This window comes from Prinia subflava, chromosome 18 (assembly GCF_021018805.1).
Source record: "Prinia subflava isolate CZ2003 ecotype Zambia chromosome 18, Cam_Psub_1.2, whole genome shotgun sequence".
Taxonomy (NCBI): Eukaryota; Metazoa; Chordata; class Aves; order Passeriformes; family Cisticolidae; genus Prinia; species Prinia subflava.
Window position 1 is genome coordinate 10,658,620 of NC_086264.1, and position 288,358 is coordinate 10,946,977.

General features: G+C 40.1%; 1 protein-coding gene across 3 annotated transcripts; it reads right to left on the reverse strand.

Annotated features, from left to right (window-relative positions):
• Positions 1–13,949: 13,949 nt before the first annotated feature.
• INPP4B (inositol polyphosphate-4-phosphatase type II B) lies at positions 13,950–235,752 on the reverse strand. 3 transcript variants are annotated; one of them, XM_063415119.1, is made up of 27 exons: positions 235,267–235,739; positions 198,457–198,515; positions 157,398–157,482; positions 152,535–152,592; positions 147,876–148,100; positions 146,105–146,149; positions 128,788–128,906; positions 126,406–126,522; positions 94,628–94,678; positions 91,279–91,358; positions 89,790–89,901; positions 87,739–87,811; positions 83,890–84,037; positions 78,245–78,375; positions 77,339–77,443; positions 72,850–72,958; positions 70,128–70,305; positions 66,041–66,241; positions 59,209–59,347; positions 51,190–51,362; positions 49,766–49,889; positions 48,723–48,840; positions 45,932–46,072; positions 45,065–45,162; positions 41,258–41,370; positions 39,540–39,694; positions 13,950–19,281 (listed from the first exon to the last, which is right to left on the reverse strand). In XM_063415119.1, exons 5-27 carry the CDS (start codon positions 147,964–147,966, stop codon positions 19,149–19,151), a joined length of 2,754 nt encoding a protein of 917 aa, XP_063271189.1. In that variant the 5' UTR covers positions 147,967–148,100; positions 152,535–152,592; positions 157,398–157,482; positions 198,457–198,515; positions 235,267–235,739; the 3' UTR covers positions 13,950–19,148. The 3 variants fall into 3 exon arrangements, with proteins under 3 accessions (XP_063271189.1, XP_063271190.1, XP_063271191.1); XM_063415120.1 differs by lacking the exon at positions 198,457–198,515; XM_063415121.1 differs by lacking the exons at positions 13,950–19,281; positions 152,535–152,592 and adding an exon at positions 19,288–20,685 and having other exon boundaries at positions 235,267–235,752.
• Positions 235,753–288,358: the final 52,606 nt, after the last annotated feature.

Here is a 288,358-nt window from a genome sequence, read left to right on the forward strand (position 1 = left end):
TGTGTTCACTGGGTTAATTAAAAGTCAGGCGTGCATCTGCAGAACCAGACAGAATTTTTTATTTCTACAACGACCGTTGGCAACTTGGGATTAAGAAAAAGATGAAGGAAAAAATAAAAAAGCATCTGATATCTGTTGAAGTTGAAAGATTCTTTACAGCAGGAAATCTAAACACTGCTGACATGAGAAACGTTGGGTCTCAAGCAAAGCCTTCCACACCCTGTCCTCTGCACTGCCTTTTTTTTTTTCCTGTGGAGACTGCTGTGTCTGTGGTACGAACAAGCCTGAAGGCATGAACTCATTCTGTGTTAGTTTAGTGTCAGCCTCTTGCTTAGAAATGTCAGCAGCACTGAAAGCAAAATGACTAAGTAAATCTCTGTCTAATTCTTAAGATGATCTTGGTGGCAGAGGCTTTAAATATATCTCCAAAAGTACTGGATTCTCTCTCACCTTTCCTGGAATATTCTTTGAAGAGATCACAAATGCTGCGTTCCCTAACGGGGTACATAATCTCTTAATATGGGAACGGTGTGTCAGGAGAAAATGTTAAGCAGGTCTCCTCTGTGTGGGGAAGCCCGTAAATGACCTCATTTATCAAGAATTCAAGCACAGCCACGTCTTAACCTGCCTCACAGAGGCAGCAATTTTACTGTACTTCATATTCCTCCTCCTTCCCCCTTCAGTGGGAATTTAACATAGCCCAGAATGAAAAAAAAGCCCAAACCAGTGGAAAAATATGTTTCTTCAAAATTGCACTCTTCACTTAAAGGAAAACTGTTGGGGAGTGTAAAACTAATTATAAGTACTATCACAAGTATAAGAGAAGAGTAAACTTTAATTATCTCAGTGTTATAGTTTTCAATAAAGATTTATTAGCAATCAGTTCCAACTGACAGCAGTTGGAAATCTTTCAATGCTGAACTTTGGATGAGGCAGTATAAAATCTATTTGAATCCAAGGGAAAGAAGGTATTTTTAAACAAAACCATAAGTGCAGAGTACCCTGCATAGCCACAAGATTAATCTTTCTGAAATAAAATAATAATAAAAAGGGATGTATAAAACAGAAGAATCTAAATACGAGTACCTTAATCATGAGTATACTTTAATTGTGTATTTATCATTAGCAACCTAAGCTTGGCAGTCTAAAGCTTATTAAACTCAAGAAAAAATAGTACATGTTCTTCCAGCATCTTTTTTGAGGAAGAGTCAAACTTCCTGCATTTGAGCTTTATCATATTTGGAAAACAGATCAGATCACAGCTTCAGATAAAATCTTTCCTCATCAGAAAGCACCTGACATTCCAAATCAACTTTGTCTCAGCTTACAGTGACTCAGCATTCAGTGCTGAATTTTGAGTTGAACAGAACTCATCAATTTAATGCCAAAACAAATTCACCCAGCTGGCTTCCTCCTTACAGTGAGTGAGTGAGGGTGAAACTGTTCTGAAATTTCACTGTCAGCATATTTTGGTATTAACAGACATCTCTTGTTGAAGACATTCTGATTCCCCTCCTCACTGCTCTCTTGATTTTATGTCAGATGAAGAAATATGCCACTGATGTGGTCAGATTAGTAAAAGCAACTTTGCTTTGAAGGGCGTGAATGCACCTAAAATCAGAGTAAAAAGCCTTATTTTTCTTCACATCAAGTGCACTTCTAAGACAGAGAAGCTACAGGAACTTGCATTGCCTAGCCACCCTACCTGCAAAATCTATAAAGGAGCAGGTGTTGCAATTTTTTCAGGTGACAGAATTATAAGTAAGTGAGAAGGGAGTTCTTCTGCCATGCTTTACTGTAAACAGATTCTTTTATTTACCTTTTGATATGAAATCATTTGGAACTGAAAGATGGAAGAGTTTCACTCAGCTTGGCTATGGAGCTCTAGATGAGATTGGATTATGAGTAGGAGAAATCTAGGGGGAAATTACTTAGGAATATGTTCTCCTCCTCCATCTTTTGGAAGTTTGAACACATTTAACACTTGAATAAAATTTTACTCTGCTTTTATTATACTTGAATGCTCACTTGCAGTGCTAAACTGAGCTGTTTCATTTGAATATTCCACAAACAGTGTTACCTCTCGAAGTATCACCAAGGATCTTGCTGTTATTAAGACACTGGAAAAGGGTTCAGTATCATTTCAGCCAGTTGGGAAAAGCAAAAGGCAGTTTATTTTTAACTCCTCCCATTACTGTCTCTTTCCCAAATGATTTGATCTTACTGAAAGGCTGGAACTGTGCCCCTAAATCTTCTCCTGCTGGAGACAATATCATAATGTCAAATGAGAAACAGTCATAGGAAAAATCTTTCTTCCACTGAACTCCTTCTCTGCAACACACAGACTCACCTGGCACCTCAGCTCTGCTCCAGCACTTAGTGGAGAGACTGGAGTGTGCTTTAAGATGGCAAAATAACATAGATGGAGCACAAGCCATCAGAATTCCCCTCACAGAGCCACTGCTGGAGTGCAGAAGACAGGCATACACACAGCACTGCCCTCCTCTGAAAAGGAAGTGGTGAAGGAAAAGGCAGAGAACAAACAGGCAGTGAAAATCAGGGACAAGAAATGGATATCCATGACTCCAGCAGCACCTGTGTAGCAGGAAAGCTCTTCCTGGAGAGAGGGCAAAATGACTCAAACAATGCCCTATCTGCAAAGCTCACAGTGCTGCATGGAGGATGAGGTGTCCCACTGCTTTTGGTGCTGCATAATGCTGAAACCTGCCTGACTCATCAATCCCAAAGTAAAACATCCCAGCAGTGAGGTGAACACGTGACAGACCTCATAAAGGGACAGCAAGTGACACTTCTGAAACTTATCTAAAGGTGCTAAGCTGATACTGCTGGCCCAGAAATACATGATTGGCAAACGAGTTTTATATTTGATATGCCACGTATATCCACCTGAGGCTGTAAATCCAGAAAATGTGAAAAAACAACACAAGAGTGTTCAAAGTCCACAGATCTTGTGATATCATCAATTTCATAACCAGGCTTACAAGGAACTGAAATCTGAGGATCACTATTGCCTGAAGAGACAAGTAAAGACATTTAAATCCCACACATCCTGATTTGGCTCCTCACCAAGAGGTGTCAAGAAGGTGACAGTAAGGTAACCTTGTCCTCTACAGTGCTGCTGAACCACATTGTAAAGTTACAGAACAAGTGGTTACAAGGTTACAAGTGGTTAAAGTAGGAAAAAACAAACCCACTCAACACTCTGATTGAGAAAAATCCCATCCCAATGTTAACTTTTCCTTGCCTTGCTTGATATCTAAATGCTATCACACCCTCACACTCAAAGAAGAAATTGTTCAACCAGATAACATTCACAATAAGTGATGCCATCAGCTCTAGAATATGAAATATGTTTAGGAAAAAGTTATAAGTCTATATTTTTAAGCATTTTTTAATTCTTGAGAGTAGTTTGTTTTGCCATTTTGTATCTAATATTTGGTGGGTAAACCAGATATTTAAAAATCAGGGCACAGGCAAAGCAAGGATGCATTATTTTCAGCTTTTACCTCCTGATGTAGCATATTTGTAGGAAAATGCCCATGAAAGAACATGCTAACAAATTCTGCTGCCAGAGCCAGCAGGGTGGGATTGCAGCAGTGCAAGGGATTTCAATACCACCAGGTTTGTAGGCAACAGAAACTACCCACCAGTACATATCCTGGGATCTGTCACAGGCACCTTGCTCTCTGTTGCTCTTTTTCATTCTGTAAGCAGATTTTAAAAACAGAAAGAGAATTAAAGGCAGTCACTTTTGCACTCTGTTTGGTTCCAAAACAAAGGATTCTGAAGCTGTGAAGCTCCTGAGTTTTCCTCGCAGTGTTGCCATCCATGGCTGTGCTGTAGGGGCAGATTTGATGCAATTCCCCTCGGAAATACCAATTCCCAGCTGAAATTGTGCTGCTGAGGCCATGGCGAAGGCAGATCCCCTCAGGGACCCCACCCTGACCCTGTCACGGCTCTGAGGGGAAGCCGCCTGTGTCTCCTCTCCAAACACCGCAGCAGCAGTGGGAACGCCCTGTGCCACAAGTTCCACTTGAAAAAGCAGATTTCTTTTCTTTTAAAATACATGTCCCCTTCCCGCCCAGCTCATCCTGTCAGAATGGAGCCTTTATTTGGTGGAGGGTTTGCCTCACCTTGCTGATAAATGGCAGTGCCCTCAGGGGAAAGTCGCCGTCCCTCACGGACGCTGCGGCGGCCCGAGGGGAGGCCTCGCCCTCGCGGCCTGTGTGTCCCCAGGGCTCCGGCAGCCCCTGCTCGGGGCTCTGACACCATCCACAAGAGCTGCCTTCCTCGAACACATTCCGCAGAGCTTCTCAAAGGTCTCCCTTTTCTCCCCACACCTTCCAGAGAGTTCTCCTGCAGCGAGGGGCTCTGGCAGGAGTGTCACCCTGTGCCGGCCTGCAGGGCGTCCCCACTGCGGGCGGCAGCACAGAGCTCTGCAAAACCCTCCTGGAAAACACAGCCTGACTTTGCAGGAGGTTCTCCTGCGGTCCTTGGAGTGGGATGGCCGTGCAGAGGAGGGTGAGATGTTTGCTCTTGCTGGGAGCCTTTTTTCCCCCATACATCTTTCTCCCTTTCAAACTACAAATTAACTTCCAACACACACCAGTTTTCTGGATGTGAACAACTTTCCCGCCCGCCCATGTATGGTGCCTAAGCTGAAGCATGTCTGTGTGAGGAACTGAGGGAATTGATTATTTTTGGATTGATTATTTGGATTGATTATTTTTCTCCATGGTGCTGCTTCCTCTGGCCCCAGACCCAGGAGCTCTGTTGTGTTTGCCATGAAGGGTTTACACTCAGGGCTGCTTTCATTAGTGGTTACACCTGGAACAGATTTTGAAAGGCTGACAGAGAAACAAAAGCCCCAAACCCACCTCAACAAAAACAAACCCTTCCACATTCAGCCCCAAGATGTTTAATATTCCCAGGGAGAACTGATTTTGTTTGGAATGGTTGCTAAACTCATCTGTTAATGTAGCTAATTCTCTTCCAATGACTGAGAAGTAGGTGCCATTAAAAGAGCTCTTTTGGAAGTGCTGACTATTCGCTATTCCACTGACAGGCAGCAGCTTCTGGAGAATCTCCTCATTTATCTTTCTTCCTTCAAGACACAGGGAATGCATTTTGGCAGGGAGGAGACCAAGGGGTATTTGGGGCAGTCAGTGTATTGCTGTATATTTGAATGCCATTGCTTTTTATGGCTGTGCAGATGTGAAAACTGCCAACAAATTTCTTGTCAGCACTGCTGTGATTATTCTGTGATTTCAGTGCAAGTCTCAGCAACTCCTTACACTTCCTCCAAGCTCAGAGAATCATGTCTCTGCGGAGGGGAATTCAGGATATGGTATTCAAGCTGCTGCTTTATTTGTCAGCTTAATCTCACAATCCAGATGCTTAAAGCAATGTGTTCTCTGTTGGTTCTTTCCCTTGAAATGGCAGCCTTGCATCCCCTCCCACTGCTGCTCAGGTCACAGGACTGGCAGGTATTCCACTGACAGCCATACCCGCTGTGCTGTCTGCCTGGCTTTCAATAACAATGATTTCTAACCTTTCCAAGTTAAAAAGCTTGATTTTATGGCTCAGCACAGGCTTTGCTTTTGAATTAGCACAGAGAGAGAGAGAGCCACTAAGAGTCCCTACACGTAGCTGGAAAGTATTTTGTTTACCTTTCATTTCAAGCCTTCCTTTCACCAAGTAAAAAATTAAAGTAGATAAGCAGTTTGACCAATAGCCAGCTTTCAATATTACTGTCTTGTCTGCAAATAGATTAAGGACTACAGTCATAAATTACTTACTCTTAATGTCACTGCAGAGTAAATGTTGTTGCTGGCTAAATTCAAGTTGTGCTTCCTGATTATTAAAAAGGATTTTTGGTATGGAATTTTTGCAGACTGGCAACATAGTGCAGACGTATCCAGACAACCTCATGTTCGCTTCCTTAAAACAGCTTTTATCTTGCTTTTCCATACCTTGAACATTCTTGAAAATGCTTTTTCTAGCATATCTTATGCTTCTCTGTGCCTTTTTAACAACAGCTTGCTTTGCCTTTCCTCAGCTGAACAACACTGACAGCTGGCAGCTGCTGTGGCTAGGATTCACAAATCCTAACTTTGGCTATCGGTGTCTAAACTGCTTTTCAGAACTCCCTACTTAGTCCCTTCCTAACTTAGATAAAGACTAGTATCTTTAGAGGACAGGTCACACATTCTTTAAAGAATTGGATTTATGATGTTCATGGCTGTGGCCACTTTTCTCCAGGGAAAGTAAATGACAATTAGACTAAATATAGACAACAGAAGTGACATAAACTGAGTCTCCACTTTAACATAAAATCCTAGATTATCTATTTCAACTTGCTGTTTTTGATTGCCTGTCCTAAAACTAAGGACTGCTTCTCATGAACCTGACATGAGCTAAGCTGCAAAGTACTCCTTCCTTTATCTAAATATGGCCAAGCTTCAACTATTTTCCATGCTGGATTGTTTGGATTCAGGAAGAAACACTGGATAAAATAACCAAAAGCACATGAGAAAGCTTGCAGGTGATTCCTACACAGGAGTCTGTATGCACATGTGGGCTATCAGCCATGGTCAGATGGGAAACTCTCTGGGAAGAACTGGGATTTGTTGCTCTCAGATATACTGGATTGCCTGGGCATACTTTATCTGGTTCATGTCATGCCACAACCAAGGGACTTAAGGAAATTTCTGGGGTTTGTAAGCAATTAATCATGTATTTCTTAAGAGTAAAGTCCTTTAGTTTAATTAAAGTAATTTGGTTGAAAGTAGAAGTACCTCTTATAACATGAAGCATGGAGGAGTTCATAATTTCTTCTGGCCTCAAGTCCTAGGAAAATCTATTGAATAAAGCAATAGGATCTGACATGCCACAGAAGTGCACAGCTATTTCTTTTCCATGTCCATCTTTTTGGCCCATTCTTTGTCTTGTTCTCTTTGTTATGGTAAGTTCAGATATAAATAACCTGTTATAAAAGTCTTTACAGGGAAAATAAACAGCGAATGAATTATCAACTACCTACAAATATAATAAATAAAATATGGACTTCTAATATAGATCATCTTATAAAACCCACGCCATTTTGTAATGTGATTGTCCTAATGATACCTAATTTACCAAAGAGAGAAATGCAAAGATTTAATTTTCTTTTGGAAAACATTTTGATGTGTGGAATTCATCACAATTCCTCCAGCAGAACAAATGAGATACAGCAGCATTAAATTTAGATTGCAGTCTCAGAACTGTGATGGCAATGCATTACATCTTGCATCATTTGCAAAATCTCAATGCAGTTGGCAGCTCAGAAAATTGTGATCAGTAGCATTTTCAGTGCTGAAGTCTCTCAGACTCAAGAATATATCACCACAGTGATGGTAATTTGCTGTGGAATAATGTAAAGAGACAAAAAGTGTCTCTGTATTCCCACTGGTGCACAATGTATACACATATTGTTATGAAGAAAAAGACATATTACTCTGCACTACACTTTCTTACCTTTTGCTTTATCTGTCTTTTTCTAGACAGTGGAAGAGGATGAAAATTATCAGCCAATAAAAACTGTAGCAAAAACCAGACAAAGAAATAGAGGAGTTGAACACACTGCCGACATCCCAAGGTCAAGCTCCTGTGACATGAATTGCTTTAGGAAGGCAAAGATGTGTAAGTATGAGCATCCAGCTGTCTCAAATAGGAATAGATATAAAACTCTCCTATCTGCCTTGTGTGCTGAACTGGAATTTAAGTTGCCTTAATTGCTATTAATCTCCATTTGCTGTTTCAATAATGCATTACAGAAATAGGAGATATTATGACACATTTCCTTGTCAAACCAAGTCATGAACTGAGCAGTGCACTGGGAGAAAATGATTGAGGAAACTGTTGAAGTGGAATAAAGTTTTTTGTACCATGCAAGAAGGCTGAGCTTGCTATTCTAGGTTTTAAGTTTGAAGCATATTGATCAGAATGCCAACACCCAGGATACTTAGTTTTCCTGACAGATTTGGCTAATTTTTATAATTATTTTCACTTGTGTAATATCTAATTCCAGATGGAATGAGTAGTATTTTCTTTTCCAAATAAGAAGTACATTACATATAAATTCTCCTCTGACTTAGGGCCCCAGCACAACCTGAAAACTGTATTAGCTATTCCCCAACTGCAATCCTCATCAAAACATCAAACCAAACCTTCTGAAATGAAATTTACGGCTAAAATACAATACTCAAGAGCAACATAGCTCATGTTCCAAATAATCAGGTATATGCTTGATTAACTGATTTTAAATATACATAAAGACTCCACCCAAATCCTGGTTTTGATTGTGTAATGAATAACATTGTCAGAATGTTATTTCTAGAGCTTTTTTTTTTGTTTTCCTGCTGTCAAATTTATTGTCCTATTTGAGTTTAGCATAAATTAACTTCATATTTGTGGGTGTACACTTTATTCTTCTAGCAGATGATACTTCAAAACTTTATTGGAGGACCAGATCATTTTCCATTAAACAGTAAATTAATTAAATGTGCACCCACAAATGTCAAGTTTATCTATTTTCATCCTGCCTTGGATACAAAACACAAGCCCTACTTAAAGAAACACAAGAAAAGTCAGAATAAAATGTGTTCTATACCTGATAGAGGAAACAAATGTGTGTTTTGAAGAAGGTAAATGGCAATTATACCTGACATTTCCTGAACTGTGTTATCCTGCAGAAGATTAGGTGGGTACTTGCTGATCCTTTTGCCTCATGATTACAATAATTTTGTTACACATTCCAGGCTTTGGTTCTCTCATGGGAATCTACATCATAACTTTGTGTTCTTAACAAGTTTACTGAAAATTCACTTTAAGACATAAATTTTCCAAGCCTTGGATAATATGGCAAAAATCCCAAGCCTTGGATAATACAGCAAAAATTAGCCTCATACGTATGACGTTTTACTTAACATAACCTAGATCCAAAAAGGCTAATTTTTGCCATATTTTCCCTACTGCAATAGTAAATAAATAGTAATACTTCAATAATAAAATCTGAACTGACCCCTACGTTTTACTGAAGTGCTCCCTATTTGCAATGGCATGTCCAAGGCACTGCTGTCCCACAGAATTTTCTCCTGGTGGATCTGATTCCTGCTCTTGAGCTATAACTTGGTGGCAGGAGTTGTGCACGCTGTTTGCTGAGCCTGCACTTTTGCCTCAGTTTTTAAAAGAGTTCTCTGTTGAGCAATTCTGCAAGGGCTCAAAGGGCAAAGCTTGTCCAACAGTTCTCCTGACCCAGTTCTCCATCCAGCTCCCCAAGTTAGCAGACAAGCAATGAAAGCAGGAGGCTAGATTGTAAAAAAATATCTGGCAGAGGAGAACTAGGCAGTAGCAGAGTCCTGTGGTGTCATAGATCAATATTGCTGATAGTGGCAGGGATTTATTGACACAGGGATGATTCAGATCCAGCCTCACCCGAGTGTTTAATCCACAGAAGGAACTTCTCATGGGTCTGGTTGTCTTGTGTAACACCATCCTTTCTGAGGACATGAACTCGTATCTGCTTAAGTAGGTTATTCATTAAATCATTAATTACAAATGAATTATTAATTAGATCATTACTTATAAAGGAGATAAGAGGTATTAGAGCAAGACAAAAGGTCAGGGTACTTAGTAGGCCACAGGATTATGACGGTATTTATGATCCATGAGGGGTGCAACCACAAATTATGAAAATACCCAAAGGATCCACACAGTTCCATTCCCAGCTATGGTGCCACCACCCTTCTCCAGACCCAGCTCTCTAAAGGAGAGCAATGAGTCAATCTGTGTGTGAGCCCAAGATCTTTTTTCTGCCTTTACTGAGGCTCCTATTAGCCCTTATCAGCAATCCACCAGCCCTTGGGGCTATTTAAACTCCTGGTGCTCAAACCAAGGTGGGTCTCCTGCAAGTGGAGCACACCTGGGGATAAAATCTGTTTGTATGCACATAGTAAAAGTCAGTGAACTACTAGTTTTCTAAAGAAAAAAAAAGTAGTATAATCACAGCATGATTGATATTGAAATATTTAAAACATTTTATGATGCTCTTCACAGAAAGATGTAAGGAGAAAGAAAACCCTTATGCCAAAGATGTGTATTATTTGTACAGAAAACACCTTATACTAACACTAACACTTTTTCCAGTGCTGAGCTGAAAAAAGGAACCATAATTAGAAAATGTGCCTTTCAGAACATTAATTATGGGACAGAGTTTTCAATTAACGTCATATTGCAATTAGAAGAAAAATCCATTGACTCAGCCCCAAAATCTTCCCTTTAAAACCCATCATGTCATAGCAGCCTCCTTCTCCACACACCTAACAGCCATGGGAGCTGGAAGCTGTGCCCCAAGCACAGAAATTAGTGGGAGTAATCTGTAATGCTGGCTTTGCAAAAGTCAGGATCCTGTATTTTGGTGCTTCATGCTCTTGAACAGAACAGTGGCATCTTCTTAACTCTACAATTTCCCTTTGTGCAAATGGCTATTTGTGTGTGTATGCAGTTAATAATTTGACAGGCATGTCAGTGCCTTAGTAGTGCTAGAAGTTGTAATATTTTCATTTTAATGGTGTCCAAACAAATTATCTGTTAAAAATAAACTGCACAGTAGCACAGTAGGAAGCAGAATTTAGCAGGCGGAAGATCAAAAGGAATTAAGTGCCAGAACTCTAGCCTATGTGCTTGTAAAAATTGATTTGACTTAATAAGTTAAATGCAAGAGGGAATTGCATGGTGTGCACTGCTTTCCTGTTGATTTTTTAAAAGTGTGGGATCTTATCTCCCCTGCTGATGTCCATTAACTATGCCCATGAATACCTGAATATAAACTGGGTGCTCCACTTTTTTTGTTTTTTAAACTTGTATTCAGCATTTTAGAGCTAAGCTCGCTAAGTGGATTCACACAAAAAACCCCTGTTAACAGCTATTTCCCACTCATGAAATGATCGCTTCTATTTCCCACACTGATATTAAAAAAGTAAAAACCCTGATGTTTAATTTTTTTTAATAATCCTCTCTTTCAAGAAAGCATGAAGGTGGTGTATCATGAGGAGGTAAAGGTAGCCATCAGAAGTATTGTTTTATACTTGCTAATGTTATTTTGTGAGTTTGGGGGTTGATTTGAATTAACACTGAAAACAATCTTGATTTGTATCAAATATTCCTGTGGAACAGTGTAAATAATTAACTTATTGAAACTAAAAGTACTTACAAGCAGGTATCTCATATTTATGTCAAGACTTGCAATCAACCTCTAAAATGTTTTGTAATCTTTGGATGCAGTTACAATTTTTATCAAAGGTGAAGGAGGTTGCCTTGATGCCTTCTTGCACTCCTTACCTTCTCAGCTGAGCACGGTCCTCGGCCCTGGCTGCTGGGACAATGTCCAAAGTGCTACAATCATTTTCCCCTCAAATTCACTTTGCCTGTACGAGAATGTTTGTGCACAACACCTGCTTGGCCAATCAGCAACAGCCCTTACAACAATCCTGTTACTTGTTCAAGGTTTTTAAAATACTTATTTTGATAATCCTGTAGTCTATGTCCATTGTAGCTGCTCCCACAGTCACAAAGCAGCAAAATCTTCCAACTCCAACAACATCTCAGTGAAGGCAAAAGTTGAATGCAGTCTAAAATAGACATAACCTTTCTTACCTAGTCCGTAGATCTCTTGGCTCCCTGATTTTATTACATGTGTTATTTTTATTACATGTTTATCTGCTGGGTGTTTCACATATATCCCGTGAACTGAACTCCAAGTTCCCTCTGTGTGCAAGTTCATTAGCATCAGCTGCTTACAAGAATTTACAGCAAACTGCCATCCACTTCCTTGCATGACCATGAATAAGTTTTTCCTGTGTAGGGCCTTGTACAAACAAAATGTTTTTTGCAGTTCTGAAACAAAGTTCAGGAAGATTAATGATTCTGAAACCTCTCACAAAACCTGGTCCTTGGAGTTTCTCACCTGAAGTGCCCCATTTCTAATTCTTTGCTTGTGAACAATGACTTCAGGTCCAGACCTTAAACTTTTCTGCCTCTAAAAGGAATCTTCTGAGCAATGATACCACCCAAGGGGTGAATTCTGCTCTGCTTATCTATGACAGTTGTTCTAATTCTGTTCAAGTCAGCAGTCTTGTAAATTGCAGCCATCAAAATTATTGTTCCATGAAAAATGGGTATAACGTGTAGACTTTGCTGGGGAAAGCCAGCAGTATTCTTTTCTTGTTCTGTTATTCTCCAGCCTTACACCTGTGCTCTGGTACTGCTGGGGCAGTAACACAAAGTGCTACTGGGACAGAATTAGCTGCTTCCCTCCTCCTCCTCCTCCTGTCTCCTGGCTGAAGGCTTTTGTTTTCATCAGAGACTTCAAGACACGCACAGCAAGCTCACAACCTGCAGGAGACAGAACTGCCCTGACCAGCCCCACTTCAGTTAGTGACTGAGAGGGAACAGCTAGGCAGGGCTTGAGATCTTCAGACTCCTGACAGGAATGGCAAACTCCAGGCTGGGAAACAACTTCCCTTTCCCATTGCTCTCTCTCAGTTTGATTTTTCCCCAGACGCTATTTACCATTAGAGCCAGCACATGCTGCCAGGCATGCTATAAGCTAAAGCTTTGTTCATGTGAGCCTGTCTTTGGTGCCACACTTCCAACAGCAAAACTGTATTTGACCGCTAGAAATATCACAAGTTCCCTTTTTCAACTGATTATGTGTCACTGCCTTTTCCTATCCTACAGCACATAAAAAATATTAAAATGTAAATATAGTATGTATGTATATACAAGTAAATAAGCCTGTCAATTCAGCTTCTTATCCCAGCTTATTTGGAAGCAGTTTACATCCACTCCTCTAATAATGTCAAGAACTTTCCCTGCAGCAGAGCTGCACACTGTGCTTCAGAAACATCAGGCCATATTCTCAAGCAAGCCCTGAAGAAAAATTGGAAAAGGAATTGGTGAAAACATATTTTTACTATTTTTTACTATTATTCTATCATCTCACTACAGGTGTAGGTTCTTTCTCTTCTTACACTGCCATGAGAAGAAAGTGGCTCCTAGTTGACGTGGAAAATAAAATCCATAAACATGCCAAGTGAAACAAAGTTATTTTAAAAGACTTTCACTTTTATTAGTAAGAGACAAAACTCCCAGGCTCCTGTTAGCTGAATGCTAACAGCTTTTTAACTTATTTCCATAAGAGCCACTAATTCTCAGTGTTTTCTAAAGGTTATCGAGAACCTTGCAAGTAATTAAAATCTCACTAAATATATCTCAGTAAAACTGAAAGTGCTAACATGTAAACAGAGATACTAAATTATGCAACTACCTTCTACTCATAGTACTGATAGTACAGATGAGCCACATTTTACCCAAAATACACCCAAAAGGAAGATCTGTTTGCTACATTTCAGCCAACCATGGGGAACTTACCTTGCACCGTGGTGAGAGACCACCTAATAAATGTAGATACCAACAGCAGCTCAAAAAACCAGCACAGAAGCAACTCATACTTATTTCCCATGGTCTGTCACTGAGATGGTGAAGATTTAACACCACACAAAGCACAACACGTCAGATTTTTAAAAGTCTTCATTGTGGAGGGTGTTGATCCCACCTGAATTACAGATGAACAGTTATGTGAAAGGGATTTCCCTATGGGCATGTGAATGTTTTGTTTGCTTTGAATTAGAAAATGCATGACCCACCTAGTTCGGAGATGAAAGTTGTAGTAAGACTAGGAAGAATAGGAATTATTAATTAAATTAATTTTAAAAATTAATTAATTAAAAAATATTAATTTTTTTGCCCATTGCAGGCTTTTAGCTGTTATATCAGAACTTTTCTTAAATCCTTGCTCCTGATGAGACCTGTGAGGGGGCTTCCACCAACTCCTTCAGGAGGGAACACACTCTCACCAGCATGGACAATCCTCCCTCTGGGCAACACCACCGCAATGACAATGAGAAATGAATAACAAACAAAAAAGTCAGAAACATAAAAAATAAACATTACATTTATTTAAATAAAAAATATACACATAGTGTACAATGGACATGGCTTACAGACAGCAATGAAACAAAAATGATAAGTCCTGAAATATAAAAAAGTATTGAATTCCTGAAGTTGTGCTTTGTTTCTCTGGACAAACACAAGACTGAAGTCCTGTTAAAGTTATTTATACACAGCCCTGTGTGCTCCAGAATGTAAGATATAAAGGAACATCACAAGGGACAAGTACACAAAAGGAAAACAAGTACCAAAGTAATTTGGGATATTAGAAGTTTTGAAGTCAGACCACTCATAAACAGAAGTACTGAAAACTTTTAAAGCACTTTGCCTGCACAGAAGGAGTAACCAAACACCACTGCCAACAGTCAGAGATCTAAGGAGGGTTCAAATCTCACCACTCTGAGCCTGGCATGGCCAGGGCACTCTTTTTTATATTACACTCCTGGTGTAACTCTTTTTCAGAGTCAGCACACAAACCCTGTGCCTGATGTTTCAGCTCTTTGGAATAGGAAGACACTGGTTCACAAGTGTCTTATAGTTTATTTATCCTGAAGTATTTGCTCATATCTGAGCAAATGCAAGTTTTTAACCTTGGATCATGAGTATCGTGCTGATAGTCATGGTTGTTATATTACTTATTCAGCAGATGCTATGAAAGAAAGAGAAAATAAATGAGTCCTGCAGAGTGCAAGCCAAATGCTTGGCAACACAACAGTCAAGATGTTGCACGACTAAGGGAAAAAAGCAAAGTTTTAAGGACTGAAGTCTGAGAAGTTTTTTTTTTTTTCTCTGAAAAACCATTTGTATGATTCGTTTTGTAAACACGCAATATACAAGGTAAGTTTGTGTTTTCAAGAGGAGCAAATTACTTTAAAGCATTTTCATTGTAAACATCTGCTTGTAAGCCGCGAGGAAGTGAAAAGCAAGATGCAAATTCATGTCCCATGGCATTGCCTATACAGTACATTTCTTTATAATAAAATGAGCATAAATATAGATATCAATGGTTTCAAGTTTACAACATAACCAACTGACACAATATTCATTTAAGACTGTTAACTTATTACATACATTAATTCACACAAGTAATTTTGCTGCATAGTTTTCAATGCAATTGCTTTCTTTATTACCCTGGTTGACATTCAATGCATTTTCTGCTTTTTTTTTTATAAATGGACCATAGGATTTCTTGGAACTAGTGTTCAATCTAGAAATAAAAATAAGTTTTTCCTGAAACTTTTAATAGGCATATTATAGAGTAGGCTTCAAAATGAAGTGTTGCACTTGTTTATACCTAAATTGGTATTGAAGATTTAGAATACCATTACAATTTATTCCACTGCAACTAAGTGAATTTTCATCAGGAGAGATTGATTTGGACACAAAATTGTTTGTTAATTTCCTCATTTCACTTATGTAATGGCAAAATTCAGGCAGTACAAAAATTAACATTGCAAAGAACTTCATTAAGGCTACTCCTAAGTTAATATTTTGTTTCAGTTGTCCTCTTAAATTATTTTTCCTTTGTAACACAGACATTGCTAGGATTCCATCAAAATACACAGCTTCACATAGACAAAAATCAGACAACATAATTAAAAATTTCTGTTTCCTAATTGCTCTATAAAGGTCAAAGTATAAACATTAACCAGAATGTATTTTAAATTCCTCAAAAGACTTCAGAAAAAAAGACCTGCCTGCTTAATGTCAGTCATAGACATGCTATGCATTATAACAATGATACAATCATTTCTGGGAAAAAATTACTTTTCCTTATTTTTTTAGGTAGTTTAGGCTAGCTCTCTATTCAGACACTACTCTGTAGTGCAAAACCCCCATGTCAGTGTGTGATGCATTGCACAAATATTGAAAGCTAGAAGCCCTAATTCCAGGATTCCTCAAGACAGATCCTGATCTGATTGCTACAAATAATATCTTCTGTCAGACAAGATTTGGCTTTAGATGCCAGATGTATTTTTGAATTTTCACCTTTTAGCCCTTGAGACCTGCCCTCCCTTTAAAGCAGATTATTTTCTACCTTACAAAAGTTTTAAGAGAGTAGGGATGGAACAGTTTTTGCAAAACCACCACCAAAATCACTCTCCTTACCTTACCCCTCTGCAAAACAATGTAGTTTGCTTATAAAAATCAATTTCTTCAGTTTTACTCCTCTGATACCCACAGTGAGCTACAAGACAATGTGCAAGACCCCAGGGATGATTTAACTCCCCTGTTAAGCGTTCAAACAACCCACAGGGCTGGAAGCCGCTGCTGCAAAGAGTAAATTTACTCCAAGAAATTCAACCATCAACCTGCAGCAAAGCCCTCTTTGTTTCTTCATGAAAACCCCTGGATTTTGAAATCTCAGCTGATGGCACAGCCTTTACTCATGGGGACCAAGCAGCCCCCAGCAGGCAGTGACCAAAACAATAAAAGACCAAAACAATAAAATATTTGGGTCTGTTTTGGTACTGAAGCAATGAGGCTTTTCCAGGAGATTGGAGCACTCCAGCAGCCTTTACAAAGCTCTCCTGACCCACAACAAGATGTTCCAATCCAAAAATCAGTAAGAAAAAATTCAGTGTTTAGCACAAAACCCAGCCAACTCTTCTGTAATGGCACAAGCACAATGAAGGTTCGCTGTAGCCCACTGATGTGACTGGGGTTTTGTCTTAATTATCTTTAGCAAATAAGAGATTGTTTAATTTCACAAGAACATACTGTGAATGGCTGTAAAAACAAAAAGGACAGTAATCCAGTGCCTTTTGTTTTTTATCAAATCCATGGCTTCAACGTGAAAAACAACTTCAACACAAAAATAACACTGTAGTGACAATGGCAATTTAGAGCCCAGGTAGGATTAAAATGCTGAGATAAAATCTTGAAAGACTATTTTCCTGACAAGAAAATCTAGATAATTTCATATTTTTAGCTTGACAGAATGCCAATGGGACTCAAATAAAGAAGTCTAGGTACCTATAGCACCCAGCAGGGAACACCAACCCCACTGAGATTTCTACAGACAGTTTCAGAATTAACTGTACAATGGTTGGCATTCCCTACTGCATACCTGGGGGTTATTCCAGAGATCCATGAGGAATTTATCACTATCTCTGAACTGCACATGCAGGGCTTTTTAAACTAATAATAAACATGTATATAGTGAGGGCTAGTACAGCAGCCTGACAGAAGAAAACATTGCTTTTCTAGGAAGGATTACGCTCCATAAATCCACAAAAAAGTTTCATACAGATGAGCTACATTATATTCGTAGACCCAAACACAAATTTATGCACATATCCAGCCACCCAATGAGTATTGTCCACTTCTACTGGTACATGACAAGAAGAAATCAAAGCATTATATTCTCATCAGTCTGAGCTTATCTTTGATGCATTGCCAGCTCTTCTGACATCTACTGAAATAATACATTCCAAGAACTAGGAAGCAATTAATGATAGCCCATTGTAGAATAGAAAAAAATATAATGCACCAAAACACTACCTACATTACCTACTTTTCTTTGAAATCAAAGTTCCAATTTGTTAATATATTTTATAGGTAAATTTCTGGCTCCACTAAAATCAATGAATATTAGAACAAAGATCTCTTTCTGATGTTTTCCTACAAACTCCAAAGCCTGATCTTGCAAATATACAAGATGGATTTAATTTCAGCCAAACGATAGATCAGTTCCATGGGATCACCCAAACAGAATTTGCAGAATTAGGGTTTTAAATTCTGTTATACTTACATATTTATACCCAGTAATGGGTATTAATGGACTAAAAAGAACCAATTATAACTCATAGTGCATAGAGGTTTCTTTGACTTCCACAGGAGTAAACAAACATTTACTTCTTTAGCCATGGCAATTACAATTTCCTACAGATGTTGAAATTCCCAGGGTAGTTTCATTAGGATAAATTTCTCCTACTTTCTGCTCTAGATATGAAAAGAATGCATTACATAAAGGTCAGTAACCAGTGAATACTTGGGAGTTTTAAATTGTATTTCTCTCTGGGAGGCAGAAGAGGGTAATAAATAGATACAATTAGAAAACACAAACGTTCTTTGCAAGACAAATTTCAGGACTAACACAAGCTGGCAGAGCATTAACATTCACTTTTAAAGCTGAAAGATCTTCATCCTAGAGTGTCTATCTGCAGCATTACAAATTTGATATAAATCAGCTGCAGTGGCTAACCGGTCCTAGCACAGCATATTTTAGGCTCTGTAATAACATACATGTTTCCATAACCTAAAGACATGTTAACTCCTGTATATACAACTTATTTTGCCTGCCACTAAAGAAAATTTCCTTTAAAGGTTTACACTAAATAGGAGGTCAAATTCAGGCCACCTTACTTGTGGAATTAATCTCCCTGGTTTCAGTATGACTTATGTGAAAGTGAAATAAGTGGTATTTGGCTGAGGTACAGAAAACCAAGAGTGATACATCCAAATGAACTGCATGGAATCAGAATGGAATTACTGAAATTACACTCTGCAATTACTAAACACATATTATGGAGTTACCATGCTTATGTAAAGAAGCTAATTGCAATTACCAAAATTATATTTAGCCCAGGTATTAACGTTAGCATCTTTCATAAACATTATGTGAAGGGTTTTATCATTAGTGATCGAGACCTCAGTGCTCTGCTGGTTCCAGAAAACACCTTTTCCAGCAGTAGGAGACCCCTTAAACCAAATCTCAGGGTTTGGTTTGGAGTCAGAATGCCACTTTCCAGATTACTAATCTCTATTCCTACAGCAAACGCCATTTCTCTTTTTAATCTTCAATAAAAGACCCCAAAAACTAATTCCAGCTGGCTTATGAGTCATACGAAGCTTCAACTTCACCAAGATAAGTTGAATATATTTGATTTTCAGAATGCCCAGTCCTTTGCTTTTTCACGGTATTTATTTCATAATGACTAACCAGATTCATTTTAATGTAAAATGATAAAACCTGATAAGAAGAACACCTCCACTGGTCATACATTCCCAGCTCATATGACATTAACAGCGGTTGTTTTGTTCACTAATCAGCATGATTAACACTTGTGTTAAGCTTAGGTGTCAGCTTTTCCATAAGTCCCCTCTGGAGGTCTGTAGTACTTTGGGAAAGCCATCAGCTGTATCATGTTGAATGCATACTTTCTGCATTTGACATTCTTCAGAACATTCTCTATGCGGCATCCTTCTCTAGTGAAAGGGGGAAAAAGCACAACTTCATGAAACACAGAATAAATAAATATGCTTTATTTGTTCATTGCAGAGTTTCAGCAACAGTTGAAGTAAAAATAACAAAGATTCAACTCTACATTTTTTGTTTTCCACGAGTGATGATACATCTTACAAAATTAAATCCAAGGCCAGGCCCAGTACAGTTATTGCCCTCAGAAATAGGTGATAAGATTTTCCATCCCCCCTAACGTTTCTGCCCTTGAGGTTTAAAGTTCAGTAAAAAAAATTTAAATACTTTAATGATACATTTTGTTCTAATTCCAGAAATATATTTGCTTCTTAAACCTTTTCATACCTTTTTATTTTTTCAATTTGTTTGCTATATATGTGCGAGTATACATTGCCCTAAAATGCGCGTTCTAGGAATAAGGCATTTTATTAAGTCTGGCCCTAGTGAAGGAAAGTTTCATCTCTGCTTCATTTCCTGTATGTTCAGCTTTGCAATGAAAAAAAGAGAGAATGGCTTTTCAAACAGCCCAATCCACCTCTCTGCTTTATAAAGGAAGGATGTTCGTTCACATACAGTACAAAAGTCACAAGTGCCAAAGTCAAGACATAAACAGGACTTTGTTAAAAAGAATATAAAAGTGTCTTGAAAGCAAAAGCAACTGAAGCAACAATTACAAACAGGTTAATTTCATTACAAAACAGAACTGATTCTATTCCATTTAGTTACTCTACAGAAAAGAGTTAGTTGTAGCAAAGTAATAATCATTTATTAAACGAAAACAATCCCATCAGCTAGTAACAATGAAAAAAACACAACGAAAGAGAAGTCTCACAAACCACTGCCCTGCCATATCTGTCTAGGGGTTAGTTTGTGTTGTGCAAATTCATTTTTAATTTTTTTTTTCTTCTGTCAGACTAATTACTCTGGAAAGAGGGGTTCAAGCATTCAGGATTCCACAACTTCTATACAGTGACAGCATTGTAAGTGGGCTTTCTTTGCGCTAATTACAGTGGGAAAGCTTTACCATGGACAGAAAGAGCAAATCAATTCACTCAATGCATAGTATACTTCTTGGAGTTCAGAAAAAAAGAATGAAAACACAGTACATTTCAGACATTGGTATCTTAAAGATGAATCCTTGGGGTCTGAGACTGTAGAAATATTACAACATAATTCCTTTTTTTTCCTAGAGTTAGTTTGTTGCTGTTTGTAGAAAAGAAAGGAACGCGAGTGAAGTTTATTGATATTTGGCTAATAGCAAAGCAAGACTTAAAATAAGCCACACAACCAGCAAGTGTGAGCTGACAAGCAGCAAGGCGACAGGATAGAAGTGTCGAGAAGTTGGCTTGTTATCAGTTAGACAGCCTGTTTCGGGATCATCCGAGTCAGTCAGTGCTCCCTGGGTCTGTCTGCTGTTAAACAGGGGAAGTTAGGAACAGATAGAACATTTAAGCAGCAAAGAAAGCCAACACACAGGTATTTTGACAGAGTGAAGTACATAGGCATTTTGAGGAGAGAGATTTATCTAAGTACTTCCAGTATAACTCCTGTGTTCTACAGCTGATATGATAACTGTGTGGTTACTAAGATATTCATCCTGCTGCGTGCCTTGGAGTAGAATTCACAAGTGAGCATTAAATAACTTCCACAATGAGCTACACTATCACTAAAATGAACACACACACACTGAACAGAAATGAAATAAGGAAGTTTAAAAAAAAAAAAATTAAGGAAGCAAATAAAAAAAGATCATGAGTATGTCACAATGCAACACTGAAAAAATAGTGTCTCCATGGTGTTCACAGGCTTTTCAGTCCTGCCTCAGTATCTATTATGAAGTTTATTGGCAGAAATAAAAAGGTGACACACTAACAGCTATTCTAAAATAGTATTAAACGATGGTAAATTGACTTCAAAAATTTGTCAGTGCTGGTAACTGAGTTTCAAAGTCAATAGCAGTTCTTTTTATTTAACGGCTTGCACTTACATTCCTGTAAGTAAATCACCCGGTCCCTTCTTCAGGCAACACAGGCAGGAACTAATCTGCTTACAAGGAACTTCTACTGAATCACTCTAAATCATGGTCACTGTCCTACCAGAGCAACAGGGATACTCCCACTGCCAGCCGAACCTGTTGTACTCCTGGCATATTCTCTATAAGTAGAATTACTCACACTTCTACCACATATCTTCAATCCCCCTGAAGATTATTTGCATGCACTCTGGAGTCCTGTTTATAGACTTCCTTTGGGTAGTAAGGACTGGTAAGATTTTTATTTTTCTATTTACTATGAATAGCCTTAAATGACAAGATAACTTGCCATTTTTTCTGTGGACTTGAGAATATCCAAATATATCAAATGACAACACAGTGCCTTTTCAGAAGCATATGTCACAAGTAGGTGCTTTTTTCAAGAAAGAAAATGCTGGCAGACATAAAGAGGCTGTGGGACAGTAAAGACAATGTCACAGAGCCCCAGGTAAGAGGAAAAGGATACTCTAAAGACAGCAGCAGCCACATCACCTTACAGAAAGCCTGCCTTTCTGACTGCTGTGTCAAAGGGCAGTGTTGCATTTCTTAACCTTGGAGAGCAGGAGAGGTGCAAGAGCTGCATTTACAGGTGGGATCCTAAGCGTTGATCAAAACCATTCCTTGCCCAATTTCTCTTTTGAACAAGCCTTCCATAATAAGTTCTTAGTCTTATTCTCTGCTTTGAACATTCAATCTGTATGTTACACTAATAAAGAGGTCAACATGCTCTATTTCAAAGAGCAAAATAAAATATAAAAAAATAAAATCCCTACTATTTTCACCTAGGCCAAAGCAGTTGGTGGTGGTGCTGCTTTTACTACAGATTTCAAGTGTCCATGGATAGAACTTAGGCAGAACTCAAACTGTACTGCAGACATCCTCTCAGAAACTATCAAGGAATGAAGCTAATTGCATGAATTATTGGCCTTGTCAGTACTGAAATCAGTAATTCTGTGTTTCTCTATCAGACTGTTAATGCCCAGTTAATGCCTCTGTCCTGGGGTCCACCCACACATCTTCCTTCCTCTTCTGCTCATGGTCACAACATTGCTATTTGTGATCAGTGGGGAGGACTAACTGTATTGCTCTCAGCTCATCTTGTCCTTCACCATGTATTTCTCAGCAGGTTTTAAGAATCTGCAGCTTGCAGGTTTTATTTTTTTTTTTAATCTCTACAGCATCCCATAGGTTTGAACCTTTGACGCTTTGTCCCCTCACCTCCCTCCTACTCTTGACGGTTTCACTCCCATTATGGCCACAATTCAGAGCTCCAGCTCAGCCCTCACAGCCCCATCTCTTCCTTCCCAGTCACAGAGTCCAGGTGATTTTTGTTTGCCCTGTGTCTTTTCCATCACAGACATCACATGTGCTCCTACAGCTGAGTGCATGCAGAGACCAAACCTTTTTCCTCTGGACAGATCCATCAGGGCAGCAGCAGAGTTGAGCATTCAGTAAGCTTGCACAGCCTCTGCATTAATCAGACTGATTAATCAGACTGATGGGGTACATCAATGTGCAAAGCCTTATCTTTGCACGCCAGTGGTTTATTCCGAGCAGCCTGAGTCACACACTTGCAGCCTGTCCCTACAGGACTCCACATCTCAACAGTGGCTTTTATCTACATTGCTACAAGTCCCATTAGCACCAGTGAGATTTATGCAGGTGTAATGATGAAAATACAGATAAAAGTCATTTGTTCTATTACTTTTTTTTTCAATAGAAAAGCCTACAGTACATTTGTTCTTTGATATGCTGAAAAGAATGATCAGTGTCTTGTAACAGAAAAAGTTCTATCTTCCCCCCAGGAAAATGACCGTGGACAGCTGATGCACAGGGACTTCTGTTCCACAAATTAGTCACATCATTCCATGCATGATTCAATAAGACATCCTCAAAATAGAGCAAGAGGATCCAACTCCATTATTAGCTACCTAAGAACAGGCTGAGCAGAATAGCTAAATATGCTTTTAATTGAAGAGGAATATTTGATCAGGGTCAGATGCCTTGCTAGGCTCTGCCAACATTTTTCCATGCCCTGCAGTGACAGTGCCTTGTGGCACACCTAAAAGTGTCCTCTGCAGTGCCTGTTAAACAAAGCAAGGCTCCTCCAGCCCTGGAGGAGTTTTCTGCAAACAGCAGAACCCTGCTGGTGCCCTGCCAGCTGGATTTATCTGGCTGCTGACTGACAGCACAACCAGAACAGAGTGCTACATGCTAAGGTGTGAAAATACAGTTGTAGTTTCAGATGTTATCTCCATCTCAAACTGTACTTTAATACAAAAGAGAAGGAAGATGACTCCCAAAATAACCGACAAGTTTCTGTTTCACAAATAATTTTAACTGGAGTAGTGAAAGCTTCTAAGTTTGTAACATCTGGAGTCATGAACACCCCACTAACCTATTATACAATTTTTATTCATTGACTCTCAAATTGTTCATTTGAGACTTACAGCACAGCACAAATACATTGTAACAGCCAAGGGTGCTGTAAGATAATGACAATATAACCATTTCAGCCTGCCTTCTGTCTCTTTTGATGTTTTATCATCTCAAACTCCTATTGGGATAATGCTGCATGCTTATCAAATGAGACAAAGGCAAAACAGCAGGTATTTTCTGTTGTTTTCAAATTCAGATGACAAATAGTTTGAACCTCAAAGCAGTGCAGCAGAGATGATGAAATGGTGTGAGGAAAAAGCCTCTCAAGTCCTTACAGAGTCGAGCACACACATGAAGGGCACATTTTGGTTTTCAGTCACACTGATGTCCCTGCGCAAGGATTTTGGAGGAGATGATTGTCACACTTTGGGATGTATGCTTCTCTTTCTAGAACTCTTCCAGCTCCAGTTATTAGTGACACTGGAAATGCTGAACTGTTCTACATGAGTTCTTAAGGTAGAATGAATAAGCAGCTTTCTATCCACAAGGGTCCTATGTGCTATTACTGACTTAGGTTTGAATTCATGTCCTACTGCACTTGTACTTTATGGACTTTTCCCTTTTTTGCAGTCAGACTCAATCAAGTATTTTCTGGTCCTGCTGTGTTTTTCTTGTCAAACTCCACTGCTGACACAGAAAAATAGCAAAAGATGCTTCTCTAGAATCCCATCTGACAGTGGTAGAGACATTTCTTCAAACAGAAATGATTGCTAACACTTCTCAGTCTTAACAATTTTGATAACTTAGATATTCTTTTTACTTCAAGACAGTCAAATTCAGAAGCAGCTTTCAAGAAGCAGCTTCTCTAAAGAAGTTTTTGGAAGAAAAGCATCCTAATTTCTACATTTTACAAGTTACTGGGATTGACAAACACTTCAGAGAATAATCACCTGTATCAATGTACAGCACTACAGTTCAGGAAGGCAGACACAAGTTTTTCAAAGAGAAAAGGTGGGATCCTTGTGAACATCTCCTAGCCTTTATGAAGCTGCTGCACTATAACATCTAGAAGAATAAAACATGATTCAGAAGGAAATAAACTAGGTCTCAGCCTAGTCCTGAAGGATTTTGGTATCAGAGCAGAACTCAGCTAAAATGTATAAAGGAATATTGGGAAACAAAATTTTATGTTGAAAGATAAAGTTGATACAGTAAACCTCCAACAGTTTTTAAAAATAAAAAAGTGGTTCTGCATTGTTTCAAAATGGAAGATATAGGAAGGGAACCAGCAGAGACAGCTTCTGTATCAATGATCTTTACAATTATTCTTTTGCTGATGCACATTGCTGTCAATAACTTACAATTTTTTCCCTCAAATCTACATGGCACTAAGTAAAGTCAAAGATGCTAGAAATCAATTTTTCTGCTTACATGATCCTATAATCTCAGTTCAGAACAACCAGCATCGCTGAAACTGATGAGCAGTCTCAGATCTAGGAATACTGAGGAATTCAGTCAGTGATTTAGAGACAGCTGCTATTTTAACATACACCAAAAAAACAGACTGTTTATCAAATCTGTTTATCAAATTGTTACACTAAACCCCATGGAATCACTCGAGAGTACAATCTGCCAAAACTGTATCAGGAAACATTTAATAATTTCACTGTATAAAATGACAGATCATGTTCTGGAATGTATTCCCAGTGGTTTCCAATTTACAAGTGTGGGCAGAGGCTTCAAGTCCTGCAGTGCCATTGTGGTGACTGTGTGAGGGATTAGCTTCAGAACTGAAAAGTGATGGGTTTGCAGAAGAGATTCTTCTTTACCTGTCAAGACAGCTGAGAAGTTTTTGAAACATGATTTTCACCTCTATTATACTCCAAGGGAAGGATTTGCTGTTTCATTCTGCTATTTACCAACAGTGCTCTGCAGTATTACACATCTATTCTACAAAGATTTCTCTTTCTATCAGAAAATACAGTTCTAATAATCTTCCTAGACACTCTTCTATAAAGTATTAGGATTACAGATACATGGGAGTTTCGCAGAGCAAAATTGCTAAATCTTTCCTGACAAACTTCTCTTGCAAGGTTTGAAATTCAGTCCAGTGCACAAGCAAAACTAAAGGAAATCTGGTCTTTGTGCAGGAAAACAACCAAGCAAAACCCCACAGGTTTTACCTTCAGTTAAGCTCTGAATACCAACAATTTCCCTTCCATAAGGTTATGGCAGTGGCATAATTGGCTAGTGAGTCACACTGGTTTCCAGACTGTTTCTGTCACAGTAAAAAAGTTTTACTGAAGATGTATTTATACATTGAGCTCACATAGCACAGTGAAACACAAATCCATGATAAACTCTTTCATATGTCTAATCAGGTTTAAATACTTTCTGTTGACCATGAAAATAAATCTTTGTGAGTCATCCCTTCTCTTTTGCAAAGATTTTTTTAGTCTTGTTCCCCGTGCTGAGGACAAGTAGCAAAGCTGATTTAAAAGGCAGAAAGGGCTTCCTACATCAGCTAACAGACATGTGAAAGATGATGCTTAAAATCTCTCATTCATTTCTAGGTGTTCAAATCTATGGGCAGGAGGACAAAATTAAGGTCAGAGAACTGCCGGTGTAAACAGAAGATGATTTAGTCTATGCTGAATCTCTAATTTGGGTATTTTAAGGGATGAGGGTGCTGGACAGCAGGAATTCTAAATTTGAATGTTGTGACTTGCTATTTTTTTTGCCTGCAACTTCAGTTTGACAATATGAAAGGAGAAATGCAACTGCTTCTCATTAATGACATTAACTCACATGGTCTCTTCATGGGATTAACCAAAGTGTGAGTCATAAACCACAGCCAACTGCTATTCCCTTTCAGCTAAATAATGCCAGTTCATTAAAAACTTTCTCCTACCACTGATACATTTTTTTAAAAATCACAAAATCAGTTTGAGATCTGATCTGATCCCAGCTGTTCTTTGAGCAGCATGCACAGTATGTGGGTATATTTATACAAGGGGAATTTGTGCACATATAGATTCCCCAATCACAAAAAAAAAAAAAAAAAAAAAAAGGACCCAAATCTGAGTTTAGCTGCTACCAAAACCAAAAAATGTAGCTGTGCTTTGGTTAGGTAAGGAGCTAACCAAAACAACCTATCCAAAAATGCATAGGCTGGGATGCAGACTGTAGCAACCTGGAAATTATATCCCAACTACTGCCAATAAACCTTCTGTTCTCTTTAGCAGGGAGATTTTAAGAGAACTTCTTAAAATGCAAGGAAAATTCTATTTGAATCTTAAACACTCTACTTTTTCCATGTACTTCCTTCAGGGAAAACAACAAGGTTGGATAAAATTCTCATTTAAATGCCTTGAATGCATTTGTTTTCTTTTCTGTTAATAGATACAATGTGGAGAATTAGAGGAATAAACCTTTCTATGAGAAATTAGGAGTGAATGCAATTCTTTCATCTTTCTTGTTTTGTTTTAGTATCTTTTTAGAAGATGGCCTAAGTTTTGGAGCCTGTTCTTCAGAAGGAAGCAATTTTCTTTCCCAAGTACCAAGGAGGAGAACTGAAACTGAAATCTTTTAAACAATATATTGAATATAAGCTTTTTCTCTTTGGTTGCTAAGTTGCACTTTTAAGGAAATTTTTATTTGACTGCTACTGCAGATTTGTTAAGAAGTTCATCATATCTCACAAAGACAATATTAGCACAGACTCACTTTTAAAGCAAAAATAGCACTGCACTGACAGGGAGAACAAAGAGATGAAACCCCATACTGTTTTGCCCCCAGTATCAAGAAAAAAAAAGACTTTTGGAAGGTAAGAGATCACTAAAGACTAAAAATTCAATAAGCCATATATTTACCTTCTGCATTCCTAAATCTTTGCAGATTTAGATTCTTTAGAGCCGAGGCAGAAAGGAGTAAATAATTTATAACACAGGTGCAAATATCTTTCTCTCTATAAAAATGCTGCGTTTTTCTCACTGCTAAGAAGAGCTGCAGGACGTGGTTTTGCTCAGTGCAGTCACAGTAATTGTCAGTTTGCCAAAGATCAAAGGTGCAGCTCTCAGGATAAGCTCTATGAAGTCCCTGAACAGGAGAGGAGTTCACTACACTGCCAGCATCACTTAACCACGAGCTAAGTCTCTGACAGATGAAAAAAAAAAGGCAATTTACTTCCTGACCTGGGCTGAACTATCAGATACATATTAATTTTTTATAAAGTCAGTCTTTCCTGTGTTGCAGACTGTGTTCTCTCAAACACACAATCAGTAGTGAGGAAACATTCTCACCAGACTTTTTACTACAATGCCTTGGGATTGTCTCCAGAATCTCCCAATTCCTGAAAGTTTGGAGTCTCTGGATTTGAGATATTTTAAGCATGGATTTTTCCCAACCACGTGTTCAGCAAGCCACAAATGCAACTGCCAAGCAGAACAGCACTGGGGCTTTCCACTTTTGGTGGTAACTGCAATCACAACTAAGTGGGATGGATGCTATTTTTAAATAGTTATAATTGGGAAAAGAGGAAAACAGATAAAAAACCTGGAAACCGTCAAGATTTTGTGGGAAACATTCATTCATTATTATTGTCCTCTGAAGAAGCAGCGAGCCAGCAGCAATGCTGGAGTATTTCCTTCCTTCCCCAGGATGGGACACAGAAGGTAGAAAGTGGATATAAATCTCTCACGGGGTGGTGGAACCTTATCTTTGTCTACAGTACATTTTTTTACTCTGTTATGTGCACTGCATATTTTGCACACTGAAAGGAGAACAGTTTAAGAAACATTTCAGTGTCTCATCATATCGTGGTGCTCACAACTTTAGACAAACACTGTTCCAATTTTCCAGAAAACCCCTGTATTTTGAAATAAACTTCAAAATATCTGACAACACTGACTGAAGTTGTGCTGGGGGCAATGCCAGTGCCTCTGATTTTACATTCTTTTTCAACACAGGTCTGAGAAACACTAAATCCTGGTATTGCTCATGTTTCTGGCCATGTTTTCTTTATTCATTGGGAAAATCAGAATAATTATGACTGAGAGGCCAGGTGTTCATGCAGAAAAATCTACAGTGCAGCCAAAAAGCTCACAGGTTGCTAATGAAAAACATTTCATCCTCTCCAAATGCCCACGATGCCAGGCCTTCATGAGTTCTGCTTCCTTTTTAACTTCTAATAAATGCTAATGCCCTTCAATTATATTGCAACTCATCCCACGTTAACCTCACTGGGAATGATGCTGCCTTTCCAGCTGAGTGAGGGGTGGCAGCACTCAGTCCTCTCTAGCACTTGCTCATGGCCAGTGGACTATAGAAAAGTGCAGCCAAAGTCCAAAAAAGTCTGAGCAGGCTGATGCTGTCCCTGTTTTTTGGATTATCCTGAGCTTCTGTGGCTGTTGGACAGCACTTGCAGGCTGTAACTAAATAATTCCGCTTTTTAAAAAAGATCTCATCTCTTCTTATAGCTTTATTCTCAATTAGCCTTTATTAAAAACTTATTATCAGTTCACATCATCTTGTCAGAGCCTGGTGTACGCATGGAAAGGAGTCTGCTTGTCCCCTTATTAGTATTCAATTCTGTGTTTGTTAAATACTCTATTAATGCGCTGCTACTGACAGCTTAAATAAAATCTATAAAACACAAAAGCTGCAATTAAACAGCAAAAGCAATTTAAAAAAATTATCTCTGCTGCTCTGCAGGCATCTCATGTTATCTCATTAATGTACACAGGGGACAGGGCTGGCTTGTGCACTGCTTATGCACCACGTGGCTGAAAATATCCTTCCTGCTCTCTTACAATGTGAGAGCTGCTTAAAGCAAACCTCTGAACTCCCTCAACTGCTTCCCTTTGGTTTTGCTCCTTGCATGAATTGTTAATGATGGCAGATATGAGATCTAAACAAAGCTAAAGACATGTGAGTGCAGGCCAGCAGCTGCACTTGTCAGACAAGAACGCCTGTCAATGCAGACAGGGATTTTAGTGCATGAAATAATAAATGACATTTTTCCAGGTATGGTGCACAGTAATGAAACACATGCTGAACACTGCAGAAAATGTAAAACGTGATAATCCCCCCCCAAGATGGAATTGCTCACAGATAATGGAAATTGCAGTGGAAAAAGAATGGGTTTACATTTGACCAATAATGTTCTCTTGAGTACAGAATAATTTAACAACTGAAGAAGCAACAGACAACCTGAGGGCAAGGAAAGAGATCTCTACCAAACACTTGCTTCCATAATGATGACAAGCTTTATTTAGAAAGCTTCCTCTCCCTCCCTTTCATTCAAATGATTAGCTGCATACTTTTACTAAGAAACACTGATGATAAGTCCTTTTTCAAAAATAAACACATCCAATTACAATGGTAAAGTAATTAAAGCAATATTTAGTGAAATACTGAAAAAGTATTCGTCAGTATAGAAGTATAACTTCTATACATCTATTTACTCAAAATAGCTAAATATTTGCATGACTCATAATGTTGCTGAAATTATGTAAGCTAAAGTAACTTTGTCCAGAAGAGTTATCAAATAAAGTTTTCCTATGAAAATAAACAACAATTTAGGATAAGGGAGCTATAACTACATTGCTTATTGGCTACTGCTCTCTGTGTAAACAAGGAAAGTAACCAAAGTGGACTTTTACCTTTATTTCAAAGCACGCAGTTGTTATTTTATCATATGAATTCAGGAAACAAGCAAAGGAAGCAGCCAATAAATTGTAGCAGCTAAAGATTAAACAGCAACTTAACTGTACACATTTAGCTTCTTACACATTTCTTCTTTCTAATAACTCCTGGCTTTGCTGACTTCACGATAAATAAATAAATTAGTGTCTAGTGACAAGCATATGTTTAAAAGCACAGCAGGTACAAAATTTCCCTCATGCTAAGATTTGCCCTCCTACCTTTATTTACCTTCAGCTGCTCCCCATGATAACTCCAGAATTCACTGCTGAGCTCTGATCCAACTCCTTTAAAGGGCAGCGTTCCCTCACCATGAGTCCTTGGGTGCCAAATTTAACAGCCCAGGCTTCCCCTGCATCTCCAGAACATCCTCAGGATGGTTCAGGGCCCCTAAACCAGGCTACCAACCATCCCTCCCGGGAGACTATGGCGAACTTGAGTCCTTAACTAGGCATTCATACAACAGATATCCCAAGTTTTATGATAAAAACAGCTTGATTATAAGTGTTGCACTGAATTCAGTGGTCTTTGGAAATCTCCCATGCCAATTACCCAATGGTTTTTTTCCCCTCACCTTCACAAAGCTTTGTAATCTCCAGCCCATACTTTCACTGCCACTACATCACCTAAAAAATGAACCTCACTAGCCTCAGATTTCCTCTCCAGCACCATAAACACAGTCAAACAACTTAAACTTTCAAGCTCACTTGATGACAGAATATTTTTGAAGGACAGTCTTGATTTTTGTCTATAGTGTGAATAAAAGAAAAAACAAGAGATTTATGAGCAAGGAATTGTCTGGTTTGGGCTACACCATGATGTGGTACAGAACATTAACAATAAAATATCTTTTATTTCTCTTTTGGCATTCCATACCCAATGGAGTATGGATAGTGAGCTTCAAGTTGTAATTTCTGCCATATAAGATCATTTGACTTTTTCCACTCCATTGTAGTATATATTTCATTAAAAAAAACTCATAATGAAAAAAAAAACCCATGTCTATTCAAGGATTACAATTCAGAGGGGGTTCATTTAATTCCAATAGTTTTAACATCTGTGGTTTAAGTTGCAGAGAGATTCAAAAGCAGCTATTGAAGTAATCCATTGCTTCATTTACAAAGGAAATTGGATGCCTAATGCATTTTGTAGTGCAATAATAACGAAGCTGTAGTCTTTGCATGAAGCAGCCCACAGCAATACCAGGTGCTGGTCCTGTCTGAAAAGGTTTTTAGACTTTTCCTAGCCCAGTGTGGACCCTTTATTCCATCTGGTTACACATTAGCACGGAAATCAGTGAAGGCCTCACCACAGAGAGCTGCATTTGGGGAGGACTGATGTCTCATCTGTGCTGAAAAGCCAAATGCATGAGGAGAAGGTGCTTTTTAATTTAACTGTGGGGTGGACTGGCCAGAAAGGAGTGATAACAGCATCATAAAGATCTGCATCCCTCCCTGCCTGACACACGGCTGGTGCAGCTGCTTGGAGCAGGACACAGGACAAGGCTCCCCAGATACCTCTGGACAGCAAATTTCTAGCCAGCGTTTGCTGGTGTTCATCTTCTGACTTTGCTAGAGCTATTCCAGTTTCACTTCAGGTAAAGGCTGTTTTCCCATGAGCGTAATAAGTACTATGGTAATGATTACATGAGTGTTATAATTATTACAAATAAGGCAGTATTTTGGAAAAGGCATGCACACCCAAATTCAAAGCGTGGAGGGAGATGGTGGTTGTCATCAGCACAGCAGGCATTGGACTGCACAGCTGGGACTATGAAACATGCTGGAGTTTTGCTTTCCAAATGGTTTTGATGGCTCTGATCATTCTCTGTTTCAGAGGATCAGTCTCTTCATCTTAGCATCTCATTATTTGCTAGAATTATCTCATCCTGATAATCATGATGATTGTCTTGTCTTCTTTTGGGTACATATTTATGTAGGTCTAGTTCAAACCTAGGAGCTGAACTCCAAACAGTGTTAATTTATTAACTGTGACAACAAGCAAAACAGAAAATATCAGGTTTAATCTGCTCAAGAGAGAAACACTCAGAATAGAACCACGTCTGGAAAATCTCTGTCCTGTGTTTGAGCATCTGTATAAGCATGCAGGAGGTAATCTGTACTGAGTTCAAGTTCATTACCACCTCATTGCAAGTTTTTTTACATTGGAATGAAATTGAGACTGAAATGAGTTTTGTTATCCCTATTTGTAATCCCAAAGATTCTCTGTGACAGCAGGAAGAATGATTGCCTTTGGGATAGAAAACATAAAATTTGAGATACATCTGTCACAAAACGATTTTTAAAAAGCCAGCTAAGCCTACAAACACTTTGCTAGACTCTGGTGCTCAGCACTCTCTTGCCAGTGAATCTCAGGCCGCTTGCACTGCACAAGAGAGAAAATAAACAGCATCATAGTGGTCTGATATGTGCTAACTCACTGTAAAAATAAATTCAAACAGCATTTTCACACGGCAAATGATCTGCATCTGTGTAACAGGAATGTCAAACTAAGTTTACAGTGATTGCCTACACATTTGCTGATAATCCCATTGTAGCAGCAAATTTTTACAGAGAAAGGTGACACAGGGAGCAGCTTCTCCCTGAGGTGACCACAGAAGGAAAGCAAGGAAGGATTTATTCAGGATGATGCTGAGGGAGGACGATCCTTCAACACTCAGAACTTACACAGGTTCAGCAGTGCCAGAAGCAGAGAGCCCTGAGCTGTGCAGCCAGCACTGCTGCGTTTGCCATGTCAGCATGAACACAAGCAGCCAAAAGGAGTGGGAAAAGAGAATTAGTAACATGCAGAATAGTGAATGTCAGTAAGGTAATGAACATTATTTACAAGCTTTGCTGTTGCCACTCAAGTATAGCAACAGGACTTTTATATAAAGCAAAAAAAGCCTATGAGAAGAGGCTCTTTTAAAGAAAAAACAGATTTAAAGAATTTTGAACAAAGGAGGGACTATGATGTCATAAGGGACTTGACACCTCTATACTAGCTTCCCCCCACTTTAAAACTGAAAGGGATTCAATTTCTTTCTCTCACTCTTTGCTTGTCAATTATAAGCTTTTTAAGTCAAAAATTATAAGCTTTTTTTGACTTTAAAAAGTGCAAAAGGAATAAACATCTCAGTGAGAAATAAAAAGTACAAATCAGAGCAGAACAACTCTGAGTGGGGCAAGTTTTTGATTGGAATTCCATGAATCCAGTTCTTCTTTGGAGAACTCTGGCACACACAACCTGAAGTCAAAGGGCAAAGGAGCCCTTCAGCAAAAAGATCCCAGGGAATCAAGGGTTGTTTCTTTCTTTGCTCCTGCTTCCCATTCCCTGTGGCAATTCCAGCTCTGGTGTTTTACAGGCTCTTCCCTGGTCAAGGTCCTTCTCAGCACCCACAGCATCTCAAAGTCCTTGATTAAGGAGCTATTACAGCTATTTCTCCTCCTTATCTCACTCATCATTAAGAAAAGCTGTCCTCAAACAGCTCTTTAAAAAGGAGATATTTTCTTCACAATCGGCTCATCAAAAGCCCAATACTTGCCCAGATCATTCATTCTTTGAACTTGTGCTCCAATGAGATTTTTGATAGGCAATTTATCTAAACTACCCTGAAACATCCTTAACTATTTCAAGTGGAAACAGCGTGTCCCACATTGAGTCAAATTTTGTATTCCATGTCAGAAATACGTGACAGGTGCTGCTAAGAAGGATGATAAGGCTGACACAGCATTCAGGATTCACCACAGACAGTGGATTTGTCATTTCCTTTGTTTGTCACTACTTTTGAGGCTTTATTGGACACATGCTCAATGACAGGAGATTCTGAGGTTGTTCACTACCCACAGCCTCCAAAAGGGATCCTGTCACTGAAACAATAAAGCTAAACAGATTCAAAAAAGAAATAAATTTTCAAAAAGGAAAAAACTATCAATTTTTTTTAGAGATCTGCTCAATTATGTGCTGCCCATGAGGGTCCATTCTCCCTTAACAGTAGCCAACTCTAAAGAAAAAAAATAGAATCATGTGACAGATACTGCAGTGAACTCAGATAAATCAGTTTTGTGCCTCTTCTGTCTCTTGGAATAGAGTTAACACTGAATGATAGGAAACACTTATGTATTGGTGAAGAGAAAAATAAGAATATTGATGCCTGTAAAAAATGACTTGGAAGTGATAGCGACATTATAAACAGTATTTTTATATGATGTGAATTGCAAGCACTTGATACAGAGGGGATGATATATTGATTTTCCACATCCTGCACTGTGCATGTCACTAAGATCAATGGTAGTCACGAACCTATATCAAGGAAATTATAATATGTGGAATTATTTATGGAATGGCTGCTTCAGGTACACACCAATTGCAGCATCATAATTGCCAGACTTATGAATGAGGACAAAGCCATCTATTACATACTGTAAATGATAAAGCATGGGTTCCCATCATTGCTTCATTCACCACATTTTTCACAAGTGAAAGGAAGAACTTATGAAAAAGAATAAATGCTAAAGAACTCATAGAAGGATTCTCATACTGCCTTTTTTTTTTTGTATAAAAAAGCAGTAAATATTGTATAGTTTATCACTAAAAGACAATTCCACTTACAAAATAAATCATTTAAAAAAACAGCTAGGGGCAGGATTTTCCAAAACAGAGTTCTGCAAGGTACACCAAATATGCTGAAACTTTGGGAATCTTTTCTGGATTGCCCAAATTCTGGAGACCTCAGAGAAGCTGAAAAGCAGCAGCACACAGAAGCCCAGCATCTCCAAGGTGGCAGGAAAACATGAACATGTAAGCACAGGCTTCCCTTCTCCAACAGTCAGCAAAGCTGTGTCAGCACTGGCAGGAAAAGAAAAAGCCTTACAGCTACACAGACACCTTTATAATTTTCATACCTCAAAATGATGGCATTTCCAATAAAGGCTGCTTTTGAATCACCATTTACTTCCACAGCTCACTTCGTTTCACAGTAGTCTCTGTCTCCTACTGTTAACTCTTGAAAGAAGCTTTTCAAAGATCAATCCAGTCTGTTCGGATTCTGGATGTTAAAATTGAATTTTTCATGTCTATTTGTTCTTTTGAAAGGCTTAAAAGCAATTTGTGGCAATCAGCACAAAGAGGTTTGATTGACAAAGTTTAACAAAGTGATCTAGAGAAGATTTATTGGGGAAAAAACTGCTAAAATTGCAAATTAAATGGCAAATAGTTTTTCTCTGTCTGCCCTTGAAACAAAATAGGTTCTTTCAGATGTGAAAATCATTCTAAAAGCTTCTAAAATTACCTAATGAAAGTTTTAGATATGCACAGCATTATCTTTCAGATCTGCAAAAGTAATCAAATAAAAAGAAACTGCAGAAGGACAAGTTCCACAGTGGCTACCAAACAAATCTGCTGACCTCACTCACACAAACCTCAAAACACAGTTGCCAAACTTCCCTCGAGTGAAACACAGGACATTTAACTGAAACAGCAGTGTAAATTAAGGGGGTTTACTCCTCTCCTTTGCTTATCTGCTCTTTTCTTCCCAGTTTGGTGTCTCAAAATGCTCCTTTCCTCTCCAAATGCTCCTTTCCTCTGCAAATGCCCTTTCCTCTGCAAATGCCCTTTCCTCTCCAAATGCTCCTTCCTCTCCAAATGCTCCCTTCCTCTCCAAATGCTCCTTCCTCTCCAAAGGCTCCTTCCTCTCCAAATGCTCCTTTCCTCTGCAAAGGCTCCTTTGCTCTGCAAAGGCTCCTTTCCTCTCCAAATGCTCTTTCCTCTGCAAATGCCCCTTTCCTCTGCAAAGGCTCCTTCCTCTGCAAAGGCTCCTTCCTCTGCAAAGGCTCCTTTCCTCTAGAAAGGCTCCTTTCCTCTGCAAATGCCCCTTCCTCTGGAAACGCTCCTTTCCTCTGGAAACGCTCCTTTCCTCTCCAAATGCTTCTTCCCTCTGCAAATGCCCCTTCCTCTCCAAATGCTCCTTTCCTCTCCAAATGCCCCTTCCTCTGCAAATGCCCCTTCCTCTCCAAATGCCCCTTCCTCTGCAAAGGCTCCTTTCCTCTGCCTTTAAAGGCTCCTTCCCCTGCCCAGCTGGAGGGTCCCTGCCAGGCCGCCCAGGCAGCAGCACCGTGTCCTTCCAATGCTGCTCCAGAGGCCAGGAATGAGCAGCAGTCCCTGCTGGGTGTCTGCAGCACCAAAATCACAAAACCTCCCCACCCAAAGACTTCTTAAACTCCCAGGCCAACTCTCAATGGGAAGTACTGTGCTCCCATATGACATGGAGGATGTTGATGAATATAAAAATACAGGATTTTAGAAGCAGCTTTTGGTGATTTTTTGTAGAAGTAGAGAAACAGCTTGTACTGAGAACACACAGAAGATTAGCTATTAAGCCTGGTTGTGAGGTAGTTACTAAGTAGAAGTTACAGAGACAAGATGTATCATGTTGAAACTCAGCAAAGCAGGAGCTGAGTATTTGTCAAAAATCCATAAAGCAGAACTTGGTGGCTCGAATCCAGCAAAATCGAGCTCCTCATCTTTGGCAAGAGCAAAGTGACCTGAAAAATAGCCCAACCTCCACTGTGCCTGCCCAGAAGCGAAGATCAACCTGAGGAAGACATTATTTAAACCTGGCAGGTCTGGATTCATGGGATCCATGTATACTTAAACCTGGACATTGTCTTGACCAGGTACACACGGTTTGGAGGAGATATCCCCCCGTGTGTCCCAGCTGGAGTAAAACGTACCTGCTTTACAATTTCTAGTTGTAAAGTCCTTATTCTATGCTGCACATTGACCAGCTCATGTGGGAAAAGAGTAATGTGGGAGGGAAAAAGTAATTTTGGAGGGAACAAGAGTATTTGGCCAGGTTTTTTAAAATTTTATTTTTGCACCTCTAGTTACGTAAACAATGTTAGACTGATAGCAACTAGCATAATTAGAAGATTTACTTCTTTCTTTATTATCCTGATGGTGCAAATTATTTTGATTGCTACTGCCACTACTTGCAAAGCCTTTGCTTTAATCCTCAGACAATCCTCTCACCTGAGTCAAAGTTATCACCTCTCATCCAACACATCTTTCACCTACTTTGGTTCAAGTCTGAAATTCATTTACAGGGTAAGAGCAGGATAAAGCTTTGCTGTGTTTGAAACTACAGCATAACTGACAGATTTTATGTTTTTGCAATGGGGCTTCAACCTCGTATCCCCATCTGCTCATTTAATATTTAAGTATTATTCAGATTTTTTTGTCTTTATACCGTTCTTTTGTGACTTCAAATTACTGTTACCTGCAAATATAATTAATCTGTTAATCTTATCAACTTTCAAATCAGTCACATGACATTAATCCACTCAAAATCATTTATATTTTGATCTACAAAAACCTACTAGATTTTTGTACTAACAAGCTAGGTTTTTTTTTAAATTATATTTATATCTGTGAAAATTTTCCAATCCGCTACTCAATGCTATTCTAATGTTATGGTGATTTTATGTAAATAATTTGTTTTCCTGTGTCTGGTAACTTACTGTAGCTTACACACTTTTGTATTTATTGGAGACATAACAGAAGAAAAAAAAAGCGTTTGAAATGCCAACAAATGAAATTTAACACAGAAAACTCAGAATTCATTAATGATAAAACATGTAGTTATGAAAGACTGCACAGAAGTCATTCACTCACTGAATTACTACAGAGACTGAGGGATTTATGCAAGGTAAGAACACACCCAAACCCTACAGCTGAGCCACCCGGGCTCATTTACTCTTTATGAAATCACCTTTTTTCTTTAGAACAGCTGAATTTGCCAAAGGACAACAGGACACTCTGTGGGCAAACCTACAGTATTAATCAAGACATTAAACACTTATTCTGGCAATAATAAATATGAAGGTCCAGAATTACCCATTACAGACCATAAACATAATTGTTTACTCAGGCTGATCTTTACAAATCCACCATACAAACAATTCGTATTTTTTGTGTTTCACAAAAGTCCAAGATACGATTCCATCACTTCTTTGCAGGCTGACCAAAATATTTTCTATTACTTTTGCACTGACCTTTTTAATATATTATTCTAGTATTGTGGATATATATTTTAAAACTCCTATAGACAATATGATTAAAATTGTTATGATTAAAACTATATGATTGAGCTCATTAAAACCAATGATGAAAGTTTCTTTAGACAATCTAGCACCTGGATTCATTTTATGATCAAAACTTGTCTGCTCAATAAGGTTTTCTATTCATCAAAGACTCAGGTAATGAGAAATCTTTGCATCTTTTAATTACACATTCCTGATAGCACCAGTCTCAATTTCTGCATAGTTGCAATTCAGAATAAAGCATGTTTTAATTAACTTTTTTTTTAAAGCTCAGTAAAGATTTTATCAGATATTAATGGCAACCACCACCAGTCCAAACTTACTTGGATGCTGCTTTCCAATAACACAAGTACGAATCTAGTAAGAATCGCCATCTGTAACAAATGCCTCTTTTGCTTTCTCAGTGTTTGTGTAAATGTTGTACCAATTATTTAATGACTGGGAGAATGTTTTTTAAAATACCCTCAAAACTGAAATGTAACATTTTGTGAAGCAGCTGCTGTTCAGGCTGCTGCTCAGATTCTCCACTTGGTGGGCTGACCCTTGCAAGGTTTCATGTACCTGTTTCATGGACAGCTCTAGAGATGTAGATAGATCCATCTCAGTTCTAGCTCTGATCAAACCCACGGCTGCAGAGACCCTGCGCTCCAGCGTGACTTAGCAAAGCCCAGGCTGCAGCTCAGCCAGGCCTGGGCTCTGCTCAGGGCTTAGAGCCAGCTTCAAACCCTGAGCATTCAGAGCTTCAAACCCTGAGCATTCAGAGCCAGCTTTAAACCCTGAGCATTCAGAGCCAGCTTTAAACCCTGAGCATTCAGAGCCAGCTTTAAACCCTGAGCGTTCAGAGCCAGCTTTAAACCCTGAGCGTTCAGAGCCAGCTTTAAACCCTGAGCGTTTAGAACCAGCTTTAAACCCTGAGCGTTCAGAGCCAGCTTCAAACTCTGAGCGTTCAGAGCCAGCTTTAAACTCTGAGCATTTAGAACCAGCTTTAAACCCTGAGCGTTTAGAACCAGCTTTAAACCCTGAGCCCAGCTCCAGGCACACGGAGCCCACCTACCTCCTCATGCAGTCGAGCGCACGGATGAAGAAGTCCTTGTGCAGCTGGTGCTCGTCCCTCAGGATGGAGCACTGCTCCAGTGTCACCGACATGGAGGTCCTGTCCTTGGCGCTCTTGCAGCAGGTGAAGCGCACCCCGTTGAGCTTGCGGCAGATCTGAAACACAGCAGAGCAGAGCGCCCGCGGAGCTGCAGCACCTCCCAGCAAAGCACCCGTGGGGCTGACACTGCTCTGAATTTAGGATCCAGCTCTGCCGGTGTCTGTGAGAAAGGCAGGTGAGCAACTTTCTCATGTCAGCCTGAGAAATTTTAAGGAGGAATTCAAACAAACCGTGGGAAGTGAGAAAGTGTTGCATTCCCCTGGGGAGTGGTTTCTCTCCCTCAGAGACCCCTAGAGCCTGTAACCGTGCAGTTTAACCCTTCCTTCCCTTTCTGACCCTGCTGGCTGTGTCCAATTACCCCTCCCTGGCAGAAGCCTGGATAAGACCCTCTTCTTCCTCACTTGTCCTCTTTCCCCTCTGGAAACCACCTGGAATAAACACCTTGAACTGCAGCTGGGGGTCAGAGCCTCTTTTGGATCCTTTGTCCTGTCCATGAAATGTTCCTCCAAAGCCCTCTAAGGACTGAGCTAGCCCTGGAACACTGGAGGGGCTACAGGGGGATTTATTTCAAGAAACCATCTGCAGGTGGTGTTTGTTCCAATGTGTTTACTGTAAAGAAATGTTTACTAAAGGGTGTGGGTGCTGAATAACCAATCATGGTTTTTGTACCAAACTACTCTATAAAAGTAGAATTTAGAAGAATAAAGTTGGCTCTCATCTTTACCATCATAGAGAGTCGTGTTGTTATTTCTGTGCCGTCCGAAATCTGTAACAGCAAGCACCTATCAAAATTAGTGCTGGTACATTCAGTTCCTGAACCTGAAATACAATTTTTGTAACTAAAAGATTTTTTTTAATAACTGTAAAAGAAACAGTTCCTTCACTGTTTCCTCACTTAATCTGTAGCCCTGATTTCATGCCTGAGATGTTTTGGTTTGTGAAATTTCTTTCCCAGGCGATTTACTGTACACAAAAAGAGATGTTTTGTTAACTGCATCTTTTTTATTCATTCCTTTAGAGGAGGGACTTCTTGCTGGCCCTCTGGTTTAGCCAATGTGGATGAAAAGGTGTTAACTTTGCCCATCCAATCATATTCATCTCTGTAAATAGTATAAAAAGAAATTGCATTTTGACTAAATCTCTTTCTAGCCTCCTGAGAAATCACAGAGTCAGTGTGGTTCATTTCATGTCCTAGAGCGACAACAGCCCTGTCCAATGAAAGCTTAATTGAATATCTAATGAATAAAGAAAAACCTTGATAAGTCTTAACTCACCAACATGAATGCAGACTAACTTCTTGTGAAGGTATGGAATCAGGCACATCTGAACTTAAATAGTTTTTATTTTCAACAGGTAAACTGTTCAATGTGTGACTCACAATTAATAAAGTTCAACACAAACGACTACCATGGATTGTCTACTTTCATTCATACTTTGAAAAAGTTGTAAGGTGTAAGGGAAACATGACATTTTTGAGGATGATTTCTCCCCTTAAGAATCTGTGCTTGTACCAATCCATTAGTTATACTTTGGTTTCAAGCAATATTTTACTAGAAGAAGGAAAATTTGAAGGTGAACTGCCATGCCCAAGTTCAATTTCTTTGAAACAAGAGACTCACCGTTGCAGCCAGCCACATGATTTCTACATTCTTTCTCTTTTTGGCTTGGATATTTTGATGAAGACTTTCTAGCAATCCCTTTAAATCATTTTGTTCTTGAAAATGTGGTAAACCTGGAAAAAAGGATGATAAATTAGCTCATTATGATGAGGTTGGTGATATGGTTGTCCTGACTAAAGAATGCTCGTGGTGAAGAACAGGTAGAATATTTACAGCCTTGTTTGTGAACACAGGATGGAAATTACCAGCTAAATATTTAAGGAATAAGCCAACCTTATGTCTTTCTGAGCAGTGGATTGTCCTCCCTAAGAGCTTCATGTGGAAATTTAAAGTATCTTCAACTTTTATCTTATAAATGGATGGTGAAAAACAAAACCAAACCTCTGCTATAGTTCTTTTCATCAGCTATTATAAACATTCAATGGAAATCAGAAAAAAAACCCCTAAGTGTATTACAACCTGCTTGGATGGGGTAATTTCTTTTTATTTTAAAGTCAAAATGTTTGGTTTTCTTTTCAAATTGAAACATCTAATTTTTGTTTTGAAATCTGCCTTAGTTTATTATATAATGTACACATAAGGGTTAAAAAGCAATATGTATCATTTCTAAAAAGTAACAAAGTGTATTTTTCCATCTGAAATTAAATGGGACTTTCTTTTGAAGTACAAAATCATTTCAGGTTTACTTAAAATCCAAAATTTTACCTGCTTGTTCTGGGTATGGCATCTAAGCTGAAGTTTAATTTATGCTACATCTCTAGCAAAAATTCAAGAGTAGGCAATTTAATTTCCCCCTCTGTTTCATATGTATATATAGGAGGGTTTTTTCCTAATGTTACATTTATCTTCACTAGTTTTGAAAAATCAATAAAAACAAGCAGAATCTGTTTTCTGAAATTATTTCTTCTCATGATGGGGAAGTAAAAAGAGTTTTAATTATAGTTATCACCAAAAAAAAGGGCTCAGATTCAAGTGAAACAAAGTGAAACTAAATTGATCAATGGATACAGTTTCTTCAAGCAGAGACAGTAAATTGTCCGTCCAGGGAGGGAAAAAAACCCCAAAACCAAGCCCCCCAAAGACACACTCAATAAAAATGAGAGAAGTACTAAAGAAGGTCAATATCCATTCTCCTAATGTGATCCAAGTTGAAATGATCCCTCTTATACCCAGGCTATTACCTTTTATATCTAATAAATTCTGTAGTTTCCCTTATCCATAATTCATAGTAAGAATTTAAATATATTCAAGAAGAGCTAAATTGCTTCACTCATACCGTGCTGTCTAAAAAAACCTCACAAACAAACAAACAAAAAGGGAGGAAAAAGCACATCCAGACTAGTTTTGCAATAATCTTAATGTGGATGGTTTTAACTGTGTATTACAAGTTCTGATTGTACACTCAGATAATGCAGAGCACATAAAAACACATCACACTGTGCCAGACTATTACACTTATGGCTGCATCTGCTTCTTTAAAACACACAACACACAGTGACAAAGATGCTCTGAGATTATGCAAATGTCTCATTAAAGATTTCATTGCTTTCCTCGGGTTCCCAGCAGGAAATGCAGCATCTCACAGGGGTGGCTTCACCAAGGTACAGCACCAGTCTCCTGATTTACAGCACTGCCAAGTGAGCTGCACCTTGATGGAAATGCTCAATTGCTGAAACTCCTCGGGTATTAAACACTATTAAACAGTATTAAACAGTATTAAACCATCAAATGAGGCTCATGGATTAGAAAGGGGAGGAGCCTGGCAGTACCAAACAGCCTCGTTGTTTTTAGTTAATTATGTACTACTAAACATCAATCTTACATTTTTAGACCCCTCCTATCCTTAGCATTTCTATAAAATGCCATTTTGGTGCCTCAACCAGAGCTGTATCTGGTCAGCATTTTTGGTAGGAATCTTTCTGGGAATACACTTATTTTCAATTTCTGCTAAAAGAATTTAAGAGGTCAAGAAACAGGTAAATGATGAAGTGTATGTATAGAAAGTCAGTGCATGCTTAGTTACAAGCAAGAATATTATAGGCAAGGGGAAATACAGAAACAAGAGGAAATCTAATAGCAAAGGTGGCAACACCTTTCTGGGAGCAGAAAATTGAATTATTTGAAAGGGAATGTATGAATGGAGCAGCAGGCAAGGGAGGCTGCCAGGGGTGGATGCAGCAGCCTCACAGAGTCCTCACATTCTGCCAGGCTTCACGAGCAGTGTTTGGAACTAACAGCTTTGGGAACACGGCCCTGCATTTATTATTCTGCATTTTAGCACAGATTTGGCACGGCAGGAAATTACCTGGAAAGGTGGCACAGAACCATCAGAGATCCATCAAGACTGAAAGCCTCTCACTTGGCCCCAGCACTGCTGCCAGCCTTGTGTGGAGGGTGGAATTCCAGAGGGGGGGAATGGGAGGGATTAAAATCCTCCCCCAAATGAACGAGTTTGAGAGCTTCACTTTTTTTAAGGGGCTGGTTTAAAAGGCACATTTTTCCAAGGCTGGTTTAAAAGGCACATTTTTCCAAGGCTGGTTTAAAAGGCACATTTCTCCAAGGCTGGTTTAAAAGGCACATTTCTCCAAGGCAAAAAAGTGATTTCATGTATTGGCAGGGAGCTACTGGGAAGGGCAGTGGAACCAAGAGGTGCTGTGCGTTCCATAAAAATTTGTACAGAGACTCAGTTCTTGAAGGTGGAGAAAAAAGCAAGGAGGTTATGATAACCAGAAAAGACACAAACTAGACAAGATTAGTCCTCAAAAACCTGCACAGTCTGGAAGAAGGCCAGGAACTGTGGGGCTCACTAATAATCCTGCAGGAAGGCAGTAAAAGCTTCAATTCTGTTAATGAAAAGCAGCCAATACTAGCTGCATGCAAATTTTTGCTTCTATATAATCAAATCTATTTAAGAGGTAACAGATCTACCTTTTCCTAACCTGGATAAGGTTAGTTTATTGAGGATATTTTCTTGGCAAGATTCCCCTAAATTAATTACCCAATTTGTATGAGTTTCTCCATAGACATCCAAGAAATACTAGATTTGTGAGTGGCTGGATGGGCATCCTGCCCACCATTTAGGAAGAGAGCTTTTGTTTCTGTCAAAATTACTAACAAATTAAAACCATCCTAATTTAAGAGATAAACATGAATTCATACACAGCGATGCATCAAAGCTTTACACAGGATTTAAAAACCAGGCTGTTAAATCTGCAACATTTGGGACTGCAGTTTGAGCATTAAAACCACTTTAACAGGATTAGATTGATGCAAACATCTTTCCAGTCCTTGCTTTTGGCAGTCAGGGTACACAGCACAGTAATGTTTATGTTCATGATATGGAATTTCTATACAAGGGGAACACAGGGCCTGTTTTAATGAAACCTTTTATTGATAACATGATGATGTGGCTCATTGCTTGTATTTGCATCTGCAGATTTCTCAGTGGTTCATCAAACCCCAACACATTTTCAGAACGAGAACAGAGGGAATGACTGAAGCTGATGAAATGAACCACCAAGTATTTCTGTAGGTACACACTGTCCTCTAACTGAAATATTATAAAACTTATTATTTTAATAACTTAAAATAGCTGTTCAGCTCATCATTCCTCTGTTTCATTCTCTCTGTAGTTTCTGCTGACATTGGGCCTGAAATCACTCTTGAGATCAGCAGGTTTGTATACAGACACAAGATGTTTAAATTCATGTAACAAGTTATGGAATTCTGCTGATATTACTGTCTTGTAACCTTTTACCCATCAAAGCTTTTCAAAGCCATCTGGACATTGCATTATTTTGTACTCACAATCAGGAGGCATTTTTTCTGTAAATAACTTGTAATATTCTTTGAGCAGTTCTAAGTTTTCCTGGTTAATGTTTTCCTGCAAAGTGGTGTCTCCAAACCTGTGAAAATACACAATAAATTATGAAAAAAACCCCAAACCCACAAACCAGAACAAAGATTAATTAGCCTTCATAATTATTTCTTTGCATAAAGAAATACCTTTGATTTTATATTACTTGTTTTATAGTGCTGAATGTATTAGATTTTGTCAAACATCAGTAGTTAAATTCTTGTGTGCTTTGGAACTAATTTCTGGAAACGAGATCACTGCTGATGGAGAATTCTTCCAAAAATTCATTAACAAAGCAATCCATTTACAAACATGCAATAAGGCACTTATTCTTTTTGCCCTCACAAATCCTGAATAAATGGAAAGGCACTTTGGGAGAATTCCAAATGGGACCAGAGAACCACAACCCTGGAAAAAAGCCCTAAAAAACTGAGAATTTTTCTCCATCTTATGACTTGTTCAGACTCTTCAACCTCAGCCTCTAAGATATAAGAATTCTGAATTTTCACGCTCTTGTTTGAGAATCTCCAATTTCTGTGAAATAGAAATCCATTTTTCATGTGTAGCCAAGAGAAACGTGGCACTGGCTCTGTGAAATGAAACCCCACTTATGGTCCTGTCTTCATCTGGACTTTTTCACTGTTCTGCATTGCTTCCTAGCCTGTGTTTGTTTCCTTTAATACCTTTTAAAACACACACTGAGTCAATGGGAGACGGTCCAAGAGCAAATAACAAAAGAGATTTATTTCTAATCCTGAGAGATATCCTGTACCAGCACGGAGTACTTGGACAGAAAATGAAACATGACTTTTCCTTACCTCTCTGCCAGTGTTTGCTGTTCATTGATTCCAACATTAAAGAGCACTGGGTACATGTGGAGCAGCTTTCCTTCTTTAATCTCTTGTGGCAGCAGCTCAAACATCTTTGCTGGAAGCTGGACCTCTATAATGTAATGTTCACTGGGAAAAATAAAAACAAGAATAAGGATGGGGTTCTTGATTGGTTTGCTTAAAATAATCTTCCTGAATTATGGAGAATGTGTAGATTTACAAATCTCTCCCTTTCTCCCTTAATTGAATCATAAAAAGGGATGATTCAGCTTGCTTGTTTTAAGAGCAGAACCAAGCTATATGAAGAAAAGCAGGTATAACTGTATATAACTATAAACTGACTTCTTCACTGAAGTGAAAATAGGACTAGGGATGAAAGCAGCAAAAAACAACTCTGTTACCAAAATATCAATAAGAATACCTAACTCTTAAAATGCATCTTCCTGAGTTACAGAACAACTTCCAAAGTCACAGCTTGATCTGGTATCCACTCTAAAAGCAATATGAGCAAAAAACCTTTCACAAAAACCCAAAGTAAAACTTGAATTTTCTTCAGTGGTTGGATTTTCTCCCTGGGGGTAGAAAGCATCCCCAATAACAAAATTGTCTCTGTGAAGATCGTAACTGAAGGCTCATTACACAGACACAAATCCTGTTTTAGGAGGGGGGATATGATATACAGCAGTTCTGGGGTTATATTTGGGGTTGGTGTGACTTTATGAAATGTTCTGCTTTGGCTGGATTTTGTGGAAGCCCCAGGTTGGATTTCCCCTGCCTTTGAGAGCTGATGCCCAACCCCACAACAGAAACAACAGGATGATGTTAACTTTTATAACCTTTCTTTTCATCGTTAGAGCAATCAATCTAAATAAAAAAAGTGTAGACTAGAGGCAAGGCCATTTGTTTCCAGGATCCTGTATTTTAATCAGAGAGGGCTGACTGATAATGGAGGCTGAAATTTTTGCTCCTGCAGAGAACATTTGGGATGTGACACCAGCAACAAGGAGGGAAGGAAGATCTATCCTGCCTAGGAAGTCACACAGGTTTTGTTTGTAAATTAAAGATGGATAATTGCTTGCACATATTTAAATAGTCATGAAGCCCTTCCAGCTCTTCAACCACGTTCTTGCTAAACAATAAAAATGCCATCTGGGTTACCCACATGGAGAATTCGGGTGAGAAAAGACAGAAAAAGGTCAATTTCTGCAGCAGCTCTGACACCTTTGGCAAGCTTGAGGGACAACTGGCACCAGCTCAAGTGTTTGGAAAAACAGATTCTGCTTGGAATGAAGCTCTCAGGCACTGGGTGTGATTCTTGGGATGTCCTGAGCAGGGCCAGGAGTTGGACTTGATGATGCTTGTGTGTCCCTTCCAACCCAAAATATTGTGTGATTCTGTGTAAAGAATGTTTAAAAATTGCATCCTTTGGCCTTTAATAAAAGACTGTGAGTTCCTGAACAGAACTTCACCTCCCCTGGGTGGCTGCTGTCAGCTGCCCACAGCAGCAGGACACACTTTGGACTGGTTTGTTTGTGCACACAGAATCTCAGGCTTCAGCACTTCCCTAGAAAAAACAATTGCAAGTGAATATGTTGACTCTTCAAGAGAAGAATTTGATTTTCTGTCTTGCATTCCTACAGTCTTTTAGTCTCATTTATTGAGCCACACCACATAACAACCAAACTGATCTAAAAATGGAGGGTTTCTTAAACAATTATTAGAAAATAACTAGGTTTTTCACCATCTTCTCTTTTGATGGTTGATAGGAGCAGTCTCCTCACAACCCTCTTTTCAGGGTTTTTGGCTGCTGTGATTTACAAAAGATCTATTTTTTCTGTTTTATCCACACATCATAATTATTCTTAATTATTCCCAATGTGTTGTCTATCATACTCCAGCCTTCCTGTTATTTATTTCAACCCTTTCTCAGAAAGCCCATATGATGAGAGTGAATCATCCAGAATAATTAAATAAATCAGTGGTGAAAGCCCCCTTCAGAGGAGACACACATTTTCTAAAAGTTGCTGCTTTTAGCTGAATTTAATTTACAGTCATCTTAAGCAGAATGAGACTATTAAGAAAGTGGTTTCTGCAAAAGTAAAAACATTTGGAGCTTCAGACTAGAATAACAATAAAGATGAAAAATCCATTTCAATCTTGTTAACCCTTAAACAGCCAGAATTAATGGAGTATTGCAGTTTATGTCCTGATATGCAGCAGTACTTACGTGAGATTCATAAAGTGTAAGTGATTTTGTGCAAGGATCTCTGAGATTGTTGATGCCCTGTGGGATTTTCAGCAGCTGAAAAAGGCTTTGTTTTTTAAGGAACTGACCAGGAAGTTTTGGGTGCTAAGTGGCATCTGAGTTTTTCGGTTTCCCTCTTAAAATCAATCAAGGCCCAACTCTCAGAATTACAATTTCATTTCTCACACTGAAATACAAACCCTGGACATTCAAAACCAAAGGTGCTCAGTCAGAGGCAACATCTGTAAATCATGACCTTGTCCCCTGTCCAGGATTCAGTGTCTGTGTGTGAATAATGCACCAGCAGCTCTGCTCAACATTGTTTAATTTGCATTTGTAACTGGAACTTGCAGCTTTTTATCAGGAGAGTAACCCAGAGCTGACTGGCCTTTAAAATCCCTCCTACCTCACCTTCTGAAAAGTAAAACTACTGCACTTCCCATAAAATAGAATTCAAAACAAGAAAACCATGAGCTGGGCTACAGATTAAAACTGGAGCTTTGTTTTCTGGGCTCCAGGAAACAAAGTCCTTACCGCCTTCCAGTTATAATAGGCAAAAAATCTTCTGATTTGGCTTCAATGACTTTAAACTTGACTTTCTGCAAGTCTGAAATGCCCACGGCCATGTCTTCTAGCATCCCTGCTTCTTCACCTGCATGAAAAGATTAAAGAGATTATTAGCAGAGTTGGCAGATCAGTCACAGGATAAGTTAGAGTAAAGCAATATGAGGATTATATTTTCCAGTCTGTGCCTCTAAAAATCACAGTTCTAAATCCACATTACAGTAACCTACATAAAAGCAGACTGATTTCTAGGAGTGCTGACAAGTCTGTGGTCCAAATGGTAACTATGAGCATTAAGCAACTCTGAAAATCAGCCTGCTCTATACAGGCATAGAATAACCTCAGAAAAGACATTTTTGTCTATTCTGAAAGTGTTTAAAAGTCTGTCCTGCTGATGGGGGACAAAGGTTTTGAGAATGATAACAAGCATCATGCAAAATGGACAAGACAGTGATCTCCAAGTGAGCAACTGCATTAAAAAGCTGCACAAATGCTAAATTCCTCTGCTTTGGTCAAAATCTCTGATTTGGGGAACAATTCCAATAGATCCAGTTCAAAGTTTGAAACATAAGGCAATTTTTCCCTCCAAATTTCCTTTTTGATACCTCTCAAATGATGGCATCTGTAACAAACCATGAATTAAACAGTTTTCAGCTATCTCCACATTATCAGCACTGCTGATCAGGGCCGAGGCTGACAGAAGCAGGAACTGTTTAAATCTGTTGTTGGGATTATCTTTATAAACCTGGTGCTTTGGGTCAGGGCTGCAGGTCATTTCTCTGAGGAACTCACAATGAAATAAATTAACAATTTTTTGCTGCAGAATTGACAACACAGTAGCAATGACTTCAGCTGTGTTATCATGTGCAAATCTACTGTCTTTTAAGGATAATATTTGACTCAACAAGCCAAATTACTGGAAACAGAGCAGAAGTTCAAATAAAAACTTCCTTGGTGAATTTCTGGGCTGGGAACACAAGGAACTTTTTCCAAGAACAATACTCAGTACTTACTGTAGGTGCTGAGGAGTCCCTCATATTGCACCAGCAATCCAACAGTGTGGAGCTGCTGTAGAAATCCTTGATCATGTAAACCTGTGTGCAGCTTGATTACAAATCCACAGACCAATCCAGCCAGCTGAAAAGGCAATTATAACACGTGTAATTAAGAGGTGTGCTCTTAAAGACAGATAGCTCAAATGAGGCTTGCTATCAATATACACAACAGAGGTAACACCTACGTATTTGACAAAATAGCACAGGTATTTCTATTTAGTGATTATATACATGATTTTGTAATAATATAATATATAGATATAATATATAGATGCTTTTTTTTAGTGTATAAAGTAGTGAAGTATTCCCTTAATTTTTATTAGATAAGCTTCCATTGTTTTGTGGCATTGTGTGTTATTTATACTGACATAAATCAGACCAGAACCTCACTTGTCAGGCTTTAAACACAACACTGTGAGTTATGATGGATTTGAAAGGGGTTCAGCACCTAATGCAACTGAATCTCCTTGGCAGTTGCAACACATAACTTAAGGGAGAAATTAAGTGAAATATTTAGAGGAAAATCTAGAACTTCTCTACACTGAGGGTGGCAGAGCACTGGAACAGGCTGCCCATGGAGGTTTTGGAGTCTCCCTCTCTAGAGACATTCCAACCCCACCCGGGAGTGCTCCTGTGTCACCTGTCCAGGTGACCCTGCCTTGGCAGAGGGGTTGGACTGGATGAACTCCAGAGGTTCCTTAATCCTACCCCATTCTGTGAATATGAAAATCAGCAAGACATATTCAAAGCTAGACTTGAGAACTATCTAATATCCCTGGGAGTGTCCAAGGCCAGGCTGGAGGGGGCTCTGAGTAGCCTGGTCTGGTGGGAGGAGCCCCTGTCCAAGCACTGCAGATGGGTTGGAATTAAATGTTCTTTAAGGTCCCTTCCAACCCAAACCATTCCTTAATTCTACGAACAGAGGGGGTCACATAATACTTAATTCTGTTTTCACTGAGCTGCCACTTAACCAGTCCATCTGCACTGTGGATTTCTCTTTCTTCAGGAACACAACTTTGTATTTCTCCTTGCTGAACTGCATCCTAACATTCCAGTGCTCCTTTTCATCAGGGTCCGTTCTAATCCTGCTAGGAACTCTAAAAATACATTTCTGGATCTTTGTGCAAAGGTGGGATTAGGCAACTTTTCCAGTCCATTGCAGACCTGCTTCTCTGGCTCAGTGATAGAGGTACTATGGGTTTCTATTTACTAATTAGTGTCCTATCACATTATAAAATATTTAGGTGAATATCATGGAAAATCAATAAAATTGTGTCAAATTGGAAACAAAAAAACAACAAAAAGGAAAGAACAAACACTGGGATGACCAGTCTGCTTTAATTACAGCAACAGAAGGAAGTCAGTGACACAAGACAACCTACTGCTTGGCTGAAGACGATGTCCCTCCTCAGGGTCAGCATCAGGCACTGGGGCAGGCCACAGGCCAGCTCCTGGAGCAGCACAAACGCCATGGACTGCTTGGCCCTGGTCACCACCTCTGCCATGCACTCCTTCAGCGTGGTCACCAGAGGGTACAGCTGCTCGTACCAGTCACCTGCAGCAAACACGGCCCATCAGCGTGGCAGATTTGCAGGGAAACACTTTTCTGAGAGGAAGGATGGCTGTGTCAGATCAGCCTTCCCTTTAACACAGCCCTGCAGCTCTCCCCAGACCACTGTGGCACCAGAAATGCCACTGTGGGAGAACATGCTGGAAAATAGGACCCCCTCTTGACTGGGTTTAAATCCCTGGCCTGAATCCAGCTGCACTGTGAAACAAAGGCCTTTTACAACAGCCCCAGCATCTCTGTCAAACTTGTATTTAAGTGTCACAGAGCATACAGGGAAACACATAAAACCTCATTCACCATATAAACATAAATACGCTGGAGATGGAGTTACACTGGAGATGAAGTCCTGTTCTTTCCAGGGCTACATAAGAAATGGAGTCACATCAAAAATGCAAAAACAGATAGAATAACCGTATATTTAAGGAAAAAGTGGGTCCTGGAGGGCAAAACACAATAACAAAGAGGAATCTGGAAGGGTCTCACCTGCTCAATGTACAGGCTGAAAATACAATAAGCTTCAGATCATATTCCTTTTTTCTTTTTAGCTTCTCTCTATATTGTTCTCTTTACATTTTCAAAGCCATTGAACTCATTTTTAGCTATTTCTATCAGAGAGATGTAGAACTATTTTGAAACATGTTTTGCTCTGTTAAAATACATGCCAGGAATATCAGGAAAAAAAAACCTAGTGAAGTGCATGAAAAATGAGATTCCTTACTACATTACAAATGAAACACTGGAAACTAGGAATGGAGGAAAATCAGAACACCTTACACAAACTTGCTCAATAATCCCAGCTGCTCCTGAATTTTACAGGATTTAATAAATTCACAGCTGCATTGTAGTTGCATATGGCTTTGCCTACCCCCTAAGTTGAACAAATAATAAAAAGAAACAACCCCCCCTCCTTCAGAATCTACATCTCAGTTTCATTGTACAGTTTACAATGAGAGGAATCCAATCCATATAAAAGTTGGGAACGCAAATGACTTCATACAGTCCACAATTGACTCATATTTTCTGTAGATTAGTGTAATTAAGGATCAATGATAATTAAAACATGATAATTAAAATATGATAATTAGATGCAAGACAGCAGCATGCTGTCTCAGGTAACATTGTGAGTCAGGCCACTGAAAACTCGTTAGTGCTGAGGAGGTTCTTTGGGCAGGAAGACACAGCTGCCTGCTGCCAGTCAGTTTGGCTGAGCTCCAGAAAAACACATAAATTAATAAAAGTGCAGCCAACAAGACTGGAGAGAACTTTGAAAGTGGGGAGAAATCACAGAAAATGAGGAGCAGGAAAGAAAGGGGAACAAGGCCAGAGCAGGCACAGAGAACAACCCGAGCTCCTTGGGTGTCTTTGTGGCCACACAACGTGTTCTAACACAGTCATTCATATTTAACCACGGGTAGGGCTGAGGAAGCCCTCCCTGGAAAACAGCAGCTCTGGAGTGAGTGTCATCCTGCCAAAACTGATCAGAAGCCACCCCCAGGTACAAGCTCCAGCAAAAAGAGGTGATTTTATACACGTCACTGACTAACAGAGCCGTGGCACTCTGCGTGCCAAGGGCTGGCGTGCACCTTTTAAAGAGAATGCTGGAGAAATGGAGAGCTTGCAGAGCAGAGCCACCAAGATTTCGAGTTTAATCTCCTTAAGCTGATGAAAAAGGCTGAGCAGCAACTTGATTTCCTCTCCTCATGAGGAGACAATAACAAGGACTAACTGGGGTGTTTATCATCGGGAATAAAAGCAAAAGAACAACCAGAGGCTGCTGAAAAACACAGATGAGTTTAGAAATAAGGTAGACAAAAAGGTGTGAGGTGCTGGAAGCCAGTGTAGACAGACCAGGCAATCTAAACTCTCTAGTCAAATTACAATAATTTATTAATTTAATCAGTAAACACACGTCAATAAAAGCAACAGCAGCAAAATAAGCTCAAAAGATGTAATGCAGAGTGAGCCAATAAGCAGGGCTGTGTGGTAGGAATGGAGTTTGCTGGCTGCTTCTCACTTGAGCAAATAATGGCAAAGATTATACGTGGACATTTTAAAGTAGACTTGAAGGTACAGTGAACTTGAAGGTTCCTCTGTGGGAAAGGAGAGCTGGATGCAGACACAGCCAAGGCTGTGGCAAACGCTGATAGCCAGGGCAGAAAAAGCAGAATTTCTAGAGCTAAGCACACTTCTTGAACCTGCTGTTACAATTTCGGGTTAGGTGCACAGGGCTGAAGAGCATTTCTGACTGTTTTTTTCACAAAAGGAGAGCATGCACAGGCAGGAGAAGGGGGAAGGGATTGAAACAGAAAGAGAGGAGGTTCAGACTGGATACCAGGACAAAGATCTTCACAGTGAGGATGATGAGGGCTGGCACAGGCTGCCACAGCAGCTGTGGGTGCCCCATCCCTGCCAGTGTCCAAGGCCAGGCTGGAGGGGGCTCTGAGCAGCCTGCTCTGGTGGGAGGAGCCCCTGCCCAAGCACTGCAGATGGGTTGGAATTAAATGCTCTTTATGATCCCTTCCAACCCAAACCATTCCTTAATTCTATGAACAGAGGGGGTCACATAATACTTAATTCTGTTTTCACTGAGCTGCCATTTAACCAGTCCATCTGCACTGTGGATTTCTCTTTCTTCAGGAACATAACTTTGTATTTCTCCTTGCTGAACTGCATCCTAACATTCCAGTGCTCCTTTTCATCAGGGTCCGTTCTAATCCTGCTCCCAGTGCTTAAAGACACCCCCAGCTTTAAGCATCTGCAAGTTTTATAAGCATCATCCATAAGGCAAGTCAGTAATAAAAATACTGAATAATACTGGACCCAGAACAAATGCAAGTGGATTCTCCTCCATGCAGCCTTCCAGGGTGGCAGTAAACAACTGATAACCACCCTCTATTATGATTTTCCAAATTTGCACATACCTTGTGGTAGCTTAAGGTAATTCTCTCACAATATTTTTTGAGGGGAGACTACATGTTTGGAATACTAACTTATTAATTTACTAACATAAGTAATTTTTGTCTGTAATAGTTGCAAAAGGAATAATAATTACAAAAGGAATTCAAAGATTTGAAATTCTCAAGGCCATTTTTTTTTTGTTAAAGAATATTCATACTAAGTTTATTAAAAATAAATCCTACTAAGTACTTAATGTCCCAAAGAATACAGAGCCTTACTTACATATGTATTTGGCTTTTTAGTAAACAATAAAAATTGTAAGCTGGTAGAAAACCTTACCCTAGCAGCTGAGAAAATATAGATTATTACAGAATATAGAGTTGCACACGTCACTAGAAAAGACAACCTTTGTGTGGGTAAGTTTTCCAAAACAGTCTTCTCCTCCTTGCTGACACTGAAACATCTTAATCTCAGTTAATAAGGATGTCCAGCCCCCAGAAGATGGAGCTAGCTGGCAAATCTGAGAGGGATTGCATTGTTTCTTGAAAAAAAACCAAAAAAGAATGTTCATGAATGGACAAGTATATTCTCATGCTTCTGCTTTATTTAAAATCAAAGTAAGAGGTGAATCAGAGTCTGAGTTCTTAGAAAAGCCAGCTCCAGGAAGAAAAGGAAAAGGTGCTGCCTTTGCTCTGTTAAAATTGCACTGTGTCACTTGTGCAGGACGTCCTGCTGCAAATCCTGCAGGAATGGGAATGAGGATCATTCGTTAACAAAGCACAACAGCCCAAAAATCCAGCAGTAACACCCACTCACAGGTAAGTACTGCAGCTTGGAAGTTGTTCCTTGAAAATGAAAAGCACTATGAAACTGAAGTTTGTGAAATAAACAAACAAATAAAAATTGGATTTTGAAGCTTACAAGTAAATTCAGTAGATTTTGGAAAAAAAGATTGTCTTGTGTGCAAGGCATAAAATACCAATGCAATTCATAAATAGATATTATTTGTAAAGGGAGAAATAGATATTATTTGTAAAGGGAGCTGACATCAAAGAAGTTCTCTTAGAGTGACTCTGTAGAATCATTTTGTATATATTTTAGAATATAATATCTTTCAGACTACCTTTGTAGAATCACTTCAGGAAAGGAGTAACACAAATTATTGCTTTTAACACATTCGTGGACTCACACAGTGACTCTTCAGACCTCAGCTTTCTTTTTAATTAAAATTGCAAGACTTGTATCCACAACACAGAGGAAAATCCTTTGAAAAAGGCTGAAGAATGAAGTGAATGAGTGAACATCTGAAAAATGACATTAGGAGCAAGAACAGAGGCAACAAGGAGACTGCAGGATGAGTGTCAGGTTGCTAAAATGACATGGGCAGCCTGTCAGTTTGGAACACTCAGCACCCAGAAGAGCTGTCAGAGCCTCCTGATGAGGCAGAGAAACTCAGGAAAAATTGTGCTGGGCAGCCACTGGAAACTACCACACAGCACAAAAAATAAATATATTAAAATAAAAAATGGATGATGAAATCAAAAAGACAGCACCACCCCTACGCAGTAAGAATGAGATTCAAACAGAAGTGCATGTTTGGCAAAGCACTGAGTCAATATTCCATGGCCACTGCCAGGAATGGTGGCAGCTCAGCTCAGTCAGGATTTGTCCCTTGGTTCCTGGGAAATGCCCTTGGAATATTCCTGGAAGCAACAGGCCTGCCCAGGAGAATGAGCTGCTTAGCACCCAGCCAGTCACTCTGCGTGCTCACACCCAAGCTGCAATGTGTCAAACCACGTGTTAAATTTGATAAAGTTTGGCAGCAAAGCAAGCTCCTGCTCTTTTCAAAGTCAGCCCCACTGAAATGCTCATTAAAATACGCTGGTAGCCAAAAAGGAACAGCCCTGATGCTCCAGCACAGCACCCCTGTCTCCTTTTGCCCTAGCAACAGATAAAAAAGCCGATTTTGTCACTGATGTTTGTGCCACTTAAAATCCATGAATGGCTTTAAATCACTTCCAAACTTAAATGGTGTGAAGTGAAAAACTAAACCTTAAATAAAAAGCAGGAGAACACATAATGTCATACTCTTAAAGCAAAGGAAGGCACTACAGACAAAGTGCTTAGAGAAAGTTCTGCTGAAGGGGTTGTTCTTTATTGCTGGGCTACATTCAGCCCAGGTAAAGATCCTATCAAACAGAAAAGGATGACACAGAGGTGAGAAAGAAAAGGGAAAAAAAAAAGGCATAACTAAAATTGATGCAAAGACAATCTCAAGAGAAAAGGAAAGAAAAACGTGAGGAAGAGGAAGGGAGGAGAAAGCTTTTCACTTGTGATTGCTGTAAATAAATTTCCTGCTACTCAAGGGGACACAGACCACAGGAAAACTTTTCATCTTCCTGACTAAATGACTTTTTATAATAAAAGCTTTCCTGAAGATGCAAATAAAACTAAAATATGGCTTTATTTCCCACTGCTAGCAGCATTGCATTGGAAGGGATGCACTGAAGGGATGCAGTGCCCATCCCCAGGGCACCGAGAGTCGGAAATTTTGAATCCAGACTTACACAGTCCCCACCAGGTATCAGATAACACCAGAAAAATTAACCCACATGTAATGTGGGTATGAAGAGAGGTTTCCTCTAACTCCAGCCAGGAAATGTGGCAATGTTCCCCACGTGCTCTGTGCTGGAGGCACAGCAGGCAGCTCACAGAGCTTACGGTTCCAAAATTCACTGAAAGGCAAAACCCAGGTGGAATCACAGTGGCAACTCAAAGTGTTTGTGATAACAACTCAAACTGTGATAACTCAAATTGTTTGTTGAGGTGGATCCTGTGTGTGTCAAGGAGGGAGCTCTGATGGGATGGCACCAGGAGCAGATGGAACAGCAGCGCTCAGCAGCCACACACGAGGATCTGTCAGGGGCACACGAGCAAACTGCTGTGCTCCACTGGCACCTCTAATGCTGCAGGACAGGCTCTCACATCCCAGCCCTCATGGAAAAAAAAAAGGCAAAAAGTAAAAAGAATTTAATGTTGTCACATATTTCTCCGAGGCAAACTAGGCTAGAGTTAAAAGAACAACAACAGAAAGCCCTCTCCTTAAAAATCCTTCTTCTCTTTTTGATTTATCCTGCAGAGGATTCATAATCCTGCAACTGATGAAACCATAGCATGTTACCTTGGAAACTGCAACTCAAATTCAGTCTTTAGAATACACTCAAAGGTCAGACTGCATGAAAAGTTAAGGCTAAGGAAGGTATAATTCTCATTGAAAGGCAGAGTACAGGGGGAAAAAAAAGTGCTCCAATATTTCCAATTACAAAGATTCCAAACAATAAATATAAACATGTTTGGAAAAAAAAGAATAAGATCACACAATGTCACCACTGAGACTGCAAATATAAACCTACTTCAAGAAACTCTGAATATATCTTACAACAACATCTATATTTATATGAAGATGCTCTTGCATCAAATTATTGTCATAACATTTTCTATCATCTAAAATGAACATGTGTGCGTTCTTTGAAAGGTTTTTCATTGCTATGTGCTACCAAAAAAACAGTCAGGTTCACTAAATAAGCAAAAATTTCATCCCACACTTTAAGGCACATTTGTCAATATTTTGTTCAGAACTCTGCATTCTTTTTTCTTACAAAAGCAGCCCAATTTCTCTGAGGATTAACTGCAGCACTAAAGCACTTTCAGACTCAAAGATCAATCTGTGCCCGTACATTTGCAGCATTAATGAAATACATTATGCTCAAATGATGTATAATAAGATATGATATATATGATATCATCTACCTCTCTAACATTACATGGTAGAAACTTAGAGAACCAAGCAGATGAGGAATGAGCTGCTCTCTGGACTGTTCACACAAATTCAAGTCCAACACACCTAGCACTGAAAACAAGGACTCCAGGAAAGTCAAAACTACAACCAGAATCTCACAGAACTCATCAGCACCACACAAACAACATACAGCTAAAAAAGTCATTTTAATTCTTATTATGTAGAGAAGAAATTACAAGTGAGTACTGGTAACTTTAAAACTCTTGATATAAAATGATGTCATTAAATTCTGGGGAGGACATGTAAGGGAAGATACAGGATAAAATGCACAGTGAAAAAAAAAATCCAAACTATACAAAGCTCTATAAAATAAAGTAGTTGTGTTGGTTTGTTGTTTTGTACAGGGAATTGTTTTATTCAGCTGAGGAGTGGCACAAAAGCTGGCTCTGATTTCCTGGCATTAAACCTATTACCACTAAGGATCTGCTTCATTTGTTGCCCACACTTTCAGACTAGAAACTCTCATCAGGCTTGTTAAGCAGATCTAATCTCTGCATCAAGGATGCAAACAAGAATAAGCCACAGGAGAAAATCTGAAGGTTTCGTGTCAAGGACCTGCTGTGGACAAAATTTTCTTTACATCATCCCATGGAATTACTCCACTTGACCTTTTCACACAGGCTGCAGGTACATCCAGGTAAACGTGAATTTTATCAAGTCAGAAAATAAAAATCAATATATCACCTCAGAAAAGTGGAAGGGTTTGCAGGAGAATGACACTGATACACAATGTTTGCCTTTCCTTACAAGGTTTCTACGGGGTAAGACACAGCCCAATTGTTTTCCCTCAAAATACTAAATGCGAGTAAAATTTAACTTTACATCAGCCTTCAAAAAAAAACCCATTATGGTTTCAAAATTGTAGCACAAACAATTGAGCATGGCAAGCAGCCTGAGCACACGAGAAAGCTGCACTTTGATAAATACCCTCCCTACATGCGTGCAAACCCTTGCTATTAACACTCTCCTCAAAGATGCTAGAGAGTCTTCTCTAGATGACTTTTCTGTAGCTGTTTAAATTTTTATTTACCCTTGTCAATGATTTAAAAAACCATCCTGGAGGGCATTGCTTACCCCCTGCAGGCAGCACCTTGCAGTCTGCTGGAGGCTCCTCCTCCCCCTCCTGAGCGTTGCTGTTGTCTTTTTCCAGCAGTCTGTCCACCATGGCAATAAGGCAATTCAAACTCTTTGCCACGTTGGCCCACACCCTGTCCTGAAAAGAGCAGAATTATCACTGAGTGGTACTGAAGAAGAAAAGAAAACAGACAATTAACAGTAACTTTTTAATCCCTAAAGTCGAGACAGACATGCAAATTATTTGAAATATTAGATGTTATTGTTTGATTGTTTCTCTCATCCTTCAGCCTGTTACCAACCTGAGCCTTTTCCATGGAGATTTTTCTTGCAGCGTAAATGAACCCAAACTCCTTTGGTTTTAGATACTGGAGAACACAGGCATCAAACTCGACATGAAAATCCAGTTTCAGGTCTAACAGCAAGGAACTGAGCAGATTCTCCATTTAAATGCTGCCTTAAGAGTGCAGACACACTCAAAGCCTTGCCAAATCAAACTTTGTGTGGGACTGCCAGTTTGGTCATAGCCCTTAATAACCTCTTTTTAATAATTTATCACATCAATTAAATGATGTGATAAAATACAGGATGTTTTCTTCTCTGCTGAAGAAAACTCCAAATTCAAGGACTAGAATGAGAAACTTGCTGTCATGGCACGGTTATTGGGTAACAAAATTTCAGTTTCATTCCTTACCTCTCACAAACTGCAACCACACTTAACTGAGTTTATAATAAATAAGAGAATTACAGAAGTAATAGAGTGGCAGAAGAAACTCTGTGTGAGCAGAGAACAAAAGAAACAATGTGGAGTGTAAGAACAGAGATACAGGGAGGGTCTGTCAGGTGCTGGATGCTGCAGAAATCAAAGCTCTTGCTCCTACTTTTGCACCACTGAATAAGAAGAAAAAAACCCCCAAGCCATACAAGACATGAGGCTGTACACAAGACACAATCAGAATAAAACCAAACCACAACAAACCCACAGAAACCACCCCCATGCACACATTTCAATCCTGTGTCATTCTGAAAATAATGCAGAGCAACCAGAGTTTGCTTGAGGGACAAAAATGTATCTAAATGTATCTAAAACAAGATTTAGAACAATTAAAAGGCAAAAGACAGAGGGCAGGTATAGATTCTTTCAAAAGTTTCCTTCTCAAGCAATCCTGGAAAAAAAATCAGAATCTGTGTGAAACTACTGATTTTCCCCACCCACAAGTACAATCCTGGGGAGAAATATTCCATGAAGAGCAGTGAAATCAGTGAAATACTGCAAATATTAAAAATTCTGGCCCCGAGTATCAGCAAGTTTTACCAGAGAGTATCAGGGAGCTCCAGAGCTCCCAGTGACTGAAGCTGCTGAGGAATATGCAATTCAAGTCACTCAGCCAGGCTGCAGCAATGAAATTTCCCTTTCCTCTGTCTGCTGGGGGAGTTTAATCCCCACACAAAAAGAATTAAACTCTTAATGAGCATCTGGAGTTATTGCACAAGCAACACAAATATGAGCCCTCGTTTCACTTTGGAAAGAGCACTTCTTTCTTTTTGAACCAACTATTAACCCAGCATTGGGATGATGTCTCTGCAATATTCACACAAATATTCCCTGGGGGTTTAGAAGCAAAATTCATCAACATCTGTTGACAGAAAGCTCACTCTTACTATCATGTGTATGGTTTTTTTACACACAGCAAGTGGGAGGGAGCAAGGGCCTGTCTCAGAGCTCCTTTGCTCATAGGAGGTTCCTGGGATTGTGGGCAGATTGAGAAAGTAAAGGGATCTGTCATTCACTGAGATCTTGTTCTGTCTGCACCAAGGGCAGTCACGTTTTTCTAAGAAGGCTGTTGAAATTCTGCAGTTTGGCAGGAACAATTTTCAAACAAAAATGAAGCTTCCAATCAGAAAACCAAGAGGCTTTCTGTGATTCTCCATGAGAAGAAATTGATCCATTTCACACTTTCCTCCTTTGCTATTTCCAGAATATTTTCCTGCAGCCTAGCACGATTTCCATTGACCTTTCATCTCCTTAAACAGTTTTTTTAAATTTACCCAAGAGCAGTCTCTCAGGTGATCACTTTACAGCACATGCCAGGTTAAAGGACCAAACACAGTCCATGCAGTCTCCTAAGACAGCATTCTCATAAACCCTCTGTGTCAAATGAAGGATCAGGAGAAATATTTCCTGATAACTGGAATGCCAAGACTCTAGTGTCCTAAGCAGGATATTTTCCCCTGATCACAGGTTCCCCACTAGCTGCTGGAGCAATGTGCATGGTAAGTTTGAGGTTTTCAATGAGAGTGAGAGAAACAAGATCTCTGTCTGCCCCTCACTGCTGCTTTTTCAAGGCAATGACAGGGAAGGTGGAAATCTGTGATACAGCCTGACCCCATGGAGACAGGGCAGTGCCACATTTCATCTCCAACTTCTTCCCAACTTCAGAAGCCACCAGGAATGTTCTGGAGTCCTGGCTCATGTAGAAATGGCCACAGTCACAGTTCTACTGTCACCTCTGCTGTGGCACTGGCAAGCAGACACTGAAAGATCTCCATGGAAAGCCAGGCCCTGGCATCAGTGAAAGCTGGGCACTCCTCCTAGGACAATTCAAAATGAACCTGTAAAACAATTCTCTTCCATTCACCCAATTTAATAAAATGTAATTTCCATCTGATCTGAAAGTTTCATTATAAGTTAGGACAGCTTCCTCATTTCAGAGGGCAGGAATGGAAACTCTTTTCTGTCACTGCACATAACCAGATGTCTTCTCTCTAAACAGCCAGCCAGGCAGTCCCAGAGGCTGTCTCATTATTTTTAAAGGATTCTCAGCTTTTCTGAATTCATTTCTTGTCCCTCCATGCTTTACTTGTGCCAGGTATGACACAGCCTCTGCACTTCCCAGCACTGAGTGGTTATTCAGATATTTCCTTAAAGTCCTTTGGAGCTCTGCTCAGAGATAAAGGAAATATCTTAATGTGCATGATTGCCACCCCCTCGTGCTGTGGCACAGGGAATGGCACAGATCACACACACATCACTCCCCCAGCCCCACCTCTGATCCCCACACCAGCATTTGTCCAGAGCTCCTTGGAAATGCCATTTCATCTGCTCTTTGTGCCTCCAGCCCCATTACCCAGCCACAAGGGCAGAGCACAGCCAGCTCCCAGTGGCAGCGTGCCCAACTTTTCTTGTATTATAGATGAAAACTCGCTTTGTGCCCTCCTGCAGGGAGGTTCTAGGCCAGCAGGAGCAGCTGCTGAAAGATAATATCTACCCAGAGGCAATGTGAAACTCTCCACTCAAATCTTTTTCCTTTGGCAGTGATGCTTTTCTGCTGCCTGTGCACAGAGCACAAATATAAATGTCACAATTCTTACTGCTGCCAGGACCCTGGGAGGAGTCCTCACACTTCTGTGGTGGCCACAAGGTAACACAGCCATGTGAAGTCAGCTTAAAGAGTTGTTTTAGGATTTAGATTGCAGGCAAAATGAAAATTCAAATTGCAAGATGTGCTTGGTAATAGTGAGAAAAACCCCCATCTTACTTTGAAGATGGAGCTTTGAGCATACAAAGCAACCCAACTCAAAGTTTTGTCCTTCATAGCTGAGTTTCACAGTAGATTAAGTATTTTTTCAAATTTTATATTGCATTTATTCTTTCTCTTTCCATCATGCTAATGACAATTTGATTACTAAAACTCTCATTATTTATCACCTCTGCTGACAGAAAGAACTGAAATCTATCCAAAGTCTAATCGTTCAAATTCAGAAAAAAAATCACAAAATTTCAGGATTTATACTGTCTCAAGTTTGACAGTGACTCTGACTCAGTTTAACGCAGAAAACAGTGAAAGATACACTTAATTTTGAATCAAGATAATCTTACTAATTCAGCAGAAAAAAAAATCCTGTTTAAAATTACCCACTTATGCAATTGAATAGGTGAGGACTAAGCACCTGGCAGATATTTTTTTAATCAGTAATGAAATACAGTAAAGCTATCTGCTCTTCAGAGAGGCTAAATTGCAGTACTAAATTAAAACACAGCTTCCACAAAGTGCTGCTTTTCCCAGTGAAAATTTCTCACTTTTATGAAAACTATTGTGTTATTTACATTTCTGAATGTTTCAGCAGCTGAAAACAAACATTTTGGCTTTAGTTCAAGGCAAGAATCACAATTTCAGCCCCTCAGGTTGTTGAGAAAACAAGAAAAAGCAAATTAAAGGCCCTAAAACCGGAGGACAAATAAAAGAATGAGTTATTTATTGTTTAAATCTCATGACTACTTAATGCATGGGGCTGGAAATAATTGCCTTTCTTCTAGAAGAAATATATTCTTCTTCCTTTCTTCTTGGAGTGGATAAAAATTACAGTTCAGGTGCAATACCTTAGCTCACAAAAGTTATTAATTATTTACAACAGAGATGAATATGCTGGCATCCTTTACATTTATGAGAATGCAGTGATGAACTCTAAGTATCAGCCTGGACTGAATAAAAATAGCTTGAGTACATATGTAAGAAAGTAACAGATCTATTATGAAGACATCTACCAAAGTAATTGATTTATAAAATCTCAGCCAAATAAATAATACATCTCTTCGAAAGATATTCTAAGAATGTTAAAATCTCAAAGTTATATTTGATTATTTCACACCAGCTCTAAGAGCAGAGTCTAAGGGCAAAGGGCTCTGTTTTGCTGAGGGTTAATTAATGTGTATTTCCAATGGTGACAGCCTGAGGGCTGGTGTTGCAGGGGGTGGGGGAAAAAAGAACATTTCCCCTGAACAGCAAATGCTGTTCCAGTCCTTAAATCTGCCCAACCAGCAAAACCAACCTGAGTAAGAACAAGGAAAGACTTTTCTGTCTGGGCAAGAAGACACTCATCATCTTCATTGCAATATGCAGTCTAAGAGCAGCACACCCAGGAAAATCCTTCAAATTTAGCTTCAAAACCCAAGATGCATCTGAAAACCACGATTTTAGAGTCTTGCACCCCATTCCCCCTGCAATGACACGTGACAGGGTCTCAGGGTTGCTGTTCCCTGAGATTCTCCTCGGGGTTGCTGTTCCCTGAGGTAATCAGGTTTTTGAGCTTCCCTTGCTCAAAAGGTCTCATGCCGGAGCCAGAGAAGACAAGTTGAGTCCACCAGTGCATGTTTCCAAGGTTGTTTATTCTTCATTATCTCAGTTCTGTCCCAGCTCTGCCAGGCCTCCCTGGCAGGGTTCATTATCTCAGTTCTGTCTCAGCTCTGCAGGGTATCTCCGCAGAGCAGGACACGCGGCTGGACTGGGCGGATCAGAGGGTCCTGGACCTTTTGTACCATTCCCCTGATCCAACCACCGTCCATAATGTACTTTTTATTTACAGAATTTTACCTATACCTACTACCTATGTTAACATGTCATTTCTACTCTAAACCAATCCTTGTGATCCAGCCTCAGCAGAAAATGGGGGACAAGGACCAGAACAAGGAGGACAGGACCACTCCCCAATTCCTCCATCTTGTCTCTTCAACCCCATATACTGAGAATCCTAGATTCTACATTCACACTCTGTGATAAACTAACTACTACTTATTTTGAATTCTCTCAGCTTGTGATTCTTCACACACTGTGGGCATTCACTCCCGTGGACAGGGATCAGAGGCAGTGCCCTCCTGGGCTCTGTGTGAGGCTCTGACCCGTCTGTACAGATCCCAGACCCCCTGTCCGGTCTCCAAAGCCTCCAGGGTGGCCAGAGGGATGTCCTGGACTGTGACAACAGGGACACTGAGGGCTCGAGCTGGTTCACGCTGATTTGTGGGGTTGCACAGTGAACCCTGACCGTGGTTTTATGGCTGTACTCACAGTCAGAGGGTTTGTAGCTGTTCTTACAGTCAGAGGGTTTGTGGCTGTACTTACAGTCAGAGGGTTTGTGGCTGTTCTTACAGTCAGAGGGTTTGTGGCTGTACTCACAGTCAGAGGGTTTTTGGCTGTACTCACAGAGGGTTTGTGGCTGTACTCACAGAGGGTTTGTGGCTGTACTCACAGAGGGTTTGTGGCTGTACTCACAGAGGGTTTGTGGCTGTACTTACAGAGGGTTTGTGGCTGTACTTACAGAGGGTTTGTGGCTGTACTCACAGAGGGTTTGTGACTGTTCTTACAGAGGGTTTGTGGCTGTACTCACAGAGGGTTTGTGGCTGTACTCACAGAGGGTTTGTGGCTGTACTCACAGAGGGTTTGTGACTGTTCTTACAGAGGGTTTGTGGCTGTACTCACAGAGGGTTTGTGGCTGTACTCACAGAGGGTTTGTGGCTGTACTTACAGAGGGTTTGTGGCTGTACTTACAGAGGGTTTGTGGCTGTACTCACAGAGGGTTTGTGGCTGTACTTACAGAGGGTTTGTGGCTGTACTCACAGAGGGTTTGTGGCTGTACTCACAGAGGGTTTGTGGCTGTACTCACAGAGGGTTTGTGGCTGTACTCACAGAGGGTTTGTGGCTGTACTCACAGAGGGTTTGTGGCTGTACTCACAGAGGGTTTGTGGCTGTACTCACAGAGGGTTTGTGGCTGTACTCACAGGGGGTTTGTGGCTGTACTCACAGGGGGTTTGTGGCTGTACTCACAGAGGGTTTGTGGCTGTACTCACAGTCAGAGGGTTTGTGACTGTACTCACAGAGGGTTTGTGGCTGTACTCACAGAGGGTTTGTGGCTGTACTCACAGAGGGTTTGTGGCTGTACTCACAGAGGGTTTGTGGCTGTACTCACAGTCAGAGGGTTTGTGGCTGTACTCACAGAGGGTTTGTGGCTGTACTCACAGAGGGTTTGTGGCTGTACTTACAAAGGGTTTGTGACTTACCCACTCCTCCTCGTCGTACTCAGAGTGGTGGGGGATGGAGTCCTGCCTCTTGATGTGAGAGGGGTGGTCCTGGTGCCCCTCTGCCCCCTCCTCTGCACCGCCCCGGGGCTGCTTGAGCACGCAGCCGGGCCGGGCCGTGTACAGCGCCAGCAGGGCACTCCTCACCAGCTGGTCCTTGAAGGAGTGCACAAATAACTCAGTCTGGGCAAAGAAAATAAAGGAATGGGAAGGTTAGAGCAAGGAATGCAGTGCTGCAGTAAAGGGTGCAACACTGAATTACTCTCAGGCACAGAGGGTGTTGGTTTCAGGCCTGCGTGGGAAGCAGAAATTAAATAAGGGGCCAACAGCTTTGTGGGCCAACAAATAATGAGGAACACTTCAAGGGTTTTAGGGAGATCATCACCTTGATGATATCCCTAAATCCCAGAGATCTAAGGATTAACACAAGAGTACATTATCTATCACAGAGATCATCTTCTTTGCACATTTTGCTCAAATTCCAAATTTCGCCTCAGCAAGAACCAACCAGCTCCAAGAGTAACCAACCACAGCACATTAATTTCTGAACAAGTGTTGGATAAAACATGATGAACCAGTTTAATCACCTCCCTAAATAAAAGCCACCACTCTACACTGCTGAAAGAGCTGCTGGGTTAGGTGCTTGAATGAGAAGTTTCTGCTTTTTCCCATTTTCATTATGTTTAGGACAAAAATATTTTCTGAATGGTTGCACGTGGAAAAGCTGAAAACTTTTACTGCAAATAAATCTCTACAGTTTTAAAAATAAGAACCTCAGGCATATCTAAGATGAATTGTTAATTTTTTAAACCAAAATCAGACCTGACTTGGGATTCTTTAGACTTTTAGACAGAAAATTGTGAGTATTGTATAACTTGATCTAAAGAATGTCCACTATGGCTGCAGTGCATATCAGGTAATGATCTGAAGAGTTTAAGTAACATAATTGAATAGAAATATTTTATAGGGGAAATTAATTTTTAAAAGAAAATCAGTACAGAACTGATACTCCATTTTTTTATGCAGAAACTCAAATGGTTCTGTAATTAAATTCCATTCAGGGATCCCATTGGTTTAACAGCAGTCTACATTTAACCTCATTTTCTAACAGCTCAGTACAGCTAAATTTGCAGAACATCACTATTTATGAAATTGCATTGAAATCACAAAACCAGTCTATACAACGAAATGAAAACTTGGCAAATTCTTTTAGATACTCTGCTAAAGAGTATTTCTGCAAACAAAGATAGGCATAGCTGGAAAATGAATTTATCAAGCCTTCTGCAAGCTGCAAAGGCTGATACACTTGTCGACAGCTAAAGGCTTCCTTAATCAATTAACAAAAAGTGATGATAAAAGGTTAGTCTCAGGAAAACACGATAGCAAATTGCAAATTATATATGGAGAAGTAAAGCCATGCTTAATATGAGAAAATAAGCTCCATTTAAGAAGCAGCAGTGGAATTATTTGATTTAAAATTCTGCTTTCAATCCATGCAGCCAGTCCTTCCATTTCCAACATGAACACTTCAGTGTAATTCACATTATTGATACCTGAGATTTACTCACTGCTACCTAATAATTAGAGAAAGAATTATTATATATATCAAGTGATATGTTTTTTAATAAACTTGTGGAATTGAACCACCAGGCAAATCACTTTTAGGACTTCTTCACACAGCTGTTTAAGTTCTACATTCCTATCAGGTTAAAATTTAAGAGTGTTTCTTTTATACATATAAAAAATATAGGAAAGATGGAATAGCAGAATGCCTCAGGAATACAAGTAGCTATCAGGTAATTATATTCAGCAGAGGACGTGCTACTCTGTCTTAAATATAAGCAGGAACACTCTGATAGTCTTGGTTCTCCAGTATTGTACCAGATTAAACAGAGAGATTATTTTAAATCATCAATATAAGGCTTTGAATTAACTATGAGGGATCTAGTTGTGGGTTCACTGTGTGGGTTCACTGAGTTTAGGGCTTTGAAATGCTATTTAATTTCCTTGAAGCTGTTTTCTCAGTCTTCCCTGCCCACCTCTCTCCTTCTCTTTACAAGCAGCTGCCCCACCACCCTCGCTCCCTCAGCAATCCTCCCTATTTCTGCCTCAGCCACCTTTTCCTAGGAGTAAATTGTGAACCATTCCTGCTGCAGTTGTTCAGACAGCTGGATTAATCTCTTCCAAGCAGAAGGTGGAAGCCAGAAAAACAGAATAATCAGGTGAGACTCCTCCCTCTGGAAACCTGAGCTCAGGTACCAGCAGCAATTTAATCCTGGCCCTGAAAGGTTGATAGGAACACACACAGCTAAGTCACCAGCTATAAATGTAAAATATCTATGACTTTTACAGACTGAATGAATTGTCTTTTTTGGCCCTTTTCCATAGCCAGAGTCTCCAGCAGGGCACGGTTCAAGCAGTGCTTTAGTCCCAGGGCTGCCTGCAGCCCCTCTGAAATCCTGCCCTCCTCCTGCCCAAGGCAAATGGCCAGAGCAGACACACATTCCTTAGCAACCACACTTTGGATCTTCAGAACAAACCCCTCTTTGTCTGCTTTGCTTTACCTGTGTGTACAGAGTTCTTTGAACTAAGCACTAACAGACAGCTCCACTTATTTTATGCACAGCTAAAAATGCCCTCTACATGCCAAGCTGCACTGTAATTGCTGCAGCCCCCCTCCCGATTCCTCTGCTTCATTTCCAGGCTGAATTCTGCTCTCTTCCCTTATCCCTGACACTCACAGTGACTCCAGAGCTCCCAGAGTTACATTTACACATCTGCAGCTCAGAGAAAAGTGTCTGTGCCCCACGGCTCCTCTGCAATGCCTTCACAGCACGTGGCAGAGCTCAATATTCACATTTCAAACTCCCCCAGGGAGCTGCTGGGACAGTGGTGCTCACACACCCCAAGGGCTGTCCCTTCCCAGGGACAGAAGAGATTTTTAAATGGTTTTTGATGGTGTCACTGAGCCATGCTGGGAGCACCTCACTGGAGGGGTGGGCACGGAAAAATGGGAAAGTCTTCACAACCTCTCAGTGAAGCTCCACTGCTTCATGTTTTTATAGGATAACATATTTTTATAGGATAACATATTTTTATAGGATAACATATTTTTACAGGATAACTTATGGCAGGCAGTGGGGGCATCAGCTCATCTCCATTCCCAGTCTGTGACTGGTGGGAAATGTTTTCTCTGTGGGTGCTGACAGTGGTCAGATTTTAGGCTCCAGGCACTGCTGGAGTCTGTGTGAAAGACAAGCCAGCAACCCTCTCATTCTGGCCTGGGAAAATCCTGAGGAGGAACCCAAACCATCTTTGGGAGGTGAGAAACCATTATGGTGGTGTTTTTCTAACTTGTTTACTGGATGTTTACAAAGAGGTGTAGGCTCTGAATGACCAATCATATTCTTTGTACCAAAGTGCTGCATAAAAAAAGGATTTGGAAGAATAAAGATTGCTCTCGTTGCTGTAAGCTGAGAGTCATGTCACTATTTATAATAATGACATTATCTTCCCTAGTTAGAACTGAAGGATGAGGAGGAGCCTACAGCTCCTACAGGAGAAAGAGAATTAAAATTTGAGATCTCCTGGAGCCAACTCCCCAGTTTCTCCTTTCAGACTGCATCACCATTTCTGATCGTGCTGTTACTCTAAAGTTCATACACAAACCTGGCTTGAACTACCTCTCATAAGCAGCAGCTTGGAACAGAACAGAAAGAGAATAAAAAATAAAGATTTTTCATATTATGAAATTATTTATAAATTTCGATATTTTGATAAAATCCAGTATGTGGCCACTAGGGGATAAAGAAGATGCATGAAATTAAATTAATTACACTTTAAAATAAAGGCAATCTTTATAGATTTCATTACTTTTCTATATGGAAAGCCTACAGAAATGCTAAATAACATTATTTTTCTAACAACATTTTGATGCTTATTTTAGCTGAATTTATTTAACATTTCCTGATGCTGTGAAGCCAATTTATGCAGAAATCCCCCTTCCCTCCCAGCAGTTAGAGAGACTCGGTTATTCCCTTTCCCACTGCAGTGAAGATTTGAATCTTACTTTTTCTGAGAGCATCTTTAAAGAATTCTTCAAGCTGTCTGGAGAGCGTTGGCTGGCAGAGCTGAGCAGCAGGTCTGCGTGGCTGGAGATGAGAGGCTGCAGGTGATTGATGTTGCTGAGCACTTCCTTTGCCTTGGCTGTGTTTTCAGGTGAATAGTAAATGCACTGGTATCCAGTACTGTGATAACAGGAATGTTAAATAAAACAGAAATTAAATAAATTCATTTCATTACAGCAATGCTTATGCTGCTGAAAATCTTACCATTACTTTTGCAAAAAAAACCCCAAACAAACAAACAAACAAACCCCAAACAAACAACCCCCCCCACAAAAACAAACAAACCCCCCCCCCAAAAACAAAAACCAAAACCCCCCAAAAACAAACAAACAAAACCACAAAAACCCCCAACAAACAAACAAACAACCCCAAACAAACAAACAAAAAAAACACAACAAAAAACCCCCCAAAAAGGCAGATGCCTGAACTTCATAGATACCACTGAAATGCTCCTTTAGGATTTTAGGGGTAAAAACAAATCTCTCCTTGGACAGGAGCATAAAACACTGCCCAGCACCCCATGCTCCAAGTAGTACAGGACAAAATTCCTTTGAATTTGAACACTGGAGTTCCACAATAAACCAAATCCTTTATTTTTGATTAGTCTTACTTTGACTTTCTGAACATCTGATCTGAACACAACCCCCCCGTATTTTTCTGTGCTTCTTTTAAACACTGTGATTCTAGAGCTAGAAAATATTTGACAAAGTCAGGTAATAATACCCAAGAGCACAAGGCTCCTTATTTTTCCAGCTGAACTCCCCAACAGAGAATTAATGACCTCATTAAGTCTTTCAAAATGGGCCACTAACGTTTAATTGATCAGTGGCCCAGGCTGTGTTTTGATCAGCCTCAGTGATGCCCAGGAAGTGATGACAGAGTTCTCTCCAATAAAAAACAGGTGCCTGATGTGCAAGAAGAGACACACACAGTGTGTTCTTCCAGTTAGACATCCCCTCCCCTGTAAGGCGTTTTCTCTTTTCTCCAATGAAGAGAAATCACAGAGAATATTTTATCTCACAGCTCTTCCCCACTTTGGGAAGTCCCACCCTGCCAGCACGGAGATGCTGCAGGACTGAGCTAGTGAGGAATGGTTCATTTTCTGAGAGCTGAGCACTGTGAGAACTGGAATGTTCTTTACATCATACGACTTTAAAGGATTATGGCTATTATATGATTTATATCTTGAGGCTTCAGTAATGAATTATTATAATAAAAACCCACAATCTGCTATTGCAACTACATCAATCAGGTGGTAAAGGAGCAGATACTTTAAGAAATGTCCTTAGACATTTTCTTCAGAGGAAAACATGTATTTTGTAGGCCTCCATATGATGGGGATGGGGCTGTCTGTGCCAGTTTGCTGACAGCAGAATATTAACACAAAGCTCATTGAGGTGTCTTATGTGATCAGTGAGGTACGTGTTTCATTGGCAGCTTTCAGCATCACAGGTGGGCAGGGAAATGAAAGATTTTTGAAGACTTGACAGGGTTTTTATATTGTGAGTGCAAACAAGACCCCCTCAATAACACAGCTTTCAAAGCAACCAGATCTGCTGGGTTTTGTTTGGTTTTAGTATCGATGCCAACTCCTTTTCAACCCAGAAGTCAACGGGAGATTTGTGTAATTTTTCCTTTTATTCTTTAAGATATCATACCCATGAAACTTTTTTGAGCATTGAATATAATGGAATTAATTTTCTGTGGACTGCCACGATAATTTAGATCAGAGCTCTTCCCTCCTGCCTTGTCTTTGCAATGCTGTAACACTGCAACATCAGCTGAAGCAGTGAGCAGTCACAACCACGGCTGCTGCCAGTGACAGCAGCAAAAATCTTAACAGCCACAGCAACAAACACAAATAATCCAATTCTTAGTTAGGAAAAGATGTAACTAATACTTCTGTGCACGTTCAACAGTGAACAAAGCATTCGAGTTCCACAATAAGCTGAAACCTTTATTTTTGATTAGTCTTATTTTGATTTTCTCAAGAATAAGAGCAGTTTGTTTCTTCACAGTGTACAGAAAATACTTTCTTCTTAGCTTACACCCTGGGCTGTCAGAAGTTAACTGTACCTTAAGCTACAGTTTCTGTATTTAAAAGTTGTCTACAGGTACATTCCTCTTAGCACAAAACTGCCAGAGAGACACCTCGTTCTGAACAGCAGCTATTCAAGCACTGGTACACCTCCAGCTTCCTGAAATACGAGGAAAAATTCACTATTTTGAATCATTAAGGTTGCAAACACCTCCAAGATCATCGGGTCCAACCTCTGACAGAACAAACACCACAGCACCGAGTGCCAGCCCTGCCTTTTCCTGAGCACCTCCTGATGATGAATCCATTCCTGATGAAGGCTGTTCCTATGCACAACCCCTGCCATGAAGAAATCCTTCCTGATGCCCAACCTGGACATCCCCTGGCACAGCCTGAGGCCGTTTCCTGTGTTTACTCAAAATTCATCTTAATGCTGAAGGTAGACCGTGCTTCAATTTTCAGCAAAGCAGGGAAAATAAAGGAAATATTTTACAAATTATGTCCAGTCCTACTAGATTTAATCTTCCATCCATTCAGCAGGATAAACTGTTTTGTTCCTCAGCGAGCTCACAGCATTTTAAAGCAACCTGAGCAGTATTTTCCTGGCTACTGGAAAGAACACTCACTTTCTTCTTTCTGCCTCAAATTTACTCAGCAGTTTCCGGAGGCCGCCATTCTTAAAGCCTTGGAAATGCGCTGCCGGGGCTCCCACGGTGATCACGTCATACAGAGCATCTGGAGGGGGAATAAAGAAACACAAACATTTCAATGCTCCCATCCCCACGTCATGGCAACACCGTGACATCTACTCCACAAAGAGTAAGGACAAGTCTTTATCATTTCCCGGGAATAATTGATAATCCGTGTCCCAAGAAGGCCCATGAGCTAATCAATCTTTCCACACAGCCACCTGCATGCTTTAAAAATTCCATCTGATTTATGGCTGCACCTAAATGATGTGCTGCAGTGTTGAACAATATTCCAGCTCTGCAGTTTACAAAGCTGCCACGTAAATTGGCCCGTTGTGTATTCCTCTTTATTGCCCCTTTCATTATTTAACTTGTAGTCACGTTGAGATGCACAGATTGAAGCATTTTGGAGTCAAAAGAGACCATTATGATGGAATAGTCTGAATAATAGAGGCTACAGAATTACAGCTGATGATTCCTGCATCAAGCTTGTGTCTCTTGGTTGAGTGAAGGCATCTCTTTGTTTAGGCATCTAATCTTGATTTAAAGATTGCAAGTGACAATGAATTCACTGCATTCCCAGAAAAGTCAATCAGACTAGAAAAAATCCCTACTTTTTTTCCTAGTTTGAATTTGTTTAGATGTAATGCTAATGTACTTTCAGATGTGATGGTGTTTAATGCTAAATTGGAGAGTCCTGCTCTATGACATACACTAACTTTTTAGATTTGTTTATGAACACAGAGAAAGTCAATTGTTTTCAGCTGGGAAGGTACCAGAATAGGAAATAAACCATACTACTGAATTTTTTGCTGAGAAAACAAACTGTTGTCTCTTTCTGTATATTCCTGATGTCTTTATGACTTCAGGGATGAACTTTCTGTGTGGATATATATTTACAGAAATGGTGCTGAAGCATAATTTTTAAAATAGCTTGTGATTGATTGTCAGTGCAGAGATGAAGGTTTAATTACATCCCAAACCACAATAATTATTTCTTCAAAGTTCAAATTCACATTTACACTAAGTACCTGTTTTGTACCTGAACTTACTGGAGGTATAAAAATACAGTTCAGAATGCGTCATTCTTAAAATGTATTTCTAAAGGAAACATTACAGGATGTTTTTTGAGAACTGTTCTATTCATCAAGGAAGTTTCCCATGTAAATTAAAATCTAGTCCTCTCTTAAAATAGAGCTTTTATTGCATTCTGATGATAAATATCCCTTGAAGCAAGAACACTGTACAAATGATTCACAGTTAATGAACTATGCTTTACTTCCCCAGCTGAATCTCAGAACATATTTGCTCAAATTGATTTGAGCTCTAATGAGTTGGTGACTCTTCAATATTCACTTAAAAGGAGAAGTGACATAATTTCATTAGCCTAAGGTGAGCTTCAGGATTCTTAAATAGCCCATTCTTTCAGGTCTTAATGCAGATTTATCCATAATACATATTCTTTGGCTATTAGAGCTCCATTGGTACTTGACAATAAGGAGTTCTATTGCTTAAAACAGCAGTGGCCTGAAATCAAGATAAGAGATGAACCCATCAGGGTTCTGAATATGTTTAGAGATAACTCATGAAACGACAGGAAAACGTTTTGAAGACTAAACCCTGGTCCTGACTGTTTTAAAAACAGACACGACCCTGTTTATAGCTACTTTGGGAGGGGGGGATTTATCCAGAAGGATAAATATCCTTTATTATCCAGCCTGTGGTCTCCTCTCAGCATGGTCGAGGAGCAGCTGGGACAGGAACACGCCCAGCACAGCAGAGCACCCTCACACAACCTGCATGGGAGAGTGAGGATGGCAAGGGCTGAGTCTTGGGTTATGTATCCAAAAAAAAAAGTGTATTCTATTTCATCTGTTGAAAGCAGTTGTGAAGATGTTTTCCTTTATCTCTTGTAACTCCAGGGGGAAGAGGGTGGATGCCTTCTGATCACAGCCCAGCTGTTAAACCAGGTGGGGCAGTGTTTGTGATCTCTGTCACCACTGCCCACCCTCGGGGATATCTTCTGTTCATGGGCCATTGAGGCTCACCAGTGCCATCACACATTCCATCATCCATTGGGAGATGCTGCACCCAGTGGGGAGGAGCCAACCATTCCTACCCAGATAAAAATGGGGACACAGGGACCCCAGGGATCCTCTGTTCCACTGGATTCCCAGAGGAAGGCTGGACTCATCTCAGCACCATTGAACCTGTCTGCAGGATCATCTCTACTCCAACAGAACCACATCTGTCACTGCAGGAGGATTTATTTGGACTGCATCTAACACCTTGGCCAACAGGGTATCAGGTCGTATTCCTGACTGTTAGGGATTTCTAGGACTTTTGTTTGTTTGCTTGTTTGTTTCTTGTACTACTGCATTTGTATTTTTAATATACCTAGTAAAGAACTGTTATTCCTATTCCCATATTTTCACTGTAAAGCTCCAAATTGAAAAATGATAATAATTTAGAGGGAGGGGTTTTTACATTCTCCATTCCAAGGGAAACTCCAGTTCTCCCTGACAGACACCTGTCAGCAAACACCCACAGCTGGTGATGGGCACAGGGCAGTGTCACTGCCACTTCCCAGAGCACGGGGCAGCAGGGAGTGCTGCAAGGCTTGGGAGGAAGGAAGGCCCCTGGGAGGAAGGCAGGCCCTGTGATGTGCTCCACTTCCACACCAGTGGAGCTCCTTTGACGGACGTGCAGTGCCAGCATCAGTGCGCTGCTGCAGGAGCGCTCCAGGAACTCCAGGAGGGCTCCAGTAACTCCAGGAGCGCTCCAGTAACTCCAGGAGGGCTCCGGTAACTTCGGGAGCGCTCCGGTAACTCCGGGAGCACTCCAGTAACTCTGGGAGCGCTCCAGTAACTCCGGGAGTGCTCCAGTAACTCTGGGAGCGCTTCAGTAACTCCAGGAGCGCTCCAGTAACTCCAGGAGCGCTCCAGTAACTCCAGGAGCGCTCCAGTAACTCCAGGAGCGCTCCAGTAACTCCAGGAGCGCTCCAGTAACTCCGGGAGCGCTCCAGTAACTCCAGGAGCGCTCCAGTAACTCCGGGAGGGCTCCAGTAACTCTGGGAGCGCTCCGGTAACTCCGGGAGCACTCCAGTAACTCCGGGAGGGCTCCAGTAACTCCGGGAGCGCTCCAGTAACTCCGGGAGCGCTCCAGACAGAGCTGAAAATGCAGCAGAGCTCCACAGGAGCTCCCTCTCATTGTCAGGAACAGCTCAACCCCAATTTTGAGTCAGCCTGCCTCCCTCCACAGGAGGCAGTCAGTGTCTCAAAGTGGACAGATGCAAAACAAAAATCACTTCAGTTCGCCAAATCTATTTAAAGCAAGCACATATTGTAAACAGGAACAAAAGCTGCGTCAATATATAAATTTAAGCTCTCTAGTATGATGAAAGGAGCACAATGTGGTGTTTATCAAATGGACAGGGATACTGTTGACCCATAATGAAATAGTGTTTTTCTCAAAGCTACTCCTACTGAAAGTTCAAGCACACCTTCTCTTCCACATCAGCACCCAATAACAACCCAAATTAAAGTTAAGGAAAAGTAAACCTGTTGTTATACATGTCAAACCAAAAAAACAAAAAAACAAAAACAAAACCAAAACAAAAACCACAAAAAACCCAAACAATAAACAAAAACACACACACACAAAAAACCCACAAAAAAACCCCCAACAAAAAAACCCCAAAAACCCCCAAACAAACAAACAACAAAACCACCAAAAAAACCCCTAAAAAAAGCAAAAAACCAACCAAACAAAAAAACCAAGCAGTGCTGGGCTCATTACAACTTCCTAAGAAGTAGGATAAATTAAATTTAGAAGCAATGCTGTCCTTTATGGAACCATGTAGCTCCCATCACCTGGGCTGGTGAGCTCACCCCAGCAACCTCTGGAAGGAAAAATTCTGTATTTTGCTCTATCACTGCCTCTGGTGGAAAACTGGAGGGGAGGGAAGAAAATCCACCTTGAAACAAGAGGGTTAAGTCTGGCTTTTCCAGCATTGTGGATCACAATGAAAAATGAAGTGTGTGCCTGAGAAGGGTGTGAGTCTCACTGAGCATTGTGCAGTGTCACTACAAATCATGACAGGATTAGCTCTGCACTGCTACAGGAGAATATTTTTAACCAGGCATAGGTTACCAATACATTTCAGTGAACACATATTCTGCATTTATTTATTTGCTTGAAGTGTCATAGGAACAAAACAAGGACATCCCTGGTATCTGTTTTTAGAAAGGAATTTAGAAGAAATTTAGTCAATCAGCCCTTAGTTTTCCAAGATCTGCAGTAAATGTGCACAACTTGAAGATGAGGCAGAGAAATTCCTTGCACAGCTTTAACTTTGGACCTGATCTCTAAATTTCAGTGTAACTATTTCAAGGCATGCTTTGTCATACTTGGGGAATTTCTTTACCTTTCAATCGAGGACTGTGCACGTGCATTCTTTGCAGATGGAGATTTATTGGGATGAATTCCAGTGTTTTTTCTCCTTTGCTACAGCTTGACTTAAAGGAAGAACCTGAAAAACAAAAGTTTAAAGAATCATTGTCTTAAGCGCCCAGATGTTTTTGTATTCCTTTTAAAGTGAGGACAATATTTGCATGTCAGGAGTCAGCTTTAATTTACTTTTAATGTGTAATTGCATATTACAAGATGAAAGAGTCTCAGCATGTATCCATACTGGAAGCAACAAACCAGCTTTTAATTCACAGAACAACCTAATTTTTTATTCTAGGACACAGATACTTTTCCCTGCTGTCTGAAATCAGTCTGCAGTCTGCTGGAGACGATGCAGCACTTAATGTGCATTATGTTTATTCTGTGCTAAACCACAAGGGTACAGAGGAATGATTGCACTGTGTTTTTTCCAAGTAACGTTTTTTTCTTCAAAGCAAAGTATTATATTGAATAGGCTGTGCATTCAAACTGGAAGTGGGGAGATTTGGATTGGATATTAGGAAGAAATTCTTTAATGTCAGGGTTGCCCAGAGGAGCTGTGGGTGCCCCACAGGCTGGATGGGAGTTGGAGCAACCTGGTCTGGAGGAAGCTGTCTCTGCCTGTGGCAGGGGGGTTGGAACTTGATAATCTTTAAGGTCCCTTCCAATCCAAACCATCCTAGGATTCTAAAATTTTATGTGTTTCATTCCTGCTGAATATGCCAGGATTTCATTGACAATCTAATAAATTCTTAAATCTTCCTGATAGGAGATACTTCCATAAAATCCCAGTTCCCTACCCATGTGCTTCCCAAGCTAACAATCTAATAAATTCCTCGATCTTCCAGATAGGAGATATTTCCATAAAATCCCAGCTCCCTACCCGTGTGCTTCCCCAGCTCTGCCAGGGTGTCCTGGTACACGCCCAGCATCTGGTCACAGTGAGCGATCACACTCCTGCGCATGTTGTCCCAGTGAGGAGCAAGCTCCCCCAGGTCCTTCAGCTCCTGATTCCTGCACCAAAAGGCAAAAAGAAAAGGCACAAATTAATTCATTAATCCATTAAGATTCATCCAAATCAACAAGTTTGTTACAAAAGATCAGGAAGATTTCCTAACTGAAATAAAATCTGTTTTCGGAATGCTTGTAAGATCTGCTTTTCATCTCTTTTAACAAATACACAGTAAAGAATGTCAGCAGATAATGCAGAATTTTCATGTTCAAAACTCATCTGGTATAAATGCAGTAACCTTCAAACTTTCATGGAGGAAAGAAAGCTTCCAGGCTCCAGAGAGCAAGTAACTTTTTGTGAAGGAACATTAAACACCTTTGGAAAGAATACAAAGTTTGCTTTTCCTCCAAATCTTTCAGTAGAGTTGTTTTGATACACTACTCTTTGGATACTTTCATACACGCTTCATAAACGTATTTCTAGCAGTGTTTCTACAAAAACAGTTTAACCAACACGCCAGCCCTCACCACATCTCTTCAGCATTCAAACCAAAACATTCACACACAAAAAACCCCAACACCAGTCCCCTAAAATGTCATGTCCAGCCTCACAGTGTTCACCAGGTCACAACAGCAGTGCTATGGCAACCAAAGATGTCACTGGAAATCCAAAAGGAAATCCAAAAGGAAATCCAAAAGGAAATCCAAAAGGAAATTATCATTTTTCCTCTACACTCTTGAGAGCTGACCTGAGTGAAATAGAGATAATTTGAATTTCCTGCACAAACAAGCTTAGTGGGCTTTCTGTTTGGTTTTCCCTCTTGTAAAGGAAGTTTCTTCTGTATCTGTCCCAAAAGCCACTTTGTGGGACCTGCTTTTAAGGAAAATGGAAGATCTTGAGTCAGTCTTCAATCATCTGCAATTGTGCAGGAGAAAATGTTTGCAGCACAACCAATTTTCCTCATTTTCCTTGGAGCATCAAGAAGTGTTTCACGGCAGTTCTTGGAAGTCTCCAAAAAGGCTTGCAGAGGACAGCTCTCGCATACAGAAAAATTACAGAAGAAAAAGGGAAAATGAGGAAGAAGAGGTGGAAAGAGGGAGGAAAGGACCAGCGAGGCTGCAGCACAGGAGCACAGAGTTCACCGGTGTGAGCAGCAGATCTGACCATTAGTCAAAAATTTTAATTATTTCTCAAACAGATCATTTTAATTATTTCTCAAACAGATCACACTGCCACAGTGATGCTTTCCCATCATTTTTAGCCTTGCATTGCTGTGAGCAGTGTTAGAATGAGCTCCATGGGCAAAACTCTGCTCCTGGTGGAGGTGACAATCCAAACCAATCAGGTGGCACTGGATGCAGAATTAAATTATTTAAAGAATTAAATTCTTTAAATTCTTATTTAAAGAATTAAAGCATTTCATTTATACACATCCCTGAAAATGTCAACATGGGAACAAAGATTACAACACATGAACTTGCTGAGAGTTTATGTTAATGACATGATTACCTTTGGCCATTTAATTGCTCCTGAAGCTGAACCAATTCAGCTTTCCTCCATCAATTCAAACTGGCAATGTTGTAGCAGAAGGATAATCTGCCATGAAAGGATAAACCCAACATTCTCAATTTTCCTAGCCAGCTTTTAGCAGTTTAACTTGAGGTGTCCCCTTAAATTAAAATCTTGGGGCTTCCTTCTCAGAAAAGAGTGTAAAATTGGTCAGGATATGCAATTTTGTTTATGTGCAGTGATAATATTTGGGCCTTTAATATTTATGGTGTCTGATTTAATAGTTTTAGCAACAATTTAACCTGGCTGGCTCCCAAAACTTTACTACTCCTTCTGTTCAGGAATACAATATTCTCTCCAGGAATTCCATCCCTGCCTCCATCTAAGCTCATGCCTGGAGCTGCTGGACTCAAGCTGAAGTTAAACAACAGCAGAAATAGCAACATTTTAACATTTTATCTCAGATTAAAACACCCAACCAAACCCAAAAACTTCTTTAACTGGCTCACTATGAGTTAACTGCACTGACACCAATAGCAGTGGGAAGCTTAAATCCCTCAATATTAATTTTAATGGGTTTCCAAGAAATATCAAATCCTGCCCCCATTACTGGTGGCGAGGTTGGTATTTGTTTCTTCTCAGAAACATGTACAAATCACTGAAATAAAATTTCAGCCCTCAATAATGTCACCAAGCAGCAATTTTTGATACATACAACTTCAAAAATCCAGTGGTGCAATTCCTAGTGAAGCATAAACATGACAAATTCAAAACCTAAAAAATGAAGTGATTTTGGCCTCCACCAAACAAAATGAGCATCTGAAATCTACTTTTACAACACATCAGAAGCAAAGAGCTTAGCAGGATTTAAAACAAGATGAGACATTTCTGCAGATTATATTTGCAGAACTTCTATAATATTGTAACAGCATAAAAATTCTGATTATTTATCAAACAGGAGCTTTGGAGTAAATATACACCATAAGCTTTGGGATATGACTCAATCACTCATAAGTAAAGGGAGCTTAGAAGCTTCTTTCTCAGGAAAGGAGCACAGAAATTATTTTTCCTAACAAAGTTCACTTTAAAATATATGGATAACCATTTCATCTTTTTTGTTGTTGTTGTTGGTTTTTTATTAGAACAGAAGCAGATAAAATTACTCTCATTTTTCTTTGCTACAAGATATGCTTCTGTGATATATAGCCAATAAACTCCAGACAAACAATGCAACATTCCCTCCAGAAATAAAATAATCATCGTTTTTTCACTGTGTTTTTGCAAACCAGGCAAATAATTATTAAGGATTTAATCCTGTTTGGGGAAGCCTGGTGCTGATGGGACAGGGCAGTCATTTCTGATGCAGGGGACAGCTTGAATGTGTGCTTTGTACTCTGGAGAGAGGGCTCAAGTTCAGTAATTGAAATTGGAAATTTGCTTATGAGTTGTGATCACAAATGCCCTGGTCCAGAGGTGGAATTTCCTTTCAGCCAGATCTCTTCCTGTGCTGATCCAGTTCCACCTGCTGCATCTACGAATGCAAGTTTTAATTGAATAGGTCAATCAACTTTCTAAACATTATTATAAACTAAGTCTTTTTTATAATCGTTAGGTTCAAAGAAACACTTGGCTAATCTTGCATGACAAGTGTAAAATGTCTGGACTGGATTTGTGTAAAGAAATATTAAAACCAGCAGAAAGGACTCATTGGAACACCTCAAAGAGGAAACAGAAATAATTTGTAATAAAAACCAGCAAAGCAAAAGCAGACTGTATGACCCTTACTAGAACAATAAAAATTACCATATAGCTCCTACTCAAATTTCTTTCAGGGAGGTTTGAAGGATAAAATCTTTCATTCATGCATTTCTTTAAAAACATTATTTCGTACTGAAACTTGAAGTTAAACACCCTTAGAGGTTACACATTTCAAAGCATCATGTCAGCAAATGAAAGAGTTTGGTTAACAATGAACACTGCAGCTTTATCAAGAGATAAACAATCTTAAGAGCTGTGAGAAAAGGGAATCTAAACTACAATTTATAATGAATACTGAACAGGATTAACACTTACTTGCATATTTTTATAGGTAATTGCTTCAGACCTGACTGTATTGAAGCCACAATGAAAATAAAATTAAACAGGCTGAGTATGGCAAGAAGTGGCTTCTGAGACAAAAATATTTATCCTTTTATAGTAACCGGGGGAAAAGACACAGAGGAGAATTCTTCAGAGGAGAAGAGCCTGAAGGTGGTGCAGTGTGTGTTTGTGAGACTCCAGCAGCATCCTGCACACGATTTACTGGGTAACAATGCAAGGACTCCACAAGAACACACATTTCACAAATATTTCAAAAAGGGAAGCCCAGACAGAGCTGGAGCTCCAGCCCACACTTCACACGGGGATAGATGGCACAGATTCCCATCTGCTGCTGTTCCACGAGTTTGCTCCTCGTGGTTATCCCCTCCCTCAGACTGCATCAATCACTTTGTCTCTCTTTCTCTTTTTTTGAACAGCTCAATCACATTGGCAATCAGCAAAATCAGAAGCTCTTATCTCAATCCTTGCGCAATTTTTTACTTCTTTCTCAAAGCTTTTCTTTATTTTGGTGAGGAGAAAACATCACTGTGGTGATTTTTCACTATGAGTTTATCCAGGGAGGTGAATTCTACAATATGAAATAATAACAAGGGCTATTACTTGCATTATGCCTTTGGAGAGAATAAAGCAGTAGTAGTAAAAGTGGTTAAAGTAATCCTCTAACATTTAAAAGGCATTTACCCATGGGGCAAATGAAAATATGGCAAGTGCATGAACTGTGAGAGTCAGCATAATCTATTTTTATTGCTTACTAAAAACAACCTTACACATAAGTATTCTCAAACAAGATGAGGCCATAAATGCCTAAACACAGTACTAAATGAATAAAATAATATATTATAACAATTCATAGGATTTTTATAACCCATCATCACCATGCATAAGTACGTATCAGTCCACTGACTTTATTAAAATCAAGATTCCAGTCTCCCACATGCTGTTCTATTGGCATAAAAACATCACACAGAAGCAACAGATGGGGTAAATCAGAAAAGAGAAGGAGCTTCATATTGTAGAACAAACAAAAAATCTCTGTGAAGGAAGGAATTGCTGGAAGTGCCAAGGATGGCTTTGGGATGCAACACTGGGTCACAGAATTATTCTTACACATGGGATCAGATGCCCATCATTTCAGGAGGAAGGAGGCAATATCTTCTACATCACCCCTTATCACAGCAAAAAGAAGGAGAGCCCTGGAATACTTGAAATAAAGGTGTTTCCCCAAATTTTATCAGCACAGCTCACAAGGATGCAAGGACAGGCTGCCACTTTAATCACTGCCATGGGGAATTGGACAGATAAAAGATTTTGGGACCCCTGTGTTCCCTATCCTCCTTTTTCTCTTTTTCCCTATATTCCTTTTTCTTTTAGGCCATGTACATCCTAATGATTGTCCCACATCTCTCCTGGTTACAAATATGAACTAAGGTTTCAAACAAACATGACTTGGGCATCCTTTTCTTATGCCAACTAATTTAGATTAGCCAGAGGAATGTCATTTTTATCCTCATTGCTCCTTTACTCGTGACAAACCTGTCCTTTTCCACTGCACGATGTTTGTCTGTGCTATTAGCTCTACCCAGACACACAGCCAAACACTCCACAGGGTTGTTCACACCCCTGTCCTTTGCTGATCCTTGATAAAATGTGAACATCCCAGAATATTGGTACTGTTAACCAAATGTTGGTGTTCACAGATTGTCATGGTTTAGGGCAAATTTGGGAAGAAACACCGATTTAAAATCATGACCACGCTTTAGCACAGTTCATTGCTCAGAATTTATGAGGTCACTGGAGTCCCAAAAATTCTGAGCTGTCAATTCTCTTGTTCAGTTCCAATTGTAAATTCTTAGTAGCCAAAAAGTGCCTGTTCCATACCTCAAATTGCCATTTTTAAGCTCATTTGCACGATTCCAAATCAGAAAAATACTATTTATTGCTCACTACTGCTGCTGCTTCCTCCTTACCTTCTCATATCCTCCTTTATGTGCAGATTTATTAATTCTTTAGGAACATGGAAGGAGAGGGTGGTCTCAGCCATCTGCTCCCGGATCCGCATCCACTTGTTGTCAGAGGTAGGGAATCTGTATAATTTACACACTGGGTTTCTCAACACTGCAAACAGGAAAAAGAATATCATATTATATCATATAATATCATATAATATCATATAATATCATATAATATCATATAATATCATATAATATCATTGCTTTACTGTGGTTACATGGCTCTGAAAATTTATGACAATAACCTGTTAGAATTAACATACTATTTTCCCCTTTGCTTACAAAATTGGGTTTAGAACTGTTAAAATTCTACTAAAAACATTTAAATTTTATTTTATATTTATACCAGCATGTGGAGGACAAAGTATTGTTAGTCCATCAATAAATCTCATTTTCCCAGCAGTGTAGGTAATCTTTGAATTTAGGTCTTCAAAGTAGTGAGAATCCAAATTAGACTCTTTTTTACCCTTTTATATCTAGGTCCTAAGGAGTTTATCAAGGATTTTATTTTCCAAGAGCTCTTAAATTCACACTCAGAATCTTTTACACAAAAAATACACATTTACCTGTGAGAACCTAATGCAAATATGTAGCTGAAGAATCTCCTTCCTCCCATCTTCCCCCATCACCATAAAGGAGAAAAGAAACCCCAGAAAACCCATCAGGACTGCAGCAAGGGACAAACAGCACTGAAAATATGGATCCAAAGTTGTGACTTTTATCGTTGCTGGAATTATTAAACTCCTCTCCAGGTGCTAGCTGAATTTTCAGGTCTTTGATTCAGGTCTGAGTTTTCAGATGGGGATAATCTCAAGTGTGCTATAAGTCTTTTAAAATGGTCAAATCGTATCTCCATGGGTTGAGGAAGAAAATTTCATTTACAAACTCAGCAAAAAAAGCCTGGGAATTTTTGCCAAAGAATCCAAATAATTCCAATATGCAGTTTTGCTAAAGCGTGAGACTGTCAGTAAAAACTGCAGAGTATTTGATGTTTTCCTTATGAACAGAACCACTGAAGACATAAGATTCCATAAAAATCTCAGAAGTATCCTCCTTTCCAATCACACCAATAATTCATTTCTAACTATAACAAGCTGTCTACAACAGAATTTCAGCAGGCATGTAAAAACACCCAAACAACAAGAATGGCAAGACTAGAATTGGCTTTTATAAAAAGAAGTTATTAAAATTAGTGGAAGTTTCATAAACATAATCCTTCCTGTATTTAGACAGCAATCATGGATCAAAATCTACATGAACTGCAGTGGTTAAAAAAGAGAAAAGCCAATTTTAAAAGGTTTTCTCTACAGCATCAAGCCTAAAAGCCAATGCCATATATTTACTCATCCATATTTTGGACATTCTCATTTTTAAATATGACAACCTCTGTGCTTTTTATTCCATGCAATATCCTTCACATTGCTTCCCCTGAAAGTAGAATTAAAAAAATAATAAAAGATTGAATACTCTGGTTTTATTTTCATTCCCTATTGACTATAGATCAAAGCATATCTATCTGTGCCATATAATAATTTACTAACAGTGTTTCTATTCATATCTTTCTTTGTAGCAGAGGTATATGACATGTATTACCTCAGGAATAATATTTACAGCTTTCTTCATTTTGCTTAATTTCAATTATTCTCTTTTTTTGATTTAGTATGCAATTTGTTTACACGCAAACAACCAGCAGACTCTCCAGAATTACAAATAAATAAATGGATTTTGAGGCATAAATTCAATCTCTTGGGGTGCAGAAGGAACAGTGATAAGGCTCTGAAAGCACCACTCACTCAACACGCATCTCACAACTCAGGGCTGTGAATTCCCTACCCTAACATTTAAATTTCAGAGAATGCCAGCCTGCTTTTCTGTGCCTACAGGCTTTAAGGATTCACAGAGGGGTGTTTTTTTTTTTTCCAGTTTCATCATTTTGAAGGCCTGATAAACAAGAAGGAGCAGGAAGCACCAGAAAGGTTTACAGCAGTATCCACATGTACTAAATGTGTGTGAGGAGTGCACGCTGCTCTGAGCGTGGCTCTGCATGAGCACAGCAGGGAAATGAGGCTGACAGCGTAAAAGGAGAGCTAAAATATTCTAAGAAAAGAAATTGGGAATTCAGTGAAAAAAGTGGGACTGACAAAACCAGGAACCAGTGCCTGGTGCAGGCAGGAAAGTGGAGACCATGGTGGATGAGAAGAGAGAGCCACAAGCACGGGAAATGGACTGAAGAGTAATTATTTATTAGAACAAAGTTCCTGTGAGTGAAAACTCTTCCCAATATCCTGCATGCTGTCATTTCTTGTATAGGCACCTGCAGTTCTGCTCATTCCCCTCAGTTCTTTAGAAAAAATCCCTGAAAACCCAAAAAATGACCCAAAAAGAAAAAGCATTCCAAGGTATGTTTGAATTTATAAACCCTACTAGTGCTGGGTGGGGTTTGGTTTTATATTGTGTTTATATATGGGAATAATAAATGTGAAAATGTTGTCTAGACTTCAGTATTCCTAAAAATGAGATCTACCTTGGAAGTTCCAACAAAATACATTCACAACCTACAGCATTTTCCCAAACAAAAGGAGTCAACAAAACCCCCCAGTCAAACCCACACACAGCAGAGGCAACAAATAGAAAAAAATTAGTTGTGAATCAATGTTGTTCTCTGAACAAAAATGTCATTTCTTCAAGTGCCACCACTCTGGATGAGGTACAGAATCAGAATCAAAAACTGCACTGAGTTAGACCAAATCCTTGAACTGGCTCTGTGTCTTTCTCCAAAAAAAGCCATAAATAAATATCTAGAGACACAAAAAACCCTCCCTGCCTCCAGCTACTTCCAGTTCAGGAATTTCTGGAGCCAAAAGTAGTTCCTGTACATCCTCAATTAACATCTTTCTCCTCTTGAATTGATGAAAATAAATGGTCATTCTGAAGAAGAAACCTTTTCTCTTTCTGATCTAGCCTCAACAACTCCCAGAAAAAACATAACAGCATTCATGCATATATGGAAGAATTTAATTTTCAGAGGGTTTTAGCACTTCCCTCAGACTGCAAAGCCGATTCAATAAGTCAGAGAAGTCGGATGAAAAAGTTTCAGTAAAGGTTTTAAAAGGCTGTAAAACTTCAGCAGCCTTCCTCCCCCAGCTGTGTGCAGCAAACACCGAATTCTCGACAGCGCTGAGGTTTCAGATGACCCACATAACTTATTTGTGACATTGTTACTGCAGAGTAATGGAGACTCATAAACGGGGGCTAATAAAAGTTTTATGGTGCAGCATATCAGCGTGTAATATTTCTCAGCATAATGAAAGAGAAATAGATCTGGTTTAACACTCAAGCCCAGGGTTGACCTGGAATTGAGAATGCCTTGCCAACAGCTCCCTTCGTTCTAGGACAGATTCCAGATCAAACTGAGACTGCCACTTCATCAGCTGGGAGAGAGATTGATTGTCTGGGGCATTCACTTCCAAATAATGCATAATTATTTAACAGGATGCCATGCAATGACACAACAAACTCCTGATGTAAATTCATGCCCATGGAAGTCACTGCCTTGAAAATCCTTGAAGGGTAGAGATGTAGGAGATGGAGATTCCAGCACAGCTTCAGAAAGCAGAATTGACACACGTTTCTTCAAGTTCCTCAGCAAAATGATAATGCCAAATATATAAAATATAAATATAAAACACTCAAATATCTGTGCAGCCTTTGAAAAGACATTTGAGCTCTGCCACAAACCTGTGTGATTTCCTCAGGACCACACACAGCATTTCAAGAGCCACCTCTCAGAAATGTTGGAATTCTTACCTGCATTTAAGGAGGGCAGGTTGTCTTTCCCACTTAGGCCTTCAGTGGCTGTGCACTCACGGACCAACGCACACTGCAAAGGAAACACAACCACAAACGTGACACATTCAGGGGTCTGAAATAAATCCATGGCAGTTTGTAAAAGGCAGGCTGAAAACATCACTGATAATAATATAAACTTCCCAAGTCTTAATTATAATTTACATTTTTATCGTCTTTGTATTTCTGTTCCAAGATACTGTAACACAATCAGAATTATAGCCAAGAAAATGACAAATCTGCTGCTCCAAAATAAAACAGGAATCTTTCCTACCAGTATAAGGGCAGAAATGTTGAGAGATATGAATAGTTTAGCTTAATAAGTAAGTTTTCTAATAAGAATAAGGCACTTTAGTTTAAAACAATTTTTGACAAGCTTTGTGCTTTCAAAGAGGTTTCTTTAGGCAAAGCAGTTTTCACATGCACAGTGCAAGAAAACACTTCATTAATCTTTAAACAAGAGCAAAGTAGGAAGCACAAAAAACTCTTTGAAATGTGCTCACATCTTTTGATTGAAGTAATTTGTTATACAAGTGAACTGGAATATTGCTTTGATAAGATTAGTGCGTCAAAGTATAAAAAGTTTATGGGAAAATCAATCAGTGTACACCTATGTTAAATGTAGTATGACATGAGACATAAATAATGCCTTTTTAATGCTCCTCCTACCCCCAGCCAGAAATAAATGGAATTCTCTAAAGGGGATAGGGAGCTCTGTCCCCAGGGCTTCCCCAATTTTAGAAGCTCAGTGGAGAACTTGAGGCAGATGTACTCTCTACCAGGTGATATAAAATGAATTTAGCCATCACCTTCCTCTTCCACGAGAAATTCCTGCACCTAGTTTATCTTAAAGTGAGCAAATCCAGTTCAAAACTTAATTATTTTGTATAAATCCAACGACTCGACGTTCTCACAATTGCATCCTCAGTATAAACAGATAAACCAAGCCTGTGCTGCAACTGATTTGTACAAACCAAGGACTCCTTTAAAGACCCCAGAAAATTCATCTGTCATGAGCCTGGTCTGTCTTTACAAGTATCAGAAACCCCTAGAAAACTTCTGCTATTAAAACCCTCCTTCTCCCCCAGGCCAGCCACAGCTCATTAATTACATCTCAAATAATTGCAAGGAGGCTCATTCCACATTTTGAAGTGGAAGAAAAGCAAAATAAAAGAGAAGGCTGAAAAAACAGCTCGTGTTGCCTGTATTGTGCAAGTTTTACAGCTCAAAATCAGAAAGATTTCACAGCATATGTTGCCTTTTTGGAAGTGGTCCCACCCATTTACTTTTTTAAAAGAGCAGGGAATTCCTCTGAGATAAGTAGTGGGGAAAAAAAAGTAAAATCTACCCTCAGAATTTCACCCAGAAGCAGACTGGTTTGGCTAAGCAGAAAAGATATTGAAAATAATGTCCTTTTCTCAAAAATAGTCTTATATGTTACTTCCAAACAAAAAAAAAATCTGCATTCCCTGCAGCAATATTTCCTTTTTTCTTTCATTCTGAACAGAACGCACCATAGTGTTATGCAGTAAAATGTTGCATTAGGGCTGCAAAAAATTGTGAAGCTGCCCCTCTGCAAGGGAATTCACCTCCTCTTTGGTTTTCCTGTCGTTCCTGTATTGTGGGCACAGATTGCACATAAAAATCAACATGAACACGGCTTCAAGGGCACAAACCATAGCAGCTGTCCAAGGAAAAGAGGAGCTGTACTTATGGCATCTCTCTGGACAGTTTTTTGATCAGGAGTGATCAAATACAATCAGTTGAAATAAAAATAAGCCATTTTTTACTTGAAAAAGGAAAGGAGCTGGGAAACTCAGGTTAGAATATTACTCTGTACATTTTCATGAGATTTTTGTGCTCTTTTGTTTCAGTTGAGGGAGATAAGTGCACACAGCACTTACTCCAGAAATTTGGTTTTAAGCCCTTAACCCAATTTGGTAATTAGTATTTTAGACATCTGGCACAACTGATCATTCTAATTAACTTTGTGCAATAAACTGAGTTTCTACCTTTTGATCCTGGGTGTCTGCTGTGATGTGCTCTGCTTCCCCCTCCTCCAGCTCTCCCATCCTCACAAGGTTCACTTCAATGGTACCAACTGTCTTTCCACCATCAGATGTTCTGGAAAACAAACAAAACCCAACCCATGGCACTGCAGCAGCATCAAATTCTTTCAATTAAAATATTGTCAGTAAATATTTAGTCCCCTCTCTGCTCTGTGAAGCTGCAGCCACCTGGATTGGATTGGTGATTTACCACCACAAACCAAATGTTAACAATGAGGCAACTTCTTCAGGACAATGAAAGTTTTCATCGCAAAACTGAGGATGGGTGTTATAAATGGTGCACAAATCCATGAACACTGCCAAGTTTTCATTCTAGACCTGATCTTGTGGACCATTGGATAAAGGGCTGTTATTCTGCACCAATATTCCACTTAGGATCTGCAATCCCACTGCAGAGTAAATGGCTTTGCCTCCTAACAATCTACAAAGAAAGGACTCAGTGTATTGATAAAACCCCTGCAAAACCAAAACAACCAAACTCATCTGAATATCACTTTTCCCTTTGTAATCCCTCCACAGAGTAATTATTCAGAATCCATCCCATTTCTTGACCTAAATGGGAATTCAGTTCCAGGTGAATTCCTTTGTTATCACAGTTTTATCATTCCTTATATCATAACCAAGTAGTTTATTTCCCATTAATCAAAACCAAATAACAATTCAGATGTACATCAGAAAGAAAAGCGTATTATTGAACTACTTTTTGGAAGAGACAAGGGTTTAAACTCCATAAAAAAATACCAAATGCTTTTCAGCTTTCACTGGCAGCACAGCACCGAGGTTAATGGCACAGTCCATCTCCCCAGGCTTGCTCTGAACAGCTGGATTTTTTGAAAGGAAGGAAAGAAGAGTAACATTTCATAAAAAATGAGGAAAGGGTAACAAAAGGCACCAAGCAAAAATAGGGAAAAGGAAATGACGAGAGTAAGTTCAGCAGAATTACAAAAACACAGAGAGGAAGGAGAATCAAAACAAATGTGTTTGGAGCAATACTGTGTGTGAGCAGTGAAAATGAAGAGTGATGAATCAGGAAAAAAGAATACACAGCAAAGTTCAGTGTCATAAAATCATAAAATCACTGAATTATTGAATATGAGTCGGAAGGGACCCATTAGGAGCACCAGGTCCAAGTCTTACAGTAAAATCTCATGTGAAGAATCTTTTTCCTGCTATCCAATCTAAACCTCACCTGGTGCACCCTGGAGCTGTTTTCTCTTGTCCTCTTACTTTTACCTGGTAGAAGAGGCCAGCCCTCACCTCACAACCCCTCCTTGCAGGTAAAAATGTGACCAGGTCCTCACTGAGCCCCTTTTCCTCCAGGATAAACACTCCCAGCTCCCCCAGCCCTTCCCCAGCTTTGCTGCCTTTCTCTGGATGAGAAATGCCAAGGATTATTAATTCACCACGATTTACAGCAGAGGGAAACGCTCACCTGAGGGTCAGGGTCAGCTGGTGCTCCTTTGACTTCACCAGATCTCCCACTCTAAAAGTTGCACAGCCCAGGAAGCTTCGCTGCAAATCAAAGGAGAAAGAAAAGATAACATATTCATTCTTTTTTTTTTTTTTTTTACTTCTTTTGGTCTCACACTAGAAAATCTTTCTTTGGTACCTAGAAAAATATTGCATTTCAATAAAACATTCTGACTATCCACTAGAATTTTTTTGTGCCTCTCCAGCATGATTATCAGTAAATTGTTAAAAACTTTGGTTTTATGGGCAGGAACCTTTCTCTTTTCTATTAAGAGCAGTCTAACAACGTGGCAAAATAAAAGGTTGTAAGACGTACAGCCACAGGAAAATTTTCATTCAGTACAAGTATCTGCATTTTGCATCTATTTCTTTCTATTCTTCGAGTTTCTGGACTGCAAGAAGTGCTGAGTTTTCAGTGTTTCACCAAAGTTGTTCTTGTCATGGTTTTTCCTCAAACCATGGTCACTCCCATCCACATATTCCAAATGGGAATGTATTTGCTAGGAAGGTGTTTTTAATTGAATTCAGCACAAGTTTATTAATAGAAATGTTATATTTCTCCAGTTCTTGGCAATGTTTTAAGTATCTTTTCCCTTTATTTCCATTGTAAGGTGAACCTATTCACTGCGTTTAAAGTGCAGGTAATGTGGTAATGCAACTGGGATGCCTGAAGTTAAATAAAGCTACACCACTACACCTTTTTCTTCTATAAAAATCACCCTTCACACATTAAAAAAAAATGAAAAGAAGAAAAAGGATTAAATCTTCTTTTGCACTTTGGTTATTTTTTAACCTCTGCTCGTATCCTGCTCCACACATTGCTGAAATCCCATTTTGTCAGCTTGGCCAGTAGTAGGAATGGGAATAATGGGAAAGAAGCTAACAGCCTACAGCCATCTTCTCTCCATTTATCTTTCAAATATACAACACAATATCACTTGCTCTAAATAAATTATAATGAGATCATGACATTATGTTTAATTTTTTGCAATAAAACCATAAGAAGGACGCAAAGTTTGTTTTTTATTACATAACACGAAGTTTGCTGTTGGAAAGGCAAATTAAAATTCCGGGCTAAATTATGTACATTCTTGGCTATACCAATTAAAGAAGAATCAAGTTGCTCTGAGTCAACAGAGGCTGCTGACAGAGAGAAACTTTCCCTTCAGGGAAAAACAGAGAAGAATTTGTGACTGCTGAGAGGAGTAAAACTCCTTTAGCCTGCTTTCCCTCAGGAAGGCCAGCAGGACGCTGAGTGTCTGAATGCAAACAGCAAAACTCTACACTGAGATAAATTTTCTCCCAAATACAATGTACAGCTCAAATAACAGCTCTGAAATTTGGTAAACTGAGTCACGAGGTGTGGCTTGTCCCCATCAGGGGCACAGGCTCAGATTTCCTCAGCAGCAAAGGAAAAAAGACACGAGTTGAGAGCAGGGAAGGCTGGAAAAGGGGTGGATCTGGGACGTGATGAACAGGAAAAAAGAAATAAAAAGGAATTAAAAAGGCCTGTAGGGTATATACAGAGAAAAATAACACAGCCACACAAGCGAAGATCACAGTTTTCAGTGCCAAAATGAAATGTATTTGTACAAAAAAGACATCCAGGTGCAACACACGGTGCTGCACAGCCTTGCTGGAGTGAACACACAGCTGCCTCTGCCTCCTTCAGATCAGCCAACACCACAGTGTTCCTGCACTGAAACTCTGTGGTCACACATTTAGCCCAGATTATTTATCTGCTTCCAAGAGAAGATAAATAATCCTTCACACTGTAAGAACACAGTCCACAGCACTGTGCCTTTATTCTGGCAATTTGTGACATTTGAGTGCTCGTGTTTGAAACCCGACCATTGGGAATGGGCAAGAGGGGTATTTGGAATGAAACTGATAAAAGGTTTGGCCACTTGGGGCTTCCTTCTGCAGGGAAATAAAACTATAAATATATTTAGGAATCCTAGAGTCAGAATTCTCATGTGACCAGAGCCAAGAGAGAACCACACTGCTCTCTCCAAGTCAAAGATTTTTGGTCATTGTACCCCCTAAACACGTCTGAGTGTCAGATCTCCTTCTCCAGTGCCATGAAATTAAAGGTGAATGATTTTATCATCTTAAAACATTCCCCGTAGTTCTCTGCTTCATATTTTTATGCTTATTCAGAAAACAAAAATTCTTTGCTTGACAACACGTGTGAAAAATCAAATAAAATTTTAAATGAACCCATGACAAAACGAAGAGAATTATGCTAATGGTTCAAGGGGTCTGATATCAAACTGGAGAATTCTTTTTCCATACTGATTTAGATACCAATAGTCTGCCCTGGGGCCTGAACTGGCAATCTATAAACCAAAAAAATTCAACTAACTTTGCCCACATGACTAGGAAAGGCCTGAAAAGCAGGCTTTAAACAGAATTGCTGCTGTAATGCTAATTGCAGAGTAATGTGCCCTTGGAATTTTGCTAGTGTTGTAGTCACAACAATAAATCTTAAGCTGCGTGCCTTGAGTAGTTTGATGAATAATCTCAGCTAGCCAAAGAGAGAAGGCTCTATAAAAGCTGTATGAAAAGTTAAAACACATCCATTATTTCACTAAGATTGAACTGGCTGCCAAGCTGCAGATTTTTCAAACACTAGCTGAAGGCCTGAAAACTATGCCAAGAAAGCCCTGGTAAGGCAGAAAAGTCAACACCTTAGGCTAAAAATTTAAACCCCAGATATTCCACATGTTTGCAGACAGATCTGACACCTGCACCAGGTGCCCTTTGTTCTTTTATTCAGCTCAAGCAGGACCAACCTTTCCCACCCCCACCAGGTGCCCACATTACCTGGGAGGCTTCAGCCCTCTCAAACACAGAATTATTTCCCAATACCTTGGTGAAATGCTCTGTAGATTTACTCATAAAAACGAGTCCTCTACATGGTGCCAGTTCAGTTTCTGAAAACACAAACCAAAGGCAAGTCCTGCTGCAGGAATATTTGATACCCTGCACATGAAGGGTGACAGCCCAAGCTTCTGGAGACAATTCCAGACTCTCCATCTCATCCACACTCCTTGTGTGACACTGGCACGGAGTTTGCACAGTTGTGCTTGTCCCAGGATAGCTCCAGATGAAAAAGATTTGCAAAAAGATGTGAACAGGACGACATCAATCCATGAGACCATGAGACCATCACTCCTGCCTTGATTATTTTATTTATTCAACCAAAATTTGCTATTAAAAAAGCTTGTCAGCTCCTGTTGAGCAGCGAGTGTCTGTGCCTGCTGATGAGATTAAAAAACAACAAACAATCAATGGAAATAATTGCTTACCCCAACATCTGCTCTTGGTTCCTTGTGATCAGGGAGGACACTGGTGCGGACCTGAGAGAAGGGAGGGGAAAAAAGGCAAGAAATCATCACATTTTTTGTTATTTCTTTCCAATTGGAATGAAAGAAGTGCTCATGCCTTTCTTCCCTCATACTTTTGACATTTTGCAGCTAAATTTAAGTGGAGCTATGTATGTATATATAATTTATAACAAGCAGTAAATTAAAGCACAATATTTGCTGGTTCCTGCAAAGGAAATCTCTCACCACTACCCTTTTATCAGTCTGAACTTCCCTGAGTCTCTAAAGGGAGAAAAGCTGCATTCAGTTGTTCTTTCCTAAAATGAGATTTTTTTGGCTGTAACTTGAGTGACAGAATTCTTCATCTAGAGGTGTTTCTGGAAACAGAAATTCCACCTTCAACTGAAAGAGCACAGCACACTGAAAAGTATTTTCACCAAATAAGTGCTTGTCTTTGCCAGTGCATCTGCAGCAGAAATCCTGAACCCTGCCTCCTTCACCACACCTCTGAGGTGGGAGATGTTTGCAGGCACTCAGAGAAGGAAATCTTCTAAATCCTCTAAATCCTCCCCTGCAAAGGACCCCTGATTGTCCCCGTGTTTTGTGCAAGGTGGAGCTGCCCCTGTGCTCAACTTTTTCATTTCACAAGAGCAAGCGTGGCATAATCTGACTGTCTCCCCTGTATCTCCCAAAATACAGGTACAGCCTGGTGTTTCTTCAGTGTCTTTATAATTTTATGGTTGAGTGGTGGTTGAGAACAGACAACATCAAACAGCAAAAATGAGATAGAAAATGTACAAGAAAACCCCGATGGCCTGCCTGGGCTAAACCCAGCCCTTTGGAATAACTTGCTGTTAAAAGCAGCACACAAGGGAAAATACACTGAACATGCACATCTGTTTGATTACCTAGCCTGAATAACAGATATTCATTCCCCAAGAACAAACTTTTGGCTTGATTTCTAAGTAAAACTCAAACTCATTTTGTGAATCTCTCTTCAAAACACTCATTTTTTTTTCCATGTACTCAAATACGGCCCTCAGTTCTATTCTAGCTGCAGCTTAGCACACAAAAAGAAACACTCCTTTAAATCACAGATAATTTGTCTGTTATTCTAAATACATATTGTTATAAAGCACCAATATAAAGTCCACCACAAAGACCTGACAAAGCAGAACCACAGCTTCTCTCAGTCAGCTCTCATCCCTTGATTCCCTACAGTGAGAACGCTGTTTTTTCCACAAAAGCCTGAAGATAGTAAAAAGCGCTATAATGAATTTAATGAGGGACAGCACACTTTAGAAATCTGTGGGAGTCCTCATTTGGATGCTATTCTACATTTAGATTTTCCACATTAATACATTAGCAACTCCAAAGCATTTGGCAATCTACAGAAAACTAGTATAAAAAGTTCAAGAATGATATTTGTATCTAAAATTTACCTTTAAATGCTTCAAGTCACAAATGAAAATGAAATCACTGACATTCTCTTGTTGGTGATACCCATCTTTCCCTTTTGAGGCAGAAAAAATAATTTATATATAAAAATAAATTATAAATATATATTTATAATTTATAATTTATATAATTTTTTCTTAAAAGATGGAGTATCAACACCAGGCCAAAAATTCTGTGACATTTTAAGATGCTAAAAAGCTGTTCCTTGTGCCAGCCTCAAAGAAATGACACCTGGCCCAATAAAAAGTGAGGTATTCATATTTTCTAATTATTATTATGGCTATTTATTCAAGAAAAATAAACTAATAATGTAAGAATTAACCTTCCTCTTCATCATTTATTTATGTATTTATAACCTAGCAGCACTTCAACAAGTATTTTAAAAAGTGCATGTGTTTTTATATGATACAAGGTTGTGCCTCACAGCAAGAGAAAGTTCAAGTGTCTTTTATGCTTAATGTAATCAAGGGAATTCAACATTCATTTAGAATCATGGGATATTCCTTAATTTGCTGGATAAAATCTCAATTCAGGAGAAGATATTTCTGCTTTTCTGACCCAACAGAGACGTGGAAAGGGATGTCAACACCTGACTAACCCAGAGCCTTCCAGATAATAAAAGCATATTCCTGATTTTCAAATGGAAAAATAAATTCTGTTGCATTTTGCAATGCTTTTTGGTTCAGATATATTTGTTTTCATTTGGTTTTAACCCCTTTTTAGCCAGTAGCTGGACAGCCAAATGTAACTCTGCCTGTGGTGGGACTGACATGAGACTGTGCCTCTCTTCTCCCCAAAATATATTTTGTTTGAAATGAAATCCAATATCTTGATCCAAGATGTGTAATTTTAGAGAGAGTTTTATTATTTGATATTTATTAAAAGAGCAGCCACATGGATGTAAATTTATAGATGGGAAATCTGATCCCTTTCAGGTTGTTTGTTGGTTGAGCTCCTGAACAAACTCTCTGAATGCTGCAATTATTGGGGTATCATTATGGGATGTTCACACAGGGCTCATTATAAACACAAAGTCAGCTCACAAACATTTATAAAACATAAGAAACAAGTCAGTTCTAGTCCCAGTCCACAAAATGGAACAGAAAAAATGGAGATAAATACAGAGAATTGAAAGGTCAAGTATCTTCCCAGTGCCTTTCCTGATTAAACAAACTGCTGCACTTTTTAAAACCTTGTCATAAATCAACTTTTCCCTGCTGGCCCCATCTAGACCAACTACAAAACAGAAACAGAAATCCAGCTTTTAATCCCAAACATCCACTACTCTGTTAGAGTTTCAGTTTTCTCATTATTTGCTCAGGTTTTCCTGTGCAGAACACAAACATCTGCGGGGGGAGTTCATTTACAGCTGGGGTGGGACCCTGGAATATCACACACAGGAATATCTCCTCCTGACAAGAGGAGAGCACAAAGGCAGGCAAGAAACACAGCTTGTGACCCTGGCTAAATGCAGAATGTGAGGGATTTTGTTTGTAGAATAATACAGTTACCTTTTTACACCAGGAAGAACAACAGTGGACAGGAGTGGGCACTCATGATATGCTTAATTTTCTTTAACTCACACAGAACAATATGCAATGAACAGTGCATTTGTCACAGACGTATCTGTTCAATTTCTCCAGGCACAGGTGCTAAATTCAGCTTTAATGAACTGTCCTTTAGCAGAAGGCAGTTCTGTGTGATTAAAAGGAACATTTCTTTCATTCATTTGCAGCGCTCTGAGCCACGTTCACACGCACTGCCAAAGTCCAGAAGGTTTATTCACTGTCATTAATGAATCTTTTGTGCCTGCCCTTAATTAAAGCCTTTGCATTTTGGTTAATGATCAAAGGCCATGCTCAGAATGCACTCAAGTTTCACAAACAAATAATGCTAGATCCTCTCCTTGGCTCCTGTGGATTTATTCCATAAATAAACTTCTTGTTTAAAAAGAAATAAGCTTATAAATAAGCTTCCAGTGACTCCCCAGTTCTCACTGCTGCTGGCTGCTCCAATCCACTCCTGTCATCACTGCCAGACTCTCCTGGCATCTCACAGGAACCGAGTGCACACAGCAGGCAAAAGAAAAGAGATCCTGAAAGCAGCCACTGAAAAATTGACTTGCACTCCTTCAACAAAGCAGCTCCCAGGAAGGCATTCCAAACCTCACTAAATAAAACTGCAGTGTGGGATCTCAACAGGATTCACCTGGAGGTGCCCTGGCACAGGACATCTGCACCTTTCTGCCCCCTCAGGGAAAAGAACTGAACTCTGCTAACCCACCAGAGCCCAGGAGTTTCTGTTTCTTGGAGTTTTTCAAAGAAATTGCAGCTTCATCTATTTGTGCTGGGTGAGATGAAAATGCCAAAATTGTTGTGGGGTTCTGCAACATCAATCAGCCTTTCCAGGACAGAACACATTCCAGTACATGCAGCAAATTATTTTTTAAAAGAAGGTATTTTACATTCACCAGCTATTTATTTTCATGATATAGATTAACATTTTGCTAAATAGTTCAGTCAACATATTGTAGTCAGCAAAGTAAAACACTTCCATCAATTTTGTGTTGGATAAGTGCTTACTGAATGCAGGACAACACCAATACAGTGATTTTCTAACCTTTAGTGCACAATTATTTCCAACAGTTCATCTTTTCCCAATGGACATGCACACAGCACTGCAGGGTTTACAGTTCCAATGGAAAAGCTGATAGGCAAAGAAACTATAAATGTTAAAACTGAGTTAAAGATGGAAAAAAAAAGGGAATACAAGCTATATAAAATTACTACCATGTTTTATGATAACTGTATGACTTTTATTATATATTAATTTAATTTAAACTTATAAAATATTTATATATATATAATAACTGTATTATTTTTATTATAGATTAATTAATGTGGGAAATAAGAAAAAAGCTGCCAAATCCAGACATGGAAATCTAAATAATCTGTAATAGGAGAGGAAAGAGGAGGAAGGAGGAGGAAGGAGGAGGAAGGAGGAGGAAGGAGGAGGAAGGAGGAGGAAGGAGGAGGAAGGAGGAGGAAGGAGGAGGAAGGAGGAGGAAGGAGGAGGAAGGAGGAGGAAGGAGGAGGAAGGAGGAGGAAGGAGGAAGAGGAAGGAGGAGGAAGGAGAGGAAAGAGAGGAAGGGTTTATTTATCTTCTTAACACAGCACAAGCACTGAACTCAACTTTTTAACCAGTTTGGAACAGCTTTTGTTCTACAGAGAAAGGCCTGTCAGATGTAAGGTTATGCGACAGATTAAAAGTGACAAAGAAAAATGGCCTCTGTAAATTAGAGATAATTAACATTTGGGTCTTAGCATCATGGAAGAGAGATGTTCTGTTACTCGAAATTAATTTTCTCTTTATTGAAACTTGGGGTACAGATGCTGTGCCAGTAGCAGAACATTGCCTTTTGGGGAGAGGAGGAAAAGCTGTGCACCGCCAGACCTGGTTTAACCTTCTTGTAATCCACCATGAGCTCATCATCCCTGCCAGGAAAGCAGAGCCTTTGCACCCACCCAGGAACATCTACAAGTGATGGCTCAGGCTCTGCAGGGGCTCAAACAGCTGCAAAATGTGTAACCATGACAGGGCAGGGACACACTCACCCAGCCCAGTCCCCCATGGTGAGGGGTGCTGGCTGACACAGAAGCTGCTGGGTTCTTAAAGCAGTGGAGTTTTTGCAATCAATGATCTCTGGTAACAATCTAATGAGCTACAGACTTTTTCCTCCATCTTTCAAAGCCCAATGATGTGACGTAGCCTTCTGAAGTTTAAATAGGTACTGAATATCCTAGGTGCTTGGTCAGTTATAATTTTAATAAAATATAATATGGCAACACATTTAAGTCTGTAGCTGTTACAATCAGCCTTGCCTCCTCCCCACCATAATTTCCAGGAATGACCCCTTTAAAGTCTGCAAAATTTGAAGAGTAAAGATCCCCTTCAAAATTCTTGCAAATGCCTCATTTTCCCTGTGAAATAAAATTCACAGAAGGCAAATTCTGGCTTCTGTCAGCCAGCTACAGATGGAGCATTCCTGAGCTCTTTTGGCTCTTCCTGTACATGGGCCTGCCAATGGGGACTTGTTACTCTCTCAAACCCAAATACCTCGGGCTGGTTATTGCAGTTATTATTATTATTGTTATTATTATTATTGTTATTATTATTGTGGGTTATTATTGCAGTGCCATAACCCAAAAACCCCCCAGACAGACCCCACAGCCCAAAAATGGCAGCAGTTAATGGCAGCCAAGGAAATCCAGATGTTCCGACAAATTATATCCCAAAGAATGCTCACTCCAGAAGGATGAAGAAAATAGGACACAGGAATATGTGTGTAGGGGGGTTTTTATCAGGTTTTTTCACCCCACACAGCCAGCTGTGCAGGCTGCTTCAGCAAAACACAAATTTCTGGCAATATCTCAGTGTGTCTGAGCATCTTGGTGCCCTGAAGCAGCAGACTCCAACCCAACTGCTCAAATCAGAATTTCAGGGGAAAAAGCCTTCCTAGAATGCAGGATCTCAGCACTGCTCGCAGGGCCTGAGGCAGGAAAAGGGAAAAAAAAAATCATCTGATTCCCATATGAATATCAGAGAACCTGGAAAAAAAACATTCTAGAAAAGGCAAGGAAAGAACTTGGACTCCAACCACTTATTTCAGGGGAAACTTGAGAGGATACAAGCTAAGGGTGGTAAAAAGCACATGCAAATGTTCATTTGATGAACACCCAGGTCAGCTCAGTCTCCCTTCAGTAGATGGCAGACAATGTGAATTTAGGCAATTATTACTGGGCTGATCAGATGAACTCCATGGCATCATAAAATTTCCAGACCATGACCTGCTGCCTCAAAATTTCAGCAAAATTTTTGAACTTTGAATATCTGACAAAACAAATTGAAATCCCTTTTTTTTTTGCATTACTGAACAAATAGTCTTTTTTGAGTATGCTATAGTCTGCATTCCATAATTTGTGCCTGTTACCAGAAAAATTGCATTAAGAAATCTTACTATAAATTGAACATGATGCCATTTCCACTGACAAAAAAAGAAACAAGATTTATATTAGCATCTTGTAGAGGTATTTCCAACACTCCCAGTTTCTCAACATATTGCAGCATCTTCTCAAGTGATGAAAGGTTATTCACATATTAAACATGGAAAAAAAGGTCTTGATGCCTTAAACAAGTCCAGACCTTTCAATCCTCTACACAAAATTTCCCTGTCCTCTGACTCATGGGAGAAGCTGAAATGAAGAGCTCAGAATTTAACTTGGAGCAGTCACATCCCCAGTACACAAAGCTACAAAGCTCCCTTGAGAAGGATTATAATAAATATAATATATAATATATAATATATAATTAATATATAATATATAAATCCCTGTGTCAACACCTGAGTGCATTGCCAGCTTTAAGTTCAATATTTTGAAAGAATTATTTTTGTGTGAGGTACCAAACTAACCAAATATCAGCTCTCATAGAAACAATTATTTTGAGATCACCCCACTAAAAAATTGAAGATTTTATCCCTCACTCTGTGTTTTATGGTAACTTTTTAACATACATTTTTAGATTCTAAAGTGAACATTTTAGAGCAATTAAGACCGTGTTCATTTCCCACTGGGTGTGTCCCACAGGGAATTCCAGCAGTGGGTTTTCCCTGCAGCAGCAGCAGCAGGAAGGACTTTGGTGAAGATTTAAAAGACTCAACACAGATTTTCTCCAGAGAAATCTCCAGAGCCATCCATCGTGAGCTGGACATGTGTGAGACATCCAGAGGAGCAGGGAGAGAACAGGACCTGCATGTGCTTTTTACCACCCTTGCCTTGGTTTCCTCTCAAGTTTCCCCTGAAATAATTGGTTAAAGTACAGGTTCTTTCCTTGGCTTTTCCAGCATGGTTTTTTTCCAGGTTCTCTGATATTCATATGGGAATCAGGAGCACACATCTGCTGGCTAACCCCACTCCCCTCAAAATCCATCACAGGAGTATGAAAAGCAACAAAAAGCCTGGTATTTCCAATAAAAACAACTATTAGCAACACAGAGTTTAAAAACCCTTCAGCTCATTTGTTTTAGCATTTTACTGTCACAGACACCACATAATAACCCCACCTCACACCCATTTTTTAACTACAACTTGAAATTATTTGAATTTCTTCTGCCTCCCTTCTGACTGGAAGGTCATTCCAAAAAATGATTGCAATAATAGTTGAGAGTCATGTTCTAATTTACAGCCCATCATTATTCATGGCGAGTTTATATTCATTTGCTCTTCCACCAACATGCTCTTTTAGCTAAGTCATTATTTTCTGTTCCTCATGCTGGTCTCCTGATGCTGGCAAACTCTTTTTTTTTTTTAGGAGAACTAAGGGAAATTTCTACACACACCAAACTTTTCTCTAACACGTAGAAGCTGAAGGCCTCTCACATAAATATCCACCAAAACAAAGAAAACAATATTCATCAGCAAGGATTTTTCTTTTGTTCTTCTGACAATTTGTGATAATGTTTAAAAAATAGTTGAGGCTGAGGTCTGGTGCTGGTATTACCTAATGGACAGGAATTCACTTCTCCTTTGGGGAACTAGGGCTAAAATTGCTCATCAGATTTATTGGATAGAAGGCTTAAATATATTTTAGGTGAGAGAGAACACACAAATGTTTGGGGCTTCCTACAAGCTCAATTTTCTTTGCCTTGGTAGATAGGATCTGTGTATTTATAAAAGTCTGTTTGAGCAAGATTCCAGCTGCACTTCCATAGAGAAGGGCTCTTCCAACCTGTGGAGCAGCAGGACTCTCATGGGAATTATTGTGGTGTCCCACGTGCTCCATCTGCATTTCTGACAATCCACGCTTGAGGGGGGCAAGGAAATATCTCAGAAGAAAATCTTCTCCAGAAGATCCTGGGAAAATAAATTTTCCCAACTATCCAAATATAAACACCCCCAACTATCCAAATATAAACATTTCCAAAGCTATCTACAAAGGAAAATGTACAAATCTATTTATTTTTTTCATTTGAGAAAGTGTGGGGGTTTTTTTCCCTTGGATTAAAACAGTTAAACCTGCATAGCAAGAATGAAATCCTTAAGACACAAATGCTAAAACAAATAATCTCCTGATCAGCCATCTCTAAACTTTGGTGGTGCTCTGAGCTTTGCACAACCTCTCTCTCTTCTGAGATGAGAAATTTAAAGGCATTTTATTTACTTATTTATCAAATAAATTCGCTGCTGGTTTTAGAAGAAGTTCCAAGACCAATGTGTCATCTCCCCCACAATCTAAATTAGGAATCCAAATAAAGGAAGGAGGTTCCACTGGAAACAGGAATCACCGTGGGCCCATTTTACCATGCAGCAACATAAACACTGTACCTACAGGAGAAGGTAAAAAGCAGATTTCACACAGTTCTCTCTGCTATAACAGACAGGTTTACGTGAAGAGCATTTCATTTTTCTGTCAGTGATATTACATTCATGATCACCTCCCCATTAACCACACGTGATTTTGCTCTCAAAACCATTTCACAGCAAGGCTGCTTTTCCTCACCTGAGGATGTGTCACTGTGCTTAACTGCCACGTAAAGATAAACCCTTTTCCCCCTCAACAATGTCAATTTTAACTTTTTTTTTTTTTAAGCATTACTGCAATCTGCAAGACATGGTAATCCTTTTCTATTGGCGTGATCAAGCTCCTGCAGAGATGTTACTTAAAACCAAATAAGTTATGAGCACCCCACTTTCAGGCTGATAAGCAGGCCCAGGAGAGCTGATAGTCACAGCAGCCTGAGCTAAATAATTAAATTCTGATTCTTATGAAGCACAAGGTGTGGATAAAGACATTAGGTATATGTTACCATTTTGCTTCTTTCTGAATTAATATTCTGAGGATGCAGAAAGACTCAAGGGCTCAGAGTAAGCCCCAAATATATTTAAATATTTCTACTACTTAGAAAAAATAAACCAGACTTTTTTCTGAATCTGCAAAGTGGCCTTTCCTTGGAGGGGACTGTTTCAGTGATGCTTTTTCTGCAAATAAAAACATCTATTAGGAACAACATAGTGAGCAAAGCTGTTCAGGTCTGAAATTTGGCCACCAGGCTTCTGTTTCTAGAAATGACTTACAGATTCCTTCTTCCTTTTATATTGCATCTTCTTATTTGGAAATTCAGCAAGATAATGTTTTCTGGGAGGGATGGATGTGCTGTTAGATGAGCTGATGGAGGATGGAAACAGACACTTTCCCTGGCCCGTGGTTCCTTCAGGAGCTCAAGAAAGCCTGAAAATTTCTGTGTTTTCTCCACCATATCTGATTATTTAACCAAAGGTTGGCTGCTCCTACAGACCCACAGCTCAGCCCCAAGCTTCCACAAGAAAACAAACACTCCTGTGGTGGAAATCTCCTGATGTCCCAAGCCAAGCCACCTCCACGGGATCCCACCAGACATTTTCTGAGACATTCCCAAATACAGCTTACTGAACGGAGCCACAACCAGCTGACAGAAAAGCCATGCCACAAACTCCACTAACAGCATCCCCCCTTCATATTTAACTTTTTTTTTTCCTCTTATGGTGCTCAGGGTGATTTTTCTCTCTCACACCCTTTGCTGCTCCTGGCAGCACTTGCTGAGTCACCGTTCACCTCCTCAGCAAGAGGCACAAAACCCTGTGGGGTGCAGAGATTCCAAACCAGCAGCATTCCCAGGATATCTGCAAATTAACACCAGGAATGGGAGCAGGAGATTTGAAACAGGCCAGGAGATTTTAAACATGTGTTACAATGCCACTGAGCAAACTGCATTTTTAAAAAATACTCTGTCAGTGAACAGCCTTATCTAAACCAGTCCACTCATTAAGAGTACACTTAGTTCAGAAAAGTGAATTACTATATGTTATATAAATTCTTTTTTTATTTGAATCCTAGATAAATTAGCTTCTGGAAGGTAGCTGCATTTTAAATCTTTAACAGTTCTCTCAAATATCAGAATGATGTTAGAAATTCACTAGAAAGTGAGCCTACAACAAGAGTAGGGGATGAAAAGAGCACATGCACATTTCTGCAGCGAGGATTTTATGCCACCTAAATTAAATGACAGAGTTGATTTCTGTGTAAACAAAGGAACAGATACATCTTGCCATAGAATCTGAATTTAAAATGCAATGGCTTGAGGAGGGACTTCTGAAAACCAGGGAGAGATTCTATCTGCTTAAGAAACCACATAGCCCATGCTTCCAAAAATGTGCTGTAGCTTTATTTATCATCAGGCTGTAAGTTATAGGTGTCATAATTCATCCAAGTACAGAGCAGCCTCACCCCTTCCACATTCAACAGAACCTCCTTCCCTGACAAAGGGAATAACTATTTGTAAAAGAAAAGCATTTTAATCCATGATGAATGACATGAACCGTAGCTCTACGTGTGAAAATGTGGTAATCTCTTCAGCTTTGAGGACAGGGGGTGATACAGCACCCTGAATCACACAGCATCCCCGTGCTGACAGGATAATGGTGCTTCTGGAAAATTAATGTTTACAGGCTTCCCCTTCCACAGCTCACATCCAAAAGGGAAATATATATGCAACAAAGAAGAGCTTATACATGAAATAATGTTGTATTCATAGAACTTCGTCCAGCTCACGCCATAAATTCTCTATAATTTATTTATTTTCTATAAATTATTACAGACCCACATATTGCATCCAATATCACTGTTACAGTGGAATCACAGGATCATCAATGTTGGAAAAGCCCTCAAAAGAAGTTCTCCAAACTCAACCATCTCGCAGATGGGTCCTTCTAACAAAGATTAGAAACAAGACAAAACTCCATTGGATAAAAATGCATTAATTTTTATCTAACTAGTTCTAGGAAATATTTCAGGATATGAACTAATTTGGCATAACTATGAAGGAGAACTCCTTCCTCTCCTTCCTTCCTCTAAAAACATAACATAACTGTGCCCAGTTTTCTAATAAAACCCATTTGATTTCCAATCTTAAAAAAGCCACATCCAGCAGCTGAATTGTACAAGCTGATTCAGAATCAAACCCCAAAAATAAAACCCAAAAACAACAACCCAAAACCACCCACAAACACCCCCTACACAGATTTATGACCTTTTATTTCTTATACTACAGATAAGCAGTCCAAGTTCTTAAAAAAGAACCAATAAACCAGAAAAAAAAAAAGTATTCCTATACATATTTGCTAGAATTTGCTACAATTTGTTCTATTTGCACATAAATGTTAGCACCATTAAAAATCCCCTTTACTCAGTACAAGAATGAAAATGAGCAGTTAAACCCAAGTATACAAATTGTTTATTTATGCACCTTCAGTAGACACGGCCTAAAAGAGATTAATTTCTTTCTGTTGCAGTCTGTGATTTCATTAAGTCACTCTGCTCAGCTTCAAGCACTAAAAATCTCGAAACAATACCTCATTTAATACTGCTGCAAGAACCTTAACTCCAAAGTTGTCAGCACAGACATCATCAGAGAGCCATTAATAAAATGCTCTTTGTTGAAGTCCATCTCTTTTGTTTTTGAAAAGATCAGAGCGGAATAAAAGCAACATTTATGATCTTCAGTAACCACTCCTAAACTCAAACATGCTTGGGCTTGAAAGCACACATTTAAAAACAACAGCTGGGCATCCTTGTAAAAGGAAGACCCAGAACTGATGCAAACTTCACAAGATAATGTCAGGATTACCAAAGTGTGAATGAAAGGTCTGATTTAAAGACTGAGCTTAAACTTCTCCTTCTCCACAGAGCTCATGGCACACGAAGGCAGAGATTTATGTACCACACCATAACTCCTCCACAAATAGGTGCAAATATCTTGAGAGGAACAGTTTCAGGGCAGGTGAAGGTCCCCAAAACCCCAAGAATTCTCAGAATTAATGATATTTCCCTTTTCCCTTGTATATGCAAGAGGAAACCAAGAGCCCTTGAGTGAAACCCTTGAAGATTGTTTGGGAAGCACAGGAGTGACAGAGCTGCAGAGCTGTGCAGGAAGATCAATGGTTTAAAACAGGAAGCTCAAAATTTAGACACTTATGGAAGCTGTTTTCTGATCTACAGCCATCTCATAAAAGCCATCCATTTAGGTTTTTTTAGATTTAGTTTTACACAAGTCTGTGTAAAATTAAATACCAGAATGGAGGACCTGAGGTGCTGGAGCCCACACTGCAGTGCCCAGACACCAATCCTCTGCTTCCCATGTCCTTTCATTCCTGACATGGAAACTTTTGTTTCTCCCACCACAATTTAATTCAACTGTTAAATTATTTTTCTACCTAGAACCTTTGTCCTTAGCACACAGCAATTCCTTCCCGTGCTGTGAGACATGACATTCCTGAAGCAGCCCTTCTCTTCATCTCTCACAAGAAGACACAGACAGGGTATTTTTGGCCTCTGTCAGAGAGAAATCAAACTCCACAATACTCAGAAAGCATCCAGACCCTTCTTTAATTTACAAGTCATGTGCCAGCTGAGGTGGATTTGCTTCCTCAGATCTTTTTCTCCTGGTAGAGGGAATGATTTTCCCTCCCTAGCAATGAGCTGAGCACAGACATCTGCCAGGCCCTGCTGAGGGGAGCTGGTGTTGGACAGCTCAGCTTTGACAGCACTGTGAGGATCACACCTCATCAGCATTTTTCCAGGATTTCTGGACTCCCATGAGCACAAAGTTTTCTTTGCTGGTATGCCAAACTTCTTCTCTTTTCCATTCTTCACTACCAAGAATTTAATAATGAAGTTTGCTGCAGGACTTTCCTTTTCATATAAGTCATAATTAAGTTTTACCATTGGTGTATGAAACAAAATTAACTTTTGTATTATCCTTTTTTTATATTAGAGGCATAAAAAGGAAACTTATGCAAAGAAATGCCTCCATAAAAATATTTAAACATTTCCCCTTTTGAAGTTTTATTTGTGAACACAGCTGGTAGAAGCCTCCAGAAAAGGCACACTGCTGCTGAGGGGTTACTTTTTGGTACATGTCTCTTCCAGGTTTTTCCAAATGACAGAACCTACTTTATTTCTAACTTCAGTTTCTACTTAAAAATCCCAGTTATCCATAACACACATCCACAGAAACTTGGTTCTTGCAAAGACAACTTTAGGAAGCAGCAGCTGGAAGTGTCAGCATCATGATAAATATCACTAAATCTGTGGCCAAAAAATTCCTGTTAATCCTTCTGGGCTGCTGTGTGGATTGAAGATTTTATAATCAGGCTCTTCATTTGACAAGAGCCTACACACAAGAGAGCTCCTGCCAGTGCTACAGCTACCATCCACAATCAGAAAAAAATAAACTTCAGGGGAAAAACAACCCCAACAAACCAAAACAACAACAAAACAAACCAACAACGAGAAACACTTCATAAAGTGAAATCTGGAAGAATTTTTTTCCCCTGCTAAAAATGGTCTTTGAAATGACAGAGAATTATTCATGTTTTAACCTTTTGTGTTGTGGATGCTAAAGATCTCTCAAAGGCAGAGCTGCTGTTCTTGTTTCATTTCACCAAACACACGAGCACGGCGTCCCCTCAGCAAACCACGCTTTCCAAAAAAGACAATCTGCAGCTGCCTGCCTTTTTGTCCTGCACATTTCTCTGTCAAGATAAGCACCAGAGCCTCGTGAACATCATTTAAGAAAAGCAAACTTCCTGAGCAGAGGCTCAGTTTGCTTCCAGCACTGCCTCCGTACAGAAAGGCAACAACAAAAGCCACTTCCAGCCACGCAGTTCAATTGTATTAACAGCAATATTTTTTCCTCTCACTTTTTTTTCTCCTCCCCTAAGTTTCCCACATCCTATGCTGATAACAAACAGTTCCAGGAGGTTCTTTATAAATCCTGTTCTGCTGGCAACCCATGAATCATGTGGCAGAATAATTCCTGGTGCCTGCAGGGCACAGATAAAGCTGCCCTGTGGCTCAGGGCCAGTCCAGCACGTTCACTTGCTGCAGACACTAGGAGTCAGCACGGTTCCACTGAACCCACAAATGCCTTCACTCTTTCCTGTGTGTATCTTTTCCTTTTTTTAGTAACCAGAAATCGAACTAGGCTCTGTGCCTGACTTGGAGCAGCCAGTTCATTGGGGTCCAAGTTCAGGTCACAGAGGAAAGTCATCTCTGCTTTTCTAAACACTCACATTATTCACAGCCTTTTTGTATTAAGGCCTTTACAAACTCCATCTGCAAAGTTTCAATTTCAAAATTATCAAAGTTCACATAACACGTCTCTTGACTTTCTTTTAATACTCACCCAACATTGGCAAGCATATTCCTGGGTGTTCTACACCAGCATTTATAACAGGATTCCACAGAAATTCTTTCTTGTACAAGTATTTTCTGTAGTTAATATATGTCATTTTCCATGAAGGGACACACACACACCAGACTGCACTTAGTGATTGTTCTGTAATCTGAAAAGTCCTGACTTTCCTGCTCTTTACTTACAGAAAATAAGATCTGTTCTCTCCATGTATGAAAGAAAATTATTCACAAACGGCTTTGTGCGTCTGCAAATTTCAGTAATTCCTGTACAGTAGATCAGGAGAGCCTGCCACTCACATTTCAAATTAAAAAAAAAAATCAAAATCAAAACATTTCCACTTGTTTGCATATTAAAACAAGCAACAACACCACACTCAAAATAAGTGAAAACAAGCTGCAGTAAATAATCAAGGTGAAGCCCCCAGGGGCTGACTGGCAGCAAAGTAGGGACAACACAAAACATTTCAGCGAAGGTTACACACGGTAACATTTAAATTAAAGGCAGCTCAGTTAGGTAACTAAATGAAATGCCAGCTCAAATCGTGTTCCTGCTCATCACACACACTAATATTCCACGGAACTCCCATCCCAGTGTGTCTGCTCCTGCAAAAAGGGTTAATAAAGCAAGAAACTGTGGCAAAGCTTTGGATCCCAATGCATTTCAGGTAGACAGATGAGCTCTAGCTACAAATGCATCAAAAGAAAATATCTTCAACTCCACCTCAAGAGTTTGGTTACTTCAATGCTGCTTCTTCCAGGGAAAAGATTCTCTCACTAAGAAGGCAAAGGGGAAGATGTTTTCTCTTGACTTGTGCTGAAAACTCAGGGCAAGTTTTCTAAGCAGCTGAGTTTACCTTTGAATAAAATTGACTCATTCTTGTCTTTAAATAAAAGAGCAGAATCTACCTTTTGAGAACTCCAAAACTGCAAACGAGAAATGCTTCACACCAGACATCTACCTAAAGCTTGTAAAACACATTTTCTCCATGGCAAAACAATCACTTGCTAAAGACAAGAAAATTATGCGATTAAAACCCCATAAAAATGTATTTTTTTGCAGATACTGAGGTACTTTCTGAGTAAAAGTCTTAAAATCTTAAAATGCTTATGCTAGAAGTATCTCAAATGCACGTGAACCAAATGAAATCTTAATAGTTCTGTTATTTCAGGACAACAACCTAAAGTTAAGGCTGTCTGAAGCAGACCTATCACTTGACTTTCATCAATTAAAGCAATCCTGTGTTTCAAAGAAATCTGCATTATTTCTGACATGTTATTCCGGCTCAATGTTAACACTAGAGCTGACTAAAGAATCTAAAACTGAGAAGGGGAAAAGCTAAGACAGATCCACAGTGACACGCAGCAGCACGTTTTGGTTTTGTTTAACTCACCTGGAACACACCAACAGGCTGGGATCCAAAGAGATTTAAAGTCACAGTCAGAAACACTTTGCAAATAAACTATGGTAGGTACTAGTCCAGCGTAAAACAAAAACCAAAACAGTGAGCGATCTGGAAAGTATTAAGGAATATAAATAAATTCACATTAAAAAAAAAAAATAACCCCTGCATATTATACCCTTAAGATTAAAAACAAACCTTCACGCATCCCAAAGATCTCACAGATATCAAGCCCCTCAAATATGCTAAAGAAATAAAAGCAAAAAAACCACCCAGCACTCCAGAACTCCGCCAGTTACGATTCAGACTTTTGTAAATGCACTTCTGGATCTTCCTTTTCTCCAGTGCCATCAGCTCAGAGGATTCCATGCCCTTTATAGTTTAACATTTCCAACGTCAGTAGCGTGACAGGGATAGTGTCTGATCCACCTGGTGACTTACTACAGGCTGCAAGTTATTTAAGATAACTGCCAGTAATTTAAGATTTAGTCGTGATTTTGCATTTGCTGACTGGGTGACTATTTCTGATGGTTGTCACAATATATATGCATACATACACTGTATATTCCTATTAGGAAACTACACGTGTTCATTAAGAGGAGATCAAGCAGACTCATTTATTTTCCTTCAATAAGATAACTGCTTGTCTAGACAAAGGAAATGCAGCAGCTCTTATCTTCTGAACTTCAACAAAGCGTTTGATATAGCGCCTTTTCAAAAATTATTACTGAGCTGGAAAGGAATTAGAGAGATTAACAGGCTGGCTAATCAGGAAATGTAGGGCTGAAACAGTAAGGAGATTTCCTTGAGATTCAGTGGCAAGGATAATTTTATTTCAGGTTTTCACTGAACGCTACAGCAGAAGTTGTAGAAGCTTCATAATGAAATTTAAGAGGCACAATCTGTAACAAGTAAAACCGCAATGGGCTACAGAAGGAATTACACGTGGAAGATATGACTAACAGAAATATAAACGTATTAAGGACAAGGCAATGCATTCAATAGCAACAACCAGCACTTTTTCTCTATGTGCTGGAAGCATGTTAGTTCACAAAACACAGTGGCAGAAAGAATGAAGCATATCAGGAATACCCAGGCTTAGTATCAGGAATCAACAAGTTTGGAAAAAAAATACAATTGTGCTTTTCAGATACAACAGGAAAGCTTTTTCCTGTTTGTCTGCAGTACTGTGAGCACTCGCCATTCACATCCAAGAAACAGGATTAAGGATGCTGGTAAGAATGGAGAATGAAATTTAGGTAAGAAAACTGAAATAGCTGAAATTTTTTTAGCATTAGAACACAACAACTAAAAGGAGGTATGACTATTTAAATAAATGCGATGGTGCATTATCTTCAGAGGAAAAGGAGATGTTTAAAGCAGTGTTCCTCAGACTTTAAAACTAGAGCTCGAAGTTGCAGAAGGGCAGAGGGCCTTTAAATTTAATGTTCTCACTTCTATTTCACAGATTCATAGAGCAGTTTGAGTTAAAAAGCACCTGACAAATATCTCATTCCAACCTTCCCTGGACACTTTCCACAAGACCAGGTTGTGCAAGCCCCATCCAACCTGGCCTTGAGCACTCACAGGGGTGGGGTATCCACAGCTTCTCTGGGCAACCTCTTCCAGTGCCTCACCACCTCCACAAGGAAAATTTGCTCCTAATATCTAATTTTGCAGCATTTTACTTCAACTGGCATGCTCATGGTGAGGGTTTAGTGCTGGAGGAATGGCTCCAGCTCTGGATTCAAACCTGTCTAAAGCCTCCCTGCAGTGGGGCAAGGCTCCAGCTCTTACCTTCCAGCAGAGTGTGGTGCTGCTGGGTCTTAACATTGATAATTCCTGTGATGAGTACATTTAATTTTTCTTTCCATGTAGAATTTATATCCCACAGGACAAGAGGCTCTATTTCCCTGGCAGGATACTGCTTTTGTTTTGAAAGTAGGGGTCACACATGCAGATTTTTCAGATTAACAGAGATGTCAGTATCCTTATCTGCACAACAATTTTTTCAGGAAATAAATTTCTGGGAGTTACTATTAAGTACCAAAATATTGTGAACAGTAACACTTTTACAGAACCCTCAGAAGAGAGGAGCAGGAGCACTCAGGACATGTTGCAAACAGCTCTGCTTGAAGTGAAATGCTGCAGTCACACATCACCTCCACTCCCAGACAGACATGAGAGAAAAGGATCCAGTAACAGAACTCACACATTTCCACATCTGCATCTGAAGCTCACCAAATGTAATAATACAAGCCCTACTTCAACTTCCTGCCCTAAAAATTGAAAGGTTAAGGAGAGACAGTGAACTTGATCAGCAGTAACAAGGACCACTTAGATTTAGAAAGAGAAAAAACAAAACAAATAAAATTAAATAAAGGTACCTGATACTGTAGCCTAAATTCCAGCTTTTTCTTTTAAACATCCTGAAGAAATTATACCTCAAAAAGCAACACTTTTTCTAAATAAGGTATAAAACTCCTCCTGCATAAATGGGAACTGCTCTATCAATATTTAGCTGACCTTCAACGCTATTCATGATTTCAGTGCAGGCTGTTTTCACCTTCTGTAGGACTTTGTTAATATTGACTCTAGAAACAGCACACAGGAAAAAGCCAGACCACTAAACAGCACCCGCTGCTCTGGGGTACAAACTCCAATCCCTCCACCTGCCTTAGAAAAGAACCCACCTACGTGTGATCTCCTCACTGATCTGAAAAGCAGCAGGAGGAGTAAGAGGTTAAAGAGAAACAATTCAAGCTGCCTTCCGAGAATGAATGCAGAGCCTTCGTGTAAATACATGCACCCTGCAGAATTCCAGCCCAGCCTCCTGCAAACGCTCTCCTTGCTGAGACACTAACCCATATTCCAGGCACTCCCTGCCAGCTCAAACTCCAGCAATGATGCCACGTGGAAATTCTGACTCATCCAGCCAGACCCAGCAGGTTTAAAGTACCATCAGCCCAAGGATCTTACTAGAAACTGCCCCTTTTCCCCCTAAAAGCACCCCCAAAGAAAACCTTATTCAGGGGGAATCAAACATACCAAGTGATAGCTCTTGGAATTTTATTCCAAACATTTGAAGGCTGCTTTGTCAAATATCACCTTTTAAAATAGTCTAAATTTCATGGAGGACAAGAAAATGAAAGCATTTTAGAAATATGAGCCAAGCCAAATGTCCCCATTAACGCCTGTGTTCTTCAGGAAGGTGAAGGTGTTATTAGAGGTGAAGGCCTTACAGGAACAGCAGAGGCTAATTAAAGAGAAAGTGATTATCTGCTTAAAATAACTGCTAATAATAATGCAGTATTATTACATTAGGTTAATGGTAATGACAATGTTTCCTTCTTTGGAAAAACCCAACTTAAATATTTCATTGAAAAATTAAATTACTTTAATAAAGTATTGAAGGTTCTTTCTCATATTTTGCAGAGCTAATCCCGAACAAGACATGAATACACCATATAAATAAGAAACCACAAATAAAATGAAATAAAGTACTTGAAATTAATATTAATTAGACAATTTGATCTTCTCTGAACATGTTTTTTAAGAGAAACCACAAATAAAATGAAATAAAGTACTTGAAATTAATATTAATTAGACAATTTGATCTTCTCTGAACATGTTTTTTAAGAGAAACCACAAATAAAATGAAATAAAGTACTTGAAATTAATATTAATTAGACAATTTGATCTTCTCTGAACATGTTTTATAAGATATTGAGAAATACACTTGCAAAACTCATTATATTACATTTGCTAGCCACTTCGGCATACATTGGTTGCATTTTTCAAGGCTAGTGAAACATGCACTTTACTTGCAGTTATTTCAGTTACTAATGCTCTAAGTTCCATGCTTATAGAATTTGAAACTGATTTTTCTTCCCCCTAACCTCAACATCACGAGGAATTTGTTATTTAAAATTTACAATATTGGCAACTGTGGAAGGAAATTACAATAACAGCTTCACTTAACCTGCTGTGCCTTAGGCCCAGAAAAGAGTGAGCAGGTACAAACAACAATCACAACTACAGGTTTACAATGTAATTGCATGAATTTTGGATTAACAAAGCAGCTGTAGGGGAACCTGTGGTCTCCTTCATTGTACCTGAGCTTTGGACTTACCTCACACAACATTTGCAGTGTTAATATTCAGCTAATTCTGTATTTTTCACTACAGACTCAGAGGAGAGGTGTGTCATCTTAAGGCTCCATAGTATTGATGGTTTTCTCTCACATATGTCATTTCTCTTTCCAGTGCCAAATACCAAAGGAGTTAGGGCTTGAAGCCCATTTCAGAAATCCAGCTCTATTTGTAGGCAAACAAATCCATTGAAATTTGTTTTTGAAATTGAAATTGAAAATCAATTGAAAAACCAATTGAATGCAAACCTGAGACAGAATGGTGTGGGCTACTTAACCTCACAAAGTTTGACCATATCTTCCAATTCAACCTCTTTCTCTCTGAATATGAATCTCCTGAGGACTTTTTGAACTTTCTTCTTATCACATCCCTACTAATTCTTTCACTTGGCCAGCTGGCTCCCCGCCACTCATGCCAGAATCAAATTTCAGCAGCCAAGGAGCAGCACAGCCAAAAAAGTATTTTAGTGTGGTGAGACATCTAAGAGAGCAATGATGGGTCTGTTTTGCTGTTAGATTGATGCTCCAGATCACATCCAGGCCCTCAGGATGTTTCCAGAGCCTTCCACTCTGCGCTTTGTGCTGGGATGTTGGCCAGACACCCTGCACATTTCTCCTCCTGGTCTGGGTATCAGTAGAGAAGGACTAAAGGATGCTACAAGCAAAGGAAATCTTCTCCCCAGGCCAGAGGCTGCCTCAGGAGCTCATTTTCAACATCAATTTTGCTTAATTCCAGGTTAAATCCTTGTGCTTTCGTCACTTGGTGGGGAAAAGTGTAAAGGAAAACATCTGCACACTCCCAAACTACACGGGGTTACTTTTATCATCTTTTATTTAGCAGTCATAACAAATGTTAAAACTACCTGAAAATAGATGTTTGCTTTTCTTTATAGAATAGAGAAAATAGACTGTAGACTATAGAATAAAAGTTTGCTTTTTATCTGTGACAAAACTATGCAATTTGTTGAAAATGTGAAATTTTTTCCCAGTCTCTAGACCCATAATAAACAAGCTGCCATCATTATATAAAAATACTTATTGTATCTGGTTTGAGACAGTGCAACCTCAGTTATGGGAAGTGCCCAGCAACCAGGATATGAAAACTTAGTCTAAAAAGACAGAGCTGACAGTGCTGAATTCCCAAATCAGACCCAACCACTTCCATTTTAATAGACTCTACAGTGATGCTGTGGAGCTGGAGGTGAACTTGCAGCATCTCAATAAATTGTTATGGATGACAGCCACTCACTAAAGAAGTAAAGAATTTATCGCCCATTCCATTTTTAATAATTCAAAGATATCAATAATTATAGCCCAATCAAAAGAAATGTCTGAGCTGTGCAGTCTCGTAAGATTCACTGTGATTCTATCACAGGGGCAAATATAGTAAATACAAATTTCCTGACAATTTCTCTTAAAGAGGAGATTGACAGTCCAGAATATTTTATGTTACTTGAGCTACGTGTTCAGATCATAAGAGGAATGAATTACTCTGTCTAAATAACCTGAATTTGCAGGTTTTTCCTGTGTAAAGGACTTACAGTCACTAATAAGTCAATGGACACATCCCATTTGTCTTCACTAAAAGTGAAAAAAAATCAGGTAACTCTAAGAGCAGCTTCATCTAAGAGTTTCAGAAACATTAAATAAACAGCAAGGCCCATCCTGAGCACACAAATCAGGCTGCACACCTAGCAGAGAAACCAAACTGCAAATTTGGAAAAAAAATGAATTGTCAGGGAAAGGGGAGAAACAAACCAAACCCAAGGCAAATAATGCTTGGCTTTTTCAAACCACACAACACCACTTCTTGTCTCTTCAACGCCTCCAACAGACAGCTCATGGATTTTGAGGAACAATATTTTAGAGCTTAAGAATGCTGGTATTTTATTCCTGTGAGTTCAATGCAGCTGGAGAAACAGGATTTTGGGATGTAGTGCTGGTTATGAGCTTTCATCTGCCTGAAAACACACATGAAAATTTTAAGCCTTGTGGTCCCTCCTACAGGAGCTCTTTCAGGGGTCAGTGAGCCTGAGGAACATGAAAAAAGGAGCAGAGAAAAGGAATACAGCCCTGCCCTGCTAGCAAATACTCTGTACAGGGCTAATTCTGACTCCAGACAGATTTATTCACCAGGACAGGATTGCCAGCTGATAATGTCAAGGTTGCCTTAACAGGCAATGAAACTTTGGACATGACTCTCACGGAGTATTGTGTGTACACTGAGAAAAGTCTCTCAGGAAGCCTCTCAGTGGAACTGGGGACACGTGCCTATATTTTAATTTATACTGCGAGGACAGTCTTCTGTCATACCCAAGCCTGAGAGCCATTTGGAGCCAGTTAATTATTCAGAAACTCCCTTGTCTCACAGGGGCGATGTTATTTCAGAACAGGGTAGCAATAATTGGGCAGTAACTGTCCAGAGCTTCCACATTCAGAGATAATTTCTTCAGCAAGAGCCTTGCAATTACTTCTTTTTGGAAAGCTGCCAAGTTATTCCCCAGGAACAGAGGCAGTGAGGATCTACAGCTCTAACAAATCAAGGGCCTCTGTGTTTGATTTCACTGAGGCAGCTGTGTGTCAAAATCCAAGCCTTCCAAGCATCTCAAACACACTGACTGCTGCCTTCTACAGGAAAAAAATCACATTTGTCCCTCATGACACAGATTTGTTCCGAAGCAAACAACCCTGCCTGAAGTGTTCTCAACAGAGAAATGATTTTGTCCCAACACAAACTTACGGATCTGATTTTAAGACAAAACATATCTGTGTACAACTGCTCGCAGTGCAGATGCAATGAAAGGAATTAGCTTGTAACTCTCAATGCACTTCTAATACACCCAGTAAAGCTGCTGAAGGGTGAAGCAGGGAAAATAAAACTGAAGAGATGTGATACAACGCTGCCTCAGCTGCTGCTGCCAGGTTTGGGTGGAAATAGTAGAGACAAACTTCAAAGACAGTTACACCTGCACAGTTTTGTGCTAATGGACCCAGACTTGTACTCCACAGAGATCCAGTGATTTTCTTTCTTTCACTAAACTTACAGTGACAAATGCCCACAGAACCAAAAACCCAAACAGTGTAGACAACAGTGAGACACACGAAGTAAGAAAACTTCAGCTTCCACCAGAAAGGGCTGTCAAGCCAGATATCAAATCAGAATAACATAGCATAAACACACTAAAACCTCCCTTTTATCTCACAAGAACACATCTGCTAGAAATGGTGCAAATGTTCCACTCCTTTACTGCTCCTGGCGTGTGTGTGACAACACGTCTGCTTATCAACCTGCAGATAAAATACATTTATCTACTTCCTGTCCAGTGAAATTTCTCTTGAAGGTGGCTCAGGTGTTCCACAGTCAAAGCTGATGGAACACTCTTTGCTAATTGTCATCTTTGTTTCAACACTCTTTGCTAATTGTCATTTTTGTTTTCTGCTCTGAGTTACCTTGATAGTTCTGTGACATTGGTTATGCCTTAAATGCTGTGCCTTACTGAAATACACCAAAGCCTGCAGGGAAAGCTGGGGTAGAAAAACCCAGTAAAATAGAAAATCATACTGTTCCCTACTCTGAACTTAAGCAGAAAAAAAACCACTCACAAAAAAAAACCCCCAAAAAAACAAAACAAAACAAAAAACCCAAAAAAACCCAAAAAAACCCAAAAAAACACACACAAAGAAAACCAAAAAAAGCCAAAAAAGCGCCCAAAAAAGCGCCAAAAAAGCGCCAAAAAAAGCCCAAAAAAAGCACCAAAAAAGCCCAAAAAAAGCGCAAAAAAAAGTTCAAAAAAAGCCCAAAAAAAGCCCAAAAAAGCAAAAAAAAAAAAAAAAGCCAAAAAAAAGCCAAAAAAAAAGCCAAAAAAAGCCCAACCCCCCCCACTCAAAAAAACCCACACACCCAAAAAAAAAACCCACTCCAAAAAACCAAACCAAAACAAAAAAAACCCCCACCAAAATCCAAAAAGAAAAGAAAAATGAAATGTTATTACAGATGTTTGGATAGTTGTGACTTGCAGCTTTTCCATTTGACATTAGTGAGGCTGAGTATATGGCAGAGGATTTAAGGAGGATAAGACTGCAAGAATAAACATCAACAGCTGCATGATGCTATAAAAGCCTTCAAGAATTCTTGCTTTAAAAATATCATGATTGTAACGAGAAGAACTCGGAACAGGAGAGGGCAGAGGGGAGGGAGAACAAAACGCACAAAATTCTCATCACTGCAAAACAGTGAAAAAAACCAAACAAACACCAAAAAGACTAAATAAAAACACAACTGATGTCACTGTGCCAGTGGATCTTTGGTTATAATGGATGATCTCACCAAAAATAATAAATTCAAGGCAAGGGAAGCCAGTTTCCTCCTCAGTGGAAGGATATTTCAGACACCACCAAGTGCCAGAGCAGCTGATGCTCTGCTCAATGCTTTGTACACCGAAATCTTGGGCCCACAATTGTTGCTGTTAATAATTCACATTTAGGATGCTGAGATTTTGAGAGGACCCTGAGTGCTAAATTTTGACCCTGCTGGATAGATTTACCCTTTGTTCTCTTTCTGGCCATCACCATGCAAGCTGCAAACATATCGTTAAAGAAAATGTGTGCTACAAGAAAGGGATTTTTTGTCCTGCCTTAGTGCTCGCACAATCTGTGGTGAACAGGACAAAACAAAGAACAGATCAAAACAAAATCCTCATTTCTGGCATGAAAAAAGTCGAGCATGGAGAATTTCAGCCACATGGGAATTTGTTTCTGTAAAATACTGCATAATGATTATATAAAGGGGCTTTGATTACTGTAAAATTCAATGATACATGCATTTCTAACAGCATTGGAAATCCTAAATGATTACACAAGCCTTTCATGTTTATTCATCAAATATTTAAAATACAGCATAATACAAAACATTTAACTAGTTTACTCTGAGAGCAATTTACTATGCTCTTCTAGCAAAAAATTGCTCAAGAAAATAAAGTCTCACACTACATCCAATCCATATGTTTCTAATGCAATTTTTACATAGAATTATTTGCTCAGCTTTTGGTTTTAAGCACAAACTCTCAAATGTAAACATTTACTGCTACAAACATGGCCAGAACTGTACAAGACATTTTTGTGAGGCACATGGTAGAGGAAGAAAAATCTGTTCTAACAGATTGAATTTGCTGTTTTCAACTGCACAGAGCACACCCCAAAAAACCTCAAAAGAAAAATCTGTTCCCAAACTCTGAGTGCCCGCTTTCATAACTCAAAAGGAAGAGCAGACTTACCATTGCTCCATACACCTTTGTTTTCATATTTTCAATCCTTTTTGGATGCTTCACTCTGTTTTACATCAATCTTTACAAAGGGTGTAATATCCATCATTGTCTACAAACCCTTCAGAAGGAAGGAGTGGGGTGGGGTAGCCCTGTGTGTTAGGGAGGGTCCTGATTGACCAGAGCTTAATTATGGTTAATTGTTCACAGGAAAGGATCGGGGGAAAGCAGACAGATCACCCAAGCAGGATGGAGAGGTGGATAAAATAAAATGGGAGAAGTCACACTATCAGCACTCCTTGTTCTCATGGTGGGATTAAACTTCTCAGGTATCTGCAGGAAACTCAACCCAGCGATGCCTTGGGAAGGCTGAGCTGGAACAGAGACTGGGCAGAGCTGGAAAATAAAGAGATTTATTGAAAGGCTTTTAAAGGTACACCTTGGCCAGGACAGGAGCCTGCTGCTGCATTTAGCTCAAGGAAATGCCTCACTCCTGCACTAGGGAGGGGCAGAGCAATGAAGGATATACAAGGATGATATATTTGCATTTATATATATATATATTTACATTTATATATATATATATTTGCATTTATATATAAATACATATTTTTAAGCAGTGCTTCAGAGACTGCAACAGTCACGCCTGCGTTACTGAAATCCCTAGCTGATTAAAATAAAATCTACAGGAAAATGTTGTAATTTACTGATTTGTTGCTTTCTTTCTAAGCAATTTTCAAGGCAACCCTTTGAACTTTTAGAGAATCCTCTCACTGGTCTCACTGCTAGGTGCTTTTACAAATCTTTTCCCAAATGTCAGCTCTTAGAACAAACCTTTGCCTGATGTGAGGCAGCAGTAGCATTTGATTGGCAGAGTGGGTAGAAAAGGAAAAGAAAATGGAAAATTAACCAACAGTAGGTTACAATTTTCTCTGAAGATACAGCAATAGGGAGGAGTTTGCCTCAATAACAAAAGAAAAAAAGTAATAAAAGGGTAGAAGAAAAAGTAGTAGATAGTTTCAAAGGGAGAAAGATTTTTGCAAAGCCAAATCCTCCCACTGAATTTTCAAGGCTGAGGTGCAAAGAGCAGGAAGGATACAAATGGACTTTAAGTCTATACCTGTAACTTTACCAGCCTTGACACTTATCCTCAATTTTCTTCCAGATACACGAAGATAAATGAAATCTTTCTGTACCCTCAGCCACTTCAAAGAAAGGATTTATATCAATATAAACCAAAGGAACGTCAGGAGTTTGAATTTCCCTTTTTGAATCCAAGACTTTTAAAAAAAACAGAGAAAGAGTGACAATGATACTTTAGGTGGATTCGACAGGCAGGTGCCTCAAAGAATCAAAAACCATTCCTCTCCTCCTCCTAATAGTGATGTTTACTAAGAACATCCACCCTGATGCAAAAAGAAAACAAAATCTATCGTCAAGTATATATTTATGAAGAAAAATAGATGATTTTGAAGAGAAACATGAACATCTAAAGCTTTAGTGCAAGCATTTCTGTGGGTAGGACTGTAGTAGTCTACAGCACTGCTCTTTTAAGGAGAATGAGATAATAAGAGTTTCTAATTTAAGGCAATATTTCTTTGCAAATTCTACAGAGACACCAGCGAACAGAACTGAGAAAGGGGAGACTTAAGTGGCTTTTTCTTTAAACAAAGTGTAGCACTTTGCCTCAGTTTTCGAAGAGAAAGCACTTTGGTATTTTTAGCATTCACAGGAGTGGGGGGCTGAGTGCACTCAGAGCAGGAAGGGAGCTGAGATTTCACATTTCTCTCTGTTAATGCATTGAACACTCTGCTCTGCAGAGTCCTCGTGCCCCTGCAGCAGAGATGGCAAAGCACCACAGCCCAGACTGCTGCTGTGACAGGGATCTGTGCCCACGGGGACAGAGAAAGATGTCACTTCAAATTTCTGTCCTCACAGCTTAACTCAAAGTGCCTCTGCTGTGATGGACAGCCTTCATTGTCCACTCCCCCCAGCAGGGTTCAGTTTTAACAGGGACACTGGGAAAATCAAGAAACGCACAAGGAAACACCTTTTGCAGAATTTCATTCCTAGTGAACGGGATTAATATAAGATTCAAACCCCAAGAGTTAAAAGACATGTAATTTAAAGCCTAAGTAATCTAAAATTGCCACTGTACAACATATATTCCTGTATCCAAAACGGAAATTCTAGCCCCACTACTTCTAAAATTATCAAATTAATCTAATTTTATTTTATGGGATTCAGAAGAAATTTGGGCAGTAAAACAAAGAAGACCAGACTGTCAAACACATAATATATTCACAGCCTTTTATACATCCAGTTTCTCCTTGCTCCCAGGAGATAACACTGGAGTGGCTGTGTGGAACTCTCAGTATCACACGTTGAATTCCAGCAGGAGATCCTCTTTGAAGGGGTGATGCAAAGAGAAGATGCAGAAAGTTCCCAGCAGAATTCAGAAAGTCCCTCCAGCCTCTGCTCCCAGCACTTGTGTCCAAAAAGAGGTGTCCAAACACACTGAGGTTCACGACTCCTGCTGCAGGACACACATATTCCAAACTGCTGCCTCCCAGATTGGGCACCAGACCCCTCACAGTATAAATCAGAATAATCAGCTTTGTGATTTCTGTGCCTCTCCACGTGGCAGTGGTACTTGACCTGTGCTGTGCATTATTTTTCCAGAGAATGAACCCAAACCTCAGCTCTAAAACTTGCCAGACCAAACTGGGCTAAGCTGCATGCCTGTAAGAAATGTAAGAGCAGCATCCTTGTGCAAAAGTGGGACAGAGGCAATTTTTGAAGAGTTTACAAGCCTATATAAATCTGATTTTATTAGACAAAGAACAGGTACAGCCCCAGCATTACAACAAAACCCTTCTTTCCAAAATCCTAAAGACAGTGCAGCTCAAGCCAGCAAAACATAAATTTGCCCATGGCAATATGAGAAGAAAAATCTTTGTGGTGTAGGAACAGATGTCACAATACATTTTTCATGACATGGCATCACCCACCAGTCTGTATGCGTGGCTTCACTGGAGATATTTCATAAGAACTCAACTACTTTATTCTATCAAAGTGAAATGGGAATATCAGAGTCTTTCTTATAACTTTCTATTTACATGAAAACTTACTGTAACTAATCACTTAGACTAGTCAAAACAAACAAAAGCCCTGTTTCATCAACTTAAAAAGCCTCAATTACAGAAAGTCTGACACAGCCAAGATATAATTATGATCAGCATCAGGCAGAGATGCATAAAAAGTGAAAAGTGCAGCCAGAACATTCAGTGTGTCAAGCACAGTGAATGTGATCCCAGCTGCACAGTATTTCAATATAATTAAACCACATTTCTTACACAATGTAAGTTAAATGACAGGCAAGAGTGAGGTAACCATCAGCTTTCTGCTACAGAATACTAGCATTGTAAAGTTATTCTCAAGATTTTTTTTAAAAGATCAAGCCAAAAATCAATTCTGGTTGTTTCTCAGTGAGGAGCACCCTGTTTCACTTTAATATTATGACCTGTGTGCACAACTCAAGAAGTATTTAGTTAGTTTTGTATTAGAGTCAAAGCTCAGCAGGTTTGAAAATGAGCAAATTCTCTTGTACAGACAGAGGTTTAACAAAACCCAAGACAAGGCTTTACCCTGTGAGGTACTCACTGCACTTTCCCCACCTTCTCTACAGTCTTCTATTTGTGGCAGTAAAACCCTGCTGAGTTTAATTAATGCATAGAATTCACTTCCTACAGTTGCAGCAAGAGAAATAAGAAAATTAAAGCATATATTTGTGACAAGGGATATTAGCTACTCTGAGCTTATTAACTGAGGCAAGCAGCAGCACAGCCCTGATGCTGTGGGAATTATTACTGCAGCACAATTTCTGCAAAATACCTCACAGTCAAACCCAAGGTTTATTTTTGCCATAAATGCCCAATTATTTGAGCTGGTGTCTGCTCTGGAGCACAGCCCAGAAGAGCAGGGCACGCCTGGATTCCCCTCCACCCCCAGCTGGATTCCCTGTCTGTTCTTTTTTTGAGGAATAAGAAACCCAGCCCTGCTGCAGACTGGAGAATCAGACACCACAGCCCTCGGAGCAGTTTTACTGCCAAGGGGACACATCCAATTTCTTGGGTTGTGAAGCAAACCTGGAGGTCTGTGCTGCTCCAGCACTGCTGGAAATGATATCAAATTATAGCTCGTTTCAACCTGACTTTTATGAACCCACATAAACATCCAGACTTGAAAAAAAAGTCACCCAAACTAACAGAGAGTGTGGTGGCTTCTAATTAATTACAGGTAAGAAAGTCAGGTTTTATCATCACTGAGATTTTAGGATGCAAGCAGAAGTCCAAATATTGCCACACATGAAGTTGCAACCAGGGTAGCCTGGGGTCATCCACATATGCTGCAGCCCACCTTGATTTACATCTTGCATCTTACTTAATTTTTTCTTACCTACATCCAGCTTTAGAATGGCTGAGTAGTAAAAATGCTAAATGTATGTAAACCAGAGAAGGGATTAATATTTTCCCCTACAAAAAGATGTAGCATGTTCCACATAGGAACAGTATAAACACTGTGATAACAGAGAGAAGTATTCTCTCATGATTTACAAACTACATCAGCTGGATTCCCTGGGAGAGACTCTAGTCCCTCACTCGAGTACTACACTTGTAAGGAACAGATATAGAAAGTTCTTACAGGTTTGCAAGAAGCTTATCAAATTAAATTAATTCTCTAGGGCAGATCTTCTCCTGCTTAAGTGGCAGCAGAGCAGCCTGGAGCTGGCAGAGCAGCAGTACAGGGAGCAGTGCTGTGAACCCAGTTCACTTCTAGCCCTTACAGACAGGATTTTATTTTCCAACATCTCTCAGAATGAAACTGGGAGCAAGGACAAAGTCCAGCTCCATTCACTCAATGCCTGTTACCTGTCCACAGGTGACAACTCTACTGAATAAACAGCCCCTCTAGTCTAATCCATTACCAAATTTAAAAAATATATATATTATGTATTATGTACATGTCCCTTTCCTGGTTATTCTTAACCAGAGAAGAAATCCAGATTCTGTGCTTAAAACATTCCACATATTCCCGTGGAAGAGCACAGGGAGGGGACAGAACCAACCTGCTGGCTCACAAAGGTTGGGAATTTAAACAAATAGATCAATAATTCTCTACCTGAAAAAGATGTCGAGTTCTCAAAACATAGAACTTTACTTTTGTAAGCAGTTCAAAGACAGTCTCAAGCTTTAAATTATACCTTTAATTTCCTCCCTATAGATAATGAACACATATACAGTCAGGACATAAGCTTGCACTTGCCTTAATCATGCTGGGTGCCAGCTACAGATATGTAAAGAGCAATTCAGTTAATTAAATACAGGTCTCCAGGGCCATTCTTGATGCCCAAGAGCAAACCATTAGCTGGACTCCAGCTGCCAGAGAGGAAAAACACAGAGCTCCCAGAGGTGCTGTGATGACCTCCAGCTCTGTGAGGCTGTCTTAGATTACCTGGAACACATAAAATGGCACTCAGGCTCCGTGTCTGGCACTTCAATCACTCAGAGTGTCCCACTGACCTCCATACATCAGCTCAAGTGGGTAACTCCCAAGAATAAAAAGCTGACTCTGTATTCAAGAATGTACAGCACCACAACCACAAATGATTCACCTTTAGCTGTGACACTGTAGAGCTTTGGACTGCTACAAATCAATAACAGGAGCAGCGACAGAAAAGCTGCAGGTATCACCACACGAGAGATTAAAATAAAATATGAGTAGCTCACTCCTAAGTTAAAAGCTCAGCTGTCATTCTGGTTTGTGCATGTAAGTAGAATATTATCAGAAACGTATTTCTGAAAAATTATTCACAGCGGTGCTACCTCAGTCTAATCCCTGTGTTCTCTGCCCTCAAGAAGCACAGGAAAAAATCCTTTATTTCCAGGGATACCTGTGCTGCTCATGTAACCAGTTAAAAAGCCAACAGCAAAGTGCCTGTCTTAAGTGCATGGTTCTCTTTCTCTAATCCAAAAATGGATTAAGTAGATTTTAGGCACAACAGAACAACAAAACAAATTTCACCCAATTCAACCCAATTTCAACCCATTTCCCCAATTTGCTAATAAGAGCCAAACAACACCACAGCAAGACACTTATTGCTCAGTGAGATGTGTGCAAGGAAGGAAGCAAAGCACTCACTGTGTCCTGGGATTTATCCTTGACATCATAGACTGTCAGCTTGATTTTGGTCTCCTCATAGATGGGGTACTCCGGTGGGAAGGTGACGCCCGTCAGAAACAGCGGATCTTTTGTACCCTGTGCAACAGGAGCAAATATTCAGTGAGGTGACAGCCCTGCAGGGTGAGGGGTGACAGCCCTGCAGGGTGAGGGGTGACAGCCCTGCAGGGTGAGGGGTGACAGCCCTGCGGGTTAGGGGGTGACAGCCCTGCAGGGTGAGGGGTGACAGCCTGCAGGGTGAGGGGTGACAGCCCTGCAGGGTGAGGGGTGACAGCCCTGCGGGGTGAGGGGTGACAGCCCTGCAGGGTGAGGGGTGACAGCCCTGCGGGGTGAGGGGTGACAGCCCTGCAGGGTGAGGGGTGACAGCCCTGCGGGGTGAGGGGTGACAGCCCTGCAGGGTGAGGGGTGACAGCCCTGCAGGGCGTGGGGTGACAGCCCTGCAGGGTGTGGGGTGACAGCCCTGCAGGGTGAGGGGTGACAGCCCTGCAGGGTGTGGGGTGACAGCCCTGCGGGGTGAGGGGTGACAGCCCTGCAGGGTGTGGGTGTCACCCTGCAGGTATCAAAAGGGGCCAGCTGTCCACAGCAGAGATGGGAACAGCTCAGGTTTGCTACCCAATCAATGAGAAATACAAACAACCTTAAAACGTTATCAGGAAAATGAAAAACAAACAAGCAGAGCCCAAACAAAGCCGCAATAACTTCCTGGAAAGTTTTTTTGGCTGGAAAGGATATGAAGTGCTCCTGAAGCAGAGCCTAGTAACAATCTGGAACAGCTCAGCCTGTATCAGGTTCTGGAATAAAACCTGGAATAACCAAACCCTTTCTCACTCCCATAACGCTTTCTGAAAGCACCACAATTTCATCTTAATTTAAATGAAGTAAAGATTTAACTTACCCACACACAAAAAAGAGCAAGCTTCATCAAGCCACAATAACAAGTGTACAGAAATGCTGCAGAGACTCTCAGTATTACACTAAAGCTATTGATTTGTGATGGGGGATTGGAATACTCCTCTTTGGGCAGTACTGCAATAAAATGACATTCCTGTGCTTTGAAACATTATGATTACACCTAAAAGCTGTACACAGAAGTAACTAAATCATACCTAACGATATACAATTACATGAATCATACAAAATGTTGTTTATAATTTCTTAATGTTTAATTATACTTAATTTCCAAAGGTTACCAGGCATGTATCCTTAAATTTTCCATTAAGTAAAAAAAAAAAAAAAAAAAAAAATTGTACATGACAAAGGTGATTTATCTTATGGATTAACTTTCTCTTCCCCTCCACCAAAGCTTGACTACAAACCTGAGAACCCTGACAAAACAAATTCAGGAATTTATTGAGGTTTAGGACATTGCACTAGGAAATGCATCAACTTCTATTAAAAAAAAAAAATATATATATATATATATCTATTCATCTTCTGCATGACATCATTCCAGACAGCCTGCAATGAAACATCCTGATCAGATGCAAGATAGTTGAATTAAGCAGTTTCAGGATGGTTGAGGGCTGAAACCATAATAATTTAATTAGCACTTGGTTGAAAGTAATCACACAAAGAGCTCAAGAAATATTCTCATCGTATTTAACAGTTAAAGCAGGCCTCTGGCAAAATCCTGTGTGTTTACAACGAGACTTCCCTGCTCCAAATGAATCTCCCCAGTGAGTTGAGCAAGTTACACCTACATTGCTCACCCCTCATTTTCTGAACCATTTTTGCTGTTTCTGATGCTTTCATGGCAAAGGGAGGGCTGGCAAAGCAGCCTCAGACAACTTTTGCTGTAATGTGTGATGCAAGTCACTAATTATTTTATATAAAGGCACAGACATTACGTACACAGATTTTTTTCCCCAATTATAGATGTAAGGTAATATTTTTCAAATTGCAAAAGTATCAGCTCTCTAATGGAAAAAACAGAATAAGACACGAATAGGGAAACAGACCACATAATACACCTATGATTTTCTGCAATTTAAAAATACTTTCCGAACTCACTACACCCTTAATTCAGTTTTATTTTGCGTTACCTTGTCCCTTCATGAGAGCAACTATTCCCTGTTCCATTCTAAACTTATGTCTGGAGAATTGGAGTGTTCTCCATGCCTCTAATTGGAACAACGGAGCTTTCATGAAAAGCCAAGTTAATTTCTGTTTATCCTGGTTAAATGCCAAGAACTACAGCACACTTAGGCATGCTTTACTGACTGCCAGAGTGTGCTCGTTTTACCTAAGACTATGCACTAACTTGTTCTATTCCTAGTTCACTTTCTAAGGTAGAAACGAGCCATGCATTAATCACCATGTTAATGGAATAAGAAAGGCTCTCACCTCCACGATTTCAGTGCTGGAATACCGCGTCAAAACGTGCTCTGCTGGGTGCACCACTGACACCTGGACAAACGTGCTCAGCTTCCGATCACGGGTGGCAGCCACTAGATCCTTGCAGGCTGGAGACAGTGCAAAATAAAAATGAAACACTCAAAAGCAAACTCCAGGAAAGCGCTGTCGCAGGCACAGGACAAAGCAGGCTCCAGATGAAATCTCCGGAGACAAGTCGGCTGAACAGAGGAAGTCCCTTGGAAGTAACTCACAGAAATAGGAAGTCACATGCTGCAGGACTGAGCTGGGATCTCGTTTCCACTAAAAATACTCCCAGCTTCTGCTGAGCTCCCTGCCAGAGCTCACCAGCCCTGGCCCAGGAGCGTGCGTGCGCATTCGCGCCCCGACACACGCTGCAATCGTCGTTCATTCTACAAATGTACTCATTTCATTTGCCCACAAAATCTCTGCTAGCAGCCTGGTTGGATCCTCTCTTCCCAGTTACACAACCATCCTAAACCAGCTAATTGCTATCTGTGGTTATGCTGGTTTGTGTTGTTTGTTACTTGTGGACTTAGCAGAATTAGTTGTCGGGTATAAATCGACATAGCTAAAAGCAGACAGCAATAGAACAAATCCTTTTGTCAGGGACTGGTAGATAAATGAGAACTGCGTTCTGCCTATATAGCATCATTATTAAAACTCATTCTACCTAATAGAGAAATTCAGTTGTGGTTTAATAATTCATTTTTATCCTGGGCTCAGAGTCCTGCAGGTGACTGAGATCATTCTTTAGACTAACACACCTTGTGCCTTCAAAATTAAAGGGTGAAGAAAAAGGAGGAGGAAATAAATAAACGCACCATTAGCTGCTCCACAGAAGGGACACAGATTAATGGGGCTCAAAAGCAAAAACCATCCACCTTCGATTGCTCCCTAAGGAACGTACAGCAGTGGGATCTACCCAGTGCTTTGTGTGGGGTAATAAACCACCCTGGGACCTCAGAAACCTGAGGCAAGCAGAGAAAAGCCTCTGGTTTCAGAGAGGGGAATTGTCCAGAAAGAGCTGAGGGTATTTTCTATGAGCCACTGCCTACCAGGGGCTTCCTCAAGTGCAGCTGACCTTTAACTTTTCAAAAGGTGAGTCAGATTATCCTCACAGCAAGCAAACTTGGTCTGGTGAGAAGCCAGTGCTAGAAAAGCTCTGATAAATACAAAAGGCCAACTCAGCTTGTTTTATACCTTTTTTTTTCCTTTGGGCTTGAACTTGCTGCTGGAGTAAATAAAAGAAAAATCGGCTGAGGGGTTTTTTTACCACTCTTTTATTACAGCTAAAAGAGACAGCGAGACAATCAAATCTAACCTTCAGAGAATAAAGTTTTTGCATTAGTCCAAATTGCCAATGAAATCTCCTGATACATAGCCTCAAAGTGACCCTATTATAATTTGGTGGGAAAAGTGGGATAATTATAAAAGTTTGTGCACGATGAAGTCTTCACAAAACAGCACCAGGCTCAAACAGTGAGTTGCCAGCAAGTCTTTGCTGCTAAGACTCACCACATTATGAAAATGACTGAATATTAGCAGCACTTGACATCACCTGAAAAATTACAGTAGATTTACTGAAAAGCAGTTGCCAAAGCACAAAAGGTTGGTCAGACACCTTTTGACACCATTTGACTTTGTCCTCTCTAAAGCTGAGCACAGAATTAGAGATCACTGAGATTTCCAAGTATAGCCAGTTCCCCCCACAAAACCTGATCTCATGCCACCATACAACCCTTAAATATTGCACTGCAATCATTTTTTTAGAATGTAGCACAGTTTCAGAGGAATGGCAAGAGAGCTCACATTTACTATCAGAAGCTGGAATGGAGAGGCAGCCAAATTTTTCACACCCACCACACAGGAAGGCTCACAATTCAACAGAATACAACAAAAGGCAGAAAAACAGAGACACAAACATTTAGGAAAAATAAAATTAGACCCCAAAAAAACACTACCAGTGACTCTGGCAGGAGGAACTCTACAGCTAAACTCTTTCAAAAAGTACTAGTTCATGATGAATGAAGGGAAAACCCTCACAAATAATAGTTTGATCTAGCTGTGGCTTGTCTCAAATACTTTATCTAGATGTGACTACATCTTTTAGCTGCCAGGAGCACAGGTTTTCATCCCATTGAGAAACCTTTAACAATAGGAAGAAGATTTGCACTGAAGTCATCACCACCTTGGTGCTATCTGAACATTGGAGACAATTTATTTCTGTGACACTATTGCAATCCAGTCATTAGATCATTTCTCCTGTAAAAAGGTGGCTTAGCAGCATGATCTTGAATTTCATTGGAGAGAGCTGACAGGAAAATAACTCATCTGCATATCTCCAGCAGGGAAGATCAGCAAAAAGCATCAGAACTCTTTGGGAGACACCGGTGCAGGAGGATAAATGAAATTAAATGAAACCTGCATCTACTTTGATGACAGTGTTATTTATCTCTATTGTGACACTGCACTACTGCTGTTCACAACTCCCCTTTCAGTCAGGGGGGATATTCAATAAAGCTGCCCCAGTAAAGAATACAGAAGTTGTCAGTTTGAGCCACAGTGCATCACTTCCCTTCAAAACAGCCCAAATGAAAAGTTTAACAAAACAAAAGGACTACAACTTTTCAGCTGATGCCAAAGAATAAGATTGTTATATCCCGCTCTCAGGCTGGCAAGCTACACCCATGCTGCATTATTGCCCTTTGAATGATTTACTATCAGCACCTCCAAAAACCTCAGGTGTTCAAAGAAACAAAGTGGACAAAGTGAAACAATTCAGCCAGGAAAGCAGCAGACCAGCTACATGTTAGAGATATAAACATGTGTGTCAGGTATTATTAGCATAAACTCAAACAGATCCTGATGAAAACACAAGCATGAAAGGCAATCTGAGGCTTTTCCTTAAATTCAAACACCCTGAGAGCAGGTAACAACATCAACACTCCTTCCACCACAGCCTACGCCCAAGCACACTGCAGGTCCTGTTACTTCTCAATACCTCCCTGTGTCTGAATTAATTCTGGAAAAATTCATCAACAAAACTCAGTGAAATGAAGTTCCAGCTTGGACTTCCATGCCCAGAGTATATGAATCCACTCATTGTGACTGTTGACTCAGTGCTTTAAACCTGAGTCATCCATTCCCCTGGTGCCCCCACCTCTGCTGGGCCTGTCAGCGAACACTGAATGTTTAAGGAAGAACTGCATCAGGAATAATTTATGCTTTAATAGCAACAAGGAAAAAAGTTAAGATGGCAGGGAGAAACAACTCCTGTTCTGGTATTTCAGTGTTCTGTGTGCTGCACTGACGTGGTAGCTGTGCTCTTTGTCCTTCTTTGTGTGTGTGCCCACATAAAAAAAGTAAAATACTGTTTAGTGTTTCCTCATGGGACCTTGGAGGATTTTTTGAAAATACTTCTGTATAGGAAGAGACCACAGAGAGAAAAACTAAAAAATCCCAATTACTACATAACAAGTAAGGAGAAAGGAAATAAACAACCAAACCCCAAAATAGAAATAGCCTGGAAATTCATCATCTACCTTCCCTGAGACTGTAACATTTCTGAGTGACCAGACACTCAGTACTCCCTGCTCCCAGCACAAGGCCCACTGGAGCCAAAAAAAAAAAATATTAGTCTGGCTGAGAAACAGGGAGATGCAACATCTCCCAGAAATGGAAAAGATCCAGCAGCCAGAGCAAACAACATGGGCAGTGGGAATGAAAGACAGCCCCAGCTCAGAGTTCAGAGTTGTTTGGGAAATGAGCCAAGGAGGAGACCAAAAATTGGGAAATGGCACTGAAAATGAATAGTTTATTTTTGCTGGTGAGGAAAAATGCAGTCCATTGGTGAATGTATCTCATACTCTGGGTTCACACAATGCATGTATTGGCCTGCATGATGGTGTGAAGGCAGCTCTGTCTTTAACCAGTGACAGAAACATCATTTCCCACGCTTCATTCCTTCCCACATTCCCAACCAAAACAGATTCCAGGGGGCTGGCTAGGAACAGGAATTAACAACGCAGTTGTCTCCAGGGCATGCTATTTTGTACGCTGTCAAAACATCAGAAAATTAGGATCTGAAGACAAGGGGCATGGGAAAAGCCTGGGTCTCACACACATATATCTGTTCAAATTTTTATTCATTTCCCTGACAATGCAGCAGCACTATTATCCCAAAGCAGCTTGGTTTATAAATAATAATGTACATCTGTCTTGATGAGCTAATTAAGTAAGGTGTAGCTATTCCTTAGTGGACAAAAGGATGTGTTGAAGAAGGGAACAGCACACTCGGAGCTGTGCTACAGGCAGAACATGGAAAAGCACAATTTGCAAAGTTTGCTTTCCTCCACTGTGAGGAAGCTTTTAGGGATGGTAGGGAAGAGAAAGAGAAGGAAATGCACATCATCACTGCTTCTGCTGAAAAGGAATATCTTCAGTCAGGCACAGGCAAAAACTTAGGAATAATTAGGAATTAGAAGATCTCCAAGTTATAAGCAAACTTCCATTTTCCTTTGAACAATGACCTTCTTTATACCATAACCTCACAGAAAACAATTAGAACCTATAACAATTTCTTTCCCATTTTATAAATAAAATATATTCTGCTGGCTCCTAACATTTTCCTTCTCTTTAGAAATAAAATAAATGCAAAAAAACACATCAGCAACACCACAAGAAGATGAAAAGAAACAAAAGTGCCAAGTCTCAAAGTTTTCAGGCTGCCACATCTGTTTTTATTACCACAGCACACACTGCTGCCTTTGACACGAGCATTTATTCACTGCTGTACCAATTGTCAAGTGCAGCATTACATGGTTTGATCCTCAGTGTGCAGTATTGCTTCTCAACACTGCAGAGACAGGGTTTTTGCTCTAAAATGTAAAGAAAATTCAGCTGTTGCTCAGCCTGATTGCAAATCCATCTCACCCCAAGCGTCCTCACAAGACACCTTCAGGCGTGGCAAGGAAAGGAGCTCCCCTTGCAAAACAAAATTTCAGTTTTAAGCGACACAGCCCAGCAATTACAGCAGACAAGAAGGTTCAGGGAGAGCTCTAAACAACCCAAAATCTTTTAGGGTGCTTCTTTGGTGCACAGCAGCTGCTCTGAGCAGCTGTAAGGGAGATTCTCCTTCTCCTCAGGAGGAAGGGATCCACCTGCAGCCTGGACAAGCCCCCCAGAGCAGCTGATGTTAGCACTGACATAAACACACCTAAGAAATGCTGCAGGTTTAGAGGCTGCAGGAAGGATTTTGTGTAAAATTCTCTGCAGCCAGCTCTGTAATTAATTAGAAGCTAATTGATGTGTGGCCATATCCTGATGCCCGTGAGACTCTGCTGGTGAATAAAACTATTAATTCCTTCTTTCAGTAAAAATTACGGAGTGAAGGTGATCAAATGAAGATGCCAGGATAGGATGCTATATTAACAACAATAACTCACAAAAGAAAAGATTCACAATAATAAAAGTCTCCTGTCTTACTGAACAGCCCTGAGTTTCATCTGTGTGAGAGGAGTTGTGTTCCTTCCTTTCACTGTGCCAAGGAAATCCTTTCCTTGCCAAGGGGCAAGGAAGTGATGAAGTTTCAATTTCATAAAGATTCAAAAAACCCCTTCCCAAAATAAAATAATTTAAAAACCCCACCAAAACCACCTCTCCACATACCCTAAAGGAAGGGAGCAGGAATGTTTGAGCCCTGTAGTGCTCAAAAGAGGTAAAATGTGGCCTTTTAAAAAAGGTAGGCAGCATATGATTTACCCTCTATGTTTGTAACTTTGTTTTCATTTTAACCCCCTTCTCTGCTGGGTTCCCAAATGTCAGGCTGATTCACAATTGGTTCTCATTGCACAGGTGCCTGATGTTGGAAATGGCCAGTGAGACAGCCTAAAAAGATGATCCTCTACAGAAAATAAAATACAAAGCACTGACTAATCCCTGCAATATGCCAGAGGTGACCTTTTAGGAAAACAAAACACACATCTCAAAGGAAAGCAGACTAAAATGTACTTCAAAGACAAGGCAAAGAAGAGCAAGACACGCTTTTAATCAAAGGAGAAAATAGATTTCTGCAATGCAGAACAATTACTTTTAGCTCGGTAATGATTAAATTTCCTGGTAGGGAAATGCTTGATAAATGTTAAATAGTCTGCATTCAAGCTGTAGTTAAAAGGAGATGTTCTAACACAAGTAAGACTTGTTTGAAAAGGTGGCATTTCTGGATTAATACCAAAATTAAAGGTCCAAAGAAGAGACAATGATTAACTCCTCAGAAGATTCTGAAGCAGTCATTCTGAGCAATAATTTAGGATTGCTTTAATAGCATCGGACCTGCACAAGACAGCAAAGTAGAGCTCCTTCACAAAGAATTTTAGAAAACATATATTTGGGGGTTTTTTTCACATAAATGACAGTCCAGAAATAATAAAACCTCACAGGTCAAGGGTCATGTCAGAGGACGAGCTTGAAGGAATCCATCTCCCATGAACATTTTGAATTTGTTTATTTGTGTACTCTGAAGAAATAACCTTTATTCCCAAACTTCTCCAAAAATGTACCTCAGCCGTGAGAACTCTGGTGGTACAGACAAACTGCCTGCTAAAAAGTAGAGTGCAAAGCACCACGGTGACTGCAGTGCTGTGATTGCCCAGATGTCATTTTAAAGTAACATTTTTAAAGCAGTATGTACATTTGTATTTGTAGTTTCAGTATCAACACTGAGCTCATTTCCCCTCCAAGGCACTGGCTCGTAGTTGTTACTCTAAGTTTTCAACTCTGCAGTTTGTATTTTGAAGAAGATTTAAAAGGGGAGATATTAATGATTTCTACAAAGGAGTAAGACTCAAACCAGCAAATTTGGTCCTTACACTACAAAAATACTCTCACCTTCAAGGGTGAACAATGGCTATTTACATGAAATATGTTTGAAATGCCTTCATTTTGATATGTTGACACATAAAGATATAACTGACTTCTTCACAGGGATATGGTTTTAAATTATTTCCACTCATTTGTACAAAGAATTATTAGTTCAGGATTAAAAGGAAACAACAACAACAAAAAGAAAATAAAAGAAAAATAAACAAAAGGTCCTTTTTATTTGTCTCTGCAGAGGCACTCCCTGGCAGATTTGAGACCTAAATCATGAATTACCCAAGTATTGCAGCTCTTCATCTCAAAGTTGAAAACAGTGCTAGCTCACTTCAGGGTTTAAAGCAGCTCATTTACAATCCCACAGACAATAATCCCCAGCTTCTCAGGTGTGAAGGATTCTCATCTTCGAGGAATGCTAAGACCAAGTTCTTCTTAACCCATCATAACAAAATCCTACACTCCTTCAGCCTCTCAGAAATCAGTCTTAAAGGCAACAGAATTCCACATTGAAGCTTAAGCATGTTCTGAACATTGGAGGAAGATTGAAGTAAATTTTAATTTTTTTTAATTACATATCAGTTTTATATTCCACATAACAGGCCAAAAAAATCTCTCAAAATATGGTTGATAATAATAATAATTAAAGTGTCCATGACTGGACTAGAAACTTTATTGGCCACAGGGAGAGAGGGTATAATTCTTAAGTATTTTGTTTGTTTTCAGTAAAGCACCTCAGGTCAGGCTGCTGGTCATGCAGCATCAAGCGTTGTGTGGGATTTTGTGCTGCTGCATTTGGGAGAACTCCAGTTTTCCCAGAACCTGATTTTTGAGTCAAATCTCACCGCAGGACACGCATTTCAGAATTTCCAAAAATAAGTACATCTATAACTAATGTGTTCAAAAGGGGAGGATGACTTTAGTCTTCTATTAATTCCGTGTTTCTCTATTTATGTAATGTCTGTTTCCACATATAAGGATTAAAACCAAGTCCATTGGGAAATGTTTTCTAACATGAAAGCATTACTGCAATTATTTCTACAGGCACATTCAGAGATGTATTTAACAACTGCCACTTGAAACACAAACGTTCAGCTAACACAGCAAAGTGCCATTAGAGTCAAAAAGTCAAGAGCTATCATGCTTTGACTTATTAAAAATGTTTTCAGTTAATATATTATTGGCCTAAGCACAAGAGAGTTGCTCCATTTCTGTTTAGTCATTACCATTCTGCACAAGAGGCACCAACTCTGTGACTGCTATTACCTGTAAATTATTTGTCTGATTTTTGCCTCCTAAATAATCTTTACTGTTTTGGAATTATGAGGTGGCTTTACTTTCACAGAGAAAGATGCACAAGGAAAGAGATGGAAGGAATTCTCCAGGCGATTTTTCATGAAGTGTTCTACGGTCTGGGCTAAAGGTTAGAAAAGACAACTGCAAAAAGTGACAGAAAAAATGTTGAAACTCTCAACAAGCCAAAGATATCCATGAGTGGGTTTTAAACAGAATAATCTGAGTCTCCCCACAGCGGCTACCTGGCTTGGAGCTGTTTGAAGCCCCCAGGTATTTGAGCTCTGAGCTGTGAGAGGTCCCCACACACCCGGGGCTGGCTCCGGGCACATCCCGGCTGTGTCAGCCCGACAGCAGAACAGCTCCAGGCACAGCCCTGGCCCTGGCAGGCTCTGAACAGCTCCAGGCACAGCCCTGGCCCTGGCAGGCTCTGATCAGCTCCAGGCACAGCCCTGGCAGGCTCTGAACAGCTCCAGGCACAGCCCTGGCAGGCTCTGAACAGCTCCAGGCACAGCCCTGGCAGGCTCTGAACAGCTCCAGGCACAGCCCTGGCCCTGGCAGGCTCTGAACAGCTCCAGGCACAGCCCTGGCCCTGGCAGGCTCTGAACAGCTCCAGGCTCAGCCCTGGCAGGCTCTGAACAGCTCCAGGCTCAGCCCTGGCAGGCTCTGAACAGCTCCAGGCACAGCCCTGGCCCTGGCAGGCTCTGAACAGCTCCAGGCTGCTCTCCTGACAGGCAGGGACAGGGCACTGCTGCTCCTCCACCTCCTGCAGGAACATCACTGCTCATTTCCCTCACCGCACACCCGGCAGGGCGGCCGCAGGGGGAACGGGGCCGGGGCCTCTCCTGACCCAGCAGAGCATGGACCAGAAAGGGTCAGCAGAGCCCCACAGAGGGTTCAACAGACCCACAGAGGGGTTCAGCAGAGCCACACAGAGGGTAGGTTCAGCAGAGCCCCAAACAGAGGGGTTCGGCAGAGCCCCCCAGAGGGTTCAGCAGACCCACAGAGGGTTCGGCAGACCCCCAGAGGGGTTCAGCAGAGCCCCCCAGAGGGGTTCAGCAGAGCCACACAGAGGGTTCAGCAGACCCACAGGGGGGTTCAGCAGACCCACAGAGGGTTCAGCAGACCCCCACAGAGGGTTCAGCAGACCCACAGGGGGGTTCAGCAGAGCCCCACCGAAGGGTTCAGCAGACCCCCACAGAGGGTTCAGCAGAGCCACACAGAGGGTTCAGCAGACACCCCCACAGGGGGGTTCAGCAGACCCACAGAGGGGTTCAGCAGACCCACAGAGGGTTCAGCAGACCTACAGAGGGTTCAGCAGACACCCCCACAGGGGGGTTCAGCAGAGCCACACCGAAGGGTTCAGCAGAGCCACACAGGGGGTTCAGCATCCTGCCCAGCTCAAACTGAACAGCTGCAAAAACTGCACAAGGGACAGCAGGACCTGCTGGTATCCACTCAAAGCTGTCCCAGCTTGATTGCAAAATAAGGAGGATTTTCCAGGCAGCAGGCGTAGAGGGCACAGGAGATAATTGTAATTTGGTGTTTTACGTGTATTTTCTTACATTCCACTGAACTCAGGTAGCTGTCCCTCATCACTCCAGAACTGAGTGAACAACTGGAAAAAGTGCACTAATCACTCAACAGTCATCCTCAGCTTATTCTGTCTTTGATCCAAGTCCTTTTCTTCACAGAGAAAGGGCTAAGAGTTTCAACTCAGGGTACAAGTCCATTTCAATTTTATTCCTGGCCAACACCACTGCTGCAAATACATGTTTAGTAAACACATTTTACTTCAAGCTTTCATTTTGCAAACATTGTCACAAATAACTCTTCCTTGAGAGAATATACAGAAAAAAAGAATAAACATCATTTTGCACATATACAATTACTCATAAAAATGAGCACCAGTGACACATTATCCAGGCCAAGAGCATCCACAAAACTAATTTAACAATAGCTGACCCTATCCAGTCCTGAATCTCTTTTCCTAACAAGAACAACAATTCAGGCTGCTCTTAAGTCCTTTATGGTGTCTTCAGTGTGCCCCAAATTAGGGTTTAATTATGATACAAGGGTGGAAATTCCCTAAGAATAGCTTGAGTCCACATAGATAGCAATAATTTTAAACAGTCTAATTTCAACATAACTCTAAGTGATTATTTAGAGATCCTGGAGATTTTTTAGATCACAAGCAAGGTATCAATCACAGTAAGGATCAACCTTGCTGTCCATCTGCAGTACAGAATGTTGGAGCATCCACATCAAACCAACCACCACCAGCTGTAAGAAGCCTCCAAACTCTTTCTGGACATGACAAATCTGTGGCACAGAGATTTGGAATCACCCTTAAGCTTCACAAGTCCAACCCCCCTGCCCAAGCAGGGTCAGCCACAGGAGGCTGCATCCACTTGGGTGCTCACAACATCCAAGGACGGAGACTCCACAACCTCCTGAGCTCATCTGTGCCAGTGCTTGAACACCCTCACAGTAAAAAACCTTCTAACTATGCCTGTCCAGTAACTGCAAAATCAAATTTATTTCTCTATCCTGCCTAGAAAAAATCCCAGGACTGCAAGGGCCATTAGGCAGCAGCAGAGAAAACGAAGATGTCAGGCACTGAAGCACACAACCAGGGGTACTAAAAACAGCTCTTCAGCAAACTCAGAGGTACACACAATTTCTTTTTTAAGTAGATAAGAAGTTTAAAATTTTAATGCTACCACACTTTGCAGTTTGATGAAAAAAAGCACTGTTTCTAGAAGGAGGAGTGTAGTTTTAAAGGATTTATGAAGCTGTGGAAGCAACATCTATTGCTGAAAATATTGTGCAGACACTGTATACCTTTTAAGCTTCCCTGACAACAGCATTGTTAAAGAGTTAGAGAAAAAAAAAATTATTGCATCCTGAATAGTTAAAATGTCAGCTTCCTGTGAGGCAGGAAAAGACTGGGAGAAGGCAGCAGGGCCAGGACTACCATCCAAATCTCAGTTGTAGGTAAGGAAGTCTTACAGAACTTTCTATAACAAAGGAATAACTCATTCTTATTTGGCTTGTTGCTCTCTGTGTACAAGTATCTGCAACAGAAAACATCTCAATAAGGATCCAAATAGTCCTCTTTATTCAGACAGGTTTCCTGGACCCACAGAGAAACCAGTCACAGATTTATTTTGTACAAAGTAGGCACAAAGCCATCCCTTGGGGGCTGTCCCTGTGGATGTGTGGTGACACAACGGGACAGCGCGCTCAGGGCCACTCCCACTGGGAAATGCTGCCCGGAAAATCTCCTTCCATGGTGGAAACAGCCAGGCAGGCCATGGATCTCCCCTTCCCAGCTCTGCCAATGCCTTCTCCCACTTTTCCACCACTCCAGCATCCCAAAGCCTGAAGGGGTAAATGCTGGGCACACATTTGTGTGTGCAAACAGCTCCCTTCAAATCCAGTCTCCTGCTGAGATCCACCACACCCCCGGGGGAGCCACCCCAGGGAACCTGAAGAGCCTCTGTGAGAAAATCCGCTTCAAATATTGAACTGGAAGGAGCACACAGACTTGTGGGCCTGATATTTCCGGGCCTGAGAGGTTTCAGCCTGCTAGCAGCTGCTTTTTCCCAAGGGAAAATCGCTCAAGAAAACTTCTCAAAACAATCTGGGCAGAACAACTGTCCTTTCTCAAAATAATCTTTCTCCAGGTGGTGTTTTGCCCTTCTAGTTCTCAAAAATCCATTTTAGCTGTTTCTCTAGTTTAACCAATGGGATTACAGAGGTGTGGTTCCTATTCACCAATCACGTTAGGTCTGTATTGAACAACCAATGAGATTGGAGAGGTGTGGTTCCTATTCACCAATCATGTTAGGTCTGTATCAGAACAACCAATGGGATTAGAGGGGTGTGGTTCCTATTAACCAATCATGTTAATTCTGTATCAGAACAACCAATGGGATTAGAGAGGTTACTGTTCACCAATCATGTTAAACCTGTATTGCAACAACCAATGGGATTAGAGAGGTGTCATTGCTATTCACCAATCACGTTAAGACTGTATTGGAACAACCAATGGGATTAGAGGTGTCATTCCTGTTCACCAATCATGTTAAGCCTATATCAGAACAACCAATGGGATTAGAGGGGTGTGGTTCCTGTTCATCAATCATGTTAGGTCTGTATTGTAACACCTTATATAAAGTACTAAGAATTAGCCAATAAAGTTTTTCTATGCTCTTTGCCTTCTGAAATATTTGGAGTCTCTCATCTTTTTTTTTGTATCCTACAACAACACAGACTGGCAACACAAATAGGAGAAAGCAGGCACAGTAGGAGGGATAATTTTTGGGCAAGAGAGGGAAGAGAAAAATAATGATGAAAAAAGAGCAGCGGCATGTGCCAAAAATAACTTCTCTCTAATGCAATGATCTTTAATCCTACTTTCCTATGAACCAGTTTAAAAATACCCTGGAAACACAAGTTTTCCATTTCATCAGAATAATTGAAAAATTAATGTCACGTTCATCAGAACACCCAAGAATTCAAGAACCAAGCACTGTGCTTGTGAAAATACTAAAGGAAAAATTAAGCTATCCACTGAGTTATTTGTTGGTGGTTTTTTAATACCTAAATGAGAAAGAATTTGTATGAAAGCTCAATTTTGAGAGAATTGGATTAAATCTCTACTTATATCTATAAACTCTTAAGTCATTCTGGAGCCCTTTTCCTACATAACTTTCAATCAGCCTTAAAAATTAACATCATATTACTGATAGCTATGAGTGTTTTATCTCAGAAACTAGAAAAATTCAGGCAAAGCAGCATGGAAGGAGGGAGATGAACCCATGCTAAGATTGAGTTCTTAATTAATTAATAGTTATTAATTAATAGTAATTAATCTGTTTCTGGCACCCTGCCTCACTGGGATACTGAGCTGGCCCCCCTCACCATAGAAAACAAAACAGTTTTCAGCACAGACACAACCTTCCCTCTGAAATCTTGGATAAAAGGAATTTTGCAAACATGGGACAACTATTGCAAAGTCTATGATAAAAACATGCCGTAGACACAAAGGCAGCATTTTCACTACCAAGAAAAGCCTGATTTTACTAAGAAGCCTACCAATTTTATTTATTTAAGGTTTGAGAAAGAAAGGCCCTTCCTAGTCTTATCTTTTTTTTTTTTTCTGGACTTATAAATGCAGCAGTTTTCTAACTGACAAGAATTCAGAATTTGTACATTTCTGACAATTTAATCTTATTATCTGCTGCATCATTTGAGAGCTAAGATGATAAACTCTTGTCTCTCAGAATGGCTAAATTCCAAATAAACCCTTTCAACTGTTAAATAGCTTTTCAAATTCAGGTATCTACAATTTCCTCTTTAAACAGATTAGCCATAGCTATTCAAAATTTATCTCTAGATAAGTGTTTATATCAAAACTTGTCAAAGACACTGTGAGAATTCTTTATGCTAATAGATTTAGAAGTTTTCCTTAGTCACAGCCCTGATTTATACATATTTATGTTTACAAGGTTGTCAACTACTTTGTCTTGGCAGTTCAAATATTTTATTTTTTTCTTAAAAGCAAAAGCTTCTAGAAAAAGGAAATACTTCAATTTCATGGAGCAGGATGGAAGAAAACTGCCTGAAATTGAGTTTACACCTGGGTTTAATATTGATACTCAAAACATCCTCATGCTTCTTCCTACTTGCATCAGCACATCAGCAGATTCCTGGAAATCCATCCCACTGGAATATGCCCAGTAATGATTTGCTGGTTCATGCCCTGCTCTGCCCCACCTCAGAGCAAACAAACAGCCCTGCATTTAACAAGCCCACCCTGGGCACTGACTGCTACACAGTAATGTGGAATTTTCATCCCTGACACCTACACAGAAATTGAATTTACACAAGTCAAAGCTGGTTAATGAAAATCATTAAGTATCAATGGATGCTGACAAGTTGGAAATATTGCTGTGACTACTTCTATTAGGAATTGCTTCTTACTGACACAGAAACAAAATAGATAACACAAAAGCAAGTAATGCTTCACTAAATATAATGGGTTTCCAGCAACAAAACAATTTTTTTGTATTTATGGACATGTATTTATGCCATGACCAGGGGAGCAGCACAGGGACAGGAATTCTCCCTGGCTGGGCCGTGCAGCCCCTTCCCAGCTAAATTGTCCCTGTGTCACTCATCACTTGTTCCTGTGCCTGCTCCACATTTGTGCAAACAATGTACATTTTGTGTACAAACACAAAAGTGCTGCTGGCTGGGGTGGCTGCAGCTGGGAAGGGTTGGTGTGGGAATGTGGATGGAAAACTGCGAAAAATTTCATTGACTGAATTTCAGCCACTAAAGGTGGATTCCTCTAATGCAAAATATGCTAAAATATTTAGTACTATTTAAGGATCAAGACACTAAGAATCACCTTTGTACAATTGCCTGTGTGGCCAAATATCCCTGACTTACAACTCCAGGCAGGAGTATCAGCCAAAATCAAGAGGTTTGTGTTGCTACTCCCATTTGTACCTGAGCAGCAGCAGGAGGGGGTGTGTGTAAAATCCCTCCCAGGGCTGCAAAGAATCAATAACGCTGCAAAACACAAATACCTACTGAAAACAGCCCCATGCAAAACAAAATCCTGACACTGAGTGAGCAGAGATCCATCCAGCACGAGCCCAAACACAAATCCTGACACTGAGTGAGCAGAGGTCCACCCAGCACGAGCCCAAAACACAAATCCTGACACTGAGTGAGCTCAGATCCATCCAGCAGAGCCCAAAACACAAATCCTGACACTGAGTGAGCTCAGATCCATCCAGCAGAGCCCAAAACACAAATACTGACACTGAGTGAGCTCAGATCCATCCAGCACGAGCCCAAACACAAATACTGACACTGAGTGAGCAGAGATCCACCCAGCACGAGCCCAAACACAAATACTGACACTGAGTGAGCAGAGATCCACCCAGCACGAGCCCAAACACAAATCCTGACACTGAGTGAGCTCAGATCCATCCAGCACGAGCCCAAAACACAAATACTGACACTGAGTGAGCTCAGATCCACCCAGCAGAGCCCTAAACACAAATACTGACACTGAGTGAGCAGAGATCCATCCAGCATGAGCCCTAAACACAAATACTGACACTGAGTGAGCAGAGATCCATCCAGCATGAGCCCTAAACACAAATACTGACACTGAGTGAGCTCAGATCCATCCAGCAGAGCCCAAAACACAAATACTGACACTGAGTGAGCAGAGATCCATCCAGCACGAGCCCAAAACACAAATACTGACACCAGCACGAGCCCAGACAGGTCTGAGAGTGGCTTCACTTTGTTTTTACACTTCTGCCTGCTGGGGCAAATTTATCACTGAAAGCAACTTCTCCCACAGCACTGCTCATCTGATTTGCAGCCAGCGCCTGCAGCGCCTTCCTGCCTCTCCTACGCCACACCAGAGTGATTGTGGGAGTTTGTTATTGCTGCAATTTCTGCCTCTGCCCAAATGCTACAGCCACACCGCCTGTAAAATGTAAATAGAAACGCACAGAAAAGTGAAATCCACCCTTAATGGTTATTTTACCATGGTGATTCCTGTAAACAGAGACTGAGGCCTTTCATCCATGCCAACACTTAATTTCTGCAGAAATAGTCTATACAGAAAAAAAACCCCATGACCTACTCAACAAAACTTGTTGTAATGCCATAACTAGCTAATTTTTAAAAGATATACAGATAAAAACACACAGATAAAATGCAAGGTATGCTAAAAATGGTTGTATCCAACAGAACTGCATTTAAGGCTTTTCAGCCAGTGTAGCTGCAGCAGCACACAGGCTGAGTGCAACCCAGCTCCAAGGACAAGGCTGGAAAGGTTCCCAAAATGCAAGAACCTGCAGTCACATCACTGATGCCATCCCGTTTGCTGTGTTTGGGGTTTCTGAAGGATATTTGTTTGTAGACTAGTTAAATTCTCCAAATAGTGGAGTCTAATTGGTATTTATATAACATTCTGCTCACAGTTATCTATATTTCCCTCTCCCACTTTTTTGCAACAGATGTTATGTAAGTTTTTATACCAGAGTAAATTTAACACACACTGAATAACACTGAGTAAAAGTTTCTCAGTGTAGAGCTACACAACACCAGATAAATATTCACAGGTCATACAGATGTAAAAATCATAACAAATTTGACAAGTTTTAGTTCAGAATGCAGACAGCAACAGGATCAAGTATTTCAAAAATGACATTATCTATAACTGTGTTATTTTACCATACACAGGAGCAGGGAATAATCACAGGGTCATTTCAGCTGGCAAAGACCCTGCAGAGAGTCCAGCCACCAATCAACTAAATCTAGTTATCGTTCTTATTTCCCACACAGGATTATTGTGTTCAATGTTTCTACAGCAAATAATTATTTCATTTACTATTTCAAAGGCTTCAAAGCTTTTGCACAGAAAGAACAGTGAAAAGTAGCCAAGCTTGCTTTGCACAGTTTGGACTGACATTTTGTGTTCCTTCACCTTATATTAAAAATATACCAATATACCATTATTCAATTAAATTGCTTGACTTGCTGAGCAATCTGAATCATTTTGTATCCTCTAAATGGAGGGAGAAGCTTGAGCTGATAGAACAAATCCAAAACAATTCTGTTACATATTACAGCAATATATAGTTCTCATATACCAATTACTTATACTAAGTATAAAATGTCAAAGTCAGGTAAACATTTACATTGCCTCCTCCCTACCAAATAATATTGCATTTAGATTAAAGTTTATTCTAAAGCAACAGTACTTTCATCTGAATATTGCTTCAAAAACTTCCAATTAAATGTCGTTTTCCAAATAAGCAGGATTTCACAAACTACATTCATAAAGATTTTCAGCCTGGTAGAGGAGTGCAGCATTAGAGAATCCAATAAACCTTTAACCATTCCAACCAATTAAGAAACTAAAATCAGCAATTCAAAAGACATGCACAGGCACTTCTCCCACCTACACCTTCATTTTTTTAAACAGGTCACATGTTACACTGTATAACATTTTATATATAAAAACTCCTTGCACACAGACAAGCCATTATAAGTCCAAAAATTCAAAATTGTATCTTACCAAGACTGAACTCCAGCTTTGGCTCATTTGCAATTCTCTGAATACCTTAAAAGGTCAAGAAAAAAATATATATTAGAGATAATTTGATTTCCATGTCTTGCTTTTTAATGCACAGTAAAACTTTCACATGCCTGTAACTACTGCCATTGTCATTAAAGTCACATTTTCTGTGAGAAACTCATGGTCAAAGCAAACTTGGATGAAATAATTGCCTGAAAAAAGGCTACTTTTGAAGAAAACTTCCTTCTTAACAGAAACTTTCTTTTGTTGGGAAAGGAAACTAGGAAAAAAACCCTTTGGCTTTCATGGATGGGTTACTTGTAAGATTTCCAGTCACAATGATTGACTGTATATGTTGGGAAAATATTAAGTCTCACAAGTAATTTTGAAGTAGGTATGTCATCACATTAAAAACAACCCTCATGTTTTGTGAAAGTAGGTAAATCAGGTTAATATAGTAAAATATAAGCCCATTATTGATCTATAAACAAACTGTAAAGCAATAAACCCAACTGCTTTTTTGTTGGAAAAGAAATACATTAATTCCTGTTCTCACACAGCAGGAAAAGGAACAGTTTAATCCATTTTGGAATTACATTCCATTGCATATTTTAATGCAAAGGGCAATATTTTCTTGTGTTAAAATAAAGCAGTGAACCACAGAGATGCAACAAGAGAAATGTAGGAAGCAAGGAGGGAAAGGTGAATAACACTGAGCTGTAATTAAATCACAACTACAGTTTCAATGAACTTGCAGAAATTAAACTCTCTCTTCTTGACATTTTTGTACTGTCTCCAGTAAGCATTATTAATTATTGGTCAGTATTGAAGAAATTGGTCAGATGGAAAGGATTAAGTTACTATATGAATTGGAACAAGATTTTTGTTTAAAAAAATAATTTAAAAAACCCACAAACAAAAAAATCACCCCAAACTTATAGCTGTGTCTGCTCCATAAAAGCTTGATGCTGTTGAGTCTGGATTCACACTGTTCCCATTGGTGTAGCTATTTATTCACATCTGTGTGAGAAAAATCACAGCTGCAGAGCTTAGAAAGGTCAAAAAGAAAAAAGTAGGAAAAAAAGTAAAAGTTTGTGGGTTTTGTGTGGTTTTTTGGTTTTTTTGTTTGTTTGTTTTTTGTTTTTGTGTTTTTTTGGGGTTTTTTTTTCTTTTCTTTTCTTTTTTTTTTAATGGAGGTTTAAAAAATTTCTGAGTTGAACTGTGCCACTAGATATAGGCTTGAAACACCTTCCTGAATATTCTGAATACAGAATTAAGTGACCAGGAAACTGAAATACAATATTCTGACTCCAGTGAACCAAACACAACTCAACATATGGCTACTTGCATTCAAATCCCCAGAGAGCTTTTACACCACACAGAACAAATCTGGGATACTGGTTTAAGTATCACTAAAGAGTTATACATTTATCAAAGTTATCAGACTATACTTTAAACAGTAGTCCATATGTTCATATAGGACATAAAAGAGAAAAAAAAGTACTTTAGACTCGTGAGGAAAATAGGTTAGGGAGAAAAACTCAGAAACACAAAAATCACACATTTGTTCCCCTGAAGGTTATGTGCATAAACCAAAATACAGCAAGGAAAAAAAGACTTTCAGGACAGTTTTCATCAGTTTCTTTGCTCTAAAGTGCACTTTGGCAAGCAAGGAGTTGAACAGCATTTTGTACCCTGCTTGTGACACTCCCTGAAGTGCCACAGAGGCCGGGCCACCTTTGCTGCACCCCTCCACAAAATGAGCACTCACTGGTGAACTGGGGCTCTCCTAGGCTGTCTAACTGGGATGCAGGGAGAAACTGTCGTGCTTCATCTGCCGATCTCTCCTCTTTGATTTCCATGATCAGCCTCCGGAGCTGCCGGATTTTATTCCGCAATCCTCCCGAGCTCAGCGCTCCCGGTGCCGCGGCCCAGGAGCCACAGCCTGCCCTCGGTGCAGCCTCAGGGTGAGGATCCGGCTCTCCGCTCCGAGACTCTGCACTCACAAAGCACAAAAACACCTCTTAGGAACTGTGACTGGAAGGGGATGATGGAAACTGATGGAAATAGCGATGTCACAACAATCAAACCACCACCACACACGCTTGTGTTCATGGTCACAGAGCCACACAGCCCCATCCACCTCCGGAGCCAAACCCCAGCTCCTGCAGACTTGGCCCAGTGCTGAACAAATCCACAGAGTGCTTCTAAAATCAGTTAACAAACTGCTCAATTAGGTGGCAGAATCCAACCAAAATGGGAAATCCCTTTCCACAGAGCCTGGCAGGCAGATCTCAGAGCTGCTAACTTGAAAAAGAATTTGATTTAGCGAGGGCAGCTGACACTGTTCTGTCAGAGTAGGATTCACCAGAATGAATTTGTCCATCACCTCTCCTGGTAAAGATCTCCACTATGCTCAGCCTCTCATTCATCCTTGCCAGGACACAGATCAGGAACACATGCAGATAATTTAGCACGACAGAACTCCCCTGTGAGGAGTCAACAGGTTGGATGTGGGAGATCCTGACCTCGTTACCATCCACGTGTCGTTTGCTGTTCTGCCTGGGGTCTAATTGTTTAATGATCAAATTTTCTGAGAACAAAAGAAGAGGGGTGAAAAAAAAATGTCCCAAAGAATCCAGGTAAGTAGCAAGGGTTGGTTATTTGATTAAAATTAGAACAGGAAGAAAAAAACACCTTTTAGGCATTTGAAATTCTGCAGTATAGATGGCTTCACAGAGTCACAAATTCAATGTGACATTTAGTGCAACACACACCAAGAAGAGCAGACTGGGGAAAGAAGGAAAATCAATGCTTCTTTAAAGCAAGTTACCAACTAATTTAGAAACATAAAACTCTATAAAACACCTGTGCTATTGTATTAACAAGGATCGAAGAATTTCGTTGGGCATCAAAATAATTCTGAGCTAAGTCAGCCATACATCATATCTCTGGACAAAACAGAACACTGAAAGGTTTTTGTACTTAGTTTGAAAATCCAAACAACATAGAAAAGTTCTTTTCCAAACAATGTGAACTTAAATTCCTTTTACTACCTTGAGTCTCTAACCTTGGGCACTTGCACACACGTTATTCTAAACCTGTTTGCACTTCATAAACTGAGCATCTGCCAGTTACAATTACCTCTGCTTTTATGGTTATAGAGGGAATAAAAAACATGAAACCTCAAGTTTGGAAAGCTCTAAAAACTGTACACAAATCCCTGTGGAGGTGGGACAAGTTTTTTGTCTGGGATGGATCTAAGGAAATTTAACTGTGTGGCTGCAGATGCTGCTGAAAATGCTGGGTAACATTTCGTGTACCACAGATTTCATGAGGAAAGACTGAGAAGAGAAACAGAGTGGAAACATCTGCTTCAGGGGCAGATAAAAAGCTAATAATGCTTGCCTCCAACCCTGCCTCAGTCAGAAAAAACAGGTATTCAGTTCTTGAGAGAAGAATATTCAAAATCCAGGAGCTGCAGATGTTCCTTAGGTCCTGTTTTCAGACAGGATCTGTTCCTGAGCAGCCAAACCCGACCAAGCTGAGCTCTGCTGTTTGTCAAAGATGACTGAGGAGACAGAAGATTTAACTGCAAGCTCTGTTGTGATCTGTGAGCCACGAGGGCAGAATCCTTCACAAAAATCAGTATTTACAAGAGCTGACAACTTTTCTGTTGCTCTGGTAAGGGCTGCACCAGCAGAGTGCTCTGCTCCCTTCTGTCAGTGTCATCAATGAGTCAGAAATCTGTCATGTCATAGGATTTTGGAGCTACTAGTGGAAAATTGAAAGGAAAGGAAAGGCATGTAATCAACCAGCATCAAGATCAAAATTAATTAATTCACTTTAATTAAAAAAAAAACCAAACCACACAAACAAAACACAAAAAACACAAATAACAAACCTCTCCTCCCCCAAAAAAGCCACGAAAACACATACAAAAAACCCCACAAAATTAACATCTGCTTAGACCAGTCAACCTTTAAATGCACAAAAGCACAGACAATTTTAATAAAAGCAGTTGATTTATCCAAAATGCCTTAGTGAAAGCAAAACTGACAGAGAAACAAGTCAGCACTTAAAAGCCAAAACACAAATATACCAAGGTGCTCTTTTCTTTTCTCCCTGTATCTTTAAATGGAAATAGGAACAGTGATCTTGCCTTGAAATATCCCACCACTAGCTAGATAAAAAACATCTGCTTTGGGAGGAAATCGATGTTTTCCAATTGAAATCATGCTATTTATATTTACCTCTTAGCTGTAAAAATCAGCCTGCCAAGCTCAAAAGGCATACTGAATCATCATTAATATGCATGGAACCAGAAATGGAGAGTGAAATGCAGTAGGAGTGGGCATAATTCACTGTATTCTGATCTAACAGGTGCCACTTTTGAGATGTGGAAATTCATTCTAAACTATCACTTCAAAACACTACAGTCTGCTATATTTAGATCATTGGAGTACTCTGACAGCTCAGTTAAATTCTGAAAAGCATATGAAAACGCCTGAAAAATATTCATCACTGCAAATGCAAAAAGGTTAATTCTGCAGGTCCAGCAGTAGGTGAGTTACCTATTTGCCATTCTGTTTCAATGCATTTCATCACAGCACGGTTTGTGTTGGAAAAAAAGATCATTTAGACAAATCTCCCTGCCCCTGGATACAAACACCTTCTAGACCAGGCTGCTCAAAGCCTCATCCAATCCAGCCTTGAACACTGCCAGGGATGGGGCCTTGTCTTGGGTTGGAAAATGTCACCAAAAATGTGTGTTCTATTTTCATCTGTTGAAGCCGGTTGGGAGATATTGATCTTTATTTGTTGTAACTCTAGGGGGGGAAGAGGGGAGATGCTTTCTGTTAATGGACACCTGATAACACCAGATAAGGCAGGGCCTCCTTATCTCTTCCTGCACCCATCCTCCTCCGAGGGTATCCCCTGTGAATGGGCCATTGAAGGCTCTCACAGGACTGATAACATCACCTCATCCCATTGGGAGATGCTCCACCCAAGGGAGCAGCCAAAGCCTTTCCACCGGGATAAAACCAATCCCAAACACCAGGGGAGCTGTTCCCACTGGATTCCCAGAGGATGACTGGACCCTTTCTTGAGGATCATCTCTACTCCAATGGAGCCACATCTGTCACTCCGGGAGGGCTTATCTCAGTCTGCTTCCAACACCCTGACCAACAGGGTGTCAGGTTTGAATTCTGACTCTGTCAGGGTCCTTTGTATACTGCTTTTATTTTATTTGTACCTTTTTTGTTGTTTGTTTCTTCTCTCTCTATTAAATTGTATTTCTGACTTGGAGCCTCACTGGTTTTGCTTTCAAACCAGTACAGACATCCACAATTTCTCTGGACAACCTTTGCCAGTCCCTCAGCATCCTCACAGGGAAGCCTTTCTTTTAACATCTAATTTAAACCTGTTCATTTTCAGTTCAATCCATCCCCCCTTGTCCTATCACTCCATGGCCTTGTAAAAAGTCCCTCTCCAGCTCTCCTGTGGATTCCCTTTAGGTACTGAAAGGTTTATGTACCAAAAGTCATCTTGCCACAGGAAATACAACGTGAAAAATGCACACTTGTAAAAAAGTCTGTTGCAATAAAGGAGCACACAGGTTTATTTGTGTAATAAAGACCATAATCTCTTTGCTCTTCTCCTTCAAACAGCTGCTGTTATTTTAAATCAGCTGCATACAGTGCTCCCTAACAAGCTCAGACATTTAACTCCAAATATCAATATCAAATATCAATAAGGGGAAAGAATTTATACGAATCTTTCCCAAAATGAAACGAATGGACCCTTAAATGCAATGAAGGCCTCAAACAAATGGCAAACATATTCAGAACAGTTATATAAATAATTGAACAATTCTTAGTCCATGTTTTATTAAAATATTAACATTTAAATAAATAATGGATGTATTAATTTATAAAATGATAAATAATAAACCCGGATGCAGTAGTACTTCACAGGTGGACAAAAGCACTTCAGACTTTGCTGCTAAGAAGTTCTTGTGGAACACAAGCACCCTCTGCTATACTGCTGCTGCTGACAGGGGTTACCGTGAGTAGTTCTGGAAAAAAACCCCTTTTTGTAAACATTTACTGCTGACCTCAACAACAACAGTGCCTGATCTAGTTTGCACCCCTGGTTTTACTGTTGTGATATTTTTGGGCAGAATGACATGTAAGATTTAAGAACAGAGTATATTAAGAAAATTTTATATCTACTTGTGAATCTGCAATAGCAGAATGCAATAATACAACAATAATCCTCTTCTTCATGCTGGACACCCCCAGTGGGGTTTCAAGTTCATAAACCCAGGGGAAAACCATCAAAAAAATTAAATACAACGTTTTTCCTTACAGAACAAACTTTAAACTTGGTAGCCCTAAACTGAAAGGAAAATTATATAACATTGTACCTTGATCTCCTGCTGCTCCTCCTCATTTCAGCATCAGAGACCCAACGGAAGGCAAGACCTGAGGAAGCAGAAAATGGAAAGAAAACTGGTTTGTGCACAGAACCTCTTCTGGCCTGTGCACAGAACCTCTTCTGGCCTGTGCACAGAACCTCTTCTGGACTGTGCACCAAAAACTCTTTGCTGAAGCACGGCCTCAAGGAGATTTCTCCCACAGAAGTGAGCATAGAAAGTTTTTGTCCCACAGCACTTGTGCCACTCAAATAAATAATAACTCAATGCCCCTGCTCTGAAGGACTGCTGTCAAATAAAGGCACTGGAAAGCTTTTTGTACAGCCTAAAACCAGAAATGTATTTTGATGTTAGTTCCTTCACTCTCAGAAAACTTTTCCTTCTTTACATAATTCATAATAAAATTTATTTTTCCCAAGTTTTTCAGTTTAACGGTAGCAATTGCCTATTTTCCTTCTAAAGACTTATATAGCTCAATTGTTTTAAAGATGAAAACAAATTTTTCGCTAAAAAAGTCTGAGTGACATTTCTCTAAATTTTAAGAGTATTTCATTGTAATTTTAATCACAATCTTTTGCACAGAAACTTTGGGTTCTGTTAATTCACCAAAAAATTTTAGGTAGTTACTGGACCTGACTCTTGTCTTTTAAAAGACTGCAGTTTAACGGAAAAGCTTTCAAAATAAAAACATTACAATAAAACAAATACATTTCCTCTTTAGTTTTATGTCTTATTCACTTGTTATTAACTTTCTATTTTTTTAAAGAAGATTTTATTGATTTATTTTACTAATCATGTGATAAGAAGACTGATGCTCTTTGGCTTGCTTTATTTTCCTTCATGAGAGTTTAAGCATAACATCATGTTGAACAGGACAAAGACGAAATTACTGGGATAATTCAAATTAATAAAATGTACAAAGCCCATGGTCAACATCCACAATGACAGCCTTGACTTTTTTAGAGGATCACTATTTTTCCTCCTATGCTAATAAGCAAAATAAGAGTTCAAAGAGGTTAAAGGTTGTGTCTTTTCACACACACCAGCAAAAAAGTAATTCTCAGCGGAGCAGAGGAAAATGGTTAAGAATATCAGTGTGTCACTGACACTCTAAAATATAAAGCACCATCACAGCTAACCACCATATGCTGTAACAAAAGTAGAATGGAAGCTTTGATACGTAAATTATATCCGCAGGATATTTCTAATACAGACATCAGAGGCTTTTAATTCACAAAGCTGTCTGAATTCTATATGCTGATGCATTTCATGTTCAAATTAGTAGTGATGAAATCATCTCATGGTTACTCATGATGCTATGTTAATCTTTCTTTGGAAGTTATGCTTTCAATCAAAGATAAAGAATTTAATTAAAATTTTTATCTTCAGTGATTTTTTTTTTTTAAACTTTGCAATGCTGGAATAAACTTATATAAGTTACTATTATAAGCTCCATTTAAGCCCCTATAGAAGGGAGTGGATTTGAAATTAATACAGCATGATGCCCCAGGCTGACGACTGCAGTGCAACATTTTCTTTTAATACCTGGCAGCTTCCACACATGCCACACTTCTTCTGCCTTTATTTAACCACCACACCTACACTGGAAGCAATGCAAACCAAAAAATACTTGAACACCACAGAGGTATCTCAAGATCCCTGAACAAACACTCTGCAGCAGTCACTGAAATTCCAAGGGTGGCCTTTGAGCTGCTTTTGCTGAGTGGAACCAGCTCACATCTCTGGCTGGACCACCAGGAAAAATCCTTTTTCAAGGCAGGATTCAGAGGTGTTCTTTCTCTGCTTAGATCTGCAAGGGAAACTTCTGCATATGCCTCACCTATTCTGTCTCTAAAACAGGGAGTGATCCTGACCTGCCTTTCCAAGCCACCACCCTTGAAACAAAAGTCTCCAAGTTGATGTGACTTGCAGACTACAAATGGCAGAAGGGAATGCTTGCTCTCTTAGGGGTATTCCTACATACAGGCCCCTTTTTTATTATTTTCCTGATTTACTGCAATGTGATTTAGATGACTGACCCTGTATGAAAAGCTCTGCTCTCTTCCCTTGCTGCCTCCCATCCTCCTCACCAGCCCTACCTGGATGTTACAGCTCTCACCTCCCTAACTCTCACTAATTAAATTACACACAGTAATGCAACACAGCTTCAAGAATCTCTCTTCTTGAAGGACAGAAGAGGTTCACAGATCAAGAGAAGGCAGTGTCTGTGTGCTCTGTCTCACATCTGGTTTTATTTCACCGTGCCTGTGTCTCCTGGGGACATTCCCAATTTTGGATTATACACCGTGGTGTGGAGGAAAGGAGGCAGAGCTGGCCATGCACGAGGCTCTGTACCAGCTCCCATTGGAAGGGCACGTAAGAGTCAAAGTTCACCTCACAAATCCTTCTCTTTCCTTCCGTGGTCCATTGGAAACCCTCTGAGTTAGGCTGCTCCAGGAGCACTCCCCTTGAAGCCCTGACAGGATTAGCTGCTCTGTTTTATTTCTTCTGTTCAGCCCTGCTGTTTCAGAGCTCACCCTGAGGTGATCAGCAGCTGGAATCACTGGATGTTGCCTGAACATGTTCTCATTCTTCCCTCCATGCTCACTCCCTGCCCTTCACGATGTTCTCTTCCTCATTATCCCAGTGAGACTCCATTTCTCACCCTTACGACTCCCAGGATTCAATCCACCAGTCAGAGACACATGGAGACAACTGGACAACAAAAGGTTCCTCTCCAATCCCCCTTCATGGTTCCAAATTGAAGGTTGCAGGATGAAGAAAATGTCCTTTTACCACCACAAGTTAAATCTCACAGCCTCCTTTCTTGGAGCTTCTGCTGTGCTGTGGCACAACTCTCCTCCATCAGCTCCACAAGAAATTTGACATTGTGAGCAGGTACGTCCTCCTGTCCTGCTTTAATCTGAATCCTTTCATCAAGATACACATTCTGTAGCTTTTTTTGGCTCCCAGTAGCCAATGGATCTCATCTTGTGACAACACAACGAGCTTTTCATGGTCAAAGCCCCTTCTGATAAAAGGCCTCTCTTCCTAGTTCCTGAATTTTGCCTTTCTCCCCCATTTTGTCTTCCAAATTTTATTCTAGCCTGCAGTACATGGATTATTATTTCACCTCTTTTAGTATTTTATTCTCATTCGGTACACTGTATATCATCTTCATTTGTCTTCAGTTTTGTTCTAATACCTCATAATAGTCTGGCTTTCTTTTCCTATCCAACAAATCATCAGCCAGGTTGTCATCCTTGCTCTCCAGCATGGGAAAACTGCCAAGTCTGAAACACATTTCTCCTCTACCTGTCTGTCTCTTCTGCTATCTTCTGTTTGGTCAAGCCTCAGGTATTTATCATCATTTGCTGGCTCTGTTTATCTAGAGTTTTCTACACTCTTTCCTCTTTTTCCCTTTAATAAGTTTTTAGAGGATGTGCAGAATGCCACCCTTACCACCCCGGTTCCTACTGAAACTTCACCAGAACTGGGGTTTGGAAAGTCAGTCTCTCAGCTAGTTCCTAATTACACAACCTTATTTCTTCCTCCACACATATTCCCAGGCTCTTTTTTTCTCCACAGGCAGCCTGAAGTGCTTACTCAGTGTTCATTGTTGTGTGTCTCCAGCTTTTGGGCTTCAAACCTGCCCCAGAACCTGTCCTGTTTGCAGGCTTCAGAGCTGACTGAGTCAATCACAGCTCTGCTCTGGGTTCAGTTCAGCAGCACTGGGTTAAAGCAGTGTAAAAAGAGCCAGAAGGGAGCTGCCAGCACTGTATTTATACTCATGAAGTTGGGAATTCTATGAATGAATTGGACTCATTGAGGGCACAATTAGAAAGTCTCAATTTGAGATTCAGTGGGAAGCATTCAGCTCTTATAATCAGGGAGAGCAATGCTTCCACACCAAGAAATGCTTTTTGATGCAGTGCCTCAACACCAGGCACAAAACACAGGATTTTGTTCCATATAAAAGATGAAGGATTTGAGCTATTCCCTAGAATATTACCCAGATAAGGATAAAATCCACCATGAATGTAATTTAAGTCTCTGCCTTCTCAAAGAATGACCAACCACTACGAATCACTGCAGCAGGTGAGGACAAAAGTCAGCCTAAGTAATACAACACTTTCTTAAAAGTGGGCTGGAGATTTTGGTGCATTAAAAAGGATGATAGAACATCTACTAAATGTAAATGTATCCATCAAGCCCACCAATGCAGCCTAACTTTTAGGCTCTTAGACCATCAGAGCTAACAGAAAATGGCAAAGTGTCCTAAGGACTTCAAAACTCTGCAGTGGTATCAGAAAGAATCCATAAAAATTTCTAACACAATGGCTATTTAAGCAGCTCCTGCAGACAAAATTGTCAGCACTTTCTCCAAATAAAACCTTTCCCCTAAAACAAGGATTTGAATTTATATGAGACAGCTATTTTTTCTGCTGTTTTAAACAATTTTATAAATGAAGAATTGATAGGAGGTGAGAAAAACAGGAAGCTTGTCATTTTAACAGGGAGTTTAGCAATGGTCAGTTATTGAAGAATAAGATGCATTGACTATCCATGAACATAAAATACTGTACAAAATACCTGACAACACAGAATCTCAAACTTCTATTTATTGTCAGAATTCAGAGACCACCAGTATTAAAATGTACACATCAAACAGACAGCAAGATACATTTTAGTTAAATTTCTAGCTAAGTTCCAGTGCCTGCCTGGCTTTTTTTATTTTCATTTTTGTTGGGGGAAAAAAAAAAAAAAAAAAAAAAAAAAAAAAAAAAAAAAAAAAAAAAAAAATAGAGAGAAATTTAGAAATAAAAGAGTCACATTGAGATGTGTCTTACTTACTGGGAGCTATTGAAACATCTGATTTACTCCTGAATTCCACTGCCCAGCAGTGCTCCAGGATTACCACTCCAGAGGCATCAGAACCCTGTGAAACAAGGATGGCAAAACATCAGGATTTGGAACCTGGCTGGGAAATTCTTCTGTTTGGCTGCTCACAGCTGAAGTGACACAGAGATACAAAGACAAAGCACAGAAATCCCCAGGCAGATGGATAAAGGCATTTTTAATTACTGATCTGTGCCATCCTACTGCAGCTCAACGAGTTACAAAAGGAATAAACTTTAAGAAAAGACCCTGCAGGAAACTTGAAAAAGTAACTCCAAAGGGGTTTTTTTCCATACTTCCAGTATTTGAAAATTTAGATGACACCTCATTCCTAAGCAAATCAGGCAAGCCCAGCTCATTCAAACTTTCATATTTTCCTCATATTTTCTAACAAGGCTGAATCAAACGTCAGATTCTATTCACAGACTAGGATATTTTCAAGTGAACAAAATAACATGTAATTTTACAGAAGGCATTTCTCTTCCATTTTTATTTGAAAGGGATTTCTTTATCAGCACTTAGAACTTGGAATACGGTCTCTGGCTATGCAATTCAAATGACATTAAGTGATATGGACCTATTGCTGAATGCAATGGGATACAAATTACCACTATCATTTTTTGTGAGTGCTTTGCAGACAAGATGCTCACTCTTCTAGTTAATAAGTGTGACTCATATTTCAGAAGAGTGAAGCTATCAATCACTCCCCTCAGGATTAATATTTTTCCCCTTAAAACTCTTATTATCCATTTTTATCCCTAATATCTGGTAACAAATAACCCTTAGGACATGCCCCCAAACACTCCCTTCATTCCAGGTTCCCAACATGAATGTCACAGAGCTCATTCTCTGCCTCAGTGAGACTCTGCAGGGATTAATGCAAATGCTTGTTTTAGCACTCCTTCCTCAAGTGATACTTTATTCCAAGGGATCCTAAAGATGAAATATTTTTCGTATTGTACAGCAATTTTACCAAAAGTTTGAACTTTAGTTTCATATATCTGCCACTGAATGAATGACTTCATAAAACAGTTCATATTTATAACACCTGCCTAATATGCACAAGTTTTTTTGTCTACCCCTTTCTCTGTATCTGCTTTATTTGGCCTGCCAGAACCAGACTCAAACTTTTTGTCATGTTAATTTTCAAGTTAATGTCTTGATCCTGCTTTTCTCCCAAAAGGAGTTTTTATTTACATGCCAATACACTGTCTCTCACGACCAAATCTCAGTGAAACTGCTAAAGAACAGGCCCCAAACCTAGAAAATTAAAGTATCGAGAGACTTTTGAAGCTGTCAAAGAGAACACCACGTTGGAGCTATTTTTGCATTCCTGTAGATCTGATTTGATGTACCATGGTGGGGGGAACAAGTGTGTCATTGTGAATTGATTTTACAATGGATTTGTTCTGGAGGCGGGGCAGGGAACCTACAGACAGGTATATCAAATCAAGAACTGAGCTGACAGCTAAAATTAGAAGTGACATTCCAAGCAATTCCTTTGTGTTAAAACACTAAGTCGAAAAGTAAAGCTATAGCACTGTGGAAAGAACAAACACTGCAGAAAGTAAAAATTCTTCTAATAAGACGTTATTTAAAGCTCCCCAGTCAGCTGGCTGGTGTGTGTGTGAATTGCACGGTTGATTTCTTTTAAAAGCATATATTCACAAATTCGAGATAATTTAATCAAAACCCTGTAGACCAGGGATGCTACACACACCAAATTACTTCTGTTTTTCCACACCAGTTATTTTCCCTGGTACTGGCAAATGAGCTAATCAGGCTGAGAGTAGCTCAAAAATGCAGGCATGTGCACGGGTCACATTTTTGACTGTGTTATAAACATTACCACCTACATTTGCTATTCTGGTGTTAGCACAGATGATGTTCATGACTCCCCAGATAAAGTCCAGCTTTCTTATAGATCCAACAAGAAAAAAAGGAACAGAAATTACAGGGTAATATCATTCACAAACAGAAAAGCTAATGGTCTTAGATTTATTTCAATGTATTTCTACAGCAATGCGTCCATTACCAAATAGAGTAAAAAATAATTCTAATTTTGAGATATTAACAAATGACTCCGTGGCAATTACAGGCATATAATTTGCAGAATGAAAACCACCCTTGTAAATGCTAGCAAGGAGAATTCAACAATCTGAAATCTCTTTCAATATTATATATTCTTCTGCCATAATAATATCTCCATCCTGTGTCTATTAAGCAATGTGAAGCCCACGACCCAGGCTGTGTGATGAGGAAAAACGTGGTGCTGGGTGTCTGATGAGGTGTTTCAATTACTCCAGGCAAGCTGCAACCTGGTAGTTCATTACACCACCTTTACACACTGTCAGCTCATCAGAGATGCTCAAATCTTCTCTCACAAAGCGTGAGCGACCCACTGTGATTAAACCTCGGTGCCACTCTACAGGATCCCAGCTGACAATGGAACCAACCTGCATTCACTCCTCAAAATGTTGACTGATGTCACTGAATAAGTTCTGAAGAATACAAAACTACCTTTAATAGATCATTACCTTTAACAAAAGCCAATACATATAACCAAAAGTAGTTTCCTTTTCAGTTTCAAAATGCGTTGGTAATAATTATAATGTATGAATGCATGTTCTCTTTATTCACGCCCCACATTCGCTCGGGTAATTATTTCAGCTTGAAAGTATCTCCTATTACCCTTCCCACCAGGATTCAGTTATATGTAATTTAGATACTAATTATTTAAGATTTTCAAAGTTATGTTCTGGTGCAAGACTCCAGTGATGACAACACTTGCCTTGGATAATTTGGTTTTTTACCAAAAACTCTCTCACACTTTGTTCTACATTTTTGGCAGTTATAGAAAATATGCGTTTTTCACCTCTGTTTTATTCCCTATATGTTGCCTTCTTACTTCACAAATGTTAAGAAGCCCTGACCACAGCTTTGTCCATAGAGAGGTTGCAGCAATCCTGGGAAATCTGGGATGTCTGAGCATGTGCATGCTTGACATAAAACTGACACACAATATTAGCAGCAAGACTAATGTTTAAGATAAATTAAATATCAAAGGAAATGGTGAAATCTCACAAATAGCAAGCTTGCCCCATTTTATTCTTAACAGGGGAATCTTTAAAGAGATTTTTTTTGAAAAACAAGTGCTTCAACCCCAAAAAAGCTGTTTTGCTTTGCTAAAACATTCCTATTTTTGAGTTTTTGTAACAACTGTAACTAAGCAAGAACAAATATTTAAGAAAAAAGCACATTCAAGCAGACAGTTGATACAGGACAAGATCAGCCAGATATCAGCAGGAGGACACTTCCCATAAAAGAGTTGTTCCATCTCTGAGCTCTCAGAGCATCCTCAAGGGAAACCTACAGTTTCTCAAATGTGAGCTTTGGAATGGAGGATGCAGTTTTACAAGGAATAAACTGACACAACACCAAAAATCCATAACTCTGCCAGATACCAATACATCCAATGGGCCTTAAATAAAAATTATTTATTGTGTGATCTCTTCCCTCCACAGTCAACTCCTCACATTCCACATAAACTGCCTGACCCTCAGGAGGAAAATGCTCTCTCCTCTCTTCCCTCCACCAAGAACAATTTCTGCTTTTCTCCTGCTGCCCCTCCCGGAGTTACCTTCTGTTTCTGACAGGGTAAAATGGATCTCTAACACTGAGAAACCACCCTCACCTTCTATTTAACTTTGAATATTGATGGTTTGGTTCCAGAGCTTAATTAAGGGATTTAACCAAGAATTTTATTCTTTATTCTCAGCTGTGTCACCCAATCTAATAAACCCCACAGCCTCCAGCTACTCATCTTTATTGTGATGCATCAGACACCACCATCATTGCTCAGAGTAACACCCATAAAAAGAGAAAAGGAGTAAGGAACCCACACCAAAAAGTTTTAGGAAAGGCATTTTTAGCAGTTAGGAAGGAAAGATTAATAGGTGAATAAATGTGAGCAAGGAAGGTACCAACTCGTTTGAGTGGAGCCATCACATGCTTAAACTCAAACTACATTTAGTGATTCTGTGTGCAGTTCAAATAAAGTTTTCAAAGGAACCTAGCAAAGAGTAACACTGGGGTTTCTAACCTGTTTAACAGAAATTCTTTTTCAAACAATGATGACTAAATACTTTAAAGCAAACTTTGCTTGGACCTGTTGCACCTTCTCTCTGTAATTCCTACATTTTACAAAAATAAAAGTATATTTTAAAAGGGAAACTGCAAGATTCAGTCCCAAATTGAAAAACCCAGGTAGGCAATCCCTATTTGAAGCCATGAAGAACAAAAAATGTCCAACCGCAGAGCCTACTACCAATCTTCTGGATTCTCAAATATTGAAGTATCTACATTCAAAGCAAAATGAATAGACCCATCATGAAGTTGGATTTTTGAAATGCAATTAAATCCAGAAGTTGTTGATTACAGCATCAACAGGCCCCAAGTATTTCTTCATTTACATCTAAATTCTATTTTGATTTCACTTGCCTCAAATTTGGTGTAGATACTGAAGCCTACAGTACCATGCTGGCTATAAAAAATGAGCATAAAATTGATTGTAAAATTAGTGCTAAGTGAAAAGCTCTAAAATATGCCTTAAAACACTTATCCTTCATAGAATACTAAGGCCATTTTACAGGCCATCTTTGGCTACTATTTATGAAATGAATATCAGATTTTACAATCACCAAGACAGTTGTCTCGATTTGCTTCCAAGTTTGTTCTAATATTCTATTTTTTTAAAAAATCCTATAAAGAATAGCGTTTTAGAGAACAATAAGAAACAATAAAGAAACTAGGCAAGAATAAAACTCTTTTGAAATCTTTGCTATCTTCCAGAGAAATAGTGTTGTGTATTTCTCCAGTCATGTCAGTCTCTTACTAAAATTCCAACCCTTAATTTCCTAACCAGACCACTTTGACAGAGAAAGAACCACATTTACATCACAACAGAAGCCAGAAAATTAAAATTTAAAAATGCCTAAATAAATAGACTAAACAATAATTGTTGCATCTGTGCAAAGATCCACATAGCACGGTATGAATTTATGACAGCAAACAAAGGAAAATAAATGGGGAATTCTTTAAGAACAGGGCAAGATCATAATCATGCTTCTCTAAAACACCTCCAAGCTTCTCCTAGGCCTGTTTGGGGACTTTTCTAAACAAATGGGCAATTGTGTTTAACAAATTTGTATCAATTCCTTCAGCATAATGCATTTCCCAACTTATTCAATTCTTCTGGTTTTTTAATAATTTGCTCAATTGTTTCCTGAAATCATCTTGGCTTTTATTTCAAATAACCTCCTACCAAAGGCATTCTTCTGGTTTGCTGTACTCCCACAGCAACCACAAAAGAAAACAAAATAAAATCCCCAGTAAAAGTTGTTTGAAAACAATTGGAAATATGCAGAACGCACACCACACAGATAAGTTCAGGGCAATCAAAAGGACAATATGGATCACTTCAGAGTTCTTGCAAAATCACATAAATTTCTATCCTTTTCACCCCTGAGAACTTGAATTTAGCCACAAAACACAAATTGAACTGTTACAAGAATAATTTATTGCATAATATGCAGAATTAGGTTAAATTTATCTCACCATAAGGACAGACTGTGACAAATCACAAACACATTTGTTTCCTTAGTAAAAGAAACAAAGCAACAATTTCAAAAATTTCAACATTTTAGCACTCAGTTTTGGGTTAAGTTCTTTGTTCATGCTGCACTTGGAGGTCTTTTGATAAAATACACTAAAATCTCACTGGCAACAAAGTGATTTTACTGCATGATCATGAGCAAGGTAAGGTTAAATAGCCTTTATCTTGCCCTTCTGCATTTTCCTTCTTCTTCAGCCATAAAAAAGCAGCTTACAGTTTCTGAAACAATGGTGTGAAATGTTGAACTACAGATAACAGCAATTAAGTTTCCCCAAAGATTTTTCAGCATTAAATTAAAACACATTCATGACTGTTATTAAAAGGAGAGAGCAGATGAAAGCACTGGATTAGAGATGATGAAGCTGTACAGTGTTCTGGAAATGTCAATGTTTATTGCAACATAACAGCTTAGAAAGCCTTTGCAGAGCCAACTATAACCTTCATATTCCAACTTGAAGCTGTAATTATAGGTCTAAAAAAAAAGAGAAGAAAAAACTAAGCCCTGGAGGTCACAGTTTTAGCACTTTTCTACAACAGCAAATCAAAAACTTTCCAGAGTGCATTATAAATGAGTAAGGGAAATTTCAACCACAGTACCTGTAATAAACGCCAATCACTCGCTTTTTAAAATTTGTGAAAATTTAATAAGGAATAAAAAATTGGTTATATTAAAAAATAGTAATACAAATGTAATAATAATAAAAGTTAAACAATTTTAGGGTTAGGACAAATCATGAGACAATAATGACAAAGAAAGAGCGGCCCAGGCCGCGGCCATTCCCTGTTCCAGACAAAGGCTAGTCAGGAGAAGGCAAAACTAGAGAGAAATCCCTCTCTTTTTGAGGATCCTCTTCATGACTATGCATATTTTATTTAAAACAAGGAATTTCAGCTGGTCCTCGTCTCTCAATCTTCAGGCACCTGTGAATCTGTTAGTCCTTGAAGAGGTTTGGCTCTGTTGATAAAGAAAGCCATAAATTCTTCTTCACTAGAAGATTTAGGGGTTTTTTGCAATTGTTATCTCTGTGCAAAGAATTCTTGATTATTTTCTCTCTTTCTTGAGCCAAAAAAAAATCACACACACAGCTTCTATTTTAATTACTAAAGCTTAATGTTCATTACAAAACTACATTCACTATATTATTCAAATGTTAATACAGCATAACTTTTCTACCTAGCATATCACATATAGTAAATATCTGCGTAGAGCCACACAATATGCCTTTTTCACAGTACCCCCTCTCTAAAACCAAACACCAACTCCCCAAGAAAACCACATACAACCCTTATTTTCTTTACAGACATCAAAAGACCCAGTGATCTTGATTCAAAATCTGTTCCCATCTATGTATTTCTTTTAATTGTGTGCAAATACAAGGATATATGTCCACAAAACACTGCAAGCACACAAGGGAAGTATCCCCCTGCAAACAGGTACGTGTACAAGGCAAACACGTGTTACAACTTTTGTTCCTTTGTGGTTTTAATGATTTGGTTAATGGTTTGTGGTTTTAATGGTTTTTTGGTTCTCCTGTGCCATGCTGCCAAATCCTTCCAGACAGATTTTACGAGCAGTTTGCACACAGAGGCACTCAGTGAGCAGCAAAGTGAATGTTCTCATTCTAAAATAAATACGTTATTTCTCCTGCTTCCACTTACTGGCTTTATTTTCCATCTAGAGCAAAACAGAAAAATGCTTCCCTCCAAAAAAAACCCTTTTACAAACAGTTCTCTCATTTAGCAGCCTCATCACTGCTCTGGCATTTAGCCACCCTCAAAAAAGCATTTATTGCTTCATACACCATCTCACTGGAAGTGCTGTGCCCTGAACATTGAATGAGGTATTAGATATTCCCCAGGAACTGATCAAAATGACACAGCATAAAGGGCAACCAGCAACCTAGGGTACAATAAAATAACAGCACATTAAAGAATAAGTACAATATTTATACTCAGTTGCATAGAAACCCTGTGAAGCTATTTACAACATTGACTTCAGTACCCACTGCATCCATCATATTACACTAATTTAAATGTCAAAGCACTAAGAGTGACTTTTCAGTGTTACAGAGGGTGCGTGTTTATCACACTGAGATGCTGCGATCACATTGGATAAGGTGTGAGGAGAACCCAGCAGCTGAACTTTTCCAAGTAATACACACAATTAATGAAACCATTTTGTTTTGTCACTTTAGGACACTGCAAGCCTGCAGACAACCTGGTGAAATTCTATGGTTGACACAGGAATGTCACTGCACGTGCATTTTCATTTCTGTTGGTCCAACACCCCGAACTCCCCACCAGCCAGGACTGAGAGATGAGTGACCTCAGACCTGTGCTGTCAGGGGACCAAAGGACCACAAAGCCCAACTGGTCCTGGATTTCTGCTCAGAGTGGGAATAAAAACCACTTCCTTCTCCTCTGGAGTTTTAAGGAAAAAAGCATTTTTCCTCCCTTTACTGGAACCCCTGCAGATTTCTTCCCAATGCCTGTTTTTGGGAAGCTGCAGGTCCCAGCTCACTCTCCTCACTGGGAACATCATTTTCCCAGTTTCTCTCAGCCTCCACAGGCCACCAGTCCTGGCCCCCCTGCTGCCCTCATCCTTCTGGAGTTTGAGGAAAAGGGGAAAATAAAGCTGTGCAATGTTGATTTTGTCTAGTCCTCAACTCAGAAAACTTCACAGGAAGCAACAACTTCCACTAGATTGATTCTTGTCTTTGTCATGTTGCTGCAGACTTCAATCCAAACTAAACCAAAATCAAATAACTATATTTGACATTTGCTAGAAACTTCTAAAAATAAAAAAGGAGCTGTCTATAATTCCATTCAGATTCTCTAATCTCTAATTATCCTCCTCCTGGAGCAGACCTGTCCTCACTGCCTGTAGCAAGCAAAAAAAAAGGCTTGAGAGCCACGTGAGTCTCATCTTCCTGCACAAAACCAGCTCAGCATCACTCTGGGCATTGGGGAAGGCTGTCCCAACACACAACATCCCTGTGGACAGGGATCCTGAGCAGAGACGTTCATGAAGAGACCAGGAAGAGGTGAAGGAATGGAATAAAAGCCATAAGGAGAAAATCCAGCAAGAATTTCAATGTACAGAAGATACCTAAAAGATCTGACTCTGAGCATCATTTGCAGAGACAGTGAAGCACTTCTGGAGGGCTTCTCTGTTTCATTTTTCTAATATCAATAAACCAAAGAAGGGAAACCAAAATTAGGACTTCAAGCTTCTTAAGCTGGTAGCTGTAATTACTCTCTTCTAAGGACCCAATATAAATGCAGTAATTTCTGAGGAAAAGAGAATGAAATTAGGCTTGTTCCAACTAATCTTTCTCACAATTGCCAGGGATATGCACCATCAGTCTTTGTTAATTCTTTACACAGAACCTCTCTTCAGATAAATTTCTCACACAAGGAAGTCCTCAAGTAAAAGAGAATCAGCTTTCCAGAACATCTTATCCATGTCAATATATTAAAGATGAGAACCACAGCTACCATTTAACCTCTTTTGCTGTGAATAAACTGAAACACACTGAGCACTTCCTTAAATGCAGCTAGAATTTAATTCAGGCAACTGGAATGTTAAACAGCAGCATCACATCCACCAGAATTTTTCCCATTAATTTCCATTGGGAAATTTCCCATTTCCCAACTTGTCCCATTAGACATTTCTTACATTCATTCTTTAGCGGTGGAAAATACAAATAAACTTTACAATAACCATGGTAATGTAGCAGAATGTCTCCTTTTTACTTGGCACTTTGTGACTGATCACATCTACTCTAAGTGTAAGGTAGCCCTACAACCAGCACAACTAACGAGGCAGCAAATAGAAATAGCAGGATTTCAGACCAGAACCACTTTCCAAGGGAAGAAAGTACAAGGAGCTCACTTTGACATAATGGCTGTGAGTTAATACATGGATATAATTGCAACATTTTCATTTTGCCAGGAAAAAGTGCTGTGTTTTACAGAGTAATTGCATTGTGAAATCACCTTTCTACAGTACATAAACTGAAACAAACTGTGCCCAAAACTCAAGTTACTAAAATTGTCATCACTGCCGTGGCTGTAATAAGTAAAAGTTTCACTAGTTTGCAAAGGCCATAAAAAGACAGCATGATTCTGAAAGATTATTTATTATGGGTTACACAACAGCACAAGAAGGCAGTAAGAGAACACAGCAACAGTTGTGTGTTAACTCCTTCTGTAAATTCCATTTACTAATAAAATGTTGCTAGCAATAAAAACATCTGAGTCATAGATCAAAAAGAGAATTTTCTGCCGTTAAGAATTTATCAAAGACCGATTTTAGGCAAAATGTGAGAAGATAAGTAAAAGGTCCCACTTGGCATTTCCACTCTGGGTTAAATAACCTGATGTGACTTGGCAAGCAGAAGAAAGTCCTGTCATATTGAGATCACTCTGCTTCTGCAGATACAAACTCCTGTTAAGCCTTTAGGCTCCCTCCATTCTAGGTGTTAATTTTGACCTAGTTCTGGCCTCATTAAATACAAATCCCCAAACACCCTCTTTTGCATAAAAAACCCTAAGTAATCACATACAAGGTCAACAAGTAAGCTCACTCTCATTTCCAGATTAGTGAGAAATCAGGCTACATTTCAGTACCACGCAGTGACAGACAACTCTAGGATAAATCTCTTATTCCCACTGCTGCTCCTTTATTTTGGGCAAAGGGGCTGTAGCAGCAGCAAAAGGCTGCAAACCCAACCTGGCAGGTGTTTCCTTCATACTGAAATAGTTTAACACATACCCAAGGGCAGCAGCCCTCATGGACCTTGCAGAAAAAGCACTTTTTAATCCCGGTGGTGTGAGAAGTTGTAAATCCAAGGCACATCTGCCTCACTGCCAGATGAACACATACAGAGTTTCATTTTTGGTGCAAGGTGATGACTTATTTTCCTTTAGTGTCAATGTGCTCACTGCAAAGCTTCACCCACAGATTTAAACCACTGGTCAAAGTGACCTGATGATAACTGAAATCAGTATTATTTCAAGCTTAAGATAGGGTTAGAAAAAAAAGGTTATTTATATTCCCTGTTCATATGTTATTGGTTTTCTCACATCTCTTAGAAATGTCTATCTTTTAAAGTGAAAACGTAAGTCCAAACCCGTGACTTTTTCAGCAAAGAATAAACAAGAAAGTGATTCCTTAATCAAAAGCACTGTACAGACACAAAGCAAGTGTGATTTTCAATTTAGTCCATATCAGAACTTTAAGTCTTCATTTCCCAGCTCTTTCCCAATAAAATTTCAATTTGGCATTCCATTTAAATGTGTCCTTTCAACTTGGATATGACAGGCTTTAAATTTATGTATTTCAAGTTCAGTAAATACCAAAATATTCTATTAAAAGGTCATCATCAATTAACTGATGCCCTTGAAGTAGTTAGAGCAAACTTTTCTGTGCAAACAGAATTTTAAAAAAATCAATTAACACGAAGCAAACAAAACAGGAGCCCGTGAACAGACAAAACCCCTTGTCCAATACCTTGTACTCCTGGCTGGAATAAGCACCACCTCTAATTCCAGCCCAGCTGCCAGCATATTCTGAATATTCAATGCAGTCCCAGCTGTTCCAGTGACATTGGACCTTGCAGAAAAAGCACTCCTTAATCCCGGTGGTGTGAGAAGTTGTAAATCCAAGGCACATCTGCCTCCCTGCTAGCTGAACACACACAGAGTTTCCTTTTGGTGCAAGGGGATGTGAGCCTGCAATCTGCTTTTGGCTTCACCTGCTTTTCAGCAGGAAATAATCACCATATTAACATTATGAACTCCCAAAGCATTTGCATGAAACAGCAATTAACTGAACAGAACATGTGCCAGGGCTAAACTCGATGATTAGAGGGTGAAATATGCTGCAGTGGTGAGACTGGTTGAGACTGGAAGGAGGACAGGGTTAGGGTATGTCTAAATAAAGATAAAACATGTCTGATTAAAGATAAAGATCATTCTTAGTAGTGGAACCAAATCCCAGGTAGTGCGTTCAAATGCCACCTTACAGTGGTGAAGGGCTCAGGTTTTATAATAAAATAAAAATCTTTTTCCATGCAATATTTGGAATGACAACTCTCCAGGTCCTTCAAGACTGTGCTCTGCTCATGTTTAGAAAATCCCCACAGCACAGAAACCCAAGTTCTGCCATTCTTAGAGAAAAAGCCATAACACATTTTATTCTATTTCATTTAATCTTTAGGTGATAGAATAAAAAGCAGCGTGTTCAAATGAAAAAAAAAATAATCCACAAGACTCTGAATGGTGCAATCAATACTGAGCACTCCAATCGGAGCTCAGCCCCAAAGGTAACTGTAACCTCATTTCAGTTTACAGATTGCCTCTGGGACCCAAGTCCGTGCTACTGGTGTACAAAAATGAAGAGGCAGCTTGAAATAGTAGAATTGCAGCAAGCAGAAAGAGTTCTTATTCAAGCTGGCAGAAAAATAATTCTGGTTATCCTGTTATTTCATGAGGACAGCTATTGATTTTATTAATAACTTTACCACTAGGAAGGGGTCAAGTAAATGCTCTGAGCAAAATACTTCAGCAACAAGGCTCCACTTAAGACAAGCAGTTTGAGATGCCAGCTCCTTAAATATATTTTTATTATTATTTTCATAATACCTAAGGGTTTTCTTCTTAAGCACTTGACAACTTGAGCCCTTAAGAAGGCAATCACTACAGGCAATATAATCGCAGAGCTCAGGCTGGGCAGGTGGCTAGTGACAACTGGGGAAAGGATTGCCAGCCCTCACTCAAAGAGCTCATCCCTGTGGGTGAAACCTGCCTGTGAAAAAGGCATAGTGTATGTGTGGCTCTAGGCAGATATTTACTAGATGTAATCTGATAGATAGAAAAGTTATACTATATTAACATTAGAATAATGTAGTGAATGTAGTTTTGTAATTAACAATGAGTTTAGTACAATAGAAGCTGTGTATGTGTGTTATATTTTTTTTGCTCAAGAAGAAAAATTCCTCAGCAGAGAGATAACATTCACAGAGGCCCCCAAACCTTCTAGTGAAGAAGAATTTATGGCCTCTTATCCACAGAACCTAACTTTCTCAAGGACGTATGCTCTCATGCATTCTTTTAATTAACAGAAAGCTTTTGTGACAAGAAACAGCTGAAAATTACTTGTTTTACGTAAGATATGAATAGTCATAAACTGAAGGCTTAAAAAAGAAGACTTCTCTTTGTTCTGGGCCCTTCTCCCTCTAGCCTTTGTCTGGAGGCAGGGGGGGGTCTTGGGTGGCCCGGGCTACCTTCTTTGCTTTTATTGTCTCATTATTTGTCCTGTCTCTGAAAACCTTTTAAACTTTTTTTATTGTATTAAATTTTTTGTAACCAATTTTTATTCTTTATTAAATTTTCATAAATTTCAAAAAGCGAGTGATTGGCGTTTATCACACTGCCCAAGCTCAGCTGCAGGGACAGAGAGGTCTGCAGATATTTTCAACATTCCCCTCTTCATGTGCCACGTCCCACCTAGCACATGCACGGCTGTAAGGCTGCAGATGTGCAACAGCAGCCAGCTGCAGGCTCCTTGGCAGCTGTGTCTTGCAGGATTCCACAAAGCCACCAGCTCAGAGAATCTCAGATTTCAGTGACACCCACTTGCTGTGCTGCCCATCTTCCTTACAATTCAGAGATATCACACATCTGTGCCTTTCTTTAATATCTCTAATTATTTTTTCCATCCACCTGAGAAAACTTCATCTCCAACATGAAATCCTCTCACTGTTAGCTAAGGATGGGAGGAATGAGAAGCAGTCCTTGTGCTCAAAGTCTCAAAGCAGAATCACTGCCACTGCTGCAGGGGATCCAAGGGATAGCCCACAGTGGCCTAAAGAGAAGCTCTGCTTCTAGAGACACTTGGACCAAAAAGGGATTAAATCCTCCAAAAGAGGAGGCTTTTGGAACACTGAAGAATTTGAAAACCGTGGAATGGGAGCTGTTTTTTGAGAAGTTGAGATGAGGCATTCCATTTTTTCTTCCATTTTTATTTTTGATAGGTTCACAAGAGGGGAAAAATGTTCACATACAACTCAAGTTCACAGTAGAAAGCAGAATTTAGGAAAACAGCATCTCTTTTTAGAATCCCAAAACAAGAATTATTTTAAAAATCCAGCTGATGCTTTCAAAAGAAGAATAAACTTTATTTCAATTGATAACTGATATAACTCCTTTTCAGCTCAAAGCAACAAGGCCTGATCTTCTCACAAATTGGGCTGTTTTCATATATTTGGAGGAAGTCTCTTATGTCTCTACAAACCACTGTGAATTTTACATCATCTATTGAGGTTTAGCATGACAATTTGATTATATATTTTATTTTTGCAAACACTGCAAGCCTCCAAAATGAATGGAGCACACCTATAAAGAGGGCACTCCAAAATAGAGCATATTTGACAATAATCCCACAGAGCAAGCAGACGGGAAGGCAAAACTGAATGAACTGCAGGTGCCTCATCAGTTCATAAATTTAATGTAAATATTCCCACCCTCCTCAGGCAGGGAACCACACAAAACTGAGGATGTTTCTCATTCTGAAGGAGAAGTGGGTACATGACAGTTCACCTTAACTCCTGAGAAGCAAACAGGAAAAAAGAAAAAACATTGCTGCTTTTCTTTCCTATATTTGATCTCAAGTCTTTCAAATAATTGAAACCAATACTCATGTGAACAATAAAAAACAACTTTAGAGTTCAATAAAAAGAGAAAATCCTTTCCCAGTTGCAGTGTGACCTAAGCCAACAAGTAGCATATGGTGGTAATGCTACTAACAAACCAGCCCTGAAAATGAGCCTGAAATCACAAAGTACCATGGCCTACTTTTGTAAATAAGCATTTAATGTTCCCCCATGTCCCAGTTTAACAAGTCAATAAGATACTTTTGTGCTCAGTACAGTATCAACTGAGAGGCTTCTCAAAAATATATCCTATAATCCTGAGCAAAACATGTGAAGCCAGCCAATATGGATTGTAACTTCCAGGAAGTATAACATTTTCAAACTAATGGGAAATTTGGGGGGAAAAATGCAAATATTGTCAAGTCCTGCAATTCAAATTGAACAGAAGTTAATCCTAAACCAAACTGACTGTGAACATATACCCACAGACATTCAATCCTAAGGTCTGCTCTGCCTAGTAGTGTTTTGGAGAGGCACAACCAATTTGTTTCAGCATTTTGTTACAGCACTCCACTTTCAAAGGCAGGACATTTCAGAGATATTACTGACAAAAAGCAGTCAGGACTCCAGTAATCAAAGTATTAAAAATTGATATATCCACATATCTAGAATACAAGTTAGCCTTGTATCTTACCAGTAATAAATTCAGTTATGTCATAATGCCACTTTAATAGTTTGGGGTTTGGTATTTTTCTTTTGCTGGCAGCTTTATCAGGTAAAATGCTGTTTACATGGCTTGAGTATCCCAAATTCAATATAGATCTCCCATCTGCAAAAACTGGTGTGCAAGGCTCTTCACCCATTGTTGTAAACTTTTCCAGATCCTTTTTCAGCTGGAAATACGATGAGATTACCTGGCAGCACTTTTCAGGCTGGGGACAGCTGCAGAATAAGTGTTCAGCTAGTTTTATGTAACTCGATACAAAGAATTCTCTGTGATGCACAGCCAAATCTCTTCTTGCAGAAGAATGTCACAAAGAGCAGAACAGACATTAAAATAATATCAATCATTTTAAGAAATGGATAATCTCTACATAGACCTACCACTCAGAGAATCTGCACTGATCTGGGACTCAACTGCAGGCAGAGATTATCATATTAAATATTTAATCCAACAAATAGCTAGCAAATCCATCTAGAAGCATATCAAAATCATGCATTCCTTATGCAAGCAAGTATTAATAAAGCCTATCAATTAATTCATATTTAATTTGAGCAGGAAAACAACTGAGACACACACACAGAGTAGAAGTACTGTTCTAGGGTTTTATCCTGGACCAGAACAAGGGTGCACATGTCAAGTAGGTGAACAGTGAAACTGTCTTGCTGCTCACCTCAAAACCAAACAAAAAATGAAAAAAACACCAAAGCTTTAAACTGTTGTAATGCTCTTTTGTTAATAAAAATTGTCAATTTCTGCACATTCAGCCACAGAAGTCCTGGACAACACATGTATGACATCCCTAAATAATCAAACACTGGAAACGTGACCCAGTTCTGCCACCAGCTTGCTGTGACACTGGGGACACCAAGCTCCTTTGACAAGATTATTCCATTGCATGGGGGGCAGAAAATCAGGCAATCCAATTCCAGCCAAGGGGTGATGTTAGTGCTGGAGCTTTGCATTTCCTGCATCCTCTATTCTCACATGCACTGCTGCATCACAGGGATTTCCTCAGCAGACTTGGCTTAAATGCATGGACTGCAGTCCCATACAGCTTTGGTGCAGTTAAAAATAGGAAATCAGACCTTCACTTTCCATGTTTTTTATGAAAATAACATTTAGAGAGACAAAGTGAAATCATAAGAAAATCAGTTTCAACACTTCCATAATGACTCGTTCCAAAATATGAGTTGGACTACATTTGTTTGAGGATATAAACTATTTCTTTTGTACATTAAAAACTGTATTTATAGGGTTACAGTGCTTATAAACCCATGATGACATGAGAATTCATGTCTACATTAGGCCAAATTTTGCACTGACACTGAGCTTTGAAAACGCTATAAAAATGAAAAAACAAAAAAAAAATCCTGCCAACCAATAAAAACCACTCAAAAAAACCAAAAAATAACCAAAGCAAACAACAAGAGGGTGCATTAAGAGGTAAAAAATCCTAAGGTATACTGAGAAATATGATGGCTTATTACAGGTTTTTCAGCTGCCAGCTCCACCTCTGTGGGTCAAATGTGTCCCCTGCAGTTCATCAGTGACTCAGGAATTACACTAAGAACAAATTCAACAAATTCCATTTGACAGCCAAATTTTGGATGAAGCCACAATCTGCACACCCAGCAGAACCACTGCTACAACACAGATTCATGTTTTGCTGTAAAAATTCTTGTAGGATGGAGAAAAGGAAAAGACAATCTTATAGTATCGTTAGCTACTCTGCACTTTACAATACTAAAAACTGTTTTCTTCCTTTTCAGTTATTGGTTCAGTTATATTTCAGTTATTCCATGCACACCCCTCACTGTCTTTTCCAGAAGAGGGTTGTGATTTACCCAGTTTTACCCATGAAGACAACATCAATATCCAATTAGATTTACACACAAAGCCATTAAATACAAAACATCTTCATTTTCCTGATCTAGTCCAATAAAATGGTATTAATCTCCAAGATGAAAACAGGAAGAGTTTTCCTTAGCATAAAAAGAAGAGCATTTCTTAAGCATCAAAAATAGGTTAAAAGAGGACATAAAACAGTCCAAAAAGAAAATTGAATTGAAACTTGGCCTAACAAGATTTCTGTCTCTGTATGACTTAAGACTCTCTAAAGAAAAAAAAACTACATTCACTATATTATTCAAATGTTCGTACAGCATAACTTTTCTACCTAGCAGATCACATACAGTAAAGATCTGCGTAGAGCCACACAATGTGCCTTTTTCACACAGAGCATCAGGAAAACAACTTTGCAAAGGATGCAGTGGTTCTGTCCCTGCTGCATTTCCAAGGCCACCGACACTCAGGGACATCCCTCAGCTCCAGGCTCTGAGAGCTGAAGCAGAGCTGGAGCTGCTGCCAAATGAGCAGGGATTGACCAGGATCGGCTTTTTTAAATCAGAGAGGTCCTCGTGAACCATCTCACAGTGAACTTGGTGTCACGCAGAGAGGAAAAGGACATTTATCTCCCCTCCTCTGCTGCTGCTGCTAATGATTTAATCTCACACTTGATTACCTCATGTGAAGTCTGACCTTAAGAACTGCCTGGTGACAGAGGACGGTGGGAGAGGATCTCATCTCAAAACCAATGGCCACAATTTCTCCCTGAGTTTCTGCTTCTCATCAGTTCACTATCTCTGAAAAGTGTAATAAAATTATTGTACTAGTTATGCCTGCACAGCGGGCAGGGCAAGGATTCAAGAGCATGTCTGGTGTGTCCCATAATTCAGATTTTGCATATTCATTGCACAAGTCAGGCTTTTTCTGCCCCACCACGTTCAGTTCTGGAGCTTCCTCAACTTCAGTCTCCATGAATCCCAGCAGGCTGAAACTTGGGGATTTGCTCAAAGCAACAATTCGCTTTGGCAACAAAAATACTCAGAGTTCTTCATACTCTCCTGTCTGAAAGTGTCAGTCTTCAAAGTGAGAACACCAGGAGAACAAAAAGACCTGAAATAGCACATTTACTGCAGCTAAAACCCTGAAAAACAACCAGCAATATCCTTATAACCATCTGTAATACAGAAAAAAAGCAGCTACAAGAAATCTGGCATTACTCCACAATTAAATAATTTAAATTTGTTACTTCACTTACAGCGTTACACTCCCCTACTGTGTTTAATGAATGAAATTTCACAACAGCAGTGACTGCCTGTCTGTCTTTTAAAGCTCTCAGACAGCTGAAATCTTCTTTTTAGTCATCTATTTCCTAGCTTTGATCTGGGGAGTAACACAATCATAACATAAATGTAGCTCTATAGACTCCAAAAACATTCTTTAATAACAGTCTCAGTCATCTGGTGTATGTCTCTTAGGAGCTCTGGGGATTTTTAAAATAGATTTTTTAATAAGCAAAATTGACATTATCAAGCACTTTATGTTTTGCTCTCTTCTGTACAGCAATTCTAATTTTCATTTCTGTTATTTCATTTCATAATTTTCAAGTGTTGCAGGAAGCTGCATTACAGAAGAGCTGAAACAGCAAGCATCAGTGTCTGGCAGCAGGGACAGGCAGTCACATCCAGATCCCTAAAACCAATATATTAGGCAAGCAAGTATTTATTTAGCCAACAGCTTGAAAACAGAGATGAAGTTGGACTAAGCAATCCCATTTGAAAACTATTTTGTGCTTTTGAACTGTCCACTCACAGAGGTAGAAAGAAACACAAGGGAATTCTTTCTTTAGAATGGAAGGACATACATAAACTAAGAGTGAGAAATTCATCACTTCTGAAAGAAATATCTACGTGATTTACAACACTTCACAGGACAGATGGGAATACTACTCTGATCCAGGCCAGAAGAATTAAACAGAATGAGAAATACAGAATCATTTAGGTTGGAAAAGACCTTGAAGATCATTAAGTCCAGCCATTAACCCAGTACTGAGTGCCACATCCACACATCTTAAACCCCTCCAGGGATGGTGACTCCACCACTTCTGGTGAATAAACTTTTCCTAATATCTCATCCAAACCACCCCAGCACAACTGAGGCTGTGTCCTCCTGTCCTCACCCTTTGCTGTTGGGAGAAGAGACTGAAACCTTCCTTTCAGGCAGCTGTGGAGACCTTTCTTTAATGGCTCCCCATTTTGAAAAACAACCAAGGACAGGACAGAACACACCATTTTGGGACTGCATACAAGAAAAAAGTATTTTTACATTCACAGAAGTTGTAACAAAGCTCGTTTGTTTCACTTGGATTCCCCTTAGGCCTCAGTGTTGCTGCATGCAACAAAACTGCTTTTAAAGTTTCCTTTCCATGCAGAGGAAAAAAATAAAGGTCTCCTAGACTGAAGCAGGTTTTCTTCTAGCCACACCCACCCTTCCCTTTTCTAGAGCCAGATTTTTCTCATGAGGCACTAACTCTTCCAGTGCTGAAAAAAGAAATTATCCTTTTCTTCAAATAGTTGCTCTTGGATAAACAAGCCTGAACTTTGAATTAATTGCTCTGGTTAAATAAATTGATCAAGGTTTCCATTTGCTAGTTCCAAGACCAACCTTATCGTAAGTGATCAGAGTTCATAAAAACGTAACATAAGAATTTACTAATGATTTTACAAGGAAACATTATAAATACACTAAAAACAGCCAGAAGAGCTTGTACTTTTATTACAATTATTTGCAGTGTCTTAAAACAAAGGAGAAAAGCCATATTCCTCCCTGGCCTGAGCTTGGAACAGAGTTCTTAGCACTGCTGGACAATAAGTTTGAAAAGCAACATTTCTCTGTTAGAATAGAGTTTCCATTCTATTCAAATTATTTACTCTCTCACTTTAGCAGAGGCTTAATTAGAGGAATAGAGGAAAAGGATATTTAGGGTTTTTGGGGACCTAAAAATGTCAATTACATAATAGAAAATGTATTCATAATAACTGCATATATTGCATATTAGGCCTACTGCACATTTTCATTACATTTAGAATTATTAACTTTATTTATCTGCACAAGGAAGAGAAGGGGCACAGCTCAGCTGAATCCCACAGGGGCAGGCTGGAGGAAAAGGATGGACTGCAATTACAGCGGGGCATGCATTTGAGCAGAAGTCTTTTCACTGCACCAGACTTTGCTGGTTTATTATTAAAACTGAAATAAATGGCCCTGGGATCAGTAATTTATCCCAGTGTGCCAGGGTATTATCTGATCTGTATATGTAGATTTCCAGAGGTGATTTCCCAGCTATTGTCAAGGCCATTAGAAACCATCTTTCTTCACCACAGTCTAGGTCTACCAGCATAGCAATATTCTTATTAATTCAGACAGACAAATCATGTGGAGAGATGATTCCTAAAGCCAGCTATATTATTTCTATTATCTCTTTACAAAGAAAAATTATCTTTTTGTATCCTAACTAAATCTGTAACTACTCAGACTGCTCTCTATTTCTTTTTTTAATTTATCCATCCATTCTTCACATGCAAAGCCCACAGACATAATTAGTGAACATCCTTTTAAGGTATCCTGAAGCAAACAAGCCTGCTTGCACACTGAGAGCATAACTCAAAGTAAACCATCCCCCTTCTAATTTTCAGCTGTCATCTAAATGTTGAGAGAATAATTCCCCCAAGAAGAGATTGGGATATCTAATCTGTGGCTGGGCCACTGCTGCCATTTCTACCTGATGATTTTTAGAATCTTGTTTTAATTCTATGGGAGACTGACTCCAGGAGAAATGGGAAAAAACCCAAAAAAAGCCCAAAACAACAGAAAACCCCACATCTCTGAAGGTAAAGTATACCAGGCTTCAAAACCAGCACAGCTACTTTAAAACTTGTGCCCAATAATTTTTTACTGATGTACAGGTAAAACCCAAGTGTCCTCTATCAGAAGGCCAAGCACAATAAGGACTACAAATTATTTCAAAAAATAATCAAGCCTGCACCTCTGGTATTCAACATGACCCAAAGCATTTAGATATTTTGCATACACAAATACTTTAGATAGTTTACATGGGAAAATATTCATGTTAAACATGCTATTTGTGGTAATGTAGCAGCTCAAATACAAGAATTTCAGTTAATTGACAGTTTTTAGGAGAAAGAGGTAAGTTAACTACTCATGTTAAAGAAATTAACTTTGCCAGTAAATAATGAAGGTGCTTTAAAAAAATAGGGCAATCTGAAAACACTTCAAAAAAATTTACAGAGGGTTAAAAAAATACATCCCAGATCTGCTCTCATTTAATTTACAAAGAAAAGACCTTTCAGAAAACTGGCCCTAAAGCAGCATTTTCCATCAGCATTTTAGATGTCTCAGCAGAACACAGAATCCTTTACTCCATGGTGCCCTGAGGACTACAATGGCTGTAGTTTATCAGCACCTTGAGGGACACCAAAAAAAACCCTGAAAAATTCATATTGGAGTACAGAACCAATCAACTTGTAGCCCATGTTAACAGCCGTGGCCTTAAATAAATTATTTTAAGCCAATTATGAGCCTGGAGTAAAGAAAAAGAGTCAATTTTAGCTGTTTTGAAAAATAGTAAAGACTGGCAGCAGAGGATGAGCCATGTGCTGGGCTAGTGCACTTCTCTGGATCCCAGAAATGGGGAACTGTGGCATTTCCTCACATGAGGAAATAAAGAGGAACAGAAACCCTCAGTGCTGTGTAATACACACCATAAATTGTTTTCCTGTAGCATAATTCTGGCAGTTTGAACACAAAATCTGTGATGCCTTCTCAAGTATTTATCACTGCTTCCCTCGCCTTCTGTCCTCCCAGGTACACACAGTTGTGCTTGCACATGTACACACATAAATTCAAATATCTGACTAAAAAAGCAACACATTGAGATGCCACATTCATTTTTTCAGGCAACCATTTAGCACATAAAGGGAAAGCAGTGTGCTGCATGCTTACAGAACCTCGTGGACTGGCAGATCGAGGGAGAATCATCTCAAATCACTTAGAGCAAAGATAATGATTCTCTCTAATGCAATCAGCATGTTGCTTGGAGCACAAATTTGGTGGGGTGCTTGTCAGCAGAACAAACCTCATTCATTGAAGTATATATCTAAATCAGTATTTCAATTTAAACTAAAGATCTCTAAAGAAAATGACTGAGATGAAAAAAAATTCCCAAATAGATTTGTTCAGATTTTTAGAATGTTTACCACCAGTTTTTCCACTTCTAAAATCCAGTTACTGTGAAGATTGAACTTATATTCATTTACTTTTATTTAGAAGTAGGAGATGAAGGTATAAATCATGATATCTAGTTCTATTTTCTACGTTTTCACCCAGTACCTCCTGCTTCTTTGCTGATGAAGCAATGCTTTTTGCAATGGAGCAGACAGGAACAACGTTACAGTCTAAAGATGGGGATCTGGAGCAGCTCTTTGGGGCCACAAACTACAAAGCACAACACAGCAGAAAGTGAGAAATTGTAAGGTTAGTTTGACCTGCTCATGATAGTAAGGATACTACAAATGAGAATATAAAAGCTACTCAGTCCCACCTCTGTCCTGTGCAAAACACTTTTAAACCAAGTTTTGAGACTACCAGCTCAAACTTTGCTCAAAGGAAACAAAAGTAACCTCAGCCATCCCTGGGGAGTCTGTTCCAGCGTCCAACCAACCCCTGAGGGAAGAACCTTTCCTGATATCCAACCTAAACCTCTCCTGGCACAACCTGGAGCCATTTCCTCTGGTGCTGTCACTGTCACCACAGAGAAGAGATCGGGGCCTGCCGCTCTGCATTCCTCACAAGGGAAGGATGGAATTGTAGTTTGCAGTGAGGTCTCCTCTCAGTTTGCTCTTCTCCAGGCTGAACAGACCAAGTGACCTCAAAAAGTTTCCCCTCAAGGCCCTTCCCCATTCTCGTGCCCTCCTTTGGTCCCTCTCTAATGGTTTTGTGTCTTTTTTACCTTGTGGCACCCAAAGCTGCCCCCAGCACTGCAGGTGAGGCCGCCCCAGCTCAGAGCAGAGGGGACAGTCCCCTCCCTGCCCAGCTGGCCGTGCTGTGCTGGTGTCCCCAGGACAGGGCTGGCCCTCCTGGCTGCCCGGGCACTGCTGGCTCACCCTGAGCTGTCCATGGAGCCCCAGGGCCCCTGGCACAGTGCTGCTCTGCAGCCTCTCATTGCCCTCTGTCCCCACAGCCAGGGCTGCCCATCGCAGGTGCAGATTCCAGCTCTTACCCCTGTTCAATTTTGTACAGAGGATGAGCAAGATGGAGGCATCATCCTGTCACTGCTAAGCCCACAAAACAATAAAACTAAAACCAAAACTAACAAAGCACAAGATACTAACATCATTCTTTTATAACCCACAGCAAAATAAATAAATCAATTTCTTGATGTTATTATCACTGGTCAAAATGTCTCCTGCCTGAGCGTGGAATTTTTCACCTGGTGTAGCTGCTGACCTTCAAGAAAAGCAGCACCTGTCAATACCAATGCAGGTGTGCCAAGCCTGCTGTTCAATGCTGCAGCTGAACAAAATACTGCTGGCAAGCCAGGAATCGACTTTTGCTTTAATCCCTCACTGTTATTTCTCTATGTGGAACACTTGAGGTAGATGCAGTTTTCCATTCCAAATATTTTTTTCTTCACATGGATTTTTTTTTTCTGTGCCCATAAACAACAGCAAGTTTTATTTGTTGGCTTTTCCTCACGTAGTCTTTCACATCACAAGCTACATACTAATAATTAAAGAGTGGTTTATTTAGGAGTAACAACTTTGATTTTTGAACAACAACTTTTTTCTTTATTGGAAATTAAATTTAGGAGTTCACTAGGTTTGAGGTTTATCATCTTTACAGTTATTAGTAAAAAGTGCAGATTTAATTCCATGCCCTGACTTAAGCTGAAGGAAACTCAAGAGCTCACTGTCAATAAGTCAACACAAGCCAAATTCCAGCAGCAATGTCACTATCAAGCAGAGAATTATATCCAAACAATTTGCATTCTCTAAGCAGCAAGAAAAACTACAGTAGTTTCACAGCTGTAAGCCAAATAAACCCTGAATATCAAATATTAAGAAATGCTCTATCTAAAGGTGAAAATTGGCTGACATTGGAAGATAAAATACTGATTCTGCTGGTTTACTGGAAAACCACCAGGCTCAAAAGGTTAAATAGGTGTTGAATTCGGAGCAGATTGTTGAAATTTGATTTAAGAGGCACAGTTTTTCTATTGCATGGTGAACAATGAGGGGGTGTAAAAGTCATTGAATCTCTTGAACAACCAGGCTCTTCAGGAGATGGAAAAAGCAATCACAGTTTGTTAACTGAACCATTCTAATGTTTTCCATCCTTACAACATCCTTTCTAACATACATAAAATATTTCCCACATAAAGTAAATAATAACTCACTTTAATAATGTGGCAAGGAATTAGTTCATTATATTAGCTACTAGTCTTTCTGTCTTGATTAATAGTTAGGGTTAATTATAACGTACAAGAGTAGGAGTCACAAAATATGTCAGGTTTAATGGCTTTGTGAAAATGCCTGGTAACACTGAAATTATGGAGCCTCTAAAACAAGGATCATATGAAAGACAAGAAAAACCACCACTATAAAATGAGAAACTATTGCTGCTAATGCAGGAAAGTGTTGGGATGAAAATGGAAAAAGTGGACAAAATGCAAAGGCAAAAAGCTAAAGGGAAAAATAAAACTAGGAGGCAGAAACTGGGGGCTTCATACAAAACTGGAAGGAAAAACTCAAGGAACAGGGAAAGAAAACTAAGAGAGGTTAAAAGAGTGAAACTGGAGGACAAACACCTGACTAAACCAAACTTAAAACCAAGACTAGGCAACTGGACTCAAAGAACAGCTGAAACATTATTCCTACAATAACTTGACATGAATGAAGCCTGAGAAAAGGGCTAAATTAAATTAAATTAATGTACTGAGGTATAAAAATTCAATTTGGAGCTTTCAGAAAATGCTCAACCCAGGCATCTGAGAAGAAGGATCATCAGCCCAAGGTTGCACACACTGCCAGGTGCTTTCCACACAGAATGCACGTTCCCTTTGGAGCTCCTCAGGCTCCTTGGACACAGGTCTGGAATGGTGACACTTCCTGAGCATCACTTCCTCATTTAATCAAAGCAACTCCACACAGGGCAAATTGCATTTCCAGCTCTCACTTAGAGAAATCAGGAAGAAATTAAGACAACAATATAAAGTACCTGCCATCATTCCAAATTTATTTTTTTTTAAGACCGGCCTAAATGAGAGCTACAATGAAGAAATAATCACAGCAGTCACTGCTCTAAAGCTCTGAATATATCTGCTCCCAGTGAGGGAGCAGAGCCATGGCAGGTACAGCACGTGGTGTACAAATTGAAAAAGCACCTTTTGAGACATAATGCACATAGATTCTAATTCCACCTTCAGCAAGCAAAGAACCCATAAAAAGGATTTAGGCATTTTCTTTCATATTTACCACCTTTCAAGCTGCTGTTTTCTCCAGGAACCTTTTTCCCCTGACCCTTGCTGGACCCCCTGCCTTATGTTTTACATTAGCCAGCACTACTCCATTCATGTTCCTACCAACAAAACAAAATAATTTCCAAGCATCCAGTAGTCATGGATGCTGTTAGAGCATGTTTTAGTATATTTAGAGCACATTTGGGAATCTCTGCTGCTGAAGGAGCTCTTCCATCAATTGTGCTAGCTAATGTCACCAGAGAATCTTATGGAAAGCATATATTATATTGTATGCTTTATTATATATATTATATTATTATATATTACATTATTATACATTATATTATTGTATTATAATTATATATTATAATTATAATTATATATATTATAGATAATATATATGTATTATTATATTATATATAATATTTAATATTACATATAGTGTATATTATATGCTTTATTTTATATATGCTATATATGATATTATATTATATATTATTAATATTATCATTCAGTTCCTGGAAAACAAACCTGTTCTGTTGTTTGGCTCTCAGTCAGTCACAGCAGTAAGGCAGAAGTACACACAGTACAAATGAGTATATCATTAATAAGCAAGAAACAAGAGAAAAAAGTGATTTTAAGACCTGAAATGGCTCAGTCAGACTGGGGATAAAACAAGACTTACTAAAGAACAGTGTATCCCATTCCAGTGCTGCTGTAATCCTTAATTAATCCACAACCTCTCCCCCTGCAGAAACAAGTATCTCAAACAAAGCTTTCATTAGTATTGTTTTAATTATATAATTATGCACTTTTAAGATAGCTCTGTTCTATTTCACACTTATTTCTTCTCCTGAAGGATGGTACTCTACCTTGTCATTGGTAGATTGCAAGGAAAGATCTCCTTTCAAGCTAGTGGGATCAAAAAAGTAGAATTTTTCAATGCTTTAGAGTACACTTTCCCCTCAAAAAACCCCCAAAAAACAAACAAACAAAAAATCAAGACAACAACAACAAAAAAACAAACCCACAAAGAACACAAGTTAATTTATCCCTAAATAAGCCTGAAAACCTATCCCGAAAAAATCTATAAACAGTTCACCAAAACATTCCTAACCTATCCAGCCAAAGATGTGGAGTCCTGCTGACCTGGAGAAGGTGAGAAGCTCATGGGGATGGTCTGGCCATTCTTTTTAGTTTGAAATGGAAAAGGTAATTTACTACCAAAAACACTGGGGATATATTAATGCAAGGGAATGAATCAAAATGGAAACACCTGCCTATGAACACTTCTAAAGTTTAATTTATTTTAAACCGTTGCCAAAAAGTAACATTTTTTTCCCTTGACATTATTCTCCAATTCACACTTAAGTATGTCCTTTATAATTCTGAAAGGAATAACAGCCAGCAATACATCAAAATGAAAGCTGCAGTTTCACATATTCCATTTTCCCATTTTACAAGCCACAACAATATTACTTAATAGGCGAGAGTTGGCTTCGTTCAACAGTTTTCTATCCACTTTGGATCAGAAAATAGATATTCCTGTACAAGTAGAACATTTGAGTATTTACAGCTTTGGAACTCCTGCAAGACTGGAAAGAACGGAGAAGGAGCCAGCAACATTTAAGAGCAATACTTTGTTGAGGAGATATTTCACACAGTTCAATATTTCACCGGTTGTTCTAAAAATTTAGAAATTCCCCTTGGGGACAACTCAAAGTAATAAACAAAAACCACGTAAGAGACTCAATAGCAGGATTTTTTTCTTTGAGCTGCACAATTCTAAAAGTCACTTCTGACTTTAACAGTATAGGCTCCTAATTTTAAATAAGAAAAGTCTTAATATCTGAAAAGTGGACAGTGATATTTTGGTTTTCCCACACAAATGGAAAGAGGTATAAAAAGTCAAATTTAGAGATCTTAAGCTGACCTCAGCAAGACTCCATCATTCCAGGGAAAGGGGATTCTGACCTTGATGTGAAATTTCAATGTACATTTTCAGGACTGCCCTAGAAGACAGCAGTCACAATTTAGATAGGTCTAGCACCAGGAAAATATATATATATATCATCTTGTTTCAGGGATGAGAAGTCCTTTCTGACAAGCAGGACAGACATTGGAATAGCAGCATTGAAGTGGTGGAGTGCAAAATTTGCTTGTCTTTAGTGACCTTTTCCACAAAACAATAAATCTGTTAGAGCAGGGTCACCCAGAAAATCCTCACTTGTGATAACCAGAGTGAGATGAAGATCATGGAAGCACATTCCCATCTCCCTAAGCAGAATTTCTGGCATGCATAAGCCAGAAAAACTTCTGTTGATTGGGGTTTTTAGCCTGTAATGTTTACATACAAATGATGCTGCTTCCTTCCCAGGAGCAAGGCCTCGTTTCAGGTTGTGTTTCCCCACACAGTGAGCAGGGAACAAGGTTTTAAAATGTGTAACCACAAATACTTGGCTTAAGAACACAGCCGAGCATTGAAATGATCCTTACAAAGCAATTTTCAATTCTGAGTTTCACACTCAAATTATCACCTTCCAAAAGGAAGGTGGAGAATAGGGCATATAATTTAAAAATAACTGAGTATGCAATTAATAAATGAAGTAACAAATTATAGTTCTACCCCATTCTTAATATGCCTACTCTATATAAATTAAATCATGTACTCAAAACCTCATTTGAAAAACAATTAGAAGAACATTCCTTCATTCAACAAAAAAGCCCATTTAAAATACTGTAGAATGGAGCTGAAAACCTTCAAATTAGCTTGCACATATGCAAATAAAAAGATTTTGATTCCTTGTTATTCATGTGGCAGGTAAAGAGACATCTTTGAAGAACATTTCCAGTTCCTTTCAAGTTTTGGGAGAGGACATTGGTGGGTCAGACATTTATCCAACTTATTCCCACCACCATGCAGAAACAAACTGGAAACATTTCCCCAGAAACTCAATTAAATTTTGAAATGGGAAAATAGTGACATAGAGGCTAAAAGCATGGACAGTTCACAGATTAGACAAAAAAATAATTCTGTCAGCTATGGAAGTGGGGCATGAGGGAGCACAGACATTCAAAAAATCAGACTGTCCATGAATAAAATAAAATTTAAAAGGCAAACAAGATATTCCTGTCAATGATACTGCTGATCCTGGCCTCATGTTACATTAAGAGTTCATTCAACCTGGCTGAACACCAAAATAATGTAGCGCAGAATAAAAAAGGACAGAATAATGAAAAAGGTACGAAAGTTCATCCTACCCTTTTTTTGCAATTTTCTCAGGGGCAGGAATTGGCAGGCACAAGGGAACGTGACCTATTGCTTCACACAGTAAAAAGACCTGTTGTTCCCAACAGAGACATTCAGAACATTTCAGACACAAATCTACTTCAAAGTGAATTCACACCAGCATGTGACCCCTTGTCATGAAAAAGTAGCCAGGCTAAACCTACCAATCCAGCCAGAAATACAATATTCCAATGGAGCAGAATGGCCCATCTGCACATCTTTTGAGTTATTTTATGCAGGCTTTCTGAAGTTCAGCATTAGATCAATCATGAAATAGTCTAAAGCAAGCAAGCAGGTTGGTAAGTACCTGTAAAATCAGAATAAGGAAAGTTTTTCGGGTGAAATACAAAGCTTTTGTGTCTGTTTTCAACAAATGCATATTAACTCATGTCAGAGCAGACAGGGCAGAACACTGAGTCCTCCCTGATAGGGAAGGAACAGAAATTCTGAACTCACTGTGCCTTTTTTAGAACCACAGAATTCCAGGTTGCAAAGGACCCGAACTTTTCTTGGCAAAAGCACCATCTGCACTAGACTGTCCAGCTGAATTTGAAAAGTGTCCAGGTTTGGAGAATCCACCACTCCCTGGGGAGATTATTCCAACTAATTGATCTCACTGTGACAATTCTCCCCTTGGGCCTAGTGGCAAACTCCCCAGGAGTAAGTTGTACCCATTAGTTTCCTTCTTTTCCATGTGATTATTTGTAAAAAAAGGGCTTTTTCCATCTTCTCTGCAGCCACACGGCTCCACCACTTCCCCTGGGCATCCCTTTAAGTGAATAAATTTCCCCTAATATCCTGTCTGAACCTCCCCTGGCACAGCTTGTGGTCTTTTCTCTCATCCTACCACTTTCCACATGCAATTTTCTCCAATCTAGATTACTAAGCATTTAAAATAATTCTTAAAAGATTTTAGTGGTAATGTATATGAAAACATTCTTTTCCCTTCAATTCACATCTTTTTAAATAGGCTAAACACCTAAGTCTTAATTGTGACTGTTTAAGTGTTAATTATTTTTATGCCACAGGAATTCTTTGTGTCCCAGTTTCCCTGCACAGTTCTCAACCATAAAATTATTTCAAACCATTAATTTTATAACTTAGAGAAGAGATATGCTATTTTCCCCACGTGTAAGTTAACTGAAACCAAAATAAGTGAAGCACCATTTGTTCCAACCAGCACCAGGAAAAGCTGAAGATCCCACTTTTTCAACACTGTGAGCACAGAAAGATTCCAAGACGTAACACAACAAGCACCAGTACTTTAAAACCATTTTTAAATTTAAAGATGAATCTTTAAAGTGTTCAGGGGGATTTGCAGGGTCAGTGTTGGCACCATGGACTAGAAAGGAATAATTGGGAGAAACAAACAAAACCCAGTACTTGCCATGCACCTGACCAAAGCTGCTGTGCCCATTAAAGACAAGTGCAGAGGAATTTAAAAGTATTTTAAACAATAATTTGGCTGCTGGTAGATGCCATGTGCCCAGCATTCCAGACATCAGTCCTAACTCCTTAAAATCCATATAAAACTTGCTAAATAGAAGGTCGTGTCAATATGTATAAAAAGAGGAAGGACATCCAGAGAAACCTGTACCATCCTAATGCTTCTTCCCACCTTACTGTCTGTCTTTCTTCAGCTATTTTCATTTCTTTAAAAAAAGAAAAATATGTTTTCTTGTTGCTGCATGTATCCCAAAGAATTCATTAGTTTATAAATTGGCTAAGATCAAGATGGCCACACATGGTATTAAAACCAGGTTCAGCAAAGTGGAAGCTATCAAAGCTTTGATAAAACCACGACCAGGTAACACAGATTACTCACCAGATTATCAATCAGAAACTCCTCCTCAAAGACAGAAAACCTCATCAATAAAAACTGATGATGCACTCTATTTATTTCTCTAACATTCAAACAGGTTGGCCTCACTGAATCCCATTATTATCCTGGGCTACACTGACATTCATCTTCAAAATGCCCCATTACAGTTTAAGTGTTTATTTAAGCTTTCTATATACCTGGGACATATCCATAAAAATCAAAGACTGTGTCAGCTAAAAGCAGTTCCACCAACTGATTTTGAAACAGTGGTGTGTTCTTGGCCATTTAAGTTTTTTATTTATTTTATTCTTTTCTACTTCAGCTGTGCAGCACATCCACAAACCTAAATCATCCAAGCACCCCCTGCAAAAATGCAGTTCTGCTGCACCCCGTGATTTCTACTCCAAAGAAATCAAACCCCCAGTGCTGGGTGGGACACAGGAGCTCGCCACACACACCCTGCTGCACTGGGATCTGCAATGCACTGAGCAGAAAATAGAATTAATTGCAATTCTCCAAAGAGCTGATCCATTAGCACTCGTGTGCAAGGCTGTGAGAAAAAGGAGACATCGGGGCTAATGCTCAGGCGTATCCTCCCTCATGGGAATACTTCAGAACATTTTTATATTAGGAAGGCTTTTATACCCTGCTGAAGCAGTGCAGAGATATCCTTTTTCGTTTTCAGGAGCTTTTATGTTCCACATTTGTTCTCATCTTATAAATATTGCTCTAAAGAAAAGGTCAATGGCAAAAGTCTAGTGATACATTCAATGACAGGCCGACATTTCAAATAGTGAGGGGAACCAAAGTCTAAGAACTTAAGTGAGCCTAAAAGCCAAATGCATGTGATTAAAAAAACCCAAAATAACAACAAATCAACACACACACAAAAACAGCGACCAAAACTCACCACACTACCAAAAAAACCCCACTAAGATGTCAATATCAAATAAAAAAGGGCTAAAAAAAAATAGAAAAAACAAAATAACCCACAAGACCACATAACCATAATCTCCCAAACCAAGCAATTGTTTCAATGTATAAAATCTGCCATTGTCTGCTCCTTGCTACAAAGGAAAATAGAACATGTAGGATTTCAGCTACAGATGGGTTTTCCCATCTTTCACTTTTTCTGAACTTCTATTAGATAGCTAGAAAGATGCTCCAAGTATGCCAGGCTTTGATTAATCTAAATAACAAATTCAGTGTCAAAAAAATATTTAACTTACCCTAAAAAGCTGAAGTCTGGTTAATATCCTGGTCAATCCTTGCCTCTGGCTAGTATTACTAATCTTCTACAAGCAGGCACATAATAGCAAATTTCAAATCTTTCTAATGAGGAACTCCACTATGGCAGACTAATGGGTGGAAACTATAATACAGAGTAAAATAAGAGAAAATTTTAAGAATAAAATAATAGGAAGGTAAAGAGTTAACAGGTTTTATAGAAATCACATGTCACAAACATGGCAGAATAATCAGAAGCACTGGTGTAGTGGTAATTAACTTTTTTTAAAAAATGTTTACAAGGTCCTTGGCCAATTGCTTGGAAAAATTACACTGCAAATGGATAAAAGGCAAATATCTTCTATTAATAGATGCCCAGATACAGTAATGTGTATGGTAAGGGGATAACTGAAGGCAGAACTAAAGGCTCTCAGTATCCCCACCAAGTGAACAAATATTAAATGAAATTCAGTGCTGAAAAGTGCAATTGTACACATTTGTCAAAGCACAACCACCTTTATAAAATTGGCTCTCACCACTCAGTAAATGAGTTCTGGTGGCACTGTGGGGAACTCAGCTCAGTTCTCAGGGCTGGTCAGGAAAGGAACAGGAATAGTAAATAGTGCTCAGTGCAGATACTGAACGAGAGGGCACCGTTCTGCCCTTAACAATCAATAGCTCCTGACATCCCAAATGTGAGGGTAGCACAGCACTACAGCCTTCCTTATAAATCAGGGGTATTCAACTTCTTTGGGGAAAAATGAAGATTTCATGCCCCAGTGAGAGATGGGTAAAAAACCCAGGTTTTTTTTCTTCTTGGCATAACCAGATAGCTGAGGCGTGGCTGCTCCTCACTGCTGGTCTCTGTTCCACGATATCCATGACATTCCTGATATCCCTGTGCTGGTGCCAAGGTGACTCCGAGGTTCCCCTCCATCCCCTACAGCCCCCAGCCCCCGGCATCTGCTACAGCCGGGCCCTTGAGAGGAGTGAACAGCCCCTCCCTGAGGCACCTTCCAGCAGCCACAAAACACATCCTGTGTCAAGCCCTCTCAGGAAGGGATACGGACAGAACAGAGCAACCCTTGATCCCTCATTTCCTGCAGGGGCAGAGGGTATGGCAGACTGGACCCCCTGAGATCAGCCTGCTCTCAGCCTGGGAGCCGCTGCAGTGAAAGCACCAGAGCCGGCTGGGGTCACTACTGCAGCTCCAAGAGCAGCACCCTGATGTTGCATTTCCCTGGGGAGTGGTTTCTCACCCCTCAGGGACCCCTAGAGCCTGTAACCATGCAGTTTAACCCTTCCTTCCCTTTCTGACCCTGCTGGCTATGTCCCAGTTATCCCTCCCTGGCAGAAGCCTGGATAAGACCCTCTCCTTCCACACTTGTCCTCTTTCCCCTCCAGTCACCACGTGGAATCAACACCTTGAACTGCAGCTGGGGGTCAGAGCCTCTTTTGGATCCTTTGTCTTGTCCATGAAATGTTCCTCCAAAGCCCTCTAAGGTCTGAGCTAGCCCTGGAACATTGGCAGGGCTACAGGGGGATTTATTCCACCCTGCCACAGGTGTGTGCATGCACAGCCCTCTGCCCCTGTGCTGAACACAGCCTGCACCGGTGAGTGTGTGCTGGGGAAAGCAGCCCCAGGATCTGGGATGGTCCCTTGGGCTGGCTGCCATCAGGCACTTTGCACTGCCAGATGTTTCCAGCTGTGCACAGACTCCTTTGGCTTCCCTTCCTCGCTCATCAAAGTCTAAACTGAGGTTAATCAGCAGCCCCTGGCTTCAAAATCCTGCTTTAGGCCAAGAATAAAAGTGAGTTTTGCCCGCACTGAATGACTTCAGTAGAGTGTTTTTCCTTGGGATTAGTTAACGTTAACGTAAGATGTTCTTTTGGCTGGTAACCCAGAACTATTATGTGAGGAGATGGCTGCTGCCATCTACTGACAGCTTCCCTTCTAAACAAAATTTACATCAACTTAGACCGAGGTTAGAGCCCAAAGTGAGATAAACTGATGCAATAGAAAAGCCCAGCATGCACAGACAGCAGCCAGGCTACACTCTCCATACAACAGAACAATGAAACATGAATAATACCTCATTTCAGGCACCAGATCACTGTCAGTGAAGGAAGAGTTCAGCAACAGTATCCTCACAAATTGGTTCACTGCCTCAAACAGAAGAAATCTGATGCAAGCCATAAGTTTTTTGAGGTGGTTTATTTTCTCTGATTGTTTTTTAAATAGAAAGTGGGGGGTTCTTTCTTTGATTACTAATCCTTCAGCAAGAAAGACATCTAAGTATATTACTGCCAAGACTAATCTCTAACTCTTTCACAGCACATTCTCTCAGAGTAATATCCCAGTTCAGATTAATGTATCAAAAGGGCCAGTTCTGTGCTTGGTTTGATCATTTTCCTAAGAAGTCCTTGACTGACATGGATGTGAAGTGAAACTGGTTCAGAGGCAGAGAAGCTCTTCCAGCTACAGTCAAAATACAACTTCAAAACACAAACAGAGTTTCCACGATTCCCTTCAGTGCAGATTCATGGACTGCCCCAGCAGTCATCTCTCAATGCAGCATGTTTATGCACTGGTATTATCAGCACTCCTCCAGCCCTGCGTTTCTTTCATGAGTTAAAAGTTTAAATATTTAATGAGATAAATACCAAGTATTTCACTTGCCATCTACTCAGTTATAGACTTGATGGACTCAGTTATAGACTCAGTTATGGACTTGATTTTGTTGTCTCCAATGTAGCTCCAGGTCTGCTCCAACCCAAGCCAAGAGCTGTTAGAGTCCTCTCCAAAAGCCACAGCTTCAATTTCAAGAGCTGCCACCCAAATCCCCCAAAGCAGCACAGTATGGAAGCCAACCCCATCCTAATCTGGTAAATTTATCTCAAATAGGGAATGCACACTCACTCCCAGGACAATTATTGAGGAGCTGTTCCACAAAAACATCTGCCAGACCCCACACTCAGAAACACCACAGAGCAGCCCAAATCCACTGAGAGCCACTGAACTAAGACAGAACCACACGGGGATGCTCAATGAACTTCTGTTAAATACAGTTATCTACACAATTAACTAGTGCAAATGAGATTACCATCAATTATGTAATTGTAACACATACAATTCTATCTATTTCACAATTGTAATAAACCAGTTGCTGCAGGGATAGCAGAGAACACAACAATTTTTAAAAAATTAAACTGAGCTAATTCTATTAGATAACACTTAGAAATTTAGGGATTTGCTCAGATTGAAAGTTTATATTTATCACCCGAGGGTTTATGAATGCAGGTCAGGGATCACAGGACCCTGTGATATTAACCTCTGACAGATACAGAACATAGAAGATAAATAAGAAAGTTGGAGAATTTACACACCACAGACACACAAACCTACATCAAACTACATGAGAGCCAATGAATGTTAAATAAAAACAATCATTGTGGGTTCCCAGCAGGCATTATAGCAAAGATAATTTGTAAAAACAGGACTTTGGAGAAAATGAGGCTGCATTTTTTGTTAAGTGTTTTGTTTTGGTACTTGCTTGCTGGTTTGAGTTGCATCTATGAACACATTCGTGTGGTGGACACAGATCATAATCAGAATTTTAAAGAAAACTTCAGGTGAGAACAAGAAGGGCACTGGAGACTGGGAAAAATCTTCACAGTGAAAAGGAAGGACACAACAATCTGATGCAAAGGAAAGAGTGATGGTCAAAAAAAGATAAAAACTGAGGAAAATTATGGGTATAACCAAATGTCTTCTTTACCAAGTACAGGAGAAGGATATTTCAGTAAATGAAAATGCAAAATTAGATTATCCCAGTCCAAAGTTCCAGGTGATACAGAGTGGGAAAGAATTGTCAATCTTAAAAAGAATCTAAAACACAAAGATAGCCAGAACACAAATACTTAGAAACATCCCTGTTGAAAGCAATGCTAAAAAATATATGAACAGCAGGAAGAGAAGTGATGTTTGCTTCAGCCATCAAAAGCCAGTGGGACAAAGAATTTGACAGAAAAGATTAAGCAGCTGCTTGATTCCCACTGAAATTGAATTCATGGCTAAATGCACAGGAAGAGGTCTCTGAAAGGCGAGATGAAAGCTCAGTTTGGACAAACAGGTATTGAGGCAGGTCTGGATGCAGCTCAGTACTGAAGAGTACTCAGTTTAAAGTTATATTTTCTCATCGATGCCCAGCATTAATCCCTCAAAGGAATAAAATCAATGGAAGAAGCTGAGAATGCCTGTTGCTTCCAACACCAGCTCACCCTCTGACTGTGGCTCCTTTTCCCCCGGTGAGTCACATGAACAAGAGAAGCTTCTTAGCTCTTATTAAGAAGAGTTTATTCAGTTGATGCCTTCAGTTTTTTAGCTTTCCTGTTTTTCAGATTCTCTGCTGCCCAGGGATGCAGTTCTCAGCCTCACATTAAGTGTTACTAAGCTCTCTTCACAAAGTAGGTGGACAAAACAAATCCTTTTCCTGCTGAACACAAAAAACAACTTTCAGGCCCAAAAAGCATAAACAATGGTAGAAGGGGGGAATAAGAAGGATGAGACCTTCAGGATGAACCTGGAGCTGTAATTGGACAACTAAACCCCAATATGCAAATGGACCAAAACTTATAAAAATGTAAGATCTTGTGAGTGGTCACAAGCCGTTTTTTGTGATCATTCTTCTCCCCCTTGGGTGTAGCCCTGGCCAGGCTCTGGTCCTGCCCAAGGTGGATCCTTCCTGCTGCAAATCAAAACCTTACCAACACAGCAACAACACATTTCACTGAAATTTATGGACATAAATTCTCTTACCTGCTCCTCAGCTTGCAGAACATGCTCATAACTGATACCATACGTGTAGTTTATAGCCAGAGAAAAACCACACTGAGCAGTGACATTCAATCCTGAAGATGTGCTACACTGTGCAGCAGCATTTATTCAGCTGCTCAGTCTTTAAACTGACACAGAGCATGCTCTAGAAAATTAAAATCACTGCTGAAAAATGGTTTATAATAAGTACATCCTTAGCCAGAAGAGACACTTTTATTTCAAGATGCCCTGGAGAGATCACTGACTTACAGAATGCTAAACCACACACACACAGAAGCTTCATATTCTAACAGATCAGAAAATACTCTGCAGCTTCAATATATATAAAGCATTCTCATTCTGTAAGAATATTTTAAAAAAATATCAAATTGGAGAGAAAAAAACTAGAACTCTAGAGCTATGAAATGGTGAAAATACATTGTGTATGCCTGCCTGATGCAGATAAGATTCCATGACACATTCACACATTTTTATGGCAGAATTCACACACAACTATGCCATGAAAACCCAAATAGCATTTTCACAGCTGCATTACAATATAATTCACATCCAAAATTCAGGAGTATGTAATTATTCTATTATTTCTACCTTGCATGTGGTTCTCTGGTTATTGATTTATGAGTCAATCTGAAATCTTACTTTCAGGCTCTTTTTGCCAACTGTTAATGACACATTACACTTGTGATAAATGCTGTAATAACATAATTTATGTTAAGCTTCCACATACGTTACAGCATAGCTTGTTTTTGTTGACAGCATAGCCATTCAGATTTGCTCTTTAAACTTGTCTACAAAATCTCAAGCACAACGCACTTAGTTTAACAAAATTTAATTCATTATAAGAGGAGCCTCAAAATATTCACCACCTTCTATGTAATTCTCTCTGGCATTAGGTGTATTACAGCACTCTAATTTACATTTGTGCAGTTAATTCCATGGATTGGCTCTGGCCAGTATAAATCCCTTGGTTTTAGAGGGTCAGGAAATAGGGATTTACAAGTTTGCTATCACAGTGTTGTTTACATTACAGGGGAAAAAAAGGATATGTTTAGAATTTTGTGTGAAATATGACTTCTAATGCAAGATACTTTCAACACTCATAGTAGCTTTTATTTTAATTTTCAATATTGTCACCTGGAAATGAAACTTTTTTCTTTCTACATGATAATTTTGAACAATCAATACATGACAAAAATCTTAAAAGGCAACTTTTCCTACACAAAAGTAGAAGGAGTTTATTGAGCTGGTGCATGGATAAACTGACCTGACCCACTGGAGTCGTCACCTCCACAGGATCATTGAACCACAGGCCATGCAAGATTTACACAATGGACACTAATGATTGATTCTCCTGGAGAATCCACTACAGACCATTGATCAATAATCCATTTTTAAATAAATTCCTAAATGCGGGTTCGAAAACAAGCAGCAATGTCAACATGTTTACTCAATAGAACATAATGGGCTCTCTGGAGCTATTACTGAGATGCAAACACATAATTGTACTTTTTAGTGTATTTTTTTATGGCTAGATTGCAAAGTAATTTACAAATCTGCTTAAGTATCAACACTACTATTTGGGAATATAAGAATATGGGAAAATGAACCATAGAGAGGTTAGGTAGCTTCTTTCTTTACATTACTAGCAATGACTCCAAATTCACTCATATAAGGCAAATAACAGTTCAGGCTGAAAATAAATGTCCTTAAGATGGCTATGGTTTATTGTCCTGCATCTAAATATGAAAAAGTGGAAGAATGAACCACATTTTCTCCCTACACTGAAAATGTATTACCACACTACTTAAGATTTACAGCACAGATAAGTCGGGAGGCATTCTTTGCAATTTCATAGAGAAGATCCTTCTTATACAAGTAATATAATTTATGAACATCTGAACTAAAATGAGAGTCTGCCATTAAACTATAAATATCTGTATATAAGACATGCACATGCCTCTGAGAGCAGTTAACAAATAGCTGCAAATCAGTCTCTGCTTCACGGCAGTGACTCCCAGAGTTAATCGTTCAGCATTCAGAGGAGCTTCCAAAACATCAAAGTTGCTTTTCTTCCATGTCAAGCCATAAGCCAAGATTCCAACAACAAAAATAGGAGTATGTCTTCATTAATGCTGTTTGGGACATATCTTTCACACACTGCATTAGCAGCCTACTGAAACCTTTGCTAATTTAAGCAAAGAGCAGAAAACTCACAACTATGCTTATTAAGATGCTTAATATATTTCATCATTAAGACTATTTTTTGTTTTTATACTGACAAATTAGCTGTCAAAATTTAAACTATGATTTCATATGTCAACAGTCTGCTTTAGATGGGAAACTTGTTCATTTCTAGGATGATATAAGAAAAAAAAATACAGGTTTCTCTCCCTTCTGTCCTCACAGCACACAAATGGCTTTGGTTTGACTTAGTATGCCTATAAATTACATCTTTTGAAACATGGATATGAGACTCAGGAGAGATTTGTCTTTGTCAAAGACGCCATCCTTTAAGCACCCAGCAGATGAGGCCTCTGAAAGTGAGTGTTTTACAAATTCCTGGGATATTCCTGACTAGGAAGTGCTGCCTCATTTAGTTTGATCCATGGTAAGACAATGCCCTTTAATCACTCAGTGGTCTCTGTGCTGAGTCTGGTACCTTGTGACATTTTCAAACCAAGCACTTCCTATTTCTAACCACACTTGGGCTTCACTGCCCAACCATCCTGTGGTCAGATTTGTTTGTCTGGCTTCCTTTTCCAAGTTTCTCTCTTCCTGTGAGCTCCCTAATTAAAGGAAGTACCTGATAAAATCACCTTTTGAAAACACTGACATTAATCATGTCACTAGTCTTTTTATAAGCTAAAATTTGTCAGATCTCCTGGCTCCTTCCATAACTTCTGCAAATTTTGAAAATTCGTTTAAACAAAGAAACCAGAATAAGACACAGTTTTCTAGCGCTGACCTGAATGTAGAGTGAAAACCACCCATTTAACTCATTTTATCAAACTGCAGCATTTCAAGGGGAAATCCCATTTATTTCCTGCAAGCCTAAATCATTTCAGCAACATTAATTTGTGTCTCACTCTCAAAGCTTCCCAAAAAGCAGCTCCGAATTTCAAAAGCCTCAGTGGACCCAGCAGCTGATTTCCACAAAACTCACCCACTCCTTTCTTCACAGTTGCAAAGCTGATCAAAACACTTCCTTAAACCTTTTCACAAAACGCCAAGGCTCCAGGAAAATAAGGTGCTTGGAGGAAGGTGGAGTAGAAAAGAATGGTTTCAAATGTAAAATTTGAAAATTTAAATATCTTAAAAATTTCTGCAAGTCACACAGCAGAATGTTAATGCAGGAAGGTGTGACCAAGGGGTGACCTCACCTCCATTTAACCTGGCAGACCATTTAACACCCAGGGGAGTGCAGCAGGATGAAACTCAAGCCACAGAACCCCTCTGTCCTCCTGTCTCCTTCTGTTTGCAAACATCCAGAACTCTCCCAGGCTCCTGAGCGCTGCTTTGAAAGTAAACACTGCTTTAAAAATGAACCATATGTGCACATTCATCACTACATTGAGATAAGCCACTACATCACACTGAAAAATCTTTCCAACAAAATACAGAGTCTGCCCAGCAGTGCCATCACTTCCATCTGACTACTGGTCCATACAGAATGAAAATACCAATTATAAAGTGCTTACTATTAACAGGTGAGCATCTCAAGCTGCTCACTATCCCCGATTCTTTACAGTCCAGGGCTATTTTCAGGCAGCTATGGAAGCACGGCCACAGTATCAGACAGAAAGGGTAGGAAAAAGGGCAATTCCACACTTAGAGCTCGTTCACTGCAGAGGATGAGTGGCCTCAGCTCCTGATAAAGCCAGAGAGATGGGGGCACTCAGCAGCTCGTGCAAGGCTTTCCATGGCATGGCAGGGTCAGAGCTGCTGGAACAGGCCCTTGAAATTAGGAATCTAACTGCCCTTTAAAATAGAGGAAGAGAAAACATTCTTTATGACAGATTTAGTCACAAAATCAGATTTAGAAATCATAGTCAGGGTCTGAAATTGCATCCTGAACATTGGCACAATGCCTCACTCAGCTGTGAGATTTCATTTTCATTATTCCAGTGGATTTGGTGGAGTAATTCTGGATTTAGACCCATGTATGTCATGAGCAGACCCTGGGCATAGACTTTGTGATTCAGCTAAAGGATGTTGAGATCATGAAGAATAGCCAGCGTTACAGACAGCAAACAATGGATTTTTTTTTCATTTCCACTCTTCTAATAATAGTGATTTATATTTTTGTCCCTAAAAGCACAGTGGCAATATAGCTATCATTAAAAAGGATTACTCAGGTTCTCACATTAGACTAGCACATCCAGAAAAGCAGCAGGAAAATGAATTACCTTATTTTTCATTAGAAAAAGCAGACTTCCTCTCAGTCAGCACCATCTCTCCCTCGGTTCTGCATGCAAAGAGGGAAGAGATTAATAAAAACAACCTGCTCTCTTCACACATTCAATGCTTCTCAAAAAGGTGAGTTAGTTATAAAGGTCAGAAAAGAAAATCATTATCAACCAAAACAAGACAGTTTAACTCAGTGGCTGCCTGTGTTAGATGTCAAATAACTTGCCAGAAGGTTTCTTCCACTCGAATTGGTGACTACAGCACACACTCATCACTATTTTCTCAGCTTTTTTCCCCTTTTCCTCACATGGGAGCAGAAACAGGCACTTTAGCATGGAGCACTTTTTGCTCACATCATTTCAGGAGATCAAAATTAATCCATGTTAAAACTGAAAAAAATCACTATTACACTTACATTAGAACATGCTATTCTGAACTTACAATTTTCAGAACATAAAAAAGGAGTAAAATGAGGCCTAGATATTTACAGCCACTTCACTATTACTGTTTTTCTACACTTTAAAAAAAGTGCTTAACCAGTGGAATAACATCTTTTTGTCTATAGACACATGCAAGCATGTAAACAAACTTCTGAGGATGGGGAATATTTCACATCTTCTCAGTGAGTGGGTCAAAAAACTTTCAAAAATTATTCCTTCCATAAACAGATGTTTAATATTGCATTATTTTTCTTTTTAAAAACATACTTCTAGGTGTATGAGTAGACACATATAGATACATAAACCTACTATAGACATACACAGATATAATTCTCACAAATGTGACCTCTTTGGAGATCATTTCTTAAAAGAAGAAGAAATATTTTTACCCTAGACGTATTCTTCTGCATTTTTGAGGGGGCACATGAGAGCCTGTGCCTGCAGCCAGCCTGGAATTGCTGGGAGCTGGAAGAGCAGCTGTGCCTTAGGGTCATGTTATTCCACAGCTGCCTCTGAGGAACTCCTGCATTTCCCTAAAAATGCACCACTAAAATCTTTATACTGAGGAGAAGGATGTCTTGTTGCACTAAATAAATAAATAACAGTCTCTTTTTTAATTTCAATTAAGATGTTTTAATAGGCAATATTTGGAAAGAGGAGGACCTTTCTCCCCATGAGGAAGTGGGAGGTTTACACTTACATGCACTGGGACTTTAACTGTGTTCAGTTATATAATAACTCATAATATAATAATAATAATATATAATAATAATATAATAACCTGGGGAGTTTACTTAGAAAAGAAATTTACTTAGAAAAGCAATTAAAGTTCCTGCATCTTTTCAGACCTACTAGTGCAAGGACAACATAGAAAATAATGCAATATAAATTGTTGCACATCCAGCAACAGAAAATTTAAAGTTATCAGACCCAAGTTGTAGCTTTAGAGTACAAGTACGGGATGCTGCTAAGGCTAAATTCCATCCCCAGAACCCTGTGGACATCAGGAGCAAGGAGTCACATTCCCACTGCAGCTTTTTCACATAAAAGATATTTTTCTATATTTCAGTTATAGGATTGTCAAAGTCATCGCCTTGTACATGTGAAAAACAAGCAAGTCCAAAGATCAGTCAGGCTAACCACGACAAGGACCCTCCTTCTCAAGGGCTCATAATGTGATTGCTGGGAGCCAGAAGGATTTATTTGGAAATAGGAATGTCATGCACAGCTCCTTAAACACCTTGAATCTACCACTGAGCACAGCACAGATAGCCCATGATACCAGGCTATGGAAATATTTGTTATCTCTGCAGTGAACACAAGATTTTTAACAGCACTTGCAGTGATAGGGCTCAACATAATCATAAATAGTGGAAAATTCAAAAACATCCTCAAAGCATCAGATATCAACCAAGCAGGGCTTGATGGGGTGCCAAGGATGAGGACACAGGGTAAGTAAAGGTGGGGAGGAACCTCAGGGCAGACAGAAGTGAACACTTCCCAAAGCCTCTTGTCCACGAGGTTTGCTGCACACTCCACAGGAAGTTAATTATCATTAATTATCATTAGAAAAGGCACATGGTGGTTTTAGGGCATGTATAAAATACTCTGAAAATGTGGCACAGAACTTGCTCAGCCCCTTATAACTGAGTTTGTGCTGGGTTTGAGCTTGTTTGGGTTTTTTTCTAATAGAATAAAAGTAAATACAATCACAAAGATCAGCTGGGACAAGTGAAGATAAAACATTTGCTGTTGCTGAAATTATTGTGTTAAGACTGATTTTACCACTAAACATGAGCTATTTTCTAACAGCTACTGAGGGAATAGACATTTATTCAAGCTTACTGGAAATTGAAAGACATTCAAAATATGGTCATAAAAGCCTGAAAAAACCTGCAAAGGAGGTGCAAAGTGAGTAATGGAAAATCTATACTGATAAAAGAACACAGTCTTTAGAGATGAGATGGTAAATTCTGAGGAACTGGATATCTAATTTTTAAAACGTGGCAATCAGTGACAGGAGATTTGCAGAGGAAAAAAAAACAGTCTTTGTTTACAGGAAAAAAAATCTCGTTAAGGACTTTGTACTCTTTCTCAGGTATATGACAAAGGAAACTTGAGCAAACTTGTTTTAAGTTTCATTCTTTAGAAAGGTATTTAATGCCAGTCAAGCATGAGCAATGAAGAAAACAGAAAAGTGAGGGGTATATGATTAGTGAAACCAATCTAATAACTGCACAAAGCATGCACAGCAACCAGGAGGAGTTCTCAGTGCAAGTCATTTTTACCTATTCTTTTTTATTCCCCACCACTCTGCAAAAATCTTCAATTTTCCGTATCAAAACACCTGATGGGCACCTGGCCAGCAATGCCAGACCTTTGAATCTCATGGAGCTGCCAGGGAAGAGGATGAAGAGGAGGAAGGGATGGAGGGGGACAAGGAGGGTGCTGCTGCATCTGTTGAAGCTGAGCAAAATCCAGACAGCAGATGTGAAGGTCAACTGAAACCTTAAAACAAAAAACTCAAAGATGCCATTGTTTCTTGTGGTTTCCATTCTACTGGATGGACTCCAAACACATTTTCTTTTCATAAAATGTGAGCAGTGTAAATAATAGGGGAAAAAACCCAAGGTCACTTAGGTAACCCCTCACATTTCCTGAGAAAGAAAAAATTTACTTTCTTTTCAGTAGCTCTAGAATCTCATGCAGAAACTGTAATTTTGTGCAGCATTTCCAGAGTTAATTAATACCACTAAAAATATATTTTGGCTATAGAATTATAAATAACTAGAAAGCTCAAATATGCATTTATGGAGCAGGGGGAAGAGGGGAGATTTTCTTCTATTTCAATCTCCTTCACAGGAACAGCAGCTCTAACAAAATATCAAGCATTAACTATAGAAATCCACTACTCCAACATTTTTCAGTTCATTTGGAACATTTCCTTCTGTTTCAGGAAATGAATTGTGTGTTTCTCTCCCCTTGCTGCCCTCCAAACTCAAACAAACACACACCAACAAAAACTACAACAAAACGTTTATTTCTTGGAATTACATTTACTGAACTTAATGAAAAAATTACACTTGGCACATATAAGACATCTTTGTTTCTTTCTCAAAACCTCTCCTCTGTTTATTGGAAATTATTTTAACATTAGCTCTATAGGAACTTTGACCACTGGATATTTGGACACAATATATTTGTCCAAAATGCAGTTAACACAGCACCACTTCATACTGCTGCAAGGATGAGAAAACAAGGCCAGACAAGTAGTTCTAGAGAGCTTCCTTTATATTCCATGCTTTTAATATCCAACACTTCGGTAAAGGCCATTCTCAAAAAAAGAATTCTTGGTATAACCCTTATACAATCAACAGAGAACACAGTCTTTGCAGCAGGCCTATTTGCTTTTCAAGAAAAACAACAAATTTTGGCAAGCTGAACAGTTTCTGTGGTCTCCAGCACTGTTTTGCTTTGGCTGGTTCCCTCTCAGCTCTCTTGCTCAGCATTCACACAGCTCATTGGCACTTTCTTGATTTAGAGAAGAATGTTCTAGAAATCCAACAGCAACCAACCTCCTTATTGGTTTGTGAACCAATCCCTTCCAGTCCTTTTTATGAACACCTCATAAATCTAACCTAAATAGCTTCTTCATCTATTTACAGTGATTCTTGATTGTTTCGATCTCTTTGGGTAGCATAAAGAAAATCAGAACCTATGAGTCTGGTCCCAGGTGGAAAAGCTTTGAAAACTGTCAATAATTGAATAAAACTTAAATTATCAAAGCAAATAAAGGTTACTGGCTAAACTAATTATGCTTAAATTCAGTAATTACTTAATGCTCAGACATCTGTACTCCACACAGAACTGCAAAACACAGAACGTCAGGAGATGAGACGAGTTGTAAACTGCTATTAATAAATTATTTGCTTTCTAACAAAGGAAAAACAACTCCAGGTAAACAGAACACACCAGGCTTCTGGAAGGGCTATTAAAAGGAATGAAGGAGTTCCAGGAGGGGATGTGCTTATTGATTTTGTTATTTTCCCTTCCAGGGGAGATGGGACAGATCTTGCACTCATCTATCAGTGAAGCAGCAGCAGCCTGGAATTCCTTTTATCACATCTGTGAGCCGTGGTGTGTAAATCCTGGGGGGCAGCAAGAGCAGGAGGCTGCAGGAAAACCCTGAGACAGCAAATTTGGGTACTGATCAGCCAGGGCCTGAAATGCAGCAGGGCCAGCAGCTCCAAAGCAGGAAAAACCACCCTGGGAGTTTGCCAGAGCAGCTAAATTAATCTGCCAGTGTCTGGATAGAACTCAGACCTAAAACATGCAAGAGATCCTGGGATCCAAACTCAGGTTTAACTTAGAGACTCAGTGACCATCCAAAGGCTGTCACAACCAGCAATCACAATAAAATTAAAGGTATACAACTCCAAAGGACCTGTCTGCCTTCAGCTGCAGGATTGGGTCCCCTTGAAGGACCAGAAGAACTTTCTAGCTCAATAATCCTCTTCTGTCTCCATTGCAGACTAAAACTGTCAGTCAGGGAAACTACTTAGTCATACAGTGCCTTTAAATGTTTGTCCTAGATGATTTCTTTCCTAGCACAGACTCAGATAGAAGAGAGATTATCTTCAGTGATTTAACACCAGTGGTTCAAGAGACAGAGGCATGCTGAGTCTAAAGTGCTCCTCAACATTCTCCCCCACACAATCACCACAACCACAATTTATAAAGAACTGGACCAGTCAGTTTTGTGAGTGGCCAGGAGAGAAAGAGGGAGCAATAATATTGCTATTATTATTAGCAATAATAGCAAATTATTGCTATTCTTGGAAGCAATAATTTTAGAACTGATGATTATTTTGACACCTCACGGACCACAAAATTTACCAAGTTCTCTGCTGGATGTCCCCTGTCTCCCTGCATTTGAAGTTCTCATGATCACTTTCCATGGACAAGGTAAAATCAGATTTTATATACGTGATGCAGAAAAAGAGCTGCAACATGCAGTAACTGTAAGCACCGGCCTTGAAGTTGCACATCACTGATTAGCACTATGACAAAAAAACCCCAAAACCTTTTAGATCACTTGAAGAGATGCAAACTCACCTCTTACCCTACATAAATATCAGAAATCAAAAAACCCTGTAGCACATTTGAGCATATTTTTAAATTACAAGCAAGTTTTATCACCTAAAACCTGCACAAAATTTACTTCAGCACTTAAAGGCCAGCATGAATAACAGGCAGCCATTGAAAAATTTGCAACCATTTCACCCTGCAGAGCAGCTACTAAAGCAAATTATTTTATTTTTGGACAGCCAGCACACAGTACCTGTCCAAAGCAGAAGGTCACTACTGCAAGTACAAAAGGGAGTGAGCACCTTCATGGCTGTGTGCACTTCCCTGAAACAACATTTTCAGCACAGTCGCTTGGGTTCCAAGTTTTCTTACAGATCATAAGCCCAGATCAACATCAAATCACTGCATAATACCTTGCAGCTTTCGTTAGTACTGCATATAATGCTAGATATTTTGGTAAAGTGTTAAAATACAGGCTTTTTAATGCTGCAATCTCCAAAACCTCTGAAGCAAAGTCAATAAAATTGACTGCCCAATTTCAGTAGTTTAGCTGTTTCAAAAAGAAGAACACCACAACTCACATCTTTGAACCCTCAGAGACTCTACCAAGCACATGCTAAACTCCCATTCTCTCCCTTTGAAAAGGTGCAATATTTTTAGTTCACATCATTTTGCATTAAGAACTTCTTTAATCTTTGCAACACACAGCACAGGAAACAGCCTTCAAAAGGAATCCTGCAAAATTACTCCGTAATTTTGTCTTCAAAACTGATATTCGTTTTAAGCAAAGAAATACTGCTAATTTCTCATACTGTCTCTTTAGTAGGTCATAAAATATAAATAACAAATTATGCTCCCCCATTAAAACTCTCCATTCTGTCCCTGATCCCTGCACATTGAAACAAAACACAAGGTTTGCTGCCTTGGACTGAGGAAATAAAAGTACAAGGCAGAGTCAGCAAAAAGAATTAATACACAGCAGGAGTTTTGAATAGACAGATATATGGATATATCTAAGTAAAAATTTCAAAAATCTAAGTTTTACCTTGAAAATCATTAGCAGCTGATCAGCAGGGAATAAAACTATTGGCTGACATCAGGGGCTGCATTGCAAAGAAAGTTTCAGAGATCTGCAAAGGCAACCTTAATATAAAGGGAAAAAACCAGAAAGCAGTAGAAAAATTTATCTTACAAAAGAATCTTCTCTTTAAGTTTGGCTTTTTCTTTTTTCCTCACTGAAGAAAGACAGGCAAGACCTATATACTAAGTACCAGGCTATCTACAGAAGATATTTATTGGCATTACAAAGTTGTTCATGCCTTTCTATATGAAGTTCAAGATGTTTATCAGCTGGCTGCATGCAGTCAAGCTAACTGATTACACCCAGGGAAAATTTCTGCTGCTTTCGAGCTCCACTTTGTCTCTTGGCTGTCTTATTCCCTTCCAGCAAGGTCAAAGCTAGGGCTGATCAAATAATGTTTGTAGTTTCCACTTTGGTAGGCTGAAAGTGCTACAGCAATCTATTTGAACAGATTATCATCCTTAACTAGTTCAAATGTTTCTTCCAACAATTTATCACCCTGTGTTTTATCTTTCAAAAACAGTTAGAATCAAAAAACTACAAGCCTGCAATATCCAGCAAGTTAATAATTCATGTCATTTCCTAGGACACCCTTTACTGAGCATTGAAAACAAATCCGAATATTTTGTTTGTTTGTTTGCATAGAAGAAAGGTGACAAACATTAAATAATTATCCATTTTCACAATAGTACCTGTGGTTCAGCTGCGTTTTATGCTGAATCACACACACCACACCGTAACCACTTTATCCTCTGTAAGTTTTCAGTTCACCTTTACCTGACAATGCCATGACAGGAGCTCCAGCTGACCTGGCAATCCCTAACCAGAACCAGTCTTTTTCCAAGGGATGCACGACCTACCTAGCAATGTGCACCACAAACCAACCAGCACCCTCATCCACTGCTGTTTGCAAGTCCCTTTTTAAAAGGCTTAAGCCAAACAAGACCTTAAAAGCAAGGTATCTCCTGAGGAAAAAAAAAAAGGCACTTAGAGGTGAGGTATTCTATTTGGAGCAGATAATGAAAAATTAAATGCTGGCTTGCCTTGAAGGTATTCCCTTCAGCTGAAAAAAATAGCAACCATGCAGAACAGCTCCGTCTTCCCTTCAGCTGACAGATTCCCCAGTCAAGCAAATCCTAAATGATTCATGAAGTTTCCCAGCATTCATTCCCAGATCACGTTCAGACGTGATCTTTCTGGGAAAGAGGAGGAAAAAGAATCTTGCCTTTTCTTTCCTCTAAAAGGGATCATACAAATAAGCACTTAGTGCCAACAGGAATGGCCTGACACACCCACTAAACGATACTGAAAACCTGCCCTGGGAGAAGGAAGTAACTTATCTGGTGTGGGAGTTGTCCCGTGTGGTTTTAGTGCACCACACGAGGCAGGGATTGAGCAGGAATTCGCAGCTACCACACCGTGACACCAGTGAGTGTTGGGAGCACGGCTTCCCCTGGGCTGAGCAGACACGGAGCAGGCTCCTGGGAAAGGGAGCTCTCCTTCCCCACTGCAAACCCCTTCTCCTTCCCCTCCTTCCCCCTCCTTCCCCACAGCAAACCCCTTCTCCTTCCCCTCCTTCCCCACAGCAAACCCCTTCTCCTTCCCCTCCTTCCCCACAGCAAACCCCTTCTCCTTCCCCTCCTTCCCCACAGCAAACCCCTTCTCCTTCCCCTCCTTCCCCACTGCAAACCCCTTCTCCTTCCCCTCCTTCCCCACTGCAAACCCCTTCTCCTTCCCCTCCTTCCCCACTGCAAACCCCTTCTCCTTCCCCTCCTTCCCCACTGCAAACCCCTTCTCCTTCCCCTCCTTCCCCACTGCAAACCCCTTCTCCTTCCCCTCCTTCCCCACTGCAAACCCCTTCTCCTTCCCCTCCTTCCCCACTGCAAACCCCTTCTCCTTCCCCTCCTTCCCCACTGCAAACCCCTTCTCCTTCCCCTCCTTCCCCACTGCAAACCCCTTCTCCTTCCCCTCCTTCCCCACTGCAAACCCCTTCTCCTTCCCCTCCTTCCCCACTGCAAACCCCTTCTCCTTCCCCTCCTTCCCCACTGCAAACCCCTTCTCCTTCCCCTCCACCAGTGCTGATGGAGCCACAGCAAACCCCTTCTCCTTCCCCTTCCCCAGTGCTGATGGAGCCACAGCAAACCCCTTCTCCTTCTCCAGTACTGATGGAGCCACAGCAAACCCCTTCTCCTTCCCCTTCCCCAGCGCTGAGGGAGCCACAGCAAACCCCTTCTCCTTCCCCTTCCCCAGTGCAAACTGCCCAGGCACTCACTGAAGCTCTCCTCCATGGCCCATTCCAGAGTGACCCATGTGCCTGCTGGTTTTGTGCCTGCAGAACTCCCTGCTAACACAAGCTGGAAGCAACACACACACCATGGGCTGGGAGTCAAAACCTGCTCACACCTTTCCACGCACACAGGCAATTTCAAGTGCAACATTTCACTCAAGTCAACCTAAGTTTCCTATTCATGCATATCTATTACTACACCACCAGTTTTTACCAATATGCAGCTCTTCACTAGGTAGAAACAGTGAGAGAATACAAATAATCCTGAAAAATAAGTTATGTCTTATTGGGTAAACTATTAATTAAGCAACAGAGCCAAACACTTAGCTGGATTTCTGCATACAGTGATCTACTCTGTATTGCATCCTGCACTCTTCCACTGGAAGGGTCACGGGCAGATGACAAAAAAGTTTTTATAATTTTTTTTTAAAAACCCCATAGTCTAAGAAGTTAAAATCAGCTACAAAAAAATCTGATAAAAGTACGCGTTTTTCAGATAAAACCCCCATGCAAAGAAAGAAAACTCACACCAAAAACTTAATATATCAGAGTTATACAATATAAACAAAATTCAAGAGCTGGTTTCATAAGATACTCCTGTTCCTCAGGTACAGACTTCTCTGGCTACAAAGGCCATGACTGCAGAGGTATGATGCAATTATTACAAAACAGGTATGTCTGAATTAAAAGAGTGGCTTTGTATTAAACATGAAACATAACTATGATTTTTACTAGAGGCAGTCCAGGGCTGAACATTTCTGTGATGAAAACTGAAGGTGCACAGTAGTACAAGCCAAGTCCCTCGACACAGAAACTGAGCTTGCCTCAGGATGTGAATGGTTGGCAACAGCCTCTTTTTCATCCATAGGAAAATTGCATCTGATTGCCCAGCCTGGAATAGCTGCTCACCATCCAGCTGAGGGATTATCACCTACATTTTAATCAGACCTACATGCTTTGAAGGATTCTCAGCTTCTAAAGGACCCTCTGGGCAAGAATTAACGGGGAAACCAGCCTGGAGCAGAGAATCAGAGCTTCGAAAGGGACCAAAAGCCCAAGGTACCAAAAGATCTGACTGCAAAGAGGCTGAAAAGCAGGATATCCCTGGGAGTTTCAGCTTGCAAAGCTCTGCAGGGGTGGTTACAAACAGGCTGTTCCTTGGTCACACTCGTGCTCTCTGCTTTCCTGTCATCCCAGCACAGCACCGACAGCCTGGGCAGGGTTTGGAGCAGGCTTCTCCCACCAGGCTGGGAATCACAAAGTCTCTGATGTGTTTGCATAGGGACAAATGGAGCAGGAAGAGCTCCCAGCCCATGGAGAGGTGCTTCACACAGCAAGCACAGTGTGAGCAGGATGCCCTCCGAGTAAAAGAGGGGCTGGACTAAACTCCATCCCTGCACTGCAGCAATTATCAATGTTACTAATGACACAGAGCAAGATATTGAAGAACATACTCATACAGACAGTGACTATATAACAGCACAATTAATTCAGCACAAAAATAAATTTGAATAATACCATCGTGAACTATCTCCTCCTCCTCACTGCATCGTTCCATTACAATGTCATCCTACCACTGCAGACGTGCAGTTATTTTGATCTTAACTACATTTGCATACATTAAAAGGTGTGAGTCTCTTAAGATCTAAACCTTTCAGAATGAATACTTTCTTTCATATTGAATAATCAGGAATATTACCTAACTTATGAAGTGAAAGTGCTTCTAGAAAGAAGAAAGCATTTCTTCTTCTAAAGAAAGCATTTCATTTTCTAAAGAAATGCAGTTCCAGGACACCCTCCTGAAAGTCAGCTGCAAGACTGCAGGCTCTGTGGAAAGAGCCACCAGAGAGTCAATTGGAATAGGACACCACAAAAAGAAAGAAAGTTTGAGGACAGAAAGGAAAGGACTGAATAGAGCAACACATTTTAAAGATGAGGGACAGAGATATCTAACAAATAGCAACTGAGCACGGCCTGGGAGGCGTCTTTAAAGTTGTTGGAGAGAACATATAAGAAATATTGTGGAAGGAGCTGCTAGTAGGCCTAAAAGGGAAAAAAGAGAGGTAAAAAGGCAGCACACTAAAACTTCAGGGGCCAGGTCAGAAGGGAGTTGGTTTTTAAGACTCTCCCAGCTGAGCTGGGTGGCTCTGGGGACCAACAGATCTTCTGCAGCAGGGAGAGGAGCACACATTCTGCCACTGACGTAAAACAGCCTTAAAACTCTGATCCCAAATAAAACATCTTTGGCTTCAGGACATTTCTTCCCTCCTGTTCTTGAATTTTCAGATGTTAGCCTAAAAAATTTTATCCATCTCACTTCAAGGCAGAACAGCAACTTATGCAGGAGTTTAGACAAAAAAGTTTGAGACTTAAATTCTCCTGGGAAGTAGCTTTTGCATTCTTCTGAGAACGTCTTTAAATTTTCAGACTGCAAGCACACACACATGCCCACAAACAGCATTTTATAAAAGCATTCCACACATTTTATCCACTGCAGGCTGTTGTGGTTACCCACCCTCTCCTCAATTCACTGTGGCATATTAGCACCTTCCAAAGGTGACAGAAAAAAATCTCATTAATTATTCAAACACTGATTTCTTGATTTCCTTAAGGCAGTTGGGCAATTAGGAGAATGTTAGCTGGAAGATACAGCCAGAGAAACTTGGCACTGTGCAGTTTCTCAAACTTACCTGTCTCCTTCCTTTGCCAGCATTTATAAAATAATTTTTCTAAGTAAATTTTTAAACCAAAAATTTAAAATAAATAAGTAAATATAAGGAAGATTGACATTTTGCTTGAAATGCCACTAAGTTGGCACTATCTTTGATCATTAATAGTAAATACAACCAAAGTTTTAACTTCTGCCCAACAATTTTTGTTTAAATATTTTTCCCCACCTCCCAGCAGTAACACAGAACACTCAACTTCTTTATTTAGCTGCTTATTGCTCATTTTATTCCTCAGACCCAACTTTGCTATATTTAATTAGTCCATGGATGTATCATCTGGTTTGTCCTCTACCAAAATGAGAAGATCCAACCTTTATTTTGCTGTAGCAAAAGAATCTAATGCTCATTTAAGAATCTCTGTGTAGGGCGACGCTCAGACAACTCCCTTGCCATTAGCACCAGTTCAGGACCAGTCACTCAAACTCTTCCTGCAGGTGGATGGAAGAGGTGTGAGGTCTAGAGGGGTGGCAGGTGAAGGAGGGGAATTGTTGTCACCTTGTTTTTTTCTGTGCTGCTGCTTTTGAAATGTGTGAGAATGAAAGACTGTTCCTATGATTACCTTTCAAGCACAAAAAAATTACCAAGGGTCAGAAACCAGTCAGCTCCAGCACTGTCTGATTTAAAGAGTGAAGTCCTTTAAACTTCACATTCAGTACTTTCTCTTGATGGGAAAATGAAAGGTTTAGGGCAACTTTTTTGTGTGTTGCTGTGACATTTCAACTTAATTGGGCGTAATTCTCACAAGAAACTGTTAACAAAAAGTTACTCCTTGTAAAGCCTGGACTATCTCAGGAAAAAAAAAAAAGACAAACTGACTTCAACCAAATTGAACCTAGAAATCATGCTGGGGACAGGATTAGTCCAACCACATTAAAAAACACGAAACAGAAAGAGTCCTCTGAGTTATCAGACCTACTGCAACATGCAATATCAAAATCCAATACTTTCCAGAACGTATTATTTAGCCCAAGCCCAAAAGAAGCTAGATAGCTTTATCTCTATATCCCCAGAGAAATGCTGTTCCAGAAGCTGACTGGTTTCACATCAAGAACCTTCTGTAATTTTCAAAGTAATTGTCTTAATGTCCAAATTATCCACATTATTATGCCAGCATTGACCTTTATCTTATATGTATGTTCTCTTTTTTTCCATTACTGGAAGTGATAAAGGAAGCCAAGTTTTGGGGTTGTTTTCATTCCTGAATTCATCCCCTGTAGGAAATGCTTTCAGTTCTCAAAATCCTTCCCTGAACCCATCTCTCAGGAAAACATATGAGACCAAACCCATATAAATCAAGACGTGCAAGTCTGAGTTGAAACTACATTACTCAAAACCAGTCTTACCTGGTTTTGGGCCTATGATTTATTTTCAAATTTAAAAAATGGTTATACCTTTAAACCACACTATCTTGGCCCTACCTACCATTATCAGCAGCACTTGTTCTCCAGCTGATATTCACAAAGATGGTTTTTCTTGTCATGTGCCCAATAATTTTAATCTTTATTCCATTACCATTTCCTCTTTCCAGATTCAGCACTGCAGAAATCTGCCAATGCCCCAGAAGCCTTAGCACTGTTCACTGAACGTCAATCCAATGGATTCTGTCTCACTAGCATTTTCTCTAAGTTGTTACATCAACACTCCAATAACATTATAATATCCTGTACTCTAGTGCCACTCAATAATGCCTATTTCTAGGTTTTGGTTGTACCCTCAATACTCATATTCTGCCATGCCATTACCTTATGGCTATGATATCCAGGCTGACATTCTGCAGTTCAAATTATTCCATTTTATACCCCAAGCTCTTGGTATTTGCCTAAAGTGTTTCAGCTTTTCTTGCACTCCAGCTAATACACAACCTTATCTGCACCGAGAGCTGGTGCAGTCATAACCAGTAGTTACATACCTGACTCCTATTCTCAGAAATATTTACTGCACTTAACTCTTATTCTAATAATTGTCTGTTGTTCTGTACAGTTACATCATTTTATCTGCTATGCTATCCTTGGGTTTCTATCTCTTTTCATGTACACTTTAAAGGAAAAAAAAAGTATTATGCAAATCTATCACATTTCTCAATTTCAAGTTGTTCTTCAGCAACAGCATAAATTCTCAATGCCAGCGAGCCATTCCTCTGGAGATTGCAGGTTTTTCTCATCTTTTCAAAGGCTTCTCTTCCAGTAAATGCATTTTAAATGGCCAAAATTTTCAAATCCTCTCTGTAGGAAAAGGTCTTGTGTTATACATCTCTGTTATCCTATTACATCTTTGTTCCAAGGCCAGGGAGAGCTCTGTTCAGAGCCAAGCGAGCCTGCACATGCACCATGCAGCTTCTCCAACCCCACTGCACTCCTCCAAAAAAATCCATATACCTGCTGTCTGCAGAGTCACAAATATACCTGCAATTACGCTCCATTAGCCAGATTTCTCTGCAGCCTTGTTCTTTAGCACCTCAAGCTTCCACTGGGATATTGAATAGCTGGGTTATATTGATTTACCAGTGGGGTTTTGTACCATTTTGTCCAGCTCATCTGTAGAGTTTGAATTTTGCATATGCCAATCTCTACATTCCACCCCTATGCTCTTATCGTTTTATGTGACCTCGAGCCTGTAAGCTTTTGGTCTCTCCATAACAAAGCAATAAAATAAAATAGGCTAGCAGGCCTGGAAAAGGGGTTTATTGCAACTTAACATTTCTTTCAGCAACTTAACTTTCCTTTCAGCTTCCCCCACTCCCAAAGTAAAATAGGGTATGACCTTCACCAGCATGGGTTACACAGATTCCAGTGACTCCTTTTCTAAACAGGAGTAGGGATCTCACTGAAAAATACAGAGGTGATTTCTGAATATTCTCTCTTTTTAAAAGTGAGAAGTCATAATCCTCTAGATATCAAAAATCCAAGAATCCCAGTAGAAATCTACGGCAGTAAACATTCCAAGCCACAGAAGAGGATGTGACACTTGTTCTCTCCTCACAGCAAAGCAATGCAGTCTCAGCTGCCAAAACTTAAGGGTACTACAGTAGTAAGAAAGCTCTGAATCTCAAATGGTGCCTTGTCACTTCTCCTAAGCAACAATAAAGCAAATCATGACAAAACGTGAAAGCAGCAGCCACAGATCAGTACTTCCATGCTCTTCAATTGTAAAATTAAGTCAAAAGTAATTTAGAATAAGAAACAATAGATACCACTATCCCTGTCACTAGGAGATACTGATAGAGAAACAAGCTCTGCTTCCTAAAAGAGAATGTGAAATGAAAATATCCCCACATGCAGAATACAAGCAGCAAAGACAGTCACAGTTTCTCATGTTATAGAACAGAAAAAGTTAATCCATCAACTCTGTTCTGGAGCTTTAGGAAAGTTTTCTAAATTGTCCAGGTAGCACCTAAAGTCCTTTGTGATTAAACTATTTACACGAGGCTAGACCTAGAGTTCAAAGTGATGATGGAACACTATAGCATAATTATGAAATTACCTACTCCCTTCTGTAAGAAAAATAAATCTTTTTAGCACATACTTTCTGAAGGTGTTTGGGCTTCATGTTTTCACTGTTAAGCACAAATATTATGCACACATACTTGAGTAACTACAAATATTCTTACTCATTTGACATGCTCTCTCAATCTTAGCAACACTGCTTGTAATAACATGTGCGACTCTTAAACACAGCATCTTCCTCTTTCCCACTGAGCTCCTTATTCTATTCATCATGGAAAAGAGATGGAGCAGTAGCTGGTATATTTGACTTCTTTCTACTGTATCATGCTAAAAAACTGGGGAGAGCAAGTAAAGTAGAAGTTGCACACAACCATAAAAGTCTGTTTTTATCAGCACTTGACTTTCTCTACAGAGAAGATGCAAATAGGAGCACTATCAAAACACTACATGAATTCAAAACCAAATGTATTTTTGTACAGAATCCAAAGTTTATGGACACAATTACTTTAGCATTACACCAGATTAAGCCTCATTTTCACCTGAAAGCTTAATATATGCAAATACCATCCTTTAAAAGCTTTGAATGGGCAATTGGAAATACTGAGCCTGTTCTCTCAGTTCAGACCACATCACAGAAGCCTATGACCCTAACCCCAAAATACTTTTTGAAGTATTGAAAATGCCAGTGTTGATTATCTGTATCTATATCATAGCATCTAGGAATTAACCATCGCTTCAGAGAACACAATTCCACCAATTTAACAGAAGAAAAGCAGAAGGGCCAGACAGACATCCTCATGTTTGACGTGCGACTGTCCCCCTTTCTCTCGTGAGCAGCACAGAAATGCAGTGACTGCTACAAACACAAGAGGGAACACAGCTTCTACCACATCTCCCAAAAGCTCAAAACACTCATTCCCCATGGCCATCCACTGACTCCTCCAAGGCCCTCCTGCAAGAATTAACCTAATCCTGCTCCTTGTCTGCTCATCCTCCCTTTTCTAGCAGCTGTTTAATTCCAGGCACAGTGTAAGCCACTTCACCCTGACAAAGTCTGAGTAACTTGCCTATAATGAATACTCTGACACGTCCAGCAAAACGAGAAAAGCAGGTTTGATGCACACTAGATTTTTTAAAGCCAAAATAATAAACCTACTAGTAATTTACAAGTAGTTTTCAAATATTTTTCAGCAAATGGTAGAGCTCAGATTACCACATCCACCTGCTTACTATCAACCTTACTTGTCATTTTTAATCCAGCTTGATATCCCAACATATTGGCTACATTTATAATACACACCAAACTTCAGGTCTGTCTTTGACTAGCTTTTCTTTATTATTTATTCCTTTTCTTTAATATTCAAGTACCCTTTTTTTAACCCAGCTGCAACTTTGAGATCACTTTGAAGACAAACTTGGCAACCTGTATTTCATAAAAATGATAAAAAGATGGAAGTTCAACCCAGACACTGTGCAGGTAGAAGAAAGCTGAATGCTAGCCTGTAAAGAAGCTGCATGTGTGAATTGATGGGATTAAAGGGAAAATGCTTACTGAAAACCTGAGGTAGGATTGATCATAGAAAAGATAAGTGGGATATATAAACACATGTGATACCTAAACTAATCCATCTGGGATAGAGAGACCAAGTCACTGATAGGAATTCAAGGCAGCATTAGGCAAATGACTGAGAAAATTGTTCTGGGTTTAGCCTGGGATCAGCCAGCAGGTAACTCTCAGTCTGCCTGATGGCATTTTCATGTTTTCAGACACAATAGGAACCAACTTATAACAATGCACAACTCGCTTATATTTACAAATTTTTAAACAACACTGAACAGCCTATTCAAAAGGCCCTTGGGCCAAATAGAGAAAAGAGGGAGTCTAGATGGAATTCTTAATTGGAAACTAATAAGGAAATGTGGTAAAACTTTTAAAGTTGCTAATCACCTTAGCAGGTTTTTTTATGTATTACAGCAATTTCCAGAGTAGGCTCTAGAGAATGGTATAACCTCAGAGGACAGAAAATACTGAGGCATGCTGTTGAAGAGGAAAAGAAAAAGGCAAGCCAGTCCCAAAATAAGACATAAGAGATTAATTCAGTGCTCTCATAAGGACACCAAACCAAAGAGCTGCTAGGACAAATAAAAAAACAGAAATAATGCAAGTTTTATTTACTAAAATACAAATCCATAGCTTGTAACTAACGAAACTCATAAAGAAGACACAGATAGCTCAGGATTTCTTTCACAGTAAATCTCTGTAGATGCAGTTAGTACTAAAACCTCACATATTGTGGTGTTTGCTCTTGTTAGGCTTTATGTTTTATGCAAAGAAAAAGATGATGGCATAGGTGAAACTCTAAGCTACCAAGCACTGTGTTACCAAAATATCTAACAAATAAATCTGACATAATGCTGCAATAGAAACCTACAGTCATTTCCAAAGGCTGTGTTTCAATGAAAAACTAATATTAACACTATTAACAATCTCTTTAGAGTTGATTCGGCCTAAAGAGCAGATTTTTCATTTAATAGGGGACCATATATTTTTGTCATAATTCCCTTTGGGCTACTACATGCAACATCAAGTTATATTCCAGTGCTTACTCCATAAGGTCCAAAAGCTTTCAGCTACCTGAGCCTACCTTAGCCTGAGCCAGGCTAAGCACAGAAACAAAACCAATACACACATATATAATGCATAATTGTCAAAAATTACTTCTAAAGGAAAAAACAATTACAACCAACTACCTTACCTGAGCTTCGTGTATCAAGGCAAGTATCAAGTACTCTCTTCAAGAAACTCATGCTGATTGCTTCTGATTTTTTCCCCTCTTCCCTGAAATTTTCGATTTTCTATAAGTCCTACTCTATTCTCCCTCTCAAACAGGCAGCACTGGATTTAGCAGTGACGGTCTGAAGCCGTGCTGGCTGCCACTCCTCCTCCTTGGGGAAGGCACCACGCCCAGGCAAGGGCACCAAAACCAGAGAGATGCTGATCCTGAGCACCTGCTGCTCAACACCAATGAGCACAGGCATCAGCACAAACCACAACACCTGGCTGGGAGCGGGAACAGCCACAGCATCATTTGTGTCTGCTGCCCAGCACTAAACCAGCACAGCCCAGCCAGGGAGAGCACAGCAAAACTCTCATCTGCCTTCTCTTGCTTCACCCTCTGCAGTACAAAGGGATCTGCAGGGATCTCAGCATGCTCGGTAATGTAACTTGGATTTCAAACTTGGATTTAACGTTGGTGTGTTCCTTTTAAACACAGATGAATCATAATCCCTGAAGGTTATGGTTTTCCATACTTGCAAGACTGCTCCTGATGGGATTAGTTCTTGCAATAGCGTGGCTTATCACTGCCATTAAACAAATACAAAAACCACATCATCAAGTAGATGAATGTATGCAAATCAACAATTTCCTGTGATCTGAAGGGACTCGGTGCTACGCCTAGAGAATGGCATCATTTTACTTTTTAACTTAAAATTTAACCAAATTTCTGCAGCCTCCTGGAGAAATGATTATCAGAGTCGCTGCTTCAGTATCTGTGTTGTTTTCTGCTGCTGATCTTCTCCAGCCACGTTCATTTTATGAGATCCCCTAATCTGCCCCACTGAGTGTGATTACAGACTAGACACAGCTAACTATAGACTGGTGTCATCCTGTTGGCAACAAAATAAATCATTGCTCAGAGAGCTCTTTACAAGGCAGCTCTGTGTTCCTAAAAACCTTGGTAAATAAAACAAGCCTGGAAATCACAGATAGATGGATGTTAGTGCTGGGGTCCTGTAAATGTTTTTCCTTCCAGTGACTGCTCACTCCATCAATGACTGGACAGCTTCACTTTTGCTTCTCTTACACGCTAATTCTCTGCCACAAACATTCTGGTTAGGAAAAGAAGGAAAAAACCCAAATCCTACCTGAGTCATCATGTTCAATCAGCCAGTGCATGGTGTATGTGCAGAGCAAACATTTCAGACATATCAGAAAGGGCAATGATTTACTTCATGAATTGTGAAACAGGGACCTCTGCTTACTCACAGGAACAAAATTCTGGTCCTACGTGTTGAGCCTTGGAAGAGTCAGACTCCTGGACACAGATTACAGGCCTGACAACTTAATTTATTCATTTTCCTAAGGAGTTGTGTGGTGGTTTTAAAGCTGCAGAGACGTTAGTGTGTCTGAATGCTCGTGCCTCCCAGAAGGAAAGTGATTTTCCATTTCCAGGATGAGAATGGTACTCTAAGTGGTCTGTTCTCTCACTTTGATGAAGAAACATTTCTGTACAGGTTGTCCTGACTGGAAGGATATGAAGAATGGAGCAGCTAACTAACAAACACTTCTGGTAAAGAAACAGGCAGCACCATTCATTTTTCTGCTCCTTATACTCCACTGCTGCTACCAGCAAAAACCAAACTGAGCTGAATGGATGAAGGAGCAGAAAGCAACAATTGATCAACTTTATAAAATTTTCTTCAGAAAAAAAAAATCTCATACCAAAGTATTATTGATAGAGGACACAAAAAACACTGTGAGGAATCAGCCAGACAATTTAAAAATACCATCTGAAAAAAAGGTGAACATTTAATTCTGAGAACGTTCTCTAGCTGAACTAACGTTCTGAATAAAGAACTGATGTTGAATCAGTTAATGGAGCTAATAAACCAGCATTTCACATACATTTGAAAAAATATTAAACTACAATTGTGAGTTAAGTGTTTTGTCCACTGCTGCAGAAAATCTGAGGAGTACATTGGATAATGTATTATTTATTCTCAGAAGTAAGGACATCAAACACACAATACAAGCAGTCCAAGGGTGTTTTTGGAGCTCATCATTGTGGCAAGATAGAAAGGGCTTCTGGGTACCTACAAAAAAAAAAGTTTTATAGGGGCACAGCTCCCTCTGACACTGGGATGGACAGGCAGGACAGCTGCCCTGTAAGCAATGCAGATTTGCCTTCCACTAAGGGCATTAATTATGGCATCCTGGTCAAAACCTAACTCCCAGACACATACCTAGAATTTCCTACACAGTTTCAGATAGATACTGTTCTTCTCTTTGTCTTTAATGGTAGCTATGTATTTCTGTTAAATGGCTGCTGCACTCTACCCCAAACACAGTAAAGTTAAAGAAAAAATCCAGCAACAGAAAAACTGGCACGTAGCAGTGTGTAGGCCAAGTATCTGGTGGCACAGTGTTTGGAACCATTTCAAAAAGAAGGGACAAGGAGGGGAGTAGTATCAAAATTAAATATTTCACTTCTGTTCTGGGCTAATCCTTAAAAGAAACCATAATGTGTCTGGTGGTAATTTAAATTCTCATCTCAGCAACAAAACGGTCCCACGTTCACCCCAGGGAGGGAGGTGCTGGAAGCCAATCTGAGCATGAGAAAAGCAATTTACCCCAAAGCACCTCATGCTTGGACTAATCTGGAAAGCAGAGATTGAGGCATCAGCTCAAAACTGACAGAAATCAGAGCAATGCCAATTGAGCCTGAAGGGAGAAACACAACAGTGGCCCAAAATCCAGCAGTGTATTTCTGGTCTTGCACTGCAGAGAGGATGATCAGGGGTGGGACATTTATTTAGTGAGGAGTAAAAGAGCCCTGCAGACAGAACACATCTCAGGTTTCACAGTAACCCAGCCAGGCTGACTGTCACAGGAGACAGCTGTGTCACCAGCTGTGTCACCAGCTGTGAGGGACCAGAGACATTGTTCTAGGACATTCCATCCATCTTAAGATGTATCAGTAACATTTATGCTGCCTAGTTACTCTCCAGCAGAGAACTTAAAACACACACAAAAAAACAAAAAGATAATTTACCTCCTAATATCAGCTTAGCAGTACCAGTTTTACTACAACTCTTTGCTGTACCTGGCCAGAACTGAAGTTGTCTCTTTTTAGGCCTGAGACTCTCTGGCAGCTGCTTTGCTGTTTTCTCGATGGCAGGCATCACTCAAGATCGTTTTAGAAAATGCTTTGTTCATTTGTTTTGTTTTCATTTGTAAGTCTTCAAGTTAAGTGAAAGGCTAAGTACAGATTCAAGCATGCAGTCTGGATCTATTTAAATATCTGTCAAAACTTTGAAATGCTATAATACCAACATACTTCCATCAAATCCCTTATCCATAGGAAAGAAATACAAGGAGGCCTAGCTTGAGGTCAAATTTCACAGTTATTAAACGAGCACAGCTCCCACTGACAGCTGCATCCTCTGCCATTTTATTACATTTCCATGGACGCTGAGAAAACAATACATTTGTCCAGCAATTTGCATATCCAACTAAAGGAAGAAAGCTAAATAAAAGTGGTCAGAGAAACCCAACAGTAAGTTCTGACCCCTAGATCACTGGTTAGAAAAGCACAATTTGCCTCTTTCTATGCCAGCAGAGGACTCCAGCCCCTGCACCAGCTCTGCCCCTTCCTTGGGCTGTGCTTTGAGGGTGAGGAACACCAGTCCAGCAGAGGACACAGATTCCAGCTCAGCACTGCACCAGGGAGCAGCGTGACTTTTGTTATTGTAATTAAATTATCTGTTTCAGTGACAGCATTCAGGAAACTTTATTGGATGGCAAGACATCCAGTAGAATAAATAACTGTTCTCCTGTACCACTAATTACAGAATACTCCTCATTCTCCTCTTTCATGGGGTGGAACTCAATACTACCTGGCAGGCTTTGCATGCTCCTCTGCCTGTCTTTTTCTGTCACATTGCTTAATTAATATTATTTATTCCTGTGTTAGACAATTCCTGTTCCTGTGAACAATTACAATCACATGGAAAAGAGTGACTGGATTTTTTAAATTAATTTTTTGACTATGACTTGCACAAGATTTTTGAACTAATTTGTAGGCTACCCAAAACAAAATGCATTTGTTTCATATCATAATTTTAAAATATGTTACTTTATATCTGACATTCATTTCTACACAGGCACAGAAATGTTACTGGAAAACAAATGACTACTTTTGAGATTCAATTGATGAGGTTTTGTTTGTGCTTTTCTGAAAAAAAAAAAAAAAAAAAAAAAATAGAAAAAAAAGACAACAGCACTCTGTCATGCCCTGGATAAGCTACACTTAAATTTTATAAAGAAAAAGAAAGGCAGAAGCTAGGGGAAATACAGAACTGGCATCTTCTCCCTTGTTCTCCCAGCATTTCTGTCATTTCTCATTTTTCTGGTCTAAGATTTTCTCAAAATGCCCAAAGGTTTGTGCAGTTCACTTACTTGCAGCTGCCCTACTCTCAGTACCCAGAGGAGACTACAGTGAAACAGTTTAGATAAACTGTTACTTTTTATTTTATTTCCTCAGTCTAAAACAACACACACAACCACACTTCAAGCTTTCATTTTCTTTTCCTCACTGCTGAATTAATAGAACTTGTTAAGAGAAAAGCGTCAAAAACTGAGGGAGAAATCCATGTAGGCAGCAAAATGAACCGAGGCTGTCACTTCACCTCCAGTGACCATCCTTAGAAAATATTCTCACCCTAATCCCTCACACCACCTCCTACTTCAGATGTCCCTGGCTGTCATTAAAGGAACTATCCAGTCTTTCTTCCCTCAAAATTAATTTCCACTATTAGCATTCTCTAGCAAAACCATTCTGTTTCCAAATCTTTTCCAGTTTCCCAGCATCTTTACCATGTTTGAGGCAGACATTCCCTAAAATACTGTTATCTATCCCACTATTAAAAACCCAAACCAAACAAACACACCCCAAACACCAACAACCTTATTTCAGCCAGAAATGCCATACTCTTTAGTTGTAAAGAAAGCAATTAGACCTCCTGCATTCTGTGTGAAGAATAACACTGCATTTTAGATTTAGGCAGAAAACTACTGCTACAAGAATGAAGAGGAAGAAATATTTCAGTATATGGCAGTACACAATCCTAACCAGATCATTAATTCTTAATGATAGCATACTACAGCTAAGCTGAAGAATGGGAACTGGGCTGGTGAGAAGTCACCAGCACACAAAACTGCCTCTGCACTCAGGGACAGAGGCACAGGGGAAAGAGAAGAAACCTTGCCAAAAATTCTTCAAAGAAAGAATTCAAATTCAAACCATAACTCAAAGAAGGAGTTTTAATAAAACCACTGATGTGTTCTGGTTTTAATAATGATGCAGATTTAATACCAAAGACCTTAACTGAGGTTAATTTCTCGATCTGATCTGAACCTTCTGTTCCAGTGAAGTCACCAGCTCTGAGCAGCAAACTGCCCTGCAGAGTGAAATTCAGAGCACACATCCAGGGACGCAGCTCTTGCACTACGTCCTATTTCCATGAATGAAAACAGAGCTGCAAAACACCCAGCTCCAGCTCAGAGCAGCACAGAAATACAAACAGGGCCAAAGCAGAGCTTAAACATAATGCTGACACAGATGACAACTTTCAAGCTTTGTTTTTCCAGATTAAGGTAATTTCAAAATCTGCAAGTATGGATGTTAATCTAAAGTCCTTCCAACTCAGTATTTATTTAGTTCCTATGTAATCTAACTTCTGGCAGTCACATACAAAGGAAGATTTCATGCCTTATCCCTTAAGCAAAGGGTGATTAAAAAGCACCAAAATTCCAAAGGAACTATGGATATCTTACCTATTTCATCTGCAGAAATGACTGTAAGCTATTTCTTATGACATCAAATTAAATATTAATATTCCTTAATGTTACTCTTAACATTAAGAATCCTCGCATGTTAAATATTAAATCCACAACTGAAAGTAAGATTGAAAAATTACTTACAAAAACTGTTAGAGGACTATGCCCTGTAATAATATGAATTTGGAGCTGAATTCAGTTGCTATTATCAGGAATCACTGTCCCACTGAGCCAGGAGGAGATCCACATATTCTGATTCAAAACATTTCCAAAGTGATGTCAGAGAGGCACAAGTAGTTCAACTGGACACAACAGGAAAAGTGTTAATTCTTTATAAACACCACAGCAGAAGCTTCTACAAGAATATTTATTTCTGCCTTTTGCTTTGACAGGTTCCTCTGGCCACCACCTGTTTTCTCCCTTGCTGCCCTTTTGGTCCAACTTTTAATCCATCCATTTATAGAAGAGCATTCAGTTCTGGGCTTTTCCCCCCAACTTCTGTAATGTGACTAATGCATGTACATAGGGCAGTAAGAATGGCAGTAATTTATGAAGTTATGCTGTTACTTTCAAATACCATATTCTGTAACAGTTTACCATACCAAGTACAAATAAAAATGTTCTTGAAAACTGCAGGTTGAAAGTTTTATACTGATTGATGCTGCATTTTTAGGTTAACATTCAAAATCTGAGATTTGGCATTTCAAGGTACAACACAATCTCAAGCGCACACAAACACTCATTTTACTTGAGCCATTAAGCGCTTCCGTGGGCAATCCAGCCCAGAAATTCCTATTTCCCTGTGCCTCCTAATGAGAGGTTAAGCTATAATGCTGCAGCCACAATGGTTCAGTTACAGGCAAAGCAAGGCCAGGACAGCAGCCACGCTACCACAGAATGCACAGCCCGTGCAAACAGAGTTTGCTTCATTGCACATGATGGACACAATCACAGAAAGGTTTGGGTTACAAGCAACCTCAAAGTTCATCTCCTCCCAAACCCCTGCCATGGGCAGGAACACCAAACTTTAGAGCAGGTGGCTCAAAGTCCCCTGCAATCTGAAAACTCCCAGGGATGAGACGTGCACAGATTTTCTGGGCAACCAATTCCAGCACCTCACCACTGTCACAGTAAGGAACATTTTCCTGATCTCTAATCTGCACCTGCTCACTGTCAGTGACTCATTACCCCTTGTTCTACCCCTCCATGCCCCAAGGGTCCCTCTCCAGCTCTCCTGCAGCACCTTCAGGTTCCTGTAAAACTCTCCCTGGGAACCTTTTCTTCAGGATAAACAGCCCCACGTTTCTCAACCTGTCTTTGTGAGAGAGGTGCTCCAGCCCTCTGACCATCTGTGTGGCCTCACTGCAGTCAGAGCCTCGGCAGAGCAGAGCAGGATCCCTTCCTTGGACCTGCTGCCCACCGGGCTCTGGGTGCAGCCAGGGTCTGCTTGGCTTCCTCTGTGTCTTCTCTCTGCCCTAAGGGTATTCCAATAAACAGGAAAAAATGCAATTCCTGCTACAGAGCTCAGCTTTCCCCTTACTTAGACGGGAAAAATTAAATATTTCATAACAAAAAAAAAAACACCAACCCAGCACCAGAAAATTGGCATAAAATATATTTCAAACCCACAAGTTTTGGATCCTACACTGTTCATACATAAAGTAAAGCCAGAGAAAGTTTGGAAAGTTTCTAAAATGTTGCATTTATAGACAAAGTGTTAGTCCCTGTAGAAAAACTAATGGGCTTCCAATATGTTCCTTTGGTAAATGGGTTAACTAAATTAGAATTTTGGGTTTGGCTTTTTTTTTTTTCCCCTATGTCATTGTTTTTAATTAAGTTGGTCCCTTGCCTGGGGCAGCCAGAGTTGTTTACCCACAATGGCCGTGAGATTCCCTGTGCTTGATGGTTTAATTATCTCCTCATTGCCTGCTAATTCTGTTAAAGTTTTTTTGATTCTTTTTTTTTTTTCCATGTGGCACAGCAGACAAGAAGAATCATCTGTCTTTTTCTCTGTTCAATCTCATGAATTTCCTTACGCTGTCCCCTCCTTCACTTACAATGACTTTTGAGCTGATGGATTAAGGCAGTGTCTATTTTCAAGATGGTATAAATGATTTCGTTTATTTTTTCAGTTACCTGACCCACTGCAGTCCATGACCTGTACGAACACCTGCTGCCTACAGACATTATAGGATCTGAATTTTGTTTGTTTGTTTGGTTGCATCACCTGTCAGATGCAGAAAATTCTACTGAGAGGAGCATGGCGAGTTCCATGCACGTCCCACCTCAGCACTGTCTGATCCTGTTAGCGGTCTGGCTGTGATGAGAACTAGGTCTGAAAGCCATGAATATCCTTCACTCTAGAATGGGAGCAACACTGGACAGAAATAGAACAAGCTGAAAGATAACCATCCATGAAGAAAAAGGAAAATCCAGTATTGCTGACAAGTGGGCGAGGCAGCTGTAGTATGACAGAGACTTGGCAAGTTTTTGACACTAACAAACATTCTCATTATGTTAAAAAAAAGCCAACTGTGTGCACATTTCATTAAAAAACAAAACTCAGATTGCTCAACAGTATGTAAGAACAGAATTTACTGTAGTCTAAAGAGGCAGCCAGCTCATCTCCTCATAGACAGAAATTCTCTAAACACAAACAAACTTTCAGGTAAGATGGAAAGCAGCCAAGCACACAAAGATTTATCTTCATTGTTAAAGACTCAGGAAAGCTGCAGCACTGAGGCTGCTTGTGGCATTCTCCTTCTCCCAGCTGACAGGCAAATTTCTGTCAGCCCCAATGTTTTTATGGCTTCCAGAGGTGCCCTGGTGTGCAGACACCAGCTCTCCTCCAGTTCCTCACTGCCATTCAGCAGAGGCACCTCTCACCTTCCTGCTCAGGATTCAAAATTCCAACCCCTCAGCCCAATGAGGGTTTCCAAGGTGAAGCCTACACTTCCTACCAAAACACCAGCACACCTGAGCTTCTCTCAGCATCTTGTCCCTCCTGCGCATTTCCAGAATTCACATATGAGAGGCCAAATTACCTCCAAGCTTCAACATTTCACTTTTAAGTTAAGGTTTTATTTATTTTAAGAAAACAAAAGCCAAAAGCCAAGATCTTCCAGAATGCTTCCTTGAGCTGCAGCAAAGCTACAGCACTGCAAATGGGGTCAGAATCTGCTCCCATCACTTAGGGGAGGTGTGACATTGCTGACTACACAACAAAGGCTCTTCTGAATTATTTACTACAGCAGAACTAACAAATCATCTGGGTGTAAAGCTGCAACACTGTTCCAAATACAGAAATGAAAAACTAGGGTCAAAACTGACAGGCTGGTATTGTTTTTTAAAATTGCTTAAAAATATATCTCCTTGCATTTCATAGTTCAATTGCCAAAAAAGTATTGCTACCTTAACCTTCAAACTTTAGTGGGAGACATCGCTCTTCCAGACCACAAAAATAGATTCTCAAAGCTGATGTTTTTCAGAGCTCAGCAAGCATCTGCCAAGAAAAATTCCCACATACATGGGCTAGATATTCATCAGTATTTTATTTAAAATAGGAAAAATGTTTTATGTTTTACAGTGTTTTGGCCCTATCCCCTATCTGGAACAGTTCATGATGATAAAGGTAGCTCTTCTTTTTCTAAAAAGGTAAAAAAAAAGCCCCCAAAAACAAAGAGAAGCCATAAACATCAGATGTTTCAGGTAAAATTCACAAGCATGTAATTATTTTAACATACCAAAAGTGATTGTTAAGGTAATTTCAGTGCACTGAAAATGAGTAATCATCATTTTTCTTTTGAAAAAGAGTGCAGCTTTTCTATATATTACTCTCCATATAAATCTTAATAAATATTCATAGATAACTCTAGGACACCTCATTAACAAGCTGTTCAACAAGTAGAGCAAGCGCTGAATTAGGTGTTTAAAATAATTGTTACAAATTTATCTTCTCAGAGTAACACGGAAACAATTGTAGCATGTTACCTAGTGAAATATCAGATTTATTTACTTATGGTAGCCAACAAATGCTGCCACCTGGAAGAAAGCTCCAAGGTTTGGTTATAATAAAGAATGAGTGGAGAACTCCAGGTGGGTTGGCTTCCTTTTGTCCCCACTGCTGAGATGAGAAGTGATTTTTTTCAGCACCTTTGGACATTGTTGGCTTTGCTTAAGCTGCTGTTCACCACTTTCCTTCCCAGATCAGCACCAGTAATTCCTTCACTTTTCACCCACGGGTTATAAAACACAGCCCAAACTGGACCACAGGGTTTAGTTTTCCTTATAATCACGGTTGGAGGTGAGATCTTTGGACATCAGATCAGACAGTTTATTTCTGGAATATTCTTTATACAGGCCTAAAATAAGCTACTGTTTAATCTTGCTTCAGTGTCTCTATTCCTTTCACCCTGTGACTCAGTCAGTGACTTTTCACATTCTGCTTCTGTCAGGATCTGCTCTGTCAGGTTCCCACACATCCTTAGATCCATCCCCAGCTGCAAATTGTAGGATAACTCCAATTAACATTATTGCGGGCATCCACAACCCTTCTTTTTTGATAAACTGGTGCTTAGCACTCTTTTACTTTTGTGCAAGATTACCAGAGTTTGCCATTCAATTAACACCAGTCAAAACAAACAAAACCAGCAGTGAATGCTGAACCAAAGCAATTCAGACTGAGACTTGTGGTATCTCAATTTACAGTAGGAGTTCAAGCTCAAGATTCAGAGCTGCCAAGGAGAATTTAGGCCAAGTTTCCTTTGCTGAAACTATGAGTGATAAAAGTTAAGGCTGAGCTTTGCAAAGACTGCATGAACATAGAGGGTCACTGCTTACAGTAGGACCCACACATAAATTCAGGAAGCACAGGTTTAACTTCACTACCTACATTTTCTGCTGGTAAATCTTTCACATTATCTTCCAAATACTGATATGACATATCAATGGTGCTGAACCTCTTCTTCTGTGAAAAGCACAATAGTGTGAACAAAGAGCAAGGAAGAGTTTCCTCACTAAGTACTCCTACTGCTTCACAGCACTTTTGTGTCTTCTGCTTCAAAGAAGTCATTATCAAAGTTGGGATTTTATAAAACATTCATTCTTCAAACATACTCAGCATGTCCTGACTTATACTTTATGTATGTACAGTCTTCTTTGTTTACCATCAGATTTATTACTGATCAGGTTTAGTGCAAGCTACTAAATCTATTTCCATGTATATTTTGACAGCCTAAATTCATTTAATAATCTCAGCATGTGGACAGCTTGGCTTTCTGCAGTACCCAGTTCCAAAGAAGCTATTGTGACCGGGCTTCTCACTTTTGTCAGAGAAAGAAAATCCAATTTATAAAAATGTAAAGCTTTCATGGTGTTACATCAAACTTTTTTCTCAATTCACTTGCAAATACACAACAAAGCAGTTCAGGAACTCTGCACACAACCTTTACAGGCTGGGTCCTCCCTCTTGCTTTTTATGCTTTAGTACGGAAATCTATTTCTAGGCTATCACATCTTGATGGCACAGAAACTGATAAAGGTTTCTGTAAATGTTTTTTTCTCCACTCTGATCAGAATTTTTGTATCATCAGACATTGCTGAAGGAAAACTTTGAAAGGACCCCAAACTTTACTAACAAAGGATGTACTCCCACTGTCACTTAAGCTCCTTTGCAATGCTTGAAGAACATGAAGAAGATACATTTGAGCTTTTTAAGACTCACACATCCTACCACTTTTAAGAAGACTTATATCCACAACAACTGGGGGTGGAGTGTGTGTGTATATATATATATATATATATAAAAGTTCACACACATACACATTCTCTCAGTGAAAGACAGTAAACTCCAGCAGTACATGTAATTTGACATCAGATTATGTACAAAAATATTCTTATTTTGAAAACAATATATGTGTAACAGACCATCCTAGATAAATTATAAATGGCTATAACGCTGGCACAAAATGTTAAAATGAAGTCTCGCCCATCATTATTTATCAGCTGACAGCTTCTGTCTTAGAGTTAAAAATACACATCTCACATAACTTTTTCAACAATGTGTGGTTTTCCTAACTAATAACTAACTACAAACACAAGCCAGCTAACCACAATAAAAGTGCAGACCTAATTTTCAGTGTACCGGGTATCTTACAGCAAGAGCCCAAACATATTCCCTGACTCAAACAAGGTAAAGTCAAGAAAAATTAAGACCATGAAAAATAAGTGACCTCATACCTAAGAGGAGATACACAGTCAAACCACTCTTATCTACAAAATGAGCCATAAACGGGGCAGCTTCTATTGGGTTCGTAAGGAATTCCAAATATTTTTAGGTTTCTTCATATTTTACACTGCCACCTAGTGTAGGCTGTATCGATACATTCCGAGCTCTTGACTATTGCCACCTGTGGTACCTAAAACCAAAACAGCTTCCATAAAAACAGCAGTCATCACTTTTGTTTCTCACCTGGAAACTATCAGTTCCTAAAGGAAAATGTTGATGCTGGCCAGCTCAAACAAAACAGCAAAACTTAAAGTAATCTGACACCAGGAAAGGCAAAAAAAATTCTTAGTTTAAAAATACATAATTTGTAGTTGTTGTAACTCTATGGCTAAGCCATTATCAAACGTGAATCATTTGTGAAAATGTTTAATGTAGATTCACTGAGTGAGAATTAATGCAAGTTAAGCATCTGTGCTTGTATAGAAACTACCGAGCAAACTGAACAATATTTCTCAATTGCAGGTCTAAACTGAGAACACTTACTTCAGTGGGTTTTTTTTGGTGTGGTTTTTTTTGTTTGTTTTTTTTTTTTAATTTTTTTTTTTTTTCCACCAGGTGTCTTTTCCTCATTTACATCCTTTGTCTTTATTGCAAGGTTCAACGGCAGGGCCACCATCTGATGATTCCTGTCACAGTGTGGAAAGCTCTGTGCAGGACTGCAGGGGAGTTTGCTTCTCAACCCACTTTAAACACAGAGGCAACACTGTGGAATTCTCATTTCCAGCTAACCCAGAGAGGCCATGCCCCATGGCCATTCCACAAAAACCACCCAAGTTCTGTGTCATGACAGGCTGTAATACAGCAATTCCAGATACAGCAGAGCTCTAGAGCTGCCTTTTGAAAGGGGGAAAAAAAAATACCCAGCCCACACTCTTACTTGGCTAAAGCAAAAAGGCACTTCTCAATTCCTAGATTATTAATTTGAAAAATTAAAGATCTTCTCATCAATTGAAAGCATATTTTTAAAACTATAAAAATAGCAGACTGACGTTACTCTGAACGTCAAATGCAGTATCTCCTACTCTGTGTACCAAACCCTGTTCTCATTTACAGAATGAAATGGAATAACCAATAAAAATATTATTCCAAAATTGCATTTCTATGTTTTACTGACAGCTGTGTTCTTTAGCCACTTACACAAACACAAAGCAAACAGAACCTGTTCCTGCTGCTACAGAAACACTGCACAACACCAGAGCTGAAGCATCCTGCTTAATGCTCCATTTGCACAAATGCCCAAGACACCAAGCCACATTTAACACTCGGATTTTACACCCATTTGCACTTTTCTGAGCCATTTTTATAACAGAAATATTCACCCTAGGTTTAGTGCATCTTATTAGAATTGCTATGATGCACTAAGATCACAATAACTAAATAAACAATACACAAACTTGAGGGTACATGAACAGTTGTCAAAATACAATAAAAGCTTATTCCCCACATGACTTTTTTCTTAATTGTCCATTACATATCCACTTCCCACAGTTATGTTAAAAACCAGGGTATTTCTAGTGCCTCATAGCAAGAGATTTCACTCTATTTGCCAAAATAGTGATTTTTGCAGCAAGAAACTCCCCTTGGCAAGAGTACAGATAACAATAAAGGAAATTGGTACAAAGCAAAGTGGTTTAGTTATTTATATATGTTAAGTTTAAGAGAAAGTTGTCCCCAGACTGACTTTACTGCCATACCCTGGATAAATTTTCACTGGGGTCACGGGGTGAAATTTCATAGAAACAAGATACAAAACAAAGCAAAAGGCATCCATCAAAAAAAGCACAGATGGATTTCATTTTTAATGCCATGACACCCAATAACAGAGCACAAACTCAGCCTGCCAAAGTGACCTTGATAAACAGCAGCACATTTAACACTTTGACACGGTATTATGTCAAGTAAGCACCTTTGGCTTGTGTATTTTCATTAAATAGAGCCTGGTTCAACATTAATAACAATCTAAAGGAACCTATGGGGCAATATAGGAAGAGGCTTTGTTTTCCAGACTAAGACAAAAAGGCTTTTAACATCCAAAAGCAATTTTAAACCTCCTGTGTAGAGACAGAGCTGAAGCAACTCTAAACAGAACCCTCCTGCCCTGTTGCTTTGGATTCTTTAGACCCTGGATCTAGAACACTTGAGAAGCAGAAATTTCATTTCTGCTACATTTCTTACATGTCACACAAACAACACTGACATAAACAATTCAAAACCCATTACTGAAACACATAAGCAAACTTTATCATTGAAAACTTGAAAAACCTACAGAACAAGCAGATACAGCTTGTTCTAGTCATGCTCTCTCAAGACAAATTAATAATCATCCCATGCACAGCATACAATGTCCACTTCACTTCTCAGTCTGTTATTTCAGTCTACCTTGCCAACAAGGTGCACAAGACTTGGAAGACAGACAACATCTCCTAACAGCAATTTTCATAGCAGGATGGATTGCTTAAATCTGATTTGTTCTTTGAGATTCTGTCCATATTTAGTTAATTTATGATGGCAGAAAAAAATCTTACCCAAAAAGATCTGCTACAGACCTGGCCAAATCAACTGAATCTCCCTTTTGCAGGTTATGGAGAAAATAGACTAGAGAATTCTACATCAGTAATTTATACTTTTTTTCCTTTTCTGGCAAGCAGTAAAAGCACAGCCCTCCAAACTGCAAGAAACTGAAATCCACAAACCTCAAGCCCTCTTTAGAATTGTCAGCATAGATTTTGTATGAAGACAAGCAAGTCCTTTTAGTTTAAATCCTGTATCACTGTGAAGACATCTCTGAGCTGAAGCCCAGCACCACACTCCAACCTCGTGCAATCCAACTGGCCTTTCTGAGAGTTTGCCTCAGGTTTTCTGTAACATATCAACTACCCAGGAGAGGAGAGCCTGAGAAGCTTGGAAAAAACAACTCAAAACACAGCAAGAGCACAATGAGCTGTGACTGCTGCTAGATAAAGAGATGGAGTGCTGCAGCAGCCCTCTTTTAGAGTGTAGAAACAAACTGAGCCACAAGACTCTTGTTTATCACAGCATGAAAAAGGCCCTGGTTTATTCCTCTTTACAGCTCAGCCATCCTGACTCCAACCATTCCCTGACTCTGCCTGCAGCAAGCTCCTGCTGGAGGTTTCCCTTGCAGGCTCTGACTGCTGCTTATTTCCTGCTGAACTCTGACTGCAGGGATTGGTTTGCAGACCCTGACTGCAGCTTTTACCCAGCCAGACTCTGACTGCAGGGATTGGTGTGCAGACTGTGACTGCAGCTTTTACCCAGCCAGACTGTGACTGCAGGGATTGGTGTGCAGACTGTGACTGCAGCTTTTACCCAGCCAGGCTGTGACTGCAGGGATTGGTTTGCAGACCCTGACTGCAGGGATTGGTGTGCAGACCCTGACTGCAGGGATTGGTGTGCAGACCCTGACTGCAGGGATTGGTGTGCAGACCCTGACTGCAGCTTTTACCCAGCCAGACTGTGACTGCAGGGATTGGTGTGCAGACCCTGACTGCAGCTTTTACCCAGCCAGACTGTAACTGCAGGGATTGGTTTGCAGACCCTGACTGCAGCTTTTACCCAGCCAGACTGTGACTGCAGGGATTGGTTTGCAGACCGTGGCTGCAGCTTTTACCCAGCCAGACTGTGACTACAGGTTCCAACAACAGGCAGACCCAGCCTCACCTCACAGCAGAGATTCTTTCTCCTCAGGCTCCTTCTTCGTCCTCTCCTGTTCATGATCCTCCTCCCTCACGAGCTCAGCCACTCCCTTTTATCACACCGATCTTTATTGGCTACAGCTGTGACTCATCAGGGGTGAGGGTGATTAGGTAATTAGCACAGCTGTAACTCATCAGGGGCCAGGGTGATTCGGTAATTAACACAGCTGTTACCTATCAGGGTAATTACCTGTGCTCCCTTCTCCTACGGTGGGGAACTCAGGACAAATTTGTAGTGGTTTGTGGTGAAATCAGGAAACGTGGGGAGGGCCCCTAAATCCAGGAAAAGCAGTAGACAAGACCCAAGGCCTGATGAGGCCAGGACTGCCAAATCATCCCAAATAATATTTCAGCTTTCCATCCAGCTCATGTTTAGACACTCAAAATGAGATTTACAAATAAATTTTAAAATCCACAGAAAAATATTTCATAGATTTTGAGTTATATCAGCCCAGATTACTTCAAACAAAGAATCCTATCTCAAAAGTATAATAAATAACATTCACCATTTATCAATAATAACAAAATGTTAGTATAATACAAGATATTTAATAAGCCAAACAAAACTAGCCCTTCCTAAAAAATTTCATCTGCCAGATTTGACATACAAGAAGGGTTATGAAAATATAAGTTACGTAGCTAACTGCCCAAGTATTTAAGCCTGCTGCCCCCAGTCATCAGAAGTTTTGAAGAAACTTTAGTGTTTGCAGTAAATGTCCACCTCTGGATTTGTCTTAGTAAACAATCTTACTTCCTCCTGTAAATCTGTTACATAAATTCAAAAAGTATTGTTTTCATATTTCTCTGCAGAAGTCATATGCTAAAAATACATATCCATAACAAGTTAATAATTCAGCATACCTATCAATCCCGCTAGTTTGCCTCCAAAAATTCAGGGTGAATTTAGGCCTAGGCCTATTCAAACAATTATTTCTCCTGCAGACTCTCTCCCAGCCTCCCTTCACTGCTGTCAGGCAGCAGCACTGTCCTCTACAGGCTGACTTCGATGCTCCAGGCACAGCTTCCACTCCTGTGGTTTTTATTGGGGTTTTGGGTTTGGGTTTTGTTTCTTTTTTTGCCTTCTTACAGTACAGTAGACTTCCAGGTACTAAGCAGAGTTTTAATCTTGCATTTTTGGTTCACAAAACCTTCACCTAATGCGAAATCCTTCAATCAGATCAGAAGATAAGGAGACTGTAGATCATAAAGGAGGCACCTGCATACACCTGCTCAGACTGATATACCTGAGGCTGAGGAAGAGAGAATTCTTTGATCAGAAAAAAAACTAAAGCAGCCTCACAGATAAGTCTCTCCAGAGAAAAAGAAACCAGAGGAAAAGAAGGATCAGCAGCACTTGCAAGGTTTCAGGAACCCATGGAGAACTGGAACCTGAAGCTTTAGTCAGTCTAAGAGAGCCAGTAAAAGAAAAGATGTATTTTAAAGAAGATTTAATCTTATCTTGAGTGCTGTAGAAACTGTCAGAAAGAGGAAGGGGGAAAAAAAAAAGGCAAAAATAAGGTTCTGAAGTAGTAACACTGCCACATGCTGCCTCTAATGCCATCAGGGCTGTAAAAATCTCACAGGACTAATTGCTGCTCATATTAACCTTGTGACTTGTATCCTAATTTTGGTGGAATTATCAATATGTGTGAAGTAAACAGCATTCAGTCCTGCATGGATAGATACAGTAATGAGGGCTTACGTACACAAACGCCATCCAACACACAGGTTCACAGAAAAAAAAATATCTGAGATACTGCAGGGCTTTAAAGCCAGCTCAAATTTAATCAAGTAAAATAAAGACAACATTGAAAATAATCAAGTGACTAGAAAACTGCCTTTTTAAAGACTGCTATCACACTTGCAAATACTTATCTGAACAGAAGTTTTGCTAGCAACCAATTATTTACATACTTTTTGTTCGATACAAACCAAGAAAGAGACATTCTCCCCATCGTTCTTGCTATGTAGGCATCATTTACATACAGAGAGTGCCTGTAAGCCAGTAAAGACTGAAAATATTCTCATCTTTGAGACTGAAAGTCAGATTTAAATGGCATACGTATGGCCTGATTTTAGTGTATCTATTTTAACACATCATTAATGGGTAAACAAACAAGTAAATTTCTTCTAGCAAGGAAGATAAGTGGAAACATAATTAGGCATCAGACGAAAACACAGCTACACACAGACTTAATCCTATTATTTCTATTTTGGATAAGGTACCAGGTTAATTTTAGGGACCAAGCTGGGAGTCCCAAGCTCTGCCATCTATGCTTCAAAATCTCTGTGTCATTTCAGGAAAAGAAAACAGAGCTCTACTCGACTGCAGATCACAGACTGAACATCACCCCCCACCCCTTTTCTGGCTGATACAATTTCAAGTTACAACTCTGCTCAACTTAATTATCTGTAATACCTTTCTTGTGGTTTCCATTACATCTCGGCAGACGCTGCTCTTTGCAAGATGGGGATGGGGATCCTGTAGCTCGATTACTCCACCAAATTAACCCTTAGCGTCACCCACAGAAGTCGCTGCCCTCACCCAAGTACCCCCAACTTTCGAACGTGAGAGGACACCCTTGCAGATCAAGGGGGACCCCCGGTACCCCTGCAGAAGGGCCCCGGCCGCAGCTGCACGGGGGCCCGGCAGCGCGGCCAAGGCGGCACCCAGGCTCCGCCGTCGGGAGAAACCAGGGGAGATCCCCGGCGCGTCCGAGCCGGAGCCTGCCCCGGCAGCCCGGGTCCCTCCGCACTCCCGGCGATCCCCGGAGGGCGGCGGCGGGCCGGGCAGGGGTCTCCGGGCCGGCAGGGCCACCTTCCTTCGCTCAGCGCCGGCCCTGAGGGGCGGGAGAGCGGCAGCCGCGCTCAGCGCGCCCCGGAGCAGCGCTGGCCCCGCGGCGGCCGCGGCTCCCGGCGGACGCGCCTCTCCCGCTGCCGGCGCTGCGCGCCCGCCGGCTGCAACCTTAAGAAACTTGATAAGGGAATACAAGGGAGGGACTTCGCCGGAACCGATTCTCGGCTTCTGATCTCTCCCGACGCGCCGGAGCCCGCGGGGAAAACAAGGAAACCAAACCCCGGCCAGCGGCAGGAGCCCCCGCACCCCTCCCGAGCGGCGGTACCTGTCCGGCGGCGGGGCGGCCGGCGCGGCACTTTCCCCCGGTGCGTGCGGGAGACTCTGGGCGGCGGGCGAGCTGCTATTTATAGTCCGGAGCCTCCAGCAGCGCGACGGACGGCGAGAGGAAATGAAGGGCTGCGCGCCTGAGCAGCCGGAGCCGAGCCCGCCCGCCGCCCCGCTCCCCGCCGCCGCCGCCGGGAGGGCGAGGTGCGGCCGGCTCTGGGCAGCGGCGCTCCCGCCCCCGGCGCCACCGTCGTGTGTCCCCTGGCAATGTCACCGCAAGCCGGCGGCGGCCCCGTGGGTGGCGAGGGGAGCTCCGGCCGCCTCTCCGGCAGCCCTGCGGCCAGCAGGCAGCGCGGCGCGGCTCGGCTCAGCCGCGCAGAGGTGACCCGCTACTGCTGCTGCTGGAGGAGGCGAGACCGACACGGGGCTGTGGGAGGGAGACGCCGGCGCTTGCCATTCACCTCCTGCCGCCCAGAGGGAGCCCGGCCTCCGCGGCCGCCTCTGCCGCTGCCGGGGGCTGGGAGGCGGCGGCGGGGCTGGCCCGGCCCGAGGGGACGGTCGCAGCAGGCTGGGGTCGCTCCCGGGGGACCCGGCGCCAGCTCGGCCCGGGCTGGAAAGCTCCACACCGGCACTGTGGCTCAGGGGAACGCGGCAGGAGCGGTGGGAAGCGCTTGTCTCTTTTCTGTCCCGGAGCTATAAACAGAATCTCCCCCGAAAGCAAACAAGCGGCTTCTCGGAGCCGCCGGGCCGGCTGCCTTGCAGCCTCGAAACTTGGGGAGTGGGCGATGAGGGATGCCTGGTGCTGTCAGGGAGCAGGGTGGGAGCGCTGCTCCTCGCCTCCGGCCGGGGCTGCCGCTCCAGAAAGTACTGAGGGCATCCACACATGATCCACGGCATCTGAAAACTGCATTTGTATGTATGGCAACACAGGAACTAAGACAAACCATTTCTCAAGCATTTTACTCAATGCATTTATAGTGATAATGATCTTCTTTTAATACAGGGGATTTTTTTCCTACTTCTTTTGTAGTTAGATAAATTCTGGTATTTGAAGCTTCAATCAATCCTTTTGAGACTGCTTGTACATTATTGCAGGACACCGTCTGGGATTTGAGCAGCATCACTCACTCCTACACCATCATTCTCCAAGCAACTGAAGTTAATACAGATTAGACAGCTACATTAGCCTACTCAATATCATTTGTTTCGGGGTTGGATTTAGCATTTCCTGTGTTGTAATAACTGCAGTCATCTACAAGGTACCAGCACAGAGCCTAACAATGATCTGTGCAAAGCAAGATAGATTCAGCTTGGAGAGCTTGAAGTTAAAACAGAGATACAAAGCTGAGAGCAGAGAACACAAAGATGGGAGCTGAACAAATAGCATTATAGCCTGCTCAAATGTGAAAGGAAAGCCCTGAGAAGGCACAAAAGATATTTGACCTTGTCCAAACACCTAAACAAAGTAATGCATAAAACCCAGCTTGATGGAACTACCCACTTATATAAAGCTACTCATGCATAAATGTTTGCAGAATAAGGCTCGTATTGAACAAATCATCATAATGAAGTTAAACTACCTTTTCAATTCAGAGATTAGTCTTTGAGCCTCTCTCCTCAACAATATTTTGCTTCTCACAACAGGAGTTCCTTTGCAATCTCCCTTGTTAAATTTTTAATGTTCCACAGCGTAACACACAGCAGGAAAGATCTGGCACAGGAATTGGCAGCTCAGGTTGCCACCAAAGACAATCTTGGTGGTGAAGAGGGAACAACTTGCACAACTTGGCCCTGTGCAGTTCAGTTGCAGAGTTGGTGCCTTTCTCTGTGCTCCCTTAAGAACCAAATACTAGGGAGGTTTAGTTTGTGGTTGCTTTTCAAATGAAAGCAATCCCAAACTCCTGTATAAGTTCAGAACTGAGTACAGAGTCTGTAAAATTGATGTTCTGTTAGAGCTGGAGGAAAATGCAATGACAGCCCCTGCTTTCTTTTCTCAGTAATAAAACCTTGACCATGTATAGCACTGAACTTTATTAACAGCAGTTATCCAAAATATTGTCTTGAAGAACACCTTTTCCTGGGCAAGGCTTTGTTGTTCCTTCCAGACCACAGGAAGGAAAAAGGCCGATTTTTAGATTAGTCTTATGCTAAGACTCAGGATGTTACTGGATAATGGCTGTTCAGAAATCTGCCTTGTGTCAGAATGGAAAAAAATATATTAGATAATCAGAGTTTCATCCAGCTCTGGAATGTTTTAAAATGGATGCATAGTCTAAAGCTCTCTTTTGTCATATAGTCAAAATTTTCAGAGCTTGAAAAGACATTTAAGCATAAAAAAGGTATCTAATGCTCAAAAATACTGAGCTGAAAATGATTTCAAATGTGTTTCTATGCTCCCTACCTCTGAAAATCACATTTCCTAAAGTGCCTAGATATGGATTTAGGGTGTCTAACTGCATCCACTCAGGCTTGAAAATTTCAGCCTACCTCTACCTGTGCTTCATAATAAATGTATCAGAAAGCTTCAGGCAAGCTGTAAAAGTATTCTCAAAAAAGCAATGCAGACTTGAGCCATTAGAAGACAAGATACCGACCTAATAAAGTACTTGACTGTATAATTCAGCTCATTCTGGAAAGTAGCATCTGAAGCCCAGCTTTTAACAGACAGCTGTAGTAGAAGGAGAAAAATTACAATGAAACACCTTCATATTATGGCAGTTTTATTATTAATATCTTCCCACTATTCCCCAACATTTTCCAAATCAATGTACTTATGGCTCTGAAGTCTCCCTCTCTGCTATCTCCCCAAATCCTATGTATAATGTCCTATATTCCACCTTATAAATATGAAATCTTTCTCAGGAGTCCCTAACTTAGTGGAAAAGGGTAAGGATAAGGAGGTGAGGAGGGAAGAAAAGGAGAAATTAAATTGTGACAGACTTAAGGCTCCCTAAAGGGACAATGAGTGGAGCTATTGGAGAATATCCCTGCTCTGCCAGCCATATCCAATCTAACCAGATGCAGTCTGGCCAGCAGGGTTTGCTATACCCAGGCCAAGGATCAAAGAGATCAATGAATCATTGAAGAACTTCAGGCTGAGGAGAAGAAGCAGAATTTAAAGGCCTGTCAGCAGCTGGAGTAGAACTTCTCTGCTGGAGAAGCTCTAACTAGCAATCAAAGTCTCCCGGTGCACAGGGGGAAATAACAAGGGAGACAGGAATTTACTGAATCTTCAAGGAAAGGCAAAGGTCTAAGCAAGAAGAAATGCAAATATTGATAGTTGTAGGCCTTTGCTCAGAGGACATTTTGATGGATAGAAAGGGTTTGTTTTCAGGAAGCTCTTTTTGTGTTATCTGCAATTGGCATTCAGTAAAACAGTTTACCAAGGGAAAGGGCTGAATGAACCAAACGCAATTGGGGCTGTCATGCTAACCTTGTTAGGAAGCAGGGCTGTGTCAGGCAGAGAAGTTAAATTTAGGCTCAGAATCAAAGAGGGAATGAAGAGGATCTAAATCACTCTGTATTCCCAAGCAATGAAATACCCTTGAAAGCAGAGCTGGGGTAAAAATCGAAGGCTGCTCATTCTCTGGACAGTTGGTATGAATAACTGCATGGGATAATTGCATTGCTTCTTCATACTGACCACAGTACAGCAAAGATTGGTGAGTTTATACCATCTTTTAAACTGCAAAGAACTAGGGAATCAAAAATTAAAATCTTAATGAAAGCAAAAATGTTTCTTCCATCAGTGCAGGATCACTGCCACCCCTTAAAGTCATCTCCTGCTTGAACCAACAACCCTGCCTGAAAGCAGAGGATGCTTCTGACACTTAAAATAAACCTAAAGCATGAAATGAAAATCAGCAAAAACCACATCCTAGCAGGACTGAACTTGACTAGTAGGGCTTCCTGCATAAGTGTCACTGCAGATGACTGCACAAAATTGAAATCCTTGCACTGTGTCAGGCTCTGACAGAATTGGTGACTGTAAACTTCAGTTCAGCTCTCCGTGCCTCACACCTTGTTACTCACGCTGATGGTGGACGTGTGCCAAAAAGCCACCCTGCTAACCTAAATATTGCAATTTATACCAAACACACACATTGCAATGCAGCTACAGAACGACTGCAGAAGAAGCAAGGAGAGGATGACCCAGGTTCTGCAGGGGAGCTGCAAACCACAACTCACAGAACAAATCAGACCCTGACTTTGCAGGTTGTTGTGTGTGTAGATTGTGCCAGTGGCTCCACTGAGGCCTGTGTCAACATCAAACATCTTGCAGGATCGACACCCAGCAGAGGAAGAGCTGCACAACTAATAGCATTGAGGAGAAGCTGAAAATGAGACAAACACCACACTACCAAATACAGAAGGAAGCAATGTCAAAGGAAAACTCTTCCTCAGTTGTCTGAAATGATCACAGAGTTTTCATCAAAAGAATGGAGGAAAACCAATACAGAACTGCTGAGAGAGTATCACACTGTGTACTAAATGAAAGAGGGGGGTAGTGCAAATAATAAAAAATCCCAAACCAAAATGATGTCTTATGTTGCCTAGATTGCACCTCCTGCTGAAAGGCAGATGGATTCGCTGTCTTTATATTTTAGCAATATTTACTGCGTTGGTTGTAAAAGTAGGGAATGATTGTAACAAAGTAACCCTAATGTTTTTCTGAATGTTGGATAAAACATGCAACAATTTATCATCAATCTGAACAATAACTTCAGTCCTTGCCCCACTGCCAGGAAAAAGGCAGTTGTAGAAATCCCAGACAAAGCACTATTACACTATTATTGTTCTTTTTTTCAATAGCATTTTCTCTCAGTTTCAACATTTGTCGCTGTGCAAAGTTTTATGTAAAACCAAGGGAAAAGAAGCAAAGTTCCAAAGGACAGAAAATGTGATTTTATCACTAATATGAACTTGGAAATACCATAGTCAAGTGACACAAAATGCTGAACAGCACAAGCCTTGTCTATTGTTTGAAATATTTTAATGGAGAGACTTTATTGAAATAGTCTCCATGTGAGGTGTCATCTCTTAGAGTTTGTATAACCACCGTATCATGTTCTCTGGCCACTCTGACAATAGTGCAGCTGTGTGTCCATGCCAAATCTGGATCAGATTTGCCAGACAAGACAGACATGTGCAGTAATAAATACTGGGGGGCTGCTGCTTTAAAAAACCCACCAAAACACAAACATAAAAACCACCCAAACAAACAAAAAACCCAGAGATATGAGCTTTAATTTCATTTTCTGCTCATTTTGCACCAGTATAAATAACTAGATGGCATGCAAGGCTTAAAAGAGTGAAGATAAATGGTTAAATTATTGGACCAGTTCCATTAGTACAAACTCTGCAGACTTCAGGGGTCTTTTGCTGACCTATGCTCAGGGCAGAAGCCACAGTTTTTATTAGGTCTGCTGGTACTGGATGCCATTTTTCAGGCCAAATGCCCTGGTACTTGATGTTGGACACTTAACCTCTGCCAAAAAATCACACTGCTGGATTTTATCTCACAAGGCACAAACACTTCAATATCTTTCGGCAATACTTGTTTGGGACAGAAGGTGAAAGGGCAAGCCAGCAGTTAGTTTACTGTCTGAAACAATAAAGTCACCAGACGGGCTCAAGTGGATGCAATACGTGGTCGCCTTCTTGCTGACAAGATCTCACCAGCGCTTTTTTCACATTTTCTATCTAGGCTGAATTTCAAGGAAGGTTTGTGCATTGCCAGAATCGACCTGTTTTAAAGCATTTTGTTGCTATCCACCATTAAAAAAAAAAATACCCAAGCTTCCCCACAAAAAACTAATAAAACAAAAACATCTGCCAAGAAAATTCCTTAAAAAAACCCCTCCAATCCTCAAATCCCAAAATCCAACCCCATTCCTATAGCAATTTCATGGCACTTTTTATTCCCCTACAACCACTCCCTTAAATTATAGTTCAGACTTCCAGTCTTATTCTCAGAAATTAGAACTGTAACTATAACCTACCTACAAAAAAAGAATATTATTGATCTTGGCCCTTTATAATTCTGCCAAAAACTCAAGAGAATCTGGCTTTGTCCTAAACTTAATCCCACGTTCCCTTTGCCTCAGCATTCAGAGACAAAACAGTCCTCTGGGATAGCAGAACCTTCAAAAAAAGAGTGTCCCTGCCAATGGCCAGCTGTTCCCAATTCTCTCATTTTTCAAAAGGATAATTTTTCAGAAAGCAGCCAAGTTCACATTTGCATTGCCCTCCACTGATGTAATTATTTATATCATATTATATTGAAAACAACTTCCTCTCAAACCATGACAGCTTTTTCTTTTTTTAATTCGCATGGTGAAAATTAAAAGATTTGATGCAATAGAATATGAAGCCCTGAGAGCTTTCCAGTGCTTTTGTTGGAGTAGTTCACACAGTAATTCACACTCTCCTTTGAAATAGATTTTGGCTCCGTTTGTGGCAGCTGGTTGAAGATGAGCAACATCTAAAAACCTGAAAATTCACAAATGCTGCCAGATTGAAGTAAGATGATAGGATACCTTGTCATTGGTAGCTTGATAAAATGGTTATGAGAGCTCCATTCTTATTTAATTTGTATCTGCCTTTACAGATGCATAAATGTCCTTTAATGTGCACCCTGTGAATTCACAGCAAGAGGAGCCCGAGAAGATCCCACACTTGTATGAGGAAAAGTAAACACTTGAAAACTAAAGAAAATAATTTAAGCTGAAGCTTTAACAGATACTCTCTTCCATATAAAAAACCAGGGGTTTAGAGCTTGAATAAAATGTTCAGAAATAAGGTGTGACTGAAAATAGCAAAATGACCTTTGGAAGTTGCATTCTTTTCTGTTTACAGGCTGTCCCCTCTTGCCTTGGATGATGGTCCAGGTATAGGACAGATGCAGCTGACAACTGAGGCAATGCTTTGTGCAAGTCCATGACTCTGCTGAGCAGCATTTTTTGCCTTCAACTTGTATCCTGACAATTTTTTCAGGGCAAAATTCATGTTAAAAAAGCCTGGAATATTAAATTTCACAGATTTTAGGTGGATTCCTGACATGGGTGCTAACCAAAACCTTAAAGCTGGTGTCAAACCTGGTGCCCTGTGCCATGACACCCCAAACCTCTCATGTTCCTGTCGAGCAGGCTCTGGAGAACTCCTCCAGAGAAACGAACATAAAGCTCCCAGCACAGGCTTTTCTCTCACCATGTGTCATCCATACATCACCAGGATGGCACTGACAACACGAGCAAAAATTAACCACATCAGATATTGACTGGTGAAATCAAGGACTCGTGAGGCAGCACTCAAATCAGCAAGCAGGGGGGTTTGAAAAGCAGGTGAAGGGATGTTGCAGGTACTGCAGGATGCTGCAGGTACTGCAGGATGTTGCAGGCATTGCAGGATGTTGCAGGGTGTTGCAGGTACTGCAGGATGTTGCAGGTATTGCAGGATGCTGCAGGGTGTTGCAGGCACTGCAGGGTGCTGCAGGTACTGCAGGATGCTGCAGGTACTGCAGGGTGCTGCAGGGTGCTGCAGGTAATGCAGGGTGTTGCAGGTACTGCAGGATGCTGCAGGTATTGCAGGTATTGCAGGGTGCTGCAGGTACTGCAGGCACTGCAGGATTTTGCAGGTATTGCAGGGTGCTGCAGGCACTGCAGGATGCTGCAGGTATTGCAGGGTGCTGCAGGTATTGCAGGATGCTGCAGGTATTGCATGGTGTTGTGTTGCAGGTATTGCAGGGTGCTGCAGGTATTGCAGGATTTTGCAGGTACTGCAGGATGCTGCAGGTACTGCGGGGTGCTGCAGGTACTGCAGGATGCTGCAGGTACTGCAGGATGTTCCAGATATTGCAGGATGTTGCAGGATGTTGCGGGTACTGCAGGATGTTGCAGGTACTGCAGGATGCTGCAGGTACTGCAGGATGCTGCAGGTATTGCAGGATGCTGCAGGTATTGCAGGGTGCTGCAGGTATTGCAGGATTTTGCAGGTACTGCAGGATGTTGCAGGTACTGCAGGATGTTGCAGGTACTGCAGGATGTTCCAGGTATTGCAGGATGCTGCAGGATGTTGCAGGTACTGCAGGATGCTGCAGGTATTGCTGGGTGTTGCAGGTATTGCAGGATGCTGCAGCCCAAGGGAGGATCTGAGCAAGGGGCTGGCTCACTGCTCCCTGTGGTCCCAGGAGCAGCAGAGCAGAGAGCTCTGCCTGCCACAGAGGTAAGACAGCACCGCTCAGCTAATTAACAACATCTCATCTCCTGAAGGGAAAAACCCCTCTTGCTCTTGCTGAGCTTCTGCCAAGCTCCTGCTGTCACGCTTCTCTTCTAATTTGAAAAAGAAAACTGCAGTTCTGACACCCCTTGCTTGAAAATTGCTAGCCCCTGTTCTAATCAGACAAAACTTTAAATCACAACCACCTTGATTTCAGCAAAGTTTAACTTGTAGGATAACTTTCTATCACCATTTAGTATTGGCTTATTCATGGAACTGTAATGTACAGCCCTACCTTGGACAATAATTCTCCTGTTTCCTACACGTTGGCAGACCACATGCAGGCTCTCACCCCTGATCATTTTATACTGGTCACAGCAGGGCTTTAAAGAGGATATATTTTACTACACAGATGAGCAATCACTTTCAAACCCCTTTGCAGTATTTTCCTACCCACTGTGCTTCAATTCACAATTTGATGCCATTCAAAAATAGCAGTCTCTTGTCTGTGTGTGATGTTGCAGCGTGTCTTAGGGTAAATGCTTAATCTGAAATCATCACCACTTAATGGTGTATCCTTTTCCCTGTACTGCAATTTAAAACAGTGACACAAAGAATATTTTGGAGAGCTGAGTATATGTCTGGCTGATTATGTCCCTCATTTCTCATCTCCTGATCTTTAATATATTTTGGATTTTGACCCTGTCTGTCCTGTAAAAATTTGTGTGTAACATGAATCAGCTACCTAAGGCTAATGATGCTCACTGTTTAAAGTGGGTTGTCTCTTCTGCTGGCTGAGGTCTGTTTTTTTCCACTGTGTTTAAAAATATTTTCTGCTTTGCACCATAAAGTAAATGAAACAAATGGAAATAATGAGTATGTGGTGATTGATGGTGAGGACAGTGGGGTTATGTCCATCTTTGTCTCTGACATTTCACTAAATTTTGAGAGTTTCACTTAACTTGCATGGATCTGACCCACTTGTAAAATACCTATAATACCCCTCACTGATGTCACAAGGTAAGTTAAATTTGGGGCCTGGCTATAATTGGTCTTTCAACATTTGTGTGCCTTTCAGGGTATAAATAAAGATTTTTGTCCTCAGCGCCTTATTTTGACCAAGGAAAATTAATTAAGTCTGGATAAGTGTCAAGGGAAACTTTCCTTTGTGTATCATTGCACAGTTGATTACCTCAAAGAGGAGAATGCAGAATCACAGGACATTGCTGGTGTATAAAAGGTCAGGAAGGAACCAGATTTCCTTTGAGTCCCTGTCTCTCCATATCCAGGACAGTCTGGCCTCTAATTGAGTGGTTAGGACAAGTTAAACCCTCAACCAACAGACTCCAGACATGAGTAAAGTGTTATTATTCATTTTAAGAGGAACACATTTAAGATAATTAAAGTCATGTTTAAGGTCGTATGAGAAGTCAAGCCCATTTTTATCAAGGAATTATTATCTGTCATTTTCTCTGGTTAGCAGAAGGTTGATTTCAAGAACTATCCCTGCTTCTTCCTGCCTTTTATCTAGGTCATCTTGGTACGTGCAAATATTCTGCTGAATTTAATATAGTTACTCTCGTGTAGTTTTAGGACCTCTTTCTGCAGCTTGACACTAAGAATATTTCTCTCTATGCTTTATGTATTTGTCTGCCAGCATTCTAATATTTTGCTGCTATCACAAAAAAATCAAGGATTCTGTGTCCTGGAGGAGAACCACACAGAGAGGAGAGCTATAGTGATAGAGCACATCTGGTTAGAGAAAAAACATTTGTTCTTGATCTTTCTCAGAAAAAAACTCACCTTTGGTAGGTACATAACAGAAACTCCAGTGCATTAATTTGCTTGGCTCACTGCCTATAGATAAATGTCTTCAGAATAAATATTACTTCAGTTATTTCAGGGTAAATTGACCTATGTGACTGGCACTATTTTTGTTAAGTCTACTTAATAAAAGGTAATTTCCACAAGTAAAATATAAACCCATTACAGTACAATGTTTGCATTCATGAGTTTGGGGGCTTTTTTGTTTGGGGGAGGGTGTTTTTAGCTAGTTAGCTAGCATTAGTTGCAAAAATGTTAACTTCAGGGTTATAAAAAGATTCTAGCAAATGTGGATGGTGTCAGTAACTCTTTAACCACTTCCTCCCTGTTAATTTTAGGGACAATGTGGGGTCAAGTGGTTTACACATATATTACTTGTAAGTCAAGCAAGAAATAATTAAAAGTGCATCTTCTTGAGAAGTATTAAGTTAGCTGCATTTGATACTTTGTGTCAGTCATTTTTTTTTTCCCTGTGACAAATTCAAAGAAATTCTCTGAATTTCTCAATTCTCAATTGGATGCAGTTGAAGTTTTCTGAAGCTGCAGCATCTGAGTAAGAACAGGGTTCGCCCACTCTGCAGGAGATGCACTTGTAGCTGCCTTCCAACCAATCACAGGTGGAATTTACCTTGCACCTCTCACATTCCTTTTAAAATTACCCAGCAGAACCTCAGAAACAAGAGCCAAGGAGCCAAAGTGTTGCTGTGGGCTGGGAAGTGAGTGAGGGATGAGCTGAGAAGGGGGTGGACAGCAGGGCAGAGGCGAATGCTGCAGCTGTGCTCCATCCTCAGAGCAGTGTGACCTCCTGTGCCTGTCCTATCCCTGAGTCCTACCTTGCTCCACGTGCTTTGTGCAGAGATTTTAACCCTCCAAATCCACCTCAATCCATTTTGTGGGGAGCAAAACTGAGACTCCAAGACAGGAGGTGAATGCTGCCTTCCACAGTTATTGTCCAGCAGCCTTTGCCAAGGGAATCCGGGGGATATTCCCTCCTGTGGAAATGTTACATTCCTGCTGCGAAGTAAATTTGGGACAAATACTTGTTTTCTGTAGGATTTCCCTAAAATCTCAGTCCAGAATATACATATGTTTTATTTTTCCTGCCTTCTGCATTCTGACAGTGATCTGCCTGAGGAGGTTTCTTGCAAAGTACATAAAACTAAGGAAGAAAAAGAAAAGTGAGAAGAAAAAAACTATGTAGGAACTATGAGACTGTGGTTGTATATTACATTTTTGGAGGCAAGTTCTCCTTTAGGTGGAAATAATCCTCCCAGAGGAGAAGGTTTTTTCCCAACATTTATTGGATATAAGAAATTTTGGATGTGGATTAAACAGAATCCTTGAGATAGAGCTGTTTCACCCCTGCCATGCTCAGAGGACAGGCAGCATGAGCCCAGCTTGACAGGGGGAACAAATATCTCTTGTGTCTGGAAGAAGAAAATTAACCTGGATGTGAAACTGGCTAGAAAAGAAACATGTACACTGGATAATGTTTGTACCACAGCACCACTTCTGTGCTAGCCATTCATTTTCCTCTCCTTGATGAGTTAAAACATGGGGATGAACAAGCATTTCACAATTAGAGGTGAGGGCAGGATGACAGGGAAAAGCCTGTGGAATTGCTGCCAGGAATGAGTCTCCAAGAGCTCGAGCCTGTCGAGTGCTTCCACTGGAGCTTTACCTTCCGAGGAAACTGCTGAGTGCCATCTTGATTATTCCTGTGGAAATGGATTTTTTCATGCTCATTTCCATATTAAATCTTAGAAACTGAGGAGTGCTGAAGTACAGAGACACAGATTTCACGAGGGAAGGGAGAAGCACCTCAGGGATTCTTGCCATTCACTCTCCTTGTACAGCTCAATGTGTATTTATGTAGCTGACAATAAGATAATCATAAAAAATTTGGATAAGTGATATAACTGCAGGGATAATCCTGACAAAATCTGAGCAAGGACTGAGAAGCACATGATCTAATGCTCTTCAAGGTGTTGCACTCCTTCATTTAGCATTGACATTTATTACCTCACCACGTAGTGGCAATAGCAGCTTTGCTCTCTGGCCAGATGCATTGTGATATTTTCCTTGTGACACGACTTGTTATAAACAAAGGAGATGGAAGATTCAAGCAACAAGCATTGTCATATCAAGGAATTGCTCCCTCAGACTTCAGGCTGGTAGTTACTGTGCTGTTATACTTTCTATAAAATGTAACAGGATGCTTTAAATCTCAGAGTACAATTTCTGTAAATATGGTTGTTGGAAAAAAGAACACAAAAAGCTATCATAACACGATAAACTGTCAAAAATGGGGGAGAGTTGATTTAGATACTGAGTTTATTCATTTCAGCACGGATGTAATCTACTCTCATCAGCACTGAGGCATTTATTCTCCTTACTTTAGGATTTCCAGAAGACACGGTGTGTAGAGGAGTAGTAAACCAGCCTGCTGGTTGGAAATGGTACTCAGATAAATCCACATTGCCACTACAGTGCTTTTAAAAAAGGTGACAGTGCCATAATAAAAAAGTTAAAATGTCAGGGAATATGTCAAAATGCTTCTTTAAAATTAAACACGTAGTTGCTCGTTGGCTACAGTGAATCCAGCATATTTCTCAGCTGACATTTTGTTGAAGCCTTTTTCCTGTCTGTGAGATCAGGCAGTATTCATAGGAAAAATATTTATTGCCTTTTGTGGTCCACTTTATACAGGCAACCAATCTCTATGTGTCCATTTCAATAAAACAACAGCATTCATGAAGTTCCTTTATTTATTGATCACGCAAAACTGCTAAGGACAAAAGAAAAACAAACCATTCCCAAAGTATTAGCCTGAAATCTCTGATGTGCAGTGTTAAAGCAAGACTAGCTTGTAAAGAAAGACAATTTTAATTTTATTTTTTTTAATTAGGATGGTGTACCAAAACAACAATTCTCCTCTCCTGCACCTAGTGGCTGGGCTGAAATGCATATTTTAATTCTATCTGTAGATGTTCAGAAGTATTGGCAGGGATTCAAAATACCCACAACTGAGCAGAAATGCTGCTGTTGATGAAGGCCTAATTTTGGCCCATATAAAATGATCACATAACAGATAAAGGAAATATCTATAATCCCTTCCAAAAACTTGAAATAACAAGAAAATCTGCCTTGGTTTCCCTGCATCACTGTGCGATAGAATTTATCATGATGTTCAGCATGAGCATATTTATTGCTTCACATTCAAGCACACAGCATTTATCATTTTAAGATGAAATGCAATAATTACACACAGAATCACAGAATCATTAGGTTGGAAGAGACCTCCAGGATTATCAAGCCCAACCCTATAAGCCACTTTGATGGTCTCTATTTTCTCCTCCTTGGATTTTCAAACAAAACCCAAAAGCAACAACCCAATCAAACCTTCAGTGCCTCTTGTTGAGGTGTGTTTCTACAGCACCATTATTTCTTCTTCTCTAAATCAATAATTTAATTGATTTATCTGGCTTTTTGATATGACTGTCGTTTATTAGGATAGTGAAGAGATATGAGAGCAGGCAGAACAACCAAAAAAAAGGTGAGGCGAGAGGAAGTTTGTAAAAAATAAATCATTTTATGGAAAATGCCCATGGAGTAATAAACTATTTAAAAAATCCCTGCAGTGTTATTTTTGCACATACTATATAGTTGCATAGAGAATTGTAATGTGTAATACACATAAAAATCACATCAAAATAAGGTGACTTTTTAGTGGGAATAAATATTTTGTTAGAGCAAATTGTAGGATGTTTTTATTTCTTTAGAAATAGAGAGCTAAAAAAAAACAACATGGCCAACCATCTTGAAGAATACACCTGGTAAAGGTGCTAAGAAGGCCATTTCAGTTGATTATTTTCAGTTTAACAGTGTAAAGTTTAGTGCTTTTTAAAAAGTTGAGGTGCCATTACATATTATGAATATAAACCCCCCAGACATAGAACTACATACAGTTAGTGTAGTCAAGAAACAGAGTGACTTTCCTCTAACTTTTCAAAATAGAAATTACCCACTTCCACCCGAGTTGCCACAAACCACCAGATTTCAAGACTAGATAACTTCATTTGACCACTTCCTCACTCATAATTGAGAGAGGTAGCCACATGTGCATCTATTTTTTGCCTCTTTGGCATTAAAAAATTAGTGAAGCATTTTTTTCTCTATCATTTCTGTACTCTCCTGCTCCCACACAAATAAGCAAGGTGAATTTTCTGGAAGGGTTCCTTTTCCTTGCTGTTCAGCTGAACATTCACTGATGTGAGAACCTGACATGCCAAGCATGTTTTTGCTTAAAAACAAAACCTGCTTTTGTTTTTAAGCAAAAACACAAAGGTGGCCACAGACCCGTGTTCAGTTTGTTCAGCCTGTTCTTTGGAGAGGAGAGCACAGCACAGGGAGGCAAATTTTGCCATCCTTTGACATGAAGGAGTGACTTGTTGGAGTTCTTGTTTCTTTCCAGCTCCAAGGTCAGGATAAAGATACACGGGAAACACAGATCTCGAGTTCAGTCTTGGAATGTTTATTATTATTATTATTTACAGTTTCATGAGGTGTGAGATGTCTAAGAAGGCAAGAAAATGGCTACTTCGAACTTATTCCAAGGCCTTTTAAACTATAAGCAAAACAAATTAAAACCCTAAGATATTTTTATTTATAACTCAATTAAAGATCATTCAATGTCCGCAATGAGGGCTTTCACTGACCAGAAAAGATCACCCAAACCAGAAGAGAAGGAGGAAGAAGATAGTGAAGAAGAAGGACAAACACTCAAGATCCTCTATCTTAACTCGTGTGTATTACTAAACACTAAAACCCCAAATGTTAATTTTTAGGACTCCAGTCTAGGCCCTGGCTTGTCCTCTCTGTATGCACAATGGGGAACAGCAGCACCATGCAGAGCAGCAAAGGCTCAAGAGAAGCAGCAGGACACAGCTCTGGGCTGAGACTTTCCAAGTAGTGGCAAGAAGGAAAGAAGAGGAGTGTTGGAGTCCAGGATATCCCTCTGGACACCCTGGAGGGTTTGAAGACTGTACAGGAGGGTCTGGGATATGTACAGGGGGGTCAGTTAGACCCACACAGATCCCAGGAGGACACTGACTCTGATTGCTGTCCATGGGAGTGAACACTCACATGCAGGAAGAATCACAAACCCTAAGAATTTAAAATAAGTAGTGGATGGTTTATTATAGAATATAAATACAGAAATTAGGATTCTTAGTATATGGGGCTGAAGAGGCAAGATGGAGGAATTGGGGAGTGGCCCCTGTCCTGCTTGTTCTTGCTCTCGTCCCCCATCTTGTGCTGAGTTGGGTTTTAGAGATTGGCTTAGAGTAGAACTGACATGTTAGTATAGGTAGTAGGTATTGGTAAAATTCTGTAAATAAAAAATACGTCTTGGACAGTGGTTGGGTCAGGGGTACTGTACATAAAGTGCAGAGGGCTCTCTGATCCGCCCAGTCCAGCCGCGTGTCCTGCTCTGCTGGGGACGCCTTGCAAAGCTGGACAAGAACTGAGAGATAATTGAGAATAAACAGCCTTGATAACACGAACTGCTGGACTCAGCTTGTCTCTGGCTTCGGTGTGAAACACCCAGAGCGAAGAGAAGACTGAAAACCTCATTACCTTGGGGAACAGCAACCCAAGGGAAACCCTCAGGGAACAGCAACCTTGGGGGAACCCTTATTACCTTGGGGGTCAGCAACCCCAAGGAGAATCTCAGGGAAACAGCAGCCCTGAGAGAGGAGAGCTAACACTTCCTTTCCTATAATCCCCTCATTTTCAGCCACTTCAGCTCTTCCATCTGGAGCAAGCTGGAGGTCACAGACTCCCTACTCTCTGCTGAGGAGGGGTGGCCCTACAGAGCCTGTCCTCTCAAAACACTTCCACCTAAATCCACACTCCTCCTTTACCTAATCCTGCAGGACTTCCCACGCCAAAGGCGTGAATTTTGGTCCCTGATGGATGGCTCTGCAACCCACTGCTGCAAATGGATACAGAGTTTAGTAATGTGCTAATAAAAAACCCAATTAAGATCAAAATACCTTCTGCAAAGTTAACATGAAAAGTGACATGTTGAGTTAAATTACACTAAGGAATAAATGGCAAATGCCTGCTTATCTCTCTAAGTGGGACTTTCATGAATAATCCAGCAAGCTTGCTAATGATACTGAAAGCATCTGTGCCTTATATATTAGATTTACTTCTCCCTTAGCATTTGCAGGACAAAAGCTTTTCCTATTGTTGCACACTAGGTCAGGATGAAGGGCAGCTAAGCAAGGCTTGATTTTTACGTTGACAGTCCACTGCAATTAGAGGTGAGTTCTTGTTATTTGCTTTCCAACAAAAAATGGTTCTGCACACCTATATCATGGTAAAAATACATATTTTATATTTCTCAGCTAATTGTTATTTTTTCACAACACATATTTAAAAGTTAAAACCAGCCAAAAATCTGTATAAAGCAACTCTAACAGTTATGTCTATGACACTGGCCTGGTGGAGTCATTAAACGAGACCTGGCTTCAAATTCAAAATTTAGCTGATACATGTAGTATCCCATTAATTTTAAGGTTTGCATCAGGAAGGGTGAGGTCAAGTACAGAGATGGTGGAAAATCAACACTTTTTATAGGAAAAAATATACTGACAGGAATAACCCTGCTGAATTACAAAAGGGAAAGCAGAGTGGAGATGGGAACAGACTATGGGTTCGTCAGTTTATTAGGGCTTCTAGAATTTGTAGCTTACCCAAGAGACATTTTAGTTACAGGCTAATGAACTGGAAAAGATACTTGAAGAAAAAGGATATCCTAGTTGATATAGTTCACAAAGCATTAGTTAAGCCTCGTGAGTCTGATGGACAACAAATTATTGTTGAAACAGCTCAAATCTCAAGAACATTTTTCTGTGTCATTTGTTTCAGCTTGTTCTTCTTTGTCACCCAAAATCAAGAGAGGAGCTCTGCAGCGTGCATTTATGGGCCACAACAGTGACGAGTTTACTCTCCTAAAGTCTCCCTCGTACGTGTTTCCTGTCAGAAATCAAAGGGGCAGGGACAACCTCTTTGGAACAATGGCAGGTTTAAGCTGGAACAGCCTGCTGCTCACTAATTTAAGATCATTTCACGTTGCTGTGGCAGCATAGAAAGGATGTAAAAGAGTAACCTACACTACTTTAGTTCCCTGTTACACTGCCAGAGATGAATGTTCAGAGTAACCAACAAACCCGACAGAAACCTTCACAGTTACAATTTTATTGCATGCACAGCATTGCTACAAATATATAACTTGGGATATTTGGTCCTGTTGCCAAGAACATAGGAAAATTTACTAATTACACCACAGCCACTATAGCATTCCCCTAAGGGAATCTGCAAATATAGCATGGCCTGCAACCAGAAATTGCTTTGCCCTGTTATGGACCATCATAGAATCTTACAGTGTTTGGGTTTGGGTTGGAAGGGACATAAATGATCATTTATTTCCTGTCATGGGCAGGGACACCTTCCACCAGGCCAGGTTGCTCAAAGCCCCATCTAACCTGGCCCTGAACACCTCCAGGGATGGGGCACCCACAGCTTCTCTGGGCAGCCTGTGCCAGTGCCTCACCATCCTCTGGGTAATTAATTTCTCCCCAGTCTAAATCTCTCTGCCTTTGCTTTAAAATTGGTCCCCCTTGTCCTCTCACTATCTGCCTGTGTAAAAAGTCACTCTCACACTTTTTATAAGCCCCTTTAAGTACTGAAATAATGTTACACAAGAACAGAAGGAAACCACATTGGAGTATTAAAAAGAGCCAGATAACCCAATATTCTATTTCCACCAATGGTCAAATGCAGATTCAAGAGAAACATGGTCCTGCTCTGAGTCTCTCCTACCATTCAACCTTTGCTGCTCAGGGAATTCCTGACACAGAGTGGTTTTCTGGGCACTGAACACCAGATTTTCCTTCATGCAATCTTCACTCAAATGCCTGTAAACCATCAGCACAGACAAGGGAGTTCCTCAGGTCTGTTATCATAGCCTTGATTTTGAATTTAGATCCTGTTAGCTCTGTTTCACATCCTTTTGTTCTTGTCGTGGATGGAGCTGTGAATGATCAATCATTAAGCACTCTGTCATGTCACTCACTGGTCTGCATCCCTCGGGCTTTTCTTTTGTCAGTCTGAGGGATTCCGTCTGTTTAATCCTGCCTTCAAGTGAAGTTGTTCAATAACTTTGACAAGCCTGTTGCCATTTTCTGAACCTTTCTAGTTCTTCTAGATCCTTTAAAATGCAAGAACCAGACCAGCATGCAGTATTCAGAGGTGGGAAATTATTCTCTATTGTGTTCTCTGTTCTTTTCCTCACAATTTCTGATGTTCTGTACAGCTACTTGTGGATTTATTCCATCTGACTGGAAAAGAGCCTCATTTTAGGATTTAATTTCTAGTTTAACTTTTTTTGACTGCAGTTTTCAGAAAACTGCCTATATTACAAACCTGGAATCTTATTCTCTAATACCACTAGTAAATGAAGAATTTGTATAAACTCAGGGGTAGTTTTTCCTTTCAAACTTGAGTTATATTAGGAGGAACATAGAAGCAGTCCCACCACTTCTGTGCCTGCTCCATTCCTCTCTGCTCCACCACTTAAACCAGCATGTGCTACAAGCCTGACTCTGTTTTGCTGTCCAAATTCTTCTGATTCCAAGGTTCCTGTGCTTGTATTGTAACCTCTGCCTGCACAGATCCACTGTTTGTTTGTAAATTCCCAGAGCAAACAGGCTGGAAATTACTATTCTCGTTCTTTAGTAGGTTTATTTTCTTCCTTTGTGATTTCTCAGTGACAGGTATCTCCATAATTAAGAAAACCAGCTTCCTCTCAGAAATAGGTAAATGGTACTCCTTTGAATACTGTGACAAAATCTAAGAACTTACACAGAATCTGCTCATGCCCTTGAAATGAATAAATAATAATTGCTATTGCTTTTTGCACCACCTAAAGCAGGCTATTGTCACAATTTTCTTGCTATCTCCTCATTAATCAATTGTAGGCTCTGTGAAAGTTCAGGAATGCATTTGGAAAAAGGAAATAAGATCAAATGCCCTTTGTCTTTCCTGTTGTGCTCCTTGGAGGCTAGAAAACACTTTCTAGAGGATTCCAAAGCCAGGCACTCAAACAAGAATGCCCAGGGTGATGGGAAGTCACTGCTTTGGAGTGAAAACACAACCTGAGTCATTTGTTTTTTAGGTTAATGATCCAAACTCTTTCCCACCACGTTACAATTTGAAAAACAAACCAAACAAACAAACAGGGCAAAGATACAGTAGAGATTTACTTTCTACAAGAGTTTCTTTTTTTCACTCTGCCATGGAAAGCAGAGATTTGGCCCAAGGACAGCAGAGGAGAGAAGGACTTCAAAAAGCTCTTGCCAGTGTCCAAACTCAGCTCCCTCTGAGAGAACTGAGTCTGCTGAGTCCACTGAAATCAGGCACTGATGAGCATTTTTGAAAACACATCCTTGTCTCAGACAGACAGTGGTGGAGCTGGGCATGAGATTTCTGAAATTTACTGTGCCTAGAGGGAAGTCAGCAAGGCCTGTCTCTCAAATTTCACTGGGAGACAGCACTCTTCTCTTCTCGTTACCATACCCTGATTAGAATTCAGTGTAAAGATTAGTGATAGCAGCATGGCTGGACATTTTTAGGCCACAAATATGCTCTTACATAATCAGATTATTTAATCTTTTCATAAAGATGCATTTCTTTAGCATAAGAAGATACAGGGTTTGTTTGCTACACGAAGTAATTGTCATAATTTATTAATAGAAGTCTGGCTTTTTTATTCAGAGTCAAGGTTTTTATGACTCCTGAGCCAGTGATGCCCAATAATTACATCTGTAGCTTTTGGCTCCTGTTGATACAGTGCTGCTGTATTAGAAGGATTACTTTTATATATTGGTGAGCCGAAAGAAGATTTTTCTTTTATGAATACTGAACTTCTGAGAGGCTTTTTGAATTAATAACTGTGGAATTGATGCTTTGAAGGCATTTTTATTAAAATGGTGATCTCGGTGGACACCATGCAACGAGGCTGGTTGATAAGTATGTTGAAGAGGAAAATGGTAGGTTTTTTACATTTGTTTGAATTACAAAGTCCAGAAAAAAATGTCAAAAAGCTCCCAATTTTTTCAGAAATCAAAATTTCACCCCAGCAGTTTGGATGCTCTGAGTCTCTGCACACAGAAAACACAACACAGGCAGAGATGCAGAGGGAGGAGTCTGCAGCAGGCAAGGACAGGGACCCAAGCTTGCTCTTGGGTCAGTGTTTGATCAAAAGGCTTTCACCCACCTTTGAGTTGCTTTCAAATCTTGTGGCTTGGAGTTTCTGTCCAACTTCAATTTCAGACAAAGGTCCCATCATTTTTAACTGCTGGTCTCAGAAACTTATTTCCCTAGAGTTTCTTCTGGTTTATTTTTCCTAGACCACTGGAAAATGCTGTTCACCTTCTGAGGTGAATTCTGAAGAATTATAAAACTGTCCAGATTCCCTTAACTATTTGAGCCTTCCCCCACAGGAGATGATCAGAGACCTTCTAACAGGAATATAAATCACAGGAGATCAGATGCCTTGAGATATTGTTATGAATACATCAGACACTTTCAGTGTATAGAAAGTTTTAACAATGGAGCACACTATGTAGTGTATATTCTGCTCATTTTCCCTTTAAAGTTTTGCTATCATATGCTGTCCAAGTGCTTAATAATGGTTTTAATCAAGTGCAAAAATGCTTCTCTAGGTCAATATTATTGCTAATGGTGAACTCACAGATATATCTCCTTCTATAAATATTACTGCTGTTCAATTCTTTTTTGAGATTTTTTTTTTGATCCTATTTGTTACAGAGAGTGTGCATTCTTGGGCAAAAGAGATTTCCCTAAGGGCAGGATAACAGTGAAATGAAATGTAAATGCAGGGATGGCATTAAGATATCATACAGCACAATACTATAAATATTTTAAGTCCCCCTACATTCTGTGTTGTGATGCACATGAACCTGACCCAAATTTACACTGTCCTAGTGCAAAATTATGTGATGTAAGTGTTTTACAAAAACCATAAACTTCCAATATGTGCATACTACCCAGAGAGAGAACATTATTTTGGGATATATTTCCAAACCAAATGGCAGTTGTGTACATTTGCTCTGCATCCTCCAAGTCCAGAAATAAGGAAACTGTTGCCACTTAACAGTTCTGATCTCTAATGGTGCATCCTTGGCCATAGATTTGACCCCAACTTAAGAGATACTATTAATACTTTTGTTTGACAATAATGGGGAAATAAGGTTATTATTGCAACCAGAGCTAGCCAGGCTAGCCTTAAAATCTAACCCAAAAATATAGTAAGGATACCCAAGTAAGAGAATTGTGTCTCAAAGTTCATTTTCTTGGTTGGTTACACATCTAAATACACAGACAATGCCCCAGATCTGCTGGACCTCCAGCCTGTGTGTTCATTCATGCCTGGCAGGGACAATCAGGAAAAGACATTTTCTACAGTTATTGAGGAGATAACAGAGGATGCTGACTTCTCTCCTCCACCTCACAGCTGTTCTTCTCACCTGTGCTTATGTGCAGAAAACCCCTCACAATATAACCTCTTGTTGTAAGAAACAACTCTATGTACCATATATTGCACAACAAATGTTCAAATATCCATGACATTGACATGTATTATTTAGTGCTTTTTTTTTTCTTCTGATTAAATTTTCATCTCTAAGACCTTGATTTCATTTTGTTGGATTCATGTTTTTCAAAACCTGCACTTGTTTTACACAAAGCTACAGATAGGTTGTCCTTTTAAAAATCCAGGACATATATAATCTGACACAGTCCACTTTTCATGCTAAGGGCTTTTTTACAACTACTTAGCCTCTTGTCTTGATGTACATAAAAGGTTTATATGCCACCATGTAATTTCATGGCAATTTATTTTTTCTTCTATATAGGAGTAAAATAGCTTTTTTTTTTCCTATAAATTGAATAACAAATCTTTGGGTTTTGTAGCATGAAGTGAATGTGTGGCTGATTGAAAAGGGCTCAAAATGATTCCTCAGGAAATTTTTTTTACCCTTTTTTTTTATGTTAAGAATTGTCTTTTTCCTACAAAATGGTTCCTCCAGATGAAGTAGTACTGCTGAAGTGGTTTTGGGCATTGATTTACAATAGTGCTGCATATTTTTCAACAGGAGGGCAGTAGTTAGAGGAAGACTGCTATGGTTTTTATAAAGTCCATAGCATGTTACAAAAAGCCCTGTGCTACAGAAGAGCTGGAGTTCCCTAAGGGAAGCAATGTGGCCCCCAATCCTGTGCTTCAGTGTAGCCGGTGTTTGAATTTCTGTCTGCAGACAATGATCATGGAGGTGGCTGAAGCCAACCCTCCTTCCCCTGCAGGGATTTGTGATGGGCACGTAGGGCCAGGAGCTGCCCCAGAGCAGAGAAATCCAACCCCTCCCCATCATCTGCCCCAGCCAGGGAGGGGGTGTTTTACACAGGATTTCCCACCCACTCCTTCCAACACAAGCTCCCACTTCCCTTGGAATCCCCACACCTCATCATGGCCAGAAATAGGAAATCTCAATCTGTTTGTTGTACAAGCAGGCCTTAAGGCAGTTCATTCCTCCTCCTACATTGAGGAGGGAGGATGGTGACCTGCAGCACCAACATCCCTTCCCCATCTGTCCCTCCTTTCTCTTGGCTTTTGTACACGGCAGCACTCACTTGTTGGAGTCCAGGATATCCCTCTGGACACCCTGGAGGGTTTGAAGACTGGACAGGGGGGTCTGGGATCTGTACAGGGGGTTCAGTTAGACCCACACAGAGCCCAGGAGGACACTGACTCTGATTCCTGTCCATGGGAGTGAACACTCACATGCAGGAAGAATCACAAATCCTAAGAATTTAAAATAAGTAGTAGCTGGTTTATTATAGAATATAAATACAGAAATTAAGATTCTTAGTATATGGGGCTGAAGAGACAAGATGGAGGAATTGGGGAGTGGCCCCTGTGCTCCTTGTTCTTGCTCTTGTCCCCCATCTTGTGCTGAGTTGGGTTTTAGAGATTGGCTTAGAGTAGAATTGACATTTTAGCATAGGTAGTAGGTATTGGTAAAATTCTGTAAATAAAAAATACATCTTGGACAGTGGTTGGGTCAGGGGTACTGTACATACAGTGCGGGGCTCTCTGATCTGCCCAGTCCAGCCGCGTGTCCTGCTCTGCTGGGGACGCCTTGCAAAGCTGGACAAGAACTGAGAGATAATTAAGAATAAACAGCCTTGATAACACAAACTGCTGGACTCAACTTGTCTCTGGCTTCGGTGTGAAACACCCAGGGTGAAGAGAAGACTGAAAACCTGATTACCTCTGGGAACATCAACCCCGAGGAGAATCTCAGGGAATCTTAACCCTGAGACTCACTACTACCTTGCTGCACTCCAGTGTCCTCATCATACCAAGAGAATATAAATGGCTACAGAGAGGAGTTCAGGTGGCAGAAAGGATTTCCACCAACCTGCTGAAGACAGCAGAGAGATGAGAAATTTTGCTTGCTCTGTGTTATGCCTTCACACAGAACCTGGAGGCAGTCAGAAGCCAAGGAGAAGCAAGCCCAGGGTCTTTGTCCAGCAGCTACCTCTGTCTTTAACTTCCCATCTCCTTCTCTATGCCTCTGTTTATGAAATCGTAATGATAGTAGTAAAACAAATGCAAATAAATAATGGATGGAGGAATACATCTCGGGATGAATAAATTATGGGCGTCATGCTGACTTTCAAGAGGAAGAGTTATTGCAGTTCATGCTTGAGAGGGGCTGTCATGGGGGTTCCTCCTGGATCTGGCAGCCCTTGCAGGTGGCACGGGCAGGGACAGGAGCAGAGACACTTTCTGCTGGCACTTTGTGCATAGAGAGAGCTGAGCAAGGCACCTGCAGTCAGTGACTTCCCCGGCTCCCCAGCAGCCCTTCTGTCAGCCACAGACCCACAGAGCTTCACAAATTCAATACTTCACTTTCCTTTCTTTACCTATGGGGTTTTCCAACTCTTTCCTTGTAGCTGAAGGAGAAGAATTAAGATTCTCTGCTAGTACAAAGTGTCCGTGCATTTTGGTTTTTCCCAGCAGAGGATCAGATATTGACCTAATAATAGGATCAGATTTATTCCCCATTCAGAGATGGCAGAAACAGTTGAAGGGTTTCTGATAAGGGAGTTGAATGAAGCTCAAGCCTCAGAGTGCTCTGGACCATCATTTTTTTGCTTCAAAATACAAAGAGTCGGAACCAGTTCCTGATTTCTCTTTGTTGGGATCTGGCACCATCTAAACCTAAATTCCTTGCTGTATCCAGGGGTTTGGGAAATGAAATTTAAGTACCTGAGACAAAGGGAAGAACTCTTGTAACTGTTTTACTTTGGCTGTGTCCCTAAGGTAGGTACACCTGAGCGACAGGGATTCCTCAATGTGCATAATTTCTTCCAGTTTTGATAAAGATGAGGTTTGTATCAGAACATCCTGCCACATATATGAGGTCTTGGATATAATTCTGTGCAGACACACCATAGTACATGAAATACAGACATTGATCTTTCTTCCTTCCTTGTACCCTCCCTGTACCAAGGTTTTAACACAGTAATGGCTGACTGAACGTGCTTCATCACCAAAAAAATTTCATGTCTATCGTGATTATTTCAATTTTTTCTGGTTTTATTTGTATGGTTTAGATAGAAGTTAAGTATGAAATGAAAATGTAACAGGAAGAGAACACCCCAAGCCTGCTGTAATGTTAAACCAGTAAAGATTTTAAGAAAAAAGCTCTGCTTATTTTTTTATTTGAGTCATACATTGCTGCTTATCTGCTATTCAATGTCAAAGATTACCTGGTCTAGGAGAGTTTCATCTGTTTCACTTCAACTGGAACATCCTGTTTCCTTGTACTGCACATCATTCTGTCTGTGCTTCCTTCCAGGGCAACCTAGAATTTAAGGCACAAATGTGAGGGTTTCCCCACGTTTGCTGCAGTTTCTGGAGTACAGAAACGCTGAAGAGAAGCCCAGCAGCCTGCTTGCTTCAAACAAAAGCTGATTTATGCTGGTAGCTCACACACGAGGATTGCTTAATGGTCCATCAAAATCTTTTCACAACACACGCAAGATTGGCAGCCAAGTGGGTGATTTTGGGTTGGGGTACAGGCAGGTGACCAAAAACTATTCATTGTCTGACAGTTGCCTTCTGCCTCACTGATACATTGATTTCTGCCTGAGCTGTTTCTAGACGAAAGCAGCTGCAATTGTGTGCATTGGCACCCCACGCTGGGGAGGCTGGTTTCAGTTCTTGTCAGGTTTTCTGGAGACCACTCAGCCCGAGAATGCATTTTACTGAAAGCATCCACTAATGCAGATGGAGAATGAACTTAGAACGGTATCTGGCACACTAGAAAGCAGACTGTGATAAATTCATCCAGCACTTTAGACACTTTAGATTCCTCTGGGACAGCTGCAGCATCTTTGAGTGATCACTGTTTTGTCAAGCTGTGGATTGTAGGTTAATTGGAAAGTTTGCCAATGCAATAATTGTACCGAGGCTGTGCAAGAACAGCTTCTTGCACCACTTTACTTCACATGCTCCAACCCTTATTTTCACAAAAAAAACCCCACTGGTATCTAAAAGCTGAAACAAGGTATCATACTTGTTGGTCTATTCTGATATCTACAAGGAATTGTTTCCAAAATTTTAGTAGTTCTTTATTTTTATTCTGATTAATTAAACAGATGAAAAGCCCATCAAATTAAGTGAGAATTAAACATGAGTTTTTTCACTGCAAAGAAGGAAAAGACAATAGAACTGAGCTCAATGGTAATTCAAATCACAAGTAAAAACTAAGATGTTGTCCTTCAGGGATTTTCCTTATGTATTAAGCAGCCAAATGGTTTAACAAGTTCTGACACGTGTGTTAGTGCCAGATACCTGCACAGCTGGCATGCTTGCAAACAAGCAGGTGCTTTTCATGGGTTCATTTCATAAGAAAAGAAAAGGAGCACACTTTCAGGCTTGAGCTTTTGAGGTGCAAAGGACTGACAAATAATGATGACTTCTTGTAGGAGAGGTTCTGCACTTCTCTGTGTGAGTGAATTTCCTCTCACTGGAGTTCAGGTGTTGTAGGAGAGCGCAGGTTCCTCCAGCCAGCTCAGCACAGCAGCACTGAACGCTGCTTTCCAACGTGCCACAGGGTTTGTTCTGCCCATTCTGACAATAACTATCAGCAATTGCAGTAAATGCAATGAAATTTGACCAGCGTGCAAGAAAAAGAGAGTACAATTGTGTTTGATTCAGAAATAAGTCTCTATTTAGACTCACCTCTACTGCAAAAGTGATTACGTGAGCATGAAACAGCTAATTTTCTGGGCTCTGATTATTACAGAGACTGGAAGGTGCACAGCATATTGAAAAATATTAAATTGCAGGACCATACAATAGTAATCCTGTTTCCATTTTAATGTAAAAAAGGAGTTGAAGGCAAGGAGCAGACACCATCATATCTACCAGACTCTTACTGTAGACTCTCAGGCTATTATTTGAAGCTGTAAATTCTTAAATGTCTTCTGTGAAGGACAAAACCCCTGAATGTCTGAAGGCATCAAACCCCTTCCTTTGTAGGAAAGATAGATTTATCTGAAGAAGATTTTCATGTCAAATGTGACTGCTAGCATGACAAATTGGCATGGCACACTGGCCAGAAGTAGTGGAAATCAAAGTGAAAATCAAGTGCAGTGCAGCAGGCTCCTCTCTGCTCTCATTCCTGCACACTGAAGCAGGATTCTGCCCAGCAAGACATTTTGGAATTGTGTAACAAACTTGTACAATGTAAGAATGTCCCTTTCACAGCAATGCTTCCTTCTTCCAGGCATCATTCTACAACCTGAAAGTGTTTCCATCAAGGACAGCTCAAAGGCCACAGGAACTGCAAGGGAAGGAGGAGAAAGTGGGTACAGAGGTTTGTTTTCCACAGCCATGTCCATGACAATGACATCAGTGGAAGCCAACATGTCCCAGCCTCGATTTTTATTCCCATTGGTTTGGTGCATACAAGGAGTGATCAGTAGAACACCTTAGGTGAGGGGTTGGTGCAGAGCTTTATTTCTAACAGGGTTTGCAAAACCAGGGGGTTTTACAGAGAGCAGGGGGTCCAAACCCTCCCCAGGCAGCAGAGAGGCCCTGGGAAGGTCCTCCCTAATTGTGGGGAAAGCTCAGCCCCTCCCTCTCACTCCTGAAGTTGTGCATATGGAAAAGAACCAGCTTTTAATTGGAATCTACCACAGCTGTCAAAACATCTGGCCAATTTAGTCTGGGATCCCCGCTGTAAATCCTAGCAGGAACTTTATGTATCTCTTTCTTATTTAAGTGTCTAAAAATCCAAGCAGGCTCTGGCCTGCTCCATCCCCAGAGAACAGACACTGAAAAATGGAGCAGCTTCTCTGGAGAAGGCTCTCACCACAGGCAGCGTGCAGGAGGCACAGAGCTCACCTGCAGCACAGCAGCTGTACCTGAGGCTGGGAAAACAGGATGGGGAGTGCTGCACACCAGGAAAGCCTCACTGGCATCAAATATGAGCAGAGCTTTTCCTGCTTTATACCTGAAACCAGTCCTGTGGGCAGAAAGAAGGATGGCCAGTCAGAGAAAACACTGCTGCCTCATCTTTTAGGTTCATTTTTTCCTAGGTCATTTGTTTTGGTAATCATATAAAAAATAGTATAGTAATTATGATAGTTATGGCCTTAAAATAACTGTATTTTGTTATCATTGTATTGATTTTTTTATTATTATTTTCATTGTAGAAAGAGTGTTTCTGTTCATGTCCTTGATTGTTCATTTTTGTGTTCAGGGCTTTTTAGAAAGTGATAAAGCCATTCAAATAGGGTTTCTATTTATAGTTTTAGCTGTCTCCTATCTAAGGTAATAAATGAATTGGGATTTTGAGCAGGAAAATATATTTTATATATATATTCAAATATGAGTAATTTCAGCAACCATATAACTCTATTCTTATTTTTCACTTACTTTTACCAGTTGAGTAACTGATAAAAACAAGGCTGAAAATTTATTACAAGAACCATATGAAAGCAATAAAACAAAGTAAAATGATCATAGAAACAATCACATATTTTATAGAAAATAGGAGTATAAAATCACTTTGTGTGAGGCTTCTTTACCACCAAGCAATTTATCATTTAAGAAAAGACAACATTCTGCTGTGTTTAAGCATCAACTTCTTACAATTTGTATGGGAATGGGAATAGATTTTAGTCTATTCAATTCAAAAAGCTTTACTCATCACTGGTCATGCCAGCACAATCTTTTAGTGCCAGTGGTAGGTTCTGATAAGTTTGCAAGTGTTCTGTCTTTCCTTTTACATTCTGCAGTTCCAGGCTTTTTGCATGCTCCTTCCTTTAGCTGAAAAAAAATCTCAGTTTCTTAATACACTAGGACTACTTTATTGGCCAAATTTTTGAGATGTGCTCAAACTTAATGCATAAACCCCACAATTTAAGAAGGTAAAAACAAATTTAATGCTACACTGCTTTGGAGAGACTTTCAATTAATTTGACAGAGATAATATTTCAGATGTTTCCTCTTAAGATGCAACTTGGAGTTCATACTCTTCACAAAATACTGTGTGTGACATAGGCTCCTTCTATTCACCTTTTATGATCTATAAATAATCCATAAATAATGCTATTAAATATATAGCATTATTTAATTTACATTACAGGGAGGATCTATGAGCGTCTTTGGGCAGTAACTTCAAATCAGATCAGCCACGTTTTTCCAGTTTCTTTCCCCTGTTTTATTACAGGATACTAAACAATTCAAACATTGTTACCTAGCACCCCAATGCCTTATCCTGTACCTCCATCCTAAAAATATGTTAACCAAAGTGGAATTTTCTGTAGGCACGAGCAAAAGCTCTGTGAAATACAGCATTGCATCTTCAGAGGACACTACACCCTTCTGAGTCATTTTTGTGCAATATAGTGGAAGGGAATTTTTTCTGTCCAAGCTCTTGTAATAGCATGTGTTGTTATTTTAAAAACACGTATAACTATTCCTCTTGGCAGGCTAACAAAGTGCAGAGCTAAAACCCTCTCGAATTTTTTAATTTTACTATTTTTAGTGGACTACAATTCTGTTTATTACTAAGCTAATTGTACATTATTCTCTCCAGATAGAGGATAGCTTAGTAATAAACAATACTGCAGACCACCCATTGTACATTTCATTTTTAAAGCTGCAGTCTGTGACAAAATAGAAGGAAGGAGTTGTCACTCTGAACTTGAATTCAGACTGCTGCAAACACTTACTGGGATGGGGACAGAAGCGAGCACAGGAGGAAGCAAAGCAAAAGGAACCAGGAGTGCACAACCTTTCATTTCTCATCAAAAAGAAGTAACTGTTCACATAAAAGCAGCCTGCTTTAAGGATATGAATATCAGTCCCAAGGAAATTGTAAAAATATCAGGCTGGAGCATACCTTGTCTGAAGCTCAACATTTACAGAATGTGTTTTCTCCCTTCGCTAATTTTCTTAGCTATTGGCTGTCTTCCCAGGCAGCAGTTTCTCAGGCTGGTGTGTTGTGATCTAAATGCTAGGCTGGGTTATAAAGCTAACTCGAAATGCAAAGTAAAACCCGGTGCTTTAATGCCAGCCTTTCCTCCCTATTCAATGTACTGTTTCTCCTAAACAATCTGTGAATTTGCTCCCAGCTGTCACCCTGGTTCCCCGGGCAGTTACTGTGGTGGTGTTCTAAGAGATCTGTGTGCAGGACTGGGATCCTTCACTCCTCACTAAACCCCCTGTTGGCATCTCTGGAAATTTGACTTCTCTAAGGACTGTTGGTTCAAAACCTTCACAGTTGTTTTTTTCTCCCTCCCAAAGCATCATGTCTGATAACCTGAATACAATTTCTTCCAGACAGTCCCAGGAGAGTTTAGCAAGTGCCTGCTTGTCTTTTTTGTCTTTTTTTTTTTCTCTCTCTCATAGAAATACTCATAATAAAACACAACAGTAAATCTGGACTTATTCCACTGCCTTTGAAGGAGCTAATCTACATTTACCCCTGTATAACTGAGCTGAAATCCAGCTCAGTGGGACTACTTATGTGCAAAATTTGGTCCTTGTAAAACCTCATAAAATTGTTTAACAGCTACCACATAAATAGGAATGAAAACATAATCCTGAGCTGAAATCTAAGCAATTGATATTTTTTAGCATCATGCTTTAGAGCAGGAAAAGGATTTCATGATAGTAGCTGGGTCAGCTCTCAAAAATATAGTTTAAGCTTTGGTTTCCCACACTAATCAAGCTGTATCAGCATTAACTACTGCTGGTCTGTCCCTCTGCCCCTTGCCCCAGGCCTGGTATATTGATGGAGCAAAAAAAGATAATGAATTGGACTGTGTGGTATAAACAAACCAAACAACCTTTGCAAAGGTTTGAAAGGGACATTGCTTCATCTTCCTCAGCAGAGAGAGCACAGCCCCACACACAGATCAAAGGATTTGGTAGAAGGTTCAAAGGGAAAAGACTGATTTTCTCCATTTGATTTTTACCTTTTAATCCTTTCTTCTTTCTTTATACTGCAATCTCTCCTTTCTCCCTATCAGTGAGTTTGTTCTGAAAAAATGCCCCTTCTGTTGAGGTCTTAACTGAAGGACAAAACCTGACACATCAGAGGTCAAAACTCGTTCACCTCTCTTCTTATCAAGTCTTTTGTCTGGAACCAAAAATATTATTTTCCTAGTATTTGAGAGCCTAACTGCTGTCTCTTCCAGCCTTTTCTGGGACACTTGTATTTTGGATGCTTGTCAAAACCTGCTTTTCTTTCTTACAACTGAGATCACGGCAGTTCCCAAGCCTTGCAGATGGGGACATGTATTCAATTTAATCCACAAAACTTTAGGTAGGTAGGAGAGCTCCTAAATCACTGTTGTGGTGAGTTCACAGCAGCACCAGGTAAAAGGCACAGAGAACTAATGACAGCACAAGCTGGGAATGGCAATTAGAGATCTTGGAAAAGAAATAGGAGACAGCAGTAATATAGGTAAAAAATGGATATAGGAGCAGAACCCCTTAACAAGCCTGACAGTTACATCTCTGCCTGTAAACAACAAACCAATTATTCAGAGCAGCCATTAGAAGAACAGCTAAAAGCTTAGAACTTACTGAGAAAGGCAGAGGATTATAAACTATTTCAGTCTTGGAAAGCAGACTCCTCTTTGTTTCAATGTCAGTCAGACTTACTCCTTTGCTCAGAGAATACTGAAAACAAAACACAAGGTTTCAACTCCTTGACCAGGAACTACTGGGGTTAGAATATGTAAGAGGAGATTAAATTACCACAAAACAGCAAGAGAAAGATTTTTTTCTTTTCTGATTTTTCTGTTTGTTTGGTTGGTTGGTTTTTAATCTATGTAACATTACAATGTAAATTTAAAAAAACGAAAAAAAAGAAAAAAAAAAGAAAAAAAAGAAAAAATGGTTTATCTGGATGGACAGGCTGAGAGTGTGCTGTTTTAGGACAGCTCTAGGTGGGGAGCAGATTGTTTTACATCCCTTTTCCAGTAAGTGGTAAGCCTGGCCAGCAAGTCAAGCCTTGCAAGAATGCTGCAGGGACTCCAGGGAGAGTAGCTGGCCGTGATCCCTGTCTGGTGACCAAAGACACACCAAGGAAAGTCCACGAGCAGCAGACAGCCATGAAACGGGGCAGTCTGAGGCTCCCCGTGTCCCTGTGTGGTGTTTGAGGGATCCCTTCTTTGAGCCCTAAAGAGCTGCCCACAGGAGAATAAGGAGGTTTTGGTGCAGGTGCTCCCATGCGTGTTTATGGCAGTACCAGCACAGGTCCCCGTGCTGGTCATGGGACAACATGTGGGGCCAGATGTTGGTCACCATCAGCCCACAAGTGCTGCCTCAGAGCTCTCTTTGGTTTGCTGGTTTTTCTTGATGTCCCTCAGGGGAAAGGATGGTGCAGCTCAGACTGCAGGGCACGCCTGTCCCTGTTTCTGGTGCTGCTAGGACAGTCTGAAAACTGCTCTCTTTGTCCCTCAGAGATCTCTTTGGTTTCCTGGTTTTTCTTGATGTCCCTCAGGGGAAAGGTGACCTCTGCCTCATATGCACTGTAGGAAGGGTTTTTTGGTTGAGCTGGGCAAGGGCATTGAGTCAAATCTGTCCTGAGCTGTGGCTCTGAGAGTAAAAGGAAAGCAACACCAGAGAGGGAGCAGACACAGTGCCACAGCTTGTACTACTTTCAGAAAACAAGAAATATCTCCATTTGCACTAATGCTAACCAGGTGCTGAGCAAATACAGAAACCTATTAAAATCTAATGGCGTGCTTTAATACCCTCTTTGCACTGTCAATAAAAAGAGTTGAGCAATGGTGACCTGGATCTCTCTTCTCCACAGAGACTACAGTGAACAAAACAGTCTTAATTTGCCTAAGCTCTCTCAAAAGACTTCAGCTAATAAAAGCCCTCAGCATTCTGTGTTTATTTATTTTTCCACATTCCCTAAAATCCTATGGACAGTTTATGGAACAAGAGACTGCTACTTGGGGCACTTCCCCCTTTCCCATCTGCTCTGTACGAGGCTATTTCAGTAAATAATACAAAGAAGAGAAGATCCCTTCTCTTAGTGGCTGCTTGGGCCCAGGTTAACTGTATAAAACACCACAGAAAGTAAAATCTTGCCAGAAACAGGCTGGCCCTCCCTGAATTCTGAGGGATTTCTTTTCTACAGTCACTTTGTTAAGAGCAATCAGCTGTTCAAATGGAAGTCTTGTTACTCAACAGGGGAGAAAGAGGCATTTATCTGCCATTGTCAAATAATGACGATTCGAGAACAAAACTGGACTATACAAAGATGCTAAATATACAGAGAATCTTGACAGCCCACTATTCTCCTTCCTAAAATTAACTGCTAAGAATAAGTGATTAAGTGATTATCTTCTAGGTACATGACCAGTTGCAGGAGGAGAAATATTGTTGCCTGCCTGCTATAAAAATCCAGGGATTTTTATGCTTCACAGAGGAAGTAAATGCTATTGACTTATGTACCAGCTGAGAAAAGAGGATGAGTCAGTGCATTGGAGAAATGGACCTTCACTCTCCACCATTCTGTGCCTGAGGATGATGGGTGCAAGGCTGGAAATAAGCAAAAGCTCCTCATTTCTTGCCTCTGTGGCTCACTTAGGAGTTATTACTGATAAAAACACCTCTGTGAAAGAGCAGAGTGTTTGGTCATGACAATCTCTACTTCAGCAGAGTAGGGAAATTATTGTACTAGAGAAGGTTTTCAAGAAAATGAAAAACCTTATTATAAATGCTAGTTAGAAGTACTGGAGGGGAAAAAATGGTGCTCAAAAAAGAGTCCTCACTGTTTACATTCCAAGGAGCCAGAATTAGTTGCCTTCCCTGCAGGCAGTTTAAGTTGAAAGGGCAAGGATTCCATAAACATTGTGACTGAACTGCCCTTTAACGTCTCAGAGATGGTGACTGAGCATAAAGGCACTTTGAAAGAAGTGTCTAGGGGACATGAATGTTTTCACTGCCTCTGTGGAGTATCTTCTCTGAATAAAGGAATTCAGTCTCCAAGCCTGCTGCCAGCATCTTTTATTAACTTTGGAGAATGACTGAATACAATGTTTATCAATCTGCAATGGAAAAAAAGCATGAAAATGCACACTGGTACTATTGCCTGCTGACACATTCAGGCACTATGGCCCAAATTTTCAGTGCCTGCATGCAGCTTCCTGCTGCTTCACTCTTTCTTCCATGTCACACATTCCTGAGTCATCTTTTAGAGAGATTTCAGACTGTCCTAGCACCCCCAGAAACAGGGACAGGCGTGCCCTGTGGTCTGAGCTGCACCATGCTGCACTCCAGGAGTCCTGGAAGTGGCACTGAAGCTATTTTACCTGTCCTAAACCATGAGAAGTCATGTCCCATATAGCAAACATGTTCTCATGCCCATAGGATCTAGCAGGCAAAGAGAATAATTTTACAGCTCAATTTCACTAAGTGATCCTAAACTGATTGCCTTTTCACCTCTATCATCAGATTTAGGAGCAGGCAGTGGCACTGTTGCAGAAGTGGCAGGATCAGCTGGAAAGGAGAAGCTGTGAGGTAAGAGATGGGTGCAGGAGCCTGTGCAGCAATACAGCCGTGGCACACTGGTGGCACTGTGGTGACAGGGAGGGACAACCTGGAGAGAGGGACAAGGCTGGCCTGGCAGCTAGCTGGGAAAGCTCAGTGGCTTTTTCCCATCAGAAATTACTAAACTTGAAATATTTGGTCTTAGGGGAAGGAGGACATATCCCAGCAGCCAGGGTGCAGAGTGCCCATTGGATCAGGAAATGGCTGACTGACATAAACCTGTGTTTTTCCAGCAGGATTTAAAAGCCCATTTGATTTGAACTCACTATCTGATCATTCAGTTGTCAGATTATAAATGCATGAACTGCTACGAGGTGGGCAATGCTAGCCAAGCTGATCTCAGCTGTATCTCGACCTGCTGTAAACACCCTTTCTGAAGTGCATTATCCAGGGTCATACATCACAGGTGTCCTCTGAGAGTGCCAAATACAATTCTTACATGTTCTTCATCCACTTTGTTCATGGAAGGCCTTTAAAGTAGCTGGAGAGGCAGGTCATGCTCACCTCTGCATTTCAAAGAGAAGGAAATGCAAGTAACAATTCAGGCAGTGCTCCCAGACAGGCCAGTGCTCCTCGAAAGGGCATCCTGCTCTGTCACATTGATGTGCACCTGTGCTCAGTGAGAAAGAGCAGCCACTGCCAACAGTCATGGTGCTGCTCTTTGGGATATTATTAGAACAGGAAAGAGACCTTTAAGCTGTTAATTTGATTTAGGCTGATGACCACGGCCAACTTTTCACCGGATTCCCTGTCAATCAGATGAAAATGGTGCTGCATCTCAAATCCTCACCCATTTAGCTCTCCAGAGCCAGAGGAATTTTGATACATTTACCAGATAAGAAGCCAACAGCTTCAAAATCAGAGCTTCCTCTGCCTGAATACCTAGTGTACCTATTGGGACACAAGCTCTAAAACCTTGCCCATCAAAGAAGAAAGTCAATGTCATTCTGCATCAGACAAAGGATGGGGGAGGAAGCACATTTTACACAGACCCAACAATATTTAAAATGCGCTTTTTAAATTCACACATCCTGATTGCTGTGACCTCTATAATAACTTACATTCCAGTTCTTCCAATTTCAGCAGGAATGAGACATGCCAAAGGAAACAGAGGTTTCAGGAAGTGATTCATAAATTGGTATTATTACTTGTATCTGTTGAGGCTTGTTCTTTAAAGCTGTATGTTTGTTTTGAAATCCAGCATATAAATATCTGCTAAGTGTCATCTCACTTTACCAAGTTTACCATGGCTGGAAAACACAAGGGAGGGGAAAGTGGTGGGTTCATTGTGCTGCATCTCTAACCAGTAAGAGGAGAGATCATTTTACACCTGAAGCTTTCTGCAGCTCAGAAGACATGACCCAGATTGAATGTCCTTACATTCAAAAAGCAAACTTGTAGATTTCTAAAAAATATTTTTAGACTATTTCCTTTTTTTCCCTTTGCTGTTTTAAATCCTTTTGAAACCTCCTGGTTCTCTGGTTATGTTAGATGTCAGCCAGCCTCACTAGAATTCTTGACATGTTTCTCTAAAGTGACCTTTATCTTACACTGAACAAAAAGCTTCAGAGAGTAAATATAAGGTCTTCCTTACCATTTCCATGTTTATCTTGCTGCAGGCTGCATCTGATCACAAAACTGACACCACCCCCACTTCACAGGGATTTTTCTTATTTAGAGAAAAAGCAAGAGAAACAGCACAGCAGAATCAAGTCATAACAGATACTGATACTGATTGCACAGTGTCTCTCTCAGTCAGTAATTAATCACTTACTCGGTGCTATGAGAAAAGGGCATCAAGTGGCTGAAGGTGCCTGATTTCAAAAGAAACCAACTAAGGGATGTGTTGAAATTGTTGTGTTTGCTGAAAAAAACACAGAAATGGAAAAAAAAACCCAAAAAACCAACCAAAACCAAACCCTAAACAACAAAAAAAGCGACAACAAACAAACAAATCAACCCAACAACAACAATCCACTCTCCCCCCTCCAAAATAAACCCAACCCAAAGAAAAAAAAACTCCCAGGAATTTGTATTGCTAATAGTTGCTTTTGTATTTTGCTCTACAGAGGCAAATTTTGTAGGCCGTTTTGGAGGCTAGAAATTAAAGCTAGAATAATTCAGGGCAAATTATCAACTACTACAACTTCCAGAGGGTCATCCCTTATGACACCTGCAGACCAAGGACCTTAAAAACCCAGCAGAGCCATGCACAGGGGCTTTGTTTTTACCCTAATTCCCCTCCCTGGGACTCTCTCAGCACACAGGAGCTGATGGGGAAGCTCCTGAAGGTTTCAAAGCTTGGGCTCATGCCCCACAAATTGCTTTTTCTGGCCCTGTAGGTCAGACAGCAACCAAAGGAAGAGAAAGCATCTGCCCCAAACCCTTAAACATCCACTGTCCTTAATTCTGGAGTGATGTGCTGAAGTGGAACTGCTGGATCTTACAGTGGGTCAAACATGGAGTGGCTACACTACAGTGGGAGATTATTTGTGCCACAAGTGTAGCTTGCAAAGCTCTGCAAAAGAGCTGTTCTTGCACTGACTCCTTCACCACAGAGAGCAGCGGGATGGAGACCAGGCTTTGTGCTTTTAACTTTTGGATCCCTCCTGCTGAAATAGGCCACATACAGGCAGTGTTGTCATTTTTTATTAATCACAGGTAACATAATTCTGGTCACTGCTATAGGCTGTTTCGTCGCTATATATAATCTTGCAACTTTCACACAATTTTTGCAAAGCAAAATGAGAATGAGGAACTAATCCCCTTCAAAACGTCTTAGGGCTTTGAGGAAGAGAGCTTTATCTGTGTGTCTAGAGGCTAATTGTTCAAGTCCCAGCTGTTCTGCCAACTGTGGTTAATATTTCTCTGCCCTTCACAACCCAAGACATTACATCCAATTGCACAGTAACTATTATTCCCCAGTTCTGCAGAAAAAGGAATTCTAAAAGTGATTTGGACAGCACTGAAACCAGGACTCACAGGCCAGTGTGGGCTCTTGCACAGACTGAGAGGCCAATTCAGATGCTTCCAGAAGAATTTTCTTCCTATGTATTAAATTAATATATGACCTCAAGATTTGTGTTAATACATCTTTTACTGTGTACATTTTTTACTTTGACTGAAACCATCCAGCTGTTTGAGGATGAGCTGGGGAAGCTTCCTGGCTTCACTGGGCTTGTGCTTCTCCTCCTTCAGAGGTGCACGACCTCAAACCAGTACACAAACTGGGATGCTGACTGCTGCTACTGGCAAGGGTGGCAAGAATGAAGAAATAACATTTGCACCCTTTGGACTGGGCAGCTTCACTTGTATTCCCAGAAACAAGGTGATTGGTCTGTACAAAATCCAAAAAAGATAAGGACTTAATATAATAAGCCTCTTCCCAGAACACAAAGTGTGGAAAATGAATGATACAGCCTGTCACCTCTTGATACCAAATGAAACCCTGCCTGGCTCAGGCAGGGATTAAAATTTATTCCCAGCTAATTGATGTTTGGAGTCAGCACACTAGATTAATTAGTCTCAGCTCCAGCTTCTGCTTCATGTGTTTCCCTGCTCAGCTTTGAGGTGGTTTTTTAGGTCAGACACAAACTCTCACTGTGTGTTTGTGAAATGCCAGGCACGAGAGAGTGCAGAGCCCCCTGGAAAGCTCCTGGTAGTAAATCCACCTTTGGGACTGCAACCAGCTTGGTCTAAATTCAGAATACTGGCCAACTTATTAAAATTTTACCTCCCAGGGTCAGCCTGGTGGGAGTGCACAGAGCAGCAGACAGACAAAAAGCAGAGATTTTTATCATTTAACGTTATGGGCTTTGGTTTAATTTTGTGATAATCAACATTTTCCTGCTGGTGGTGTTCTAAAAAAGTGGGCTATCATGATCAAGTACATCATTTGTCCCAAAGCACAGCAAAATCAAATGCAATCACAACTGTAGCAAAAAGAGGCATCCCAGAGAATTTCAGGAGCTGTTATGCCAACCCATTTCCATATTTCTTCTTTCTGAAGTAGTGGTGACTGGAAAATGAAGTGGTTTAATTCCAAGCTGGAAGAAAAGGACATAATGTGATTTTTTCAATTAATCAAAAATTTTGTAACACAACTCCACAGTCAAAACATGTCAATAAATTATAAATGTTTCCATTTTGTTAATTTATGCAAAGACTTTTTAAACAGTAGCAAAACCCAAGGCAGTGTATTCTGCAGCTGTTCAACAGGACATTTAAATGTTTCCCAAAATAATTTTCCTCACTTTAAAATAAAGTTTCTTCAAAGTAGAAGCTAAAATGGAGATGGGAGAAGAACTACCAGACAAGAAAATTTTTTTTCTGTACAAAAACTGCTTCAATAAAACATTTTTTATTAGCTTTGAGCACGCATGCTTCCTTAAAATTATCTGGAGAAAAAAGATGGACGTCAGAAGGACTGAATGATATTAGAATAAAATTCCAGTTAAATAAGTACAAGAGGCAGTTCTTTCTGATTTAGTTAGCACCACTCTTCCCTTTGGGGGACTGTTTACCCCCAACCAAAACAACCATCTCAGCTCATGAGAAATTCAAGATGAGCTGCTATAACAAACTGCCAATTGCAATTCAGCCGGGATTTCATCCCACTCCAAAAAGCAGCAATCATAAAAGTTTTACATTGGCAAATACATCCTGTTACTGTACTTTAGGGTTTCATACTATTCCAGCTATTTCTTCCATTACCAGCTCTCAGTCCACCAATTCTGTCTCAACAGCCTGCAAGTAAAGTCTCTCTCAGAGTATCTCCGTGTTGTACTCAAAGTGTTTCCAGAGCAAAAATGATGTTGTTCTGGGCATGGAATCTGTGAAATGTTTCTCCCTGCACAGTTCCATCTTTGGCCATTACATATATGTGTTCCAAAGCTTCCTTTAACATAGTAGAGGGAGCTCTTTTTTGAGTTTTGATGAAAAGGACAACTGATGCCACCTGAAGCCACCCTGCCATGTCCTCAGAAGGTCACTGTACTCCAGAGACACCCTTGAGTTGTGTCCTCACACATTCTTTGGATTCACAAGGATTATATTCACCCTGTAGCATTTCTGAGTGAACAGTGACAGCTTTATCTCACTGTACAACTCAAAAAATGGATCTGTGCTGTGTGTGCCATCATCCTACAGGCACCACAGAAAGGTGGTCCCAGCAGCAGCAGCTGGCTCTGTAAAGGAGGTTTGGCAGTGAAATAATCAATAGGAGTTTAGTTGTCTCAATTGGAAGCAGGAAAATGTGACTGTAGGCAACTGTAGATAAGCTGGATTGGATGGGTCACGGGCTAAGAATTATAGGCACAGTCCAAAAATAAATTTGATGGAGCAATACTCGAAGGTTTACACACTGCCTCATAAAATTTTAATTTTTAGAGTCACTGTCTTCACTGCACTCAAAAACATAAGAAGGACAAGAAGAAAGAGTGAGGTTTTGGTGCAGGCTCTCACCCCTTGCAATCCGTGGAGCAAAGTACAAATATTTTGTACTTTTTGACCCTTTTGAGGTCAGGAAAGGGAGAAAGGGGCATTTGTGCACTCTCACTCCAGTACCAGCTTTTCTAACAGCTAATGCATAATACAAAGTTTATCCTGACAAGTCATTTGAATATTGCTCTCTGAAAGCATGCAGTGCTGCAGTTAAACCCACAGCACTGATAACATTGCTGTGTGCTCTGGAGCCAATTCCCAGCAGCCACAAGCTCTTCCAGGAGGGCTCCTTCACAGTATTTATAAACACCTACACACACCATTGAAGAGGATTACAGAGATTTATGAAAGGGGGAAAAAAGGCCTACAAACCCAAGCATTTTCTTATTAGATATGGTGGGGGTTTTTTCCTTCTGGGGTTTTCATTTCTGGCATAAATAGAAATATGGTAAACATGCTTTCTTGGTTAATTGACTTGCAGCTGCTGGCAGATAAACTCACTTTATTTCACCCATCTGTTCCATCACCTATTATGCTTAGAACAGCTATGTTCCATATGATTTAAGGACATTTCAATATATTTCCTTATACTGATTTTTGTACTTCACCTTTTGCTGGTAAAACAGCAACATGGAACAATGGTTAATAAGTATTGTGTAATTCTCCACTGGATTTAGTAAATCACTCTTCTACTATGGTCTTTCAGCAGACACAAATAGAACAAGGGAAACTACACAAGACATTTGTAATAAAATCATCCAAATTTATCATTATCATTTAAAATTTTATATAATACTAATACAGCATTTGATCATGAGAGAGAAGGAAAAAATGAGTTGGAACAAAATTTTTAAAACCTCAAGAGATCATAAAAATGATCCTTTATACAAAAGTCTAACCACATCACACAAAAGTGATTGTAGTGGTAAAAAGAAATGCATGACAGATGATTTTTTTCCATATGTATGTTATTTGCCACTAAACACTCTGTCAACACCATGTGGTAATATCAGACTGCTGCAGGATTGGGACTTAACTGCTTTATGTTCATATCTACATTTACAGAAGAAAAACCAGTCCCTATCTCACCCAAACTTTGCTGCTGGGCCAGACCTGGAGGTTTCTGACACAGGGTCAGGATTTTCCTCTTGGAGGAGAGGTCTCTATCACCAAAGTATTTTCCACTTGTAATTACATACATTCAATCTGGATTTGCCAAATAACAGGGCTGTTCATTAAAGAAAAATAAAACTATAAAAAAATTTCTGTACAACTTTCTACTTCTGTCTTGTGTCTTCTCCTTGGGAACCTCACTGTCCTAAAGCATCACCTTAGGGCCCAGGTTAATGGGAATCATTTCAAATGACACACCAAAAATTTAAAATTAAATTTACAAAAACCCAGCCACTCTGTCACATATAAGAGACTTTCAAGGTTTGTTCAATGTGGTAATTATCCACAAGAGACTCTGAAACATATGCAGAGCTAGGTGATTTCAATATGAACCTGACTTATTGCCTCAAAAAGATATATACCAGATGTGTTAGTTTATGAATTAAAAACATTTCTCATTCTCTACCTCCCCTTTTCTCCTGCCACCTGAATTACAGACTCTTTGGACAGGATTGTGAAACTTTAGTTAGGTTAATCCTTATGCACCTTGACCAGTATATGGGTTTGAAGGACAAAACACCTTGCATGGGGAGTTGATGGAACTGGGAGAAGCAGGTGCAGTTCACTTTTCTGTGCTGAGGTTCAAAGTAATATGTTGTTTGTACTCTTGGAAATGGAATGGCATAAGCAGCACTTGATTTGATTTCCTTTTAACAGAAGACACGACACCAATTGACTCATGTTTTATAAAAATGCACACACTCCCTTTTGATTTTACAGCACTCACTTGCAGGGATATGCTAAAGGAAATTCATTTTTTATATCAGGTATACAAAATCAGTATCTTTGGTTTGTTATCACAAAGAACTGTAAGAACATGACTCTTTCCCACTATAAAAATGTGTCTACTTTGCCAATGTTAAATAATTTCTGGCTTGGTTCTCTGAAAATGTGATTGCCAAAATAGTCCCTACTCCAGCAACAAATCTACTCTTGAAGTGTGATCAGAGTCACATTTTAGTGATAAAAGCAGATTTTCTTGCTGTCAGACTCTAGAGCTGGAACAGGTAAGAGCCCATGCTGAGGAATCCCAGGACAGAAGTGAGATCTGTTGTTAAATGAAATAGTAAAGAGTGGCACCTGCAGGGTGACAAGATCCCTCTGTCCCCAGCCCAGGGCAGTGCAGGGGCTCAGTGGGGCAGGGTGGCACTCACAGATTTTATATCTTTGACTCTCATTTGTTATGGAGCAGGGATGTGCAGCTGAGGCTTTGTTAATGAAGAATGAAGGCTGCTACTTCACACAGGATCAAAGATTCCTTGTTTTTATCCTTGTTTATCTGATTTTTATTTGCTGTTTTTCTGTCTGCCAGTCATGTTAATCAAACACAGCCGCACCTGGCTGTGCAAAGAGGGGAACTCCAGGGATAAATGTGCAGGAATTTTAGTAGCTTCTAAAAAAAAGTATGTAAGAACTTCTCTTAATAACACAACAATTACAGGACTGCAGGGCCTTCCTAAAACAATCTACAGCAGCAAGGGAGAAAGGAGCCCTCTCTACAAAGAGGAAACTCTGGAGGGAGAGTGGCCATAGGACCTCTTCATTTAATGCTTCTTAGCCTCCAAAATTCCCTTCATTACAAACTGAAGAAGAATGAAAGAAGTTACAGAGCTATGGCAAATCTCCCTGCCCCTAGACACCAATCCCCTTATTCTCCTGTCTGTTGGTTAGTCAGGTGAGACAAAATATTACAATATTACAAAATATTACATGACCTGTAAAATCTGAGTCCACCTACACTCAGAATTTTCACTGGTTTTGATGCATTCTGGGTTAAGTTTTGACCACAAATCTCAATATCTGGTCTTAGGATGGGCCAACCATACAACTTGGAAAGCAAAATAATCAGGTCAGCTCCTGATTTGCTTTTGAGTCATCATGAGATGGACACCAACACCTCTCCGTACTCAGATAAAGCTGGAGCCTCACTTGCTGTGCAAAGAAACAGAAATAAATGTTTTGCATTGATACTCTTGGCTTTTCCTTCCACTAGACCATAAACACAGACACAGAACCATAAACATAAATATCTGTCGGAAATACTACACTGGAGTTTCATTTTGGTAACTGGCATTTGGCTGTGTTCAATTAAGGAAATTAAAATTGTCCCAGTCATTTCCCATTGCTTTCAGTGCCATCATCCCTCACTCAGGATCAGGGAAGTGATAACCACATGGATGGCAATGCTGTCACAGCTTGTATGGCACAGAGACTTTTCCTATAAAAAAGGAACTATACATGAAAAAGATAGAGAAGGCACAAGGGAAAGGAAAGAGAGGAGTGATTTAGCAGAACATTTCAAATGTTTTAATAAATCATCAATTTACACTGAAATGTCACTTTAGTGAGTTTCCCTTCCAATGATCACTGAATGGCAATATATTCTTTGTCTGCCGGGAATGTGAAAAGGTGGAATGTGCTGCTGTGTTTGCACAGCATTTCTTAGGAAAAATACTGATTGGAGCATAAATAATTTCAATTTTTACTACTGCAGGTCTTTTCACATAGTCTCTCTTAGATCAGCATAATTTAGGAAGAAAAATGAAATGACACAAATGTACAATATAAGCAGAGATCTCATTCAGAGTCCTTAAAAATATGAAATCCAGAAAATCCCCAGTTCCTATTATTTTGAAAATGGAAGAACTTTATGCTCTACTGATTCTTTAATGCAGCAGATCTTGGAGAGAAGATGCAAGTTGATGCAGAGATGCAAGAAAATATTTTTTGAAGTGGAAGAATCAGATAAATCATGAATCACCCATGTGGCTGCTCAATCTGCGCATGTTCTCAGTGCTATTTTTAGACCCCTGACCACCATCCTACCATCCTTGCCCAAGGATTTTAAGCACTGTTTTCAAAGACTCGTAAGCAAACGAGACAATCAAACATGAGAAATCAGCATAATCACCACAGCACTTTCTTACTGTTCTGCCCTGAAATGCAATTTTCCATTTAGAGCATTATTGCATCCCAAAATTTAGAGTTTTAAGCCAGAAACTATTTGCAGGTTCAGTTACAAGTGATTGATGAATGGATGTAAAAATCAGTAGGAATGGATAAAAGTCATCAGGTTGAAGTTGACTATGAAATTTACTAAAAAATTCCATTTAGTTTTGCTTCCACAGAAAATATTCAACCATGCCAAAAGCGGATATTGTAACAAGTATCTTTGCTCTTGTTTTACACATAACTCTGTTTGGAAGATATATTCTAAATGGTCTATCCTTATGCATATTCCTGCTACATTTCAAGATTGTATTCCCCTACATCTAACAGTGTTAAACTCCACAAGATTCAAGAAAATGCCCGCTAAGAAGAGTAAATACTTTAAAAAAATCCTTTTTTAAAATGTGCTGCCATTGCACTGCTGTAAACATTGAGAATCTGAGTCATTTGGACACAGCAGCATTTTCTTAAATACTCTGTTACAGCCCAAGAATCAGAACCTAAGAAAACTTTAGAGCAGAGAGCAAAACTAGCACTGTCTTTACCCCTTCATCCTCCCAATCTACTTTCTCACCTCACCTCATCAGCTCTTTTATAACCACAGAATCAGAGATGTAGGGCAGAAGGGACCTCTGGAGGTCATTTGCTCCATTGCACCGAGGATCACCAATTTGAAATCAAGACCCAGCTTCAAAACCAGATGAAATTTCTGAGGGTTATGGCCAGTCCAATGCTGAATATCTCTAAGCACAAAGATCCCACAAACTTCCTGGGCAGCCTGATTGAATGATTGCCCAACATAACTGTTTTCCTAGAGTTTATCTGGAATTTTCCTTGCTGTAAGTGGTGCCTTCTTTAAGTCCACACCCTCTTTCAGTTCTCCTCAACAGTGATGGAGGCAAAATCTGGATACAGCACGAGCACTTCTGTTGTTTTAGACAACCGTGGTGTTGCAATAGTCCTTGCATTCATATTTTCTTCCAAAATACATTTTTCAAATCCACGTGCTAATTTAGGGCTTTAAGTCATCTGAGGCTTTGCTGGGCTTCATGATGACATGTTGGAATCTTTGATCAGCCTGCAAGACACATACCTGGCACACAAACAAGTTCTCATTGCTAATACTGAGATCTGCATCATTTAACCTGATTTTTTTAGCAAAGGCAGGATTAAGATATCTTAGTCAGCATGAATTCCCTGGAAAGAAGTTCTTGAAAAAAGTTAATGCCTCTCTCAGAGAAAAAGGAGAAAAAATACCGGTTGAGAGATGCCAAATTGTCTTCTGCACAAAGCTCATATAGGGGGAATATGGGATGGCAGAAAAAGGGGATGATTTTTTTAAAAGAAAACCTTGCTGAAGCAGTATTTCATATAACTGAGATTATTATAAGTGGGTAAATGGAGATCTCAGATGTTACTGTGGCAAAGAAGCACGGAGATAACTGAAAGAGTTAAGGAAAACTCGTGGAGATGTGATTGCTACTTCATTGATGTTTGTCACCTTTTTTACACAGCAATGTGATTGACAGCTGAATGAGAGTTGTCCTTCACATTCTTTTTTTCCACTGAATGTTTGGTTGGGTGTATCAGTAAGTGGGAAGAAAAAAATGGATTCCAGGTATTGACAGCTTGACATAACAGTTTAGATTAGCCAGTGCACCTTGTAAAATAATTAGCCTGGAAGTGAAGAATCAAGCTCAGGAATGTGCTAAATGGAGCAGTCATCCAGCAAAGTGAACAGAAAAAGGAGTTTGTAGTTACAGTGAAAGAATCATCGAAACATCCATCTGTCCAGTACATAAGTGAAATAAAGGAGGGAAATGAAATACTATTTTTTTGCATATTCTGTTGTGTTATTGGAATTAAAACAGGAGAGCTTACAGGCTGTACTGCTGTTTTAGTTCCAGCACCTGCTTTATGGGACACCATGGCTTTTGAAAGCTACTCAAGCAATAAAAATAATATCAGATCTCATCAGCATAAGACAATTTCTGTGGAACAGGAGATGTACATAAAAAGAAGACAGCAGTGTGGCTTAACAGAACTGAAAATTGTGGGAAGGACTAGTAAAACTGATAGAAATAAAGTTTTAATACTAGCAAAACATGTCCAAGCATGGAGAGATAGCTCCAGGAAGCCTTCTCATAGTTTGACTAATGAACTCAGACAGCTATTCCACTCAAACACCAGCAGTCATACAGGATAAATTACCAAATAACCCAAACAAACATAAAATGAATCCAACGACTGCAAGTGGTGGTTTGTTTACTTTGGTGAGAAGGCAGGAAACACACCTAATAAAAAAGGAATCTGCACATGCAGACCTCTGAGTGTAGCCAATACATCCCGGGGCAGCACTGAAGGAGCTCGATTTCATCGTTACGAGCAGTCAGCAAGCTGATTAGTAGGAGACAAAGGTGGCATTTAAAACACGAACAGTTTAATGATTTCTGATCGTACACGCATCAGTGTTACCTCAACTCACTCAGCAAACAGTTTTATGCTGGGATCTCCCTAATCTGAGGCTCTGTTCTGTTCACGGTCAGGATCACTGCTGTCCCCTCTGCTCCGTGCTGCGGGTCACACGCAGGGTGCCAGGGACAGCTGCCAGCTTTTCTCCCAGTGCCATCCCCTGCCTGTGCCAGGGCAGTGCCCGAGCTAACGCGGGTAAAACCAGAACATCCCAGTGAGCTCCAGGGACAGCTGCCAGCTTTATTCCAAGTGCTTTCCCCTGGCTGTGGCAGGGCAGTGCCCGAGCTAACGCGGGTATAACCCAGAGCATCCCAGTGAGCTCCAGAGACAGCTGCCAGCTTTATTCCAAGTGCTTTCCCCTGGCTGTGCCAGGGCAGTGCCCGAGCTAACGCGGGTATAACCCAGCGCATCCCAGCGAGCTCCAGGGACAGCTGCCAGCTTTATTCCAAGTGCCATCCCCTGCCTGTGCCAGGGCAGTGCCCGAGCTCCAGGGACAGCTGCCAGCTTTTCTCCCAGTGCCATCCCCTGATGGTTCCAGGGCAGTGCCCGAGCTAACGCGGGTATAACCCAGCGCATCCCAGTGAGCTCCTGCTGCGCCGTACAGCTCCACCTGCTGATGCCAGCGCTCCCCGAGCCTCAGCACGGCTCTGCCGCCTGCCTTTGAGCAAACACTTCCAGTTCAGGGCAGTGCTGGTAGCACCAGAAGGCATCCAAGGACAGGAGCACCAGAGCAGGGGCGTGCAGGGACACGATGCCAAGGAATCCGAACTGCAGCTCAGGTTTACACGGGTGCCAGAAGAAGTGCTCAGAACTTCTGCAGAAGCAGCATGACACAAAATTCTGAGCAGCCCGAACCAAAGGCAGAAATCCATCTCTTGAACACACTCTCTTCAAGTCACACCAGGGACAAATTTGACCCCTAGTGGAATGGGACTATAATCAAATTACACTCACGGAAAGGGCCTTAATTAATAACGCTTAACTAATGTATTGTTTTCATTGTACTACTTTATTTTTGTTATGTATGACTTATTCTTCATTAAGTGTTATTATGGTAATATTTCCCAAGCTGCGTGAGATTTTATTAGCACTTTGTCTTATTTGATGGCTTTATTCATGTATCTACTCAAGAGATTTTATAATTGTATTATAATATTAGGAATTACTAATATATTCCTGGATGAATACTGGAATAAGACATTATAAGAATATAACTGAAGGAAAAGGAACCCAATTTCTCTTAGTACTTCAGAGGTGATTGCTTCCAGCAAATATGAAGAATATTGTAGCTCAGGACCTCCTGTGGAAACAGAAAACTTTTTCAGTCCTCTGCTAAATCCCACATTTCAGAATAACCTCAAGAGAGGAGGAACAACTTTTAATGAATCTGATGATAATGCTAAGGCCCACCCATATTCCCCAGGGAAAGATTCAGCATCCCTGGGGAGCTGCTTCAAAGTTTTCCTGTTAACCAAGGAAAAGCTATTCACACTCCCTTCTAACTTCCACTCTTCGAATAAAGCTCACATGTGGTGTCTGCTGTGGGGAGCTGCTATAGGATTTTCATCTGTTCTTTGAGAAACAATCATCCCAGTTTTGCCCAGAAGATTTTCTCCTTCTTTCTCCTATGGAGATATTTTACCTTGGTACAGGAAATTAACTGTTTTGTACAGTTTACTCTTCCACTCTTGTCTCTCCTGTTCATGCACTCTGGCTGGCATTCAGATCCCTACAGAGGTCTCTAGGTGATGACACTGCCAGGCAGAGGAGCCTCCTGGAAATCCTTCACAAGATCCCCCAAGCAGATTTGGAGCTCCATTTCAAGCTCTATTTTGAGCTTTCTCCAGTTAATTCCTTGTGTCCCCTATGGCATCTCACTTGCACATTTTGCTCTTGATTTTGAAACACATTTCCACATTGGGCATATTTTACTAGGAAAATTCAGATCACCCTCAGCTAGAACTGGATTTCACACACCAAAACTTTTCAAGCCACACCTTTAAAAGGAAGACATTTTTTTCTTTTATGTAATGTTTCCCTGTAATTATTATTAGCAGCAAAGAACAGTTACATTAATGCAATCAGGCTGAAGAAGCAGGCTGTTACAAATTTCTCTGGGAGAGAAAAAAAAAGGACATGAGTCTATCTTTCAGTGATGGATATTTGTTTTTTAAATGTCACAGCGATTTTCAAGCCTTTATTCTCTAGGTGAGTGTTTTTGAGTACAGCAAGAGTTGTCTGCTCCCTTAGGAAGGGGAGCTGGGGGCAGTGAGGGGAAGCCACAGGGGTCTGTCAGGGCAGGGTCTGGCACAGCTCTGGGAGTAGAGATCAGTCCTGTGGGGAGTTGCTTGGGCAGGGGCTGTTCTTTCCATGGAACAGCCCTTCTTCCTCAGTCATCCACTGCTCCTGTGCAGGCTGACAGGGAGACAAACCAGCTGATGGATACAGACAGACAGACAGACGGACAGACTGCCCTCAGCCCCCCACAGCCAGGTCTGTGCCAGCTCACAGTGCCAGTGTCTGTGGGCACTCGGCAGAGACAGAAAAGGAAGAAAGACAAACCTCTCTTGCCACATGAGGGAATGAAGTATGGAGAATACTCACACCAAACCCAGACTGAGTTGGGAAAAAGCTTGACAAATGAAATGTCACCAGTGCTTTAGATGAACACATTCATCAGCGGAGCTGTGTTTTTGCCAGCTGGTTGTACACCAGGCTTTGGGGGGAAAGCGAGGGGAACTGAAAGACAAATATGAAACCCAGTGGGTTTGAAGTGCTGGCAACATGCAGACATCTGACTGGAGGACCAACATACCCCTGGCCAGCTGGAGGCTGGAATTGTGGCACCTCTCATTTTGCAACTTTAAAACATGCAACCAGCTTACCAGGACTGCTTTGGACAACATTATATCCCCAGCAAGCAGAGCCACAATGGAAAATCACGGATATCCTGACCTGTTCCACTACTCCTGAGCCACTCTGCAGAGGGATTGCTGCTGGATCAAGATGAGAGAAGCACAATGAACAGAAAAAGCTCCCGGCTGCAGCAGGGGACAGCGTGCCATTAACTAACCAGTGGATACATTACATTGCCCAATGGCTGAATTTACCCTTCCTCAGACAGGCAAGTACCTGCACCAAGCAAAAATCTTAATGAATGCATTAAATATTGGAAATAACACACCAATAGTACTTATAACACATGAGGACATGGCCTCATTATTTTAAGAAGTCTGTGGCTTTTCTGCAAAAAATGTTGTGGCTGCTGCAATTTCTAATTCCTACACTACATCTGAGCTAAATTACTATGAGTCTCAAAAACTCATGAAATTAATTAGAGGACTTCACAGCATTAAAAATGTGTTTTACATGTCTAGACACATCTGATTATCATCATGCCCTTCAGAAATACGTTATATATTCCCAGCATATCAGATTTTACATGGCATTACCATTAAATGTGGTCTAACTTCAGCTGACAAACCAGAGAATAATGATTAGGATGGTAATTTACTTCAGTTTTAAGAGATTAATTATGCTAACATCAAGTATGAAAAGATATTTGACAATGACATCAGACAGTCTGAATAAAAAACCCCATTATTTTAGGGTTTTTTAAAACCACATTTTAAAACCATATTCAGTACCATAAGTACCATTCCCTTTCCCCATGGAACCTCTTAGGTGCCAGGCACTGAGCTCTGCAATCAGTAATTCTCCTAAATTCTGCAATCTTACACTCACCTGAGGGGGTCAATGCCGTTCAGAGGAGACTTTGTTGGCTGCATGAACATGAAAAGAATTATGTTTCACATAAAAAGAGTTGTGCTATTGTGCATGCCCTAAGCTTTGTCCTGGCTCAGTTTTAATTAACTCTCCTCAGTGCTTTGCAAGGACAGAAGTGAAGCTGTTCTCCTTTTGAATCCCTTCTTTCTGTAAATCTTTCCTGTTACAGTTAAGCTAATCAACATTCTTACAATGCTTTTTCATATGAAACTGTCACTATTCTTCAAAACTGCTACTATCTACCAATTACCATTTACCACCACTTATAACACTTCTTTCTTTTTCATTAGCACTTCAAAATATTCTCACGTTCTACAATATCTCATTAAACTGGAATCCTGATTATTTCTATTGTGCTAGCAAGTGTGTCACTGGCATTATAACGGGATTTTTTTTTTGTATTTTAACTATCCAAATGAAGCAAAAATCAGTTTCATTTCATTCTTTCCAGACGAATCCCAACTGCTTTTATTTAAGCATCTGTATTTGTATTATACAATCCCTACTTATATTTCCAATGCTATATTATTCCACTGTGATGAAACATCTTTTCATGGCATGTCCTGTCAGGATATAAGCATGAGTACTAAGGCAAAATTATGAATAAGATTTTGGTAATTTCCACCTCAATTTGAAGCTCTTCTTAGTCCTGCAGTGGCGAAGAGTTCCCTACTCAGAATTGGGTAGAGGCACCTCTGTTAAAGCAATACTCACTTGTTTTTTCCCTGGCATGCAAAGCTGGTGCATTATTGCTTTGGGATTGCTGGAAAGGTTCACTGTGAAGCAAGCTGTGCCCTAGCACACGCTGGAAAATCACAATGTGGGAAGACCAGTCCAGTTCTTGAGCATTGCTGATGTAAATATGGGCCAAGAGAGAAGAGGTAACAGATGGAGCATGAAGGTGACTGGGATTATTCAGGCTAGTAAAAACAAGGAATGATCACAGAAAGAAAACTGGATTTTTTCTGTAAGTATCACATCAAGACAAATTTGACAATGAGTGACAAAAAGAGAACGATGCAGTTTTGCAGGTATTTATCAGGTATGTGAGATGGAGCTTCATTAGGAAAAAATGTTAAGGTATTTACAGAGGTGGATTTTCAAAAGGATCTCAGAAATTTCAGAACATGCATCCTACTGATTTTTAGTAAGGCTGATATTCATAAAGCACTTTGAAACTGCAAGTGTCATTTCTTTTCCTCCTGAATCACTTTTAAAATACAGACAACTTACTGTCTAAACAAAAACAAATTGCTTTACTTAATAAGGTCAAGTATAATTCTCTGAGAGGTGCTGTAAAATCATTAATTGGCCTTTGGTGAATGATTTACACCATCTAGAGTGATGCCTATTTCATAAGCAACTTGTGGGCTACAATTAATCTTTTGCAAGGGTTTTAGGAGGAGGGAAGACAAACTTTAAACGACCAAGCACTAAAAGCCTTTTACCTTCAAAAGCACTGGCATTTGTGAAGTATTGGTAGAAAGTAGCATGGCAAACTGTGAACAACCTAGAAAACTCCAGATATAACTTGTTAAGACAGACAGGGCACCCTCAAACATATGTAACAACTGCATAAATAAAAGGGTCCATCTTCTTTTTATTTGTCTATATCAAGCTGTCAGTAGACACCAGGTAATTTTTAAAAAGACAGAGCGGGATCTGTCTCATTTTACTAAAATGTTTTGGTCATGAGTAAGGAGTTTTCATTTTTTGTATTGTAGATTATATGTAGTAGAGGATTTTGTCTTCAATAAAGAAAAATAATTATTTTTCTATATGTATTTATGCTTTGCATGAAATTTACTTTAAATGGGTCCTCTCCCAGAAGAATGAGATCATTGAAATCAGGACAGAAAAGTCCATAGTACACCCTGACACATGATTCAACATAAATAAGCTCTATAAGTTTAGTATATTTCTATAATCATTTTTTATTTATAACATTGAACATTTGCTTCTACGCTGCACCACTCAAAGCATTTTCTTTCCAACCAATTCTAATGCATACAGGCATCAGAAAAAAACCTGTACTTCCCTCTGATTAAAAGAAATCTTATACTGAAACTGGAACTGATTGAGACTGTGCCCAACTGTTCAGAGAACCAATTATTTTACACATTAACCTAAGCTCCCCTCAGCAGCTACTGTAAGAGAAGAACATGTCAGGTCCTGGTTTCAGATGGAGACAAAATACCACCAGTATTGAATTATCACAAGCTCCATCTGTGCTGAAATTTAAAATGGAATCAAAATAAAAATGTATTTACAGAATTTCACATTTCAAAGTATACTTTTGACCCTGCACTGCTTTTCTGTATCCCATAATAGTAATTTTCATGGATTTTAAGTAAGCTTGAGGTACAGAAAATTTTCTTAGTGATCCAAATTTTTACAAAGAATTCAGCTATTCAACCCAAAAGATGGTTACTATTCCTTTTGTTGTTATGCATTTCAGTTAGTGCATCCAATATCACACACAAGGGGGCTTATTTTTGAAGACTGTCACAGATTTCAAACCAAAATATTCTGAATTAAGATACATGGCTTTGTTGCTAAGAAGTCTTCAGGGGATTTGAATTTTGGAGCTGAATTAAAAAAGCAAAAAATTCCACAATCTACTAGGTAAATGAAACTGCAGCTGTGCGAACTCTTAAAAAATTCACTAAACTGCATTGACATTTCTGGCAGAAGATAAAAACTAATTGTACATTCTGATTACCAGTGTGACTGCCCTGTGTCTTAGGGCTAAATTACTCCTTATGATGTGCTCACTTAGCTGTGAAATCTTTGAGGATGTCTGTACAAGGCCAACACAACGCACTCCTTATGCTGCCCCGGTCTTGGAGGATGTGTGCTGGTGGGTCTGCATCTGACTCCTTCAGATTCAACGTGCTTGCACATTTGTCTAAAATGCTCTTTATTTTCTTTCCCTCATTATTGTCCAGATCTGCTGTGTTCTTCATCCACAGCACCTCAC

What these genes read in the sequence shown, in the direction of transcription:
- INPP4B (XM_063415121.1), bottom strand. An exon ending in CAGACACCCAGGATCAAAAG is followed by an intron (nt 87,812 to 89,789) that starts GTAGAAACTCAG and finishes TTTCCTTTGCAG; the next exon opens with TGTGCGTTGGTCCGTGAGTG. An exon ending in AGTACGACGAGGAGGAGTGG is followed by an intron (nt 59,348 to 66,040) that starts GTAAGTCACAAA and finishes TGCTCTTTTCAG; the next exon opens with GACAGGGTGTGGGCCAACGT.